General features: G+C 42.1%; 4 protein-coding genes and 1 long non-coding RNA gene across 10 annotated transcripts; 3 read left to right on the plus strand and 2 right to left on the minus strand.

Moving 5' to 3' along the window:
- Positions 1–6,845: 6,845 nt before the first annotated feature.
- On the minus strand, positions 6,846–48,196 carry LOC309366180. The gene is made up of 4 exons (XR_014166552.1): positions 48,101–48,196; positions 14,011–14,098; positions 7,966–8,201; positions 6,846–7,534 (listed from the first exon to the last, which is right to left on the minus strand). It is a non-coding gene; the product is annotated as an uncharacterized lncRNA (long non-coding RNA).
- Positions 48,197–48,367: 171 nt separating this feature from the next.
- OSTM1 (osteoclastogenesis associated transmembrane protein 1) lies at positions 48,368–60,982 on the plus strand. Its single transcript, XM_081904672.1, has 6 exons — positions 48,368–48,862; positions 53,492–53,606; positions 54,080–54,177; positions 56,345–56,506; positions 56,790–56,955; positions 58,672–60,982. Exons 1-6 carry the CDS (start codon positions 48,515–48,517, stop codon positions 58,725–58,727), a joined length of 945 nt encoding a protein of 314 aa, XP_081760798.1. The 5' UTR covers positions 48,368–48,514; the 3' UTR covers positions 58,728–60,982.
- A 15,111-nt stretch (positions 60,983–76,093) lies between these two features.
- On the minus strand, positions 76,094–137,854 carry LOC309366170 (uncharacterized protein). Of its 4 annotated transcripts, none has more exons than XM_081904682.1 (5): positions 88,899–88,955; positions 86,044–86,154; positions 84,248–84,329; positions 82,973–83,180; positions 76,094–76,176 (listed from the first exon to the last, which is right to left on the minus strand). In XM_081904682.1, the coding sequence occupies exons 1-5, from the start codon at positions 88,909–88,911 to the stop codon at positions 76,105–76,107; spliced, it is 486 nt and encodes a 161-aa protein (XP_081760808.1). In that variant the 5' UTR covers positions 88,912–88,955; the 3' UTR covers positions 76,094–76,104. The 4 variants fall into 4 exon arrangements, 3 of the variants coding, with proteins under 3 accessions (XP_081760808.1, XP_081760810.1, XP_081760809.1); XM_081904684.1 differs by having other exon boundaries at positions 82,969–83,180; XM_081904683.1 differs by having other exon boundaries at positions 76,097–76,214; positions 82,969–83,180.
- Positions 89,289–118,608, plus strand: SEC63 (SEC63 homolog, protein translocation regulator). Its single transcript, XM_081904630.1, has 21 exons — positions 89,289–89,550; positions 99,451–99,550; positions 100,749–100,863; positions 101,622–101,734; positions 102,714–102,775; positions 104,072–104,130; positions 104,623–104,673; positions 104,881–104,989; positions 105,604–105,698; positions 105,783–105,915; positions 107,547–107,639; positions 108,348–108,502; positions 108,867–109,014; positions 109,594–109,676; positions 110,541–110,600; positions 111,127–111,297; positions 112,272–112,427; positions 113,334–113,435; positions 115,495–115,593; positions 116,126–116,230; positions 118,194–118,608. Exons 1-21 carry the CDS (start codon positions 89,427–89,429, stop codon positions 118,335–118,337), a joined length of 2,277 nt encoding a protein of 758 aa, XP_081760756.1. The 5' UTR covers positions 89,289–89,426; the 3' UTR covers positions 118,338–118,608.
- A 1,022-nt stretch (positions 137,855–138,876) lies between the features above and the next one.
- Positions 138,877–218,601, plus strand: SCML4 (Scm polycomb group protein like 4). Of its 3 annotated transcripts, XM_081904663.1 has the most exons (9): positions 138,877–139,420; positions 152,148–152,220; positions 170,299–170,510; positions 183,596–183,725; positions 188,205–188,405; positions 198,421–198,612; positions 203,919–204,185; positions 209,975–210,120; positions 215,685–218,601. In XM_081904663.1, the coding sequence occupies exons 3-9, from the start codon at positions 170,310–170,312 to the stop codon at positions 215,808–215,810; spliced, it is 1,263 nt and encodes a 420-aa protein (XP_081760789.1). In that variant the 5' UTR covers positions 138,877–139,420; positions 152,148–152,220; positions 170,299–170,309; the 3' UTR covers positions 215,811–218,601. The 3 variants fall into 3 exon arrangements, with proteins under 3 accessions (XP_081760789.1, XP_081760788.1, XP_081760787.1); XM_081904662.1 differs by lacking the exon at positions 152,148–152,220; XM_081904661.1 differs by lacking the exon at positions 152,148–152,220 and having other exon boundaries at positions 138,877–139,204.
- Positions 218,602–259,124: the final 40,523 nt, after the last annotated feature.

The raw sequence follows: 259,124 nt of genomic DNA on the forward strand, positions 1-259,124 counted from the left end.
AATGGTGAACTGAGCCATCAGGACACAGCAGCAGGCAAAATCTCCCCAAGTGACTAGTCCAGGCATAGGCAAACTCCGGCCCTCCAGATGTTTGGGACTACAATTCCCATCATCCCTAGCTTAACAGGACTAGTGGTCGGGGATGATGGGAATTGTAGTCCCAAACATCTGAAGGGCCGAGGTTTGCCTACGCCTGGACTAGTCCGTATGATCTGATGAAAGTTCCCCATCTCATCCCAACCTGGAACAAGCAGCCACTCCGAAACGCGGAGTCTTCGCTCTAAACAGGTGGCCTTAATCGCGCGTCCCTCCCCGAGCCCCCATCTCCTGCTATGGCTGAGTTCTAATGGTAGCCATCTCTGATATCCCAGGGGGAAGAGTTTATTCATCAAGACTGGATATCCCCACAGAACTGAACACCAACGGGCAACAGATCTGATCCCATTTCCGCAAACCACTGTACTTGAGATTTATTTCATTTGGATGAGAAAGTTTTTTAATGTACTTTATGCAAACTTGGATATGTATCTCCTCTCTTTTATCTTTTGAACCCCGAAGGCTTATTATAATGCAACCAAAGCGAATGGTTAAAACAATAGATTTAACAATCCATCGTAAGATACGCAATGAATTCTTATTCCAGAACACAAACCTTTCCTAGCAGGTAACCCCAGCGCCACCACGATTTCAGAAAACTTCATTGAACTAACACCAGCCTTTTAAAGGAAGCTCCTTATTTGGGATCCCGGGATCAAGCAATTCTGCAGGATGCCCTCAGTCAGTAAGTGGAAGCTGTGGTCCCAATTCTGCCGCTTGATTCCACAGGGGACCAAAGTAGACCCTTCTGCTCAGAGGATGGGGGGCTGTTACCCAGATCTGCAGCAGTCCCTCTTTTACACACACACACACACACACACACACACACACACACACACACGCACACCCCGGCTCGTCCTAAGTTGCCCCCCCATCTTCTCAGCCCCCAAACGATAAAAAGGACCTAGTCAAAGAGAGCCATTATCCGAGCCCCTGATCTTTAAGAGATTACTAAACTCGAACTTTAAACCCAATCAGAGGCTCTGTCAGTAGAACAAGAGCTTATTAACCTCTCCCAGGGAAGGGGGCTGCTTTGGGGGGCTTTACATCGCTTCGATAGGGGGGTGTCCGCGCGGAAAGGAGGAGGGGAGTCTGGAGAGAGACCCTCCCGTTCAATCCCATCAGTCGATGGGGGGATGTAAAGGGTTGGCGGCATTGTTTCGCGTGCATGTCAAGGGGATGTTTTTACCCCAGGCGCCGCAGATCTTGCTGCGGATCAGCAGTCAGCACGTTTAATTAAATCGGCTACAGTTCTCTAACGACATAACGAGGAGGGGAGATCCTTTGGCTGTGAGCCTCTTTGCGGAATTGGTCATGGTGTATTTATTGCTTTCGGATTTGCAGTAAATAATCCCTTTGCTTAAAAGAGGAAATGATTTCTTTCTTTCTTTTAAAGAAGAGGGGGAAAGGAGAGATCAACTGCACAGGTGAGACGGCAGGTTATGTTTTGTTTCAGGCGCTTGCAGCAGCAAGCTTCTCCAGACTGCACGGCCTTGTTGTGGTCACCTCTGCTATGGGGCCACCAGAATCAACCCCCTAACAAAGCAAAAGGTTATCGGGAGGGATTCTGATTCAGGTGTATGAAGCCTTATGGAATCGCCCTGTGTCATCCGAGTCCACAAACCAACAGTCTGTTGCCTAGGTAGAGGAACACCACTTCTTGGGCTGGACCTTGCAATATGCAGGTAGAAATATGTCCTCTGCCAGCTATCTGGCCAATCCCTGTCTGCAGAGTTGAGGCCACCCTGACATGCAACAACATTCATCAATCAAACATCCACGGAGTGGACTCCATGCACACAGAGTCATCATTGGATTGTTTTGACACCCCCCACCCCTTTCCACAATTATGGTTCTTTCTTACAGATTTTTTGGTACTTATGTGGAGTTTGGGTTTACTCTTTTGTGTGTGTGTGGTGGTTCCATATTGGTTACATTTGTGCAAGCAAATAAAGACTTGAACCAAAAACAGAGGGAATGAGAAACAAGCAATTCAGGATTATAATTGGTGATTCAAGTTTTGGTTGATTAGAATCCATCAGAATGATTAGAATGGATCCACAGACCTAAGCTTATGTGCTCTTTGAGCTGCATGGAATTAAGACCAAACCAAATGTTACTCCCCAATCCATGGTACTATTGAAAATGGTAACTGCAGGTCCATGTTCCCTTTCAGCAGCATATGTAGAATTTCCCTCGAGTCCACAATTCCTTGCTTGGATCAGCAGTAGCTGTGAGATACAGTGGTACCTCAGGTTACATACGCTTCAGGTTACAGACTCTGCTAACCCAGAAATATTGCTTCAGGTTAAGAACTTTGCTTCAGGATGAGAACAGAAATTGTGCTCCGGCGGCATGGCAGCAGCAGGTGGCCCCATTAGCTAAAGTGGTGCTTCAGGTTAAGAACAGACCTCCGGAACGAATTAAGTACTTAACCCAAGGTACCACTGTATTTACAATGCAGTAAAAAACCAACCATGCATGTTTGCTGGATAGGCACATGAGAGGAGCAGAAGCTCAGAGTGCTGTAAATTTCCTAGAGAGGACCCAGAGAGACACTCCCACAGTGCCTTCTTAGGGGGAGGGACTATACATACATACATACATACAATCTCTTCACCTGGCTGGGCACTTCCTCTTTGCATTTCATCTCACCAATGTAAAAGCTCCATTACTCAGACACCACTTTAAACTAGACTAAAGCATGTCTTTGTAACCTGATGATCATTTTAAGCCTGCCTGAATGAGGCTGCAGTATCTGTTACTCTTCAACAAGTATTCTGAGTGAGTAAATGTTATATTTACCGTCTACAAGACTGTGTGATGATTGCGTTAAGGGGAGAAAAGGGGAAATACCAGAATCCAGTCTGCACTAAAGCATCCTGGATCACTTAAACTAAAAGACTAAAACTAGACTATCAAAACTTCCTTATTTTAAGCTGCAAATAGATGCACTTTGCTGAACTCACAAACATGAGGAAGGAAGGATAATATTGAATAAATATATCCTCTCCAAGTTTCTATACACATCCCTACAGCACCTGCAGGAAAAATGTCCTCATGTCAAGAGATAGGGAAAGTTCTGTGAGATATTATGGAGGGGAAAGGACGGGCCATTTTTGCGGCAGGATAACTTCTACTTTGGCCTCAAATTTCCATTGTAAGTACAGAATCCTTTTGGAACCCTACACCCATTCATTCATTCATTCTGTCGGACCAGACAGAAGCTTCTTGGGAAGTCGAGTCCAAAGAATCCAAAGTGTGCAGAAGTGAATCCCAGGTGAGCTGAGCGGCCTGATAGCAGAGCAAGCATGAGGACCGATTGCAAAGCACTCGCTCTCTGTGAATGCATCTTCAAGGAGAGGCAAGGGGAGGAGTAATACCAGAGTCCAGGCTGCCTGCGCTAACAAAAGCTATCAGTCACCAAGCATTCTCCTGCTCCCTCCATTCAGAGATGAAGCAGTGCAGGCAATTCAGCCACAGTTCACTTGCAGCAATGAAACGCCCCATTAATCACATATATGCCTTCAGAAAAGGAAATGCCAGCCCTGGACTGGCTTGTCTGCCTCCATTGGTATCTGACCTGCCAGTACATCGGGAGACAAATTCCCTTCTAACAGGGGTCTGGATTGACTGGTTAATTCACTTCTTTGAGGAGTATATTTATTGATTCAATGGGTGACTTCAGCCAAGGTTACTTCCAGAGAAAATGGACCTAGTGTGGGTAACAGCCTCACAGTGTTTGCTAAAAGAGGGGGAAGCCGTGCTTCACTTAGGCTGCTATCACCTTTTATTTCTTCTTTGTCCTGGCCCTGGCTCTCCGCCTTTGACAGCACAACAAGCTGACACACAGATATTATGCAGGTGAAGCTCTCTCTGCTCTCTGCACTGGCACAGGGACAAGGGCTGGGGGGGGACGACTAAAATCCTGCATGTCAGGCTGGTAAAGGCATGGCAAAAGACTGGGGGTAATTTTAGCTTCACTCAGTAGCACCTGCAGGCTAAGCAATATTTCTTTAACCTTTAAAATTTGGGCAAATTAACATTTGGGAGCATCCTCCAGCAACCCAGCTTTCAGCCAATTAATTGGTTGCAATATTACATCATCTCCCTAAGCATCAGGTTTCAAAGTTATTTAATAAATGCAATTTTAAATTGCTTCTGTTTGGCGCAATAACCCACATGGCTAATACTCACTTATCAGGTCCGTGCAACTTTATTTAAAATATTCTCCTCTGTTCTTTCCATTATCGGTGGTCAGTAATGCTCACAATACTTACAATTGCCATCTGAAACAGCAGCCAATAATCAATTAAAACTTAGCTAATAGACCTACAACAATCAAAGCAGAAAAACACCCACAGCTTGTATGTATGGTCATATACCAAAGAGCCAATGAATCAGCAGCCTTTATCCTCATGATATCACAGCTACTGTTAGATCAATGTTCCATCTTCATGGCACTGTTCTTTTACTGTGGTGTTGAAATTCATGACCAATGAATATTTAAAACATTTTCTAATTCCTAAAAGTCATGTTATATGCTGACATTATGGGATCTACTAGAAGGGAACGAGGTCCACTAACAAATATTTGTCTGTGATTGTTATCACCTGAATTCTTATTAACTCCCTCCAGGAAGGCTGTTACATAAACAACAGCTTCAGTATATTTGTGATCACAGAGAATCAAGTTCCGAAGACGATGCATGATGTGAAAACACTCTAAGCATACTAGGCGAGTATGACCCAAAATTCTATAAGGCAGTGATGTGCTTATAGAGTGCTCTGTATTTGTGATGCAGCAGAACTCTGCATGCACACCTGCTCAGCTTTCAGAAATGGAGAATACACTCTGTGGAAGATGGAAGATTCTGCATCCTATCAGCTGCACAGCATCTTTCCAGGGAAAAGAAGTCCTTGTTGCATATAGAAAATACCGTTTATTTGTTGAAGCCCTCACATATTCATCAGTGTCTGAAATTATGTAGAAGTTCCATTTAAATCCATATTCAGGATGTGGAATGAAGTGTACAATATTTCTCACTACTTAAAAAACTGGTGTAGGTATGTGAGAGAGAATGACGGAGGGAGACTACGAGAGTTCTGACCATGATCTATGGTGGCATGTATAATTTTACATTGTATGTTTAGCATACTCATTCAAAGAACCATAGAAATGTAGAGTTGGAAGGAACCCCAGGAGGCATCTAGTCCAACCCCTTGCAATACAGGAATCCTGCCCACAGCCTTCCCTGGGTGGGCTTGAACCACCAACCTTCTGATTAATGGCCAGAGGCACTGATTCATTGCAGCACAGGTATATGAGCAGAGGTTGTACTGGTATTATAACAGATCATAGCACAATTTGACATGGTAAACACATGGGTAAAGCACACATGAGATTCTAATTTATTTGCTTTAACAAGAATGCCAATGAACCAGAGTTATGGGAGGAGCATGGTGTGAAGTCATAATATCTATTAAGCAACTGCAAGGCGTCACGGCAAAGAGGTATGTGTTGTCATAAGCACTTTTCATTCTAGGTACAGTGGTACCTCGGGTTACATATGCTTCAGGTTACAGTCTCTGCTAACCCAGAAATAGTGCTTCAGGTTAAGAACTTTGCTTCAGGATGAAATTGTGCTCTGGCGGCACGGCAGCAGCAGGAGGCCCCATTAGCGAAAGTGAAAGTTCTCAGGTTAAGAACAGTTTCAGGTTAAGAACAGACCTCTGGAATGAATTAAGTACTTAACCCGAGGTACCACTGTATAATGGTTCATTTGTGAAGGATTATCATCATGCAGTGAAACAATATTTTGAAACCAAAATATGATTGCAAATGCACCAAGAAGATTAGTGGGGAATCCCACTAGTACTTAACCATTTCCCCCTGTTTGTTTAAATACAGTTGCATTTAAGGCTGTTAACAGCAAGTGGTTTGAACTAGTGAATACTTGTTAAAGGCCACCTGGGGTTTTGCTCTGTATGAGACTAAAGGAACAAATCACCTCATGGATAAACAACAGGTCCTTGCCTTTCTGTTTTGTCTTTTCTGCATACGTGAAAGAAATATGCTCAACAATATGTAACCAAGGTGCCTCCTTCTTCACTAGAGGGAGGAAATGAGCTGAGCCAACACAGTCAGCAGCAAGGACCTCAACAGAAAAGGCACCACGAGCTCAAACACCACAGTGGATTTCATTTAGGAATAAAAAAATCCAAAACGAAAATCCGCCATCTAAAACACTCTTCTGGCTAGCGTAACAAACAACTTAAGACAGATAAAGTGAGATGTCAAACAATTAAAGCCACAAAGCCAGCATCATAACTAAAAGCAGATCAAAATTAAAAGATCTCTAAGTCCAATTTAAAAACTAGTATAGGAAGAGACAGATGGATATCTCTCAGGAGAGAGTTTGCAAACACAAATTTACCCCCACTTGCTATTCACACATCGTACACAGTGTGCACATGTTGAAACTGAGTAACCCCTGACTTATTCACAGCCCACCTTTCCTGCACACTCAACTATTCTGACAGCCTGACTCTCTGAAACCAGGTTATAGGAGGCATCAGAATTTTGAAGCTTGACACCTTTCAATTTTTTATATGACAGATCAGAAGCTTTCCATTAAATTCCAGTAGCTACAAGTTTGTGAAAAGTTGTGATACTTGCTATGTAAGTGATTTCTTTACGTCTTGACCACATTTTGTGATCTTAAAAGTTTGCTTCTCAGAAAGATGACATAGACGCTAAGAGTCAGGAAACGCTCAACGTACAAACGGGACCAACCAGTAAAACATCTGCTTCATTTAGATGGGAAATCTGTGCACTGGGGTCTTGGAATAACTCTTTCTGTTGGGCAGTGGTGGTGGGGACTCATGTAAAGGCATAATTTTATATTTGGGGTGGGTGGTGAGAAGCAATTTTTGTAGTGGGGCACAAGATTCACTGTAATGCCCAAAGGCATTGCTAGACTAAATTGCAGTCAATCAATCATAATGAATTTTAAGAACATTTGTTGTGGTCACTACTTATACTTCACAATAACCACAGATACACGTGAGAAAGAATCACATGTATCCTTAAGGCAGGAAGTATCAAGCCGTACAGCACTCTTTGAGATCTGCAGTTGGGAAATATTTTTATTAGGACCAACCAAACAACCTTCAGAGAGCACCAGGAAGCCATTCAAGCCAATGCCACTTCTCCACTGATCATTTGAAACCTTTCACGCCTTTATCTGGTTTTGGAGACTGTCTTAATCTCTTCCCTTCAAATGTGAGATCTCCGAGACTCGCTTTAAAATATATGAATGTTAAGCATATTTTCTACCAGACTTTTCATTTGTATAAGTCTTTGAGGCACAAAGTACAATCGCTCCCAGTTCCTCCTTTGTGGGTGGGGGAAGAGATTTGTAAAATATCTTTTTGTTCTGAAAGGAAAGAACTAGAAGTCACCCTAAAACAACTGATCTCTCTCTGTGGCCTATTCTCACAATGATAAACCTGTGTATAATTTCAGATTGCAGTTGGAATTTCACTGAACTGAATGTTCCTCTGTATGATTATAAAAACATTCTTGCACATAGAGAGCAACTAGGTCAGGGAGAAGGCTGGGAGAAGCACCTTCTCTCTGAAATTTAGCTTTTCTGTATGAAAATGATTTGTTGTTTGTTTGTTTTTGTGTTGAAGAGCATATAAGCACCTGAGTCCCTACTTGTCATTTCAAGTACTAGGTCTCTACCATGCCCTTCTGTTGCATCTTACATTAAGTGACTTATAGCTCACAGATCTCGATATCTTTCTGCTAGCCTATGTGCATGTGTTCAGGTACGTGCTGTTCTGTATGAGCTACAAAGCTTACCAAATGGATGCTCCCACTTTCACTCCACTGTTGTTGTTGTTGTTTAGTCATGTCTGACTCTTTGTGACCTCATGGACCAGAGCACGCCAGGCACTCCTGTCTTCCTCTGCCTCCCGCAGTTTGGTCAAACTCATGTTAGTAGGTTCGAGAACACTGTTCAGCCATCATATCCTCTGTTGTCCCCTTCTCCACTGTGGCGAGTTATAGATTTTGCAAGTTTTGCTCCGTAATTCCTGCTGGGAACAAACAAGTTGCTGTATTCAGTGGCAATAGTAAAACAACAAGTCTCAAAAACATAGCAAAGGTCTATTTTCAGTTTTTCTTGTGCTGGGCAGACTCTCCTTAGCTGCATCAAGTTATGCATAAATGCCACCACCATGTCTGGTGTACAGTCTTGGAGGAACCTGTTTGGATCATTCTTATTGACCTCTTAGGGAAGCATTTGGAGGCTGCCAAATCTGCCTGGCCTAATGCAATGCTATGTAGTAATCATGACAATGACATGTAAAAGACTCTAAACCTACCCCCTTCCCGGCTTTAAGAAGTCAAAGCAGCTGTACAAAGAAGCTTGCTTGCTACATCTGTCTTGAGATGAACAGAGCCGCCTCATCTATCCCACCAATCCCATTTTTAACACTACCTCAGACCATGGGCTCTTCTTAGCCTACTGCACCTGCCCAGACTAGGCCTACAAAGAGATAGAGAGAGAGGTGCATCTTATAAAAATAATAATTATGTGGCATTTCTTTCCTTTTTCTTTCCCTTTAAAGGTTGCTTCTGACAAATCTATCTATTTGGGGCAAATTGTCAGTGAGAAACTTCCGCTCGAACTCTTTGGGACAAAACTGGCTCTTTGAAAGGATAAATCCCATTGCATGAAGGCCCGAACAATGGCCAAATGTGTTGCTGTTGCCTTTGCTGCCACTGCTACTGCTGGGGCTGGGCCTCTGACAAAGGGCGGATTAATTGGTGCCGTGGCTGACTGGTTCGAGATGGCTCCACTCAGAGTGCGCTGCGGGGAGCCCCATTGACTGGGCCCCGAGTCCCACTTTTCACAAACTCCAAACAAAAGTCAATTTCTTTCTTATAAGGCAGGGGAGAAAGAGAGAGAGGGAGAGGGAGAGAGAGAGAAAATCACTTGGTGTTTGAGCTGGGGAAGGTGACTTGTTGGATTAGAGGACGTCATGCTCTCCCTGGCTGTCTCTCTCATGCTTTAATGTTATGTCTCCAAGAACACAAAAGTTAAAAGAGTGAGAGAGAGAGAGAGCAAAAGCAACTCATCTATTTCGATGAATATGTGACTTTCTCTCTGTTGTGCAAGTTAAATCTGGCATCCCATCTGAAGACTACTATAGTGAAAACAACAGCATGAAGCTGGTAGTGTGTGTGTGCATTAACAGTGTGCAATCCTATACATGTATACTCAGAAGTAAGTCCTATTGAGGTTGGTGGATTGCTCCCAAGTAAGTGTCATAGGACTGCAGCGCAGAACTTACACTAGCTCTTTATTTCTACGGTGTTTTGATGGGCACTGAATGGTTCATTTATTTTAATAAGATCGTGAGAGAGGATCCTGCTGCTTATGGGATTACTGGAAATGCGTGCTATTTTAAAGACTATTCCATAAGAGTTGTATCTTATCGCTGAACATCACAGCTGCATAAAACAGAATAGAAGTGTTTTTCTCAGAATGTAGTAACTCTACATAACTCAGTGATACAGGCACCACCATCCTGCTTACAATGCCCTGTACTTTGAAAAATTGGATCTTGTATATTTTTTATTTTGCAAGGTAAACTGGGAAGCAGAAGTCAGCCAGCATGGATGCAAGTTTTACACAAACAGCCCTTTGCCTTGGCACATCAGTGCAACATCAGGCACAGGGAAGACTGTTGGAGATGAAATTTCATAACTGGCATATTTCATATGCAGAGGAGAAATTTATGACTTAAACAGGAGTCAAATGGGAAGAAAGACAAAATCAAATGTGCCCAGCTCCCTGCAGATTTTGGTTTCCTGCAGTTTTTCAAGAGGCAGAGTTTAGAATAGATTTTTTTGTGTACTACTTAATTACCTCAGTCATTATGATGATTGCATAATAGTTGATTCCTCATGTCATCATCATATTCAGATCTTTTCTTTTCTTTTAAAAAACACCCTGTGATTCCCTGCATAACACCACACAGGAGGAAAGGACAAAAACACAGCCCATGCCGGCAGGATTTCTCGTTTCATTAGTGTAGTATAATAATAGCTGTGGTCAACCTCCTTAGCATATGGCAGTATCAAACATTGCAGGAGTTACCTAAGATGTACTCTCTTGGTGGTATTTTAAAAAGGGAAATACGATTTTTCCATCATCCTTACAGGAATTTTCATGGTTTTTTCATCTGTTTTGGCTGAATTTGTGTGGTATCAAGGGTTGGGTGGAAGTATTAATTTAGTTCTTCTTCACTTATGCTAAAAGTCCTTAAAACATTGCTTTAGTTGTAATTTTTTTGGATCTGAATTATGTTGTTATTTAAAAGAAAGAAAGAAAAACAGCTTAATCAAACCGATTAAGCTAGAGGACTCCCTCTACCAGTGATCTCAGGTGGTGAGTACTGAGCCAATAACTTTGCAGCTCAAACATGTCCACTGAGAAACAAGAAGCTGGCATCAACATATTATAGATAACCTTGTGGTTTGCAGAAGTATACAAAAAAAATTTTAAGCTCTAAAGGGTCAACACTATGAGAGCAGAACACATGCAGTGACCACAAAGGTTAAGTGTCTGCTGGAAAAGAAAACTTGAAGCTGAGGGGATGGGATGTAATATCTTGAAGGAACACATGGCTGGTGAGCTGGTTACCTAAAACCCTCAACAGGAATTCTCCTCTAAGGAGGAGCAGATGCACTGCAACACTTTGCTGAAGGTCAAACTGTTTAAATTAATTCACAGTGTACGTAAGAACATAAAAGAGAACCTGCTGGATCAGGCCAATGGCCTATCTAGCATCTGGTTCTCACAGTGACCAAACAGATGCCCGTGAGAAGCCTGCAAGCAGGACCTGAGCACAAGAGCACTCTTCCCGCTTGTGAATCCCAGAAACTGGCACTCAGAGGCTTCTCTTCTCAGACAGTGGAGGTGTAACACTGACATCATGGCTAGCAACCATAGCCTTGTCCTCCATGAATTTGTCTAATCCTCTTTTAAAGCCATCCAAGTTGGTGGCCATCTGCACCTCCTGTGGGAGCAAACTTACTATGCACCGTGTTCTTTCTTTTGTCTATTCTGAACCCTCCAACATGCAGCTTCGTTTGATGTCAATGACTTATAGTGTTATGAGAAGAGAGAAAAACTTTCCCCTTTCCACTTTCTCTATGCCCTGCATAATTTTCATGCACTCTTATCATGATGCCTCTTCCTCACCTTTTCTGTGTACTAAAGAGGCCCAAATGCTACAACCTTTCCTTGTAGGGGAGTTGCTCCAGCCCCGTAATTATTTTGCCTACCCTTTTCTGAACCTTTCCCAGCTCTACAAAATCCTTTTTGAGGTGACCAGAACTGTATGCAGTATTCCAAATGCAGCTGCAACATAGATTTGTTATAATGGCATTCCGATAGCAATCCCTTTTTCTAATGATCCTTAGCATGGAATTTGCCTTTCTCACAGCTGCCACACACTGGGCTGAATACCATGACCCCAAGGTCTTATACCTGGTCAGTGACCAGCAGTTCAGACCCATTGAGCATATGTGTGAAATTAAGATTTTTGTTTGCCCTCCACACATCACTTTACACTTGCTTACATTGCATTGTATTTGGCATTTTATTATCCATTCTCTCAGGTGCTTTTGGAGCTCTTCACAATCACTTTTGAACCACCCTGAGCAATTCAGTATTGTAAAAAACTTGGTCACCTCACTCCTCGCTTCTAACTATAGATTATGTATGAACATTAAAGTACAGGTCTCATTACTAACCCTTGAGGGACCTCCACTTTCTACATCCTTCCACTGGGAGAACTGCCTCATTTACTCCTACTCTCTGCATGTTGTTATATAACGGTAACCCGTTCCTGATCCACAAGAGGACTTTTCTTCTTATTACTGCTAACGTTATGTTCGAGAACCAAGGTACCACTGTACCAAAAAGCAGACTAGGGCTGAGTGATATCTGGTTTTCAACATCATGATATATCAGCAGTTAAACATCCTGATATTCCGATATATCCTGATGTCTGAAATTGGAGACCAGGTGTGGGGATGAAGGAAGGAGCAGCCATGGAGATCGGATAGGTGGGGGGAAGGAGACAAAGTGGAGTCACCTCCACTGCATGGTTTGAGTTGGAAGGGATGGGGATAGGGGGTCAGCGGACAGCCAGTGGTGGTAGCCAGCGAAAATGTACTGGACACTGGACACTGTGGCTGCTGCTGCTGTCCTGCTAACTGAGAAAAGCTGCTGTGCCTCAGTGCCAGGGGAAGGTAGTGCCATGGTGCCTTGAAGTGAGGGCAACCAGCTGCCTTGTTCTCCATCAGCATGAGGGGAAGGCAGCACCTCCCAATTGGCTACCTTGTTTTCCCTCAGCGTGAGGGAAGGCAGCTCAGGTCAGCAGTGCTGTCGGCTGATTGTTGTTGTTGTTTAGTCGTGTCCGACTCTTCGTGACCCCATGGACCAGAGCACGCCAGGCACTTCTGTCTTCCACTGCCTCCTGCAGTTTGGTCAAACTCATGCTGGTAGCTTCGAGAACACTATCCAACCATCTCGTCCTCTGTCGTCCCCTTTTCCTTGTGCCTGATATTGGCTGATATCATCATGCAATATTGGAGGATCCTTGAAATTCGCTGCCCTGCTCTCCCTTGCATGAGGAGCGATATGCTGCTGTGCATTGCCAGGTCAAAATCGTTATCGCGGTGTGATTTTTACCAACATATTGAAGAGTCACACAGCGCTAAAACAGACAATAAAATTTGTGATATTACCATGCAAAAATGACAAAAAATTAGTTGGGGGGAGGCAAGGGATGGGGTCGTGGGTTCTCTGGGTGCATTGTGTGGACCCCCAGGGTCCCTAGACCCCTAATTGGGAACCACTGCTTTAGTAGGTTACTGAGACAGGACTTATCCTTGCAGCAGCCATGCATGTTCAGCTTCAGCAAAGCTTGTTCTTCTATATGGTTGGTTATTTTATATTTAATGATTCTTTCCTCCAGTTTTCCCAGGACAGAAATTAAGCTAACCAGCCTACAATTGACACTTTCCAGTCCTAAGCTGTTTGAATACTCGATCTATTTTTTTAATTTATAAAACTCTCTCTGTTTATAGAATATTAAATGTCAGGAAGGAGGGTCGTAGCCTTCCTGCTAGGCTAGTTTTCTATGTGTGGGTATCTTATTCATACCTGCACACCATTTGCTGTAAACAATTGGCTAGTTACGTTGTCATATTCTGGACTCATGGTATAACTTCAGGGATGAATTTCATCGGTGTAGTCTAAGCTGTTAACTAATTAAATAACCTTAGTTGCCTTTTGACTAATCCTGTAACAGTGCAATCCTATACAAGTCTATGCAAAGGTAGACCCCACTGAATTTAATGGAATTTACTCCCAGGTAAGTAAATATAGGATTGCAGCCTAAATATATTTTCAGCTTCCCTGAACTTCAACGTGAGGATCTTTAGGTATTGAAGGAAGGATATTCGCTGGAGCTGGGTGGTGGCATACAAATAGAATCCTTGCCTGACATGCTTCTGGTCTCTTAACACTCACTGTGTGCTCACGTCTAGATATCCTGTCCATCCATTGGTTTCTGAGCTCTCACTCCTTCCCCACCTGCCTAAGCAATCAAGACTGAACTCCTGGTTGGGATTCCATTCTTCTTTCTACACTAGCCTTCCCCAAAGCTGTTGTTCTTCATATATTTTGGACTGCAACTCCCATCAGCCTTGGGCAGCATGGCTGATAATCAGGAACAATGGGAATTGTAGTTCACAATATCTGGGAAGGCTGTGCCAGCCCAAATAATTAAGACAGTGTTTAGAAAGAGTGAAAGGCAGAAATACCTGCAACAAAGGGATGTGATAGACACCGCCTTCCTTCTTGGGTTGTGGATTTCAGCAGCTCTCTTTCACTTGTCTCCATGATTGGGCCCTTAGAGGACAGATGACAGTACAATGATTAACACCATTGACTCTGTCCCAACATTAATGCGATTACCATTATCATTCTTCAACTAGCATAATCTATGGCTGAAGAAGGGCATGATAGCTCTGAGAACAGGCCTTATCATTTGTATCAAAGGTGGAGGAAAGATCAAGGAGAAAGAGGATGGAGAAGGAGCTGTTTGACCTCCCTGAAAGAAGGTCATTAATGATTTCTGTGAGAGCAGCTCCACTGGAGTGAAGTGTCTGAAACCAAACTGGAGAGCATCAGAGAGGAATAGAAATGAGTTCAAGAGACTGGGAGGAAATTCATCATGGAAAGACAAGAATGGCAAATAGGATGAGGAGATGAATGCAATGGCATTGGGAGAGATGGGAAAGGTTGAGAGGGTAAAACACAACAGCAGTGGCAGAAGACGTATAATGTAGTGGAGGTGGGGAGATTTACAGAAAAGTGATAGACACTGTGAAATGCTTTAAATGCTTAAGTGCCAATATCATATTTATGTCGGCTCCTCATGAGCACGTCAGAAAGCACCATTATCCAGAGACTCCCGCATTACCTTTTAGGATATCCAAAGAAGCTAGCATAACCAAAGAAGCCACAATCTGAGGGCTACATGTGCCGAATTCCTCCTACTTTCTAAAATGCCCTTTACCAAGTATGAATTTGATTAGTTAACAGAATGATTGTTTAGAGAATGAAACCGCTGACAACGGTAAGATAATAAAAGAGGACCATTGAGGCCAAGATTTCTAAATAAAAATAAACTGCATTTAAAGCCCAGATTAGTGCTCTAATAGAATAATTCTCTCCTTAACTACCAAATGCAGAATACTGGGTCTATGTGTTGCTTAACGGTGCTGGTGGTGGGATATAATATCACGTACAAGGCACTGTTGATTTCAAGGTTCATAAGATCATGTTGGTATTGCTTTGCTTCTGTATACTACGTTTAAGCACAGCGATGACTGTGAAAGGTTAATTTGTGTGACCAATTGGTTCATTAACTGTCATTAAAAAGTCTTTTTGAAAACAAAACAAAACAAAATGGCTTCCGTGAAACAATGTATGGAGTGAATAAGGCATATCCTGTTGTCAGGATACATGTTTGAGGCGATTATCTAGATAACGGATTTTTTGAATTTTTTTTAGCTGAAAGCAGCAGCTATATCCATGAGATACAATGCGGAAACAGATGAGGAATTCAGAGGTCTGGAGAAGACAGAGATGAGAGGTTTTGTCTGCTCTGCTTTCCTGCTGACTTCTTCACCCACTAGATAATGGGGAGACCTACTACCAAAATGCTCTTGGGATGTGGCACTGGGCTTCCTCAGAGTTTCCTCACCTGGTTATTGTGCGAACCTTTGTGGGAAAGGGGATCCAGCGGAGGTAGAGATGTTCCCTGGGACTTTCAAGGCTGAGCCATGGACTGCTCTTCACTGAGAAGCTATAGCAACATGGATCGTCTGATAGGGGTAATGCTAAGCATTGCAGTTCCTGACAGAAACCCAGTGCTGGACCTCTTCAAAGTTTCTTCAACTCGCCCCTGTAAACTGAAGACTGGGGGTGAGTTTGCTTCTTCTTTTCCTCATCCTGAAGGGCCATCATGAGTAATTATATCAAGCTCAGGTGATTGAAACAGCAAGCAAGGTCCAAAGAGCACTAGTCCCACTATGGGATTGGGACTGAATGAGTGAGCACTTTATGTGGAGTGGGAATGAGCAAGCATATTATGGGTAATTTACTGGGCACCTTGAAGCAACCCATATTTCACAGCCCTGTTGACCACAAGCAGCAGAACAATCTTTTGGCCACTGGCAATAAGAGAGTTGTGTGGTAGCAGGGAGGCCATTGTAACTTGTCCAAAGTCTCTGCCTGGGATAGAAACTCACCAGCCCTGCTGAAGGTGTTTCCCCCCCTTCAATTGTTTACATATTGGAAATGGGCTTACAAATAGATGGATAAATAAAAATACAGCATGCAACTCTTCTATACTATAAAGATGGTCTTTTCAAAACAAAAAAAATTCCTTCCAGTAGCACCTTAAAGACCAACTAAGTTAGTTCTTGGTATGAGCTTTCGTGTGCATGCACACTTCTTCAGATACAGTGTGTTTTGTTTTGACTATGGCAGACCAACACGGCTACCTATCTGTAGATGGTCTTTTCAGTGCGAGTTAGATGTGAGTAACTATAGAGAGGGTGGCACTGTGGTCTAAACCACTGAGCCTCTTGGGCATGCCGATCAGAAGGTTGGCAGTTCGAATACCTGCTACGGTGTGAGCTCCCACTGCTCTGTCCCAGCTTCTGGCAACCTAGCAGTTTGAAAATATAACAGCGCAAGTAGATAAATACTTCCTGTGACAGGAAGGTAAAGGGCGTTTCCGTGTGCTCTGGCTTTCATGTTCCATTGTGCCAGAAGCGGTTTAGTCATGCTAGCCACATGACTTGGAAAGCTGTCTGCAGACAAACACCAACTCCCTCAGCCTGAAAAGCGAGATGAGCGCAGCAAACCCATAGCCGCCTTTGATTGGACTTAACTGTTCAGGGTTCCTTTACCTTTACCTTTTAACTATAAAGTCTATTATATAACAGAGCAAAATTCATCTACAAGCTTCATATTCTACTTATTATATCAGCCTTTCTCAACCTTGGGTTCCCAGAAGTTGCTGGAGTACAACTTCCAACATCCCTGACCACTGGTCCTAGCTTGGGATGATGGGAGTTGTAGTCCAACAACATCTGGGGACTCAAGGTTGGGAAAGGTTGTATTAGACACTTCCTCCTAGGAGCCTAGGATAGCATACAAATTTAATCCCAAGGTTCTATGATGTAGGTTAGCCTGAGAGGGACTGACTAGCCAAGATCATCCAGGAAGCTCCATGGCTGAGTAGGGATTTGAGACTGAAATTCTCTGGTTCTATTTCAATGCTCAAATCACCTATACCACATGGGCTCTATTAGTCCATTAATCAACCAGACCCAAGGTAAATGCAACACTACAAGCTCCTGGGCTATATTTCAGCCTAATTGGTTCATTTCAAGTACATTAAGTCCTGTAATGGTATGATGGACCTTATAGTATTTAATGATTTATAATATTATTGTGGATGATTCAAGGGGGGGCAACTGAAATGCAGATGCCGGCAAAGTACAGTCAATACATTTTACATACAAAAATTAGTCATGTAGGTCAATATCTTTATACTTTTGCATTTTGGTTGGAACATAATTTTTGAAGGAAAAAGATTTGCCCTTTCTACTTTCACTTCAAAAAACCAGAATCAGTTGAGATTCCATCAAAGGCTGTGGAACAAATTTAACTTCATGGTATAATTCCACCGTGATCTTTCATAAACATTAAATTATATCCATAACTTGTAACTGTGTTTGTGTGTGTGTGCTGTTAACTCAGACTCTGCTTAACATGCCACACCACAACTGTTATACAACTGATAGCTGTTGCAGTAGCAATTTGTTCACTAAGCTGAAACCCTTTCATTGACTAACTGGAGTTCACATTCCCTCAAAGTAATTGGAAAAATGCATCTGGAGTTAGATGGACTTTGCTAATTTGTTTTATTATGCATGGAAATATTGGTATAAAAAGGTGTTTCAATTATTTTCTATGGCAGGGACCTATGTATTCTCTGTACTCACAAAGACTTTAAATGGAGTTATTTTTCCCTGCCTGTAATCATCCCCCCCACTTTTAAGTACCCAGGCAGAAAAAAGTAAGTTTACTGCTCCTAGCACAATGGCCCTCTTCACTTTTAGGTTTGGGAGACCTGGGTGACCTACGAAAGTTAATTAGAAGGCTAACAAAGACTAAGACAGAGTAGAATACATCGCCTCTCCTCCAGCCAAAGATGTCATCCATTAATTAGGGAAATCGTTAAGGTGGCCTTTATTGAATCCATTGAAAATCGGCAGTTGGCGGTCGACAGTTTTGATCAGATTTTCTTCTCCCCAATAAAGCTGGCCTTAATGGTACGAAAAGTAGAAGGGATGAGTGTGGTGAACTAGCAAGGAGAAGGGAAGCAAGGAGGGGGGAGAGAACCGGGGAGGGGTGGGAAGTATGTGTTTCAGTGACATTACAGTTAAACAGCCACCAATTGTGATGGCTTTGATTCTCAGGCTACATGGCATAGTTTTTCCATGATGTAATCTTTATTGAACCTGGAATCTGAGGGGGAAGCTAGCTGTTGCCAGCCTCTCTTGGACTTAGGGGACTCTGGATGTTGACAGCACAGCGATAAGAGGTGAAACTCACTTGCATTTTGCCATCTGAACATCATTTCTCTTAATACCAAGCTTGTTGGCTGGTTAGTTAAAACATCTCTCTACAGTTACAAATATATACACATATGTTATAAATATATACACATGCTTAGCTTGATCCGGTGACACTTGTTTTCAAGAATGGGTTGAAGCACACATTAATTTTGTTCCTTTTTTCTGTTTGGGTTTCTCTCTCCTCCCTTTTCGCTCTTTGAACTGCGACACTTCCAAACTGCATCTGCATGATACGAGAGCATCCGTGTGACACAATATCGCCCCATGCAATCGTTTTGACATAATAATTTTAACTTGTTTTTATTTGATGGTTGGGATGAGGCTCTCAAGTATGAAAATTGCATGGGGCTCGGTTTCGAATTTTATGTTCTTTGGGAAGGAGCTGCCCCCCTACTTCTCTCACACACATACCCCCCCTTCCCTGTTAAACAAGCTGTATCTCTTACAGCAATTCACACACTTGAGAATTTGATGTCTCTTCTTGAAATGCAGTAGACAAGGACTTACTGCACCACTATCTGTCCATCTGTGCAAGCTTCTTGTATCTAAGCAACTATTCATTTGGGGTGTATGCGGGGGGGGGGGGAGGCAAAATGCAAGGGTGTCACTTTGCAGAGAGTGTAACACAGAAAACAGCTATTCCAGAGTGGCATGTTTACCTTCTCAGAATTGCAGCCCTAATCCTGTATTCATTGTACTGATCTAGTGAGAGCTTTAAGTACTTAAGGAATGACAGATCAGGCTCCCTTTGAGTGTTTGGATAAGTGCACATCTTTAGTCTGGAAAACTGTGCAAAAATGTTTTAGAAACTCCATTTTGTGTTGGGGTTTTTTAGGAAGAAAAGTATGAGGATCAATGGTACTACGTATTTAAAATTATTTCCCCATATTAACAGTGAAATCCTAGGCATGTCTTCTCAGAGGTTCTACTGAATTCAGTGAAACTTACTCCCAGGTACATGTGTGCAGGATTCCACACTTACCTGGGAGTAAGTCCTATTGACTTCAGTAGCACTGGAGTAGACATGCACGGGACTGCACTGGACATTGTTGTCTTAAATAAAACTCAGGTTCTGTAGACAAACCAAATTGTACAAATTAACAGATTGTATTGTTTTATGTAACAGACCCAGCAGATCATTTTTTCCCATAAGCATGTTTCATTGGTATGATTTATGTTGAATCTAATGCATGACATTTTGTAGAATCTGAAAACTTATGGGGCAGGACACACAAGCTAGATCATAAAGCCTTTTACAGATGCTTGTTATTGTTTCCAAAAAGTATTTTCACAATCATTAGGGCTTCCTTAAAGCAAAAATAAAAATACATTTCTAAAAATATTAATTGCTGGGGAAAGGATAAGTAACACTGCAGTCATATACATACTGAACTAGGAGTATGTCATGCTGAACACATGTTTGCATTGCACTGGAAGTCTACCTCGCCAGTCATTATACGGGGAAAGGCAATGGAGTCTGTCATTATATGTTGATACAATATATATATATATTTATTTCCTTTGGAAATAAAACCATAAATTATCCTGATTTAATACTAGATAAGGCTGCTCCTTTTTGTTAAAACTAACAGTTCAACACTTCAAATTTAAATCCTATACTCGCTTACCTGGGAGTAAACCTCACATAGCTCAATGGGTCTTCTTACTTCTGTGTGGACATGTATAGGATTACACTGTAAGTGGCTTACTTCAATCTTATATTGGTTCAGCCTTTCACAAACTTTGTCTCTTGCCATTCTAAGCATTTGTATGATCATCCTTACTCCCTGTCAACAAGTTGGGTAAGTCATTCATTTCTATTTAAAGAGAAGACTCCACTTTCCTGTGAGTTGTGCTTGAACTGCAGTTGCAAATGGAGATTCAGATGTCACCTGGAACTTTCTTTGGAGAAGAATATGCTGTCACAGAATAAAATTCCTGGTTTGTGGCTCTGTGCCCTGCCCCCCCCAGTTAATATATGCTGAGGATCATGGAGGTTGCAGGTCTTCCCTATAACTTGTAAAGTGAATGTTAATAACTTCACAACTTCAACTGGTATGTACCCTGCTTCTATGTGGGGAGAGAGCATTTTAGACTGCTTTATGTTTGGAATGACCAAGTGACCAGATTTCCCAATAAACATACTTTTATTAATAGTTTATTAACTTCAGCCTCTGTGCCTGGCCTTTTCAAATAACCACTATATTAAATTTATTTCTATCCTATCCAGGAAGGCTGATTTGTGGAAGGGACAAGCACTGACTACTGGTTTCGTGTGTGTGGCTATGACCCAAGAAAATGGCTGAGGGTGCAAGGTTAGGAGATTGGCAAAAATGTTTACTTGTCTTCAAGTTTTCTACAGAGAGCTGCATACCTTGGACTATTCTTCTCTTTTCTCGCTGTGCAAACAGAAGGCAAAAGGGGAAAGTGGATAAAGTTCTTCAGTGCTATGAAGAAGATAAGATACAGGAAGTAGAATGCGGAAGTACATGTAATATGTGTGTGTGGATGTGTTACCTATAGCACATTTTCCTGTGAGATTTTCCTAATAGTTTTATGCAATGTTCCATGAGGATAAAAAGGAGAAATAGGGACAGTGGTAAGCAACGTTTTTTTTTTTTATAATGAAAGCAGAAGACCATTAAGTCTAGAGAGAACATTTTAGCAAGAGTTAGCACTTCATAAATATACAGTTACATCAGTTGTAACTGTAATCCCATAATAGTTCAACAATGACTCAGATATGAAGGAGTCTGGAAAGGGCTGGCCCAGGTCTTGTGGCATTCCAAAGCCCAATGTTATCAGAGTTGGAGGGGAAACAATCCCTGTATACTTTCCTGGAGGGAACCAAACACTCTACCCTGCACCCAAATTCCATTATTCCAATGACAAAGGTGGAGACCATGACTCCTACCTACCTGGAAATTTATCACCTACCTAAATTCTCCAATGAAACCCAATCTGTGGTGGCAGGAATGGTTCTCCGGAATGGTTAAAACAACCTTCACCAAACTGGTGCCCTCCAGATATTTTGGACTACAACAGTTCAACATTAACTGGCTGGGGTTGATGGAAGATGAAGTCTTAAGTATCAGTCAGGTTTTGGACTGACTCAGGTTTATGGGAGTTGTAGTCCAAAACATCAGAAGTACAAGGGCGACAAAGGCTGGATTAGTGTTTGGGGCTTGGACTGGGGAGACCCAGATTGAAATTCCCACTCAGTTATGAAGCTCTCTAGCCTTGTAGTCAGTCACTATAGCTCTTACATAATCTACCTCACTTGATTGCTGGATGGAAACAAATCAAGAACAACAAAATCATAAATACAAATACAAATGGCAGCAGGAATAAAAAGAACAGTTGCCAATTGCTCAGAAGCAGTACAATTTGACCTCTGGAGCAATGTATGGACTTCAGAATATGCTTTTGGCTACTTGCTGTCTGCTCCATCATTGCTTACTCAGCTAAACACTTAAAAACCCAGTAGGGCATTGGTTCTCAACTGATGGGTTAGGAACCACTACCAGGTCATGGCCTAATCCAAGGTGGGTCACAACAGAGGAACTACTACTATGCAAATGTATGGTGAAAAATTGAGAAGTGGGTCCCCAAATGCATATTGTGTAAAAGACGGGTCCCAGGTCTGAAAAGGTTAAAGACTTCTGCGGTAGGTCATCTCCCAAGTACATAACTCCAGCTCTGAACATAACATGTATAAAATTGGCACAACTATCTCAATGAAGTTTGGGCTGCTGTAATGTATAGATTGAGACTGAGAACCATTTTCTACTCCAGTATAGAAAATGGATGTGCACTGGTTCACTGTGAAAATTAGAATAAGGAAATGTACTCTAATGGTAAGTTCTGTGTGGGAGGCTCTAACTTTACTGACTGTTTACAAGTCCTAGCTGAATCTGGACTTCACCCCCACCCAAGTACTCCATTCATCTGGACTGCACATATAACTAATGGATGACAACTATATATTTATTATACTAAAAAAAAAACACCATTACCCACACAGGTCACAAGTAACTAAATTGGAGGTATCCTTTTCTACGAAACTGGCATGTTTGGTATATAAAGTGTGATTCTGTAGATATGCTGAAACATAACTGGGATAAAAATATTAATAAACTGACAGTGTCATAGGATATGAAACATATTTAAATAAAATATAATACAAATTAAAACCAATGTATGTCTCTAATAAAGTCTGAAGCAGCAAAAGGGTTCCAAGTTAGAATCATATGGAATGACCAAGTGTCCACAAACTGCTTAGTATGGCTCATAACTGTCATAAATAAAAATGAACTGAACAAGTAAAGATATCCAGATGTGTTTCAACCAAGGTCTTCCTTAGTGGTCAGAACAAAGTGATTTACCAGGCATTTTTTTCAGCTTAAATGATAAGCCAGAACCTTTAATACTTCAAGATGCTAGGACTTTCCATTAAAGGGGCCTAAATGGCTTGGGGTTGAGATGTGGAAAGGAGCACATCTTCCATATCAACCTGCCAAGAGTGACTTGAGATCTTCAGTGGAAGCCTTTCTCCAAGTGCTTTCCTTATGGAGAAGTATGTTATGTAGCTACAAAAGCTACATACCCTGACTTTGGTATGTGCCCCACCAATTATTAGCTCCAACATTACTATCACCTTGGAAACATTTATATTTGCAGAGGCATTTTTAATGGTCATGTTTAGTCTGCTTTATAGGCTTACTCAAGTTGTCATTGTGGCCTCTTATTTTGCTAATCTGTTGTGGGGTTTCTAATGTTTTATTACTCTAATATATTGGTATTTAATATGAATAGTTCTTTTAACCGTGCCTTGTCAAATATGACAGGATGAAGTGGGATACAGCATTATTTAAAATAAACAAATAAATAATTCTCCCTCATTCCCTGCCATTTATTTTCCATCGGTGTTCCTTCTCCCCTTAGGAGAGAGAGAGAGAGAGAGAGAGAGAGAGAATGTGGGCATGGGGGTGGGGAGACAGGGAGAAGGAAGGGAGAGAGAGAGAGAGACATTTTCTTTCACACGAGCCCTCAGAATTACAGTTCATGAACTATTCAGTAAACTGACCGGCCTGAACCTCCCCTTCAACGGCCTAATCTAAGGGGTGGATCTATGTGTTTTGTTGCTTGTCAAAAACAATCACTCCTCGGCCCATTACATTTACAGCACGTCGTCCTTTAATTGGTGTAACACACTGAGGGCTGAAAGGAAGAAAGTCCTACAAAAGAGCCCGAGTGAATGAACCCTGACTCACACAAAAATACTCTTCAGAAGTTCAGAGCCGGGCACTAACAAGGAGGTAGAGAGTTAGCTGGAAAAGAGGTTAAGTTCAGAAATGTGCCACCTTGAAGATCCTCCCTTCAAAGCCATGATAACATTGACAAGATGAAGGGCAAAGTGGGGGGGGGAGACTGGGGAGAGTTTAACAAAATAGGGGATCGAGAGGATCCCTTTGCCCCCTCCTTTCCTCTCCACCTTTTCATTTTGAAGGATTTTTAAAATTTTTATTCTTTTTTTTTTTAAGGCAGCGATATGTGCGCTTTTCTTTTCCTCGGCAATCTTCTTTCCATTAACATCTTCCCTCGATCTCTCGGCCTTCCTCTATTTAATCGAACCGACGAGAAGCATCTTTTTAAAACTGTGTTTTTATATTTTGAGAGGTGGGAAGGAAAGTGTCTGGAGCGGGCATAAGAACAAGCCAAATCAAAGGAGGATTTAAAGATTGGGACTTTAAAATGATGGGTCAGGAGGAGGAGGGAGAAAACAGCTAAACTTGACGGGAGAGGGGAAAGGAAGACTAAATAGCAGGGGGTGGGTGGGGTTGGGAGGCGGGGGGGAGAGGGGGGGGAACCCGAGTCCTTTCTCTGACAACTTTGATTACTGTGATCTGCATGGAATAATTACAACATATCTTCTGTGTCACAAAGTTCCAGGGAGACTTTTCTTTCTCTGAACTCCCAGCCATTTCTTTGCTTAGTAGCTGTCAGGGAATTGGTGAAAAGGAGGAAGGGAGGGAGGGAGGGAGTGGGGGAGACGGGGCGGGGAAAGACTTGCTTTTGTTTTGTTTTTTTAAGGCTTCAGTTCAACGGAGCCGAAAAAGTCAGATTCCTCCGTTCTCTTCATTTGTCGCTAATGTTCAAGGGTAGACGTTCCTGGAGTTCCCTATCAAACAACACAGGAATTGTTTTGTTTTGTTAGGGTTTTTTATTTGTTTGTTTTTAGAGGATAGGGACGGATCCGAGGCTTGGGACGTGAGACTCCTGAAGGCCCTGTGATGAGCCGAAGAAAATGTTCAAACTATTCTTATTCTTGTCTCTTCTTCGCATTCTATCATCAAAAGCAACAACAAGATGAGTGAACTCCAAGTTGACCAAAGTTCAGTGATTGCAGGTCTCCTATCCACTCAAGTCAGGCCTGGAGAAGGACCTCAGTGTCACGCATATAAAAGACAGAAATATGATGGAAGAGGGAACTTTCTTTTAAGGGCTGTCTTCTGCCGAAACTGTGCTCTTGCTGGGGATAAAGTCAGCTTTCTCCACCTCCCCCCTCCTCCAAATTCCCAACTTTAATGAACTTTGTCCAGCACTTCATTCCCTGCCCAGATCTCTCTCTCTCTCTCTCTCTCTCTCTCTCTCTCTCTCTCTCTCTCTCTCTCTCTCTCTCTCCCTCTCTCCCTCTCTCCCTCTCTCCCTCTCTCCCTCTCTCTCTCCTATTTCTTCTTCTTACTATTTTAATGTAAATGCCATCTTTTGGGTGGGTGCCTGGAGTAGGGAGTTAATGACCCCCCCCTCCTTGCACCCTGTTAATAAATTAATGCACCTTTCATTGCTCCTACACGCATCTGAACCTCGAGCTTTGTGTTTTGCTGACTGACCCTTCGTCCTTTTACTTTTGTGGGCGAGTTGCCCCCATGCTAAAGCTGGGGGCTCTTCTCTTCTCCCCACCTCGCCCCCCTCCTTAAATCAGCTCCCTACAGTCCTACCCGAGTTTGTAATCCGTCAAAAAGCCGTTGATTGCTGCAAGCGTTACTTTTTCATGAGGGAAACTTCGAAGCAATTTGAGAGAGAGCCCGGCTCAATGAATACATTTGCCCCCAGATGCTCCCCCCTCGCTCCCCTCCATTCTTCGCCTGCACTTGATGAGTTTCTCTGGCACAAATCAGCCCTTACAGGCACAGAATGGGCAATCCCTTGATCCCCATCAATTGTCATCCCGAGTTTGGGCCACTTTGACCGCCAATAGTGGGGAAGTCAGAGCTAATCCTCAGAAGGAATCACGGGAAAAGAAAGGCAACAATAACCAAGTCAAGCGTAAAAAATGAAAGAGAAATCTCTATTATCACCCACTACATTTCCCAGCGATGTAGTGAAAAAATCAGCTCGTTTGTCATTCGAGTCAGACACCCGGAGAAGAATATGGGGTCGTGGTGGGTTGGTAGACTCACACGACGTAAAGGAGCAATATTTGAGAGCAAAAGGCCTCTCCCTTTGCCAAATCCTCCTCACATCCGCCATAACCATTAAATACAGACTGACTTTATTCTGTATGGGAAGGGCGAGGAGGTGGGGGGGGGGGAGGACAAAAAAGCCCAAAGAACTCGGAGGAAGAAATGGAAGCGCCCGCAGCCTCAGCCTCCTCCTTCTCCTCCTCGCTTATAATGGCATAAACGGCTCTGCATGGGTGTCAGAGGCGCTCTCTCTCTCGTGTGTGTGTGTGTGTGTGTGCAGTAAAGGAGAGAATGGAGAGTTGTATGTCGGTGTGTCAGGACGTGTAGGATTGATACTGTATTCTATTTCAAAGAGAAGCCGAGGGTCTCCTCAGAATGTCAGTGTTTGTGTGACAGGAAGAAAACTGTGATCCCGAACTCGGTGTGTATGTGTGTTGTTGGTACCGGCGACCAATTGTGCTGGTATTGGCGACCAATGTTCTACTACTCCACTGTTGGGTTGAGTGCCACCTCAGAAACCTCGTGCTTTTAGAATGGAAAGAAGGGAACCTGCAAGGAAAAGCGCGGGAAAGTCCTGCGCGCGCGCGAAAATTATATTCCTCTGCAAGAAGAGACGACTGTGAAAGAGAATGTTTCATTAAAATGAGTGTATGCTGAAAGAGTGTGATGCAAAAGCGAGAGAGTTCAGTGTGCGCGAGTGAGGGAAAGGGAACAGATATATTGTGTGGCTAGAATATATGAAACGAAACGAAATGAAATTAAATGAGTGTGTGTGTGTGTGCGCGCGCGCATATTATTCAGAGGAATTGCATTGGCATAACTGAACAGTTGAAAGGCGGAAGACCCTGTGCTGTTTGTGTGTGTGAGAGAGAAAGAGTGAAAAGAAAAGGCATCTTTACACAGAAAATGTTACGGGTGATGGACCGAAGGGTAGCAGAAGAGGAAAAGTGAGATATGCTTAGAATGAGGGGAAGGGGTATCATAAGAATCCATATGAACGCGTGCATGGCAAATGGTGTGAAGGTGTGTACCAATGAATTCAGAGAAAAGTGGGTAATCATAGTGTGAAAGTCACAAGGAGAAAGATCACGCCTGTGTGTGTGTGTGTGTGTGAGCCCCCCCCTTATATGCTTCTGTATGTCTTGTTCTTCACCCATATAGAGGAATGTGTTTCCCTCAGGCATTTCCATGCACCACCACACAACACGCGTTTTTGCCTCAAGTGCAGCACACCCCTCAGCTGTCTCCTAGGTTGCCACCATCCCTGTGAGGGGTGTGGCTCTGTTATTATTTTTATTCATTAAATTTGTATACCGCCCTATACCCGCAGGTCTCACAACACAAAATCACAATATAAAATATGCGCGTAAGGGAGCGCACGGGACTGCAAGAGGCGGTCGGTTACGCCTGCATCGCAAGTCAAGGGAAGCCCCGGGTGCAACTTGGTCAGTTCTATCTGCGTGGCTTCTTCAGACACGGACAGCCGTGAGAGAAAAGGAACTGCGAGGAAGTGCGTGGAGAAGGCGGCGAGGAGTATCAACTGCGCGTGCGCGAGGTGCGCGGGTGGCAAACGGAGGCCAGCCTGCGAGGCTGGAATACAGACGCAACCTGGGGGCGCAACCTGCCTGTCTCTGCGCTGGTGTGGAGTGCTCACTGGAGGCTGCGATCCTCGACGCCCCTAGGTGGGAATAAGCCCCCTGAATAGGCTGCGTGCAGGTTGTGTAAGCAGGTGCCTGCCCAGGGCTGCCTGGCACCTGCTTACACAGGTTGGCTCCCAGGACCCCAACCAAGCTGCCATTTCGGGCGACCTCCAGAGCCTGGTGATGATGGTGGTGGAGGGATTGGGGGGGGGGGAGGTTGTGAGGGAGGAGGAGATGGAGGCAGAGCAGACAGAAAGAGGGTCGCCGGGAGGGAGCTATGGAGGGGAAGAAGCAGCTCGGAGACTTGGGAGAGGGAGAGGGAGAGAGACGGCAAACATTGCCACTTTCCACGCTGACACCTACAATTAACCAATCTAAGGGTGTGATTCCTTTACTCCGCGGCCAAGCAAGGGGCGAAGTGAGCACTAAAGAGCCGGCTGCCAAGCGCTGGGCTGAATGATGGAGGGCTTGGTGGAGACAAGTAAACAACTTCATAGGTCCGAGAGAGAGAGCTGCGGGCAGATGATCAGGTCCCCCCTCCCATTCTTTTGGAATTATCTCGGAGAGAAGGGTTTTCCTTGTGGTCCCCATAAAATCCAGGGGTTTCGCTCCTTTTGAGGCTGTCCAAGTGGACTGCGCTTTCAGAAAGCGAGGAGATCAAGGGCTTTGCGGAGCAATCCTTTGCATCTCTGCTCAGAAGTAAGCCGCCTTACCCCCAGCGAAGGGCGTATAGGATTGCAGCCTGGACGTGTTATTTACACGGGGGAAGTGCCATTATGAAAAGACCATGGATCTTTTTCTTTTCTTAATAAGAAACTTTTGCTTGTGAAACGGTGCAGCACATTTGGTTTATCAGAAACGCCTATTTATATTAAATTCATTAAATTAAAAAAGGACAATGTTTTAATAGCGATTTTAAAAATAACTGAATTGAACCACCTACATAGAGGATAACTTTGTATTAAAGGGGAATAACTTATTACTTAACAATTAACATACTTGGGTGCCCTATGTTAGGCAAGCATCTCCAAGTGGCGTGCAATAATCACGTGCGATAAAAGAATAATGGAGACATCTCGAATGTTTTCTTTCTTAAACATGTTGATGGTTTTCTTGTGGGGTGGAGTGAGTGAGTGAGTCTTGTTTACCATCTACTATCAGAAAATAATTTAAACTTCCCATAGGAAATACATGTACTCAGAAGACAGCCCCACAAATTTCAGATAAAAGTCCTTACAGTCCTAGTAGAGGCCAAGACCTGTGAAGTTTGTCCCACGCCTACAATTCCCATACGTGTAGTTTGTGAGATAGCGATTTCTCCTACTGTCTGCACTTGTACACAGTACACAGAAAAATACTACTGCTTCCTTTCCTAGCAGAAAGGGTGGCTTTAACTTTTATCCCGTGGTTTGGACTTTGGCTGAGAGAGGGAGGCTAACTCGAATGACCCATATTTGGGTCTTTCTTACGCCGGAGAAGGTAGAGAGAATGTAATATGGATGAACAACTACTTTTATTGTTATCCCTAATGTTGCTATTCTTATTCTATCGAAGCGTGTTCGAGGTGTAGGGCTAAATGCTGCCTTGCATCGAAGTACCTTGCTGTTAGCGCAGGGCTGCATCTCACATTTTTATCTGACGTAGTTTGATAACATCACTTCCAATATGCACGGAAATGTTTGGGCAGCTTTCTAACGCCTGTTGGAGTTTGGGCTCCCGCGTCTGTGCGTTAGGTGTCCATCTTTACTGAAAGGATCCGTTGGCATGACACAGAGAGAGTTTATCGAATACATCTGTTTCAGAAATAACTGGCTTGGAATAAAGGCTTGGTGGGATTGTTTGACTGTTTGCAGTGGATCCAGTTCTCTTCTCTCCTTACCAGACAAAGATGAACAAAGTTCGCCTGGAGTCAGTCACCCAGACCTCTTCGCAGAAGCGGTCCAGCAGCAAATGTTTGAAGTAGGTGGATGCAAACGAGACTTCTGGAGGCTGCGGGATTCCACCGTGCTCCGAGCCTTGCTAAACTGAACGTCCTGGTGCTTCATCCGTAGAATAGACAGAAACTATTTTGTAATTGACACTTTTTTAAAGTGTGAAAGGATGGCTGAGGGCCAGATTTCAAAACAACGGAGACTTTATAACCCCCCCCCCCAAACAAAACAAAACAAAAAAAAAACAGCAAGGCGAGGAAGGTGGAGCTTTTAGCAAGGCAAAATCCCCCTCCACACGCGTGGTAGGTGTTCTCTCTTATCTTTGGGCCACTGCTCGTCCTTGTTAGACTGAACCGCTGCTTATAGGCAACCTTTCGACTGCGGTGTCTTGGCCCGGATTTACATAAAAGTGCGATCTTTGCATCATCGCAGCTCTCCGAAGGGTGCTTGACGAGCGCGGGAGGCACTCTGCAATCCCTAATTAGTGATTTTTGTCCTCTTGTTACTGGGCTCAGCATCTCATGCAAATGAACTCTTCAGCGCAGGCACCATCCACCCTCTCCTGGCTCCAGAATTAACTGACTCTTATCTTTAATGATATGCTACTGAACTTCGCCGAGCCCGGCTAGCTTTTTATCTTGATTACTCTAATCAATAAGAAATGATAGAGTAGAATTATAAACTCTATTGGCTTTTTAAATGTTGCCGACAAGCCCTCTAGATAGAAGCGCTTCCCTTTCATTGTTATTTATTAACACGATCTTCAGTTAACTGGGGATGCAAATAGGAAAATGAACCGGGAAGGGTGGGGAGAGAGAGAGTTATTACACGCAAGAGGGCCTCGTCGCCTCTTCCCCCATTCGTTTCTCGTGCACACGTTAGAATATCCTGCTAGTTTGTTAGCGTCAGGCTGGGTTAAAACCATCCAAGAAAACTTTTGTAGGGTGGTTGTGCGGAGTAGAAACAGTAGCAACTAAGCAAGCCTCCAACCTTTCCTCTTTTCCACCCTGCGCCCAACGCCCACCGATATATGGTCCCTCTCTCTCTGGCCTGTAGATCAGCACAAAATCGCCTTTTATTAACCAGCAGCCTGACTCCTTCAAAACTCTCAAGTCATATAACGGGACCTCCCTTTTAAAGGTTCATAAGATCAATTAAAAACAAAAACCAAGCGAGTGAATTTGGCAAGGCACGAACAAGAAAATGCGTTTCACAGAGGACAATGGGTATATAAATCGACCCATCAGTGTCAGACACTAATTAAATTTATTGGCTTCATCGAAGCCTCACATCCTTGACTACTTCTTCTTGAAACAAGTTATGGAATTTTGCCTCCTAAAGACGAGCACATACTCCTATTTTCTCGAATTCTGGCATTTGTGATTGTGTCAGAGAGTACCCATACCCCTGGTGTGTCCAAAATACCCCAAACGCACAATACGTGTATTAGTCATGAGGCAAAATCAGTTTGTGGTCAAAGTTGGTGGGGGAAAGAATTCTTTCAAACTGGCACCTGTGCGGCCAATTAAAACCACTAATGGTTAAATAAACGAAACCAAACACACACATACAAAAAAAGAGCCCCTGCATATTTACGTCATAGAAGTCAACTTTTCCCTTTTTTAAGGGAAATTGCCTTATTCCGAATAGGATTCCTCGCAAGAAAAGGGAAAAGTTGACAGCTATGATTTACGTAGATGCATATAGTCTTCTGACATTCCTCATGAAAAACATTGGACGACTGTGTACTGTACTTCCACCCTTCCATTTTAAGCACCTCTATTGTCTCTTACAGCTCTCTCTCTGAGATTGTGAAGGACCTAGCAGTTCGATCATGGACAGGTTTCAGCGGGACTTCCTTCCTAAGAAAGTAAGTAAGTTTAGGATTGCAGCCAAGAAATGAAAATGCTTCAAATGATCGGAACAGCAACAAGTTAAAGACACCCAGCCGAAATCAAGCAATTGCACAATACGCACCATATTAATGGGCTGTGAAGTTCCTTTTTGCTAATCGACCCTTGGCATTTTGTGCAGACGTGATCTCACACAGAACGATTCACATAATCATAGAACTGTAGCGTTGGAAGGGGTCACGAGGGGCATCTAGTCCAACCCCCTGCAACGCAAGAATATTTCACCCAATGTGGGGCTCAAACCCACAACCTTGAGATTAAGAGTCTCTTGCTCTAGAAGGTTAGGCAGAGAGTCCAATCATCTAAGGACGAGGGTGGCAATCCTGTGCATGCTTACTCAGGTAAGCAAACTGAACGCTGTTGGGTTTACTTCTGAGTAAGCATGCATAAGATGGGGCTTCGCCAATTTTATGACGACCCAGGCTTCCTTTGGCCAGAACCTGCTTCATCGTATGCATCTCATAGGCTGCCACCCGCTATAGGGACGCTGCTGTTGTCTCTGCCAATGCACGGCGACTCTTCCGTCATTTGACAGAAGCACAACTCAGCCTGCCTGGTTAACAATATGCAGAAAGTTGTGTACTTGAGCGTGGCTCTCTTAGATGTAGGGGGAGGAGGGGCAGGGAAGGCTTAATGCAGCCAAATCATGTAGAAATCTCTCGTCCTAGCAACATCCTCGTTATTAGGAATGATGACTAAACTGCCAGGATTATTCTGGACTGTAAGTTATCAAGAGCCCACTAATTTCACATTAAAACCCATTGACTGCAACAGCGTGATTGAAGGGTTTTTAACAATTAACATAATCAGAAAATGAGCGGAGATAATTTTTATTCAACTCATTACTTTTTAATCATGTATTTCTTTTAATTAATATAGTCTCGGTGAAAATAACGGGGAGGGGGGGAGAATCTCCACTGCTGGCTGTGGCGGCGAAAGTGAAATTGACGAATAAAAGTGTTAGCCAAATCCCAAGTCAGGAGGCTGGAGAGAGAGAGAGAGAGAGAGAGAGAGAGAGAGAGAGAGAGAGAGAGAGAGAGAGGGAGGGAGGGATTTGGGGCAAAGCAGGGGCCCGGAAGCGGGCAGACGATGCCTTTAAAGGAATATTGGTAAATCTTACAATCTTAGCGTGTTTCTCTCCCCCGCCGCCCTCTCCCCTAAAGTCCATGGATGAAATCGAACTTTTCTAGTATAATGAGCTGGCTCTCGGGCAGAGAATGAGATGACACTTAATGGAAGCTTCTTTGCCAAACAGGTGCTGAGATGATGATGATATATGATTTGGACACTGAGGATGCAATCCAATGCCCACTTACCTTGGAGTAAGCCTCATTGAGAAGAAATATGGTGCACTATTAGAGAGGGGGAAATGTGAGGAGCGATGTAGGTGTCACGCGGACGGCATGACCTGATGGCTAAACAACTTTCAGGGTAGATTTTTAAATTTTTATTTTGCGGCACTGCTGGCAAAATATCATTTTTAGCTAAAACTCTCTGAGGTTGCAAGAAACGAGCTCAGTTTTAGGCGGCCGTACGGCTCACGATCTTAGCAGCAGAGTGAACAACCGGGGCGTCTGTTTGCCTTCTTCTGAAACCGATGTCGGAAGATTTTCGAAAGCTCAGGGGCCTGGGAGAGGATCATTCTATCCTAAAGGACAGTTTTGAATAACGAGAGTCCTTCAGTTTTAAACCAAGCGGCTATCGGATCAGATTTCTACCACCCACCCACCCCCGCTGGCCTCTCCCACACAAGTCTTTTTCACGTATGAATTTTGCATATGCATTTTGTAAAGAAGAAAAGGAAACATGAATTTGATCAAGTTTTGAAATACATGTACAGCTAATCAGATTCTTCTTTCTCTTCATCCCTATCGATGAATATCGAGCCCTCGTTGGGCGCCAGCGGATCAGGAAGTTATATTGCAAGTCTGGTATACAAAAAAACAGGAGACCGAAAGCCAAGTTGCAACTTTACAACGTTTGGCTTCTAGTGACGAGGACTGAAGCAGTAATGGTTTCAGTAACTTAGTTGTTTATTTTATTTTTCTTAGAATGTGGGAAGAGGAGGGTGCGTGGGGTGAAGGCGTAAAAATGAATAAATCCGCGAAGCTCATTGGAGAAAACAAGAACCAAAGTCGACCCCTCGTGGAAGAAATTGGAAACGCGCTCTCGTTATCTCGATCGGTCGTAACTGATTATGCATTGCGCTCATGGGCTTTTCATATTCAGACGAGAAAACGCAAGGGGATAGAAAGTGGATCAAAGTTGAAAAGGAACGGTTTTTAAAAAGAAGCAGGGAAGGGGACGAAGTCCTTCTGGGAACTAAATTTTGTGTGTGTGATTAAATGTGAATTAGAATGGTCTCTTCTTTGGCCACTATCGTGTTTGTCAACAATACTTTCCGAGAGCGCACTTGATTTTATGTATTTTCCTCTCTCGCATATCACTAGGATGAATCAGATGTACAGTTTTGTAAGTTTCATATTTCCTCTTCCCACGGAATCCTGTGAACTTTGGTTCCATGAAGAGGGTGTGAAAAGGAGATCTAACAGTCCCAAGGCCAATTGTAATTCTCAAGATGGGTGGAGCCGAGCCACAAACTGCTCAAAGACTGATACACGTCTGAATTGTGGTTCATTAAGGATTTCTGTTTGTGGGGAAATAGCAGCTTCACTTAACCTTGACACGGAAAAAGGTGTGGCAGATGGAAAGCTCCCCTCACCCCTCAGTTCTGTGGGAGGTGCAACATGGTCATTCTTTGTTAGTGAAGCAATATATTCGGTAAATTCCAATACAAACTATCTCTATTTTCAGAGTGGGCAGTTAATGTGGAATGGTCACTTTGCTTATTCATTTCTTGGGAGGCATCTTTGTGACACTGTGAGCAAGGGACTGATGCAGATGGTCTGCCCCTGGACGCTAGTGGAACCAGATAGCTTCCTGAATGCTGGGGGGGGGGGGTTCTGGTGGCTTCTAGCGGTTCATCCTGTTGAGGTCCTGGTCTTGCTACAGGATGGTGAGGGTCATCTCTTTGGTACTGTAGAGTCCTCACTGCTCTTTCATTTACTGAAGAGCTGTGGGGAATGGAGGCTGGGAGATGACTGAAAAGCTGACCAAACATATTCATATTTGTCCTTTTTATGCTAATGTAGAAAGTTAGCCAACTCAAACAGGGAGTGAAAATCATAAACCCATTATTGTGGGCAAAGTGCTATATTCTCTTTCCAATCCTGGATTAAGAGAAGCTTAGCTGTTCCTGTAGTGCACGTGATCCATAGTTCATGGCCTGGAGGTAGGTTCGAAAGAGTAGGACTATAGTAAAATGAAACATCATGCACATCTATGCAATGAGGTTTCCATTTATCAAATTTGTAGTTACCAAAACATCACCCAGAAGGGAGGCTTATAACTGGGCAGCTCTACATTATATGAATCAGAAGGGGATAATAATTTGTGATGAAACCTCTGTGGCATTCAATACTTCTGGAATATTAACTTTTGTTGGATGAGGTTCAACCTCAGGTCAAGTAAGGACCTGTTGATAGAGCAGTGGATCATTGCTTAGGCTGAATGAGCTACATGCTCCAGTTCTCTGTTCCACTCTTCATGGAGCTAAGATGTGTCTAGTCTACAAACAGGCTGGAAGTCTGGTTTGAACCAGTAAGCCATCTAAGTCATTCAGGAGATATGGGGGCACAGATGCTGCACAAGCAGGTGACCCAAACCAAGTTCCCTTTGTAGATCATGAAATGACTTGAATTTACCTTCCCAATAGTCAGAGGTCATAATCTGGAAAGCTGGCCAGTCCTTCCACATAAAGGTTCTCTAGCCAGGGTTATGCCCCAAAGTTAAGTTGGCATGTGCATATGGATCACTTCAAATTCTGACTATGAGGACCTTCCAGGCCAATTCGTTGGCTGTAATAGCAGTCAATAAAAAAAAGGGAGACTGAGATAGGAGGATCCACGTACTTGCCATCCTTATAATGGGTTCAGTACAGGTGGGAGAAATAGATAAAAGTGACCGCTGAGTGCTTGCCAATGGACTGAGGTGCTCCAAATGTATGCACTGTGAGAAAGTAATAGACTGTGGAAATTAACTAGCCTTAACTAGTAGTTGTAATTTGCTTAGGGGAAAACATGGCTTGGCCCTCACCCAGAGAAATCCCTTCCTTCCTTCTTGCCCTTTTCAACTGTTCCTAGGGCAGGAGTACAAGAGTATAAAACAACAACAAACCAATAAGTCAATAAATACAATTAAAATATCACAAACCATCTTTAAAAACGAAAGATCAAGCAGCAGCAAAAATCCTCATACTGGGTTCTCAGATTTCGCCCTACCCTTCAAAGCCTGGGCAAAGATGTGAATCTTCATCAACTGACTGCAAGGTAGTTAGTACAGTAGACACATCTCTGAGGGAAGTTTATTCCTCAGGTGGCGCACTGCTGTAGATGATGTCCTTTCATGTGCTACTAGTCCCCAAACTTCACTTAGCAGTGGGACAATGAGAGTAGGGCCTTCCCTGCAGATCTTAATGCCTGGGCAGGATTGGAATGGGTCATCAATAGGTATAAAATAAATTTTGTGAATGTGGCAGCAGTGGTGGTGGAGGGCAACATGCAGATTAATAAGAGAACATTAATTTTATCACATTTATTTTACCACAGAGGCTGAATGGAAGTCCATCTGTTTAGATTTACCCTCATAATGAATAATTCCTGTTTATGCAAAAGTATGTTTTAATTGGTAGCGTGTAATGTATTCTGTCATTTGTATTGTAAGGTACATTGCAATGTATTTGATGGGGAAAGACTTCTTTCTGGTCAGGTGAAAGTTGGCTCAACTTTCTAATGGACTACTGCATTCTGATTTGAATGTGGAAGAAGTGGATTAACAGCTAAATAAGACTCAAATGTGGACAAAATTTGAGACACTGGCATGCATACTTGTCAAATGATCCTTGAGCAAGTGAGTTTCTTGTTCCCATTTTGCCTGTTCTCTCTGTTTTGTTGTCCTTTGCTGGTGATTTTTCCTCTAGTTCCGCTATAATTTTGTATTTCACAAATAAATTCTTCCTTTTTCTTTATTAACTCATACTCCCATTGCTAAGAGCTGTTCTTTCCATTTCCCCTTTACTCCCAGCCCCCACTAGTGGTTCTTTAGTTAATTCTTTCATTAATAGCTTGACTGGGTCATATCATTCTTGCTTGTTGGCTTGCCCTTATCTCATTTTACAGTTATTTTTGTCTTTTAATTCTTTGGCTTATCACATTTTTTCACCCTATAAATTTGAACACGCCAAACGAAGAGAAACGTCTTTCTCTTCCTTAGTTGCACAATATTGCCTCCATATTTAAGATGTTGCTATTTGTTTTAAAGTTTTAATACACTCTCTCCTTCTTTCTTCTTTGCTGTCATGATACAGTTGGTATACATATCATGGCACCGCTAAGGGTATGTCTGCTGAGCAACAAACCTACAGTGGAAGAATGCTGACAAATATTTCTTCCAAGGTTCGAGCTCAGAGGAAACCTGTTTTCCTAGTTTAGAGCAGAGGTCAGATTTGCACAACACTCATTTGTGAGTATTGTATCAGTCTTGTGGTAAGTTATCTCAAAACATAGAGGACTCAACATTTGATCCAGGTGCTGTAAATACTCTAGTTGAGGAACCAAGGTGAGTTGTGTTGAGGAGCAGACCTTATCCTGCTACTGAGGAATCTGAAACAATTCCTCTTTGAAGGGGCATATGAATGCAAATGAATTCTCATAGTTCCTTTATTCTTTGGGTTCTTTTATCCCTTCTAAATCATTTTTGGTTCTCTGTTTTGTTTGGCATGCTCTTCCTGTTGAGATGCAACCCCCCCCCATCCATTTCTCTTGTTCTTGTTGCATTATTCTTTTGATTGTAACTTTCAGGTAGGGCCATTTTCTATACAAAAAAACCATGTAGAGCACCTCATTAGAGGTTTAACCACAACAATGGCAATAATAAAGTGTACAGAAAGCAGAATGTATCACATTGAAGACAAATTTCACAAATTTCACAAAGATCATTCCTCTTCCAAGCAGTCTTGTTTTGTAAGCAGCAAGTACTGTAATTCTTGTAAGTTGCACATACTGAAGAAAAAAAATCCCTTTCTGTCATACTGTGCCTGTGCCTGTTCAAGTAATTACTGAAAGATAGTGGACAAGCCAGTACAAACTGCTTTTGAAAAAGAGTTCATAAGTGTATATGATTTTTGAGCATACATTATTGTCATTTAAAATTGTGCATCTTGAACTTATGCCAGTCAAAGAGTGGTATCCCCTACTATAATGTTTGCTTTGAATATGCTTTTATTCCTTTTTTCAATACTGTTTTGTTCTTTTCAGAAGGATCATCCTGTTCTCTTGTCATAAAAGATATCCAGTTTAACAGCTTTTCTTTCATTTTATAACGCATGGCACAATTATGGTTTAATTAAAAGCACATGAGTAAAAGCAACTGGGAGCTTGTCAGAATCCTTAGAAATGACATACCACTAAATTGCTCAGACATAAAATCTTTTTCCTTCAAAATTGTGTAAACTTGTTACAAGAGGGTTCTTTTCAAAATAGTATGATTGCTTATTAAAACTGAACTCATTCCTTCTTATGCTTTCACCAACATACCCCCCCACCCTTGTTATTTTTTTCAAGGGGGGAGCCAACAGGTGCATTAAAATGGCTTTTTTATTGTGTTCAGCTCACAAAGAACATTATAAGTAAATTTTTCAAGGCAAAAAGCAGCTTCTACAGATGCCTTTTGCATTAGAATGTGCTAAAAAAAAACCCCACCAAAAACCCACAACCCCACCAAAACACACACACCAGCTACTGCCTCCTTCCCAAAATTAAAACTTGAGTCAAATATTACTATTCAACAATATCTGAATTCTGTTCCAAAAACTCATATCAAAAGTTAGCCACGCCATGTTCATTCTGGAACATATGTTTTCATTATTGTCAAACCTGCATCACAAGGAATTAAATATTTTGCATTATTATCATCATCATATTTTTGATATTTTAAAGCATTCACTTTATAACATACAAGTGTCTCTGCACATTCTCATGAATTCCATAATAGCTGAGACCTAGAGAGAAGCGTATAGGTAGGAGAATGGTGGCACAATTATTTACAGAACTTTGCAGTGGCCAATGGCTAAAGAACAAAGCTTCACATTGGGCCAACTTTGTTATGTCTAAGACCATATATTTTGCATGCCACCTTTCCACAATTCAAACCATGCTCAAGGCAGCTTACAACATGAAAAAATACATAACTACAAGATAACAAAAGCAGCCATAAACAATAATTAAAAGCATAAAAATATACAACAAAACTGAACAATGTCCACCTAAACCACAACAAGGTCTAAAATAAAGATACAACCAACCAACAGTAACAACTCCCCACCGACAACAAAACCCTCGAAATAACACCCAAGCCCAAGATACATACTTGGGAACAAACATCACTGAACTAAGCAGGACTCGTTTATTTATTATAAACTTCATATTATGCTTAATGCTGCAATGCAAATAAAAGCTGGCTACTTCTGAGTGAACAACACAATAGACCTGGTTTGCATGTAATGCTAAGCCAAACCATGGTTTAGCACAGATGCATGAGAGTGTGTAGGCTCCTAGGACTATCATGGCCACTTTGCTTCTTCTCTGGTCCTGCTGCTGTAAGCTAAGCCATGGTTTGGCTTGGTATGTCATCCAAACCTGAGCTTGTGGTTCGTCTTACTCCAGACAAACCATGAAGTACAACCAAGGCTTGTCTTTGGTTTACAATTCATGGTTTGTCTGAAAGAGGTAAACCATGAAACTAGATTCAAAAATCATGCAAAGTCAAACCATGGCTTAGCTTACAGCAACTGGAGTAGAGGAAAAGTGGCTGTAATCTCTCTGGAAGCCCGCACACTCACATATTTGTGCTAAGCCATTATTTGACTTAGCGTTACATGCAAATTGAGCATTAAACTGGACTGGAAATTCCATTTTAAATAATGGATCAAGATAGTCATGCAACTCAAGTCCCACTTGTTCCATACAGCTTAGGTCACAATTCTGTGTAAACTTACATGGGAATATACTGGGACTTATTTCTGAGTCAATATGCATAGGTTTGTGGTGTAACTACTGTAACTTTAGCAGGATCAGGGACTAAAGTTCCACAAACTTATCACACTTTTAATACTTCAGAACTCAGGAAACATTGTGACCTTGCATACGATACTAACAGTTTATGCAGCTTTTAGACTACAACTTCTGTGAAGCTTCATGTCTGCAGAAAAACATCCACAAAAACACCTGGAGTGTTTAATTAAAGTGAGCAATTGACAATACTGAATGAATTAAGTGCAAACTGCAGATGGATATTGTGTGAAAATCTGCTTCTTGGCAATGGGGATAATGGATCTGGAATTCTTCCTGCAGATTTACAGGTTTTCGTTTTATTATCTGTTGACATTTTGAATCAAACTGGGAGGATGAATGAGGATCAAACACAGGTGACTCCGCATTATTTCGTCTCGCATCAAGGCAAGGCTGGCAGAAGGATGAAGCAACATTAAATACTGTGGTATCCCATAGTCCTTTTAAAATAAGCCTTTGTAGAGAGTTTTGCCATAAGTACAGAATGGGGCATGTCCTGATGTGGAACACAGTTTGGCAGTGAAGTTTGTGATTTTATTTATTTCTACTATCTTGGTAGGCTCACCAGAGGGAAGGGGCTCCATATTTTTGTGATGGTGGATACCTGCCCCCAAGAAACAGATTTCCATGTGATCAAACCCATCACCACCACACAGCCCAGGATCATTCTTTGCAAGGAAATGCAAAGATGCAAGGATAAACAAACAAACAACAATTAAAGTTTAAAAGCTTTATTTCCTAACTGAACTTTTTCACAGCTAGGGTGTCTTCTCCCTTAAGGAGAGGAATCCTGGAAAAAGAAGAATATAAATAGGATGGAACTATCCTGCTCAACCAGACTAGCCCTCAGTCACACACATACCAAGGGTGGGGTGATTCACAAAGAAAAGATCCTGGCCAGGGCTCCTTGTAGTAAGCAAAAATAAGAAAAGGAGAGGCATGGGAAAAAGAGGTGCTGCAGACACATGTTGCTTCTTTGGGTTTTAATTTGTAGACTTCTCCAAAGTGGCACTGAGGGAGAACTGTTTTTATTGAGACATGGGATGAAGAGAAAAGTCCTAGCCCAGAGGACCCAGAATGTCATAAGGTTGCAAAAATGGCAAAATCCACTGCCAAAATACAAGTTTGTCTCAATATTGTCTTCCTCACATACATGGGAACATCAATTACATAGGCCTAGAGTAAGTAGAAATGTCCAGATTGATTGTCACATCTTGCATTTACAGCCTCTACCCTGCTTTTTTGTTCTCAGCCTCTGGAAGCAAATACCATTCCACATACACACCAACAAATGTATCCTTTCCGGTATGCAGTCACTAAGCAGCTGCTAACTACAGTACATTTTGGCTTGTTATCAAGGTTACTGCTAGATGAACAACTGCAAAGCTTCATCTATTACGGCAACTTTTCAGCCTGTCTGGGTTGCAGACACTTAACTTTAAAATGAAAGGATATGACAGATTTAAGAGATTTAATATATGTTTAAAAATATTAGATGTACCATAGAATGAATATATCATAAACATAAATGTTCTAAGCAAGCATTGACTTACTATGTTGCCAAATGCACGTTGACCCTATTGCCTCTGCTTTCTTGGGGGTTGCCAACTTTCTAGAACCATGTTTTAAACAATACAAGGACAGATCCTGAAGCTGAGGCTCCAATACTTTGGCCACCTCATGAGAAGAGAAGACTCCCTGGAAAAGACACTGATGCTGGGAAAGATTGAGGGCACAAGGAGAAGGGGACGACAGAGGATGAGATGGTTGGACAGTGTTCTTGAAGCTACGAACATGAGTTTGACCAAATTGCGGCAGGCAGTGGAAGACAGGAGTGCTTGGCGTGCTCTGGTCCATGGGGTCACGAAGAGTCGGACACAACTAAATGAATGAACAACAACAAAGTTAAGTAGAACTTTGTTGGCTACAACTCCCAGTCTCCTGAGTTCCACAGGATTTACTGATGGATATGTTCTTTTTTTATTTTTAAATAATTTTCAAAAGAAGCACCAAACAAATCCACACACCACACAATATTAAAATACATAGCAATCCCCACCATTCATCGTCAGATCAATATATTACAAGAAAAAACCATAACCACCACAACAAAATTCCCAAACACCAAACAGTCTATGATTCTAGGAAAGATAAACCAAGTTGCCCCACAGGAAAAGCCCTAGCTCTTGCGACTGCCAGTTGTGTCTCACAGGGGCAGGGAAATGGAGAAAGGGTCTCAGGAGGATGACTGGAGCAGGTGTGGAGGAATATACAGAAAGAGATCCATTTCAAGGTAGGGAAGATCCCATATATTATAGACACAGATAGCATAGGGACACCCCTTATACCAAAGAGCGCCAAACCTGCCACAGCCAAGAGCACAGATTCCCCACTTCTACGGTTTTCCCCCTGGAGATCAGCAAGATGTTCCATTTGTGGGATGTAAAACACAGGAGCAGTCAATGACAACATTCCTAGAGTGTACATGTTAGAACATGGGGAGGGATGTCTGTCCAGCAAGCAGGTAAACTTCCTGGGGACGGACTTCCTCCGCATGTGACCAGAGGTGGGTGTGGCCTCACCTGTGCAGGTAATGATAAAAGCACAGGGCAGGCAGCCATCTCTCTCTCTTGCCTCTTGCCTCTTGCCTCTCTCTCTTGCCTCTCGCTGCCATCTTCCTTCCATGAGGAACATCTAAGGATGCTCTCTTGGCTCCCAGCCAAGAGAGGAGATAAGGACTATCTTGCTACAAGATAGATTCTAAATGTATTTTACCTTTTTAAGTCTGTGTGCCTTCTGGGATCATATTGTGAACAGAACGTGAGTAAACTCTTTTATACTTTTATAAAGACTGTGTAGTGTCTTGTATTTTAAGAGGGATCAAAGGGGAAATTACCAGAGTAATTATTATAGAGGTTCTAGCGAACCTGTGCACACGTTACCGTTGCAAACTAAAAAGGGAATGTTTATAAACTCTGCTGATATTTTGGGAACTTGTTAGCACAAGTTGGATGAGGATATAATTAGTCAATATATCCTCTCCTGCACCCCAGAACATTCCCACAAAGGGTTAGTGGCCCCAGTATTGCATATTTCTGCGTATTTTTGAAGGATTGCTTTGGATTGTGATTTTGAGTTGAGTAGTATTTTTCTGAGTTAACTTCCTGGTAAGCACATGGTCCTTTGTTCCATTGTGCAGTGGGGATTAAGCAACCCCCCCCTTCCCTCAGAGTTCACAGTGACCCAAGGCAGTGAAGAATTATTTTGAGATTTTTGAGATTTTGATTTTAAAATTTTGAGAAATTTTGAAATTTTGAAGAATTTTCAAATTTTTGGATTTTAAGATGGCTAGAGCAGCTTTTGATAGTGATGCAAAGCTAGGAATGCCTGTGCTGAATGAACACAATTTCATGCACTGGAAGCAGCGCTTGATAGCATGTTTAGATTATAAGCACATTTTGGAAGCTTTAAAGCCTCAGCCTACAGGATCGTCTGAGGAGGATTTAGCCAAGATAAGTGCTTGGAAACGCATGAACAGCGAAGCTAGACACATAATTTTGAGTGGACTTCGCGATGAGCAGCTATCATTAATAAATAGTACAGATGATGCATCTCAAATCTTAAGAGATATTGAGCGCGTGTATGGAGAATCTAGCATAAACTGCTTCAGAAACTTGGTGTGTAAATTAACCAGATTGAGGATGAATTCAAAAGAGGAATTCACAGAGCACATCAACAAGTTTACTGAGATTATTCAAAGAATTGATTTGACTCCCAAAGCTTTTGATGAAGATACAAAGATAGCATTTTTGTTATCATCACTTGGACCACGCTTTAGCGCATTTGTAAGTTTGATGGATCATAGACAAGGTCTGACTTTTAAAGACTTGATTGGTTATTTAAAAGAAGAATGCAGAGATAGAGCTGAATCTCCAGTGAGAAATGCTAGAAGCAAAGACAGTAGTTATGCATCTAGGCAATTTACAAAGTCGAAAGAGATGCCTAAGAAAGTGATTTGTTTCAATTGTAACAAAGAAGGACACATTGCAAAGAATTGCAGGGCTCCTAAAGCAAAGAAACCCCACCCCTTTCAGCCAAAAGGAGAAAAGAAGGGGAAATGTGAATGCACATGGCTACTGCAAGAAAGGAATTTAACAGTCCAGAATCGTGAGAATAGACGTAATAAATGGATTTTAGATTCAGGTGCCAGTTCACATTTTTCATATAAAAAGGACCATTTTAATGAGATAAATGATGAAGAAGGATCTGAAATTGAGATTGCAGATGGCAACATTGTTAAAGCAAAAGGTGCAGGTTCCATGAGTCTGAAATGCAATATAAACAATGAATGCATTGAGAACACAATCTCTAGAGTTTTGTATGTTCCAGAGCTGAGCTGCAATTTAATTAGCGTGTCCACTTTGGACAAGAAAGGTTTCCAGATCACATTTGGAAATGGAGAATGTAAAGTGACTAGAAATGGCAAAGTGTTTGCTCAAGCAAAGCTAATCAATGGTGTATATGAGCTTGATCTTTCAGAGAATCAGTCTGCAAAAGTGGCACATTCCAGCCAGAAGGATGAAGCAGATCTGGACCTATGGCACAGAAGGCTTGGACATAGAGACACCAACGTCATTCTGGATCTACAGAAAAGAGATCTTGTAAGAGGTTTGCAGGTAAAGCAGAGCAACAAAGCTCCAGCAAAGTGCATAAGCTGTATTACTGAGAAGGCTGTAAAACCTTCATTTCCACGTTGTGCAGAACAAAGAAGCAACAAAGTGCTTGACATAGTGCACACTGACATATGTGGACCCATGAATGTTCCCTCACTGGGAAAGAATAGATATATTTTAATATTTCTGGATGACTTTTCAAGATTTTGTGTTGTATATTTCCTCAAAGAGAAGAGTGAGACAGTGGACAAGCTCCAGGAATACATTGCCATGGTCAAGAATAAATTCCAAAGAGCTCCAGCTGTGCTAATGAGTGACAATGGAGGTGAGTACTGCTCAAATGAAACGCAGGCTCTCCTGGCCAAGGAAGGAATTGCACACGTAACCACAATTCCTTACACACCACAGCAGAATGCCATAGCTGAGAGAAAGTTTAGGTCCATTATGGACATGACAAGGTGCATGCTAAAGGATGCATGTTTGCCACAGAAGCTGTGGGCCGAAGGAGTGTACACATCGGTCTATTTGCAGAATAGACTGCCAACTAAAGGTGCAGAGCGCACACCATTTGAACTTTGGCATGGGAAAGCTCCCAATCTTTCGCACATACGTGTGTTTGGAAGTCCGTGTTACTTCCACGTGCCCAAAGAACACAGACACAAGCTTGACTCCAGGGCAAAAGCAGGTATCCTTGTGGGATATGCCTCTGGAGGCAAAGGATACAGAATTATGGACTTACAAACTGGTAAGACAAATGCATACCATGCGGTTTATTTTGATGAATATGGAAAAGTAGACACTAAGAACACTGTTGTGGATTCTTCAGATGAGTCAGAAAGGACTCAAGAGTTTGTATATTTCCCTTTTGAGACCCCACAAAGTAATAATCTGCCTTCGAGTGTTACAGCGCCCCCTACAGGCAACACACTAGAAGACGCAGAGGACCAGAACCCTGGCGGCACCAGAGACGAAGATGAGGACTCAGATGGGGACATGCCTGCGTTGGAGGAGGATGAGGAAGCTGATGCGGTTGCAGAACCAGAGGTCAGACGCTCGTCCAGAACCAACAAAGGTGTCCCACCGTTACGGTTGTCCTACTTTGCAGGGTCGGCGTTTCCACAGGAACCTTCCACTTGGGAAGAGATACAGGAGATGCCAGCTGCAGAAGCCAGTCTCTGGAGGAAGGCCGCGCAGGAGGAGATGGATGCACTGCATCAGAACAAGACCTGGACACTCACTGAGCTGCCTCCCGGTAAGAAGGCCATTGGCAGTAAATGGGTTTTCAAGGTTAAGAAGGGGTCAGAAGGAGAAGTGCAGCGCTACAAAGCTAGACTTGTAGCACAGGGATTTTCACAGCGTTTTGGTGAAGACTATGATGAAGTTTTTGCACCAACCGTGAGGTACAGCAGTGTAAGAATGCTTTTAAGCATTGCAGCCTCCAAGAAAATGAGAGTGAAACACATAGACATTGCTACCGCTTTTCTACATGGGCAGATTTCAGAAGAAATTTATATGAAACAGCCCAAAGGTTTTGTGAAACCACATGAGGCGCATTTAGTGTGCAAACTCCAGAAAGGACTTTATGGACTTAAACAGGCTGCTAGAGCCCGGAACCAGAAGTTGCATAAAATGCTGACGCAACTTGGGTACAAGCAAGGCGACGCTGACAAGTGCTTGTACAGTAAGTCAAATAATGGACAATTCTCATATATTCTAGCATTTGTTGATGACCTGATTATTGCCACAGCAAGTGAGAAAGACTATACACAGATAGTAAAACACCTTAGCAAAGAGGTGGAGGTCAAGGAGCTAGGAGATGTCCAGTACTACCTCGGGATCCAGGTGGAAAGAGAAGAGGACGGTTCATTTCTTCTCAGCCAAAGACAGAAGATCCACGAGCTAATTGAGCACATGCAGATGCAAGACGCACATCCAGTTGCTACACCGATGGCTACTGACTTCCTGAAGAATCAGCAGGATTCGAAGCAGTTGCCAGACAACAATGACTACAGGTCGGCGATTGGTAAACTTTTGTATTTAGTTACCACATGTAGACCTGACTTAGCTAATGCTGTGGGGATTCTTAGCAGAAAAGTGAATTCTCCCACTGAGCATGATTGGGCAGGTGTAAAGAGGGTGGTGCGATATTTGAAGGGTACCATGAATTGTAAATTAAGGTTACCAGCCGTCAGAGACCCTAAGTTGGTTGGGTATACTGATGCGGATTGGGCTGGGGATAATGCTGATTATAAATCAACAAGTGGTCATGTTTTCATGTTTGGTGATGGACCTGTTGCATGGGGCAGTTATAAACAGAGCTGTGTAGCATTATCTTCCACAGAATCAGAATACGTTGCAGCAACAGAAGCCTGCAGAGAGATCGCCTGGCTTGATCAACTCATAAAGGACTTTGGGTTGGTGAGAAAAGGGCCTGTCAGCTTGCTGGAGGACAATCAAAGTTGCCTGAAGCTGACACAGAGTGAGAAGTTCCTGGCCAGAACAAAACACATTGGGGTTAAATACCACTACATACGCCAGATGATCCAGGATGGACTTGTGGAGCTATCCTACTGCAGCACCCAAGAGATGACTGCTGACATCCTGACGAAACCCCTACCAAGAGAGAGTTTCCAGAATCTACGTGTCAAGCTGGGACTCTGGGTGGTTGAATAAAGTTGTTTATATTTTGTGTATGTTGTATTGCCTGAGAAGGGGTATGTGGGATGTAAAACACAGGAGCAGTCAATGACAACATTCCTAGAGTGTACATGTTAGAACATGGGGAGGGATGTCTGTCCAGCAAGCAGGTAAACTTCCTGGGGACGGACTTCCTCCGCATGTGACCAGAGGTGGGTGTGGCCTCACCTGTGCAGGTAATGATAAAAGCACAGGGCAGGCAGCCATCTCTCTCTCTTGCCTCTTGCCTCTTGCCTCTCTCTCTTGCCTCTCGCTGCCATCTTCCTTCCATGAGGAACATCTAAGGATGCTCTCTTGGCTCCCAGCCAAGAGAGGAGATAAGGACTATCTTGCTACAAGATAGATTCTAAATGTATTTTACCTTTTTAAGTCTGTGTGCCTTCTGGGATCATATTGTGAACAGAACGTGAGTAAACTCTTTTATACTTTTATAAAGACTGTGTAGTGTCTTGTATTTTAAGAGGGATCAAAGGGGAAATTACCAGAGTAATTATTATAGAGGTTCTAGCGAACCTGTGCACACGTTACCGTTGCAAACTAAAAAGGGAATGTTTATAAACTCTGCTGATATTTTGGGAACTTGTTAGCACAAGTTGGATGAGGATATAATTAGTCAATATATCCTCTCCTGCACCCCAGAACATTCCCACACCATTATCCCAAGAGGGCTTCAGAGGAGAACATGAAGGAACCTCGAGTTTCTGTTGTAACCATAGGATCCAACTCCTGGGGACTGAGGTCCCTGTGCCACCCCATAAAATATTTGAGGGGGCTGCCCCACAAATTAATGCGCATTGCCATTTAAATGGTGCGTGCGCGTGACATGCATTGTGATCGATTATGCAGGAGGAGGCTTACTTCGCCCCCCCCCAATATTTTATTCAAGTTGGCACTCTGATTGTAATTGAACGGAAAGAAAGTGCTCCAGAAAAACCCCATCACTTTTTATCCAACGCGTATGCACTGATGCTACGCAAGGGGGGGGGCACGGAGGGGCAGCTGCTCCCCATCAATAAAAATCAATATAATACAGGGCAAACTAAGGTTCGCCCCCCCCCCCCCGCCCACAAAAGGCCTGCCCCCCCCCAGCAAAAATCCTGGCTACGCCCACGATGCTATGCTATGATTTTAGTCCCAGGCAACTAAGGATGTTGTAGTTCATCTTTTCCATTCCACGCACACTTACTAGCATTGAGGTGCCGACATACCGGTAGCTTTTGCTCCTATCGCCTTTCAGCGCAGCAAACCCCTCCGCAATCGAACAAGCCGCCAGCCCTCAAACCCCGCCTCCGGATCTGCCAGCGCATTCTCGCTGCACCCGCTGCGCCCTTCGGCCCCGCCCCTTCTCGCGGCCGACGCTCCTACCTTATGACGCGTCGAATGCCCGGCACCCAATGAGACGCCGCGCCGGGCCTCGTTCCCGAATGTTGACAGCGCTTCCTCTCTCCCCCCCCCCCGCCAGCCCTGCGCGCGCTCACTTCCCTGTTGCACGTGACCTGGTTTCGCTTCTGCAAGCGGCGGCGGCGTTCGGCAGGCAGGACTCGAGGGCGGCTTCCCTTCTTCCTCCCGCTTCTCCCCGGGCGCGGCGCGGGTGGCGGCGATGGGCCCGGCCGCGCTTTTGCTGCTGCTTCCCGGCGCTCTGCTGGGCCTGTGCTCCGCAGGGAGCGGCTGGGAGGAAAGTGCCTGGGGAGGCCGGCGCCGCCCTCTGTCCTGGGAGCTGCTGGAGGCGGGGGACCTGGCGTCGCGGGGCTCGGGGCTCGCGGGGGACCTGCTGGACGCGCAGCTGGAGCCGGAGTGCCGGGAGCTCTTGGCTGCCTTCGCCAACAGCAGCGCCACGCTGACGGGCTGCCTTGCGCGGAGCGCCCGGCCTGTAAGGCTCTGCCAGAACTGCTACCGCCAGTTCCGGGACGCCACGGAGAACTACGAGAACATCGCCCGGGTGGTCGGGGTGCGTTTTCCTTCGCGTGCCTTTCGCGAGCGCCTGCTGCAGAAAGACGGGGCAGGGCTGGGGCAGGGGGGCGCGGGGACAGAGCTTCTAGGGTCTCCTAGTGTGTCTTGCGCTTCTGATAAACCAACTAAAAACCCTCTGTGGCGTCTCAAAAAGAGCCCATGGGAGCTTTTGCCATAAAAAACGGGTTAGCTTTTTTGCTTTTGCTGTTACGACAAACGTGGTTTCACCTCTGGGAAAGAGTGTTTCTGATGGGTTGCAAAAAGGAGTTCCTGTTGCTTTCTGTGAAGTTGTAGGCGTATTGGAAACTTATTTGTCTTTGGCCAAACCAAAAACAAAAAACCAGCAACCCATACTGTAGTGCCCAGAATGAAAGTTCTCCCAAACGGTAACAGCGGGGAAGTATTCTGGCAGTGGGATCCTACGCATGTCTTTCTGGAGTAAGTTTTAACTGAATTCGGTGGCCCATACAAGTTGTTTTAAGATTGAAGGCTTAGCTTGTGGGATGAAACCAGAGGCCTGCTTTTTACAGGGAACTATGAAGAGAGGAGAACAGTAGCAGCTTGTTCTTCTCCTACCTTGAAAGGTTAAAAGTGGAGGAGGGAAGGTCTCTGGGTTGCAAACTGATATGTTTACCTATATTCTTACACTCATTTTTGCTCCTGCTGATACATGGTGCCTGATGGAGTTAAAAGGTATACCAGTTGCAGCTAGTGGACTAGCTGGATTTGACAACTAGCTGGGCAAGGCAGACTGAATACAAACACAAAATTAAGCACACATGAGCAAGCTATGGGTTTGCAGCTTTCCTTTTTCAAAGACAATCTGAGGCAGGCCTGCACCACTTGTGTCCCACCCAAGCTAAGTACTGCTCCTCAGCCATATATTGTGGCCTGTTGAATGTGTCACACTCTCTGTTTTAGCAGCCCCAGGCAAGCACAAAAACAAGAGAGCGATTGAATCCTTGGTGGCGCATCATCGATGACCATTAAGCTACTGTATATTCAGTTTGGTGGGACACAAGTTATGCGGGATCTGAAATAAGAGTCAAGAACAATCTACTGAAAACTTGTCTGTATCTGGGAAATGTTTGTAGCTTTGTTAGCCTCTTCTATAGTCTGTGAAGAGACCAGTCACTACTTTGGCTCAGCAGGCACTTGGAAAGGAAACAAGAAGTGGCCTGTAACAGCTGGAAAAGAAGTTTAGGTCTGACTAATTCTATCATTGAATTTCAGTCAGTCACATGTGGGAAAAATCACTTCACTGGGGAGAATAACACATGGAAAATATTGATTTGGGATTGAGTACATGTGTGTGCATTCTGCAACTTCTGCTGTTGGATATGTGCCTTAGAGTGTATGACCTCTTTCAAAGTGGAAGGGCAGCTCTTCCTGGTCGAAGTAAATATAGGTTCTTCCTCTTGATTTGTGGATGAGGCAAGATTGGATCACAGCTGACTGTAAGGCCACATCTTACAGTAAGAAAAAGTGTAATTCTTGGAGGACTTTACCTCTGCAGGATGTTTGCTTTTGTTTTATTTACTAAATATATACGTACATCATTCATCCACTATAAGAATTCCTAGAGCAGCTAACAAGTTAACATCATAAAGTATTTATGTACAGTGGTACCTTTGTACTCAAATGGCTTGGCTTCCGAATGCCACAAACCCGGAAGTAAGTGTTCCGGTTTGCAAGTGTTTTTTGGAAGCCGAATGTCCCCCACTGCTTCAGATTGAGCACAGAAAGTTTCTGCAGCCAATCAGAAGCCACGCTTGGTTTTTGAATGGTTTCAGGAGTTGAACGGACTCCCAGAATGGATTAAGTTTGAGGACCAAGGTACCACTGTATGTTGATACAGTGGTACCTCAGGTTACAAACACCTCGGGTTACAGACTCCGCTAACCCGGAAGTAGTACCTCGGGTTAAGAACTTTACCTCAGGATGAGAACAGAAATTCCGCGGTGGTGGTGCGGCCGCGGCGGCAGGAGGCCCCATTAGCTAAAGTGGTACCTCAGGTTAAAAACAGTTTCAGGTTAAGAACGGACCTCCAGAACAAATTAAGTTCATAACTAGAGGTACCACTGTACTTTGGCTTTAAGTTTGTATGGTTTTAAAAGAGGATTAGATACAGTACACTGATGGGGGATAAGAATATCAGTTACTACTAGCCATGATAGTTGTGTTTTCCCTCTACTGCTAGAGGCAGCATACCTCCAAATGCCAGTTGCTGGGAATCACCAGTATGGAGAGTACAGTGGTACCTCGGGTTAAGTACTTAATTCGTTCCGGAGGTCCATTCTTAACCTGAAACTGTTCTTAACCTGAAGCACCACTTTAGCTAATGGGCCTCCTGCTGCTGCCGCGCCGCCAGAGCACGATTTCTGTTCTCATCCTGAAGCAAAGTTCTTAACCTGAAGCACTATTTCTGGGTTAGCCGAGTCTGTAACCTGAAGCGTATGTAACCTGAAGCGTATGTAACCTGAGGTACCACTGTAGCGTGCTCAGGTCCTATTTGGGGCTTCCCATGAGCATCTTGTTGGCCACTGTGAGAACAGGACACTAGACCAGATGGGTCATTGGCCTGATCCAACAGACCCTTCTAATGTTTTTGTAAAAAGAAATTAAAATTTGCAATGAAAAAGAACAATTAAAAAAAATTAATAGCAAAAGTTCCCTCAGAATAGCCGTAAAAGCTCATTTAGCTGCTTAAAGAGAAATAACTTCTCTTTATTAGCTACAATTATTTTATCATTATCAACAGTCATCTACAGTAGGATGTCCCACCAAGGATTCAATTGTTTTTGGTGCTGCCTTGTACTGCCAGACCAGAATGTGAAGTACCTGGCAGGCCACAGTTTATGGTTGATGAACTGTATTCAGCTTGGGTGGACCACAAGTTGTGCAGGCCTCAGCCTGAAAAAAAAATGTTTTCATTTGCCATCTAAATTACAGTAGGTGCCTCATGAGTTTTCTTGGGGAGGACACTGAAGCAGTCATTGAAAAGGGGCTCTCTCTGGTTCTTAGGTGCTTAGTATAACAGTGTCCAGGCAGACCATTGCGGGAGAATGTTGTCTAGCTAATGCAGATGGTAGTGGGGGTTCACCCTTTTGATTATTGCCCTGATCAAGAAAACTTGGAAATTTCGGGTTTAGCCATCTGAAAGAATCTTTGCATCTTTTCCACTCTGAGCAATTTGAACCTGGAAAGTTGTAAATAAAATTAACTTATGCGCTGCCTTTTGGCAAGTTCCCTCAGTGTCACTTACAAAGCAAATCCATATAAAACATAATAATTAACATATAAAATAAAAGTACCCATACAAACAACAGCAAAATGGCAAATGAACAGCATGATTAAGAATATTAAGCAGGAACAACCAAAGATGGGAAATGGAATTGCTTTGAGTGACAGATCACAAATATGAGCTGATATGGACAGACCCTTAATCTGAGGTCCTCAAACTTTTTAAACTGCTGCCAAGTAGATGTAATGGACCAAAACTAACAAGATTAAATCAGTCTAAGCCTAGCACTCCAACTTTGCTGGTTTCTGGATTGTAATGTAAGCTAAAGTCAGTGGTTTAAGTTTCCCTTTTTCCGCTTGTGCACTGTTTGTAGGGCCTTTGTGGAGGGCCTGTCTCTCAGTGGTGGAGCATAGGTACTGGGTTTAGAAGATCCCAGGTTCAGTTCGTAGTTGAAAGAATCTCAAGCAACAGGTTTGGGGGAAATCTTTGCCTGAGACATTGGGGAGGTGGTGCCAGCTAAGGCAATATAGGGCTAGACAGATCTGGATTGGTATAAGGCAGATTTGAGAGTTCTCCTTAAAGTAAAGGTAAAGGTAAAGGTACCCCTGCCCGTACGGGCCAGTCTTGACAGACTCTGGGGTTGTGCGCCCATCTCACTTAAGAGGCCAGGGGCCAGCGCTGTCCGGAGACACTTCCGGGTCACGTGGCCAGCGTGACATCGCTGCTCTGGCGAGCCAGAGCCGCACACGGAAACGCCGTTTACCTTCCCGCTGGTAAGCGGTCCCTATTTATCTACTTGCACCCGGAGGTGCTTTCGAACTGCTAGGTTGGCAGGTGCTAGGACCGAGCAGCGGGAGCGCACCCCACCGCAGGGATTCGAACCGCCGACCTTTCGATCGGCAAGTCCTAGGCGCTGAGGCTTTAACCCACAGCGCCACCTGCGTCCCGAGAGTTCTCCTTAGAATATACTTAAGACTGATTTGGGCAGCTTATAAATAGTCAAAACAGCATTCTAGCTCAGTCTCCCAATCCCAGTACTCTACAGATGTTTTGGACTATAAATCCCATCAGTCCCAGCCCAGCGGTCAAGAATGGTGGGAATTGTGATCCAGAACATCTGGAGAGCACCAAGTTGGGGTAAGCTGTTCTTGTTTCTTCCTTTCTTTTGCTTCCTGTTTTTCTTGTCCCATAATTAAATTATGGACTATTTCTCCTTGCCTGCAAGAGGCAGGTTGGCTTGCTTTTTTGAGTCATCTTCTATTATTTCCTCTGTGTACACTTTGGAGGAGTTGCTTGTTAAGATACCATGGTCTGAATGACATATATGTATATGTATGTATATGGATATATGGATATATAACAATCTCTCTCTGTCCCTTTCAGAATGCTACCAAGAGTAACCCTTGTGCCAAAAGTCTCTTGATGTCGGATAGACTGCAGATAGTTGTGGTCCTGGATAAGTTTTTTAATGACACCTGGCAAAAAGCAAACTGTGCAAGTATGTACTCTGTCTACTTTATTGCTGAATATCTGCGTTGTGCAAATTTACCTGATTCCTTATTTTCAAGCTACTTGTCCTGGGAGTAACCAAGTCCTTAATAATACGCAATGAAGGGAGAGTAACTCCCTATCCATATAATGGTCCCACTCCAAATTGTCCCCAGTCCAACATTTTGGGCTAGGGAAAGGGAGGACCACCTGCTAGGCAATGGTGTTAGAAATCTGCAAGCAGAGATGCTATTCCTCTTGTAACTTAAAGCAGAACAGTGATGATTGGGTGTTCCTAAATCATCCACATCTGAGAACATCCCTTGACAACCAGTAAATTTGAGCATCGGTATGAAAATAAGATGTTAGGATAAGAAAAGAAAAGCAGAAATGAGCAAGATCTCAAATATGAATATCCCTTAGCCAAAAACAACCTTCTGGAAGCAGTTGCTGGGATATATTGACATTTGTCTTCTTTCACAGGTTGTTTAAAGAACAACAGTGAAGGCTTATCGAATAGTACAGAGATGTTCCTGGCCTTATTCAATGAATCATTGGCATGCTTTGAACACAACCTCCAGGTATCAGTACCTGTTTATGTAAGGGTACAGTTGAGCCCTCTAATTGTGTAGTGAAAATGTTTTTGGTGGGTTTTTTTTCCCCGAGCAAAATGCGGCGAATGTAATTCTCAAACTCTTATGCAGTTTAGGCAGGTAGAACAATTATCTATAAAACGCAGGTGTTCACAACTGGGAGAACAAAATGCATTCTAATTAATGTTCACCTCCATTTCATATGCAATTATGGCGCTGTTTTGGTCTCACAATAGTTGGTAATTATATAGGAAGAGTCGTGTAATCTCTGCATATAGTAAATCACTTTCTTTCCTTATTCTGGGCCTTGTCACCCCTTGATTTAACTATATGGGTTTTCTGTTGTTTTGTTATAGTATGAGTTTAGCCATAGCTGAATACATTTAACTGAATGCATTTTTGAAAGTTGGGTTTTAACATGTCTGCAAATGAGTCGTGAAATCTTTCTAATCTGGTATCATTGGGATGTTGCAATGGCTGCCTTCTAGAAAATGATCCAGCTTAAGTTCAGTGCAATTGTGCACCCAGGTTTAGGGTTTTATATTGGTTTTCCACCCCAAGCTTTAATTTAGATCAGCACAAAATAAATAGCGTAATTGATAGCAATGGAGCTGTTTACCTGATAGTAAAATTAAGGCCACAAGACTAGAATGGTTTTAATGGCTTTCATTAGGTGTTGTTCAACACTAGTCATACTCAAGAACAGACCCATTGAAATTGGCTAACTTAAGTCCATTGATTTCAGTAGGTCTGTTTTGAGAATGGCTAACACTGGATAGCATTCTAGGCAATTAATGTGGAATTGCCATGGTTCCTCCACTCATGGGGCATCCACACAATGCCATTATCCAATCATCTCCCTGTATTTTCCATGTGGTCCTTTTTTTGTACCCTTTGAAGAGCTGACCTCCAAGTCATGCAACAGTGCTTTGCAAAGGCTGTTCCATTTCAAAAGTGTTTTGCCATGCACCTTGTGGAGGAGAGGTGTTGGAGAATGGCTTACCCAAAATCTCTTTAGGTGTGCAGAGCATAGTACTTTAGACATTTGGCCTGAAAGAATGTATACCTGGAGTATGGCTGTTTTAGGATTGCAGTGATTAGCAAAGCTCCAATTTAAAATTTCAAGTACATGTCATTATTTCAACTGACAGCTACATCTTACTGCTAAACTCTTGTTTGAAATAAGTTCCCTTTGCTTTCTTTAGAAAGCACTGCCAGATAAGTGTGCTTAGTGCCCCATGCCTTCATAATGTTGGTTGCCTGCTCAAGATTGTGTGTGTTTATAAGATCCTGGTAGCTACTCTTTGTCTACAATCACATTTTCACTGATGGAAAATGTAGAGTGTTTCCAGTGCATGCCTGTCTGTCTCTTCTCTCTTCTTTTTTTATCGATGATCCAAGTATCAAATGTTAAAATGTGCTGTTGTGATGGGTTCTGCGATAGCAAAACAATCCACCTATTGTTGATGTACAGTCATTAGCGTAACTGCTTTGCATTTATGTTGGAATAGTCAGTAGCTATTGAATAATGAGCGTTGTCAGCGGGTGGTAAATGAAAAGAATAGCACAAGTTGGACAAAAATGGATAAACTGACAGCTTGAAAACATACAAATGAAGTTCACCCAGAGCCCTGCAAATAAGCCTCTATTTAGTGCATTTTGAAGTACAACATGTCTCCTTCGTCTGCCTTTTCTGCCTAGCTTTGTCTTAACTTAGCTGCTTCCCTCATTTAAGCTGACTCATCATTTTCTCTTTGGACACCATCATATGACAAATGTTTTTGTTTTGTCAGCCGTCCAGACAGCTTATCTACAGTAGCCACCACAAAACATACATTCACTTAATGAATAAAACAATATTGGAAGGATTTGGCTTTCACAGATCCTTAATGGGATCTGGTTGGCCTTGCTGGATCACCAAATTAAAGAGTTAAACAAACCCACCCAGGCAGCTAAAGCTTTATTTTCATATCTCCCTTCTGGTTTTATGAATGGATATGGCACAGAAAGACTGGTTTTGGTGTAATCTGGGAAGCCTTTATCTGAAAACCTGAGCCAGCTTTCATTTATTTTTCTCGATTTGTGTGATGCTTAAGAATCTGCTGGATTCCATATCCATCTTTTGTAACACTTAATTTCCTGGTTGAATCTATAGCGGCAGGAGGACAATGCACCACCAGGTAACTACACAGAAGTATGCAAGAAGTGCAATGTCACGTATGAAAAGTTAAATGCCATGTACAACGCGATGCAGGAGAGTGAGAAGAAAGGTGAATCTGAAGAGCAGGCCCATTTGTGCATTGATGTGGAAGATGCAGTAAGTTTTCCTTCCCTTCATTTCATGTTGTGTGCCCCCTACACCTTCATATTACCCACTGTCCTTTCTGTAATGTTTTAAAACGTAAAAATTTAAGGTTTTATTGCCTTTCAAACTCAATGTGGTTTGTGAATAACTGCAATGGAGCATTCCTAGCCTCCGATCAGCCCCGCTGGAAGGGTTTGGGATGAGGCAGAGCACATGCTGCCGCTCGTGGCTGCGTCCACACAAATACGGATGATTCTCCCTGATGACTTAAGACCTGGAGTTTCCTTCTTTCTAGATGAATATTACGCGAAGGCTTTGGAGCATGACTTTCAACTGCTCCGTCCCCTGCAGCGATACAGTGCCAGTGATTGCAGTTTCGTCGTTCATTCTCTTTTTGCCAGTTGTTTTCTACCTCAGCAGCTTCCTTCACTCGAAGCAGAAAAAACGTATCCTGTTTCTGCGTAAGTAAAATCAGTTCATTAATTAATTTTTTAAAAAAGGAATCGGTGGTGGGTGGTGATGAAAAGATTGTCTGCAAGTTGTGCTTTTGTAACAAGGCTGCACCCACAGCGCATGCAGTGCAGCCATTCCAGCCAGATGTGAATAATTAGGACCTGAAGTTGTAGCCAACTATTGTTTTGAGTAGACTTGCTGAAATTAACATTAATGACTAACTCAAGTCCATTAATTTCAATGGATCTACTTTTGAGTAAGACTTGGTTGAAAACAAACCAGTGTCTCTGTCCACCCTGGTGTGCCCCTGGGTGACTTAGAAAACCAACCAAGACACCAGTGAAGGAGTGTGGGTGGAAGTGGAGGTGCATTGAACCAAGCAAGCTGCTTAGGATCTGGATGCCATTCTTTCTTGACAGAAGGCTGGTGTGAGCAGTGAGAGTTTGCATCGACCCCTCTGAGCCAAAGCACTGGGGTGGAACTCAGCGTAACACTAAGTGTGTGCACAGAATGAGGTCCATGGTGCACTGAGATTGTTCAGCTTTCTTCTTCCCACGTGCATACCCCCTTAATAATAATAATAATAATAATAATAATAATAATAATAATTTATTATTTATACCCCGCCCATCTGGCTGAGTACCCCCAATCACTCTGGGCGGCTTCCAACAAAACACTAAAATACAATAAACCTATTCTGCGTTTCTCCCATTCTTCAGAGCAGATTTAGGGGGGCATGCATGGGTTCGCGGGGTGGGGGTTGGAGTCCTGTTGCACAAGTAGATATCCTTCCATGCAGGCAACAACTTAGTTGAATCCCACCCTGGGACTCGTGGCTGGCCAGATGGTAGTAACCAATGGCAGATAATGAAGCAAGCCCCTCTTGTTTTTCATAAGGCAGCGGATGGTATGGTTCAGGAGCTTAATGCCTGCAGGTCATGGTTGCACCAGGAGGCCATATGTCTGAGGCCATAGTAGGTAGCTTTGGCTAGGTTGACTACACACTAACAAAATTAGTTGTAGCCTTTTCATTGAGTCATATTCATTGAGACATTTTTGGGCACAGTGACCTAATTTTCATAAATGTCACCAGACTGGAATCTTGTCTAGTTGGGTTAACTTGTTTCCCAAAATCAGATCCAGTCAACTGATCAGCATGTAGAAGGTGTATTTTGAAAACCTGTTGCATAAATGCACCCCAGTACTGTTGTACAGTGGTACCTCGGGTTAAGTACTTAATTCGTTCCGGAGGTCTGTTCTTAACCTGAAACTGTTCTTAACCTGAAGCACAACTTTAGCTAATGGGGCCTCCTGCTGCCGCCGCGCCACCGGAGCACGATTTCTGTTCTCATCCTGAAGCAAAGTTCTTAACCTGAAGCACTTTTTCTGGGTTAGCAGAGTCTGTAACCTGAAGCGTATGTAACCCAAAGCGTATGTAACTCAAGGTACCACTGTACTTAACTCCATGACCTCGGAGTCAAAGCAGATCCTAATGCAGATCTTTATTCCTCCCATGTTCTAGATCTTCACTCATCCCTTCTTCCCTGTGGGGGAGTGGGGCGCCATTTTGTGGTTTGCCTCAGGTGCCGAAATGTCTTAGGCCAGCCCTGCTTAGAAGGATCTTGCTTGTGGGAATTGTTTGGTAGTGTCTGCTGGCTTGGATCTCACATGTGAATATTTTATGTTGAGATGTGGGATTTTAAACACTCTCCTTTGTTTTCTAGCCAAGCGGATCCAGTCAAATGCCAATTTTGTGAACATACAAGACAAATGCAACTGAACCTTCAGAATGCAGACTAGAATGAATATTTATATACTGATCTGAAAGCAATTCATTCTGGTTTTGGCTTGTGCTGTGAGGTAACAAAGAAAACAACATGCAACTCTCGGATGGGTCCATTAATTGAAAACGTTGGCGTAACACTGTATGATCCTCCTGCTAGAAACAGATGCATTTCCAGCTCCATCTGCACTTGTGCTTTTGAGTCATTTGCTTTCTGATGGGTAGCTTTGGAACACATTCCTGTCCTTCACATTGGATTGATAGCAATCCAGTTTTAATTTCCACGTATGATGACTGTACAGGTTCACAACCTTTGCTATTATTTAGTAACATTATTGCTGGTCACCAGTGTGTTTATTTTTTTTAAAGAAAGATGTTGTCAGAAAATGAAATTAGATCTACTGCCTTAACTGATTATGATACTTTGCAACTTTCAGTTCTCATATGTCTTAGGTATGACCCCCTCATACCAAATCATTTTTTGAAATGCTGCTTAGCTCATTGACATAGTTTATACACTTTGAAATACTATGCTGTTGGCAACATATATGTCAAAACTACTGATCATCTGAATTATGTAATCCTTGTGGAATTTCGCTATGGCAGAAACCTTATGTCTCAATTACTGCTATGGATGGGGTTCCAAGCCCTTGAATGCTGTACTTCAGAGAATTGTATTTACATGAATCGGGGTTGTTTGAGAGTAGTAATGGTGGAAATTGCACTAGCTGAGGCATTAATGCTAAACAGGGTTCATTGCTTTGCTCACCACCAAACCCAGTGTTTCTAAAAAAAGTGGCTGTATATTTAAAAGTACATAGTATAAATATATTTCTTGGTACTACAGAGGTATTTTTGCTATTTTTGTATATATTGCCATGGGGTAGTCAGAGTAAAGAAAAATGAATGGAGATAATGAGTGCTAGGCAACAAATTAGTTGCCCTAGTGCAGGGATTAGCCCTAGCACTGTGGGTTTTACCCTTTACCCCCATGCAGTTCCTAAATCTGCTCCAGAGGGTTGGGGGAACTCCTGGAACCTATCTAAGGGATGTGCTAGAGTATGATGGGGACAACATTCTGCTGCACAGGGAGAAATCCTTGCAGGAGTAGAACAGTCACCTTAGAACTGTGTTGCATACAACCGTCTGAATTCTTGGCCTAGAACTTATATGGGCTTACAGCAGAGGTTTCCAAACTCTGTGTTGTGACAAGTTAGTGTGTCAGCTGCAGTGTGTAGTTGTGTCTCACAGACGCTCCCCGCATTCCTCCCAGGGCTGGAAAGGGAGCGGGCAGCCCACCGGTTTGCTAGTAAAAGTGAATTACCATGTTGCAAAACTGTGCATGTCTAAAAAGTATGTCAGCAACATGAAAAGTTTGGAAAGCTCTGGCTTATAGCCTAAACAAGTTCATGTATATTTATGGGAAGTATTGGGGTTTTTTACACAGATATTTTATGAAGATTTCTGAAGTTGATAGTGTTTTGTAGCAAATGAGGCACCGATTTTTCTGTCATTTTAACAAGGTATAAGCAAACTAGGACCTCTGATTTTCAGGGTCTTATATTAAGGTAGAGCTTAGTGCACCTCTTGTTTTTTTACCTTGAAACCACTATCGGACTAAACATAAAAGTGTGAAGCTCAGCAGCTTCTCTTCTCTCATCCTCCACTCCCCTACCCTATGGTTTCATGTGACTTCAAATATATTTAGAGCAGAAGTATGTTATGAGGTATTGCACTGTTTTTACCAGATATATATGTAATTCAGCCTTTCGGTGCAATTTGAAGGGGAATTTCCCCTTTCCCCTTTTCTCCCTGCTCCCCATTAAAAATGCTGCTTGTGTTATTTACCTTTTCCATCGTGGGAGTCAAGGCGGTTTTCCTCAAGGGGGGGCAGGGAGGGTTGATGCTGTTCTCCACTCCAGAATTCCACTTCAGAGGGCATCCTGAGTGGCTGAATTGTGTGAAAAGAAAGAGAGAATAATGAAGCTGCACATGACATGTAGTTCTATCCTTGGATTCAAATGCTAATGACACGAGGGAGTACCGTAAGTGGGACTGGCTTCCCACTGCTTGTGTTTGGAGTTTATATGAATATTACTGAAATCTGGGCCATCCTGGATGTGAGATGTGTGTGTGTGTGAACTGGAATAATTAGTGCTTATTGTTGGGACACAAGGTTGAAGACACTGATACTTGGCAGTCAAAAAGTGCCACCCTGCAACCAACATGGAATAAAGTGGTAGAAATCTGGACTCTGTCGCTGTTGTCTTTTTAAGAAAAACGTCACAAGTAAAGCAACCGTGAGGCTTCTTTCTACCCCCTCTAACATATTTTTGGATTTCACTGTAGCTCTTACTAGATTGGAGATTTAGGAGCAGGTGTGATTAAAACGTTGCGTTCTGACAGGGGGTCCAATGGTCCAGAAGGCAGTTTCTGCACATCCTGCATGGAGGGAAAGAGGGCCAGATGGGGCTCATCAACCTGGTAAGGTAGCCCATCTAGGAGAAGGAAAACTGATCTTAAACCTTCACTGCCTTGTGGCTATACTCGCTCGTGAAAAAGGCTTTAGAAGTAACCCCCGAGGAAAAATCCCTTGTGGGACACCTTCAGGAAATGAAAAGTCTAAGGGGTAAACGGCTCACAAATCCGGAGTAGAGCTCCCAAGACAGTTGGGTGGCACCTTGAATACCACCTCCTGACATCTCCTGCAGCCAAGCTGGTGCCACATGTATCGCTCGGCTTTCCTTTGGACCACATAAGCCAGGCTAGGGGTGGTGGTGGTATTGTTGTCTGGGCAGTCCAGGACCTCAATACACACTGCGCAGGCTTGCGCCCCAGTGCAGCACCTTCAGTGCTGCTAATGCTGCAAAAGCAATTTAGGGGGCAGAGCAGTTATGAGTTTGCAGTCTTTGCAACCACAGCAGGCACTGATTCTCCAGTGGTTTGACTTTACCCCCAGGCAGGCCCATGCAGAAGGCGACGGGTAGTTGGGTACACTTGCCCTGGGCCTCGGAGGGCTAAGCCAGCCAGCGGACCCCAGCATGGACCGACTGCTTTTTTGTTTGAGTTTTAACTTTGTTCTAACAAGACTCCCACCCTGGGTGTCAGAAAAGCTCTACATGGGCCTGGCCCCAGAGACACACTCCATTGTCTCCTGAGACAGACGGATGCCACCAACAACTTATTTGGGGGGCGTGGGGTGTGTGTGCATGAACTTGAGATTACTTCAGAAGCCCAGCCTCGCACCCGTGTGGACTGGCACACAATCAGGTGATAGGAAAACATTTTGCCTTGTTATAGTTTCAAGGTACACCTTACAATTGCAGTAATTGGAAATGTAATGACACTATTGTAGCTCTGAGCATTTGACAGCACTGCGCTATTTTTTCCTGTGGAGTTAATTAGTCTCTTCTTTGATTAAAAAGACCCTATGAGACATTACCGGGGGCTTGGAATTCTTAGGTTTATTTCTGCCCAGGGCTGTGTGCATGTAGCTGTTCGATGGATTCCCCCCCACCCCCAGTGGCAATTCTCATGTGTACCTTACAACAGGGCTTAATTGGAGCTTAGACACACATTTGCACTTTGTCAGTTCTGTCAGCACAAGCATTTCAGTTTGCCTGAAAGAACGACCCCATTCAACCTCCTGCATGCTGTTCTGGGGGTTGTCCAGTCCTGATTTGGGGTGGGGGTGCAGGGGAAGGGGGCAAAGTCCCACTGTGTTCTGGCACCTGCTAGCACACCTACCAGTAGTTTAACCCAGCCCAGGGTTTCCTATACATTGAAAACCCAACATGATGATACACTGGATTCATTTGCACCAAGCTTTTTCAAGCTGCAGGCTTTTGCTTCCAGTTGGACTTCAGTAGTAAAGTATTCTCTGCCACCCACACTGGCATGTTTGTTAATTATTACTGTTTCTCTCAGCTATAGGCCCGGATAGAGAGCTGGGGCTGTCCCATTGTACAGCATAAGGGAGTATAGGCAATGCAGTAGAAGGCCTGGATGGAAAGCATTTCAAGTGGGTTGTACTGTAAATCATATGGAAGTACAATGTGCCTGCTAAGTGTATAAAGCTAAACTATCCCACTATGCATATACCTCTAATTGTCTTTCGTAAGCTGCCTTGGGAGGTCTCTGAACTGAAAGGCAGCATATTAGTACTTTAAATAAACAAACAGGGTGTTCTAAATAATTATATCTTCCTAACAGGACGGAAGTTAGTAACACCCTGTTCCTAAATGACTTTCAAGCAGCCCAGGCAAATGAAAACTTCAATAAGCTACTCTGAGGAAACCCCACAATAATTTAACAACAAACTAATTTTGATGAAATAAAAAAAATCTACCCAAGTGGAAGTGCATCCAGTTGTGAAATGCCACCGTATATGCTTCCACCTTGAAACATTTTGATATGTTTGTCAATTCTAAGTCAAAACTGTGTCTTGGTACTTGGTGCAGAATTATAATAAAGGCATTGGTGCATACTTCCTCAATCAAGTAAATTGCCCTTTCTGATTTTGAGTTTCTCCAATCTCCTTAAGAGATCCACAAATCACTTAAGTTTACCTGCTGTTAAGATTAGTTTTGTGGGATCAGCAGCACTAAGCTACTTTAAAATAGAAGTATGCTGAATTTCAGCCAGAATAAAGTAGGATTTCATGTTGCAGAATATGCCCTTCATGTAGGTAGGATGGAATAATTGAGAATAATATTTTTTGGTTTCAAGTTATGTAATGTTACCTGTATGTTACTGAGAGAGCGAGGAGAAACCACTTCTTACTGTTTTTTAAGAGCTGGCTACTTTTGTACCTATTGCATTCATATTTCAAGATGCTTGGATTTAGCCAACTACTGCCCTTAATAGCATTACATTGATCTGAGGCATCATATGATGAGGAGCGGCTCAATGCAATCGTTCATTCATGCTGAGAGCCCGTGTGCGCGTATAAATCTTCGGAATGACAGCTTTGCTCTCATAAGCAGTGGCTTTTTGAGCGCATTCACATTAAGTAGGTCTCAAAGTCATTACTCTTGGGGATGGGGGTTAAGCACTTAAAAAGAAAAAGCTGCTTTATGATTTTCCTAGTTGCTAAGCCAAATGAAAGTCCTCATGTGATTTTTGTTGTTCTTGTTTCAATTTAAGAGAATGAAAGACAACTTGTTTCTAAACTTACAGGGTTATTCTTTTGTGGTATAATGCTGTTTCTCTCCACATGATTTAAAAATTTACATTGTGCATTCAATTTTTTACTTTACCCATTTTATTTTTGTACCTACTCTCCATGAAAAATCCAGCAAATAAGCAGCAAGAACTATGCAGAAAAATATTTTTTTTGTAATGCTATCAGGTATAATAATTCTTTCTTTGAAACAGCTTTGTGTAATTGGGTTACAGGAATTGGCAGCTTTTGGGGGCCCATGATCACATTTTGGAATCAATATTTTGCTGAAGGTGCTGTCACAAAATGGTTGCCGATGTGGGCATGGTCATGTGCACCCAAACTTTAGCCCTCTTCCTCTCTCCCAAGACACACAAACCAGCCTCAGAGAGAAGAGGAACAAATCCCCATTCCCAGAGGGGACATGCTCCACTTCTTTCCCTGCATTGGGTCTGGCTGCCTCTGCTTCCCACAAATTTATGTTTTCCTCTCTGTCCTTTTGAAAACATTTTCTACAGGGCACTCTCCCTCCTTCCAGCTTGGGTGCAGAAGTTAGCCTGGGGGAAAATGCATAGAGAGAGAAAGTGGGAATTATGCAAATCCTACTCCTTTGATCAGTTCTATGTGCTGTTTACGGAGTAGCTGCTCCCTTCTGCATCTGATGGAGGGGAGAAAAAAATGTTGGGGAAGCACAAGAAGCTTTGGAGTTGCTGGGGGAAGTCAGCATAGGTGCAATTAATTCCACTGGCATCAGGTTGGTGATTCCTGAGTTAACAGTTATCTACCTCATTGGTAAGAAAACCAACTGATGAAGAATGTCACAGATGAGTATTGGTCTTGCAAAAAACATAGTCAAAATATTGGTGTCTTACCACACAAAGTTCCCTTGTGTTTAATCTTGTGATTAACGGTGATGAAAGTATGGTTTTCCCACTGTGTGTAAACAAAGTGGGTACATGCATTGATTGGGTACACTCCAGTCACTGCGTGGAACAGGGATGGGAAAACTCTGGCGGATGGGTGTTGTAGTTCCATATCACTGGCCATGCTAGCTGGGGCTTTATTAGTCATTTATATCCTTCTTTTCAGGGTACAGATCTTCCCAGCTGATGGGAGCTGAAGTCCAACATCTCCTGGTGTAAGAGAGAAGTAAGGGGTGGTACAGTGCGGCTCTCAGCTGTACTAACTTCATTTACAGTTTCTTTCGGTAATGTGCTTATTTGGGAGCCTGAATGGGTTTATACTTAGGTCCTGGTATTGTTAAAAGTTTTCCACATACATAAGGGTTTGATTTGCAGAGTGGCAAAACATGCTTATTGACGTATTTATGCAAAATATCAATGGAGAAGAATGATATGTTCTGTCGACAGTGTCCCTCTGAATACCAGTCTAGGATTTGCAAGAGGGAAGAGCTATATTTCACTTGGCTCTTGCTTGAGGATTTCCCATGGGCATCTTGTTGGCTACTGTGAGGACAGGATGTGGGCCTAGATAGGCCTTTGGTCTAATCCAGCAGGGCTCTTCTTTCGCTTCTTGTCCAAGTTCTCTTGTGCACAGATGTCTGACATGTGCCCAGGCTACTGCCTTACTGGCGTAGATAAAAGGTTGAGTGTAGTTGTAAATTTGAAACTCACTGTGGGAAGTGACCGTAGCACAGAGCAGGGAATCCTGGTGATGGAGAGTCACCTGCACTTCATAATTTACAACTGCATTACTGTTTGGTGGGTATGGTAAGAGGACATGCATGTTCTGCCACAGCTGCCTCTGTTATATGCAGCAGATAATGCATACAGGAGTGCATACAGAAAACGGGTTCGCCGTGGCCTTGGGGCAGACGCACAAAATCATGTCCTGTGCTTATTGGATGGGTATTGAATCTCAGAAAAAAATGAAACCATACAAACAAATCGGAGAGGAATAGCCCAGAATTGTTAAGCCAAAACCACACCCCTCCCCTACAAAACATTACGCTGTAAACTAGATAGAAAATAGAAGAATTGATTTGTAAAACTCATATAATTGTTGGTTGCAACCAGACCAACCATTTCTCAGGGAGGCAGAAATACGTTGGACTTTTCCCTTATCATCTGGTTTAATAAGGCCCTGCATATTGCAATTTCATAAAAATTGACTCGTTTTACACATGTTTCACGAGACACTACTAAGCCAATGGAGTAAGCCAATGATGTCCAGTATAGTAAAAAACAAATTCATGGCTGGTGTGTTCCCACTAAATTTGATTTTAATTGGTGTTAGCCTTTTCTGCTTCCATGAAAATAATATTCCAATTTTCTTGCTTGGATGAAGACTTTCTATGTTATGGTGCATCACAGATCTGTAGTGGCCAGTCACCACTTGGTTCTTTGTTTTGTTATATTGTAGAATGTTTTGATTACGTAATAAAGTCTTTAAAGAAAAGAGACTTGTCTGTCATATGTTCTTTCTATGGTTACAGCAATCTCATTTTAATTTTTATTGCTTTCTGAAGAAAAGGACGAGGAAAAAAATGAACAGAGGCACAATTTGCTGCTAATTTTGCCTTTTAGTTGTGTTTCTTCCTTTCTTTTAAAGAATTGCTTCCTTTCATCAAGATATTTTGTCTGAGAGGATATGGACCAGTAATGGAGCAAGTGTTGTTTAACAAGGTTTATAATTGGCATTCCTTCTTAGCATTAAGGGCCCTGCAACCTTGTGAACAATGGAGGATTTAAAAGAAACTGCTTACAGTAAAGGACACTCCTTAAAAATATATTATGCTTAAAAAAAATGTTACTGAATTGACACTTCTTGTATAGGGGAACTTATTTTGTCCTTCACATTTGATGACTAATTTATAACAGAATGGCTTTGGAACAGCGTGTTAATGGTATTATGTCTGGCTCTTATAGTCTGCTTAATCAAGTGCTCTGGTCTGCCTCTCCTCCTCCCCATCCCACTTCCTAAAGGAAAAAAGTGCCATTTTCATTTTGTAGCAATTATGTTCTTCACACTGAGTATTGTGTTTTTATGGAAATTTTAAGGAGATTATTGCAGATAAATGTGGAGATTTTGGTGTGTGTCTGTTTTTTTAAAAAAAACTATCTGAAATAGCTGACTTACTTAACACTCGTGCTAGAAGTTTAGCTATAAATTGACTTCCATAACCTTTGCTTCTTTCTGTCTCTAGTTTAGATTTCATATGGACCATGTTTTCAATCCTGATAATTCAGTCATCCATCATCTCAAGGCAGAGATAGATGATACGTTTTATCAGTGATACGACGTTCATGGTATGTTCACTCGTTTTCTGATCTTGTAAACAGGTTTGTCATGTTTTTGTTATGTTCAGAAATCTCTGCTTGATTCTAGCCTCATTCTGATCTTTGTAATGTTAACAGGTAATTTGTGACAACCATTTGGATGTTCACATAGAGCTGGTGCTTCTGACTGGCATACTTGTAATGTGTCAGTCAGCACCTGTCATTCTGAGGCAGCTGCAAGGCCTTAGTGCAGGGCCAACAGCACTGACAACTGCTCTGAAGCCTCCAAGCTGGGTGCAGGAGCTGCCATTTTAATTTTCCACCATGCCCCTGATATAGCATCTAGGGCATTGTTGGAAATTTGCTACTCCTGCTCCTGCATTAAGCCTGAGAGGGCAAACAAGAGGCCACTCCTGAGGTAGTTTATGGAAGAACTACAGCTCAGTGGTACAATTCGTGGCATCGCCAGTAAAAACAATCAGCTAAGGTAGCAGGTGATTTATTTTATATTTATTTGCAAAACACACACATACATACACACACACACACAAACATTTTACCCAGCTTCTGAACCGTCACAAGAGCCTTCAAAGTGGCACACATAAAGAATCCCAAGTACAGTGGTACCTCGGGTTAAGTACTTAATTTGTTCCGGAGGTCTCTTCTTAACTTGAAACTGTTCTTAACCTGAAGCACCACTTTAGCTAATGGGGCCTCTTGTTGCTGCCGCGCCGCCAGAGCACGATTTCTGTTCTCATCCTGAAGCAAAGTTCTTAACTCGAGGTACTATTTCTGGGTTAGCGGAGTCTGTAACCTGAAGCGTCTGTAACCTGAAGCGTATGTAACCCGAGGTACCACTGTAATAAAAACAAAAACTAAAATGTTAAAATCAAAAGGAGCAAAGTTAAAGAACAGCAACTTTCCAGTCATATTTTAACAATGATTAAATGTCACGTGGAATAAGAATTGTTTTCACTGCTCACCTAAATATCACCAGGGATGAGCCTAGTCTCACCTTCAAAATGTCCCCACTCATGTTGCCACCCATGGAACGTCTTTTGGTGATAGGATGCATAGCAGGGCCTCCTATTGTCAAAGACCTCTTCATGGATCCTTGGAGCCACTGCCTGTCAGAATAGGTAATACTGGGTCAGATAGTATTCGAACAGCTCTCCTCTTGATGAATGAATCATTTGAGGTGGCATACAACTTTGGGACCAAGTTAGTATGTTGCAAAAACAAATCCATGGAATGTTTGGAGGTGATGAAGAGGTAGTTTGATCACTTTCCCATGTGTCTAGCTCACAGCTGAACCACTTTCCAGCATCATGTTGTGTTAGGGGACAGTAAACATAGATCTATGTTCCTCTCCCACCCCTTGGAGCTCACTGACAGAGGCATGCCTACAACTGGACAGAGCAAGTGCTGAAGTTCCTCACTTAATTTGTGTTCATTTTCTTCTTGTGTGACACAGGTGCTTACAAGCCAAATCTGTATATTAGTGATATTTTATGGATTTCTACACGCTGTTGGCATACTATTTCATTTCATCTTAAACCCTGACATTCCTTCATCAGTAACGAAGCTCTAATCAGCCAATTCAGGATTTTCTCCAAACCTTCTCCAGTTTTCTTCTGTTAGCTGGGCATTCTTTTAGAGAGTGTCAAATCTGTTTACACTTTTTACTAATCTGTATACTGTATTTGGCTTCCTGCCCAGAATACTGAGTTTCTTTGGAGAGGTGGGGGAAGCAGCACGATCAGTAAAATCATGCTGAGCTTCATCTGAATCTCTGATTTATGTCACCAGTATAGTGCTGCTTGCCATTTTTGGGATATATTGAAGATCAAGCTCATCTGCACAATAATATATATCTTATAATGTTATCTTCACAGATACCCCCTCCATTTTAAATACTTTATGAGAATTAGATATTAGAAGCAAATTTTCCTTTTCTGCAAAAAGTCCAGGACCATCACCCCACTTGAGGATCTCAGGCTTTTGTCCACTGCTCTGCACCTAGCAATTCTATGCTCTTCGGCTCCTGTGCCGTTCCTTTCTCCAAGTTCTCAGTTCTTCAAATTCCCCTTGTTTCCTATTATTAGTTTCCTCTACTTCTTCTTGATGTTTCCCAGCACTCCTTTCTGACCACCCATGAGGCAAGGTGAGACGACTGCATCGGGTGGCAGGATCCACAGAGGCAGCAGATCCAGAATGCATCACTCAGCAGTGGCAGTGATAACTGCAACATGCTCCTTGGAGGCTGAATTTGTTGCCTCCTCAGCACCCTTCCCCCATGGCACCTCTTGCATAGTAGGAAACACTGCTGGTCTTCTCCCACCCCAGAGAGGAAATGATGGGAGCTGCTCTCTGGGGTCTGCACCCACTCTGTCTGATTCAGGGAGGCCTCCCCCCCCCCCCGGGTAGAGATAGCTTTTGCTTCCCACTTCAACCTTGGGGTAACATTGAGTTTATTCCCACCCTTGTTCCCGGTGTAAATCATTCACTCCTTCCCTGGTGGCAGAGCGTGCCATACTGTGGTTCGTCTCAAGTGCCAAAATGTCTTGGGCAGGCCCTGCTCCCATCGTAGCAGATAGCCCTTCCAGACCTCCTGCTATCAAGGTGTTTTTTTTAAGAGACCCCTCTCTTTAGCTCTCTTTTGCCCCACTTCCATGCCTCCTTTGCCTTTTTACATGCTTCCACCTACTCTTCTTTATATTGAATATATTTATATTGAAGCCACTGTCGTCTCTGAACCCTTCAGTCTCCTTGCCTGTTCCTTAGATTTTCTATATCTTGGGACCTACCATTCCCAGTTTTAAGCTTGTTTCTGTGCATAGTTTCAATCTTGGCCAAACTGAACATTTTCCTTTCCCACACAGAAAATGGACTACAGTGTTCCCTGAAGCCTTGAAAACTCTATCCTGCCATTACCACCGCATTCAACCAGTGCTGATGGCTTTGCTACCACAAGAGAATACAAGATGGATAGCCAGCTTTCTAATATATTTTTCTCTTGGGGTCTGCAGTTTTTCTAGAAAAGCAACTTATTATTCCCTTTGTCTACCTACATAAGATGAACCAGGGCATCTTTCAGGAAATTATTTAAAATATTTAATTAAAGTGACTCTTGTTAATCACCCAATCATGCTTCAAGTTAAATACTTAAAATTCCACTAAGGGGCCAGCACCATGAGTATCACAGATTGCTGCAATTAAATCCAATATCTTACGTTATTCTTAATACTCTTTCTGGGCAACTTTTCCACCCGCTTAAGCTTCACAAACATTTATTAGACCTGGCTGTTGAAAAATGTCAGGACAGCCATTAAACAGAAATCAATACAATGCCCTAAACAGCTTTAATGTGTCTTTCTACTTCAATAATCCCATAGATCTCTGTTTTATTTACCATAATGAACATGTCTTTCAACTGGAATAACGTTACCTTTGTAAAATCAAGCATTAAACAGGGACAAACTTTAATAGTGCTGTTGTTTGTTAGTTTGTTCAGTAGTTGAATTATATAGCAGTGGCTATTTTATTTTTCTGTAGAGATTGAAGCTTTCCAGTAGCTCTTAAATTATTCTGAATGTTAGATCCTGCTGTTATAGCTTTAGGAGTATTTCATGTTCTCGTCCAAAGTCAACTGGTACTAGCTGCAGAGTATTCTTGAGACACCACTTGTATACACTGCAACAGTTTTCGAGTCTCCCTTACCCAATTTCTCCTACTCAGAAGGGGCTGAGATCCAGAGGAGGCTCTCGCTGAAGGAAAAGGAGGAGGTTAATTGTCTCCAATTCTCCCTCCCCTCCCCCACCACCTCCCATACCATTCTGGAGGGTTCTCTAGCCCTTAGGAGCAGCTTTCCAGGGGAGTCACAGGGGCCTGCAGGGAAGAGGGAGAATCGTAAAAAATGGTCCCTCTTTCCTGCAATGAGGGCATCCCATGAGTGGAGTTCCACTGCCTTGACCCAACCCATAAACAAGAATACACAGTTCAAAATAGAAGGTATGACGCTAGCATGTCCAAGTATCCACTGTCATTTCACATGTATTGGCAGTTGGGAGAGAGGGCGTTCACATAGAGGTTACAGTCTAGCTTTGTCAGTTTTAAAAAAGCTCTCTGTGTGCAGGCACACACACGTATGAATCTTCAGTTCTGACAGACCTACTGAAGGTCGAGCAAAGGTATTTAATTGTTGATCTGTGGTGCGAGTTGCACTGTACATTTTTGGTGCCTATTTTGTGATGTTACAAGAATACCCCTTTCTACCATCTTAAGTATGGCGGAATCCCCCCCCCCCCCGGCCGAGGAAAACTCTTATATTAGGGAAAGGAAATTTTGAATCTCCCCACACTGAAGATGCTATTCCAGTTCTAGGGTGGGACTTTGTAGGTGAATCTGAGCCCTGGCATCTCTCCTCTTAGAAATTAAGTGCTAGGTGAGACATTTGAACAGAGCTGGCAGTAAATGAACGTGGGGAGAATGATTCTGGAATGAGTGAGCTGAGCATGAAAGAATATGTAGAAAAAAAGTTGTGCCCTGCTTAAGCTATTTGCAGCCAACGCTTATACAATAGGTAACCCAAACTGACCCTGACCTCGCCAGCATTCACAGAGTTGTGTTTAAGCAAAGATTAAACATGTTTCTTTGCTGAACAGTTTAGCCATGCTTGTTAATGCTGGCAATATGCACATTCCCTCCCAGTGTTTCTGTTGCAGCATCACTTTCAAAGCAGTGCACAGGTTGACCTATGCAGATAAATTTTCTTTGCCTAGCATAATATCTGCGTAATTGCCTTCATCTCTAAGCATGCAGAAAACTTTGACATCTCCAGTCTTTCCATTGCCAGTTTATTAATGCACAGTTTTTCCCAGGAAGATTTGTTATCTTGTTTGAAGCAGAACAGGGTCCTGATAAACACACAGCCATATCGATGGTTAAGGTATTCCAGCTGAAACGGATCACCCTGTTACCCTTCTGTATTCAGTATTTGGCACCCCTGAAATCTCTCATTGCTTGGAAATTGGAGTGCACATAATCCTGGAATCACTTGCGGGAAGACTGTTGGAATAGATTTCTGGATTTCATGAGATTATTGAGGAGAAAAAAAGATACTATAGTTGGCCTGACTGGCATTATCTTACATGCGGCATTCCACCCTATAGGAGAGAAAGGGGCAGGTACTCCTCTTTCAAAATGATGCTTGCCGTTTGGAGTTTTTGTTGTTACTTTTAAAAACTATGCTGTCCATTTCATCAGTGGTATGTTTTAAATGGATTAAAACATATAAAATTGGTAAATCATGCCAATTAATTACGGTTAGGCTGAAATGATGTTGTAATATAGTGGTTCTTCTGGAGCAATTTTGGGAAAGCAAATGTCAGCTTCATACAAATTTAATTAAAAACTTCAGCTCTTTAATATTAATCCAGTCATTATTGGTTGCCCACCTCCTCAAATGAGTGAGAGTTTTGCCACCCTCTCTTGCCTCAAAGTTCATGTGAAAGTCAGGCCAAACTTTAGAATTTTGAACACTTGTCCCAGGACTGCACTGGGGCTCAACCAGGCCTTGGAAGCTTACCAGAACCCCATTGAGCCTTCTTTCTGGTAGTCTTCTTTCTGTTTGTAAATAGCATGCTCTGACTTTAATTGTGACATTTCACGATGGGAATATAAACGGATGAAGCAAAAGGCTCATGTTGGAGCGGGGAGAAGCAAAGTATACACACAACAATTAGTTATTTTTCAGACTGCTATTCTTGAACACCTGCAGGGTTATTTTTAAAAGTGTTTATTCCATACAATGGAAAACATGGAAGGGATTAACTGTAAAGGGAACCTTTGGAGCTCATCCACTAAATAACCATATCAATGGCTCTTTTCAGTGCCTTCTCTGAAAGACATAAAAGTCATGAACTGTGAAGAACATGCATCACAGGACCAAATTGTCCCATTTATAATGAGCAGGTGCTATTACATTTATGTCAAGGAAGTATAAGCTAGACCTGAATTTGCCTTTCAAATTCTAGGAGAGGCTTCTGCTAACATTGTAAATATGGGCACTAACATGAAAATAGATGGACATGCTGGGAAAAAAACTCGGACGGTAAACTACATTACAGCCTAGCTCAGTAACTCTCCCTTGCAAAGCATCTCTTGGAAGGATTTGCATCAGTGCTTAACCTTTCCTTTGTCTGTTGCTTCTTGCCCAGCTGCTTGTACTACCACAATGTTTCTATGTTTTTGAGGAAGACATAGATTTGGAATACTGGTGTGTAGGAAGTTTCAAGAGGGAAGGAAATGGCAGGGGAAGGGTTAAGGGGAACCTCATTCCCTCCCCACTTAACCCAGTGCAAGTCAGCACTCTCAAAGGACTTCCTGACATGCAGCAGCAGTGCAACATGTAGTTTGCTCCTACCTAACAAACAGAATTTGGAATGCATGTAATGCAATATATGGACTGAAAAGGAGATTGTTGTGGGGCTACTGAAATGAGCTGCTAAACAGTGTGGCATGGATAATACTTATCCATGTATTTACAGTGGTACCTCAGGTTAAGTACTTAATTCGTTCGAAAGGTCCGTACTGAACCTGAAACTGTTCTTAACCTGAAGCACCACTTTAGCTAATGGGGCCTCCCGCTGCTGCCGCGCCGCCGGAGCACGATTTCTGTTCTCATCCTGAAGCAAAGTTCTTAAACCAAGGTACTATTTCTGGGTTAGCGGAGTCTGTAACCTGAAGTGTATGTAACCTGAAGCGTATGTAACCCGAGGTACCACTGTAATTATAAGGGCTCAAAAAGAATACACCTCAAATACACATTATTATTATTATTATTACTATTATTATTATTATTAAGTCTAAAGAAAGAAATTGTGTAAGAGCTGCTGAAGCTGGGTGTGCAATTTTTAAAATGCATCTTGAAGATCTGTGCGCTATATGAGGAGACCCACACTTTTCGCCAGAGGATGTATTTGCCAGTCCATAAAATGTGGAATAATTTCCACAGAAGATATGTAAGCCTAGATTATATAGTTGTGCACATTGGTCCTCAGGTGCTAAAACACAGAAGGTGATCGTGGCAGCTGCTCTTTTGTCACTTTTTCTCTTGAGCAATTTCCTTTATGATAGAGGTCAGATGCAGCATAAGTTCGCTCTGCTTCTCTCCCCCCCACCCCTTCATTAACTGTCTATGGGTTTCACACTGGCTCCAGCTTTTTAAGAATATGGCTCTACAACAAGTAGCACTTGAGGACTGCTGGGGAAGATGGTTCTCAATATCAAAGGCATCAGCTGCACACGGAAAGGTTCTGACATGTGATCTGACTGGGATGATGATGCCACCAACAGCTGACCTATCACAAGACCTTAGAGGGAAAAGAGTCAAAGGGAGCCTTATTTGTTAGTTTCTAGTGCACAGCTTCCTGCTAGTTGATGCTTGGAAACAGATTGACTAACATAATAGAATGATTTTGTAATCTGCTGTAATACCATAAGCTACAGCCCCATAGACTTTGACCCCTCACAGGTATAATAATAAGCTCTTTTATTCAGCTGCACATGTTCCCTTGATGGGGAACTCTTTTTTTCTAATTATACATCCACAGCATATGTTTTGCCCAGAAACAAAGCATTATATTCATTAGGGAAATCCTATAAGCCGGTTTCTTTTTAGCAGCCAGTTAACTAATTGTCGGTTAAGAAGTTGTATTAATATCATGCTGTAACCACTCAGTCACCTAATCTGACAGCTTTGTTAAAATCATAGCAGTGTCCGCTTGACGCTGCTCACATTAAGGGTATTGTCAACATTTCCATCAGATACCAGTATTTTGAACAGGGTCTTTAGAAATTGGCTGCAAGAATTCACTATTTAATATATGCCTGTCTTACGTCTTGGATCCTGTGTCAGTTATTTAATCTTTTGAGGAAAGAAAAGAGGGAGACTGCTTTTCGCCTCCTTAGCAAATCCGTCATCTTCAGTGATTACTTTGGAATTTGACGTGTAGTTAGTTACACCTCGATAAATCAAATCTGACAAAAAATCCAAGTATTATAAATCTGCTGGAATGATTTAAACTATTCAGGGTAGCCACAAGCAATACATACGGTATATATTGTGGAGACCTCGGTACACACCTCTGCTTTGTGCATGGTTTAAAACAACACAGCAGTCATTGAAGAATGGCTTAAAACAATAATATTGACTGTTTCTGTAAATTTGGATCCTTTTCAAATGCATTAAATAAACTAGTTTAAATAAACTAGTTATCAAGATTTAGAGATGGTGTGGGTGTGTCAATTTATTTTCCCTCAGCTTCTCATCCCCCCACCACGTTTCCCCAGTTTTCTTCAGTTTGACCCATTTTTACAATGGAAAGCGTAATGCTGGTGGTCGACAAAAGAGGTTTAAAGACTGTCTCAAGGCAAATCTTTAAAAAATGTAGTATAAACACTGACAACTGGGAAACACTGGCCTGCGAGCGCTCCAGTTGGAGAACTACTTTACCAAAGGTGTCATGGGCTTTGAAGACACTCAAACTCAGGACGCAAGGGAGAGATGTGCTAAGAGGATGGCACGCTTGACAAATCCACACTGTGATCAACTACCACCCAGAAACCAATGTCCCTACTGTGGAAGGACATGTGGATCCAGAATTGGCCTCCACAGTCACTTACAGACTCATTGTTACAACCGTGTTTATGGAAGACAATCTTACTCGGTTATGATTGCCAAAGAAGAATTTTTCAAAAAACATAATCATGAAAATATGCATTTAGTGCATATTTCTTCAAATATACACATTTTTGCAACCAATTTCCTCCAATAAAATGCATATTTGCATATTATTTTCTCAAAAATGCATATTTTGTGTTTGTGAGCACTTTTTCCTAACAGACATTTTGGAATGTAGTTTTTCTGGTTGGAGAACTGCATCACAGCTCTGAGTATATTTCAGTAAACTATCTACAGGGCTTTTTTCACCTGGAACTCGCTGAAACTCATGTTCCAGCACCTTTCAGGTGGGCACCATTGCCACTATAAGAGAACCAGGGAGGCTTTCAAGGTGAGTTCCTCTTTTAAAAAAAAATAATTAAAGATTTTCTAGGTTTACAAAAGTACGTGCATTGTATTTTTTTCAGGTTTTAGAGTATTTTCTAAAATAGCACTGATTTTCTCTGTGCTAGAAAGTTTCTTTTTTAAAAAAACAACTCCCCATTTTTATGTGGTTCTGTTCATTCTGAGTTTCAGGTTTTTTCATACTCTATACAAGCGACACTGCTGTATCTTTTCTTCTTGCTGACTCCTTTCCTCATTCCTTTATTTCTAATATTACTAGGCACCATACATAACATTTAAAAAACAAGCTGCCTTGCAGGTCCCACTATTTTTCATCATTTTGGAAGTATCAGCAACTGGTGTGAGGTCTCTGTATCTTACAAACTTCTACTTCACATGCCTTCTACTTCCATTTACCTTTTAGATTAAGGGTGGACCTCCAGAAGTTACTGGACTCCACCATCAGCCCCAGCCAGCATGCCCAATGATCAGGGATGGTGGGAGGTGCAAGCAGTTTATTGGACAAGGGCCTGGAAGCCCAGGGTTCAAATCCCCTATCAGCCAAGAAACTCATTGGGTGTTCCTGGGCAAATCGCTCTCTCTCTCAGCCTAAATGAATGAAGAGGTCAGTCCTGCGCTTAGATGTTTCCTGCCCCACTCCCAAACACTGGGAATGGTGCTAAGCTGTGCTTTCAAGTTGCTTTGTTTTTATTTCTTCAGATTCAGCACATTTTGCAAAAGCTGCCCCCCCTTAAAAATACAGAACAAGATATAACAACATCATTATGCAAGAGAGAAATTAATTTGTGAAGTGGCCCTTAGTATGGTGTCCCCTGCTGCAAAGGTTGTTCTGAAGCTACCAATTTCCTTAAAAACAACTGTAATGTGTCCTGCTGCCATCTGCTGGCTGGCTTCACTTAATATTTAAGAGTTAACAGGCTTCAGGGCTGTTAAATGGAAGGCCCAGGAGACTTATCAGGCACCTTGGAGTCCCCAATGCCATACCCTCCAAACATTTATCCAATGAAAATAGGGACATCCTTTGCCATAATGATACTTTTACTATTTATACCCCACACATCTTACTGGGTTGCCCAAGCCACTCAGGGCAGCCATATATAAAACATTAAACATTAAAAAACTTCCCTTTACAGGATTGCCTTCAGATGGCTCAGGGGTCGGATAACTCCATACTCTCCAATGAATATAGGGACATCCTAAGGAAAAGCAGGGCATTCCGGGATCAAATCAGAAACTGGGACGGCTTCTCTAAATCAGGGATGTCCCTGGAAAACAGGGGCACTTGGAGGGTCTGCAATGCAGCATGTAGATTTCCTGCTTCAACCCACAGAAGTATTTACACCATTTTCAGGACTAGGAAGTGAGGGCAGTTAGCCAAGCAAAAAGGGTTACAGAACAATGGTTGGTGCCACATACCTCAGCCTCTCCCTATAAAGCAGCTGTGGAAATGCCATGGAGGAATACAGAAAGTTTAGGAGGGCAGATTGAAGTCTGTTGGGGCAAAGCAGAGCAGGATTTGGACCTTCCACTGTGGCCGTGTTTGCAGGAAGGGGGTGGAAGGGTGGGTGGTATGACCAGTAGAGAAGGAAACATGAATGGCAGGGTATGATTAGTGTAGTTGGAAGGAGATGAATAGCCAAGTTGATTTGGGAAATGAGAGGATTTTGGATGCACGCAGGGTCAGGGCTTGGATACTGGGCAGTTGAGTAGGGAAACGCTGATCCCCAAGAAAGGCTGGCGGGTGGGGCTATCAGGGCAGCAGCACTGCTTAATGTAGGGGTTTGGGGAAACCGAACTCCACTCTGATTGGTAGGGTAAAGGTAAAGGGACCCCTGACCATTAGGTCCAGTTGTGGCTGACTCTGGGGTTGCGGTGCTCATCTCACTTTATTGGGCAAGGGAGCCGGCGTACAGCTTCTGGGTCATGTGGCCAGCATGACTAAGCCGCTTCTGGCAAACCAGAGCAGTGCACGGAAATGCCGTTTACCTTCCTGCCGGAGCTGTACCTATTTACTTGCACTTTGACGTGCTTTTGAACTGCTAGGTTGGCAGGAGCAGGGACTGAGCAATGGGAGCTCACCCCGTCATGGGGATTCAAACCGACGACCTTCTGATCGGCAAGTCCTAGGCTCTGTGGTTTAACCCACAGCGCCACCCGCGTCCCTGATTGGTAGGGTACCTTAGACATAAACCAGTATTTCTACTGTAGACCTCGCAAAATAGTCACTTTTGGGGTATGAGACCGGATGGGGATGCCTTCACCTGACATGCCATGACCTTTTTGGTTTCTCCATCCCTGCCCAGCACCCCATCATTCCCCATTAAGCTGAGGGAAGGTGTGGTTCCACTTCGATCTCGCAGGATCTGTTTGGGGTGTTGTCATTACTACAAACCTGAGGTCCACCAACCAGAGCCAGGTGCAAATTATTGGTTCAGTGTTTGATAAAGCCAGCAAGTTGGTGGCTCAGGGAGTGGAACTGATGTATCCAGTGTTACTTTTCTAAAAAAATATTTAGGGGTACTCTCATTTTGACTCAAGAAAACCACCATTTTATAGTTCAAACTGGGAAAAATAAATACAGTAAATGGACAAAAGAACAAAGATTCACAAAATGTTTAGGGATATGCGCCCCCCTGTGTCACCCCAGAAAAAAAAGCACCGGATGTATCTATCAGTGCTTTTCTTCTAGGAAAAAAAGGTGCTGGTACTGGATACCCCTGAGTACCCCCAGAAAAAAAGCATGGACCATACTCCGCAAACCATACACAGGCTTTGCGATACAAGTTTAAAGGAATCCATATCTGAATTAGTGTTCCCATTTTTGTGTGGGGTGTGTGTGGGATGAAGGCTTTTTCCTGCTGCTATTGGGACTTAGAAACCCTGGCTGAGCTACTGTAAATTACGTGGCAGTATACCAAACAGACCCCATCTACTTTTTGCCCATCCCAGGTGCAGGACAAATAACTTGGGATGACTCAAGTGATGTGAGAACAGAAGACCAGGTCTGTGAGAATCAGTTTGCTTGCTCTTTTCCTCCAGTATGAATTTTAATGTTTTTTTCTGCTTTGCAAAAAAGCACTTGCTCTTTCCCACACAAAGTTCACTCTTTTGCAGCAGGAGTTTTATTTTTAGTCCGCCCCCCCCACCCTCCAATTACTGTTAATGGTTATATGCAGAGAAGAACGAAAAAAAGAGGTTGTGCGAGGCAGGAGTCACAATCCCTTCTACCACTTCATAGCTGCTGTTCCTGTAACCAGCCCTCAACCGCCACCCACCTACCAAAATTACTTCCCTAGCTAGCGAAAGCAATATTGGCATCTAGCCCAGAAGAATGAGCAGTAGTAAGATGTAGAAAAGGCTATTGATTCTTCGCACATGTGGAAAATCCTACCGATCAATATAAATAGCAGTAAGAATAATAACAACATACACAAAGATACTGGTAAGTCATGTGACTTTATATCCCAACTCTGGATCCCCTATTAAAAATGGAATTGGTTGTCTTTTGTCTACCTTGATTCAAGACTGAATTATTAGCCACATTAAATGACAAATCTCACAGGGGAAAGTAAACTTTGATATTTATTTATTTATTTATAAAACCTGAGAATCAAATATGCAAATAGTATGCCATTACAATATTTAAAATCACAATAGTGATTCCAAATGATCAGAATGAGAAAGAAGAACCTTTTTTGGGGGGGAAATGTTAAATCAAGAGGGCCAAGATAATTTGTGCTGCTAGCTTGGAATCAGCTTGGGAAACATCTGACCAATTGGGATATGCTAGTGAACCATTCTCTTCTGTCTTCTCCAATGAAAAAGGTCAAATTTCAAAATCCACACTGTAAAAGGCTTCTGAATGCCCATTGTTTGACTTGCAGCATCACTCCATTTTGAAATATACTTCTTTACCCTCCCCTGCCCCCAAATAATAATAAAAGGCTAGGCCACGTTTAAGAGGCTAACTTAAAATTTCTAATTTAAACAAACAAGGGGAACTGAGAAAAAAGGCTTTTCAGATAATCTACTTACTGCATCTTTGTTGTGCCTGTCCTCATAATTCCTAGGGCCCCAGTTGCTAGAATTAATCACAACCCTTGTTAATTTCCAAAGATGCAGCAGTGACCTCTCCAGCTTTCATTGTGCTTGTTTACAATATTGCTGCTCTGTTCTAATTCCTTTGAAACACAGCAGTAAATCCCACACTTCTCAAAGTGCACAACCTTCCCCCTCCCTCTTCTTGAATAAGTCTCACAAAGGTAGAGAGAGACATCTCTTGGATGGTGGAATAATATGAGGCAGAAATGCATTGTAAGTTCCTGGAAGTATCCACAAAGCTCCAGGCTTGCTGAACCAATACCAGGGGAAGATGAGCTTACTTACGAAAACCAATGTGTTGTTATCTGACAAAGCTCTTCCATTTGTGCAAGGACTCTTGCTCTTTCTCTCCCTGAATTCTACCTCCTCCGAATCTGCTCCAGATGGTTGGAGTAACTTCAAGGACAGATTTGGGATGTGTGTGTGCAGGCAAAGAAGGAGTGGACATTCTGCTGCATAAGTGGCAATCCTTGCATGAGTATGGGGCAACTTCTTTGGATACAAACTGATATACCTTATTTTTGAGGAGTTGGAGATAGCATTTATAAGTGGTCCATGTTTCACAAGCATATAGTAAGGTTGGTAGTACAATAGCTTTGTAAACAAGCATTTTGGTTTCCCTGTGAATGTCCCGGTCCTCAAACACTCTGCACTTCAATCAGGAGAAAGCCGCACATTGTTAAAACTGTGTTTATGGAAGACAATCTTACTTGGCTACGAGTGATCACCAAAGAAGAAGAATGAAGAAGAAGACCTTATCTTCCCATTTCACTGTGGAAGTTGTTGAAGCCAATGAAAGCGGTCAGGCCAACAAACTGACCAACTCAAAACAACTGAATCTTAGAAATCTTAGCTGACCATTAGGTCCAGTCGTGACCGGCTCTGGGGTTGCGGTGCTCATCTCGCTTTACTGGCCATGTCATGTGGCCTGCATGACTAAGCCACTTCAGGCAAACCAGAGCAGCGCACGGAAACACCATTTACCTTCCCGCCGGAGCGGTACCTATTTACTTACTTGCACTTTGACGTGCTTTCGAACTGCTAGGTTGGCAGGAGCAGGGGATTCGAACTGCTGACCTTCTGATCAACAAGTCCTAGGCTCTGTGGTAGTTAAGTGGCCTCTAAAAACTCTACCTTATTTGTGGGTAGACAAATTGGGGGGGCAGGCAGAATTTCACTAACTTTCTCACAGGGGAAGATAAATTCTTCCATAGTTTCTTGAGGGTGGTGTGACTCACCATTAGCAGTTGAGAGTAGCATGTGGTATGTGCAGCCAAACAGCAGAATTTAACCCATACTCACCAGCTGAGCGCTGGTCAAATCCAGTTCACTTTGGCTATATGCCCCAGTTCCCCTGCTTGGGAACAGGCATGGAGGTTCAGGTGTGTGGAGCTGTTTGCAAAAGGGTTATCAAAGAGCCCCGTGCTGCGCTTTCCCACCCACTTGTCAAATTTGGTCTACTGGGGTATGGGGGATAAGGATTTGAGCCATCGGCCAGTAAATGTTCTCCACTTCTGGTCTCCATAGGCATCTAGCATGTCAAGGGTTCATTCTTGTTTTCTCCAAGATAGGCTAGTTTTATATTTGCTAAAGCCCCCAATCTAGTAACATTAAAATGCACCCACCAACACTCAGCAGCCTGAAGGGGTAAAGTCCTAGGAAAGCTTTCTCACATGAGTTTTCTTACTGCACAGATTGGCCCTCATATGAGATCATGTACATATGGCAAAGTTAAACAGATCTGCTTGTTACTGGATTTTGGAAATGGGATAAGGTAAGGTAAAGGTACGGATACCCCTAAACATTTTGTGAATCTTTGTACTTTTGTCCATTTACTGTATCTTCCCCGATTTGAACTATAAAATTGTGATTTTCTTGAGTCAAAATAAGAGTACACCTAAACAATTTTTTTAAAGAAATAAAGCACTGTTTAAGGGTATATGCATGAAAGCTGATTTTACAAATTGTTTTATCAGGGAGGGATGAAAAAAACCACTGCTCACCTATGCCAAAAAGAGTGGTGTTTCCATTGACTCTGTTTCACCTAGTTACAGGTGTATCTAGAGGGCTCACAAAGAGCTACTCTGTCTTTTCTTTCTATACTATTGTATTTTAATATTTTGTTGGACGCCGCCCAGAGTGGCTGGGTAAACCCAGCCAGATGGGTTGGGAGGGATATAAATAAATTATGATGATGATGATGATGATGATGATGATGATGAAGCGTGTGTCATCCAAACCTGTCTAGGTAGAACCATTTGCTCTTCTCCTAAATCTATTGGAAAGGATAATATTCTTCCCTGTACAACCTAGATGCACCATACTTAGGCAACATGCAATTTCACCTAGCTGACAACAGCTACGACAAAGGAAGCTTTAGGTTTAGTGTAGTTAGAGTGCCATCTGCTGATCACATGCAATTCTGGAGAACTCTGCACAACTTCTAGCAGCTTTGGAGCTGTTGTTTAGTGAGGGCCCTGAAACCAAAGCAGCCGACTTAGGTAGAAGTTACACACAGATTTTCATTCACTTCAATGAGCGCTCAAATGTTCTTCCTCCACTTCAGGTAATTGCAGCTCATGAGTTCTTCTCGCTTTCACTGCTACAACCACCCCTCTAGCTATGTGGGAGAAAGCATTCATGACTTACCCACCTCAGATACTGCCTCAGCGGCCATGGATGCAATTCCATCATGCTGTGGTTGGAGACAGCTTGAACAATGCCTCCCTCGCTTTTCTTCTGCACTGCATGCCCCACTGCCATTTCCGTCATCCCCTCCTGCTGGGAAGGTGACAAGGTCAAGGGAAAGTCTTGTCAATTTCATTGATGCCAATTTCCTCCTCTCTCTCACTCTCTCTGTACTTTGGAGAAATTGGGGGAAAAAGGTCAGGCAAATCAATTGTCAATTTCAGTGGAGCAAATTAAATGATACGGAATGTCTTTTCATAGATAACCCACATTTTCTCCCTGGACTATTATTCATGCCACCTGTCTATCCTTTTCACACTCACTCTCTGGTTTTTATTAGAAGAAGACTAAGAGAAGAATCCCAAGTCGGTGAACATCCAGAATCTACTGCTACATCTCAAGCCCTGTTTGTTTGTGCTGAGAAAGGCACAACATTGTGGTTGGTGTGATTTCTCTTGGATTTTTAGCAGAACATCCCATTTGGGGCCCTAAATGTTCTTGTGGGTGCAGCAGGGACCTCTGTAGGGGTATAGGTTTCCCTACCAACAGAGGTGATGGAGGAGCACCTCTTCCAAACCTTATCCCTTTCCAGCAAGCAATATCAGGGAGTCCCTTCCCCTATTTTGTTAGCAAGCCTCCTCAGCAGGCACAGGTGCAGATTCAAAGAGTTTTGTGAATTAGGCTCTTAAGGCTCCCTACCCACTTTGGTGTCTGAATTTTCACATGGCTGCTGTCAAGATAAAAGTGGGAAGAGGAGGACAATGCACACAGCCTTGAGCTCATGGGAGAAATATCAAGATACAAATATACAACAAAAAATAACATTTATGTACAATGTCACAACTCTCAGCAAAGAATGCACACAAAATGTTTTGCTAACCTTAATAAACAAAAAAAGCTATCTGTGTTCTAGTCTATAGGAATTCTAACTTGCTGCAGCTATAAGGCATTTGGATTTTGGATTTTATACTTTTGTTTATGGCAACTACACAGTATTAAAATAACAGCCCAGTGATGATGAACAGCCTAGTAGTGGTTGGGTGGAAGACATGGAAAACCTGAGTGTGCAGGTGTGCAATAGGATCGTTTTTTCTAAGCAGGGATGAAGTCTCATTTATTTCAAGGAATTGCTTTTCAATAAAACATACTAAAGCCAGCCAACTGTGTTTCATTTTTTAAAGGCTCCTTGTTGAGTGAATGAAATAATGCATATAGGGGCAAAATGCTTAAACAAACTCACCCCAGTATCCTCTTCCATCTAGCTTGTCCTCTTTCTGCTGTTCTGGGAGGGCCTCTTCCTGAGTGGTCAACATTTCTGATTGCTTAGAAACAGTGAATAAACATCCTTAGCAATGTTGCAGGCTGCCAAGTATTGAAGTCTTGGAGCTGCTTCCACATTTTGTGCTCTTTACTTTCTTCACAATTTTCTGATTGGACTTTTTATTCTATTTTAAAGAAAGCTAAGAGTTGACGGCCCTGGAAGGCAGCATGCTTTCTTCCTTTTTAGGTAAAGGTACCCCTGCCCATACGGGCCAGTCTTGCCAGACTCTGGGGTTGTGCGCCCATCTCACTCAAGAGGCCAGGGGCCAGCGCTGTCCGAAGACACTTCCGGGTCACGTGGCCAGCGTGACATCACTGCTCTGGCGAGCCAGAGCTGCACACGGAAACGCCGTTTACCTTCCCGCTAGAAAGCGGTCCCTATTTATCTACTTGCACCCGAGGGTGCTTTCGAACTGCTAGGTTGGCAGGCGCTGGGACCGAGCAACGGGAGCGCACCCCGCCGCAGGGATTAGAACCGCCGACCTTTCGATCGGCAAGCCCTAGGCGCTGAGTCTTTTACCCACAGCGCCACCCGCGTCCCTTCTTCCTTTTTACCTCACCATATATTTCTTTAGCAAGGTGACAGTGATGCATTCTGAAATCAGGACTACAATTACGTAACATTTGTCCATGGAAGACCCCCTGCTCCAGCTTTCGTTCTGAAACCTATTCTGATTGTTCACAGAAGTTCCCTTTCAAGGACATTGTTTGGACAGAAGACTAAACCAGACAGAAGACTCACCTTTATCATTGCAAAAATGAGCCTACCCCCTTGTTGAGTTTGTGCACTCTCCTCTTCCTCCCCCAGTATGGCTGTAACGGAGAGAATATTAAATTGACAGCAGTTTAGCAAGTCATCTGATCCCTAAATTGGAGTTAATATTCACTATGGTTAGTGAAAACCAACCAACTTCATAATCTATTGTTAGAAACTGGCTTGTTTCCACTAACAATGGTTAAATTAGCCGGTTTGACCAGCTCTGGATGACATGGCATTTTGCGGTTAATTGGAAATGGAAGTATTTATGGACTCCTCCTTGTGGCCACAGGAGATAAAGAGTGGGAGGTGGAGAAACACAGGAACCTGGAGGGTGTCTAGGCTCATTGTTGTGATGTTATGCTATGGTACAGCACTATTCTTGAATGAATATTCCTGTTTACGCAACACCCTTAAAAGGAGGAATAAAATTATCTGTGTAAAACAATTGCTATGCAGCCTGGCTTGAGCTTCGCTTGTTTCAGTCTATGCTTCCTGTTCCTACCTGTTCTTCTAGCTCCAGGTGTTGCTGTAAGCTATACAGGTTTGACCTGGATTTGGTAGTCCTGACAATCTGGCCTCCCGTTTTCCATCTTTTCCTTTTGACTTCTGCACAACGGGAGGTTGGCAAATACAGATACTCATTTTATATGATCCTTTGTAAATGTCTTTGTGGTTAGATAATCCTTTTGTGCTACATTTGGTGGTGAATCTCATCTGTTTATCAAAACACTTTGCTTGCTCACCTTTCATTGTTCTGTTGGCAGCTTTGCTTTCCAATGCCTGTAAGCAAATGTCACCAGCTAGGCCTCTCAAATGTCCAACAAGATGCAATTTACTTTTCTGCAGATCCCTGGCCAAATTCACTGCGTTGTTAAATTCCAGTTCAGAAATATTAAACAATGCTAGCTATAGAAACACCCCCAGTTGGTTTGATATTTGATTTTTTGAATACAGACCATGGCTGGGGAACCAGGGGTCCTCCATAAGTTGCTGCACTACAACTCCTGCCATTCCTGACCATGCCGGCTGGGGCTGCAGGATTTCATAGGAGTGATTGTACATAGTAGCTAAGAGACAAGAATAAGAAAAGTACCAGGTTCAAATTTCACCTTTCCCATGAACGCAATAAGTAGCCACAAGACTGGAGTGAGCTTTATTTGATAGTCAAATGCACTCACTATTTTAACACTCAAATTGCCCCATGTGGTTCAGTAACATTCTTTATGCTTGCAGCACATTATAATGTTGAGGACTGTAGCTGACTTACTACAGGTGTTTCAAACGTCTTAATCTGTAGTCTGTTCCGCTGAGATACCAGAAAAAGCTGCAATGCCTAACATACTTGGTCACTCCACACAGTAAAAATGCACGGGATTGCACTGCACAATATGGATTTTGTCCTTAATGAAGGTTGTTATTGAAGTGTGTTGGGCAGTATACAGACAATAGATGAGTACTATTTGGAGTTCTGGTTTTGATATCAGCCTTCTGTTTTTTGTTGATTCTTTGAGCTACCCCTCTTTTGCTGTTAGGGCTTGTCCACACTTGCGCTTGTCCCATGCTTTCTAGGCACAAGTCCAGGTTTTTGTTTGTCCCACCATTTCCCCTGGGAAAGCCTACTGTTTACCGCTGAATCAGAACAAATGTCAATCTGCAGAAAAACTGTTTAATTCCAATTAAGTGGTAAACAGCAGGTTTCCGGGGGAGGGGGAGCAGTGGATGATACATTATATTCTTTTGTTAATTACCTGCACGTGGGTTACAGATCTCATTATTTTCCTCCCACACTTTTAACACTGTAATGCTGTTGTAGCTATATTATACAAGGACAAATAAATGCTTTTTAAAAATCCAGCTCTATATTCTGTTTCCATCTGTTGTCAAAGAAGTCAAACAGCCAAGGAAGCTTGCTGCATTGCAACTTGGAAGCAGTGTGAACTCCCCAACAAACAGATGAAGAAACACTAGTATCACCTCAGTTCCTTTTAAGGATCAGTACTAAATCATCTCCCCCCCACTCTCAATGGAGCCATACTTAAAAATATATACAATGGTACCTCATGTTACATACGCTTCAGGTTACAGACTCCACTAACCCAGAAATAGTGCTTCAGGTTAAGAACTTTGCTTCAGGATAAGAACAGAAATCAGGCTCCGGCGGCGTGGCAGCAGCAGGAGGCCCCATTAGCTAAAGTGGTGCTTCAGGTTAAGAACGGTTTCAGGTTAAGAATGGACCTCCAGAACGAATTAAGTACTTAACCCGAGGTACCACTGTACAATCACAAAGCTAATATTACATATATGCTATTAGGGTCTAAATTGGTGGTTACTGATTAGAAATGAAACCTTGGGTTTGAAAGAACATAAGAAGAGTCTGCTGAACAGGCCAGTGTCCCATCTAGTCCAGCATCCTGTTCTCACAGTGGCCAGGATGGAACTTGCTCCCACAGCAGGCAGTGATGGCCCCCAGCTTGGATGGCTTCAAAAGAGGATTGGACAAATTCATGGAGTAGATAAGGCTACCAATGGCTACTAGCCTCCATTGCTATGCTCTCCTTCCATGGAGAGCAGCAGTATGCCTCTGAATACTGGAAATCACAAATAGGGAAAACGCTTTTGTACCCAGGTCCTGCTTGCAGGTTTCCCACGGGCATCTGGTTGGCCATTGAGAGAAATTTGATGCATGTTATCTACTCCAGAAAGGCTAATATGCCTGCAAATTTCATCTAGACCTGTGAAAGTTACGGATGTTTTCAATTTCCCCCCATTATATTGAATTGTACTTTCCCTACTGAAATAAGATTTGGCTGCTGAGCAGAATTGGAAGCACACTGGACTGAGGTTTTCTTGTTTCAGAAGTGCTGCAGCGGATGTCCCAAGCAAATCTTGATGTACTGTAGGTGCACACTTTTTTTTGCTTTTGTAAAGGTAAAGGGACCCCTGACCATTAGGTTCAGTCATGACCGACTCTGGGGTTGCGGCGCTCATCTCGCTTTATTGGCCGAGGGAGCCAGCGTGAAGCTTCCAGATTATGTGGCCAGCATGACTAAGCCGCTTCTAGCAAACCAGAGCAGCACACGGAAACACCATTTACCTTCCCACCGGAGCGGTACCTATTTATCTACTTGCACTTTGACATGCTTTCGAACTGCTAGGTTGGCAGGAGCACGGACTGAGCAACGGGAGCTCACCCCATCACGGGGATTCAAACCGCCGACCTTCTGATTGGCAAGTCCTAGGCTCTGTGGTTTAACCCACAGCATCACCCATGTCCCTTTTTCCTTTTGTACAGGTTCAAGAATACATGTGTGCTTGCTCAAAAATGTAATGGAAGGTGGGGAGTACTAATTAGGGGCAGATACCTTCTATCAAAGTTTGCCCACTGATGAAGGCTGCAAGCAGTAGAACAGAATAGCCATTACTGGGGGGAAAGGGGTGTTTAGAAGCTATTGTGACAAACCCACACACATAGTAAAAGGGGCTAGATTGGAGAAAAACCAGGAGATACAGCTGTTATCATCTGGTCCACTAAAATAATTCAAAATACACTGTTGCATTTTTTATATGCTTTCTGAACGGATAAGTATGATCAGAAACCTCTCCTCCATTTTTTAAAAAGTTCCTAATAAGAGTTCTCTGGAGTCAAAGAGCGATAGAAGGAGGCAAAGTTCGCCAGCTGCCAGCGCAGACTTGAAAGAGACCCTCATTGCATTCCCACCCGCCCCATTTCATTTTTTATTTGTATGCCGCCTTCCTATAGTATTGCCCCCAAGGCGGTTTACAAGCCGCAGGAACAACAAAACACACAAACCAAGATCACACATCCGTTGCAAATAAGTCGTAGCAAAGAGGGGGGGAAAGACTGAAAAACAAACACCCTCTCCCTCCTTCGAGTGCCACCCCCTCCACCCGAATGCTTCTGGTAGTTCAGGCTTCCTCTCTCCTCCTCCCCGCAACCCGCTGGGGGGGGGGGAAGGACTCCCCGCTCAGCCAATCCGGGGCGACCGGGGCCCAGGAACCGGAAGCGCGTGCCCGACGTCACAATGGTGGCGACGGCGCCTGCGCAGCGACACGTCTCCCTCCTCTGCTAGCGCTGGCGCTGCTGGGGGCCGAAGTGGGGGAGCGAGAGGAAGAGGTGGTGGGGGGCGGGGGGGCGAAGCGGGCGGACGCGCTCCAGAGGCCAGTGGGTGGGGCAAGCAGGCAGGCAGGCGGGCGGGCGGGCGCTGCTCCTGTTCTCGCGGGATCCCCGGAGCGGCCGCTGCTTCGCCTGGCGCTGGCTGGAGGCGAGCGGCGAGCGCCGGGAGAGGAGAGCCGAGGGGGGCGGGGCGTGTGAGCGGCCATGGCGGGGCAGCAGTTCCAGTACGATGACAGCGGCAACACCTTCTTCTACTTCCTCACCAGCTTCGTGGCCCTCATCGTCATCCCCGCCACCTACTACCTGTGGCCTCGGGACCAGCACTCGGGTGAGTAGCAGGCGAGGGCGAAGCCGCACGAGCTCCTCCGGCCGCGGTGGGCCTGGCGCCGCCGCGTGTGGGTGGCGAGCCCCGTCCCTCTCCTCTGGCGGGTCCCGGGAAGCCCGCCTCCCGCCCCGCAGCGTCCCCTCGAGGGGCTTCGCGCTCTCCCTCCCCGAGCTCCTTCAGCTGAGCTGCTGGGAAGACGCTGCCGGTCTCACGCCGCTGCCACACTCCTGAAAGGGCTGCCAGTCGAGGCTCTCTTTTCCTCCAGCTGTTTGGGTCGAGCCTCTGGAAGTGGGCAGAGGAATCCTAGATTATAAGAGTGGGGTATTTATTTATTTTAAAAAGGAACATATCAGTGTAGGTGTTTTTGGCTTGCAGGTTTTCATGTTGCAGGACCTGCAAATGCACATCAGGTGCGTTTGGGGTGTCACGTGTGAAAGGAAGCCAATATTAACGCGTGGAATGAAAGCCTAAGGCTTACGTAAACGTGGAGCAGGCAGCCCTCGTTGACTTCGCTGGATGCGCTCACTGACTATATACTCCAGATCAGAGTCCTATATTCAGTGCTTGATCTATCTGGGGAAGATATCACGGACTGCTCTGTTTAAGTGGGTTAGGAGCTTTCATGTTGAAAGGGAAGTCTTTTTTCTTCCTGATTGTGAGCATGAGAGAGATAAGGGCCAAGCAATCTTCATTACATGGCTTCTTTGCCTGTGCGCTGTGAAGCTGCCTTGGGAGGAAATTGTAGTAGCTTGTAGCGTGATAAAGATGTGAAGTAACGATCCCTATCATTTCAGTGAGTGCTTCAGAATAAATAGGTTTGTATCAAGCTCTGTTTCGGTGTAGCTTTTAGCCTAAAATGAATCTTCACTTGAGAACTTGGTAGTTAGTACACTGTACTCCACACCCCATTCGACTTTGTAGTTTTAATTTCCAGGCTCCTAGACGACTGCTTCTCAGTATTTAGAACATATGTCATTATGGACAAGGATGCAAACATTGTTGGAAAGTTTGAGAGGCTGTGGGTTTTTCTGAAGCTAGATAGGAGGGGAAACCTGCTCCTGACCTTTGCAGCAAATCAGCCAGCAAATAATAGTATCTCATAGATACTGATCATCCCTTGTTGCACCCCTTGTTACAGAGGTTGTGAAGTCATGGAGGTTTAAAAGACTAACCAGCCAAAAAACCAACTTTGTTACTTGGTTCTATTAATAAATAGGCAGAAATAAGTAGGGAATTATTTTGTAACATCTTACACTTCAGAAGCCTCTTTGCTCAGCTGAATTTTTTTGTTAAGGTGCTGCAACAAGTATTAGTTTATGTCAGTATCTAAAGTAGCTGTTTACAGATGTCAGCAATGGCTGATCCTAAAGCCAATAACACGTATTTTGATCTTCATGTCATTTGTGCACACATTTTGAAAGTTAATTAACCTGATATTCTAATAGAATATCTGTTAGGGCACAGAACACCTAAAATAATAAGTGTTTCCTTCAGGATACAAGTTGATAAAAGAACTGATAGCAGAACTGGACAGACAGTTTTCATTCAACCCAATGCATTATTGCAAAAGTCCCAAAATGAGGGAAGCTGTATTTGCAGCTGTCTTATGTGACATTCTTCCATACAATACACCATTGTACTATGTTAAGTAATACAATACACTCTAAGAAGGACACGTCCTAAGTTTTGAATCTGTCTTCCTGGATTTTATGGCTATTTTTTTCTTCATCCCTTAGCATCATCTGAAATCATTAGTCTAATGGGATCCTGAAGCTAGATTGAAGCTGTCTAGTTTCCTGATATGTGGCTGGTGATGCATATATCTAAAGCCGGATTCCTAGCCAACCTTTTCCTGAAAGGAAAGAGATACTGCCAAGGAATTCTGAATAATTTTCTGTTTCTGACTGGCTCTGAATTAGAACCTGCTTTAACATCCTCTTTTCATTTAGTTTCATAGTCCTTTACTGGGGAAAAGTAACCATTGTTGTCCCACATGCAACAGTGAATTGTGGTTTGTTGTGGCTGTACTGGGCAATAGTTCTCTCTCTTTTAAAGTAGGTCTGGAGGTTGAGGCAGAGTTCATTTTTGAAAAACAGAATGTTGCCCTGAGTGTTCACGCCAACTTTTTAATTCTGATACCTGAGTCTTCAGGGTAAACGGTATGTTTGAAAACTAGTGCAGGGCTTGAGTTGATGTTTGAGTTACCAGATTGTGCCATGAACTTTATTCTGAATTCCTAGTGGAGTACCATTTTTTCGCCCCATAGGATGCACCGGCCGATAGGACGCACCTAGTTTTTTTGGGTGGGAAATAAAGACAAAAAATTATTTCCTGACCCCAGCCCCCAGAACAGGTTGCTATTGGCGAGCCGCGCGACTTCACGGGGCTCTCCCATGGCTAGCGGAGCGCTGCGCAAAGCCCCAAGCTTGGGGCATGCTGAGCTTAGCGCGCCCCAAGCTTCTGGGTGCAGGCAAGCTCTCCGCTAGTCGTGGGAGAGCTGTGTCTCCCACGGCTAGCGGATAGCTTCCTGAAGCCTGGAGAGCGGGAGGGGTCGGTGCGCACCGACCCCCCTCGCTCTCCAGGCTTCAGCGAAAGGCTGCATTCGCCCCATAGGACGCACACACATTTCCCCTTCATTTTTGGAGGGGAAAAAGTGCGTCCTATAGGGCGAAAAATACGGTAATTATTGTGTTACAAACAAACTGACAGACTTTCAACTCATTGGCAAACAGGTAAGTTAAACCAAAAGCCTGCCTTCGGTAATCCATAATTCACAATAAAACATTTGCTTTATAAGATAGGACTTAATGTATGGCAGGCATAGGCAAACTCGGCCCTCCAGATGTTTTGAGACTACAGGTCCCATCATCCCTGACCACTGGTCCTGTTAGCTAGGGATGATGGGAGCTGTAGTCCCAAAACATCTGGAGGTCCTAGTTTGCCTATGCCTAGTCTATGGCCTTGGTCAGACATAACACCAAATTACATTACAGTCATGCCTCTTCTAGCAAACGCTTCATGTTGCATTTTTTGTGGGTTAAGAACGCAGCAGACACGGGTGTTTACTTCTGGGTTTCACCACATGCGCAGAAGCTTTCTGTGCAGTTTGCACATGCGCAGAAGTGCTCTCTTGCAGTTCACGCATGTGCAGAAGCACCACTCTGGTTGCAGACTTTTCAGGGTGTGAACGGCACCCCAGAATGGATGGTGTCTGCAACCAGAGGTACCACAGTACTTGGACTTGTGAGTTTCTCACTCTCCCCTTTTCTTGCATATCTGCAAGGAGAAGATTGGAAGTTTTGGTTCCACTTTCAATGAACCACTATTTAATTTTGTGTGTGAACCCTAAACTTTGGCTTATCTTAATGCTAGTTTATTTGAAACAAGCCAGCTTCATAAACCATGGTTTGAATTTGACATAAACCATGGTTAAGAATAATTACAGTGTGTCTGGTTCAGATGTAGCGCTATACTGTGGTTAAAAAGTAAAGTGAATGATTTTGGTCTTTTCCTTTGGGCCAAGCTCATGGACATGCAAGTAGTAGTGCATGAACCAGGGGCTTTTTCACATGACATATAAGCACAGCCTAGCGTTGCATCAAAAGCAGACCTCTGTCTAAAATCTTATTTAGCTACTTAAAATTCTGTATGTGGAAGCAGCTGTTGGAACAACGTTGCTGCTTGTAAATTAAAAGTGGCAATTGGAAGAAGAAATACACGTCGTTCTGCCAAACATGGTGTTCCAGAGTTAGGCACTTTCTGGGGACTTGGCATGCCATCTGGTATTGCTGCTTGTTTCCACCTCTGCCATGCCATGCTGGTGTCGGGGTTTTCTTTGCTTTGTCACACAATGCTTGTAAAGCCTGTGTGTGTGTGTGTGTGTGTGTGTGTGTGTGTGTTTGTGTGTGTTTGTGTGTTGTGGAAACACTTCACATTGCTCAGTGGTGTATACTGTGTAGCATAGCTGCAGCCAGCCTAATTTTCCAAATATTAGGAACAGACTACATTGCACATTTGGAGGTTGAAAGGGTCATTAAATAAGCCAGCATGTATAATTTATGCCGTTTTGAATAGTATATGCAAATAGGCTTTAGGGACAAAATTTTCAAAAATGTGATGGGGAAAGAGGTTATACAACCAATGGGGTAAAACTTCCTGGCGCCCTCTGGTTTTAGGAAAATGTTGCAATTTGTGCCGTTGCCGGAACTTGCTTTGCAGGTGGTGCACCTTGCGCTTCAGCCGTTGGCCACAAGCTGCGCAATCATGTGGCTGTCTAAAATGTTTCCTTTAGATTGTTTTCACCATTGCACAGAGGATGCACTTCTATCCATCATGTAATAAAGATAAAGAGCAGTGTTGCTGATGCTCTCTTTATTCTTGTTTTGTATATATGTGTGTCTATAGATCTGTTATCATTTCGTTTTTCTCAGATTGCAGTTCAGAATGATGAAATGTGACCATAGGTTGGTGGTGTGAATTGCATGACTGGCCCTTGGAAGACTATGAACAGCAAGAATCCTGGGCTGTATCACACTCTTGCAGCAGCAGGGTTGAACAGACTTGGAGAGTGCAAGTTACAGGAGGGAGGAAAGAGTGAGAAGTTCCAGTTTTAGGAGAGGAAATCTTACTGCACACCATTGTCTTAAGTTGTTTATGTTGGTGCTTTTCAGTGCAGTCTTCGCCGTCTTAACTCTGAAGTAAGTTCTATTGAATTCAATAGAGCTTACTCCCAGTTGGTGGGGTTAGGATCACAGCCTTTCTGCTTCTAATGTTGCAGATGCACAACATTGATGCATTTGATTAATGGTTGCAGACAGCTTCTAAATAGCTTCTCATCTATGAATTACCCCACCCCTGTGACAATCAAAGTTTAATTTTGGGGGACAGAGAGAAACACAAATTAAGGCAGATACATTGCTGGTAGGTAGGCAGGCAAACATTATGTATCAGTGTCTTTTGGTATACCTTTACTGCAATCCAATTTTGTAGAGTTATTTTAACTTCTAATGTGTATTAGACCTAGTCATATATCACAGGGTTTCAGTTTAATAGGGAACAATGTCTTAAGGTGTCCAAAAATGAGGTGCTGCATTTTTAACAATCTTTAAATGTTATAACTTTTGCACTATGATATGTGCGCACAGAAGAATGTGAAACAGTACTCCTTGTTTCTTTTTTTTTAATAGGTGTTGTCAAAATGGCTGTGGCGTTAAGCCTGTTGAATTCAGCACCCTTCAGGTGGTGGTTCACTTCAAATTCTTACATCGCTTCTAATGATGGAAAATTAACATGCAGTTCAACTTGCCATCCATCTATATCAGGAGCAGAATGTATAATTACTTATTTTGCTGTTTTGGTTTAAGTTCCATAGAATATTGCACTGCTTAGGGAATGATAATGGGGCCTTGTTGGGCTGAGTTTACAGTATTTCTAGAGAACCAAGCTATCTTGGCACTGAGCAGTAAATGTTCATTTGATAGCTCGGTGCCTGTTTGATTATTTAGATCTCAGAGTTTTAACATATTGTGTAGGACTATTCTAAAAATATTCATGTTATCATTTGAGTATAAATCATTACATCCACCGCAGTAAAAATCCTTACTGTGTAGAGTTGCTGGAAACCATTTGATCATGAAAAATAGTAAATTCTGATTAACCTTGACTTAAGGTAATTATGAACGTCAGTGTGTGTGTGTGTGTGTGTGTGTGTAAGTGTAAGAGGTGTATTGAGAAGCAGGTGTTCAGATGACAAAAGTACAAACAAGCTGACTTCTGGCTGCTCCTTAGTATGCAAACTTGCACATCTATATTCATGCTGGTGGGGGATGGCTGCAGACAATAAATCCTAATGTTTTATTTTATGTGTTTATATTGGGTGGTATCCAGTATTGTCCATTTGGTGGAATGAATGAATAGCAGAATGTCCCCTAACTCATCAAAGCATATTTAGAGGAACTAGTGGTGAGGGGGGTAAATACATTAAAAACATCATTATTACGCAAAGCAAAATCTTATCACATTCAAGTTTTATCCAAGGCCTTATCTCTCTGCCAGTCACCTTACTTAAGACTCATTGAACAGAGTGTGTCTCATTTCTGCATAAGCATGCATAGGATTATGTTGTAGGACAAGGTTGGTTGGTTTATGAGCAGTTATTTAGCTGATATGGTTTAGCGTTTTCTATGAAGCAAGACTGAATAGTTGCACCACAATATTTATGTAAATTACCATGGGTTAGTTTGTCTTCCTGCTTTTGCTAGGTGTATGTAGGTGCTTGTGGTATGACAGAACATTAGTTTAGTACTCTTAAACCAGTGATGGCCAAACTTGGCCCTTCAGCTGTTTTGGGACTACATTTCCCATTATCCCTGACCACTGGTCCTGTTAGCTAGGGATGATGGGAGTTGTAGTCCCAAAGCAGCTGGAAGGCCAAGTTTGGCCATCACTGTCTTAAACAATGGGGCTTTAGTATGGATCTGAGCTACTTTTTTAAAACGGCATTTGTTTACTTGGAAGTAACTCTAACTAATTTCAATGGGACTTGCTTCTCTGTATGCATATTTAAAATTGCATCCTTAAAAGTCCTGTAAACATGCAGCTTCATTTTTACACACTTCATGAGAAATCGCAAGCCCTGAGCTTTCTGCCAGTTAATTTGACCTTGTATTTGAAATAAAAGTGTAAATTGTGCCAGGTTTTTGTGTGTGTTTACTAAAATAAGAGCGCTCTTAAACATACTTGAACAGATCTACTGAGCATGTCACAAAAATACCTGTTCTTGGTCGGTATGGTGTGATTATGTTGGTACTTTCTTCAAGAACATGTACTTGATAATTGCAGGAAGCAGCTGCTACAGTTAGCAACGAATTCTAAGAGTGTACACATTTGACTTGTGAAAAATCTAGGATGATCTCACTGGATCTGCTTTCTGTTTCCTTAAACTGTAGCGTCTTCTATACTTGAACCAAATCATAGGTTCAAGCTACAATTTTGGTTCAGCTCGATGAGTGTTCCATGGAAGCTTACATACTTCCTATGAATTTGACTGATTTACTAGTTGTATATATGGATGGGGGAGAAACTGGGTTCAGTTTGCATTTAAATCCACCTAATCCATACATTCCAAAAGAAGACGCAAACCATAACCTAGCCATCCTTTGAAATTTGCACTTCTTTGAATTTTGCAATGCAGTTCTCCAGTCAAGGTAAAATATGCACAAAACTGTACTTATTGCTGAAAATAACATATATAAATTCATCATACTGGGGAACATTGCTTTCCAAAAATGTCTGTATTGGGCAGAATTGAGTACAAATGTATATATCAGTAGAAGTGCACACGAAAAATGCTGATGAATTTCCATGAGGCTTAAAAAAAATTAAAATGTGGAGAACTGAACTTGAGATTAGAAAAATGATGACCTGGGAGCAACCAAAATCGACAGATTCATCTATCCCTAGTTGCTCATCACATTTTTTTGTCTCGAATCTGAAAGCTGCTCACAGTGTTTGGAGAACATCAACTGTTCAATTAACATTTGAACCCATGCAGCATAAAAATGTAGAGCTTTTTGTTGGATTCCAGTGTTTCCCAAAGTTTTGGTCCATGCTTGTATGAAGGCATTTATGTCTTTGCAGATTACTTGAATAAATTATTTAGCACATTCCTTACAGAAAATAGATTTAAAATTCAAAGTTCTAATTTCAAGTATCATTAAGTGCTTTTTAAAAAAACTGTGCATATGCTTCTTGGTTTGTTTGTATTACTTACTACAATTTAGCCCACTGTGTAATGGAAGAGCGAAAACAAGCCACCATGTTCTTAACCAGTGACGCACAACAGTAATAAATGAGTTGGAAAGATAAACATTTTTTTTTTAGTTTCAAGAACCTATTTGCATCTTGAAACAGTGGCAAAGAATAGGATGTTATCGCTTTCAAAATAATTAAAGAGGAATGTGCAATTTAAGTAGAGAGACTGCACTTGTTCTACTCCCGAGAGTTACCAAGAACACACATGTATGATTGTGACCAAATGATTGGGAATGGTACCTCTTAACCTCCCTTAAAAGCAAAGCTAATATTTTGATTAATTCTATTTCCATGGCCAGGAGAGTGTGGGAAGTGTAGAAACTGGGATACCTTAGATCAGGAGTGGCCAACTCCCAAGAGAGAGTGATCTACTCACAGAATTAAAAACTGGCAGTGATTTACTCCCTTTTTGGGGGTTCGGGTCAAAGTTGTTAAGTTTTTTCAGGGAGGAGGTAAAAGGTTGAGCTTTTTTTAGGGGAGCCACATTTGTTCAGCTTCTTTGTGGGGAGCCAGTGATCTACTGCAGATGTCCAGTGATCTATTGGTAGATCACGATCTACCTGTTGGACCTGCCTGCCTTAGATAAAGAGAGAACTTGCTCCCTTACTCCTAAAGGAAAGCAGTGTGGCTGCAGGCAGAATGCCTATCAAATACATGTCTTAAATGTCAGGCTGCATAAAAGTCAAGACTATAGCAGACTTAACTTTACCTAAGTACCATTTATAACTACTTGCTGGATCAAAGAGATAGGGGGAATTATCAACATAATGATAGCAGCGCCATTAGTTAGAGCTAAAAGGGACCAGGCTAGAAGACTGCCCTTTACATGTAATGCCAAACCAGAATAAAAGGGGACGACTTAGGATGGAAAGAAACACTCCTTAGCTCAGTTATTTTACCTGTATTATTATCAAGATGGCATAAAAGTTCTTTGGTTCTAAGGCTCTTTGAAATCAGTCTATTTAAATGCTTGGATGTTGCACATGCATGTAGAATTGCAGTGCCAGAATTAATGTTGAAAGTTGGATCTACAACACTTCTATTGCAGAGGGTTGAAAAATATTTAAGCACAGTCCTTAACATCCATAGTTAAGATCTCACTTTAATAAGGATATTTATCTTGCATTATTCTGCATTTTACGAATATTTCTGCATTTTAGGATAAGAAACAAGTTACCTTGACTTTACAATGCTTTCTGTAAATTAATTCAGTTTGAGGTTTAAAAGCCAGTTTAAATTTTGCTAGTTCATGCATTTCTATTGTGATATCCAAGCAAAACCTCTTTAAAACATAACTGCAAAACAACTGAGTTGATTTACATAATGGAGGACATAGGTTTGCATAATATATAAGCATGAGCAACCTTTTCACCTCTGAGGTTCATACTGTATCTATAAAATATCTGGTTCATTATATCAAATTGCATATTTTGCTTTAATTTATATGTTTAATATCACTCAAGGAGATGACTTCAGGTTGTGCTTCTCCTTTTGATAAATAAATGGACAATTTATTTAGACTGTTGCAGTATGTAACCATATTGACACATTGTAGTTGTCAATTGTTTATTCTTTTGTGTGAACCTGTAATTGAAGATGATACTATGGCCCAGTTTATATGTAGCAGCAAGCAATGGCTATTGGTTTACTGTGAATGTAGAGATCACTCCTTCACTCCTCCATCAGCAAAAATGGGTGTTTATCTTAGTCTTATGTCCAAATGGGCAATTGCAGTCTGTTTTGCCCAACAGCAAACCCTTGTCTTCATGTAATGGCTTGTTTGAGGAAACCTTAACCCGCAGTTTGTAAGTAATGCTAAACCGAGGATCTTGGTTTGGTAATCCCCACTCATTCTAGAAGAAAGGTGAAGCAGGAGCTATTTGCACATTCATGGTAAACTGTTAATTAATATTTATATGGTGTGCAAATAAGTTCCTATGAAAGAGTTTTTCTAGTTGAATTAAAGAAAGAGTCTTTATAGTTGAATTATAATTTATTTATTTTTATTTTAAGGTTTGAGCAGATTCAAGAAATCCAAGTCACTACTTGTTTTGCTGCTACCAAATTTTAAACCACCTTTTCCCTTCACAGAGCAAATTCGCTTAAAGAATTTAAGAAAAGTGTATGGAAGATGCCTGTGGTATCGATTACGGTTGTTAAAACCCCAGCAGAATATAATTCCCACCATAAAGTAAGTATCGTTTATTATCTAGAATTTCTGTTCTGTTACTGTAGTTAATTCAGTGTTACTTTTCAGTTGAAAATGTAATGCTGCTTTCTGTAGTATGATGCCGGACGATCATTCGTATTACATCTGTAGGTCTTAGTAGACTTGTGGGTGGACTGGCGGGATCATAACTATAGAGAAGCTATAAAGAAGATCAAAGGTTGAACAACACATCATGGAAGGATTCCACTGGGAATCCAAAGTGAATGGTTTGGATCTGCAACTTTACTAAGGAATTATGCTCCTGATTTTAAACTGTGTTCTGGGGTTCTTAAGAAGTTTATTGGGGGTTCTTCAATGTAAACATAAGTAGCAGGCAAACTTCACTGAAGGATGAGTTACCCATCACTATTGATATTATCTTTAGAAGTCTAGACACAGGGAGGTGTTGGGTGTATTTTAGGTGAAATTAATTATGTGAAATTATGGAGGCCTGATACTGACATGGATTTGGAATGTGATGCAGAACAATCCTACACTCTTTTGTGTTTCATGGGGTTCCGTGGACACCATAGATTTCTTGGCAGATGAGTGTGTGTGGAGAGGGTTCCCTTAAGAAGTATGAATTAACTGGTTTGAATGAATTTACTTCACTGTTCTATTAAGGCAGGTGTGCGGAGCCTTTGACCTCCAGATGTTGCTGAACTACAACTCTTATCCTTGACTATTGGCTCTGCTTGCTGGGGCTGGTGGGAGTTGTAGTTCAGCAACATCTGGAGTGCTAAAGGTTCCCCACACCTATATGAAGGCGTGTATTGAGAAATCCACATTGGTTTCGCCTTCTTGGCAAGGCAGCTTATATAGATGCTTCCACTTGGTCATCTGCTTCAGTGCACCACACACAAAACCCTTCCATGCTTGTGTTCCCTTTTTATAGAGTGCTACAGAGAGGAATCACATGCCCCATGATGGGCATTCCTCCACAATGAAAGGAATAGGAGTTAATAATTTAGAACTGAAGAGAGATGCGTAAAATTCTGGGGAATGCTTATTCAGTTTGCATTGGTGATATTATTCTGTTCCCATTAATTATGAGAGGGAATAGCTCTGCGTTTGTGGCCATTGGGATTTTTGTCTGTGATACTGTCTTTTCCCAACATATTCATACAAACTGGTGGCATACATGTCTGAAATTCTTACTTTAATCTTTCAACTTCAACAGGAAAATAGTTCTGCTTGCTGGATGGGCACTGTTTTTGTTTCTTGCTTACAAAGTTTCCAAAACAGACAGAGAATATCAAGAATACAATCCATATGAAGTATTAAATTTAGACCCAGTAAGTAATATCCTTTACTATTTAATTTAGTTTTAATTCAGTTCGAGATAAATGTACATGTACAGAATAGAATAATGGGAAGGTTAAAGTAGATTTGAACATGCTCAACTGTCTAAATATAATACCATATACACCTTAGTTATTTTTTCTGATTAAGCAGTTTATAAAATTTTATAAATAAAAAATATGGGGCACATATTTACGCATATATTCTTTCAAACAAGATTCACTATTCAAAGTGCTCAGTAAGTTATACTTATCAATAAGCAATAAAATGAAGATGGTAATGGTAGCAATGGCAGAAATTTGATAGGGGCATATCCTTCAGTCCTTTCCAGTCTGGGTTGGCAGTTTTGGCCTGACATGACTTTGGTGGGCAATCCATGCTTGGGCCTGGACAGGGAGGTTGTATCCCCACTGATTCTTATGGGCTTCTCAGAATTCTTTGGTTCCACTGAACCTATTGGGACGAATTGAACATGATACTAAGGTGATCATATCCTCAGGTCAAGTATTTGGGTTGGGGGAAACCCCTTTTCCTCCCACACTGCATACCGATCTGGGGTGGTCAGTTTGGTTCTAACTGAATAAGAGTTCTTTCAGCATATAGCTGTGGACATGAACCCTTTATGATACATCTTTGCCTTCACTTTGATTGTCTATTGAGTGGTGCTGAGAAATTAGAGCAGGTGTCTTAAGCGGTAGAAGTTCTCATTAATAGGTTTGATATAACTAACTTGAAACTTTTACCTTAATAGGGAGCAACTGTGTCAGAAATTAAAAAGCAGTACCGTTTGCTATCATTGAAATACCATCCAGATAAAGGAGGCGATGAAGTTATGTTTATGAGGATTGCAAAGGCATATGCAGCGTAAGTTTCTTAATAAGTTCTGCATATAGGATGGGGGGGACGCGGGTGGTGCTGTGGGTAAAACCTCAGCGCCTAGGACTTGCCGATCGTATGGTCGGCGGTTCGAATCCCCGCGGCGGGGTGAGCTCCTGTCGTTCGGTCCCAGCTCCTGCCCGCCTAGCAGTTCGAAAGCACCCTTAAGTGCAAGTAGATAAATAGGTACCGCTTTATAGCGGGAAGGTAAACGGCGTTTCCGTGTGCTGCGCTGGTGCTGGCTTGCCAGAGCAGCTTCGTCACGCTGGCCACGTGACCCGGAGGTGTCTGTGGACAGCGCTGGCTCCCGGCCTCTAGAGTGAGATGAGTGCACAACCCTAGAGTCTGTCAAGACTGGCCCGTACGGGCAGGGGTACCTTTACCTTTACCTTTATATAGGATGGGAGGTTGATAATGCAGGCTAATACTTGTTGATACTTAACATCATGGTCTAAATCTGAGTCACTTCATCATGCGACGTCAGCAATTGCTGCAGTAACAGCCTAATATTGCTTGTACTGATTCTTGTCTTGCCCTAGCTAATTAGTATATCTCCTCCTAAATGAGTAAGTTGAAGTTGCAAAAAACCCAGCTTGTAAAGTAGATTAATATCATCTTCTAGCACTCAGGTCTATTGGTTTAGGAAATCTCATCTGATAGCTTTATTGTACTGATGCTTTGCTCATTTTGCCCCACCTTTACGCTCTAGCACTGCAGTGTCTGCTAAAATACTTTGTAAAACTCCAGAGACATGGTGCAAATTTGCATGATTTCCATAAAGTTGGTGGTAAATTTGGAACTCTGTGTAGCCCTTTGCTGATAAACCTCCCTTTTGTTTGTTTGGAATGAACATCTGGGTGCTCAAATAAGTTGTAGTCACTGAACAGCAGAGGTCACTGTTCCCTTAAGGAACAGTCAAGGAAGTATTGAGGGGTTTTCTAACATGCTTTCTGCCTTCATTTGCTAGTTTAACTGATGAAGAATCTCGAAAGAATTGGGAAGAATTTGGCAATCCTGATGGGCCACAAGGTAGACCTATAACTCCTCCTCCTCCTGTCTCCGTTCTGATTGGGTTGCCCAAGCCACATATCTATATCTATATATCTACATCTACATCTATCTATATATCTGAGTTTATTTAGTACTCCAACTTTTGTCCTTTCTGGTGGGGGTTGTAGTTTTTTTCATTTTGTTCACTGTTACACATCTTTGCACCAACTGCACTTTCCCATACACCCAAATCTAGCATTTTTTACTGAGCCCCCCCACCCCAACTTAATTATCCAAATAACCAGCCTGGAAAATTTCTACATGTTTTGCTTTGTGAATTGATTTTGATGGGTAAGAACCTCAAATGCAGTGTTGTCCAGCACTTAATTATATTAAAATACATGTAAATGAGTAACACTGACTTAAATGATTGCTTTTGTGCAGGCAGAGATTGCAGCCATAATATGCAGTGCTTTGTATGTGCAGTTTCCTTATTACTCGCGTACAGTCACACATGGGGTTCTCTGCCTGCAAAGAACCAACTCGCTGTGAAGCTGTAGCCAGGGAGCTGGCAGTTGTATGGTGAGTTCCAATTGCCATGGCATCAGCAGCACTGGGAGCTTGCTCTGTAGGCATAGCTCTTCAGTAAGCTCTTCAGCTGGTCTGAAACCAGATTGAAATGGTTCTGACTATCATTTAGATGAGCTTGCATGGCAGCCACCTGATCACACTTTGGCCAAGAAGGCGATATTTGCAACTAGCCAATAGTTGTTACAATTTTCCACGTCTAAGGAAAAGTTCTTTTAGGAGCAATCTCACAACCTCCTGTTTCAAGGCAGCTGGGACTTGATTAGTTTCATAAAGGATCATTCACCACTTCCTGGACCCAGCTGGGATTCTTTCCCTATACATAATTCTTTTTCAAGTGGTTATCTGTGCTTTTTTTTTTTTTTAACACAAATCTGCTCACCCTTCCTCCTCCAAGTACCTTTTGTTTCTTGGTGGATGTGAGGGAGTTGAATGGAAAGGGCTAACCTAATCTCTCAAGCCATGCATCAGTAGCAAAGGATTCCCATGAGGGTTAAGAACCTGAGCATCAGCTCCCTGACTAGAACTCTAGAATATCCCAATAGTTTGTTCTGCACAAATGTGAAACTCTATATGTGACTGCACAGACGGTCGTTTCAAGAACTTTAGTTCCTGTTTTCCCAACATACAGGAAGTACTGGGATATTTTTTTTAAAAATCCACAATATATACAGCTTACACAAATGCATGAATTCATTTGAGTTTACTGTCTTACTATTTCATAACCTGTATTCTTCTTCTTTGCAGCTACAAGCTTTGGGATTGCGTTGCCAGCTTGGATTGTGGATCAGAAGAATTCTATTTTGGTATGGTAACATTCTGTTCTCTGCAGTTTAACTGTTCAAGCTGAAAACCACAGTGCAAATTACTTATGCATATTCACGGGTTCTGTAGTAGTTTTCAGAAAGGTGACAATCCATGCATGCAGGATATTTATAAGCCTTGGCTTTTCTGTAACCAGCTGTGAGGAAGTGCTTATGCACTTGCCCATTCAGAGTTGTGGACTAGTTTTGTAAAAAGTTAAAATGCATCTAAAATGCTTCAGCCCTGGAATGCTGCACCCCTTGGAGTATTTAAAATGGTCTAGCAAGAAAAACTTAAGGTGGGCTTTCAGTACAAATCTTAAAATATCCTACTTGATTGCTTGTAAGTTTCTGAAATTTTTACTTTAAGTGCTCAGTTGTTTAGTCCTTCAAACACCTTAACATATGGCTGTAATGGTGAAGACTGATTGCTCTATCTGTAATTACTTATGGCTTGGTCAGACTGTCTGATTTTCTCCCATTATATTCTTCTAGGTCCTGCTTGTTTATGGATTGGCATTTATGGTTATTCTTCCAGTGGTTGTGGTAAGTATTTAGGAAAGGGAAAAGGTGCATTTTGGTAAAAGCTGGGGCTGCAGGCTCACTGGGCTTACAACCATATTCCACCTGCTCATTTATTGGCCCTGCAAGCACACTTTTACAATGCAGAGTGTCAGAACTGGAGGCTATATTATTTTGACATATTTCAATGAAATTAATAGCTGTCACTTTTTCCTGTCTTGAATGTTTTAGGGTTCCTGGTGGTATCGATCAATACGCTACAGTGGAGACCAGATTCTCATCCGCACCACCCAGATTTATACCTATTTTGTTTATAAAACAAGAAACATGGATATGAAAAGTAAGTTTCAGAGCACCAGTTAAAAGGATGAATTGTTGAATTTTGCACTCATTTGACTGTTCTTCAGCATTTAAAAATGTAACTCTCTGTGTGGAATGCCTAAGCATTCAATGGATCAATGTTTCAGTATGCTTAGGGGTTTTCTTTAGAATGTTGCCCAATTCCTTCAGGGAGACGTGGGAACTTAGGATGGTAAGTGTCTGTTGGTGCTGCCACTTTAGACTTCAGGTGGAGATTTGCATGACTTGAATGCTCTTCCTCCTATAACCCTCTCTTGCCACATACAAAGAATTAACACATCTGAGTGAAAGCCAGGCTAAAACTGTTTTCAGTGAAATACAGTTTTTAATGCAGGTTTTTTTTTAGCAGTCATGTGAGCTTCTCCTTGCAGTGGTATAGTTCAGATATATGCTTGCCTACCTCAGTGAGAACTAGGCCCATTGTGGTGGCTGAGAAAACAGCTCCCTCCAGCTTTTATTGTATCCTGATTTCCTTGTCTGGAAGCAGACATGCGGGCAGTGGGAAGGCATGCTAACACTTTTTTTTTTGGAGCTGGGCAACTGTAGTAAAAGGGTATTTCCAAATTTATATTTATATTCTGGTTTTCTTTGCAGGGCTTATAATGGTTTTAGCAGGTGCTTCCGAATTTGACCCACAGTATAATAAAGATGCAACAAGCAGACCTGTAGACAACATTCAAATACCACAGGTTTGCTATTGCTGAGAAACGTTAAACTATGTGTATTGGTGCCAAAATATTATTTAGTTAACCCCCTTCCGTTTGTCATTTCAGCTAATCAGGGAAATTGGCAGCATTAATCTGAAGAAAAACGAACCTCCTCTTACCTGTCCTTACAGCCTGAAGGCCAGAGTGCTCTTACTGGCTCACCTTGCCAGAATGAAAATTCCTGAGACACTTGAACAAGGTACCTTGCTTGAGAAACCACAACAGCATAAGGCTAGAATTAGGCCTTGAAGTGGAGCATGTCAAGTCATATGTTCTGGTCTTATCACTTTCTTGGTTTTTATGGCCAGGCATGTGTGCACTGTATTTTTATTTATTTTTTTAAAAAAAGAAAAACCACAAAGGGATCCATATTCCATGCTAAGAAAGTGGAATTATGCAGCCTGATAAAATACACTGAATAACTTACTTTCATTAGGCATCATTTATAGCTTTTAGTCCTGGAAACCATATTGCACATTTGAAATCTTGCCTCTATCCCTGGGCATATCAAAACCTCTCTGGCTTCTGAGGTCTGAAGCTGCACCAAGCAAAATTGGCTTCCCCACTCAGATGTCAAAGAGAGAAATAATTATACAACCTTCCGTAATATCTGAAGGCAGCCCTGTATCGGGAAGCTTTTCATGTGCTGTTTTCATTCTGTTGTGTTTTTGTATATTCTGTTGGTAGCTGCCCAGAGTGGCTGGGGCAACCCAGTCAAAGGGGCAGAATTGGACACAAACCAATTTGGAAGTTTCAGGCTCTCCTGTGGATGAAAGTGTCACAAACTGTGAATCTTTCTTTTGACCTCTAATTGAACTTCTTTGGGTTTTAGGGTATTTTTTGGGGGGGTTATTACAGGGTTGAGAAGAGGTAAGTGTTGCAAATATATCACCTCTCACAACCCTGCTCCCCCCTTTTTTTGCAGAAGGGAAAGGAAAAACACTTTCTCACCCACCTATGGAGTTCCTGTTGATTAGGCCTCCTCAGTGTCATTGCAGTATTATTTTGAAGTGCAGCATTTTACCTTTCTGCTTCTATCCATTTACTTAGGGTCACATAAAGGGGCCCACTCAGACACTACTGGGCTGGGGAGCTAAAATGTCCCTCTGCTCTTGATAACTCCAACCATTAAAAAAAAAAATCAAAACCTGCTCCTATCTTGTCTAATTCATTTGGACACAATGGTCACAGAGTAGGATGGAGCTCCAAGGAAGGGACTTAGTTCAGTGTTAGCTCACCTGTTGGTTGCATGTTGAAGGTTTCAGCTTCAATTTCTGGTGCCTCCTTAGAGAGCTGCTGCCAGTTGGTGTAAGCAATACTAAACTAGATGGACCAATGGTCTGAACTGGTATGAGGTAAGCTCCCTGTGTTGCTGTTGCTTGAAAGAGGCCATTTCAGCACTTGTTTGACAAGTTGCGCCTTCTATAATTCCCTCCCTTTTTATTAGCCTACACAGCAAAGGTGACTAACCTGTGGCCCTCAAGATGTTTTTGGACTACAGTCCCAGCCACAAACACCGGTGATCAGGGATATTGTAGACCATCATCATCTGGAGGGAGGAGAGAGATGTACATACAGTAAAGCAATTGAAAGTGATCATGCTTTAGTTTTAGGTAAATCTTAAGTATAAGATTGTTCTAAAGGGTGACACGATTTCGAAAATGTGGGATGGGCCACACATTATGACACTTCTGTCTGTATAAACATAAGGAACATATGGCAAGGAGATATTAATAGCAGTATAACATAATCAAAAAATGAGACAAAAGCTACACTGTGTGGCAAGATTTACCTTATATACAGAACTGTTGAATGTCTTATGTCTTGCAGATCAGCAGTTTATCTTGAAAAAGTGTCCTGCTTTGCTTCAAGAAATGGTTAATGTAATCTGCCAACTAATCATAATGGCACGTAGCCGTGAAGGTAAGAATAAGCTTTATTATATTCCAGCTTGTAAAATATACCTTCACACCCTCATGAATTCTACAAGATATCGATAATTTCCCCCTCAGAATAATTTGTTTCTAGGAGATACAGGCAATTTATTAGGGAAATAGTTATAGAAAGAAGTAGCCAATTTTCTGTAAAGAAAGAGAAATTTTCTTATGTGAAGTTGGCATTTCATGTATTGTTTTTTTAAAAAAGGCTTTTACTGACTTATGTCAAATCAATATCTAAGGGAGGTCTCCAACAAAGTAGTTACATTAGCCCAAAGATTTCCATTTGCACAACTGACCTTAACCCCCCTCTCCTCCCCTTGCCCTTCAGAACAGATTTATGGGGTACAGAGTGTGAGGAGGGGGGAATTCTGTTGCACTACTAGAAGTCCTTGTGCTAATGGAACTACTTCATACCACCCTAAATATTTTTTTTGAAAATAAGATACTAAAGTGGGTATTAAACTGTGTTGCATTACTACACAAAACTTTGAAACAAAACAGTATTTTTTTTTTAAAAAAACCAGTCTTCCCCCTTTTAATGTTCTCTCTCGTTTTACTGAAGTATATAGTACAACCTTAGAGAATTGACGTATTTAGTAAAAACGCTTGTTGTATTAATTCCTGAGTTACTGAAATGTCTCACTAACAGTTAAGTATACATTATTTTTCTCCTTCTCTCCCATTCCTCCAGAAAGAGAGTTTCGTGCTCCATCACTGGGTTCTCTGGAAAACTGCATGAAGCTTTCACAGATGACTGTTCAAGGGCTTCAGCAGTTTAAATCTCCACTCCTCCAACTCCCACACATTGAAGAGGACAATCTCAGACGGGTTTCTAATCATAAAAAGGTAAGGTTCTGTAGGTCATCAGGAGCCATGTTCAAACTAACTTGCTCTATCTATTTACAGATAGGTGGCCGTGTTGGTCTGCCATAGTCAAAACAAAAAAATTCCTTCCAGTAGCACCTTAAAGACCAACTAAGTTAGTTCTTGGTATGAGCTTTCGTGTGCATGCACACTTCTTCAGATACTCTATCTATGACTTGGAAAAAGTTAATTCCACAATGCCTTGACTCCGTTACTTAATTTTCCAGAGAGTGCCACTGTTCATACTTTCTGTTTCCACTGTGATAGATGTTAGCAATATCAATAAATTATGTGGTAGTGGGTTTTATTTTTGGAAAATAGAATTTTTGCTCTTTTTTTTACCCAGTACAAAATCAAAACCATCCAAGACCTGGTGAGTTTAAAAGCATCGGATCGCCACAATTTACTGCACTTCCTTGAAGATGAAAAATATGAAGATGTTATGGCTGTCCTTGGCAGTTTTCCACATATTACCATGGATATAAAACCCCAGGGTAGGTGGTGTTCTAAATGTCCGCTCTTCATTATTTGGTATGCATTCATGGTGCACTTAATGGTGTTTGTAGAATTTAAATTGTTTAGCCTTAAGGAATTGCAGATTTCCTGCATTCTGTAGTCTTAGATTTAGAGTTTGAGAAAGCTCTAGCTTGCAAGCCTATTTGGACTGCCAATGGGTCCAATTTGGCCTACAAAGTCGTTTCTCCTTTGCCATGCCCACTTACCAATCAGAAGACATCATCAGGTAACATCAGTTGATGGGCAGAGAGTCCAATCCTGTGCCTCAGCAGCATATTTCCTGTGAGGAACACTCTGGTGAACCAAACACCTCTCCACACTCCTTGTGCCACATTCATAAAGTCCCTTGAGTCTTAACTTTCAGTTGGATGGGTGGTTAAAGGTGCCAGTGAGGGCTTTAAGTTGCATTTTCAAACTTCTTTTAAGATATTCTCAAGTAGGATTGCAGTCATAAATTTGACAGCTGAGTGAAGCTTGTTTACAAGGAAGCTATTAAATTGGGGGAAAACCCAGTGCAAATTGATGTATCCTTTCACCCCTTCCTCTTCCCTCCCAAGTTTTGGATGACGAGGACAGCAACAACATCACAGTAGGATCGCTCGTTACAGTTTTGGTCACCCTAACAAGACAGACAATGGCAGTGAGTATTCTTATTTGCACACATTATTTTTGGGTTCAAACTTTCAAAAATGTATGTTGAGCAAAAAAAAAACTTACTTCCATCTAACTGCACATCTGGTTCATAAATTGAACAGCAGTAGTCAATGATATGCCCTGAGTCATCATTGATAGCCAAGGATCATATTTCAGTGGTAGAGCCCCTGCTTTGCCTACAGAAGGTCCCACGTTCAATCCCTGGCATCTCCAGGTAGGGCTGGGAAAGGCACCCTATCTGAAGACCTCAGGACTGTCTGAAACTCAACAGTACTGAGCTAGATGGGATCAGTAGTCTATCTATATAAGGCAGGTTCCAATGTTCTCATGTATTAAGGGTCACTGAAGATAAAACACCAGAGATAAGAAAATTTCAGATCTCATGTCCACATACTGTGCAGTCAGCCTCACATACTCAGCTGCCAATCATTTGAAAAGCAAGTAATTTCATGTTGGTTAACCAGTTTTGTAGACTGGATGTAGGATAATACTAATACTAATACTACTACTAATAATAATATTTATTTATACCCTGCCGCTCTGGGCGGCTCCCAACAGAATATTAAAAACACAACAAAACATCAAACTTTAAAAACTTCCCTAAACAGGGCTGCCTTCAGATGTCTTCTAAAAGTCAGATAGTTGTTTATTTCCTTGACATCTGATGGGAGGGCGTTCTACAGGGCGGGTGCCACTACCGAGAAGCCTCTCTGTTAATAACTAGAATCTTCATATGTTTGAGGAGTGAGCTAGTGCCTTGCCCTAATATTCATTCGGAACATTGAGTCGATCATGAATTCATGTCGCTGGCATTGTGAGACTAATAGACTTTGCTTGCCTCCCTATTCAGGAAGTATTCGAAAAAGAGCAGTCGACCTGTTCAGCTGAAGAGCAGCCTGCGGAGGATGGCGTAAGTTCAGAACTAGTGGTTTTGGGTGACTGTGTTGCAACTCAATGAGCTCCTTATGTTAGAAATAAATGGAAATACAGCTACATTAAAAGCATGCTCCTCTGCTGTTTGCATAAGTATCCCACTTAACCCTGTTTCACTTAACCACGGCTGTCAAGAGCAGTGTGATCGATGTTGGAAACTAGAGCAGATCTGCGCCTGCTAAATCTTGCGTGCAGCCACCATTTCTGATGATAGTTATGCAGTGTCTTGTTTCATCTTGGCTTGCCTTTCTCATTGCCTTGGCTGTTCCCTCCACCAGCTGACATGTAGCATGTGTTATCCATTGGCACTGGGGAGGCTGGCTATCAAACGGAATGCTCTGAGATCCAGAGGTGTCCTGGCAGATACTGTTGCCCCGCAGGCTTGCTACTTTGCTAGAAACTTAAAAGGCTCTGAGGTTATCGGTTGTAACCTTTAAAACACTTGAAAGCAGCTTGATGTGGAACCGTCCACTCTTGACGTTAAACCCTTGTTTACTTTGCAGCAAGGCGATGCTAACAAAACGAAGAGCAAAGGGTGGCAGCAGAAGAACAAAGGGACAAAGAAGGCTTCAAAATCAAAGAAGAAGAAAGTTGTGAAAAAGAAGCCTGCACCAGCCCCTCTTCAGCAGACGAAGCAGCAGAAGCAAAAGCAAGCAAATGGAGTAGCAGGGAGTGTATGTATCAGCACAGATGGGAGTGGGGAGGAGTGGCTAAGCTATGGGACCTAACAGAGAGCACTGACTAAAATCCTAGGGAAAAGTAGAGCAGTGTTTAAGGCAGCCATTTTAGAAGTCAAAATCAAGCCAACAAGCTGCATATTGTACGGAGTGTAAAATCACCTTGCTCAGGTTAGAAAAAACTCAGATTAGAAAAAACAATGCTGCCATTCAGGATTCGAAGGCAGGCCCCTATATCAGTTGACAGAAATTAATGTTGCTGTCCATCCTTATCTAGGACTCATAGAGCGGAGACAGGGGTGTGTATATATATATTACATCACACACACACATATGTTTATCTATGAATAAAAACTGCAGTATATCAGACTTTGATTTTAGATAGAATTTGATAACACGGCTTCATTTGTTTCATTGGGCAATATTAGTTGTCAGCCTTTTATTAAGATTTTTCTAACCGTTCTTTGAAGAGATGGACATGGCTACAGCAGAGGCCAGGAACCTTTCACCTGTGGGCCACTCTTGGCCTGTGAAGCCGTTTTCCCCAAACCATGACTGCCTGTCCCACATAAGACATCATCTGTGACATCATGTGTAGGGCAGGTAGAGACATGGCAGCCAGTGCAGTTGGGGATATTGAAGTGTGCTCCTGATTTTGCATTGGCAAGAGAAAGCAGGTTATGTCTTTACTGCCCATCAGCCCTTGGGTGATAGAGCTAAAGCCTATTGCATCGACTGCATGTGGTACTTTGAAGTCCCAAATCACTTGGCATAATTGTGACATCATGTGATTGACAGGTGGCAGTCCTGCCCGCCTATCAAATTTGTCCTGCAGTGCTGAAAAGCCATCCACGAAATGGAAGGATTCAGTGCAGTATTTGAACAAATCTTCTGTTCCATCTTATGCCATCAGTGTCAGAGCTCTTGAGTACTGTTATTAAAGTAATCACAGGATTGTCCTTTTTCTGCAGGAAGTTGTAAAGGAAGACGAAGATGAAGTTTCTGATAAAGGGAGTGAATCTGATGAAGATGACACTAATAGAGACTCTTTAAGTGACAAAGATGATGGAAGCGACAGAGACTCCGACAGAGAACAAGACGAGAAACAAAGCAAGGATGATGAAGCTGTAAGGCTCACTTCTCATTGTGTGATGTCACTGCCATGTAACATCAATAATAGGAAGGTGGTTGGCTGATTATAACCATGTGTACTGGGAAAACTTTTTTGTCATTAAGAGGGCCCTCCGTCAGAGTTCTTGCATCCGTGAAAAGGGGGAAATGCTGTTTCTCAGCTGAAGGGAATAAATCAAAGGCTGCTGGTCATGATGAGCACTCCAGTATCAGAAGCAGTCTGCTTCTGAATACCAGTTGCTAGGAATCACAAGTGGAAAGAATGCTGCTGTGCTTGGGTCCTGCTTGTGGGCTCCCAATAGATACCTGGCTAGCCACTGCTGAGTATAAGATGCTGGATTAGATGGGCCATTGGTCTTTACCAGGACTGTTCTTATGCTGGAAAAAACACACAGACGCTCATTTGTATGCACGTCTCGATAATGGATGAGCTTCCTGTATAATTCCCCAAATAAAATCTCCACTCTGCATCAGAAGCTATGATAGTACTGTATAGGAATTATTGCTTTGCATAAGTTTGTGCACACTTGGTTCTAGAACTAGAATTCTGGAAGACTGTGTCTCAGCAATGTATAAGCTACTGCTTATAATATTTTAAGTGTAGAGAGGACTGATGGGTGAGGAAAAGAATTGGGATATTGTTGACACGGAGAAAATCCATGCCTTGGTTGCAGAATATAAAGCTCTGAAGCTGGTTATTTCTGTAATAAGCAAATATGTTGGGGGATTTATTGAAAGATGGCAATGATAACTGGTAAGAACTGATTTCAAAAAACTTTGTCCCAGCATCATTGTCAGTAACATTAAGATGTTTGTCTTCCCGTTTTCATTCACCTACACTTCCTACCATGTTGTGAAATTACTTTCTAAACTATGCTGAATACATCTTCTCTCTCCATTAGGAGTGGCAGGAATTGCAGCAGAGTATACAGCGCAAGGAACGGGCTCTCTTGGAAACCAAATCAAAAATAACCCATCCTGTGTACAGTCTCTACTTTCCTGAGGTCAGCAGATGGAGAGCTAAATAATGTTGCATTGAAATCATTCTCCCTTTGACAAGTTATAAAGCCAATTTAAGTATAAAACTTGATTCCCAATGTGTTGTTCTTGTAAAGTGGTATAGGAAACTGCAGTCTCTTGAGTTTTGCTGCGGATCTTGGCAATAACCTCTTCAGATATTCCATGTTGTACTCTCTGCAGAATGTTATTTGCTGAGGTTGTTTCTTCCTTCTCATTATACTACTATATAAGCTATTTCTTGATAAGTGGAGCTAAGAACTGCACAGGTTGCCATGGAACCTTGCCCTCATATTCAGTTCCACAAACATACTGATTTCCTGGCATGCTTATGTTTACCACCCATCTGCTTGAAAAGAGCATTGCCCACTCTACAGGTAGTGTGCCAGCTTAATCCAGACATGCACTCTTTTCTAACAGTGATTGGCTTAAAAAGGAAACCTTTACAACAGAAATCTAAATCTTTATTGTCAAGCAGTGCCAAATATTGGGCAACATGCTTAGTTTTGTCTGACACTTAAGACTGCTCTGTTTCTTCAAAATTGTGCCAATCTCATTAATATTGGCTTGTCATATGAACAGTTTATTCTTTGTTCATCTGCCATGCTAGAGTGCAGAACTAGCCATTGTGATTAATATTTTAATAACACAACAGCCTTTATTTTTTTGAAAACAATTGCTCTCTTTTTAATCCCTATTTAGAAGTGTTTTGTACCATTGGGAGTGCAAATTAAGACACGTCAGTTAGATCTGTTTTGTGGAAATTGGAAACACTGGAATTCTGTTTACACAAAATTAAGTACCACAGAACTGAAACAAGCAGACCCTTCTACGAAAGGTAGAAATATTGACCCCTAACAGAGTGCTCATGGTCAGGATGCCAGCTGCATCCTCTTTGAGGTCACTATAACGTGTGGTGGGCTCAAGCAAGCCAGCTTAACTGCCTCCCCTCTCATTTTCAGTTTTTCAACCTACTAAAACTCCTGGGAGTCACATATTCCTATTTGGATATTTTGGGGAAGAGGGGGCTTTGTACGTGTAAAAATAGACACTTCATGATTCACCTGAGCATGTGATGCCTGTCTGTTCCTGTTGTAACCCTATTTGGCTCAGTCATGTTGGCACTCCAACACCTGAGTCCACTATTAAAAGGAGCAAATAGATACCAAAGACGGACAGGACAGACAGTACTGGCGTTGTCATGGAGACAACCCTGTTATGGATTCTCTAGATCTCTCTTCTTAGGTAGCCTTTAATATAGGCAAGTTAGGCCTAGTTATCTCAAGCAGTTGGTAAGGCGATAAATTGGTGTGCCAAGTATATTATTTATTAATAGTTTACTATTTTATTTTGTCTACTTACGCAACACTTACTAGATCTAAAATATCGAAATGGTTTACAATAAGGAGTCTAGTCTCTGAAGAGTCAAGGGATCTATATCCCTTTGTAATGCAGGTGGCAGCTCTCATATGATTGGGCAGAAGATTCTGACGCAGAAGACAAGCATGTAAAGGAGAAAGCTAGGCTTAGAACCCTCCTTCCCAACATCTAACTTTCTATATTCATAAAGGGGCAATCCATATTGACAGCTTCTACCCTCAGTCTAAATCAGGCTTCCTCAACCTCGGCCCTCCAGATGTTTTGAGACTACAATTCCCATCATCCCCGACCACTGGTCCTGCTAGCTGGGCATCATGGGAGTTGTAGGCCAAAAACATCTGGAGGGCCGAGGTTGAGGAAGCCTGATCTAAATGAAGTAGTATAGTTGAGACCCAAACTTGGCACTTCATCTGTGCTTTCCAAAAACCTCACTGCCTAAAATGGCAATTTTTTGACTCCCTGGTCTATATTAAGGGCAGTGAGGTGCAACGAGGAAGAAGCTAAGAAAGCTTTCTTGGGATGAGCCAAGTCAACCAAAGCGCTTGCAGCTCCTGCTGAATGTACAAAAATGCACAAGTTTTCAAACTGAAAATTCAGTTTCACTGATCTAGGGCAAGACTTGCTTTCTTTTTTTCCTAACGTCCTCCCTATTTTTCTCGTGAACAGGAAAAGCAAGAATGGTGGTGGCTATATATAGCAGATAGGAAGGAACAAACACTAATATCTATGCCATATCATGTGTGTACACTAAAAGATCGGGAAGAGGTAAAGTATCATGTTACTTTCCAACATTTATTTGAACCACTGGTGTAGCAGTAAAATACTGATTTCCATTGACACTCTTATTCTTAATAAAACACCCCCCAAACCCAGCAAGTATAAGTCTCTCCTCTCTTTCAAGGGAAAGGAGCTACACGTCTTAAAAGTAGATACAAATCATTAAGAAAAGAGAACTAATAATGGCTGCTGTTTAACTTGTTGAGGGATCATGGGGCACCCATTATGGTTGTTACTGTTGCTATTGGTTTTTATTGATTTATTAGTTTGTTTCTTCATTGTACAGTATAGGATATTTTGTTTTTTAATGTTTGATTCTTTGTTGTGTTTTATATATGTTGTAAGCCACCCAGAGTGGCTGGGGAAACCCAGCAAGATGGGCAGGATATGAATTTTAAAAATACTGTTGTAATATTATTATTCTGGGTTTTTCTGTTCATTTTATCAAAACTGTTTCACAGCTCTGCTTGTAAATGTCTGCTTATAACTTGATGTTGTTGTGGATTGATTTTGTCTCTAGGTAGAACTAAAGTTTCCTGCACCTGGCAAACCTGGAAACTACCAATATACGGTTTATTTAAGATCAGATTCCTACATGGGCTTGGACCAGATTAAACCTTTGAAGGTATGCTATCTTAACACTTGCAGGCTGGGGAGGGGAGTTTTTGCAAATTCGCTGCAGAGATTGAAGGTGACTGTTGCTATATAGAATTTAATGTACACAGTCTTGTGCTATTCCACAATTGTGATTTCTTCATCAATGCTGGGTTTTTCATTTAACCAAAGGCTCATTTATCTTTGGAACAAAGTTCTGCTTAAGCACAAGCAGCGAGATCCAAAGATTGCGACTTCATTTACAACTGCAAGTTTAAAAAATCTCTAACTTGGCTTACCACCCAAATACATGCATATCAATGCAATCACACACAGATCAGTGATAGAGCCATTTACAATGCAAAACTAAGATAAAACTGCCTTTGAGGTACCAAAAACAGATCTAGAAGTTTTGGTGTGTGCATTTCCCTGTGTAAATGCATTCCATACCCTTGGGACCAGCGATTCTGCATCTGCTCGCCAGTGATAGCACTTCCGTTAGAAGAAGGAGGTGGAAGTAGTGCCTTCCCCGGAAGTGTGTAGTGTAGTTTCTTGCCTGGAAGAAGAGCTTTTCCCAGAGATTTTGTTCTACAAATGAGCTCTGCTTGATCAAAAGGCTTCCCCTCTTATCTCATTCTTGTGGCAGTGCACATCTGTGTGCATATCTACAAGAGCAGTTATTTCTGTTCCTCCTTGGCTGGGACCTAAAGGATCACAATCTGCATGCATTAAGATACTGGTAGGAAACATTTATCTCTCGAGAGAGAGAGATTCAGATATGTCAGATGGAGTGGGGTCAGGGGTCCCTCACAAGGGGCTATTTAAGAGTGCTGGGGAACATAGTGGGGAAGACAGTGCCAGTAATTCCCTTTTGCAAGTGGCCCTTCCATTTATCCAGCGTTAGATACAATCCAGGATAGCGGGTCTACTTGCAGAGCCACTTCAGTGCGACATCCCGGGATGTAAAAATGAACTAGTTAGCAGTCTACTTTCCTTTTTTAAAAAAAATTGTAGTATGTAAATGAGCCATTTATATGAGCTAAAGCTGATTGACTCCTGCTGACGGAGCCCCTTAATAATAATTTTATTATTTATACCCTGCCGATCTGGTTGGGTTTCCCCAGCCACTCTGGGTGGCTTACAGTATATCTAAAAACATAAAACACCAAGCCTTAAAAACCTCCTGATACAGGGCTGCCTTCCAGACATCTTCTTAAAGTTGTGTGATTCTTTATCTCCTTGACATCTTTGTTGGGAGGGCGCTTTACAGGGAGGGCACCCCTGCCGAGAAAGCCCTCTGCCTGGTTCCCTGTTACTTCGCTTCTTGCATTGAGGGAATCAGTAGAAGACCCTCGGAGGAGGACCTCAGTGTCCGGGCAGAACGATGGGGGTGGAGACGCTCCTTCAGGTATACTGGGCTGAGATGGTTTAGGGCTTTAAAGGTCAGCACCAACACTTTGAAATGTGCTCGGAAATGTACTGGGAGCCAATATGGTCTTTCAGGACCGGTGTTATATGGTCTCAGCGGCCGCTCCCAGTCACTAGTCTAGCTGCCGCATTCTGGATTAGTTGTAGTTTCTGGGTCACCTTCAAAGGTAGCCCCACATAGAGCACATTGCAGTTGTCCAAGCGGGAGATAACCAGAGCATGCAGCATTCTGGCAAGACAGTCCGCGGGCAGACAGGGTCTCAGCCAGTGTACAAGATGGAGCTGGTAGACAGCTGCCCTGGAGACAGAATTATTGTGGTCATTGGGCTGTCACTGAGCTTCGTCTTTTGGCTTCTCTGCTTCTGCACTTTCCCTTGAAATTTATTGTTTATCATTAGGCTTGCTGTGTGTGTACAAAGTACTTTATTGAAGTATTATTATTATTATTAGCCTTGTAACATAGTTCATAATTCTGTAAGCCCCAACAACTTACATAAAATAATTCATCTCTGAGTTCTAACTCGCTTCCATCCTTTTCTGGACAATCTCTCAAACTCTATTTGCAGCTGGAAGTTCATGAAGCTAAACCAGTGCCAGAAAACCATCCACAATGGGATACAGCAATAGAGGGAGATGAGGACCAGGAAGACAGTGAAGGTTTTGAAGACAGCTTTGAGGAAGAGGAGGAAGAGGAGGAGGAGGATGACTAAAACAGTACCATGAACTAACTTGTGTTACACGGGATATCTCTACAAACTTTTGACCTGGGAAGGGATAAAACAAAAACAGTGCAGAAGTACTGAAGATGGATTTTTTTTTTAAAGTTTCTCTTTACCAATTATGAGTGCTTTATGTAACTTCCCAGTGGAGGTCTTTTGATCAGTTGGTATAACCTGGAAGATGCATAGGGCTCTTTTACAGCCTTTAAGTACAGGACGGTGCATTTATTTCAACTGAAAATAAAAGCTTTTTTATTATAAATGTCCAGATGTGTGGGCTATGTTGTCTGATCAACTTTTGGTCCAATATATTAAGAGGTACTATTATTAAATAGAAGCAATCTTTAAATCAACTTTTCACACTAGAAAGTTTATTTTATACGTTGAAGTCTCCTGTTGAAATTAACACCCCCTTGAGTTTCTGTTTTGGTAAAATCCAAAAGCAGTTTTGCAGTGATACATGAACATTACTGAAGCTGAGATTTATAGCTTTAAACTTTCTGTTTTGTTTTGGACTTCAGAATTGGCATCCTACCATTAGTTGGGGACATTCCATATTGTCATGAGGGCTGATTTTTTTTTAAAAGACGTAATCTACCTTAAGCAGAGGGGAACTTTTGCCCCATACTCTCATGCAGGTTATAAGTGTTTCTGAATCTTTCAATGGCTTAAAGCATATTTAAGCAACTAATATCAGCAAATCATACAGAATTTATTTATTTTGATAAAACTGTATGTATCAAATGACTGTGGGACCATATGTTACTCAATGTGGTGGCTTAATACATAACACCTTTTACAAAAGGTAACAATTATCAAAGCTGATATTCTTGGCTTTTAATCTACCTTAACCCTGTCAGAAGCCTTTTAGGACAGACACATAAGGCACGCTAAGATGGTATGTTTTTGTATTTATTGAGAACAATTCAAAATAAACTGGACTAAATTTGAGAAAACGGCATTACAACAGTGCATTTTCCCTCTCTACTGAGGGCCGAACAGGGATGCTAGCATGGAGAACCAGGCTTCATTCTCAACATAAATAATTGCTTTCGGTTTTTAAGTGTATTTCTGGAGCGTTCTGTGAAGGATAAGCAAAAACTTACTACGAATTTCACTTTCTGCCCACATGTAAAGGTAATAACTATTGATGTGGTTAGAAGCTATAGAAATACATCTGAATGTCAATCATGTAGTAAGATTTTTATAACTATATGTTGAGGAACTGCAAGACTGAAATACTGTAAAACATTTGTGACAAATGAGTTTGTCATAACAGGAACATTTCCATATAATGGAAGCTGCCCAAAAGCCAAATGAGCTGCTCACTAATTTGTGACCTTGTTTATGAAATAGAGGATTGTCACTTTAAATGCAAACTTACATTGATAATATTTCTTTGTAATTGCAATAGTTGCAAATAAAATTTGAAAAATGTCCTAAATGCGAAAATGGTTTCATTAAAAAAAAAAAGCAAAAACCCTGTGCTAAGATGTTTTCCAATTTAAATTGTAGTGAATGGATGCAGTCCATAAGTATGTGTGTGCGCCAGATAGAAACGTGTGTTCAAGATTTGGGCTCAGTTTTCTGTTCCAGCTGCACACCACACCTAAAGTGTCAGACCATTAAGTGTCAGAGCACAACAAAAAATGTATGATGCAAAATGGCTTGGGGCAGAAAATTAACCATCCTTGGCTTCAGAATTAAACAAGCCTTGACAGGGTAGAACAGTATTCCCCAATGTGGTGCCTTTCATATGTTTTGGAATATCTCTTTCATTTCCCTGCTTTTCTTTCTGTTTATGCTTCCAGAACATTGGGAAATTAGTTTTCCCAGGGGCCCCTCGTGTCAGGCAGTGTCCAGGCCATATTCTTACTGACAATGCGTTATGGGATAGGATGCAGTAACCTAGCAGGCTTGTTCAACTCTTGTGTCTTAAGTATTTTTGCTTGACCTGCTTCTTCAAGGACAGAGTGCAGCCTTTACAGTGAGCTATGGCCAACCCTAGCTCTGCCATAAGTACACCTGCATGCTACCAGTGTGCTTAAAACACCTGTTTGTCATATTTACACTTAACCTTCCATAGGTGTGGACTCTTCAAGAGTGTCCTTAAAGGGTAGCCAACATGGTTCTTTCTAATATTGTGGGACTACAAGCCATGAGAATTGGCAATGCTGGCTGGCATCTGGACGGCATCATGTTGGTGTTTCCTGCTGTCGGTGAAGCTTTACAACTTAAAGAAAACACATTTTAACCCATCCCAGAGCACATAGCTGCTATCCTACCCTGGTTTCTCATCTGCATTTCTCCTCTGCTGTTTCCTCTGCATCTGCAACTCTTATACATTTCACAACAGCATGCATTTGGGTACAGCTCAATGCCTACTCACTTTATTCATGCCCATCTTGGATTCAAAGTATTTTTTGAGTAACATGTTACTGTTCCAATTTCTGTCTGATAGCAGGTAAGGAAACTTCAAAACAAAAAATGATATTCTCTAAAAACCTCATTAGCCACAACATCAATCAAATACTTGGGGGGGGGGGGGGGAAACAGCGCAGCTCAAACATCTCTGCTGAAAGCTTTTATTGCAGTGCCTCATTCCAGTAGGGGGAGACAAGCACATAATTTTATAATAAGGAAAACAAAAAGGTTGCTTGCTCAGAATAATGGTGAGATTTTTAAAAAGGCTCTCTGCTCTTAAAAGAACGAAATAGCCAGTCTTTGACTAATGTCAACACTGAGTATAATAAATTGAAAGTAATTTTATCTGGATTTTGATCATACTGTGTAGTCATAATCCTACTTAATAGCTGTTTCTGTCCCATCAGTCTCCACGGTGCTTTACACAAGGGCAGCTCCAAGGAGGTTAAAATCTAAAATTCAGCATAGGAAATGGGAAGGGGAGGGAAATGGATGAAGGAATAAATGGTAAGAGTGTTTCAATTACACCACATAGACTTAGGAACAGAAGGTGTTTGAACAAGAGAGTTGTGCCAAAGACTTCATGGGGAAAGATTTAAAACTTGGATTCTTCATAATCACTTGTGTTGGCTAAACTCGTGCAGTGAAGTTTCATGCAAGATCCTGGAAACATGCAATAGTTGTCACTATAAATCTAGAAAAAAAGCATTAGGGAAGGTTTAAGGAAGAAATCATGGGTCGGCTCTTGCCCGGCTTGTTTGAACTTTTTTGAAATTTTGTATTTCATTGTCTGACAACAACATGTAGGTGGTTCTAATGTAACTAGAATGTCCCTTATTAAAAGACTTGGACCATTGAATATGACCCAACAATAAGCTCAACCAATATGTTTTTAACAAGCCTCTGGATTTTTTATCCTGTGTATGTCTGATTTCCTTCTACTTTCAGGTTTCTGTTGCTTGAAGTTGGCAAAAACCAAACAGCCCTGCCCCCACCACATGATTTCTCTGCAAGTCTCCATGTGCTGTGTTTGACATCTTCTTGTATTTCCCTCTGCAGTTTGTTGTAAAACAACTGATGTTATATGACTGAGGTGCAGAAGGTTCAAAGGCTTCCAATGATAGCCTGCCATCGAAGCAGATGCAAGATGACATCATGGCAACCGAAGAGGCAGAATGCAGTAAAATTGCAATCTTGTGCTGCTCTTTTCTCATGTAGCATTTCAGACGTGAAATGCTGTGGCTTTAGTTGTAAGACTGGTTTTGAATAGCATGCTGGAGTTGCACCAGGAAGGAGATGTTGGAATTGTTTATTTAAAATACCTATATTCTGCCTTTTCCATCATAATCTGGCAGCTAATCTAGCAATTATAAGCATGCAATATAAAATAAAACCCACTATGACAAAAATACATTGCAATTTAAAGAGGGGTGGGGGGAGAGAAAGGCAAAAATCTTTTTGCTTCCCAAAAGTTTGCCTAAACAAACAAGTGTCTTGTTTTTTATGGTGCCACAGGACTGTTTTTGCTGCAAAAGACTAGGGTGGTTGCTCCTCTAAGAATTGTTACTAAAATTATTGCCTAAAAGAGAGGAGTATGAGAATCTGTATGCAGCATCACGGAGCCTTGCTGGATAATTTAGTCCAGCAATCGTGTTTCCTACGTTAGCCAACCAGATGCTGCTTGGGAAGCCCACTAACAGGATGGTTCTTTCTCACTGTTGTTGCCCAGTAATGAGTATTCAGAGGCTTGCTGCTTCTAATCTAGAGGTTAGAACATAGTCTAAGGGTCATAACATACTGTCCAGGGGATAAAACTTTCTGGAGCAAAACAAGACTTGAACTCAAATGCCTAGGGAAACAGTTTTCCTATGCAACTTCAGCTCTGTTCTGGGTTGTCCCATAAAACTCTCCCAGAACCTAGCACCTTTTCAAAATAAGAAGTAGCACACCAAGCTTCACATTGTTTCATCAAGGTAGCACAGTGGCCTTGTAGAATATCCTCGAAAGAGCAGCAGAGATAAGAGCAGAGCTTCTTCCAAAAGGGTGCTTTTCTAGAGAAAGCAATGAAATAGTAGTTCTAGAGAAAGCAATGAAATAGTAGTTAGGCTGTACCAGAAAGATGACAGGAGGATAAGAAGTGATGTCACACAGTGCTGAGGGACAGAGTCAAACCTTTTGTCTTTCTCTTAAACACAGAGATGGTCTCACTTTTATGTCTGTAGCGCCTTTCCAGTTTTGTGGTAATTTTTTTCTGGGAATCTTCTCATCAGATAAGAATGGAACTGCTACAGTTCAGTATTTCCAATTCCCAGACTGAACAGGCAATCTAGAAAGATACAACTGTGTGTTGTACTGAAAGTTTCTGAAAGGTCTAGGTGGATAACTGAGCCTGAGTGACATTGGTAGGCACTGACAACTGCAAAAACCTAACCCTCACCCATGTTGTGCTGCTTAAAAAAAATAAAAATTCATCACCTCCAGCATAACCTGCTTTTAATGTGAACTAATCTGCTGCCATACTAACCTGGTTTCTGCAATTCAGTTAAATGCTTAAGCAACTGGATTTAATTTAATTACTCCTCCTTGGTGGTTGAGCTATTTGCAACAATGAGGTTTAATATGAAGTATAATTTTATGTAATTAGCATCAGTGGGCTCAAAGCTGGTATTAGGAATCTTCTCTTGTCAAATTGCATGCACTGGCTTTGGCTATAATTTATTCTTTCAAAAGTGTGTGGTAAATGCTTTCTTCTTCTTCCTCTTTTGCAGAAGGTAAAGGGTGCCAGTAACCAAATCTCAAAGTCTGAGTCATCCTCTTGCATTATTCCCCTATTTTGAATAGAATCCCTATTTGCCTTTTTAAAGTGTACATGAAACCAAGCGGGTTCCATACAACATTTTGTAATTCAGGGAAAAAAAATATTTGCTATGACTTTGAAAATAACAGTGCTGTCTGTTCTTTGTAAAATCTGAAGATACTCCTTTGCATTTATGTTGATTTATTCCCAGTAAAGTTGAGGAATAGTTTTTCAATAGATCACTGTATCTTTTTGATAAACCATTCCAACTTCTTGGCTAGTTGCTGTAGTGGGAGAAGGAGAGGAAGCTCCTTTCCATTTTAGCTGACTATCTGCTGCCTTAACACTTCCAGAAGGAGTCATTGGCCTGAACCTTTATGATTATCCTTGAATTTTACAAGTGATGGGGGAGACTGGCATAAAAAGAGCAATCAATGAATTTAGTAGGAGATAAAGCAGCTGCCCACATTTACAGTATTTGCCTGCCTGAATTCCACCACGGAGGCTCTACCTTTGCTTCCCCACATGCAAACCACCTCACTTAGGTACGGGGCACTCTCACGGTGAGTTCTGATAGACCAATGGTTTTCAGACCATATTCCATGTTGAGTTTTATAACACATGAACGCAATACAGTACAGAAGGAAAGAAACCATGTTCTCTGTCTTTATTACAACGGGGTTTATGGAAGGAGATGTCCTGGCCCCTACAATTGGAACCAAATGATTACAAATATTGTGGGAAGAAAGTGACCGTGTTCTGCCATATTTCAGTGAGGCAGCACACTTGTATCACCATTGCTTTCCCGGTTTCGCTTTCTGAGAGGAAGAGTGGAGGGATGAGGCGCAGGGAGCTTGGCCTGGTGCTCCGTGGCAGGAGCACTGGATTGGTTCCATCACCGCATGTTGGGAAGCTTGGGAAGCCATGGTGCCTCATCCTCACCATCTCACCAACTGCTGAGGCCTTATCTGTAGATGAAATGAAGTCAAACCATACGGCAGCGAAATTGTCACGTATGCTTTTTCCTCTGGCAACCCTTAACTTCTGAGAAATCATTTCTAGTAGAGCAGTTTGCCACACTTAGCCGTACTAATAATCTAGATTATTTAAAAGTTTCCCCAAATTTAGCAGTTGTGGCACAGATGGCTAATGAATTATTTATTTTAACACCTCTATCCTTGTCAATAGAAAGATTTAAAAGTGCAAGATAAGGAGAAGGTGAAACTGGTTGCTTAGTTCTTAGGACAGTTTCAGGAAATACTTCCCTCTCCTCCAAATGCTGAATGTTTGGGCAGTCCCACCACATATGTTTATTTGTACTTAGTAATTGACATCCTCTCTGACAATGGGGGATAACTCAAGTGCATAAATGAAATTTGTTTTAGAGTTAGGTACCAACCAAGGACTATTTTGAAATATATTTCTCTAGTATGTGCTGACAGGGATTTGTATGCAGTCTTAGCCCGGAGCCAATTCCAGCTGTCATAACACCTGGAGGTACCCTTGGATAAGAAGATTTAATAACGGACAAGCTTCTCTGAAAAACAACTTGGCCAGTGTGCCTTATGTTCCTCTGCAATATACAACTGCAAGGGACTGTGGTTTTCCAGAGAACTTGCTGATTTCAGATAGTAAGGTTCAGCTGACTTGGTCAGTACCCTACTTCAATTGAGTGTAAACCCTAGTAAATTCATTAGAATTCTCTGCAACCCAAAGGGCTATTTGCAGGATCATCACAGAAATAAGGCCCTGAAGGCAAAATGAGAGCTGGTGTTGTGTAGTGGTTACAGTGTTGGACTAGGACCTCGGAGACCAGGGTTCAAATCTCCATTTAGCCATGTAACTCACTAGGTGACCTTGGGCCAATCACTGCCTCTCAGCCTAAGCTGCTTCACAGGGTCATTGTGGGGATTAAATGAAGAGGGGGAGCACCAGCATCTCTCATGATCACCACTGGGTGTTGGTGCATTTAATTTAGCACTTTTATTTTTATTTGCTTCACCTGTGCTCCTGAAAGATATGCTTTCATAATTTAATTAATCGCCATGATTTGTATTCATGTGGAATGACTGATTTATTAGCTTTCAAGGCTTCTGTAATTACTCTGTGTAAATCAAGTTTGGAGAGATTATGTTGTAATGGCTGCAAATGTACATTACTTGCAACACAGCAGGGATTGGTCATACAAGAGATGAACGCATTAATGGCTTGAATTCTGTAAAAACACGTGGATGGCACAATATTGTTGGGGGGGGGGAATCTCAAGATGGACATCTGTGTTAGAATTCCTGCTCTACTTTCTGTCCACAGAACGCTTTTGCTCTACTGGTGGAAGTGGAAAAAAGGCAATTATTGCTGCTTCCCCTATCCCCCACTGGATGTCCCAAACCTCTGGAGTAGATTTTCAGAAGTCCCAAAGGGCTGGCACGACCCAGTAGGGTTTTTCTTATGTTCTTAAAAGGAATTAGAAAAGGCCTTTCCACAGGATCCAAGTCTATTGATACAACTCTAAACACATTTACTCAGAAACAGCGAGTCTTCCTTCTGTGCTAAGCTGCAAGTTTCTGTATTGCTGTTGTATGTTGGTTTGCTGATATCTTCCACTTTTAAAAAAATGCATTGGTGCTTGAAATTTAAGCTATGTGTTGGGCTGCAGACAGACAATAGTTTTGTCTTAGAGATGACAGAGAATTGAAAATGATATGCGAGATATATCATTTTCCATGGTGTGTGTGTACTCCTTCCTTTTATTCTACTATTGTCTGGAGTCAACAGTTTTTGCAGGCTTTTAAAACACTACAAAACCCTGTTTTACCAGAAATGATTGTGGAACAAAAGAAATGAATGAGCACACCCTGGGCAATGATGGTGCTGTCATGCCACTTTCAACTCTTTCTCAAAAATAATAATTGTTTCCGCCCTTAAGTATTACCCTTGAAAGGCACCTTTCTTATTTGACAGAAGTTTATTCCTGAATCTTCTGCCTTTAAACCATCACAACCTAAAAATGAAATGAAACCTTACCTCTTTGGTAATCAGCTACAGCCTACTGTGTAATAAAACAGTTGCGATAATAGAAAATAATTGGAAAGAGACAAATGTCTTAAACTAGGCCTAATTCATTTTTCCCAGGAGTGTATAAGCAACCCCTCTAGATACTATGCCAACCCTAGCAGCGAGACAGAATTGCCTTTAAATACAAGAATAAAACATTCTGTGGAACAGGTATTTAATGGCTAATAAAATGCCAGGATGTGTGCCAGACCATGTGTGGTGAATTGCTCCAAGAAGTAGCAGAGGAAATGTACTCCCCTCTCCTCTGTTTATAAGTGTTTTGTGCACAGAGTGTTTTGTGCCTTGCAATATGTTGGTATTATTTCTGGACCTTCCTTTATGAAGTATGATTCTATGCATGAATAGTGCTATTAGATGTACAAATACAAAGCACATGCCAACATGTGTAAGTTCAGTCTTGTATTTAGTGTACTTCATCTGATAAAGGTATGTTGCTGTCTACTGTCAGTAAGTTCCAATAATTTGGTCAATGTTGATATCTACTGGTAAGTCTTAAGAAACCCAGAAGGAAATTTTAGGGGAAAACTGATGTTTACCAGTGAATGTGAGCAATTTTGGATGATGTGGGCATCCTGATGGAGGTATTATACTCATGGCTGCCCCATATTCCTTCTTTACAGAAGCTTGTAAAAGCAACAGTCACTTTGGGAAGTAGCATAAGACTTTTAAAATTTGATAGACCATTGTTGGCAAGGGTGAAGCTTTTAACTGGAATGCACCTTATTTTTCTTGGACATTGATACTGCCTGTTTATGTCTAGCAAGACCTTCAGAAGACTTAGGTTCTAAGAGAGGAAGTGAGCTAGAAATCCAATCAATCAAAGCAAAATTCAGGACATTCCTTTCAATGTAGTTCTTCACTGAAATGATGCTCTATCTTGAGTGGATGGAAGCATGGCCTGAGATATGAAGTCCCGTAGACTTATCCATACAACATGTGTGGACGGTTTATGCTGTTGCTTTGCTCTGCCACAAGCATATACATAACCTGGTGATGGATCATGAGGGAGAACTGCCTTTAAAGACTGAGAGCATAGCGTACAATTTTATAATGTACATTGGCCTATGATTGCAAATCTGTAGCTAAAACAGGTTCTGGACTTTTAGCTTCACACCTGCTTATGTCAAAATATAGTTCTGGTTCCCCGCATTCCATAGCTCAGAACTACCACTCCATTTTAAAGAGCTGAACTTCATTGCATGTCTGGCTCACTTCCAGGCCACCAAATCGCAATTGCAGCCTTAAGGCAAATTGTGAGCTATTCAGATCAATGGGAGTTTTGACACAGACCTGATGATATGTACTTCTTTAAAGATGTTTGACTTATGTAGGGCTTCATACTACACACTTTTGCTTTGGCCCCAGATCTCAGTCCTTCCTTAGACTGATTTCAGTTATACGTTGAATTTTGACTGAACATGACAGCTTCATTTTTCTACTAAAAGCTTATGATAATTTGACTTAATTAGTTTAAATTTTTAAATTATTTAAATTATAGGGTACCGTTTGATGTAAAACGACATTCTGTGGGAGCATATTAATTTTACTTGTGTATCTGCTCTGAGGATTAGTTGATGGTGGTGAGGGAATGTCATCTGGGTGGAACTTGACATGTTTGTCTGCATATTGCATACCAGGCCCACTTCAGCAAGAGGCTTTATTGAGCAGATGACAACTGTTTAACACATTCAGCTTGGTCCATAAACCCAATGGAGCAGTTTACATGCATATGTAATTTTCAATTTGCCCTAGTTTTTCTGAAAATACTATATTGCAAGTTTTAAAAAGTAAATCAAGTACATTGGATCCTGCTTGTTTAAGGCTCACGAAGACCCCATAACGCTTTAATTTAAAGTATTTGTGGGATTCTTTGTTAGATCAGGTCAATGGGCTCCCCAGATGGAATTGAACTAAGGGATTCTAGAGAAAACAACTGAAAAGCAGAAGCTCTCACAGGTAGTTCCAGGCTACTGATATTTTTGGGGTAGGATTCAGTCAGATACCAGCAAATTCAGGTTTCACAATTAAAGTTGACCTGGCACTTCTGCACATCAAGCTTGCTTGCCCCTACAAAAAACACTGATTGTAATTTTATTTACATCTTAATTCTTTTGCAATAAAGAAAAATGATGGGAAAATCTGAATCAAACTGAGTTAAATTTCTCCCCACTCCTTGCTCAACAGCCTTGCTTCACATCCTCCTCGAATGTTTTTGCCTGACTGGAATCTGCCCTTGAACCCGGAGAAGGAGTCTTGCTTGCCTGGAAGGAGGTTGGAGAAGGGTGTGTGAGTGGTATAGAAATCTGCCTAACATACAAAGTTTTAAATACCTTGTTCTACCCACTTTTGCCCTTTTGGCCCCTGCAAGGTTGCCCAGAAGGGAATGTGGCTCTGAGTCTTGAAAATGTCCCCCACTCCTCCAGTGTAGCCATACTGACTATTAGCCACTGACATGCCTGTTCTTCGTTTGTTCCGCACTCAGAAGTCGCAAGAAATATTTTTATGGTGAACAATATTACTGAGCAGACCTGAAAAGAATGTAATTCAACTAAGCAGAACAGAATGAACATGCTGTTTGTTCATTATGTGTCTTTGTACAGCCACTTGTAAATATTTCGCAGAGCGTTATATGGCCACACTCGTTAATGTTTACGGCTTGCTGTTGAGCAGAGAAACAGAAGTAAGGAAAGGCAAAGGCTTTTTTAAAAGCTGTGAAAATTTATTGACAGCTCTGAAGCCGACTGAAAACTCCCAGGTAAGTTCCGCCCACTATTGTGTGGGCACGTCGATCCCTCCCCTTACCTGGCCAACTCTCTCCTGGCAACGCCTCCCAGCTGGGATTGGGTAACTGGCAGAGGTAGGCGGCCCCCTCCAGGTGTCCAGCCTGGGGGCGAGGGGCACGAACCCAGGCTGTACTGCTGGGAGCCGCCTGGGATTGTGGAGGCTGCATGCGACCACGCAAAAGGCGCCCCCATTTGATGTGGGGAGCGGTCATTGATGGTTGGCCATTGACTTTCTTGCAAAAGTGTGTGTGGTTAGGTGTTCTTGCCAGACGTTAAGCTTCTGAGACAATGGATTTGAGAGAGCGGGCGATTATTATTTAGATGGATTAATGTGTTTTACCATTAATACTTTAACTGTGTGCACTACAACTTGGCATTCTTCCCATGAAAGAGATGTGCAACTGAGACAGATACTGCATCCCCCAGCAACTCTGTGCCTTGTACGTGCACACCAGAACCTGACATTCTGGTACATGTATTCTGTAATCACTTCCTATGGTCTGTGTTGGTCTGACAGTGCAAGGCTAGAAATCACACTCGTTCCTGATGCCTGTTCATTCACTGATGGGCAACTGATATTCCAAGTTCTAGAACAAACATCACACTACCCTGCCCAGGTAGAGATGAAATTTGACCTAGAGAAGAATCAGCATGCAGGTTCATGCTACAATAAGTGCATTCGTCTTTAAGGTATCGTGGGACTCTGACATTTATCCAGATTTGCTAAGGTGCTTTGCATTTCACATGCAAATCATATTTGAAAGGACAAGTGTACTTTTGAAGATTGTGAAACTTCACAAAAGGCGTATAACCATAAATATGTCAGTGGAACATTAAAAATGAGAGGCTGGGTTTGAGATTCTTACGAAAGCTTGACCTATAAATGTCAATGCAAAGGATAATGTTATGCCCTATAACCAACCACAATGTGTTGTGATAAAATGAGTAGACAGGACTCTGTTGTTTAACTGACACAGCAGGCTTTCTCCCCAGCTAATAAATAAACGGATGGATGAATTAAAGGATGTAAATGAAGGCTGCTCTGCCTTTTGGAGGAAATTATATATGATTTCATAGAATTTTCTTTTCTTCCGTTTGGCTGTTACTTCCTAATATTCACTTAAAACAAAACAAAACAAAAAAGTAGAGGAAGTTGTGTTGGCCCATTAGTGAAATTCCAAAATCCACAGCAAGGCAATATCTTTCTAGGACAAACCAAAATGGCACAGTATATAGTGAAGCAGCTTTTTATTGCTCCAGAGCTCTTCACTTAGGTTGGATGCTAAGCAAAATGAATGTGGGGAAAAGTGGAAAAAGGCTGGCTTGATGTGCAAGCCGCAGAGCCTGCATTTCACTCCCAGTCTTAGGATGGAGCATATGATTGCAGACTTACACTGATTAGACTCCACTAGGTGCTATTGACGTTTCAGGTATTTTGTTGCTAAAAGCAATGGATAGGCTAGATTTGTGGCAAAAGGAACTCTCTACACAGATTTGGGTTTGTGGCTTTGTTCCATAAATGATGGGCTACATTTTAAGCCTTGTCAGTGATGCACACGTAGGTTCTTGCAAAAAGCCTACGGGATTTTGGCCTTCAGTGAAAATATACCAGAATGTGATTTGCAAGCCCCAAAGCAAGCCCCAATGAAAGCACAGCTTCTAAAAGGTATTGTGACAGCAGCTTATACCACTATAATGGCTACAACTTGCCCAAAAGATTCTAAGCCCTACCGTTAGCTATGCCACAGCTGATGTCATATATGACATTAGGTGTGTGGCAGGTAGGAGGAGCTTGGCCAAAATGACACTGAGGGTCAAATGGGGAGGCCTGTGGGCTGGAGGTCATCTCCCCCATGCCTCCCCACATGATTTTTCTATGCTGTATATTTTTTCTGTACTATAAACAGCCATGGCTTCCGCCACAAAATCCTAGGAAATGAGTTTGTAAAGGGTGCTGAAAGTTGCTAGGAGACTCTTATTCCCCTCGCAGAACTTCAGTTCCCAGAATTCCCTGGGAAGAGTGGTTTCCAATCCACTTTGAGAATTGTACTCTGTGACATGAATAGCGCACTCAAACCACAGCTCCCAGGATTCTTTGGGGGAAGCCATGATGACTGTTTAAAGGGATGTGATACTGCTTTAAATGCATAGTGCAGATGGGGGCCAAGGCATACTTTGCACACCACATCCACAAATGGTTGAGTGAAATTAAGACTAAAATCAAAGAGACTTAAAACTGTCCTTCTTAAAGCAGCCTGGACAGCCAAAGAAATTATGGCAGTTCATTTATATTTAAGAATTGGATATTCAATTAAAACCAGGATAGCGAGCATTGCGGTGGCGGGGAGTGGGGAAGGGTAATTTCTTTCCCGCACCTTAATGAACACTAGGCAGAAGCCTGCTGTGTCAGCCAGCTCATGTTACATGACACTGGTAACGTAGTGTGAACGGGCTGAAGTAACTAGACATGACAAGCCACAACAATGACACATCTGCTGAGGAAATGCAAAAAGACAGGGGTGACTGGGAATCATGGTCAAAAACTTTTACAGAATCTGAAGGAAGAAAAAAAGAATAGCCTTTTCGTAAGAATCTGTTGAGGAATGCATTTTTGTCTCACAGAAGAGGAGGGCAAGGGATGTTGGAGTAAAGCTTGTGAGCAGATCCTGGTTTGCATGGCATAATGCACATAGTGGTGTTAAATATGCACCAATTAATTAAGCAAAGTGAAGCCTTTGGAAATAATAATACCCCACCCATCTGACTGGGTTGCCCCAGCCACTCTGGCTTCCAACAATTCATAAAACCACAGCAAAGCATCAAACTTTAAAAACATCCTTATATACTATTTAGGGAAGCACTTGCACATTTAGCACTTTTTCATTTGTTACGAAGTCATGAGCTTTGGAATGAGCAATCTTATTGATGTTATTCCACACAACAAAATATCTTTTACATTCACACCGTAATACCGTGAGCCATGGCTGTTGCAGAATGTTCATGAACATTCTGGCTGCTCCGGGGGAAAAAAGCTCACAATTTCAGCTTGCAGCTTCTTGTGAGAATTGGCAGGCCAAACTTTCACACAGACTCAGGGAGGGAAGTTGAAACATGGAGGTCTGTGAAGCAATGGAACTCACAAGACAAGGGAAAGATCAGGAGCCATTATGTGCTGTGGCTGAAGGAAGTGGAGGAAGCAGGCAGTGTTCTCAAGGTCATCTGAGAACACTTTTTTAAAACCCTCCTCCTAAAACACATACACATCCAGCAGCAAGAGAGAGTGCTTATTTGGATGAGATGGAGGAACTACATAAGGCATCTTCAAGAAGCCATCAAGAAAACTGACCCACATGAATGGGTTACTCCCCAAACAAAAGGCTAATGGGTCAGGCAACCTGGTAATGTAATTTCCTGCATACAAGAAGGGTTTTATCAGTTACCAGTATTCAAACGTTGCATGTGTTGCTGGTTTTGTAGGTCATGCAGCTGCACAATAATCAATGAGAGCATTGGGGCAGGTGGCTGTGGGTCCCTGGCCAGCTGAACACTGACTCAGTTCCAAATATTTGACAGTCTGAGCTGGATACAGTTGTCTTGGAATATAGTTCAGCATTACCAATAGATAAATCTGTATTTCAGGAATGGAATGGAAAACTTTTGTTAACCTTACTTTTTTGAATCAGCTGTAGCTGCCTTCAACTGCATCCCTGTGGCAACATTCATGTGTGCTCCAGACAAGTTATCTCAGGGAACAGTAGATGGAAGAGCTAGAGATTGGAGCAGGAGCAGAGAAGATTAGGATTCGAAGAAGGGAGCAACAAATGAGAAAGGGGTCTGGCAAACTTGCATACAAAACTGTGTGCAATTGGAGCAATTGGCACTAATCTGCAGGCAAATTTTCACAGTGACTTAAAAAATAGAACTTGCAAACTGATGTGGAACTGAGTTAAACTAAAGATTGCACAAATGAGAAACAGAGATATAAAAAATAATAGTAGTAGTAGTTACAGGTAGGTAGCCGGGTTGGTCTGCCGTAGTAAAAAATTTTTTTAAAAAAATCCTTCCAGTAGCACCTTAGAGCCCAACTAAGTTTGTTATTGGTATGAGCTTTCGTATGCATGCAGTGTATCTGAAGAAGTGTGCATGCACACAAATGCTCATACCAATAACAAACTTAGTTGGTCTCTAAGGCGCTACTGGAATGATTTTTTTTATTTTGTTTCGAAATAATAATAAACGGATTTGCCCATCCTTATTGGAGATTATTTAAAACTACTGCAATAGATTTTTTTTTTTTAATAAACCACGAACTAGGGCACAAATCACCTCAGAAATAAATATGGCAGCATGGTTAACAATAAGCAGAATCAAGGGGTGCTTCCAGATGGGCAGCTGTTAGCAATATTAAATCACTGCTCCCCCACTGTTACTAGCAAAATTCCACTTGACTGTCCACTATAACTTACTGCACTTTTTCATCAATCACAGTGGGTGGGATGTAGTGCTTTGAGCATGGAGGGGAAAAGTCCAATGGTCAGAATGGTCTTATGAAATTTGGAAAAAAGATTCTAAACTGGTGGTGACCATCAAGTTTCTTTTCTTGTTTACATTTGAAGTATAGTGTTATAGCACTAACATTCATTCATTCAAACAATAGATTTCCAATATGTTAATATTTTAAAAAAATATGTTAATGTTTTAAAAACCCCGATTGAAGCCAATGGAAGAATTAAGGAGCTAAGTTACGGATTGGTTACAGTATCACCAGCTACACAGTATGTTTAAACTAGATTTTAAAAAATTGGTTTTGGACCAAAGATCACAATCTGAAAGAGAGTTATTACAGAATAAGGAAAAACTACTGTCTAAAATGTATAAATTATTACTGGAATGGGAAACAAAGGACAAGCTGGTTAAAGCTTTAATGACCCACTGGGCAATGGACATAGGGCATAATATAGAATTAAAACTCTGGGAGAAACTTTGGAAGAACGATTTGGAATTTACTGTTTGCTACACACTGAAAGAGAACTACATGAAAATGACTCATAGATGGTATTTAACCCTGAGCAGATAGGCTAAGATGTATAAAGCAGAATCAGATTTGTGTAGGAAATGGAAAGAAATGGAAAGAACTTTTTTCATATGTTGTGGGCATGTAAAAAAGTTAAAGAATATTGGGAAATGATATATAATGAGATGAAAAAAATGTTTAAAACAAACTTCCCAAAAAACCTGGAGGCATTTCTGTTAGGAATTGTTCAGGTATCAGAAAACTTATTTATGTATGTAACAATGGTGGCTCAGAGTTTGATAGCCCAAAAATGGAAAGTGAGAGAGGTCCCAGGTAAGGAGGATTGGCAGCTTAAGATGACAGAATATGCAGAGTTAGCTGGTCTAACAAATAGAATAAGAGAGAAAAAAGAACAGGTATTTAAAGAGGAGTGGATTTTTTTTGTCGAGTATACAGAAAACAATTGTGCACAGTTGAAAAACGCTGGCAGTTTTAGGGTAAATTCAACAGTATAATAAATATTGGAGTGATGTAAGATAGGAAAACTGGGTTAGATGGTTACAGCAAAATATGCAGGAATGGTGGATAACCATGGAAGGGGAAGGAGGGAAGTCACTGAATGTATGGTATAATGAAAGATGTTTAATTTGAGATGAAAAATTGAAAACATATATAACATATAACATATATAATACTTAAAGCTACAGCTATCAAATCTGCACTTCCTAAAGCAGTATGAGAACAAAAATGTAGGAATCCCTCGAAATTTGCACTTACCTGAATTTTGCAAGAGAGTTCTTCAACCAAACAATGCTTACAAAAATGCATATATTAGAGCAAAGTGTGCATATAAATGAAGATAATATAAAAATGAATTATATTAGGAGAACTTGCTTGCAAAATGTGTACCTGAGTCCAAACCATACACAAAAATGTGTTTATTACGAGGGATGCACACTAACATGCTGAAGAATTTGCATGAGGATATTTTAAAATAAAAAATCGCTGCAGAAATGTGGACAACTGAATTTAAGACTGGAAAAGTGAGAAGCCAAAAGAGCTTAAATTGACATGTCCTTCTATCCCTTACCCCCTGCGTTTTCTTACCATTAGCTATAACACAATGACACTCATTCGTTTAAGCTGTATTTCCCTAATATTTTAAATAATTATACAGTGGTACCTCGGGTTACATATTCTTCAGGTTACATACGCTTCAGGCTCCGCTAACCCAGAAATAGTATCTTGGGTTAAGAGCTTTGCTTCAGGATGAGAACAGAAATCATGCTCTGGTAGTGTGGCGGCAGTAGGAGGCCCCATTAGCTAAAGTGGTGCTTCAGGTTAAGAACAGTTTCAGGTTAAGAAAGGACCTCCGGAACAAATTAAGTACTTAACCTGAGGTACCACTGTATCTGGAAATGCATTTTAGCACTGATTAAAAGTTTTTTTAAAAAAAATAAGAAGAAAATGGGAGTTATGCACACTGCAAAGGTGATAGTGAGTTTGTACTATGTAGTGAGAGGCTAACCTGCCCACTAGGTCACTGTTCACATCAAAACTGTGCCTCTTAAAAATGATGGAAGCATCACACTAAGTGCATCTACATCTGTGGAAATTGTGCTGCTCTTCCCCTCTTTAGAAAAACTTGATATTTTTGCGATAAGAAAAAGGTTGGGTAAAAGAAAAGCATTACAATGGACAACTGAGTTGCATGGACTTCCTGTAAATATGAGTGAATGAGGCATCACAATTCCAAACTAAACCCCTAATGTGGAAGAACTTAAGAGGAAGATTTTATACAACAGGCAAGAAAGGTTTCTTTGCAAAAGTGAAAGTGAAAATGAAGGCATATGAAGAGCAAATTGCTAACGATACACATCTTTAAATACTTCAGGAGCAGGCCCAACCAGAGTGCTGGTTCACATAACACCCCAAGCTGAACCTTGGCTTAGAAAGGCTGCCCAACTGCACAATTTGTCAGGCTCCTGGAGATGAGCTTGCAGCCAATTTGCTCCTCCTTGGTTCTGTTCTCTCCTATTTGTGGAATGATGAGTCTCATATAACCATTAAGGCATGAAGGGAATTAATACCATAGCGCAAGGTGTCCTGCCAGGTTTAGCTAGGTCACCCCTCCTTACTTTGGGTGGAAGGTAATCAAGTCTATTGCTCTCTTGCAGTCTACTTGAGAAGCTCAGCATGTAGAGGTCTGAGTAAGTTGCTCCAAGCTCAAACTGTATGGCTTACATGAGCAGTTCTTGCATTCATATACCAGTAATTTTGGAACTGTAACCACTCTAAGTAAGCTACATTTTACTGCCTGTGCAACATTTTCTGAATGCTGTATGGAAAAGCACATGAACCTGACCTTTGGAGAGTAAACCTTTGTAAGAAAACCATTTTTAACATACTAAATGCTAGCTCTTTTTCTATGCAAGGGGAAAAGGAAAACTTCAGAAGGAACTCACAATAACATATTTTAAACATCTAACATCCTATATTTCCACACTTTACTGCACATTTCGTGATTTTACATGGGTTCTCTCACCAAAGAGTACTTGCCCCAAACTTTGATCTTGGCATTCAGGGAACACACTCCCCCCCCCCCATTGCGAACCCACAGCAATGTCAAGCAAAGCTAAACTAAGGCTTGGCTTTGCATGCCATATGAACTGAGACTTAAGGTTAAGCTCCAACCACACTTACCAAGAGCTGTAACCAGTAGAGCTGCTACATGTCTTCCTAAAAAAAGCTTTTGAACTATGGCAACCCTACTAACCAGTATACAATGTGGAGAAAATGTATATAATTCTTTTTCTCCCATGTTCTTAGGTCTAGAACTCAGAGTTAACCAGCAAGGTTGTTCACAAGTGGGACTTGCAACTTGTACAGTCCAGCCAGCCATAATGTCTTCTAAGTTACTCCATTCCGGTCCTCCTTCTCTCCAGTTTTCTGTCAGTCCATCTGACAAATACTCAGCATATCATGGCTACTGAGCCTGCTCAAACCTCTATAGGCTACTTTTGTGTGCTTTCTCAGAGATGAAGTTCATTAATAGCATATATAAGTGTATATAACTGCAGCAGTAAATATACTGGTGGTGATAGGCAAAAGAAAGTACTCAATGCAAAATTAATTTCACAGAGGATAGGTCTTCCAAGGCCTGTTAACCTTGGTGGAGGAATATAACTTCCATGTTCAGGTGCAGTATACAGTGGCACCTCGGGTTACATACGCTTCAGGTTACATACGCTTCAGGTTACAGACTCCGCTAACCCAGAAATAGTGCTTCAGGTTAAGAACTTTGCTTCAGGATGAGAACAGAAATCGTGCTCCAGCAGCGCAGTGGCAGCAGGAGGCCCCATTAGCTAAAGTGGTGCTTCAGGTTAAGAACAGTTTCAGGTTAAGTACGGACCTCCGGAACAAATTACGTACTTAACCTGAGGTACCACTTTACCTCTAATTATCAGATGCTGGGGACAGGGCTTCCTAAACTTGGGTCTCCAGCTGTTTTTGGACAATAATTCCCATCATCCTTGACCACTGGTCCTACTAGCTAGAGATGATGGGAGTTGTAGTCCAAAAACAGCTGGAGACCCAAGTTTGGGAAACCCTGAAAATCATGTCCTGCTTGTAAGCTTTCCAGAAGCATCTGGTTGTAAACAAAATGCGAGATTATATGGACCTTGGTCTGAACCAACAACACTGTGTTCATTTTTGTCTAACATTTTTCTCCAAAGAGGCCTATATTACTGGGGACTGCCTTTTGAATTTATAACAAATCTAATGCAGCAAATTATATATAAGCCTGTAGTGAATGAGGGATGTCGCACTCTTTTCTTTTTTAGAGCCACAATAAAACCTAATCTAATCGCAGACATCACAGTGGTACATGGAAGGATGATTGTTGTTTAATTTTATTTGCAGGAAGTTTTCCTCAAATGCTACCGGCCTGTTCTATGCCTTGGAAGGTGAATGAAGATAAGATCTCCTCCTCACTGAGGGAGACTGTGATGAAGATGGAAAGGGGAGCAACTTCCCTGGGTTCCATCCTGCCCATCCTCGCCTGCTATATTAACCAACTTTTGTAGATAGCGTTTTGTGCCCATCACTGTTGCATTGTAGGCACCTGATACACCCTAGATCGGGAGCACAAGCGTTAGTACATAAAATGGCTAGCCTGCATAAACAGTGCCATTAACTGAGAAAAACATTTGTTGCGTCAAAAGCCACAGCCGCCTGCTGTCGTTATCGCCAGTCAAACGAACGACAGATCCTTCATGTCGCTGATGTCGTCTAAAGCGCAATACTGGGCCACGTTGCTGCATGACTGGGACAAAGAGATGATGATACAGTCTGGTTACTATGGCAACAAAGGAGGGATAGTTTTAAAAAAAGAGAGAGAGAGAGAAAGAGAGAGAGAGAAAAAGATTGAGAGAGAGAGGTTCCTAACACCCACTGTAATCATTGTCAAAGAATTCCTGTTACTGTAAGGGACATTATTTTAAAAGTACAAATGCTTTTTACCTATTTATGCAGACTTTCTATAACGTGACACATCCCTCCCTCTTTAGTTTAGCTGCAGCGAGCGGAAGAAAACACAGCACAGCACAGCACAGCACCACACACACACACACACACACAGGCCTCATTTTCTGCTTGTAAAATGTGTGTGTGTGTGTTCTTTAAAAGGCAGTGGTTGGCTGGTTTTCCGGACATGATGTGGTTGAAGCTGTCATCGTAATGGAAATTCATTGCTGTAGCTATGGTAAATCGAGTTTTCTGCCTGTGCTGAATGCATTAGTCTAATGAGATGTTTGCAGCTGGAGAGCGGAGCTGCTGGAGATGTACGGTGTGCTAACGGACAGGGGGAAAATGGCTTGTGGAACGGTCTGCATGCACGTGCTCCAAGTCCTCTACTCTCTGGGCCAAAATATCTGGTGTCTGTAAAGAAGCTGATCCATCATTAAAACATAAGCAATAGGTAAGGGGAGGGGGATTGTTGTTGTGGTGGTTGTTTTCCCTGTGCTTTGTTGCTGCTGCTGCTGCTGGGTCATCCCGTTATTAAAAAATCAGCTGTCATTATATCGGCATGCCATGCTATCGACTTCAATATTTCTACAGCCTTTTAATGTGATTCATGCATGTATGCATATGCACATATCCTGGTGTACAATTTCAGGGAACACTCAAGCCTTAAGTTTAACCACCTTAATGCTAATTATCAGTACTGTCTTTGGAACAGTTCCGTATGGAAAGGCATCCTATTAAAGCCTTCTGCATGTTTTGTTTTTTCTGTATCAAAGTGTGTGTGTGTAGTTAATTCTGTGGTTTTGATGATAAATGAATGTCTTGAAGGTTTTTCATCTGTTTGTCAAAGTGGACTTTCCCCATTTCTGACAAGTAAAGGGGTGTGTGTGTGTGTGTGTGTTTTGAAAACTGCTTATACCAGAATATAAACAGTGTGGTTATAGCCTAGATTTTGCTGTTACGGCTATGAATCCCTTTAAACATTCTGTCCAAAACTGATCTATTTATACCTGAAGATTTATGCTGATGTACCCTTAATGAAATTCACAGGAAGCCCTGTATATATTTTAAGCATGATGATTTTAACTTGGAGAGTGTAAAGCATAGAACTTACTGAGAATACCATTTTTTAAAGCTTTGGCTGTGTTTACCTGCACTATATTATTTTACATGTTTTAAAATGTATATGGAAATGTGTATTTGATGACTATTTAGTGGAACACCCAGAAACAAAAAGAGTCTTCGTCTGAGTCAGGGGAAATGCATCTGTTGCATGAAAAAGCCTCTCCGATGCCCCTAACGCAATTACCTTCCACCTTAGACCAAGGGGATTATCAATGAGTAATTGAACAATGGGCATCTCTCAAAGTTGCTTCTCTCCCCCCACCCCACCCCCGTTTGTAAATACGAGTCCATGAATGGGCTTTCAGTGAATAGGTTCATCTCATTAAGGAGGAATAATATGGAGTTTCCTGCTCATGTGTGACATGTTCCTGAAATTCAAATTTTATTTTTAAACAAAATGCCTGCGGATTTGTGGTCAAGCAGCCTCTTTGGGATGGGTGGATGCTTTTAAAAATAAAATAAAAATATTATATGCTCTGGGCTTCTAAGGCTGGCTCCGCAGAAAAATAGAGGTTGGGGGGTGGGGGGAAGCAGACACAACAGGAGTGAATGAGTAGAAAATGCCGAGTGTTTGTTCTGTGCATATATAGAGCTGCAACCTGAAAATCAGAGGATTTAGCTGGACTGAATTGCTTGCAGCTTTCTCAGAGATTCAGTCATTACTATCTTGAGTTTAGGACAAGTCTTTAGGGACAAATCTGATGCTGATGTGAATTGGTGGCTCTGATCCTGGAGCCAGCAGAGCTTGAGAAGTTGGATACAGGTTGAGTTTATGTCCAATAAATTCTGTGCTTCTGCACTGATATTACCTATCTGTGGATCAGGCAGAAAATGTTTCAGTAGCATATTCCTCCAGCAGAGGATTTACTGACCTTTAAAATACCTGCTTTTAGAGATCTTTTGGCAATATTAGGTTCAATATATTTCTTGCTTATTCACTCCCATGTGTATGTTTCAAAGAATTGTCTTACGGTGGTTGTTTTCTCTATACAATTTTGTCAAGAGTGGTTAAATTTCCACTCCTGGAGAAAAATCATGAATCTATGTCCTGGGCTTGATCAAAAATTCCTGGGCTAGATCAAAAATTTGAGTCTAATCTCTTGTCGGAATCAATCCTGACACACAGGCTTGTACAAATGTGGCAGCTGGATAGATTTGATATCTTTGCGTCTTCAGAGACCTGTTTGAAGCATTTGTAACCAGAATGCTTTGTAATACACAGGTGAATGCCATGGGGAACGGAATTAATACTACAAGCTGATCTGTGAGTTTGAACAGCCTCCAGCAACAGTTTATACTGTGAATGAACAAAAGGTGACCACACAACCAATAAGGGATATCCCACCCCCTCAGGCGCTTACCAAGACAGCTTAAGTGATACCTCTACCTGGGTATTGTCCCCAGTTAATTTTGACCCTTACTCCTTCTTTACTGTCCCCAAATTGAGAACAGTTATTTGAAAGTGAGGTGGCATAGCATCCTTTCTGCTTTCATACAAATTCCCCTCCCTTTGCAACCCTAGCAATGATACTATTTTGAGCTGGCATAAGGAAACTACAGACAGTGACACCCCACCCTTTTGCTTGCCTGCAGCCTGCATTGTTCAGTTACATTTTTCACTATCCACTCAAAGTTTTGGATCCAGTACAGTACTAGAAAGACACTATGAGGATATAAAACCTGCATCTCTCTCTCCCCCCTGCATATTTTCAACTATGCAGCATTCATTTTGCTTATCCATAAATTAATATCAGGTTGCATTGGTAAAACCAAAAATAGTACTAAAGTCCCCCCCCATCCAGTGTAGATTTAAAGGGGGTCAGACCAACACATGGAGTATGGGTCTATTAACAACAGTTAGCTATGATAGCTCAATGAAACCTCCATGTTTGGATGCAGTAGCTCTGATTATTAGTATTAGATTCTAGAGACAAGATAGGACTGTTGCCTTCACATCTTTGTACCTGCTTGGCCACTGCAGGGTGGAAGATGGTGAAACAGATAGATTTTTGGACTGATCTAGAAGCAGTTTTCTTATGTTTGCATGTCCCTTCTTTTGTCTTATGAAATTGGGATTTTTGTTTTATTTTGTTGACTCGGAGTGCTTAAAGCAATTGGAAGAGCAAGGTTACAACAGGAATAGACCCATGACAACATGCCATGGTGTTTAAATATTTCAGGATTTTTATGTGTTATATATATATATATATATATATATATATGCTTTCGTAGATTTTCACGGGTACAGGAATGCAGGTTTTGGTGTCCTCGGGTGTCTTCCCGTGTAAAAGTTGGGGTGTCTAGGCGACGTTTCGACGAGGTCTCACTCGTCATCTTCAGGCTGGTGCTTTCGGCTTCTTGTTACTGGAACAGAGCAGGATCTCAGTGTTTGAGTTCCTATAAATACTGTTGAGGGGGTGTGGTGTATAGCCTCCAATGTTCTGGGCAGAGAGGAAGTTCCCAGGCTAGTGTGCCTTTTCTTCTTTTGTTCCTTAATTACTTGAGGGATATCTTGAGTGATTTCTTGAGTGATATCCTGAGTACCACTTAGGTGGGTCATTAGGTGTGGATTAGTTGCTAAAGTCTTTGTGTCTTGACCTCTTGAACTTTGTGAAGAGTTTTTCTGAGAAGATGGCTGTACTGCACTTAGTTGTGCTCTGGCTTGGCTTCGTGTATAGGGGCGAGCTGTGGTTTTGTGGCCTGTGTCAGCCAGATCTGTGTAGGGATTGCAGGGGGGTGCAGCATCCGGAGGTGCCACCATGGTTTGGCTACTGGATGGTGTCTGTAATTTATCTGTGGAGAGGGTCTGGGTTTGGGTCTGGTGTGGTTGATTGGTGATGGCGTTCTGTGTGCCTCTGGATCTGGTGTCAGTTTTTGTGGGGAGGGCTAATTTCCAGATGTCTGGCAAGCGGGATGAAGAAAAGGCACACTAGCCTGGGAACTTCCTCTCTGCCCAGAACATTGGAGGCTATACACCACACCCCCTCAACAGTATTTATAGGAACTCAAACACTGAGATCCTGCTCTGTTCCAGTAACAAGAAGCCGAAAGCACCAGCCTGAAGATGACGAGTGAGACCTCGTCGAAACGTCGCCTAGACACCCCAACTTTTACACGGGAAGACACCCGAGGACACCAAAACCTGCATATATATATATATATATATATATATATATATATATATATATAACAGAGAACAGACCCTGCAAGCTTGAGCCCACATTTAAAATGCTTGTATCTTTTAGGCTAATGGTAAGAACAATTGTCACATAGTGGCTGAGAGACATGGACTGTATACACAGTATATTCTTAAAGCACATTTAAACACATTCTTTGCCTTAAAAAACCTCTGGGCACTGTAAGTTTGTTAAAGGTTGCTAAGGCTAAACTACAGTGCCCAGAATTCTTTGAGGGAAGGAACATGGTTTGAATGTGCTTTAAGGGTAAAGTATGTACACAGTGTAGTCAAATAACATGTTTGCTATCAATTTAGGAATCTTTGGCAAGCCACTCCTCAGTCTGCTCTGCCCTCCTCCCAAATATGTAGTTTGTGGGGATAATAATACTGCTGTGACTCACAAAGAGGGTATAAGGATTGCTGAGAGAATGTGCCTGTTTTAATTTTTTTTAAAGTTATTTTTCATTTTGTTATTTATAGCAGTTTTCCTCAAAGACAAGAAACATATACCTAACAGGAATTTGAATAAAATCCTCAGTATCTAACAGTCACACTAAGCATTCTCTCCATTATACTATCCGCGATGGCTGATATCCAACTTAGTCATATTCAGAGTACATTTGTTCAAATCAATGAACTTAAGTCATTTAACTCCATTGATTTCAGTGGATCTACCCTATGACTACTGTTGGATATCACCCAATATCTGATTTATATAGTCACACAGATGTGTACCGGAAAACTATAGTGTTGTGCAATTCAGTCCAATATCTCAAAGCTTTACTCTTCCTTCCTTGACATGTATTTGGCATATAGAATGTCTTCTACATCACTTAGTTACAGCTTAAGAGATAGAAAGGACTGCTCTGTAGGCTGAGTGGTGAAATGCTAAATTTGGGTTGAGTTGCAATATACAGCAGTCTCAGCAGCTTACACCAGGCGTCAAGGAGCTTCTCAGTCTTCAATCTCAAGCAGCTAATTTTGCCAAGATGAAGTAGCCTTGAAACAGGGCTACGTGAAAGGTAGCAGAGTAAATTTGCATAGCAGTAGGTTTCAGAGATCAGAAGCCCCTGGGCCAGGAGGAATACCTCACAAACCAGAGAGGCACCAGGGACATTAGGCCTTGGAAGCCAGCCCTCTGGAGAGGGGTGGTGGTGGTTCATGTCTGCTACTCACCCCCCTCTCAGAGTGGCCGTCCAGAAAAAATCTAGTTGCTGACCTGATATCTGCTGAACTGATGTTTAGTATAATTTAGTGACCAGAAGGGATATGTAGCCAAACATTCATATGTGTCTCAGCTGAACAGAATAACTAGTGTGTATATATGTATATTATTTATACATAAATGTATATTTTGCTCTTCAGACTGAAGACTTCCAGAATGTCTAACGACCATAATTAAAAACAATAATCAGGTAGAAATATAGGTGTATTCCTGTTAAATGGGTCTTTTAAAAATCCTGTTATTCATTTAGCAATATCTCCTCTTTATGCTCCAAAAGATGGGAATAAAGAGAAAATATCTATTTACTTCCTTGCCCAAATGGCACGAATGTTTGAAATAAGTTGCTGTTAATATATAGGTGTATTAATATGCTGATAAGTGAAACAGTGATTTGTTCACCTCCCCATTTAAAACACATTTTAAAACAGACTTTTCTGCATATGTAGAAAATACTCTGAAGATACAAATATCTCAGTCATCCAGAATGAGATGGTTTGGTGTGTAATTTTGTGAGAATACAGAACCGTACAGGGGAAAGAAATAGAATAAATGTGCATGCGGATCAATTAAACCCTTACAGATTTCAGTAAATTAAGACTTAAAACTTGAGGTAATTAGGGGTGTGTGAGTATGAACTTTTAGTTTTTCACCCCAGTTTTGCTGTTTGTGAAGCAACTGCCGGTATAGGTAACTTGCCCCCCGCTTTTCTGTAGGCAGGTGGATAAGATTGTATGTGGACAATGAGAATGAGTCAAAAGGTTGCTAAACAAAGGTGAGAGAATCACCCTTTGAAATACCAAATATGAAGGGGAACTTAAGTTTTAAAATGATAGCAAGGCACCTCCTACAGAACTTGAGAGATAATTCTTAGTATATAGAATATGGTATACATATGCATGGTATACCAGGATTGGATTTCTCTATTAATCCCATAGGTTCTTATAAAATATATAAGACGCTGCCATTTCCCAGCACCATCTGTGGGAATTTCCCTGAGGAGAAATGCTATTTGAGAGAGAAATAGTCAAGTCTATAGCAGTGTGCTACAAGTGGACTTTGAGTACTGTATTGGAAAATGCTAATGTTGTGAGGAATCTTCTAATCACAGGTATCGCCTAGGTAACCAGAGATTGTGAAGGAACTTTAAAAAGATTAGCTATTGCTACATTCATTGTTTCGTGAAAGATGATTGACAGATCTTTATTACAGGAAAAGCATACAGGATATGCAGCAAGCCTCTGTGACTATACTGTACTAGTAACAGAATGCAAGTCATCACATTATCTCCAGGTCTGTAATTAATTTTCTGATTTTTTGAAAATAGTTTCTATGCACAATTTGCATCTGAAGCATCAGAAGATGGCTGCATATTAGTGGCTTCTAGTTCACTTCTGGGGTGTGGAACTAGAATCTTCTGCTATCTATTTGATGGAAATGCTCAGATCTATCTATGGCATATCCTGGAAGAAGGCTGGGGTGCCCAGCCAAATGGGCAGGGTATAAATATAAATATAAATAATATAAATATAAATAATATAAATATATAAATATAAATATGATGATGATGATGATGGCATGGTGTTTGAGCTGGACCCTGAGCAGAGGCATTCCACACTACCATGTTTTGCTGCAGAGGCAACTTGAACTAAGGGCTTATCCACCATTCCTCTTGTCCCACTGTTTCCCCTCAGGAAAAACTGCTCTTTAGCACTCAATCGAAGCCAATGGAAATTTGGGGTTGCTCTAGATTGAGGTCTGCTCTGATTTAGCACAAGAGAGTGGGTTTTTCCTGGGAAATGAATGGGACAAGGGGAAAACCACTGAGCTCCACGTTTTCTAGGCATGGGATAAGCAGAAGTTTGGATGAGCCCTGAGATTCTAGAGCAGTGTTCTGAAACCTCAGGAGCTGGGCGGGGATGTTGTCCAGCCCAGTGAAGAGAGATTTGCAGTACAAGTGACTCTATGATCTGAAAATGGCACAGCTTATAACTGCTTACACACAGAGAGAAAAATATGTTCATAAGAGACTATCATGAAAAAAAATCTATTTATCCTTAATGTTGCTGCAGCTGTGCACTTTGCCTTTGCAACAGAGAAATATTTTGCATATATCTTATCTCCCGATTCCATTTGGTAGCCTCCATCTATTTTCCCTATCAATGACGATGAGAGATGTGCCTAGTAGCTCTCTCATGGCTCAGTAAATACTTGAATTTATTTGCATATTAAGTTAGCGGCATAGCTAAGTGTAGCATTACAAAATACTTCACAATGGGCCTAGTTCATCAGTAACGTGTCTAGGATTGATATTTTCAAGGCCCCTTAACACTAACAGAAAATAACTGCATGAATTCCGGAAGCTGGGCCATCATGGAGGCAAATATTTGTTTTATTGAGTCTCTGATTCAAGGGCTTCTGAAGTCAAATGCGATTCTTTCAGCCAGTCAATTAACTCTTGAAATTAAATAATACATTTTCTCCTTTCTTGCTTTCAACTGAAACCTTCTCCTAAAAAATGGTGAAATCATTTCATTGTTTGGCACATTCATCCTTTAATGTAAGGAAAGAGCACTTGCCACAATCCTGACACTCCCATCTGAATATGTAAGTCTGTGCACCAAAAATATAGCTGTGTGCAGAGAGGCAGAAGTGTGGGAAGCAGACTAGAACCATGTACAAGAACAACGAGGCCAAAACTTCATTGGGTACAGGATCATTGGGTTTGATCTTGCATAAAGGCAAGGATCCTCTCTCTTGCTTCTAGGCTAAGGTTACCAGATTTCCCTGTTTCCTGGGGACAATCCCGGATTTACAAATCAGTCCCCTGACAAAATCCATCTATTTAGTAGGAAGCTGAAAAGTGTCCCTGGATTCATTGGAAAAAATCTGGTAACCTTATTCTAGGCAGCCCACATCCTGCACTGGGATTCCACTCAGCGTGCCTGCTGGGCAACCAGTAGGAATTGCCATGGGGAGGTTCACACCAAGATGTAGGCTAACAAACAAATTAAAACACGCACCAACATTCTACACGTTTCAGCAGGCTTTTAAAAAGGGGGTTTTAGCAGGCTCTGAGAAGAGTACAGCAAAGGCACCTGCCTGATGTCAATAGGGAGTTCCAAAGTTTGGTGCTGTCACACTGAAAGATCGATTTCTTACAAATGCAGAATGGGTAATATATGATACCTGTAGTGTAGCAGTGCCAGTTCTGCAGATCAAAGTGGCATAGTGGGCATATCTAGAGTAAGGTGATCTATCTAACAGGTAGTGGTCCCAAGTTGTTGAAGGCTTTATATACTAGTAGCAGCACCTTGAACTTGGTCCAGTAGCAAATTGGCAGCCAGGGAAGCTTCCAGATCAAGCACAAGGGAAGTCTCACACAAAACACATTGCAGTAATCCAGTCTTGGTACTTTATGTCATTATTTTACCCTATTAGGGTGATGTAAACACAATATAAAAAACAGATCACTGTATATCCTTTAGCTGTGGGATAAGTATGGTTCCTCATGGCTTTGCAGTGACAAACATTCATTATCATGCTTCAGATGAACTGTCCACCTTCTTAAAATGTTAAACCGCTGCTGAAATATGCATATTTTATCTGTTCATTCATTGCCTTATTAATTTTTTAAAAGGAAACTTTTTTAAAAAAAAAATATAATAGAACAGTTTTTTGTTATGACACAGGAATGCAGCCAATTGGAATCCTACACAGTTTCTGATTCTCACTTGCAAAGCTGATACCCCCTGCAAAAGATCAACCCTAGAGAAGAAAAGTACGTTTGGACTGAATATAGTGCTTTAAACTCAGTACCATTGCCCTAAAATTCTCCTTGCTGTACAAAATGCCAGTTTTACAACTTGTGGGATGTAATTTTATGATGTCTGCACAATATTGACCTCCCCCCCCTAGTTTGTGTTTACTTCATGAGTCCTGGCTTCATTTTAGGATAAAAATGAATGTGGTGCCTCTTAAATTCTGCTTAAATTCACTGTCTGCTGTCTGCTTTTCAAATAAGTGGAAAGGAAGTCACGGGAGTCCTGTGAGAGGACTACTTTGTAATGCAATTTTTAAAACGGTGCATTGTAATGCAAATTAAATTTGATTTCTCGCAACTTTCAGCGTGATCGCAAGAACCATTGTGTGGTCCCTTCTAGTCAGAAATGCTTCATGAATCAGCCAGTTGATGGATGTGCAAAAAGTTGGTTTGTCAATCCAAGCTTCCATGCTGCGTTCAGAGACCCTTCCCTTCCCCTCTCATAAAGGCAATTGCAAATGGTTGTTTCAGGAGAATTCTCATGCTCGATAGGGTGTGTCATGTATTTGTAGCAAGTGGCTTTGGTGTTTACCTTATTTGTTTTCCCCTTTGGCAGTAAGTTTGATTGCATCTGAGTTAACCCAATGTCTTTTCAAAGTGACAAAAATGTATTAATTGCCACGCTACTCTTTTGAGGCAAAACCAAACCTCAGCACTATCGCCTGAAAGGCAGGGCTGTGTTGTGTAATAGGCAAGACCTTGGACAGGTAACGAAGCAATGGGTAAGGATGCTAACCTTAAGGCTGCTTCTGCGTTGCTCTGTGACCTTGAAAACGTCCTTGAGAAAGCTGTGCGCCACTTTCTTGCACTGCTATGCCAAACAAGCTTAAATAGCCTTTGAACAGCTCGCTGTGTATAGTGAACATTTTACCCTTCATTTTAACTCATTTACAAGTCCACTGAATTGAACATGGGCTCAATTGGTGCTCCTTCCCAAGGCTACAGTCCTATGCACAATTGGAAGAAAGAACCACTGACATCTGTAGGACTTACAGCTCAGTCCTATGCCTGTTCACTAACTGGGTGTCAGCTATACTGGAGAGAAAATGTTTTGCAGAGAGATTTTGCTCTGGTTATTGAATTCAGAGTTTGAGTGTGACCCTATAGGATGATATAAAGGAAAACTGGGTGTCCCTTAGTATTTTTTTTGGGGGGTGTGTGTGTCTGTTTTGGAGTGCATGGCTGGCACAATGAAAGAACCATATTTCAAAAATTCCTGTGGTCTCTGTATAATCAAAGCCGTGGAGCTTGTCACAGGTTTACATCTAGTCCAACATTTCCCCCATTGGGCTTGGTCTTTTTTTAAAAAATTCAATTTCCATAGGAAATGCTTCCTAGACATCAATGACAGGAGGATCAGAGATCTTCGAACGTATCCCCAAGAGGACACTGCTATTAAAGCAAATTGTCTACATTTCAAACTCCTGCTGATTCCTGAGAGTTTGCTCTCCTTTTTATTGTCCACCTACATTAGCAAAAATAGTATTTCAAAAGGCATCATTTTCTTTAGCAGCGCAGTCAGTATTGGTGGATAATTGGTTTCCTCACATTGGTGTGTTTCAACATGGATCTCTTGTAGGCATAGAAGGTTTAAAAATAGATTACAGACAGGTAAGTTAATGCCTTATTGTGTTAAGGATAATGAAAGACATACTGCTTCTCTTCTGCTATGTTTTTATGAAATTTGGGGCTTGGCTTTCCCCTTACGGTGGTGAAGGGAACTATGCATTTCAGGCTGAAGGCGGTATGAGTCTCTCTCTGTGTGCATGTGAAACTTTTGAAGGTTCCCACCTGTGACACCCCCCAAAAAAAATCTCCTTACAGGTAAATTTTAGGTCATCAGGAAGAATTATTCCAGTATAACTACAGTACTCCCTTCTCTGCTCTCTTTCCATTTTCTTTATTTTTGCTAAGGAAACATTTTTTTAAAAAAGTGATTGTTTGCTTACAACCTGAGGTAAGACTGCTCAACCTATAACTTCATACCCACCTAATTCTGCTGCATATGCAGACCAGGCCAGTCAAATAAGTCACTGCTACTTACCAGGAGGCAGAGAGGGATGGGCAAGGCAGAGGCAAAGTTGGCTCTTGAATTGGAATTAAATGAGGAGAGTATTACCTCAAGTAAGCATACACTGGACTGCAGCCTTAAACATTGTTCCTCAAAGTCAGTCTTCCTATTCCCTGCGGCTTCTTCTCAGGTAATTTATCTTCTAGGCACCTTGTCCATTGAGTAGCTATACCAAACATGTGCAGTAAACTGGTCCTCAGCTGGGATCCAATTCATGCATGGCACAAGTGGCTTAATTTAAATGAAGCTAGCCCAGTTTCCACCATCTGAGAAAGACCTGCTAGAGAGCAGTACCTTTTCTGTCCCCCCCCCCCTGAAGGCTTAGGATGAAGTTGTGCTTGCATTGAGCAAGCAGCTGGACATGGAATTAGTGTCAACAGGGTTTTTAACAGGTGTTTTAGAATTAGCTTTTTATTATTATTGACACGAATTGTACAGACAGTAACATTTGTGCAAAGGCAGGTATTCAGAGTGCCTATATTAAATTTGCCTTCTGTGGGTGCCATACATGAATCCTCGTTAGCCAAAGCTGCTCAATTTGAAGACTATTGCAAAATGGGAGGGGGGGATATATAGAACTCTGTAGCTTTAGCCAGTAATTTATACATAGTTAGAAGAGTCATACGGAGCCAACAAGCTGTATGGAGCCAGCAAGAAGACTAAATTATTTGTCACTGCTAAAAAGCACGTCCGTTCAGCAGTGCTTCAATTAACATCAGTATGTCAGGCCTTTAATCCTTGTTTCATTTTTAAAAGACTCTACTTATTTGCCAGAGCATTCGGAAAAGATAATTCACATTGGTTATCCTCTCATATTTATTATTGCAAAGGGAAGAGATTTTCTCATTCTTAACTGGGCAAACATGTCTATTTTGATTTTTCTCTGTTTCTTATTTTTCCAGTCTTATGCTTGGTTCTTCATATTTCCACATCATTTCAGGATTTTTTAAAAAAGTCCTCATGAAACTTCAGCCTTTTAGTGCAAATCTCTCCTAATGGATGCATTTTTGCAAAAGCAATTTCCCCTAATATAATGTGTTTTTGTATGTCGTTTTCACCAATATATTCCTTTATATGCACAGTTTATCCTATTAAATGCATTTCTGTACACATTAGGCTGGAGAACTGCACTCCAAGATTTGGGAAAGTGCAAATTTCAAATTATGGCTATGCTTCATGGATAGTCTGGAAAGTTTGAATTAGATAAGATCACTTTTAAGTGTAAACTGACTTGGATTTCTCTCACATCCCTAATCTTAACTAGTAAAACAATTGCCAAAAAATCCATACGGTTCACTCTCCCCAGCTTCTCACATCTCTGCCCATCTTTTCCATGCAACATGGATTCTTATTTGACTATTAGCTTTGGTAACTTAATTCTGAAATCCAGTGCTATTCTCTTTATGCCTCTTTCATCATTCATCAGCCAGCTTCCAAAGGGCATAGAAATATCTCTCTCTTATATTAAGGAACAGACAAGCTGAAATAGAAATGCTGTTTATTATTCTACTTTATTTGGTATGAATAGTGCTAGGAGGTATATGAGACTAAAAGTTTTTTTATTAAAAAAATACACTGGTAATTAAAACAAAAACAAATCAAACCATTTTGCATAATTCATCATTTGTATAATATGTTAGAGAGAGAGAGAGAGAGAGAGAGTGTTTGCAAGATTTTGATGTTCTGAAGTACAAGATTCCCAGGGAATCTATACTTCTTGCATCAAATGTGCATTGTGCTGTCCTCTTATTTGTTTCAACAGCAGCAGATTTGCTGGCCTGCTGAACAAAGCACTCCTGTCTGTTGGATACTGAAGGTACTGTGCCCTTATGAAGGTAAGAACCCAGTTTGCCCTTACAGTGAACCAGTAAGCAGTGTAATAAATGTCGCGTCACACAGATGTTTCATCAAGTGCTCAGTAGGTAACATCTACTGGAGATGTCCTCATCACATCTGGTTGTGAACAACTCAGCAAATAATTGCCATTTCAGCAGCCATTGTTTTCATCAGCATTTTCCTGTGTAGCAAGAATGCCAGCACAGAACTTTTAGAATTTCAAAGTGAAAGTTAGCTTTGGTTCTTGAAAAGCATGAATGAATTCTAATAAGGCTTATCAACAACTACTCTGTGCCATCAGTAAATTATGAAACAGGCTGCACTACAACGTTGTTCACAGTAGAAGTGGTCAAATACTAACAGCCGACCCACTGAAATACCATGGGCCTGACAGACATTTCTGCAAATGTAGAAATGACTATTGGTACACTGTCATCCAGACAAAATAAAACAGTGTGTGTTCCTGACAGAGCTAATTGAGGCAGTCAAATAAATATCCTTTTAAAATATTTAATTTTGTAACCAGCTTGAATGGAAAACCAAAACCGCACGCAGTGAAATGTCATGCTTCCCTGATTAAGCTATCTGTTTATTTCTGAATGAACATTGAAACTAATCTAGCCCATCTTCCATCTTTTCCTTTTGAACTACACCCAAGTTTTCCTACTGAAACACCAGAGTCAATATGTTTAGGAAAGGACTGTGGCTCAGCGGTAGGTAAGATGTTTTCCATGCAGAAGGAGCCATCTCCAAGTTGACAAGCCACACCTGATGAACTTCACTCTCTATATCATCATTGTCATCATCATGTGGCATTTTTATCCTGCTTTCAGCCAAAAAAAAGGGGGGTTCCCAGAGTAGCTTACAAATGCAGACAGAAGATAAGGGGTGCCAACTTGAATAAAATATTGGGAGGGGGGCAGGTAAGCTCCACCCTGCATAACTGATCACAAGACGTAGTGCACGCACACCATTTGAATAGCAATACCCATCAACCTGGGGCGGGGGCAGCCCCCTCAAATATTTTAAGGGGCCCCTAGGAGATGGCTCCTATGCAGAAGATAGTCCCTGACATGTGGCTAAAAGACAAGACACAAAAAAGGAGGATGAGAGGGAGGAAGAGAAAAGCAAACTCAAGTACTACAGAGATCTTGTAGTGAACAGCAGGAGAAGACAAATTTGGAGATGAGCCAAACGTTACTGGTCTGGTGGAGGAGCCCTGTGTTCTTTTGGACCTGGCCTCCCCAGGTCGGGCTAAGAAAGACCCCTGTCTGAAACCCTGAGAAATTACTGCCTGTCAGTTTAGATAGCATTGAGCTAGAGGGATCAAAGATACCAGGAGAACACAGTTTCTATGTTCTTCCTAAAATCATAATTGTTTTCGTAAGATTCTTAGCCAGTAATTTGCCAAAGTGTAAGCATTTAATTCTATTTGAGTTCATTTTTAGCTTGAGAACATCTCAGGCTTTTAAATATGGGCCTCTATTCTACATGGGATTGTAATAAATCTACCTTGAAAAAGGTAGGGTTCACCCGCTGGTTTATGCCAGCTGAGACAGACACAACTGTGCTTTTCAAGAATAATGCAGTTAAATGAGGACTCTGAGTGGTTCCTCCTGACGCCTCACTTCCTGTTGCACCCTTTCTCTTTTCGTAACAGTGGAGCATTGTAAGATCATGTTAGCTGAATTGTAGGGTGAAGGAAAGAAGGAGGGCAGGAGCCATTTCCCAAAGTTTGCATTCAGATTTTTCAGGTTTTAGATTAAGGCAAATCTTTGTTTCAGGTATGCTCTAAGGAGCCCTCCCTTTATCCTTGCCATCATTCAGTATTGCAGTTTGTAATCCCCGCCTCCCCAGTATGTTCCTGAATGATGCTAAGATGTAGGGGTCAGATGGCAAGTTACCATGGGCAAGGGTTGTGCTTCAGCTGCAGAGGTCAGTTATGGACTAAGCAGTCACACAATGGGACACATCTTAATTCATCATGATGGCTGCCTTCTGACTAAAATGACCTATCCCAGTGATGTTAATGGAGCCATTCACCTGAATAAAAGCATACTGAATATGACTGAAGGTTTCGAAGTGGGGTTTTTGTTTTTTTTAAATGCAGGACTCATTGAATTACATAATTCGCTGTGGAATGCCCACATATCCAATGAACATAAAGGTCTTCAAGTTATGCTTCTTGAGTCAGGGAAGGTGTACAAGGGAGAGCAAAAACCCACAAGCTGAGGGAGAGTAATATACCTGCAAATAACCAAGGGTTAGAGTTTCCTCAGGTGTGCATCACACATTCATAACCTCTGCTGTCTGAAACCAAGGAGCAGGGTCACACACTCCTTGCTATTGTGGACTCTGTTGGCTTATGTAAACAGGAGGGTACATATAGAATCTGGGAGAGAAGTGGAGCAGGGGGAATATAGGCTTTTGATGGGCTGGAAAGAAGTGGCTCTGATGTATAAGGCAAGGCCAGGTATAACTCATGAGGTTTCTAGGCTACATGTGAATGGGTGGATGAAGAAGAATCTAACATGTTTGTGAAAGCAGTTGTAAAACCAAACAATTTCCCCCTTCAAAACTTGTGTTGCTTTAAAGGCAGAAAGCCCATCTTCATCTGCCCATTATAAACAGTACATATAGGAAGCATATTTCTTACCCAGCAAAGCAGGAGAAATAAAATCTAGGCTGGAATAGGAGCTGAAACAGATGGCCGAAGGCACAGCATGTCTGAAAAAGGACCAAATTTGAGTGGAATTGTGCATCTTCCTTTCCATGGTAAACATTAATTCCCAGTGCAGTTATGCACCATTCCACAAGTCCATAAACATTTTCTCATTACATTATTCTGCAACTGCTAATGCACTTGTGGCTTCTCATCTGCCTCACTTTCATGATCTGTGCTTGTGCTAGGTCAGCCCCTAAACACATTGCCCTTGGCTTTACTGACACTAATTAAATGGTCTTTCTTCTTCCTTCTGTGATAGCTGCCTATATAGAGATATATATGTACAGTCTTAACCAGTGCTTTTTTCTAAAAAAATGTTTAGGGATACTCTCATTTTCCTACTAATATTGAAATACTGCCCCTCAATGAGGCCAAACATAGATTCACAAAATGTTTAGGGGTATGCTTACCCCTGCGTCGTTCCCCCCCCCCAAAGCACTGGTCTTAACCAAAATGCCAGTTCACATGTAGGGGCAGTGTCCAAAAAATTGAGGGAATGTTCTTTTGGCATATATAGAAAGGCATAAGGATAGGGAGGGAGTTTTGGCACATAGAGAAAAGCATAAGGAAAGAAGCGGATTTTTTTGCACTGATAGTTTGGGTGACTATTTTGCATTTTTCTTACTTAAAACTTCCAGCACCTCCCTCAGATGCTTTGATATATTTTACAAAAGTGCAGGTTATAAATTAAATACTAGACTCTAGATGCCTGGAGTTCACAATTGGATGGGTGGGGTGGCAGCAGTGCAGCCTTTTGCCTCCTATGGCAAAATTTGTAGATAGAATTGCATAGTTGGAAGGGATGTCAAGGGCCATCTAGTCTAACCCCCTGCGATGCAAGAATCTCAACAAAAGCATCTGTGACAGATGGCCATCCAAATGTGGAAGTGTTACTTTAAAAGCAGATGCAGCCCTGGACGTGCATCCAATAAGAAGTCACATGGGAAGAAGTCACATGAGCAACATCATGGGAGGAGTGTTCCTAGGACCAAGGTGGAACTGTGATGCTCCCTTGTTGTTTTTGTTATCAAATGCTGCATGCTGTTTAAGTGATCTTGTTATATTTGTAATATTGGAATGCAGTTTCTTGGTATGTTTTTATATTTGTTTGAAATGCATCTAGTTTCTGTCGTAAGCCACTTTGAGCATGGTTTTTTTTAAAATAAAAAAAATGTGGCATATAGATAAAATGAATGAATGGGAAAGGCTTTTAAGGTCTGCCTGTCCATTTCCAGCAGATGGATGGTAAACTACCCTTCCTGCCAGATCCTGGCAGTGTGGGTCCAGCTTGTTGTTTCAGGACTAAGTAGGTATGGTTGCCATGTTGAGCTTTTTTTTTGCAAATTCGCAATAACTGGCAACATGGGTTGTCATACGTCCGGATTTTCCCAGACCTTTTTTGCGATTTCCAGCTGGATACATCTTCCAGCTGCAGTATTCCAGATGTGTCCGGGAGATTCCCTAAAGTAGGAATCTTTTGCTCTGTGATCTGAATTAGCAGTTGGCAAGGGTGTTTCTAAACTTAATCTGGAAGAGCCTTCTAAAGAGAAAATTAAAAAATTACAACAGGGCAAAACTATGGTGAGGGAGTGGGGAATCAATGTTGTGAACTGCCCTGAGATTTACAGATGAAGGGCAGTGTGTGTGTGTGCGTATATATACACAGAAGTAACAGTGATAGTGATAGGTTTGGCTGGCTACAAGCAGTGTACAGCTCTCATCAAGGCTTGGAACCAGGGTTAAGTTACCCAAGCATTCTTCAGTAGGTACCACTTTTACAGTTGAAGAGTTGGGTGGATAACCAAGGACTTTTGTAGATCAGCAACTCAATTAAATTCTTATTTAAATACAGGTGTCTTGATTCCTGGGTCTGGGAGCAACAAAACATGTTGCATGGATTGAAAAGCAAAATGGAATGGTGGTTTCCCCCCGACCTCCATTTTATTTTTCTGTCAAGCAGATCAGTATGTGGTCAGGCTTCTAACTAATCAAGAGAGCTTATATTGGTCAGACAAAGAATGAAGAGGAAGCTGCCCTCTGGGTTACTATTTTATCAAAGGTTGATTTAAGCGTCTCCAGTTCCAGCAATGTTTCTTCAGAGCATTGGGTTTCCAGATTAGATTAAACACTTAATCTTGTTTTCAAGGTCAAGCAGGGTTTGATTAAGTTTTCTGGTTCAACTTTATGAGATTAAAAAAAAAAAAAAAACTACTGCTGCTCCTTCCCTTCTAGTTCAGAAAAGCATTGCCTATGCCTCTCCCCCCCACCCCCAAGTCCAGTAACGGAACAGTTATTCTGATAAAGTGTTTTGATCCAAGTGAAAAGAAGAGCTATGGGCACTATCTGCTTTTTACAACAGGAGCTGTGGTGACTTTAATTTTGTCATAGAAAATGTACAAAATCCAAACTTTGTATGCATTTTAAATTAATTTATCAAAGTAATCTCTGAAGAAAACCATTTATGTAGACTAACACTGCAATCCTAGGTGTTACTCTGAATTAATTCCCATTGTTTTCAATGGGGCTCACTCCCAGAAAAGTGTGCATAGGATTGCAGGCTAACTATGTCTGGGATCCAAAGGACTGTGCAACTAGTTCCATGAACCTAATGAGCTTTGGTGGTTGAGTTAGCAAACAGCCACATTCAGATGTTGGATGGGGACCTGCTTTTCAATGAAGGAAACATTACAGTTGGTCGTACCCAAATCCTTGGCATCTTTAACATTGGTTTTGAGATCCTGGCCTTTAATTACCGTACTCTGATGCTGAATGCACAGTAGGACAAGACCTTTACTAGGGGACCAAGCAAAATAGCATGAAATAGTAAGTTTTATGATTGTTCCTAATAAAAACATTGCTATACTGTAGATTTTTATAGACCAATATGGCTATCTATACTTTGTTCTGATGTGGATGCAAATTTGCCTAAAAATCCAGGGATGCAACTCTCATTGGCTCAAGACAGTTTGTTGCCCAATCAGCTATGCCATGCGATCCAATAATTCTGTGCCAATATTTCTTGCAATCTAGCAGCAAATTCCAGGGTACAGTCCTCTGACTGCACCTGGCTAGGTAGAATTTGAAAGTTGCACCCATGATCTTCTGCCTCAGTGATGGTCACCTCCCACCCACCCTGGGTCACATGCTGGCTGAGGGTAAGGCACTCCTGGAAATGCAGGGTGGGCCCTTCTGTTCAGCCCACCTTGCCTCTTCCAAGAACTTGATGCTACAAGATAAAGGGGAAGATGAGCCTTATCAGGCTGTCCTTTATCAATCAACAACCACTTTCCTGGGGTCTGCCTGAAGTTTGCAAAGTAGAGAAGGTTATGGCGTCTAGGCATAAGGGTGTTTACAATAGTAGAAAAAGTTTACTAAAATGAGAAAGAGATAATTTTAAGGAAAACATAATTGAGAAATCCAGCAAATTCCCCAACCGAGCAAAAACCAAAAGTAGATTAAAATGCAGACCTTGAACTTAAACAGTCCCTTTCCCTACTAGACTTTCAGAAGAATCTTGCTCTTGAGTAGCAGCTTTCTTGTTTGCCCTTCTTTCAGGCTTAAAATATTTCTTCCTTACCATGCTGAGAGCCACCTTGATCTACCTACCCTCTGGCTAGCAACCTTTGTTTCAAGCCTTTGTCTACCTGCCCGCTTTATATCACAGGCTCTTCACAGCAGGTTACGGCAACAGGAAGTCTTAGAGCCCAGATCACAGGCTCCAGGAAGTGATGGAGCCCTTAATTTTCCCACCTTCAAGCAAGGGATGTGCTATCTTTCACACACAGATACACACACATACTGGAGCTGTACTGCCTCCACATCTGGGTTTAATGTTTAATTGCTTGTTCAGCACTAGACTAGAATCTCCACAAGCCAACCAAATACCTCTAGGAAGTTTACAAGGAAATACTATATCATCATGGGAAGGGCAATCATCCCTTGTAGTTCATCTGCAGCATTTGATAATCCAAATTACTGCTTATTTGTTTCAGATGCATTAGTAGCATTCAGCCTATTCTGCTGGCACTGGACAGAAAGGCAGAGCGTGAAGTGAATGTGTGGCATTATAGAGTCAGGTAGCACATCGAGAAGCATGAAGTCAATAAAAATACTCTATAAGGGATTTAAAAAATAAATAGGAATTCTATCATGCAAATAAAATGGATGGTATAAAATTCATCCAGATGACACACAAAGCCACTGGTTCTGCAGGCTTCTGCCTTGCTTTCTTTTTGGAGAGGGTGTCCGAATGACGTATGAGAATTTGATTAAAATCTTTCCTCCAACCTTCTTGAGGGTGATAAAAGAGCTAAGAAATCTTTGCTGCATGGGGGAATGATAAACTGCATGAGGGAGGAGAAAGGGAGAAGAGAGGTTTAACGAACAATTTCGGGTTATAAATATGACTGCATATAAATATGATTCAGACAGTGAATCCTATAACCCGTTTGGGGGGGATCAGCTGTGTTCTTGGAATTTGATCCACTCTTCGCTTTTGTGGCAACCTGTCCTTTAACTTGAATGGTGCAGGACAGGTGCATTGTAGGGACTGAAGGGAGCAGGGAGACAGCTTCTGTGGCAGGTGATGAAGACAAAATAAAATGAAGATACAGCTCAAGAAGTGGTGGTGAGAGCTATTTCCTTGTAGTTAACCTCCTGCTAAATGAATAATAGTTCTAAGAATGTATTTCACATCCCTTCAGATAGCCCTCTGTCAATCACTATCAAACCACCATGGAAGCAATTGCCAACTTGGTGCCCACCAGATGTTTTGGACAAGAAATCTTATCAGCCCAGCCAGCTCGCTACTCTCCTTCCTATCCTGGCTCAGAACATCTTCTTTACGCTTTACCATTCTATGCCCCGTATAAGCCCAGGACATAAATCAATTTTTATGTTGGAATCTGTAATGTTTCTGCTAAATATGTCAGACAGAACTAGGATTTCTATCCAAATTTCAACATGTAGATTTCGACCGTCAGATGTCATCATTGGCCATTGTTTCCTTGAATAGCCATCCTGCAGCATTGTGGCGTTCATTCAAGAAGCACCGGTCTATGATTTGCTGATCTTAGATTGGAGTGCAGAGAAGCTCTTAGGGCATCTCTTGCTTAAAATGGTAACTTGCAAATCTGATTCCGTTTCAGCAGGAGAGTCTCTTCTTGAGCAAAATGAATGGCAGAATGGTGCTCATAACAGGGCAATTTGTAAAATTACACAGACATCTTCCTTTTTGATTAGTAATAAAGTCATTTGTCCTCGCGGCCACTTGATTGAGTACATGATAAGGAGCTTAACAGCACAAACCCCTCGATTTCAATAAGATTTCTCATGGCACAGGATCAATTAAGCTTAAAGTTTAAAAGAAGAGTTTCCGCTTTGGAATGTTCAGGGCAGCACATTTATTTCAATGTCATCTCATTAAAAGTAAGTACTCAGATATCATAAGTAAATGGTTTCTGTTTTACTCCTCTCAGAAAAGTACAGGCTCTGTAGCCTGCGCTTGAAGTCAGCTCATCTGTTCATTGGATGGGATATTTATCCCAGCTGTCAGCCCTGAAGTAAGCAAGCTGTAATCAGTCGTTTCCTTGGTCAGGACCTCTCCTGTTTGTGCATCTTTATATAGAAGAGCTGCTTACCTACTGAATACATTTTTAATGTATTTTTTTTTATTCCAGCAAGCATCTTGCTTAAATTTGATTTCATGATTTTTACTGACTTTCATTTTTATTGCACTGAGAGTTTTTGTTGTACATCAAGCAGTTATATAAATTGCAGAAATAAACTTAAATAATTATAAATATATAGCCATTTCTCCAGGGCAAGGTTTAACCCTGCTAATGCATTCTTAGTGGAACTTAGAGTTCCTCTTTTCTTCTTTTCTTTTTTACATAAGGGGGCAGAAACATATTAACCATATGCTTCAGGCAGACTGTAAATTAAGAGAAGATTGAAACACTGGCCACTGGTTTGAGCAGTGGTGTACACAATCCACATCTGTTGTCTCATATGAAATACTGCATTTTTGTGTTTTTCTGCAAAACAGCTTCAATCTGAATTTCATTTTTTAAAATAAATTAAATTTACGTACTGCCCTTCATCCAAAGATCAAGGACAGTTTATAGTATAAAAACACAAAATACATGACATATGAGAAAAAAGAAAAGAAAAAAGAATTGAGAGACAGAATGTCCTGGCTGCATTTTAAGCTGGTAGTATGTGCACAGCCAGTGAGAACAATAACTCAGAAATCTTTTGACACTGCCTTCAACAGTCTTACAGGTGTCTGTCTGTCTGTCTGTCTGTCTGTCTGTCTGTCTGTCTATCTATCTATCTATCTATCTATCTATCTATCTATCTATCTATCTATCGCGATAGGGTATGTGTTCCCTAAACGGGATTTAGAGTGTCTGTTAAACAAGCTGTCTGATCCAAGTCTGGTTTAAAGATTATGAGCTATAAAAATGGAGCCCAGGAGAGACCTTGAAGTTGCCAGTCTACGGTGAGGCTTTGGGTAGCAGACTGAGCAGGCATGCAGGTGACCTGCTCACATTGTATTTCTATTTAAATTATAGTAATTATTTCTAAACTTGCATCTATACATATGAATTTTATGCAAATCTGGATCCTCCTTTGTCTTTTTTTTTTTTTTTTTGACGAAGCATTTTCTCATTTTGGGTGATGCGAAAATGTCCATTTAACAGTCCACTGAAAAAAAAAGGGGGGGGGGAATCTCGCCAAACTCCTCTGGAAAATCCTCTGGAAGATGTATTCAGAGTACTGAAGCATATTATCTCCATTAAATATTATTTAAATACTGAAATCTGCATTTGTTACTTTCCCTCAAAGTACTTATTGAATACTTATTAAATATTTACCATTGAACTCTTAAAATAAGTCTAGTGATCATAAGCTAATAATTCTGTATCCAGCAATTGGTTCAGGGAACTTGCAATCATCTTGCAATCAATGCATGTTCCTCCACCACAGACCTAAAATACTGTCAACATAGGCTAGAAATGGAAAGAAACACATTTTTTAATATATGCATTCTTAATATATTTAATATGTGTATTAATTTAAATACATTAATATATTAATTTAATATATGCACTATTAAATATGTACTCTTGCAAGTTCAGCTCTTAGATAATGTGACAAATATCACAAGAGAGCCAAAATTGCATAGTAGTCAGTGGGTGGTATTCTGCTATCAGCATAAGGAATTCTGTTTGTGTAACATGACTTTCCTCCTTACCTCTGAACGTGGGTGCCCTGCACCCTCCCCAAAACCATTCTAGAGGGTTGGGGGAGCCCCTGGAACAGATTTAGGGACACTCAGGAGGAGGAGAGGGGAAGAATATTTTGTGGCACAAGTGGAAATTCTTTCCCTGACAGAATGTTTATCTGATTGCTATCTGATTGCTATGCTGCAGTGGCGTAGCGTGGGGGGGTGCAGTGGGGGGTGGCCGCACCCGGCGCAACATCTGGGGGTTAGGGGGCGCAAATCCGCGGGTTAGGGGGCGCAAATCCATGGGTTAGGGGGCGCAAATTACTTGCCTTGCCCCGGGTGCTGACAACCCACACTACGCCACTGCTATGCTGGATTCCACCAAGAATATTTGCCTTTTACCTCAGTCAGTCTTGGGTTCAAAATCCCCATTAGCCTTGAAACTCACTGGGTGACAAGCTATATTTACTTGCTGGTTAATTGTTTTTTTAAAAAAACTCCCAGTTGTGAGGTGGTGGAAGAAAAAGACATGGAAGAGCAAATGCCAATATAATAAATACATCTGAGTGATGGCCTGGGATATTCCAAGAACTGGTTCAGCTTGCATAGCCCCAGACACTTCACTGATTACTTAAGAAGTAAACAATAGTATGTGTGAACAGCAGTGGAAGATTTCCCCCTCAATTTTGTTAGTCCTCTAGTAGGCAGCAACAATGATAACATAAATTTTATTAGTGAACAAAAACTGGCCTTGAACTCAGTGCATGAGCTAAACTAATCAATCACAACTAATCAATCATATTCACAAAGAAAATTCCCAGCATTTTATGGCTATATTTTCAGTGTTTTCTTTTTCTTCAACTTGGATAAAGGGACTTTAACTGAAGATATAGCTCAGATGGTTAGAGTGTGGTGCTGATAACGCCAAGATTGCAGGTTTGCTCCCCATGTGGGACAGCTGCATATTCCTGCACTGCAGAGGGTTGGACTAGATGATCCTCAGGGTCCCTTCCAAGTTCTATGACTTTGGAAAGAACATTTACCAGCATATGCTTACATCCATCAAATGGAAATCAACATGATTTTGTGGCTGGATTAACTGTGGCTGGATCATACCAGCACTCCTTGTCCATACCAGCTAACTGTACGGCCTTGTTCCTCACTGTTGAGAATGGGAAAGGGTTTCATAGCGATTTTTCTTTAATTTCACTGAACATTATGACAGAGACCACTCACAGTTATGTGAGTCATTGTGTTGCAAAGGCACAAGAATGAGATTTGCCTTTAAAATCACTAAAAAAAGAGGGGGGGATCATATATTTCAATAAATACAATAAAGAAAATACTTCAGTCTATGTCTTGAAAGACTGGCTGTAGCAATCTGGCTTTTTAAAAAACTTCACAGTAATTCTAGTCTCTCTCTCTTTCTTTCTTTCTTTCTTTCTTTCTTTCTTTCTTTCTTTCTTTCTTTCTTTCTTTCTTTCTTTCATAGGGCATATGCCTGTGTGTCAACCGCCCACCTTAAAGTCTGAAACCTGAATTTGATAATTTCTTTTTGTGTTCTCTCTTTATGCACTCAAACTACCTAGCAAATCCTGATAATCACGTGACCTTGTCAGCTACATTTTTCATATATTTACTTCTTTTTCTAAAAACCCCCTGTCTACATCATTCTTCTCTGTAGAGTTTTACATCGTCAATTCATTGCCATAGGCTGCTAGTCTTCAACAAAAATGTCAGACCAAATGAAGAAAGGTAAGACTGTAGGAATGGAAGTTGGTCACTTCTACTCCTCTGGGTCCCATTCCTTCAAAGACTCTTTCAGGTTCTTCTGGCTCATTAACCAAACCTGAGTTAGAGGCGTATTCAGCTACTGCTCTTCCTTCTGTCACTGGAGTGTCATACTTCAAAGAAACATCTCCTAAAGGACAGCAAAGTGCCACTGCTGGTGAATTCAGCTTTTTTATTTAAAAAATGTACTATGAGATGACACCAAGGACCCATTCACTCTCATTCTCCTTCCTCCCCGAAGTGAGGAAAAGAACAAAGGCAGTCAGAGCACTAATTCTGAAGTCCCGGTGGATTTGGGGAAGAAATCCTCCTCAGTTAAGTACGACTCCATGGAGGTGCAATTGAGGACTGTAAGAAAACTTTAATTGTGGGTTCTGCTTCAATGCAAACGCAGGTGGGATAATTTATATCCTGTGACATGGTGACCATGAAAAGCTAGTAAGCTCAGCCCAAACCAAGTGCATGCAGTGTGGATTCAATTTGTGAAGTAATCTTGTTGTTCTTTGTCACAGCCACCAAGTCAACTGTTCACAACATGAAGCCGCTCCTCTGTGCTCTGCAACAATATATAGAACTGAAATATTGTTCCTCTCTGCCTGTTGCCTGCTCTTGCTATCCTGCTGCTGCTTTTATTTAACCCCCCGGTTCCCTAAACAAACAAACAAACAAACAAACAAACACACAAATGAAAATATGAAGATATTTCTCTCTCTGCCTGAATTATTCATCCCTGCCCTGTCTATATGTGCTGCACTTTCCCAAGTCCACCCTCGCAGGGAGCTGTGCACATGCAGAAACGTAAAAGACGTGAAGTTCTCTGTGTGGCTTCAACATGCATGTGACTTGTCATGCATGCAAGCATAATGTGTGCTAGGTTATTTAACACTGTCATAGTTTTTCAGCTCTGCCCATTTCTCATTGTGCAAGTACCACGTTGCCTAGAAGAAGTAAAAACAATGATATGGAGAAGGCCGCTGGGGATGCGTTCCCCCATCTGTAATTAATAATATCTTATTTTCCTTCCCCCCACTCCCATGTCTGGACTGTGAATTTTCTGTGGGTGAACAGCTGAAGTGGTGTGCGACGTGATAAAAATACCTGTGATAAAATTGTGGGCATGGAGACAAGTGATTTGAATGTCCTGACATATCAGAGATGTGTGGCAAGATCAAAATCACCACCTCCTGAGAAATTTATGAAATTTGTCTTGCGCCAGGAGGTGGAAAGTTGCAATCGCACTGTGCATTTGTCACATATCAAAACATGCAGTCAATTAGGTCATGTTGAAACAACGAGAAAATCACTGGTTTCAACATTTCTGCCGTCCCCTCCATCGACTGTTTGAATTCCTCAGTGGAAACTTCAGAATGCAGGGAGATGAATGCACATAGGATGCTATTAATGAAAGAACAGAAACAAATATAGTTTGTTCCATTCTGTGGTCATTCCCTGTGATATTTTTGCGAGAAGAGGTGGTGATTGCAATTACTTTTTACAAGTAGTTTTGAGAGAAACTTGCAAAACAGAAGAAAACCTTAGGTACCACAGACACAAAATTCCCCTGCTTATACATCAACTATGCATACCTTTCTTGTCCCCAAGTATAGCCTTTCAACAAAATGGCAGCTTCTTTACTCATTGTTGCAGTGTAGGAAGCAAAAGAGCTGCTGTGTGCCATTTTGTGGCTCCTTCTAGTCTTGTCTCCATTCAGTAAGTAAGCAGTTAAAATGAAGAAGGGTCTTATGCAGAGAGAGAAAATGTTTCCAATCCCAGTGCAAATACAGATGTGGATAAAGAATTGCCCTGTCGGACATAGTGAGCCCTGTATGTAAGTGGTGACATCTGTCATGGTGGGAGATGTTTGAAATGGCTTCTGTTTGGCAGCCATTTTGTGTGTACTGGCCAAGGACTGCAAGTCTGCATGTAGTTTACCTGTAGAGTAGCCCCATAGAGAGGTTTTTCTTTTTTGCTAACAAGGATACCAACAACATGTAGCTGGGGAGGGGGGGACGACATGCAAGCAAGTTCTAGTAGCCCATTCCTTGGCTCTGACTCCCAGATTTAGGAATCAGCGCCTTGGAATGCAGCTGGAAGTTTAAAAATTAATACGAGTTGTAGCGGAAGGTTAATATAACTCATTTATAACTCCACAATCCTGACCTTTTGCAAATGATATCAAAAGTCCATAAAGGCATTAATGCTGCCTATTACCACAGGTTAATTTATATACTACTTCTCACATTCATGAGGCTCAGAAACATGAAAGGAACTCCTCTTCTTTCAAGTATTATCTCCTGAATATCAAATTTCCTGTCCTCCAAAGGAACCTTTAACTCTGTTAAGCTAACTATATAGGAAACTATTATTCTGTGAAACTGAACCTGAAAATTAACTGCTGTCTCCTTACTAGCTTGGGCTTGTGATTTTTTGTTGATCAGGTAGATGCTATTTGGACATAGCACATATTATTTTTTAGCAAGAGGTGGAAGGCAGACAGGAACTTAGATGCTATTCTTTGGACATTGCTGATTTCCAATCTGGTTGTGTGTTCTGTTTACGTTAGTGATTAATACTTCCAAAGAATTGGATACATTGCCAATGCAGGAATGCCGCTTCACAGGTCCAAGCCTTGAGTTAATAAGTATTTTTAAAAATGACACAATTTAACCAAATGTATGCATATGAGCAGAAGAATTATGGCCCCTGCTCTTCTCTTCTGTTTCCCTTTTATCCACATGACTTGGGAACATTCAGAGCATCCAGATTATGAGATGAACAGAAAAATGCTTGTGCTTTACAAATATATGTAAGGTGGCTTCAAACGGGGGGGGGGGGACAAGGCAGAGGGAATCTAAATAGTAATAATGAGATATCAGAAATTCTCTATGGCACAGGAGTCAAAATGAATGACATGGAAAAGCAAATCCGTACTCAGCAGATGCCTAAAAAAGGGGTGGGAGGGAAATTTGGTTCAGTCTGTAATTAAGGGCAGCCTTACCTAATTCGCAATTTCTGAAACAATATGCAAACTGGCATACAACCACCCTTCAAAATCCACACTTTCCTGTATTTTGCAATGCAGTTCTCCTACCAATTAATGTGTACAAACGTGTAGATTAGGTGAAAGTGTAGCAATGGTTGGGGCCAGGGTGGTTTTCCTTTGCTTTCCTTTATCTATGTATATCGTTTTAGTTCTATTAATTAATCCCATTAATGTTTAATTGTTTTTTAATTACTGTTTTTCCTGTGTTGTTAGCAATTCTTATTTTTATGCAGCCTTGAATCCTTTCAGGGGAAAAGGTGGGATATGAATAAATATATAATAAAGATGTTTTCCTGGAAATAAGAGCTCAACCTAGTAACTTACTCAGGGCATTGGTTTTCCAGCTCTAAATATGATTAGATATTTTGTGTGAAGTGTGATAAAGCTGCTTACCAGCCATCTTGGTGACACCTAAAGATAGGCTGTGATCAGACGACCACCTCTTTCACTAGGCTTCCCATCAAGTTGAATACCAGCTTTGAATATATCCACCTACCTTATTATTTTCTGGAATAAGGTAATTAATTTTTTTAATTTGCTGAGACTTTTTGGTTATTGCTATATATTTTGGTGCTTTAAAAATCCTACTGGCTGTTGCTTGGTTTTCAGAACTGCCACTGTTTTTAATGTCTCGCTGCTTTATATTTTAATATTGATGGCTATTCTTTCAATTTATTGTTTTAAATATTACCTGCCCAGAGAACCATTGGGAATTGAACTGTGGACTATTTATCTATAGAAGGATTGTTACCCTGTCTTTCTAAAGCCCCTGTGGGTCTGTTTATCATAATGAGGGTGACAATAAATTATATTAGAACTTATTTTCCAAAGAAACCCAAAATGACTAACAATATAAACCAATCAGCATAAGCAAATAAACAATCAGTAAAAGTAACAATCTGAATATAACATTAGATAACAGTATGAAGAGAAGCAAGCAGAAACTATAATCTCTTTAGAAGTGACTCTAACAGGAAGACATAAAATACAATTTTAAATGTCAATACAGCTACAACACTTTCTAGCACCACTCTCTGACATTTCAAAAAGCAGAGTAAGAAACTGTTACATTAAAGCATGGCCATCCAGGGTCTAGGGTCAAGGGGAAATTGCACATATCCACAGATATCCACAGATCCCAACCCAATATCCACAGATCCCAACCTTCCTACCTTCCTTCCTTGTATGTTTCTGGCATAGTCTTCTCATTTTTTCTGAGAAGCTAGCCTGCTCCTCACTTTCCACATTTTACCTTGCCCTCCTCTGGAACAACTCCTGCAGACATCCCTGCGTGTAAGACCAATCCACAAAGGCCCAGCTTCTCTTTACTTCTGCTTTCTGTCTAACCAGGAACCAATGTGTTTCTATTACGGTATGCCAAAGATCTGGGTAACCTTTGTGCTTTCAAAAACGGAGAGCAGCCGTTGTTTCTGTGTCTCAGAATCTTTGTTGTATGATATACACCACCCAGCAGAGACTTATTCAGTATATAATTTCCATCTTGGAAATGAGTCTGAAAGCTGACTGCTGGCTATAGCACCTGACCCTAATTGCCGGAATTTTTTTCTTAGGATTTTTCCTTGTCCCACTACTTGCTGCTTTGTGTAACATCTTGCCAAAGAGAGCTGGAGAAAAACTGCCCTTATTTTATGACATTTTTGTTAGTTCTGATAAAGGTATTGCCCAAATGTGGATTTTGGTGTGCTGACCTTCTCTTATGAACCAACCTTTTGCTTTCTGTGTGCTTTTCCTATTGTGACTATGTCTGGATGTGAGGAGGGGAAAAGTCCTGCACAATTATCGGAAATCTCTACTTTGAAAGAGAAAAAATTATATCAATAGAATGTGTGTGTAAAAAGCTGGTGGGGTCTGTCTCTGCAGTCTTATCACATCATTTCTAGGCAATCTATTAATTTAGCCTCTTTGTATTTACCATCCTTCTTTACTCAGCATGTGGTTTTATATGATGTTAGACCTTTTACCATGTGTTTGAGAGTTTTGGACAGCTGGTGTTAATGGTGTTATAACCAATCTTCAAATCTTACAGCGTATAATGGATCTATCTGAGCAGAGTAAGTGCCTGTAACTCTGTTTAAAAGATCTATTATTGAGTAGCTTCAAAAACAAATGCATTTGCTTCAGCACAAAATTGGAGTCATCTCTGCTCCTTTTTCTAAGGATCATTTTGCGTAAATACATTCATAATTATGGAAGCCTTATTGGTGTCATCTACAATAATTTCATGTCAGATTTTCTGGCTTCTCCAATATATTAACCTCAATGTAATGGGGATTAATATTACATGCTACAAACCACCCTTTGGTCACTGTGTCTGAGTCTCACCTTGTCTGAGGCCAAAAGCAGTTTTTAATGCCACCAATCAGTCTGGGAACTTTCATGTAACATGGAGATTTTTCTAGCCATTTGCAAAGTGCATTTCTTTGACCATTTGGATAACTTTAGCAACAGATACGAGTTTTACATCTATACAGAAGTCTCTGTTCCAGCCACGCAGAAACCGTCCTTTCCATGGTTAGTGGCTTGGCTCTAGGTTTTGCTCCTACTAGCAGGAGCATCCTCTGGGCAGTGGAAGGTGAACAGGTGTCCTTCTATAGGAACACACTAGAAGCTGAGGTAATGGCTATTGAGTTTTATTCTTGATGAGGCCTGGGAGCCTGCACGCAGCAGAAACTAACACTCTAGCCAGGGCATACCTGTGAGTCTGCTGTCCAGCAGTTGGCCCCCCTGGGTCATAGCTGTTTCTCTTAAAGGGGCCATATGTCAAGTATTTAGTTGATAATGCATACATTACAGAGACTTTTGCTTATTTCTCTGCCCCACAGTCCTTCCAAAAATCTGACTAGAGGGATTGAGGCATGCTCCCACAACAGGGTGGGGACTGTAGAGAAGGGGGGGGGATAAGAGGAAATTGATTCATCCCTTTTTCCCGTGGGTTTCCTCCATTACATCGAAAGACTTCTGTGAGCAGAAGGGGCCTTTCAGCTCAGAAATAGCAGTCTGGATTGAACCCACTGTGATTAGAAGTGTTTTCTGTCATTGTGGATGGGCACATTACTTTCCCCATGACATTGGTGATAACGATAAAATGTAATGGGGGAAGATGGTCCTTCAGACACCCCTGCGGTGCTAGCTGGGAGAGGGAGGGACCACTACGGGAGATAGATGGTGACCATTTCTCCACCTTGCTTACAAAATTTGTTTGTGGTTCTCTCTTCCCCACCCACCCCCATTTTCAACAATATAACTTTTTTTTTATTAAATTACAGCTCCTATACTTATGAATCATTTGCCATCACTGCCTCCAAGACTGGATACTGTGGACATGCAGTCTCCCAGAATACCAGGTCGAAAAAGAGGAAGACCCCCGCTCCATTCAACGCCTATGAAAATGGCTGTTCATAACCTCTATTCTGCACCAGCTGGTTCTCTGCCTGTTGTGAAGATTCCAAAGAAGCGAGGGAGGAAACCTGGATACAAGGTATGCCATCCTACCGGCTCATTAAGTAGCTATGATGTTTGTCTTTTTGTCTTGTAGCTAGTCTGTGGCCTTCTGGATATTTCTGGTCTCCATCTTCCACCAGCCTACAGCCAGCTTGACCCACTGGCAGGGATGCTAGGAGCTGCAGTTCATCAAAATCCTGAAGGCCACATGTTAGCCTCTCCTTGATATTTGGAATATATCCATGTGGCATGAACACATGTTCCAATGTGAGAAGGCGGAAGGAGATTCATGCTCCTTCTTCTTGCTGCTGCTGTATGGTTAAGAAGCAGGAAGGGCAGTAGTGCAGAATCCTTAGCAGCCTGTTCAGGCTAACACCCTTGTTGGCTCATGCCAGTACAGACATTCAGAAGATTCTATGGACATGCAGGGTAGCAAACTAGTCTTCCACCATCACTGGTTCTTCCTTGGTTGGTTGCTGTTCAGTCACGGTACCAAGAATTTCAGGTGGTGTTTCCTTTTCCTTTTCGCTACAGCAATTCTGACTGCTGAAGAGCCAAACCACTGCTTTAGACCAAACAGGAGAGCACATGTCCAGTAATGGGAAATGGCTATTGTGAAAATTTTTCAAAGAAAGCTCTGTTTGCTGAGATATGATTCTGGTTTAAGACAATAATTTTGTGGTCAAAGTGTTCAGGAGAGGAAATTATCAAAACACACAAAAGTTAAAACTATCCTCCATATTTAGGTAATTTATATACCACCATACTTCTGTAAGGTAAAATAATTAATGATAAGCAGAATATTATCTTCTGTAAGTGGCTTCACTATTCACATTGGTTTTTTTTTAAAAAAACAAAACAAAACTAAAAACAACTACTGGGCTCTATAATTAGTTAATGAATTCTCCTGTATTTGACCATTTACATAATATCCCACAGTTTCCCAAGCCATTCTTATTTCACAGGCATCTCCTTACATATCCAACAAGCATAAGCCACTCTAGCAACTGATAGACCATGAAATATTACTTCAGGGTTCTTTCTGGTGTACAAAATCTGCTGTGAACTTAAGAAGGCAAACAAGATATTGCTTGGAATAAATGAGTTCAGTGGTTGGTTTCAGATTCCTATTTTAATGCACTTTTATTGAAGCTGATTGGTTGTTTCAAAAATGTTGTGAGCCACTGGAAACACCTAACAGGATGGAAAGATGGAAGAGAAGCTGTAAATAAGCATTTGGGTTTTTTTTTTTTTTTAAATCTGCATTTGCTAAATTGATAAGTTTATGCAGGTCACAGAATCCAGCCTGATGCAGATATTTGATTTTTAGTGTAGACTATAGACTGCTTTGAAAGCAGCTGACAAGCTAGGTTACATCCAAAGGTCACCTTTCTCAGCCAGAAGCAGCTTCCTCTGACAGAAGGGAGACCTTCATTCAGTGAAAGGAATCCATTTATCAAAGGAGGGCTCCTTCTGAGAAAGAAAGGGAACTTTTGCATCCAACTCATGTGTCCTGTATAAGCTGCTGTCCATCGTATTATGGGGCACAAGAAATTCAAACTACTATTAAATGCTTTCTAAGTAAGGATAGAGAAGAAATTCAATTCAGTGCCAATTAAAGGCAAACCTTCCTTATTTGCACTTTCTGAAACAATACAATACAGTGGTACCTCGGGTTACATACACTTCAGGTTACATACGCTTCAGGTTACAGACTCCGCTAACCCAGAAATATTACCTTGGGTTAAGAACTTTGCTTCAGGATGAGAACAGAAATCGTGCTCCGGCGGCGTGGCGGCAGCGGGAGGCCCATTAGCTAAAGTGGTGCTTCAGGTTAATAACAGTTTCAGGTTAAGAACAGACCTCCGGAACGAATTAAGTACTTAACCTGAGGTACCACTGTAATGAAAACACAATTATCTTTCATAATTCACACTTTTCCATATTTTGAAATGCAGTTTTCCAACCAAGTACTGTACAGTCATACCTTATGTTGCGTTCAGTTCATGTTGCGTCTATTCGGCCTGCGAACGCGGCGAACCTGGAAGTATATAATTCCGGGTTTCAACGCACGCACGCATAAGTGTTCTGCACGCTTTGCAAATGTGCAGAAGTGCTCTATCGCGCTCCGCACTTGCGCAGAAGTGCTGCTCTAGTTGTGGACTTTTCGGGATGCGAACTGCACCCTGGAGCGGATCGTGTCCACAACTAGAGGTACCACTGTAATGCATATAAATGTTCATCTACTAGGGTAAAATGTGCATCAAAATACACATATTATTGGCAAAAGCATACAAAATGCACCATAAAAGGGAAATGACTCTGGAAAAGTGTGATTATTGCATAATACAAAAATGTGTGCATTAGGAAAAATTCACACCAAAATTCTGATGAGGTTTTTAAAAAAATTGCAAGCTGATGTGGAAATGTGATGAATTGAATGGAAAAATGGAAAAATGAGAAACCAAAATTTACAGCTTTGCCTATCGCCACTTCCAAATAGTACTTGGTTTTCTGTGCTTGGTTTTGGGACAAATCTTTGCAAGGTCAAATTTCACCTCCTCCAGCAAAAGGAAAGTTTGAGGTGTTTTACATAATTGTTTTAGTGAAACCTGACAAAGATGCATGCCCTTTTCTTCATGTGCGAAGCCTTTTATTTGCTACCAAATATAGAAGTGAGGCAAAAAAAACCAAAAAAAGGGAGGCAGTAAATTGAAGATCATTCATTATTTATGGGGACTGGTTTAATGCAATCATTTCTGTCATCTAACCTGTAAGAATAGCAAGTTCGGGGGTGATGCTGTTTCTTGATGAATGGAGACCAAAAGTAAGACATTCTCTAGTAAACAATGGCTCCAGGTTCTGAGGCTGACAACAGCAATCTGTAATGCTCAACACATCTGACTTTGTGCTTTTCATTAGCATTGGAAGATTTGTACACCGAAGCAACATTTCAGCAAGAAGCCTTTCTGTTGGATATGGTCCCCACTGCTAAAGCATACAGCCCTCAATCACAATGCACTTGCTGCTAGAGTCAGGGAATACATTTGTGACGGGTAGATCTCTTGATTTAATTAGCTCCCAAATAGCATGGGTTCCTGCTTCCATGAGACTTTTATGTGCATTTTTAAAAGCTCTTGCATGCTCAAATGGCAGGCGACCAACTTCTTTATGGCAACTGGATGTTGGATTATTACAGAACAGATGGATCAATTTGTGTCTGTACGTTACAAAAAAATGAATTTACAATCTGGGTTAAATTTTATTTTGATGGAAGTTTGCAATAAATCCATAGATGCCAACAAAGGCATCTTTATTGTCCCCTGTATAGATCTGACTTTTCCAGTTACCGTTAAACCTTCATGACTGGAATAATTAGCACGTTATAGATAGATAAAGACAGACATGACGTTTTAGTTCCCCCTCCCCATTTTTTCTTATAGTGGTCTCTCACTGATGCCTGTGGGTTACTCTAGTTAGTTGTGTGCATCTAGACAACCTAGAGTGCAGCCTAAAAGCCTATTGCTTGGTGGAAGATGAATAGGCAAGATGTTGCATTGAAACAATTGATCTATACAGACTTCAGAGCCTATAGTGGCTATTGATGTCCATTACTAACCCACTCATGGAATGGAGCCATGGCCCCAACTCAGCATTTCAGTTCCATTGTGGCACCCCTCTGTTACATGTGGTGCTAAATGCATCCATATAATTATATTTTTCTAGTTGGCCAGGTAACTGATCTCCATGGAGACTGATCGATCAGGAAATTGATCTCCAAGAAAGCTCATTTAGATAAATCAGATACTGCTGGATCAATTTCCTTCGAAGGAGAAAATATTGTACATGGTGGTGTCTTTGTAACCATTTTTCAAATATATAGGCTGAGTATATATTACAGGGAAGAATAGCAAGCACGGCCAGCATTTATCCCCAAATCAACATCACCCCAACCCCTTCTACTAACCAAAATTTTATAGAGAGAAGAACGTACCTATTATTATTATTATTATTATTATTATTATTATTATTATTATTATTAGGCCCAGGCCCACAGAAAGTTGCCCACAAAGAAATGTAGCCTTCAGGCTGAAAAAAATAAGTTCTCTAGCCCTGCATTAAAACCATCAGAATAATTAAAACAGATATAGGTAAGAATATGAAAGCATTAGCAGCCCTGCGGTCCTTTGGGATGGAGGTTGGGGTATAAATTTAATAAACAAGTGAATAAATTTAAAACCTAGAACATATAACAGTGTTCATTAGTTGCTTGAAAACAGCTGAAGAAGAAGAAGAAGAAGAAGAAGAAGAAGAAGAAGAAGAAGAAGAAGAAGAAGAAGAATAGTAGTAGTTTGGATTTGATATCCCGCTTTATCACTACCCGAACTTTATCACTACCCGAACTTTATCACTATCTCAAAGCGGCTAACATTGTCCTTTCCCTTCCTCCCCCACAACAAGCACTCTGTGAGGTGAATGGGGCTGAGAGACTTCAGAGAAGTGTGACTTGCCCCCAAGGTCACCCAGCAGCTGCATGTGGAGGAGTGGAGACGCGAACCCAGTTCACCAGATTACGAGACTACCGCTCTTAACCACTACACCACACTGAAGAAGAGGAGAGGATGGAAGAAGCTGTCTTGGATCTCTGCTAGCAAAGCATCCCATAGTGCTGGCACTGCTGCTGGAAAGGACCTGTCTTTCCTCCCCACCATTTTGATCTCACAGGTGTCTGGGACAAAGAGCAGGGCCTTTGCTGCTGCTTTTAAAGTCCAGGTGGGAGAAGGCCAGTTTCTCAGGTAATCTGGCCCCAAGCCTTTTATACCATTAATGTTTAACACCTGTACAATAAATTGAGCTCATAATCAAATAGGCAGCCCATGCAGATGGAATAGAAATGGAGCAATAGGAGTCCCAGCATACAAAAAAGAAAAAAAAGTTTCTTTCCCTCTGCAGTACAGAAAGCAGCGGCTTTTGCAATATCTTCCCTCTGATGTTATACCTGCTGCTTACTACTAGCTAAAATTTATTTAGCAGCCGCAGTATATTAGGCACCCACACTTACTCATTTTGGCACCAGCCTTCTTACAAGATTTTTATCAAGATTCCTTCAGCCGACAACTATAAACGTTTGCCTCTGTTTAGCTTAATAGATAACCGCTGTAAATATCTGCCTTTGTTTAGCTTCATGGCTTTTCTCTCTCCCCTCCCCTCGTGCCTAAACCTTTCTCTTAACTGAGGCTGAAGGAATGCATTGGCTTTGACGGCTTCTGCTATGTGTCATTTTCTTGCCCTCACCACATTGCCTCTTTCACTTGACTGGAGCAAGCAAGTGCCTTGGGTATTGTGCGTAGTCTTTTGTGCTGTCATTCTCTTCACCATATAAACATATCAAAAGTTAAATCCTATCAGCATTAAAGAAAACAAAAACAGGATAAGCCGTTTCAAATGGCAGGATAAGTGCTCCAGACAAATTGGAGGTCATTAACATGTGCTATGACCACCAGAAAGAAAGACCAGAAAGAAAGCTGATCGCCGAAGAATCAATGCTTTTTGAATTACTGGAAGGACAGATCCTGAAGCTGAGGCTCCAATACTTTGGCCACCTCATGAGAAGAGAAGACTCCCTGGAAAAGACCCTGATGTTGGGAAAGATTGAGGGCACAAGGAGAAGGGGACGACAGAGGATGAGATGGTTGGACAGTGTTCTTGATGCTACCAACATGAGTTTGACCAAATTGCGGCAGGCAGTGGAAGACAGGAGTGCCTGGCGTGCTCTGGTCCATGGGGTCACGAAGAGTCGGACACGACTAAACGACAACAACAACAACAATGACCACCAGATCTGTGTGATTCAATTATATATATATATTATACCTGTGATCTTTATCATAAGGCCACGATGCCTGTCTCAAGTCCCCCACCCACTTTAATGTTGTTGCACTTCAACTCCCATCAGCCACAGCCAGTGTGGCTTTTGGTCAAGGTAATGGTGGGAATTGGAGTCCAACAACATCTGGAGAACTACAGTTGCCCATCCCTGGCATAAAATATCCATCGTATTTATGAAGCCTTGTTTCTAGGAACACAGCAAATCATACTGAGTCTGACCATTGGTCCATCAAACTTGGTATTGACTGCACTGATTGCAGCAGATCTATAGGGTTTCAGGCTAGAGTCTCTCCCAGTCCTACCTGAAGATGTTAGGGATTGAACTTGGGACATTTTGATACTCACACATAAACTCCCATCGTTTTGGTTAGTAGCTTTGTTTCATGGAATGACTCTTTGGGTTCTAGCATAATAACTTCCCATCTAGAGTTGCAGTAAAGCGCCTCTATGCTCTGGGGCTGTATGGGGCCACCCCGAAATAAGAGTGGTTTCTATGTGACTAAGGGATTCCCTAAGGATATCATGGGATATCCCTAATTCTTTCAAATTTAAAAGGAAATAAGGATAATACTGTCCAAACATTGGCTGATAGGGACCAGGACCTTTGAGCATAGAGGTAAGAACATTTCGGAGCACCTCATCTCTCTGTCTGGAGAGGGAGCTTCCAGGCTGAACACCAAGAGAAAGTCCTCTCTTTGTTTGACAGGAGCAGACACTGCTATCCAATCGCAGCTGTGCTAAATTCTTGGCTTTCTCTATTGCTTTTTATGGGTAGCTGTCAATTCCACTGTGGCAGTGACAAAGTAGCTTGGCAGACTCTGTGAGTGACTGAGAACAGCTGAGACATGAAGTGTTAGGATATTGGTTGGAACAAACCAAACTAATAAAGGACATGTAAGAGAGCAGCTGAGACAATGGAGTTTGGGTCCTGTGATAACTTAACAAACTTCATGGCAGTAAAGGTTCCCATTACCTCCTCCCACCTGCAGCCACCTGCCTGCCGGTTGAATTTTGCCTAAAGGCCTATCCACCTTGCTGCAACAGAAAGTTGGGATAGTGTTAAGAACTGTGTGGCTGCAGGTAAAGGTAAAGGACCCCTGGAGGATTAAGTAGCTATTTATCTACTTGCTCTGATAAGCTTTCGAACCGCTAGGTTGGCAGAAGCTGGGACAGAGCAATGGGAGCTCACCCAGTTGTTCGGATTCAAACTGCCAACCTTGTGATCGGCAAGCCCAAGAGGCTTGGTGGTTTAGACCACATCACCACCCGTGTTCCATGTAGGTGCAGAGACTATTGGTGCTAATGACTTGTGGGCTCCCAGATCTCAAGAACCATCTATTTTGTACTGGCATGGTGTGAGGTGGCAGGGTTCTGTCACTGGGCCAACCCCCAAAGGGGTGACTAAAGTCTTGCTTAAAATGACAATGAGCCTGAAATCCCATGTAACAAGTTGCAGCAGCATAAGTTCTCAAGTGGCCTACAGGTACATTTTCATGTCCAAAGGGATCCTTATAGGTTCTTCTTTATGTCCGTTGATGGAGGGAGAAAACATAACAGAGCAAAAATAGTTGTTTAGTTATTCCTGCTTGATTTTTTAAAAAAAGGATTTGAGAGGTAGGAGGGAGCATGCAAAAGCACATTACTTATATCCGGTGATCTCCATTTTCTCAGACAAAGGGATCATTTCACTTACTGATTTATTGTGTTCCGTGAAGTCTTCGTCAGATCCAAATTAGGACTTGTAACATGCAATTTTCTCCTCCATTGCTTTTGATTGTCTTCTTGAAAAGTCTCTTTACACCGGATAGGTTTTCCACAGCTTTGTATACTCATGTCTTTATTACAGAAATATATTTTTATTACGCAGAAAGCAGAGATGCACAGGTTTCTCAAATCATTCCTGAGCTCAAGAGATACAGAAGCCTTAGGCAGAAGGCAGAGCCCTTACACTGGATCTGTGTTGTGGAAGGGTGGGGTAGCAATTCCATTCAGGTTGCATTTAAAAGCAAACCTCCCCTATTTGCACTTTCTGAAACAATAAATGAACCAAAACACAGCTATCCATCAGAATTTCACAAGGCGCTGCTCCAACCAAAAAATGTGTATTAACATGCATATCTTGTTTTTATTTTATTCACTTAAATATTTATACATCACACTTTCATATAAGGTATAAAAAATCTGGGTTCAACTCAAAAACACAACCTTACAGTAACACCAGTAAAAACAATCAATAACATATAAATAAAAATTGGCTGGTAGAAGATTTCCACAGGCCAGTCTGAACAATGCAGTTTTGAAAAGACATTGAGAAGAAAGCAAGAATGACTCCCACTGAACTTCTGTTGGCAAGGAGTTCCACAGGGCAGGACCTGCCCCTCTGATGACTTAGTTTCTCATAAAAGCCAAACAAATCTCAGAGGTATGGAGGACCACCTAAAGTGCCCCATGAGAAGATCTCAGTGGCCTAGGTGGAGCACAAGGAATGAGAGAAAGTGTACATGAAAATACATAGTGAAAATAACACAAACTGCATTATATTTAGTCAAATTTACATACAAAAATGTGCATATTAAGAGAAATGTACACCAAAATGCTAATGAATTTTTAAAACAATTTTTGTTGTCTGAACAATCACCTCATTCTTTACAAAGTATTTGTCTGGGGATGAGATTACAGATAATAGTAATTTCAACATGGAGACTTTATAGTTCTCCCTAGCCTAGAGAGTTGAAGTTCTGTAGTTTGAAGGAAGTACTACCATTTGTGGTAAGAACAAGTGTTCTATGTGGGGCTAACTTGGGGGTTCATTTGGCAGTGCAGAATGTGGCGGATCAGTTGCTCAAGGTGGCAGACTCCCGTCAATATGCAACACCCTACTGTCAGGATTTGCCCTGGCTGCCATTCTGCTACCAGACCAAGTTCAAGGTGGTAGTATAACATGTAAGGCCCTGTACCACTCAGGATCAGGTTACTTGAGAGACCACTTCATCCCTTATGCACCTAGTAGGTTGCTGCAGTTTGCAGGAGAGTTTCTCCTGCAAGTTGTTATTGTTACAGTATTAGCCTTTATTGGCATAAGTTTAAACAATAAAATCATACAAAGTCATCCAAATACATTAATACTCCAAACTCATGCAATATATAACAGTCTAGAGTTCCAAAGTTCCAAAGATTTCAGATGCCTACTCTGCAGACTTTTAGTGTTCCTGTTGATACATGACAGGTGCCCACTACCTGCACTTTCTTGAAGGAACTGGAGACATTTTGGTTCCAATGGGCTTTTCCAGCTAGATAAATGGCTCCTTCCCCCATGTGTGTCTATTTTGAATAGTTGTAGTTTTAAATGTATCTGGGTTTTGCTTGTGTATTTAAACTATTTCCTCCTTTTAAAAATTGAACATCACCCTAGAGAATTGTATAGAAAGCAATCAATAAATCAATAATAAATACAAAAACAAAACTCATTCCACTTTCCGCTGTATTGATTTAGTGAATCAAAAGGAATGCTATGTGCAATCACCATAGGAGGTTAGCGTAGGGTTGCCATATTTCAAAAAGTAAAAATCAGGACACACACAAAATGAAGTTTTTCAGCTATTTTGGGAGGAATTTGCCCCCAAAATCAACACTTCTGATATTGGCTGCCATACACCCGGGTTTTCCCCGACATTTTAACCGATTGCTAAAAATTCCGCCTGGATGCCAGTTTTGATGGATGAATCCTGGCTATGTCCTGGAAACTCCAGACATATGCCAGCCCTAGGTTATCGCCCTCCATTTCTACTTGTAACTGTTGCCATTCCCTCTGCTTTCTAGTTAGCAGATGGTCCATTTTTTAGCCTAAACATCTGTCAAACACTAGACCAGTCTCTCCCAACTTCAGATGTTTTGGACTACAACCCCCAAGTGAGTCAAAGTGCCCTTTGCTAAACACATTTCATGTTCTCCTTATCTATTGATTACAAAACTATCTTGTAGCTCTTATGGTAAAGATGAGAGATATTTAAATACATATGCATCTCTCCCCCCCCCCTCACCCCAGTATTGCTGTTGGCCCCTGTGAAGGTGTGGTGAAATATATTTACAGGAACTTTCATTTCAGTATGATATGTCTATACCTGTACCTACTTTAAGCACACAAGTTTCAGCTAAGTGGAATATTTCTATTCCAATAAATTCATTCCAGTCTTTACATGCTGTGCCAGGAATGGCGTTTGAAAGGGCAGGAGAAACGCTTTTGAAAATGTAGATTTCAGTCAATTGACTTTTAAAATGTACCTTTTCATATTATCTGTTGTCATATTACTTTTTAATGGGTAATAAATAGGGGCATAAATTTTGTTGTCAGGCAGTGACAGGAAAGTGATGGGGGAAATAAGATGAAATACAGTATTTAGCTTTCTGCATAAGTGTTTGACAGTAGCCCTGGCTTTGTGCTTAGAAGTGCGCTCAAGGTGTCTAGTTTATAAGACCACTCTTAAAGGATGGATTGGTCCTTCTTAGATTAGAAATGACACAGTAGGAGACATACTATTAGGGCAAAGAAGCAGTGGACCTATCTACACTGCCAGTCCCTGTCCAAACCAGATCACTGTTCTGTTTCTCTTCTCCTCTCCCTGGAGCTCCTCTCCACTGTTCTGTTTCTTAAAGAGAAAGAAAGGGAAGGGAATATCCCTTTGTGCCTGCTACAGATTCACTGTTTGAGCTAAGGCTGGAATTGTAGGGGAAATGTCATAGTCTGGGATAATTTTTATGTATGTAGATCAACCCATGGCTCATTGGTTCCCTAAAACCCTAAAAGTTTGCCATATGAACCAATCCAGACTTGCAACCATCATCTGAGGCCCTTCTTTGTGAGAGGTCTAGAGGGCAAAAACACAAGAACGGGCCTTTTCTGTGGGGACTCCCCATTTGTGGAATACTCTTGCCTGGTGCCATCATTACATATATTTAGGCACCAGGCAAAACCTTCCTCTATAACCAAGCCTGTGGCCTTTTAGAATGGGCAGGATGTTTTCAATGTCCTGCACCCTTGGTTTTAATGTATTTATGGACGGTTTTGTTTTGTTTGCTGGAAGTCGCTTTGATTTGCCTTGGGCAAAATAAACTGACTAACAAATTTAATAAATGATAAAAAAATATAATTGGTTGCGGTAAGTAGGTAGTTGCTTCTACGCTATTTTGCAGCTCTCTTTCTTTTTTGGGGTTTGATTCTGATCTGTAGCAGACCCAATGCTTTGTATTTGCATTCTTGAACACACACACACACACACACACACACACACACACACACACACACACCAAGCCCTTTCAGATATTCTGAGTTGATTTTATTATTTGTTGTTCTCTGCTTTCAGTACAATGTAGGGACTCCCCTTCTTTTCACACCCAGAGCGATCATGAGATAGCTGCTGAATAGCAAACATTTCGTTTAAAAGCTAATGGATCTGAAATTTCCCAGCAAACCTACATTTGTGCGTGCATTTGTTCTACAGCATCTTTTATTTTGTCATTTGCAATAAATGGAGGGAAACCAATTACTAGCCGGAATGTAAGGTTCGTTCTCAGAAATGGTGCAGAATGCTACATCAACATTGTGATGTAGGTATGAACCCACAGCATAGTTGGGAGATCAAACATCTCATGGGAACTAGGCAATAATGACATTAGATAACACAAGCATTCGCTTTTACTATCAATGCTGGCATGATCCTATTATAGTTACAGATACTCTGGCTCGTCTATGTCTCTAAACATAACAGGTAGGATTATACGTTGATTCCTAAGAACAAGGAGGGCTCATAAAACAGAATTTCCCATGTCTTCCTTTCTGTTGTACTTTCCTGTGGGGATCCCTGGGAATGCTGTTGGCTGTAGCATGCGGGTAAAGCTGGAGTGGGGAATTAGCAAAAATCAGGAGCTGTCTCCTGGTGCAAGAGAAAGTGTCCTCTGCTTAAGCAAGCAGCCATTGTAAATTAGACCTACTGTGGCCCCAAATTCTGGGACATCACCATTGCGAAGAAGCTTACACATCAAATCCATGTCATTAAGGGACAAGCCGAACAGGATGCCTTTCTTTTTCAGAATGGAATATTTATCTCTTTCATGTAAGACTGGCAGTACAAGGGCTAGTCCAAAATGCAACAATTTAGAAAAACAATTCATGATTTAAGTGTCTAGGGAAGGATAATCAGTTCACACTAACGAAGACTTATGCCCTTCTGTCTGACAAATCTGATTTGTCAAATTTTTAAAACACACACATGCCAAAAACTGGATGGGGGTCTAAATCTCTGCTTGTTGTGCAATGACTGCATTACCTAAGGGTTCCCTTCGGCATGGGGCTAATATGGTGCAAATATGGATACATTTTTATTAAAGCAAAATAAAAAATGGCTTTCACACTTGAGGTGTATATTTTTGTGATTAAATGAGTAAACGGTTTTAAATATTGTGTTTTAATGTTGTAACCCACTCAAGGACCTAATGGTAAAGGGTAGGTAACAAACAAACCAACAACTGCAAGAGAGTTACACGTGTGCAGCTAAGGGTCAAATGGTAAATGACAACTTTATGTCAAGGGTTCCCAAGCTCTGGTCCATAAACCACTTGTGGTCTGCAAGTTTCATTCAGATGGTCCATGGTATGTCTGTATTAAATATTCTCATTGATTTTTAATATTTCTTATATTGGATTTTATTGTAGCCAACTTCAAAATCTATAGAATGCAAATTGTAATACAATAAATACAATATATGAAGTAAAAGAAGCAAAAAATACAATTAAAAATAATGCAGCATCTAGCACAGCGCAATACAATTGCTAATGCAGGCAGAAAAATAATTAAGTGGTCTGCTAAAACCACCAGCAATTTTCAAGTAGTCAGTGTGGTCTAACATTCCAGCATTGCACTTTATGTAAGAATTTTTTACATCTGCAATGGAAAAGTTATCTTTTCACAAATAAGCAATACTTTGATAGACCTTTCCTAAGATGTAAATAACTATGCCTTGAATTGCATAATGTTTTGTTTCTTGCAACTTCAATTGCGTTATACATTAACATTTTAGTTCCATTCCCTATATTCCTTGAAAGCATTAATGTGTCTAAGAATGAATGTGATACTGTGGTAATTTGCTGTAGTGTGGGAGTTTAAAGAGCTCCAATATGTAGTATAATAAAAAAGATTCTGCATGTGTTTTCATTACCCAAATTGGTTCTGTCTTCCAGCTGAAATCTCGTGTTCTAATGACTCCTTTAGCGATTTCCCCACCAAGAAGCACCCCGGAACCTGATATTAGCTCAATCCCACAGGATGCAGCTACAATCCCCAACTCAGCGGCTCCACAAGCCCTCACAGGTATGTGAAACGAAACAGTCCATCAGAAAAGGAGTATTCATTTATGGATTTATTTAAAGGATTTCTAACCTGCTCTTCAACCAGATCCCAGGGATAGAGGGGAATTCAATTCACTTCACTTTCCAATATAATATGTGAACTAAAAGGTGGCTGCGTTCTCAATTTGCACCTCTGCAAATTCTGTGCTGCAGTGCTCCAACCAAAATAATGTACCATAATGTGTGCATTAGGGGAAAACGTGCACAAAAATATGCATTTTGGTGAAAATAGCATACAAAGATGCATTCAACTGGGGAAAATTGATTCTAAAAATGTACATATTAGGATAAAGTGCATGCAAAATGCCCAGCTTTAGGTAAGATAAGGACACAACCCCCCCTCCATCAAAACTATTTTACTGAACTTTAAAAACCCACTATCCTATACATGCTTTGAGCTGTACTGTTCATCAGTGATTCTTGTTTAAGTAAAGCAAATATTTGAACTCCAAAGACAAGTTATCAATTGTTTGCTGGAGATCTATCTAGATTTCTTCTTCATTCTCTTTATATTCTCAATTTTGTTTCCGGCTACCGTGTCTGTACATGATAGAAAATCAACTGCGCACACATAAACAAAGCACACCCCAGCTCTGCCTTAAGAAACACTGTGTCACTCATCGGTAGGAAGCAAAAATCTGTGCTGTTTTGTATTAATAAATCTGTCATCAGATCTCCGTAATGCAGTTCATGTCCTTCGTTCGTGCTTGTAATGGTTTCTCCTGTTTGTTTGTATGGCCTTTTGATGGCTTGAAGTGCTATGTAATGCTAACTATTATTGCCATTATAGTCCTATTTACCCAGAATAGATTGCTTTGAGTCTTTTTATTGTTCAGCCTGAGTGGCTGTTAACACTTCAAGCACTAGATTTTCATTATGGTGTGATACTAACTGTATATTATCCCCAACACTGCTCAGCCATCATCCACGTCCTTCGCTCTGTTATAATTTCTTTTGTCACCTATCTGATTTCTGTCACAGGGTAATGCTATATGTTCTGAAAGATGACAACTCTAGCACGCTTGCAGCCAGCAATAACAATGTGTCTTACTTTAGGCTGACTCACACAATCCTATAAAATAAGCACGCATGCCAGAAAGACTGGAACCTCTGCTATCCCTTAAAACAGGAAGGTTCCGGTATGTAAAATGTTAACAGGGATTCTCATGCTACAGAGACCTAATCGTCTTATAAACCATGTTATTAATCCGTGCAACAATATGTAAAAGCTGGGTTGTCCTTTTAGCCTCAACATTGTCCTCTATTGAACATTTAAGTACAAGGAGATAAAATATATGTTGATAGATTTCAGCATAAGTATCAAAGATTGGTTTTCTTTTTCCTGAGCAGTTCATTTTAGTGGCCTCTTAATTAACTAATTAACTAACTAAAAGGTTTTTGGGCTGCTTTATTCAACAATGTCCTCTCAAGGTGGCTTACATACCTAATTCAATAAATCACAAGCAACAATAAAATAATATAATTGAAACACACCACAAATTAAACCTCTTAAAAGTACAGACCCGTAGGATGAGATGCAATATAGTTTGAGGTTTGCACTCATACCGTTGGGCTTTCCATTCTGCTCCCTGCATGCCCCAAAACATTGGTCCAGGGCATCCTCCAGAGAAGATATTGAGGTCACATGGGGAGGGGAGCTCGGGTGAGGGAAACTGAAGGTTAACTGTGTGCAAGCTGGAGAACATCCTTGAATATTGCCTATATCCTTAAAGCACTTTATGGGAGAAAGCTTTTGTGCTTTCTTACAAGAAGATTTCTCACATACTAGGAATGAGGTGTACCACTACCAGAACATGAAATATGACTTTTCAAGTAAGTTAAAAAAAAACCAAATAAACTTCTTTTATTAGTAAACTGCCTTTCATCAATAAATTCAGTTTTGTATTGTGCAAATGACAGTATTCTCTAACCATATTCTTATCTGTAGACCACTGCATTAATTTCTCCCCATTTCAAATGCTTGCCTTACAACACAGTCCTATGCCTATTTAGTAGCGGGTTCAGAGGGGCTTATTCCCAGGAAAGAGGGTTTAGCACTGCAGCCTGAATTATATGTCCAGTGAACAGCGGATATCATGATGAAATATAGTGCACACTGAACCTTCAGCCTGTTAATTAATTCCTTACGGTTTGCTATCTCTTCTCAGAACACAGCTTAGGTCAATTTCTGTTTCCTTCACTCTCAGATAAGAGGTTTTTTAAAAAGTGGATTTATGGATTTCAGAGAAATCTGCCATGCAGAACTGTGCAAACTCTTCTTTCTTGAGAATGTAAACTTTAAAATTAGCCTTGAAACAACTTCTGCACAGACACTGGGAGCAAATATTAAATACACCAAAATTATCCAGGATAGGGTTACACAAATACTGGTAGGCTTAATTCTCAATAGTTGGGGGGGTCCCTGAAGTTCAGCAGGAAATATGCTTAGCCCTCCCCTTCAATGGTTTTTTGCCACTTTATTTTCTCCTCTAAATGAACAGTTGGCATTCACTCCTGTGGATTAAAGTTCAGTGTTGCAGGAAGATTAAAACTCTTAAAAACATTTGTTTGTTTTTTTGTTTTCAAAAAAAAGGTTGAACAAATGTCACAATTACTTGTAATGCATTCTGTACTGATTGTTCTAAATGTGTACCTTTTAATACATAAAACTTCTGTCTAAAATGCAAACCTGGGAGTGAAGCACCACAGGTGTACATAGGGTGCCTCATGGTCTTTATAGTCAGCACCTAGCATCTTAAGCAGCTGGAGGAGGGTCCCATGCCCAAGAAGGACCAACCTCTAAACCAGCCTCTCCCCTCTCCCATAAAGCTGGTTCTGTGACCCACCTGCTATTTTAATTCCCTACAGTGTCTCAGAACAACACTATGTCAATAGTACTGTGGGTAAAGTGCTGGGCAGCTAGCAATCACCTACCAGAGATATAAAATATTACTACCTGAAGGTAAGTGCAATGGGAGCCCCCACAAGAAGAGGGCGTCTCAAACCCGAGCTAGCCCTGGATCCAAAACACTATCTTGTCCTATTATTAGAAGCAGATAAAATGGCAATTCAAAAGCTGTTTGCCTTTGCTCAAATCAGTGCTGCCAGACCAAAAATATGTTTCATTTTCTTATGGGTTTTTTTCCTGGGACAACTAGTGGAAGCCACCCAGAGTGGCTAGGGCAACCCAGTCAGATGGACAGGGCACAAATAATAAAATTATTATTAGCTGGGTCCTCCATCATGGAGGGCACATGTTGCGGTGAGATCACCAGAAACTGCCTCACTGTTGTGGGGTGGGACTGTTTGAATGTCCACAATGCTCCATTGGTTGCCTCTCTGTTGCTGGGGCAGAAAATTGGTCAGTTGGGTTGGCTATTGGCTGCTGAGGGGCTACTTAAGCTGCTGCACATCACTGGAGAGTTTCACTTTCTTGCGACGTGCAGCGGATCACCCACCCTCCTCTCCCTATATTTAGGGTTGTTCTTATGGTCTTGCTATCCCTGTCTAGGGGTCATCTGTTTTGGAGCAGGGGCCCGGTAGGAATTTTGCCATTTGGCTGATTGGCTGATGCCACTTGGTTTTTGCCTAGTAAAGGTAAAGGTACCCCTGCCCGTACGGGCCAGTCTTGACAGACTCTGGGGTTGTGCGCCCATCTCACTTAAGAGGCCAGGGGCCAGCGCTGTCCGGAGACACTTCCGGGTCACGTGGCCAGCGTGACATTGCTGCTCTGGCAAGCCAGAGCCGCACACGGAAACGCCGTTTACCTTCCCGCTGGTAAGCGGTCCCTATTTATCTACTTGCACCCGGAGGTGCTTTCGAACTGCTAGGTTGGCAGGCGCTGGGACCGAGCAGCGGGAGCGCACCCCGCCGCAGGGATTCGAACCGCCGACCTTTCAATGGGCAAGTCCTAGGCGCTGAGGCTTTAACCCACAGCGCCACCTGCGTCCCTGGTTTTTGCCTACCGTGTAGCAAATCATCACAACTTCATAAGGTTGGCAATTAGGTTAGGCATTTGGTTCAATGTTTGGGGGGAGGGGACGTGGTTGGCTGTGCCTGCCCCTCCATTGCTGCTGCTAGGGAATTCCGTTAAAGGAATCCAGGGGCTCGCCTTTTTTGTCTGAATCCTGTCAAGGGGCTAGGGCCATGCCAGAGCCCTGGGAGCATCTGGGGTGAGCTGTGAGATCGAAGGAGTTATCACTCCCCCAGGATGCTTTCCCTTACTGACACAGTACTTTTACTGCCACCATGCAGGTTCAGGTTGTCTGAAACCAATACCTAAGCAACCGCTCACATGCTGTAATCAATAAAGTTGTGGCCAAAGTTTAATGCCAAAAACCTTAAACTAAAATCTGTGTCTATTGTGTCTTCATTTGGGGGTGGTTTTGGGGGTCTTCACACGTTGTTGTTGTTACAGTGACATCTTTCTCCTTTTGTTCAGTCTGCATTTATGTCAACAAGCAAGCAAATGTGGGGCCATACCTTGAACGAAAGAAAGTGCAGCAACTTCCAGACCACTTTGGACCTGAGCGGCCTTCGATGGTGCTACAGCAGGCAGTTCAGGCATGCATTGACTGTGCACACCAGCAAAAGACCGTCTTCTCACTTGTCAAGCAGGGCTACGGAGGTGAAATGGTGTCAGGTGAGAATGTATGTTGTGTTTAGGGTAGCCATATGTCTTCTTTTTCCAGGGCACATCCTCTTTTTTCACTGGTATGTAAAATGAGAGTCGTTATAACGATCCATAGTTAAAAGTAGAATTCGGCAAAGGTGTCCTCTTTTTCGTTCTTCAAAACATGGCAACTCTAGTTATGTTACACTTGTCTCTGTACTTAGAAGCAGTCTTTTGTCTAATTCCAGCTGATAAAAATGAGTGATTAAAGGGATTCACTTTAGATGATGGATTACAATCTGTTTTGCACTCTTCCACGCAAGCTTTTTTGAGCATGAGCTTGTCTTCAAACATGAAATATATAATAGTTTTCTAAGCATGCACCAAGCGTTCTATGTTGCATTCTTCAAAGTGGACTGCATGGCTCCCTTGGAATTCTGTTCCTTCCCTGTGTCTGTGAGGGGGGAAGCATTTGCCACACCCTCCACCCCTGCAAGAAGAGGAGAGATGGACTCTGCTGCAGGGGTAACGTGGGCAACCAAATGGGGTGATTTTCCCTGTAGGGGAAAAGTGGAGATCCAGCAATTTAAGCCAGTTCCACCCTGCACTCTTCCCTCTTCTCATTGAGGGGACTGAGAAGGATTTTTGGGGGAGAAACTAATTGGCCTGTGTCACATCTTTTTCTTCTGCTTCACACTTTTGGTTGTTGTCTGAATATGGCTAATTGGCATTTGTTCCAGGTTTATGAGTGGATTTTGGGGGGAAATCCAGCTAATATCAGAGACAGAGTGGTGTTTGGGCCTGTCAGGTGCATTGGGGTGAACACTGGCCAATGGGGCCTAGGTGCACAAGGAGCGTGCAGCGAGGCAGGAGGAGTTTCCTTGGGCTTTGCTGCTGGATCACAGCATGTAGCTGGCAGCTGGTTCAGGAGATGGGGGAGCTGAAATCCTCCCCTTAATCTGCATCAACATCCAGACTTCATTGGTTTTGGTTAATTTGATCGAATTATTCTGCTTGGCATTGCACTTTGCATTTGGTGATGGTTGAAGGGGTGGCACTAGATTTAAACTTGAAATGCATAATTGTTTCCCAGATGTATCAAATTTCATTCCAATATTTTAATGTTCAATGGAGCTGTTGCATTAAAAGCAAGAAGAGAAGCAAATGGAATGCTGAGTGATAAATTACAAACTAATGGTGTTACTTTGATCCACCGGTAAGGTTACTTGCACGTGACAATTTATTGTTGTCTCGGCGCTGTTCATGCATGCAACATTTTCATAGTTATCATAAGAAGTCCTCTTCAAAATGCCACCTCATATTCCACCCACCCAATATAATATACTTTTACTGTTACTATGGGTTATTTAGTTATGTATTGGATTTTCTGCATAAATGGTAATTCGAAATTAAATGAGAAAATAATACAGGGTGGAATTGTTATGAGGATGAGGTTGTGTGGATGCTGCACAAAGCTTGAGTGCATGAGCAGTACCAAGTCGGCAGTCAACTGCCATATGGAAGTATCCTTAGGGCACAGTCACTTCCTCATATTGTGAGGCAGGACCTCCACAAGAAGTTACGGATGTGCTCAGGCTCCTTCCTGGCTCCTTTCCAAGCCATGTGTGTCTTGCTTTGACAAGTAGGTGAAGTGATTGCTTGAATGACTAAGTAGAGTAACTAAATGAGCATCAATTACTGCTGTTCTGAATCATTGTTCTTGCAAGGTAATTGTCGCACACTGTATGTTTTTGTATTTAACGTCCATCTGATGAGGATGTCACCGGGGATGGGGAAACTGCAGTCCTCCAGATCTTGCTGGACTCCTGCTTCCATCTACCCCAGCCAGTTTGGCCATTGGTCAGGGAGGATGGGCGTTAGAGTTTGATAATAACTGGAGGGCCACAGGTGCCCCAGCCCTGCTCTATACTCATATGTATCTGCCAACTGAGGATAGACTCTAGTCAATCAAAGTTTGTGCTGTAATAAACTTGCCAGTCCTCAATGTGCCACAAGACTCTTGTCTTGGACCTCCTGGAGAATGCTGATAGTTTCTGTGAGGCATAGGCGCCGACTCCATGGGGCTTGAGGGGGCCCGAGCCCCCTCAAAAATTCGTTTGGGGGGGCTCCGCCCCCCCAATAATCTCCGGCGCCCCTCCAGCAGAGCGCCATCGCCGCCCCTCCCCCAGCCCAAAATGCACAGGGAGGGGCGGGCTGCATGCCTCCTGCCCTCCCTCCCGAGCAAAAGCTCCACCCAATTTCCTTAGGAGCTGATTAATAGGCGCAGCACGCTCTCCCCTATTCGCTCACGAGGAGGCGGCGCCACTTTATTTGCATATTCATGAGCTTATTTATTATTCATGAGCTTTCCCGGGCCCCCCCAATATTTTTTATAAGTCCGCGTCCCTGCTGTGAGGAGGATAGAGAGAGAAATAATGGAAATGTTTAAGCCTCTATGTTAGTTGACTCAAACATTTACAAGATTTTTGCTTTGTTTTTGTTTTTAAACTATGTAATAGTTACTTGGAAATTAGGCATTAATATTTTTAGCTGAATTTACTAAGGAAAAGGTGAAGAACAAATACACGTTAAGAACTATTTAGTTCCCTGAAAGTGGATGTAGATAAAACATGTTTGGCAGTTGTGATGGGACGATGAGCTGCTTGTGCGTAAAATGCAAGTCCCTCAGAGTTTGATCAGGTTTTCAAACCTCTGCCTGTGACGGAGCCCCTCCAGCATGGCTGCGTCAATCACTAGTAGAATCCGAAAGTGGCTGCTTTCGGAAACGTTTCCAACATAAAAGCTCCTTAACGGAAACACGTCGTCTGGCCTCTCGGCGTGACAGTTTCCGTCGAGGTGTGGGTGTCCCTATAGGAGGTCCTGAGACCTCCCCACTGGTTTCGCTTGAAGCGTCTCTGAGCCATCCCTCCGACTCACTTTCCCTTGGAGTTCTTGCTCGCCCTCTACTGGTTCCCTCTTCCGCTGCTACTGCTCTCTCAACCTCAGGGAGCCTTTGCACCTGCGGCGCTTTAGATGTCAGTTCCCTGACATCCACCTCCCCTCCAGGGCCCCCTTCACCCCCTCCCGTCTCCTCTCCTACTGGCGGTGAGGAGGTAAAACCCCTGAAAGAACCTCCCTCATCTTCCGACGTCGCGAACACTTCCTTCCACTTGTTGCTGTTCCTACTCTCTAGGTACTCTTCGTCATCAGAGTCCACTCCATCTTCCAACTCCGACTCCGCGAACCCTTCCATTTCCTCTTCCTCATCGGTGGTGCCGAAATACTCCCTCCTAAACCTTGCTATAGGCTGAGGTTTCCTCGGGAACCTTTGGTGGAACGTTTCTGTTAAAACCTCGTCATTGACTTCCTCTGCACTTACCCAGGTGTTTTCTGACTCCGGTTCCCCTTCCCACGCCACCAAATACTCCACCTGATTACCCTTCCACCTGGAATCGAGGATTTCCGCTACATGGTTGCGGCGTTCCCTCTCTTCCAAGGCTGGTCCCCTGACGTGCTCCCCTTCACGTCCCCCCCTGTATGGTGACAGTAACGACCTGTGGAACACTGGGTGCAATTTCATGTGGTTGGGTAATTGGAGTTTGAAAGCTACCGGGTTGACCTGCTGAATCACCTCAAAGGGTCCCAATCTTCTGGGCCTCAGTTTCTTACAACCCCCTTTGAACGGCAACCCTTGGGTTGACAACCACACTTGATCCCCCACCCTTATGGTTTCACCTTCCCTTCTGTTCTTGTCTGCCTGCTTCTTATATTGTGCCTTGGCCCTTTCTAAGTTGAGCTGGAGCTGCTGATGGATGGCTTCCATCTCTTCTACAAAATGTTCAGCCGCTGGAACGCTCCATCTCTCCCCTCCTTCCCCTGGAAATGCCCTGGGGTGACACCCGTAATTAGCCAAAAAGGGACTCATCCCTGTGGACACATTCTCCGCATTATTGTAGGCAAATTCTGCCAACGCCAACTTTTCGACCCAATCGTTCTCTCTGTCATTGACATAACACCTAAGATATTGTTGAAGAATGCCATTTGCCCTTTCCGCCTGCCCGTTGGTTTCAGGGTGCCGGGCAGTTGAAAAATTAACTTCCACGTGTAGCAAGCTCATGAGCTTCCTCCAGAACCTGGAAGTAAATTGTTTGCCTCGATCTGAGATCACCCTCGAGGGAGCCCCGTGCAACCTAAAGATATGTTCCACAAACAACTTCGCCGTTTCTTCCGCTGTGACTGCATGTGAGCATGCTACAAAATGGCACATCTTAGTTAACAGGTCTACTACTACCATAATGGCTGTTTTCCCCTTGGACCTTGGCAGATCCGTCATAAAATCTATTGATATCGCTTCCCAAGGCCGTTCTGGTGTGGGTAAAGGTTCTAATAACCCTGCCGGCGCCCTTCTTTCCCCTTTGGCTCGCTGACATTGGTCACACCCTCTTACATACTCCCTTACATCTTCCCTCACCTTAGGCCACCAAAATTCCCTGGTAACCAACCACATGGTTTTGTGTTGCCCAAAATGTCCCGCCGTGGGGCTATCATGCAACTGCTTGAGTACTCTCCCCCTCAATTCACCTTCGGGTATATACAGTGCCCCTTTGTAATACAATGCCCCATTTCTTTCCTCAAAACCTCCGGGGCTCTCGCCCTCCCTCCTGAGACCTCTGAGCTTATCCTGGGCATATTCATCATTTTCCGTTTCCTCCACCAGTTCCCGTTGCCCCACCAGCGCCGCCCCACACACCCAGCGGTCCTCCGGGATGACATGTCTCTCTTCGATCACCTCCTCCCCTTCCCAATATTCTGGTTTGCGTGAGAGCGCATCCGCCCTGACGTTTTCTGGGCCTGGCACATAACAAATCTCAAAGTTAAATTTGGAGAATTCCTGTGCCCATCTCACTTGTCGTTGGTTGAGCACTCGAGCTGTTCTCCAATACTCTAAATTTTTGTGGTCGGTGCACACTTGCACCTTGTGTTGTGCCCCAATTAATAAATGTCTCCACCTCCGGAATGCTTCGTGAATGGCAAGTAGTTCCCTGTCATACACCGTGTAATTCCTCTCGGACTTATTCAGTTTCCGCGAGAAGAATGCACACGGTCTCCACTCCGACGCACTCCTCCCCGGTTGAAGAAGGACCGCCCCTATAGCCCGGTCGGATGCATCTGTTTCCACTCTCATGGGTTTTTGTAAATCCACATGCAGAAGTTGTTCTTCCGAGGCGAAAGCCCTTTTCAGTTCTTCAAAGGCTCGATCCGCCTCCACCGTCCAAACAAATTTCTTCTTGCTGCTGAGGCAGTCGGTGATGGGCGCCGTCAAGTGGGCAAAGTTCTTGATGAACTTCCGATAAAAGTTCCCAAACCCCAAGAATCTTTGCACGTCCTTCTTGGTCTTCGGTGTCTTCCATTCCAGTACCGCTTGAACCTTGCCTGGATCCATGGCCAATCCCTTGTCTGACAAGCGGTACCCCAGGAATTCCACCTCCTTGGTATGAAACTGGCACTTCTCCAGTTTCACCCACAGCTGGTTGGCTTGCAGCCTGCCCAACACTTCTCGAACGTCCCTCACATGCTGTTCCTCATCTTCCGAATACACCAACACGTCGTCTAAAAAGGCCACACAGTTCTTGTAGAGCAAAGGTCCCAGAACGTGGTTTATAAAAGCTTGAAAACAGGCGGAGCCCCCTTGTAGACCGAAGGGCATAACGAGGTATTCAAAGGCTCCCAAAGGGGTAAACATGGTGGTCTTCCATTCATCTCCCTTCCTTATGCGTATCAGATTGTACGCCCCCCGCAGGTCCAGTTTTGTAAAAATCTTTCCCTTCCTTACTCTGGTCAAAATGTCGTCAATTCGGGGCATAGGGAAAGCCAGGGGCTCCGACACTGCATTGAGGCCCCTGAAGTCACACACCAGTCTCGGTTTGTCTGTGTTCTTTTTGTCCACAAAAAACACTGGGCTGCCCCCCACCGCTCGGGACTCTCTGATGAAACCTCGCTTCAAGTTTTTGTCAATGAACTCCCTCAGCTCCTGCATCTCCCTGTCTGACATGGCGTACAGCTTGCCTACTGGGAGTTGGGCCCCTGGGAGTAGGTTGATTTGACAGTCAAAGGGTCTATGCGGTGGCAGTTTGTCTGCTTCCCTTTCGCTGAATACGTTGCTCAGATCGGCGTATTGCGGGGGCACCTTCCCTTTGCCCATCACTTCCATCCCCGCTAGGGTGACTCTGTCTCCTCCCGAGACCTTCCCCTCCTTGCAGTGTTCTAGGCAATGCGCTGACCCAAAGGAGACCACCCTCTGATGCCAGCCCACTAGCGGATCGTGTAGCGCCAGCCAGCTCATCCCCAAAATGATGGGCGCTCCTCCCAGGATGGCCACATTAAACGCTATCTGTTCGGTGTGCCTTGCCACTCTCATTATCATCGGGACAGTCTGTTGGCTAACTTCTCCCCCCAACAGCTCTCTGCCGTCAATCGTAGTCACCTGCAAGGGGTTACTTAAAGGGATGGTCTGTATCTGGTGCTCAGCTGCAAACTCCTTACTCATGAAATTACAGGAGCTGCCTGAATCCAAAAGCGCCTTGACCTTTAGTGGGTGTCCGTTTGGCAGTTCTAGTAACACCTCTATCACTAAAGCAGGTCTGGGAGGTTCTGGCATGGGCACTTTCATTGCTCTTTGGCCTGGCTGCTGTGCCCCGACGGTGGCAGCCAGGCGTTGGCTTTTACTTGCTCCTTGCTTTCCTCTTCCTTTCCCCCAACAGCTCCTGCCATCCCTTGCCATTCCTTTCTTTGTGGGCAGACTCTGGCAAAGTGCCCTGGCTGTTGGCAGAGATAACATCTCTTGGCGCTCTTTCCCTCCTTCTTCCGCCCTTCACTGGGATTTGAAACTGCGCGCGCCCGCGCTGTTCCAACTTCCATCGGCTCTGCCGGCGGGAAAGATGGCTCTGGAATGTCTGGAATGCGGAACTCCCTCCAACGGTCTCCTTTCCCTTCCCGCCTTTCCAAAGCCCTCGCCTCCTGGCGCGCTCCTATGGCCAGCGCAGATTTGGTTAATTGGTCCATAGACTCCGCCCTGGGCCCCCGGGAAAGCTCATCTTTGACGGTTGAAGAAAGCCCCTCTTCGAAAAGCATTTGGATGGGCTCCGCCGATAGGTCCCACCCCAATTTATGAATCAGCATAGTAAATTCAGTCCAGTACTCACGGACAGATCTGCTTCCTTGCTGGCAAGCCATTAACTGCCTTCGCACCACCCCCTGCTCAATATCGCTGGAAAACATCAGGTCCATGGCACGAAAAAACTTCCTCGTGTCCTTTAAGATCTCATTATTCGCTGCCATCAGGGGTCTAACCCAATCTTTCGCCCCGGATTCGAGATGGCCAATCACATACGCCACTCGCGATTCCTCGTCGGGGAAGTCATCAAACTGCAAGTTTAGAGCGTATTGCATCTCTGTTCTAAAGGCATGATAGTTCCTGGGATCCCCCCCGAATTTCTGCACCAATCCTGGTACCTTTCTGGCGAGCGGGGTGGTTTTCTCCTTTCCCTTTTCTGCATCCTGAGCCCTCCTCTCCTCAAGCCTCGCCGTTTGCAGCGCCAACTGGATCTCCAACGCTCTGTACCTTTCTTCCAGGCTTGGACCCCCTCCAGCTGCTCCTGCACCCCCGGTTCCGGCTGGGTTGCTCATGATGCTTCTCTCTGCACAAGCTGGCTTTCGGTGACTTTCGGATTGCTGTGATGGGACGATGAGCTGCTTGTGCGTAAAATGCAAGTCCCTCAGAGTTTGATCAGGTTTTCAAACCTCTGCCTGTGACGGAGCCCCTCCAGCATGGCTGCGTCAATCACTAGTAGAATCCGAAAGTGGCTGCTTTCGGAAACGTTTCCAACATAAAAGCTCCTTAACGGAAACACGTCGTCTGGCCTCTCGGCGTGACAGTTTCCGTCGAGGTGTGGGTGTCCCTATAGGAGGTCCTGAGACCTCCCCACTGGTTTCGCTTGAAGCGTCTCTGAGCCATCCCTCCGACTCACTTTCCCTTGGAGTTCTTGCTCGCCCTCTACTGGTTCCCTCTTCCGCTGCTACTGCTCTCTCAACCTCAGGGAGCCTTTGCACCTGCGGCGCTTTAGATGTCAGTTCCCTGACAGCAGTGATCACCACACCATTGCTGTCGCATCCTTGGGACCCTCCTCCATGCTGTGCAACCCTGAGCTTTATCCTGCTGTGCAACATTTAATTATATTCCATCTCCACTTTCATTTCCCCCCGAGGCACTCTGATCCCAGTTTGCATCCTTGTTAAAAGAAACAAAAAGCTACACATGTTTGAGAAATTATTTCAGCTTGTTCCTGAAAGCATGCCAATCAGTTGTGTCCAATAAAGTCCATTATTTCTTCTTGTATGGATATGATTAAATTCCTATTAACATTAATGAGATGATAGCCTTATGGGCTCAGGCTGTAATTCATTTGACTTCGGTCCTCTGAATAAACTCAAACTGAAGCATTAAAGCTGAAAGATAAGTATATTTGTTGAGATCATTGGCTGGTTCTCTGTTAGAAGTAAAAGACAAAGCTCAAAAGCTACCAGTGTAAATCCTAGCCGAAGAGATGTTAGTAAACTTCCAGCACAACTTCCCAGCAGGTCTAAATGGACGTGATGGACTTCTACAGATCTACATCACTACGTGGCACATGCCAAAACAGCTTGCACAGTGGGGGGAAGCTGTGGCCGACTCTCTGTGGCACCCTGTGTGATGCTAAAACTGGGTGCCCCCGCCTCTCACACTCCATTTTACAGCATAGAATGTGCTCCCCTAAAACCACCTCTGTGGGAAGCTGCAATGCATGCCAGGAGAGTCAATGTGGTGGGGAGGTTGAGATGATGGGGATGCATGGGCAGGAGTGCCAGATTGGCTCTGCTAGTGCACCCAAACTGCACCAACCTCTCCTCCCCCTCCCCCTGCTGCCGGCAAGCTAGTATTGTGCACGTTCCCCACTGGACACGTTTCTTCTGGCAGTGGGAATGCTGGGGCAGAAGGCAAGGAGGCCAACAGCAGGTGGCACCAGAGCCACTGACAGGTAGAGTCAACTAACGATAGCTTGGTCCCCATAATCTTCCCTGCTGAGTGCTACAAGGGCAACAATAAAACCTAGGAGGATGAAGCTGGCAGGCAATGTCACACCCCTGGACTGCTTGTAAGTAAAAAGGCATGTGGGGTGAGGGGCTGGCTGAGGAGAGAGCTCCAGTTGGCACAACCATTTTTCATGCTATTTTCTCCAGTCCGTTGCAACATTTTCCACTTTACAGATCCATATAGTTATCTATTTATTTCTTAAAATAACACAACATGGTATTGCTAAGTCTGTTTTAATAATATTTATGTGATTTTAATTGTTTTGTTTTCTTGTTTTTTACTTTGGTGGCAAATCACTTAGGAACTTCTTTAGTGGGAAGCGATGCATAAACTGAATAAACCTGAAACAAAATTGAAATCTCAGCCTAAATATGTATGCTACCTCTTTGCAAAGGTTCCAGTTAATGGTGCCACTACAAATTATTTAAAAAGACAATTAGCAGTGACATGCTCTTTTGTCATCTGTAAAGTACATGTCACCATAGATTGGGGTTAGGGTGGGTAGAAATTTCACCAAAGTAGTGAATTGGTCCTGCAATCTAGGATTCAGAGTACAGCTTTCATCAGAGTCTGGTGATTTCATTTTTAGCACAGCACAGAGAGATGAAGTAACAGAGAAGTTTGTATATGGATTTGAAGGTAATCCACATTGTGACTCTGGAAGAGAGATTCAGACTCTTCCCTTTCTGTGAAATATTTAAAGCAACAAAAATCAATGATACTCTGTAGTACTTTCAGCCTTCTTGTATTTATTTAGTGAATGGCCTAAAGAGGTCACAGTATCAGCATTTGCTCAAAAGATGTGTGGCTTGTAAAAAAGAGAATGTGTGCTCTGTTAAGAGAACCATCTGCTTTATGAAAGAAACTACTGCTTATATTGGAGAACCCTCTAATTCCTCCTCATATCTCCCCCAGTTTCTGCTTCTTTTGATGGAAAACAGCACCTCCTGAGCCTGCCAGTAGTGAACAGCATTGGTTATGTTTTGCGGTTCCTCAAAAAGCTTTGCCGTAGCTTATTGTGTGACAATCTTTTCAGCAATCAACCTTTCCCACAATACAACACTGCCGAAAACCCTGAAGAATATGAAAATGGACGGATGGAATCAGGTCAGTTGGTTTTTTATGACTTTTGAATATGTATTTGAAGAAATCCATGTCTGTGTGTTGGACTACCATTTTCAAGGGAGAATCAGGGACAGCAGGTTCTTAACCCTTCTCACACGTTAACTCTTCCTCACAAATTCCTGCTTATTCTTTCTTCACAGCAAATACTGCTTTCCCTCCCAACCACACCTCTTCTGATCTTAGAGCCCAGCTGAGGGGAAACAGTTTTAAACAGAAAGATAGATCTGCAGGAGAGACACAGCAAGTGTGTGGAGGGTGCAAATCTCCTTTCCACCTACTATCTCCAGCAAATTCTTGCCTCCTGATCCACATTAGTGTTATGAGGAAAACACAACACGCGCAGGCCAATTTTTCTCTTGTAGTGTTTAGTTTCCCTCTACCTTTGTGAGATCTTGGAGAGACACACAGATTTATTAGTCTGACAGGTATTATATTTGCATTAAAAGTGGATATTATACCACTTAACTGTACACACATGACACTTTGATGTATCCTGAATCTTGGACAGTAAGTCCAGCCTCCTTTTGCAAAGACGAAAACATGTTTTTTGTCTCTTGCTGTATGAATTTGGAGGACTGTTCTTTCAAGTCACACTGTCACAGTTATGCCCAACTGATACAAGCTGGGAGGGTGGAGTGTTTTGAGAGCTAAGCTTTGTAATGTCATTTGTTATTTTGCTTATGCCATTTAAAGTTTTTATTTTTAGACTATCAAGGACTTTATTCAAAACCTTATAATGTTTAGAAAAAATAGACATGTGAGTCTCCTGCCTGATTTCAAAGTGATCTTCTGAAGGGGAGGAGGGAGGCAACATGAGTTCAATATCTCAAAAGCAATAAATGTGTTGTGTTATTCTTACTCTTATTTAGTCCTGTGGCAGACTTGATTTTGCCTTCCCCTGTATAATAACTGCAGTACATGGCTTTGAAACATAGTCAAAATAAATGGCTTTTATGGTTATCAGTAGTCTCGGCTTTGGTTCAGCATTTAATTACCTGCACAAGCCATTTATTGCCTCATATATTCTTCTGCCACGAACATTATCCCTTAAACAATAAATAAAATATTAAGGTCAGATTTAAAGGGGGAATGGGAGATCTGTGCAATGCACTCAACCACAACAAAATTTAATAGAAAACTATTTGCCTGATCTAAAAAGGTTTGTGGAGAAGAGGTCATTATGTTATCTTCGGTGTTTGAAATGAGATGGAATGTGATGATTGTATACATGGATTTTTCATCCCTTTTGACAGCTGAGATGCAGTCAAAAGTGGGGTTATGGCACTGCCACCTTTACACCCCCAATTCAGACACTGCTTGACAGTGATTCAGTGAAGAGGACATTAGATTAGCATAATATGCCATTTGTAAACATCTACTTTGCACAAAGTAGAAACTGACATTTATTTACTGTACTACGTTCTATTCATGACAGCTGTCTAGTGTCCCTGTGGAACAACACTGGGATGCTGCCTGGCAAATTTTCAACCAGGCTGGGTATTTTTCTTGTTAATATCCGACCATGTGTTGGTTTGCTTGCAGCACAAACCATAATCCTTATGGCATAATGCTTATTTTTAGTATTTCAAGTAACTGATCCCCATAGCTCAGACACACTGGTGAGCTTTAACTTGTGTACATCTATGGCAGTTCACACTGCTGATAGGGATGGTTTGCAGAAGAAACGTCAGCATCACCTGGCTGGTACAGACTGTTGTGTAGGCTGTCATACATTGGGGCAGGGCATGAGGATGGTGGCTAGATCTGAGCATGAAAGGGGAAGTGGGGATCCTCCTTTTAATGCTGAGCAGGAGTGGCAGCATTACAAAACAGCAACAGGCAAGTGCGGATCAGTGCTCAAATTATGTGGGATGGGGAGGTAGGAGGGCCCTTAAAGAAATTCAAAGCCCCAGTCCATGATCCCCTTTCCCAAATTTTATCACAATTCCCTGGAACATCCTGAAACAGTAGCCAAGGGAACTGTCACTCAGGTGAGGCCCCCATAATTCAACAACTGCTATGGTCTCCAGTTCACTTGATGCTTCCAAGTTTCTGTTCTGCAGTGTGCCTGTTTAGACAAGCATTCCCCTGATCTTTTGATTTGAATCTCCTGCTTTGAGTTTTGTTTAACTGTTATACTGTTTTAATCGACTTGTTTTTTATGTTTTAATTGTGGACGTTTTAATGTAGTTGTTTTACTGTGCATTTTAATTAAAAGTAGCTATTTTTTATAATTGGTTTTGTTTGCATTATTTTGCTGTTGGCTTTTATTTGTATGTAAACCGCCTTGGTATTTCTTCTTGAAATGGAAGGCAGCATATAAATTATGTGATTATGATTAATAATAATAACATAGGAAACACACACACATACACAATGAATCATTCATGATGAACAACAGAAAACAAATGTTTCAAGCGAACAAATGAATAATGTTCACAGGGGTCACACCTTGAAGTAATCCTCATTGCACTTGCCTGTGTCAGAGATGTTCATCATACCTGGGTCCCTGTGAGAGAGGCGTTCATCTTGTCCTCTTCCAGGAAACCCGTAAGTTTGGGGTAGGCACTTGGGAGGAAGAAGTCAATCAAGCTTCCTCTCTTGCTGCTTCTGTGGAATGTACAAAATGGCTCAGGATCTATATCCATGCATCTGGTGAAAGGTCAAAATAAAGATCTTCCTGTAAAACTATTGCTCCATTCCATTTTTTTTAATGCACCAGTCTGATAATAACAAGGAGTTTGGGGTTGAAGTCTGTTGGTTTCAGGGAGTTGGAAGGCCATCTGTTTCAACACATTGCATCCCCTAATAAGAATTTGAAGGTGACTTCAGAACTGACACAGATGTTAAATCAGTCTCAACATTATGTAAAAAATAAAATAAATAAAAGTAGATATTATTTATTGAGGCCGTCTTTGGAATACAGCTTTAAGGCTGTTCTAATCTCTTCCAACAATGCCAAGGAAGGTGATTAGATGAAGCTGACGATTACCAGTAGATGAGCCAATGGCATAGCTCAAACGAAGGGCAGGGCTGTGTGACCATAGGGCTGATAATAGATGGGCCACATCTGGCCATCCCATTATAAGAAAAATATTATAGCACTTTAAAAGGTAGAGGGATGGGGTCATGGGGTGATTTCAGGATGAAATATTATGAGCAATGGGAAGAGAAAGAGAGGCAAATGTGGACCTGAGGAATATTCATGAGAAATATAGCTGAGACAGCATAAATCAGGAAATCCTGCAAAAATTAGTGCAAAATACTGTATTTAAAAATGAAAATATAAGTTGTGGAACATTTGCCCTGGTGTATGGTGGTGGAGAAATCCTACATTAAAGATCTGGACATCCAGTTTGTGAGGTGAGAGTCTAACATCTGTATTGCCTCTGCACATAGCTGATCAAATGTGTGTGGTGAAAACTGAGTCTTGGCAGGTTTTCCTCACCTGGTATCTCCTGCCTTGCATACTTGCCCCACTCCTGATGCCCACATGGGTGCTGCAGGCACAAAACAAATTGTGTGTATACTCGATGTGCATAATCTATGCACCAAAAATTGGAGTACGTGTAGATATTATAGAGTGTAAAGATATTTATACTTATGTCCTTCTCAACTCCCAGGTTCAGAAATGGCTAGTGGTTGTTATTTAAAAATGCCAGCTAGGGAACTGGTAAAAGAATGATGATAGAAAGTGAGGAGAAGGCAGGACAAGAACAAGGGCCCTTATTCTAGATGGCAGAGAACTCTGTTAAATGGAATTAATGTCTCCCAATTTTCTCATCACTCCCGCTTATATTCTTTTGACATCCACAATGATGATCTATACATGAGACTGTAGTATCCCTTTCCACTTATTGGACTCATCATTTTAGGCGAAATATTGGCTTCCTCACAATTTTCACAAAATATTTTTCATATTAAATCTCCTTCAGCCTCTAAGGCTTACTTTTCCATCTCTAATATTTGTGTACTGCTATGTGTTGTTAACAAAACTAATTAAATCTTGTAATACTGTCACAAATACTGTGTTAGCATTTGATTGAGCTGCTAACAGCTACTTGTTATGAGTCCTGTGGATTGCAACATTGACCTATGCCAATGTGGGTTTAAGGACCAGTTCAGACACTAACTATCTGAATTTAATAAACAATTATAAGTTAGGCTGAGAACAAACCTTGTGTTGTGTTCCATTCTTGTTCTCCTCCTCTTCTTATGTGTCCACTTTCAGCCCAGCTTCTATCAGGATTTATTAAACCGCAATTCCCCATTATGTACAAGCATAGAAACTCTTTTTTACAAACCAGAATATGAAACTAGAGTAAGCACTGATTAAACCACAGTTTTCCAGTTCAGATGTAATAGGAAACAAGGGCTTAACAAAACCCAGAATCACTCTCTCATGTTATGCAACAGAAGGGAAATGATGTGAGGGAAGGAGCACATGGACACAAACTTGAATGGAAACTGGCCAATAGAGAACACACAGAGAAACACCAGACTTGTTCTTAAAATCATGGTCTCAATTTAAAAAACAAACAAACCACATGCATTATATGTAACATTTTGAGAGGAAAGCAATCAGGGTTTTTTTTAATCAATTAGCCACATGTACTATTATTATTCTTTTTATTTACACCTTCATGTTGCAAGTAGAAGTAAATAGTGGACTTGATGGCCGGTTAACTCCCTGTCTTCTCAAATTGTACTATTTGGCCTGGAGTGTATTATTAAATATCTGGCACTCCAGGTTTTGATGAACTACAACTCCCATCAGCCTTTTCGCTATGGATGATGGGAATAGTAGTTTGGAAACATCTGGAGGACTCCAGGTTAGCTTCCCCTGCATTAAGCAAATAAGCCTTGTGCTCAAGCCTCACCCCAACACCCTGAATCCATTTGGCCTATATATAAACATCTTTAAAATCATGTAACTGATTTCTGTAACTGCATAAAATCATTCTGAAGCAAACCAAGCGCTGTAGTCAACCAAAGCCTCGAGTGAAGTTGACTTACATATATTATTAATTTCAGAACTAGAAAGTCACAATCCCATAAATTAATTCAAATCCATTTCCTATTATAAATCCCCATTGATAAATTAAATCCCACATACTGAAGTTTCTTCTAATTCTGTTCACATTTTAGTTTGCTAATGGGTTTTAGCTGCCTGTCTGCTATTTAAGACTGAGTGAAAATAGAAAAAAAAATTTTTTTTAAGTAATTTCACTTCGGTAGAAAATCAATGATGTTATTTCATTAACCCCTGATCCTTTCTTTTCGAACAGAAACAGTCATACCTGAAGACTACCTGGTTGATCCAGTGAACACAAAGCATTACAGCGTAGACCCCTCTGATTCTGCCTTTAATTGTATGGGATCCGTGTACTCTATGAGGCAGAGTTCTGGCGATGGGCGTCACGGTGGAGGGTCATCTTCCTCTTGCAGTCATCGCTCTGGCCAGATGGCCTCTGGAGGACCATCAGCTGCAGCTCTGAGGCATCAGACATCAAGCCCAACCAGAAATGGAACCTACATGGAAGGAAACAGAAGTGGTAACATCTTACATTCAATTTTTATCCGATGATGTGTTGAGTTCCTTTGCTACCTGTGAAGTTGAATACTGTGAAGTTTCTATTCTTCCTTAAAGACCAACTCTTGTCATGATGATATCATTTTATGAGCCAGGCCACTCACAACCAAGTGCAGCTCAGCAGCCTTGTATAGTCTGACCCTGAAATGGAGGCTTTGTCCACAATACTGATGGGCTGTATTGTCACTGATGCATCACAAGTTGTGTGGGCCTGATGTAAGCATATAGGTAAAGGTAAAGGTAAAGGTACCCCTGCCCGTACGGGCCAGTCTTGCCAGACTCTGGGGTTGTGCGCCCATCTCACTCAAGAGGCCAGGGGCCAGCGCTGTCCGAAGACACTTCCGGGTCACGTGGCCAGCGTGACATCGCTGCTCTGGCGAGCCAGAGCTGCACACGGAAACGCCGTTTACCTTCCCGCTAGAAAGCGGTCCCTATTTATCTACTTGCACCCGGGGGTGCTTTCGAACTGCTAGGTTGGCAGGCGCTGGGACCGAACAACGGGAGCGCACCCCGCCGCGGGGATTCGAACCGCCGACCTTTCGATCGGCAAGCCCTAGGCGCTGAGGCTTTAACCCACAGCGCCACCCGCGTCCCCCTGTAAGCATATAAGTTACAATAAAAAGCAGTTTCTTTTTATTTCATTTTGTTTATGTTAAGAAGAAGAGAAACATTTGGAATATGTATTCCAAAAGGCTCAAACCTTGGGATTAAAATAGTTTACTAACCTGTTTATGAATAATTTTTTTTGCAAGCCAGGAAAAGAAACTGAATCTTAATTAATGAATATTGCGTTTTTTAAAACCATGGCAAAACGTAAGAGCTAGATCTGTGCCAGACTCTAACAGAACCCAAGATTACTCCAGGTACAATATGTGTTTCTTTTTAAAAAATGAAATTACATACCGTTTTTTCTAGGTTTTGAAAATCTTTCTATTTATTTAGAATTTTTCAAAAACAGTTCCTTGGTTTTATTAAATGAGCCCGCAGTAATTCCCTTTCTGCTCTTGGATACAATAATTCTGTTCATGGTCTGACCAGTAGCAATCTTTTTTTAAAAAAACAACAAAAACTTTATTCATTTCTAATTTGTCAAATGTGACATATATATTTTTACATTTTAAAGAAAGATTTGTCCAAGTAACCTGGTATCTTGACCATTTTAAAGTAATGAATATCTTTCCCTATCTAATTTATTAATGTGCCTAATAGAACTCTTAATATTTCTAATCTGTTTGAGGTACTGTTTGAGGCACTTTCTCCCTCAGCCTGTTGCTCGGCTGTGGCTTGTTGTGGCCTTTTGTTGTCTCACACCACATTTGGTTATTTTCTTTGCTTCAGTAATAATTCTCATTAAACTTCTATTTTATTGAGTCTTCATTTATTTCCTTTTTCCTGTTTGAGTTCAGTGTGGTTAGTGTGACCCAGAGAAATCTAAATTCAAGCCTGAGCTCATCTTTGGAGCCACTGGGTGGCCTGAGTGACTGAGATTCAGGACGGAGCCATACTTCCCACTTGTCTTGCCACTTTCCTCAAGAAAATCAGCTGTTTACCAATGAATCAGAACAAATATCAATGTTCGTTTTTATGCAGATTGACATTTGTTCTGATTCAGCAATAAACAATGGGTTTTTGGGGGAAAGTGGTGAGACAAATGTAAAACCACTTGAGATAAACATGAGGGTGGTCAAGCCTTTTGTCTGTTTAGGTGACCAGTCCTGTCACACTGTGTTTTACCTAAATCTAAAGGCTGTTCCAGACACCACCAGACAGTTCCAGTGAACTGTTTTCTTTTATTGGGAAGATATATGTATATATAATCAAATGATTCTGTTTTATCTGCTGCATCTGTCACTGTTTTTATTATATTGTATTTTTGGAATGCTGTTGCATTTATTGTTTGTTTTAATTGTTGGCTGCTGCCCTGAGTGCTGCATAAGCACTGGAAGGTGGGATATAAATCTTTCTAAAAATAAGTACAAATAAAATAAAATAGGTTGATTATCCCTCTGAGCTGCGTCACGAGTTTTTAAGCGCAGTTCATTTACATATTTTCTTGCCACCTGCCAAAGCCAGGAAATTGGATTTTACCTAAATTATGATCTTTAAGGATAATTATTGGTACCGAAGACTCCTCTCTCTTTGTAATCTGAGCATTCTTTATCATCTTGATTAATTCTGATGACACAATGCCCTAGGATACCTTTGACATGAGAGAGATGAGATCGTTATTAATGTATTTAATCCCTGGTGTGAATAAATTTCAGATGCATTAATGCAGGATTTATATACAGGTAGGGCTCCTCCAACAAAGCATGCAAGACCTGAGGAGTCAAGCAGTTTTGCAACAGCTTTGTTGACTACCAATTAGCTTCTGAGCCCAATTCAAAGTGCTGGCTTTAATTTATTAAGTCCCTTATGTTATGTGTGGGTCAAATGTATCTGACAGAGTGCGTCTCCTCAGGATTGGCTGGGAAGGCCCTGCTTAAAGTCCCGTTTTTGCATGAAGCACCATCCAGTATGGAACATCACAGGGACTTCTTTGTATTGGCTCTGATACCTGAGGATCACTATCAAAGTACTGTTATAACAGCCCCCTACACAAATCACAGTGATTGCTCAATAAAGACAATAGAGTCTAACTTATGTGCAAGAAACCCAAGAATGCTCAATAAATAGGCTGAAGACCAAGCCTGTTCAGATGCTTCCATGGTCCTCCTGAATTCAGACTCGCCAGTCTCTTTGAACCTCTTGGCTCCTCTTTTCCAAAACCAGCGATAGGCAGAAGTTTGATCTGTATCTATTGGTTGATCTCTGGGTAGTTTGTAGTAGATGAGCAAGAATCTCTGATTCCCCATAGTTTACCAACAGTGGCAATCAAATTACTCACACCTCAGTTAGACTGCCAAAGTAACAAAAGCTGGGGGTAATGGATTTGTGTGTGGGAGGACTATGAACTTGGCTCAGTTCTGATACTCAGAACAGATCCCTGTGTTTAGCAGCAGTTCAGAGGCACCGTGTTCTTTTAATTCTAGGTGGATGCCTTTTGCACTGATTCAACTCAGTGGATCCTGTGGTTCTAGTAAAACACAAAGGGAATCTCCCAAGCCTGAAGTCTGCCCACCTCTGTCTTAAACCACTCTGCAATTTAAGTGTTCCGTGCCACTGACATCCTCAATCTTGCTGTCCCAATCTTATCCTAAAGATGTCTGTCAGACATCTACATATGAGGGAGCACTGATATTGGGTGCTTCACTGCATCTGATAAGCCACATACCACATATTCTGATCTCTTGTGCTCTTTATAGTCCACCTAGCAGACCAAAGAAAGTGCAGAGCTACTATAAGATGTTGGCGCAGCAGAAGGCCATGCAGTGGTGGCATCTTTCCCCTGCTCCATTCCTGTTACTACTTCCTGCATTTTCAATGGCATGCTAAGACACCAAACTGGGAAGCTCCTCCTGTGCAAACGGCTTGTGCTGTTTTCAGCAGCTTCTTAATGGCACTATAGCAAGGAGTGATAGAGCAACCAGTGTCAAATCAAGGCTAACTTCATTTCACATTGCGCCGCCTCTTCTAAGCTCATTTGCCTTTGCTTCTCCATGTGTGCATACTCACTTTAATACACACACCAGCGATATAGCTAAAAGCCAAACAGGCTCTGTTTGTTCAGCCATAATGCAGCACTGCCAAGGAGAGAGAGGAGCAAATAAAGGGGGTTACGTTTGGGAAGGAAACAGCACAGAGATAGCGACTGAGATTTATAATTCTGCAGAGACTAAAGAATAAAAAACATAAATGCACTTTCATCCCAGTGTGCTTTATTGCCTTGATTTAATGTTGAAAGGAGCTGATGTGACCTTAAATCATCTCGGCCTTGATGCCATTAAGAAGTCACATGCACAACGTTCATCTTTGTGCAATTTTAGTAGCTCTCCAAATAGGTGTTCTTTGGGGACACTGCTTCATAAAAGCTGGTGATTAGGAGGATACTGAGCAGGAAGATATCCTGATCCTGTGGAAAGTGTTAGGGCTGCCCCACATGCAATATGCGTTTTTGCTACACAGAGCAAATGCAAATTTACAGGTGGGCTGTTTGGTCAGTGGTAGAGCATCTGCTTTGCCTATAGAAGTTCCCAGGTTCAATCCTGGACACACACACCTGAAACCCAAGAAAGAGCCACTGCCAGACAATGAAAGCAATCTTCTGCTAGATGGACCAATGCTCAGACTCGCTATAAGGCAGCTTCCTGTGTTCTTAAAAGTAGGGCAAGTGTGCATGCAGGTATGGGAATATAGGGGAAAGTGTCCACACATTGTGCGTGAAGAACAGGGAAAGTGCCTCCTTTCCCCTGATGACATGAACCTAGACATTGCCAGGTGCTCCAGCTTCCAGGCCTACCTAATCAGTCCATCCCATGTCCTTTCATGTTTAGGCCTTGGTGGTGGTTCTGTACCCTCCTGTAAAGTAGATCTTCTGTGAAGCGGCCCTCAGTCTAAGGCTTTCAGAGGAGACATTTGCCAAAGCCCTGCTTTGTCCCTGCCTACCTTTTCTTTTGTTCCATTAGCAGCTTCACGTTTTTAATTCCAGATGGGAAGATGGTGCTTACTTGAGCCACTATCTCTGCTGCCTGTGGTTATGACAGCAGCGGTTGTTCCCTTCAGACTGTGGCAGCTGGCATATTTTCTCTCTCCCAGCAGGAAAGTGAGTCCTTTGCATTTTTATAACCCGGGGTTAACCATCATGCCTTCTGCTGAGCAATCAAATCCAAAATGTCCAAACCTCTCTCTGCTTTCTCACTTCTTAGGCCAGCCTTTCCCAACCAGATGCCCTTCTCTCTCTGTGTGGCTGATGTTGTTTTTTACTATAACTCTCGTCAGGCTGACTGACCTGATGGAAGTTGTAGTCCAAAATATCTAGATAGTATAGTGGTACCTCAGGTTACAAACACCTCGGGTTACAGATACTTCGGGTTACAGACTCCGCCAACCCAGAAGTAGTACCTGGGGTTAAGAACCTTACCTCAGGATAAGAACAGAAATCGTGCACTGGCGGTGTGGCGGAAGCAGGAGGCCCCATTAGCTAAAGTGGTACCTCAGGTTAAGAACGGTTTCAGGTTAAGAACGGACCTCCAGAACGAATTAAGTTCTTAACCAGAGGTACCACTGTATCAGGCTGGGAAGGCTGCCTTAGCTTGCTTCCATACAAGGCTCAGATACTAGGTGGCTGTCTTATGCACGTTGGGAGTAAGTCCCATTGGACTTAATAGGAAGACTTAATTCCAAGTTAACCTAAATAGGAATGGTCAATAGCATGGAAAAACCAGTAGTTTGACCTAATTTAAGGTTACTGCTCTTTGCTTGGAGGCCAAAGAGATGCACTTTGTAATGATGACTCTTTCCCCACACCCTACCAGGAGAAGCCCATGTCATGTATGGATATCCCTGAGCTCTTCCTGGGTCTGCTTCTCGCAGCATAATAAATCCTCTCTGTGGATGCACTTTGAAAAGTCATATACTCCCTTCCTGGCATTCACTGCTCCCTTCATGTGAACGGTTCAAGGATTAGCAGACATGAACGGCACAAAGTACATTTGTGAAACTTACTAGCCATGCAAATGCAGCCCAGGTCATTTGTATTACAAATACACTGGTTTTGCAAGTAATGGCTGCCATGCTACTGCTGAAGAAACAAGTTAATCAGTGTTTATTTGTAACTGGGTTCTTTCGCTTGCTTCTTTTCTCCTCAAATAGCCTCAAGTCCTTCACCAGAAAGGCAAGATGCAGCTCGGCCCATAAGCAAGAATCCTTTGACCTGGACCGTTGATGATGTGGTTTGGTTTGTCAAGGATGCCGACCCTCACGCTTTGGGACCCCACGTGGAGCTCTTCAGAAAACACGTATGTAGGAACTTGTCTGTGATGGAATTACATTATCCAGGGCTAATGTTCAAGTGAATAAACACGATTTGCACAAAGCCAATGAAGACCACCAGAACATTGTGTGCTATTTACCTGGGACTGTGAAAACGGGAATGTGAAGTGCTTGACATGCTACCATACGTGGACAATGGCCTGCATTTGGCTTCCTGAGACACATCTTGCACAGGCTAGTAATAAACAAAAGAAACAGTTTGCACCTCATAATTAATGGTTCGCTCCTCTTTTGCTTCCCACCTTCTCCAGCATGACTGAGAGCAGTGCTGGATTTATGTATAAGCTAAACAAGCTATAGCTTAGGGCCCCACTCTCTTGGGGCCCCCCCAAAAAATTAAAGAAAAAAAATCTGGATGTACATTTCCAAAATATAAGATAAAAAACAAATAAAATAAAACCTACATACAGTGTATGCTTCTTCTTAATTGTATTTCAGTTCAACAATTATTTTGATAAAAGACAAATTTTGTTATGTGCAAATGGCTTTGGATACCTATTAGGTCCATAAATTACCATATAGCACAGGCTTCTTCAACCTCAGCCCTCCAGATGTTTTGAGACTACAATTCCCATCATCCCTGACCACTGGTCCTGCTAGCTAGAGATCATGGGAGTTGTAGGCCAAAACATCTGGAGGACCGAGGTTGAGGAAGCCTGATATAGCATATATTCAACACAAAAAACAGTGACAATTTGTTGTTGACAAAGGACAACTGGACATATAAAGGGCCCCATTACCTTCAGCAGCTTAGGGCCTCATCAAACCTAAATCCGGCCCTGAGAGCAACAAACCACAATCCCTAGCTTAATGATCTATCCAAACCAATGATCGTGGTTAGTTTCCCTCCCCCTAAAAATCCTATAATTGGTCAGCCAAGAACAAATCTTGGCTTGAGGTTTGTTTGGAATGAAAAGCATCCCAACCAGGAATCATGGTTTAGCCCTAAGCCAGAGATCATGGTTTGTTGCACTCACTAATGAGACGTGTTGCCTGGTACTTAAATGGCTTGGAGCACAGGTCCATGGCACACATCCTTAAAATTTCCATATGCCAATTAATGAGCAGAGATGCCTCAGGGTAGGCAGGGTCTCACTTGCACTGTGCATTGCAGTGTGTCCAGCTGCTTTGTAAGCAATGTTTTAAAAAGGTTTTTAAGGACACAAAATGTCACCTAGGTCTCTTCCTGACAGTGACCAACAGTGACCTTCCCAGGAAGATAGGTGTACAGACACTTCTTACTATTTATGTACTGATTAAAATATTTGTATACCACTATGCCATTAAAAACATAGCAAAGGGGTTTACAACAATAAAACCATGCCATAAAAACCACAAAAAGTTAAATACAGGCATCAACAAACCATTGTGAAAGGATGTATTCTTAATTACCTGCCCTAGTCCTAGTGGAATAGAAAAGCTTTCAGCAGACATGGAGATGGCTGCTGGCTTAGAAGCCTTTGAAAGGGGGTTGGATGCATCCTTGATGATCGATTTAACAATGGCGATTAAGCCATGGTAGCTAAAAAGAACCTCAAGGTTCCATGGCTACTAGATTCCAGTTGCAACAAGAGTATCTATGCTCCTTTTGTGGACTTCGTTAGGAATATCTCATTGGCTACTTTAGGAAATACAGTGTTGGAGATTTGGATCTGTGATCTGACCCAGGAAGCTTCTAATGTTCTCAGCTCAGTAGCCGACAACTTAGCATTCTGTGCAATGCTGCAGTCCTTGATAATGGTGATGTGGTTTAAACATAATATGGGCTCTAAATTTTCCATATCAAAGCACCCACTAACCTGCTGCTTATATTCAGTCAGCTTCACAGAGATATATACAAGAGGTCTGATGCTTGATTAAGGCCATCACCCAATCCTGCTCAATTATGCCTTTGAATAACCCATTTCCCTGAAATTGTTTAACCTTCATTTCTAAACTGGATTAGCATGAAGACCCCAGAGGTGAGAGACAAGTGATTACTCCTTTAACCTTAGCCATGTCTTCCTGTGAGTTAAATGATTCTAAGGAGCAGGTGCATAATTTAGTCGGAAGCCTTGAATGCTGCTGACATTCCCAACCAGCACCTGAAATCCTTGCTTTTGCAGCTGATGACAAGCGCAGGATTGCAGAATGAGGTGTGATGACCTTTGTGAGTTTAACTTCCCGGTGCTTTTCATACTAAGACAGAAACAGCTTGCCTTGAGAGAGACCAACAACATGTTTACTGGCTGCAAGGAATCCTAGTTCATGTCAGTAGAAAAGCTTATGAGTAAATAGTGGCTCATTCCTCCAGGATGGCCAGATGTAAAAGAAGGCGACTGGCACTTGCCCAAATTGTGGTTGTGATTTCTTGGCTAGCCAGCTCCCCTCTTGGCATTTCTGAGGAAGGTACAGAAGAATTTCAGGAGAGATTGGACCTAGAAAGGAGTGTGAATGAATGTGAAGGGAAGCAATGTGGGATACAGATTAAGAATAAGGAGAATTAGCCAGCAGGAATGCCAATCCAAGATGAGTGAGCAAAGTAATGCAACGGGCTGCTCTGATCTGTAACTGGAAAAATGAATATTGAAGGGAGAGTAAAGCTTTTGAGTTGAGGCCAATTAAACTTGCTCTTTCAGAGTTATATCCTGACTCTTCCAATGATGGATATTATCACTGAAAGCGCATATTGTTTCATAGACCTGATATGTCTTGGTATTGATTATTTCAGCTTTCTTCCAATTAGCTTACCTCTCTTTACAGTATTTCTTGAATAGTGATTTTACTGCCAGGCAAAGTCCATCTTTTTTGCTTCTTTGAAAACAGTAGCAACAAAAAGAAAGGATTTTTCATTACCAAGCGCAGTGTTGTATGCCAAGGCATCACGCTGAAGCCTAGCCTCCAGATTTAGCATCTGTTTGCATTGGTCAGTGGGCTTATCATAGTGTTCAGCACTAAGCCTGAAATATTAAGCTTGACAGTCAGTGTTCACAGGATTAGATCTTAATAAAGCAGCATGAAATACTTCCAGATGCTGTATACTTTTGCAGCCTTCCAGCAGACTGTGAGAAGCTAGTCTAGGTCATAAGCCTTAGGAGCTATAAACCACAGCAGAAATTATTACCACTGATCAGATCTATAATTGAACCAGGCCTATGACAGAGGATTCACAGCAGGTCGTTAAATGTCATGCTGTTTCTGTTTCACAAGGTGCTTCCTAACCCCAAAATTCTGGATTGGGAGCATTCTACACAGCCAAATTTAGGACTACAACTTCCTCTAGCTTTTATAGGTTTGGATATATATATACCTAAATGCAAAACACATGTGTTCTCTCTTCAAGAGTAGGGTTACCAGACCTCCAGGACTGACCTGAAGTCTCCAGGCTTGTCTGACCCCTCAAGGGGGCAGGTGGAGGGTTTGAATCTCCAGATGGATGAGCGTTAATAATAATAATAATAATAATAATAATAATAATAATAATTAATAATAATAATAATTTTTAAAGAATGTTGTGGCTGTAGATTGTAAACTTCAGCCCAGCAGGAGCAAAGGCACTATTGGTGGGGTGGGGTGAGGTCTGTCTTCTTCTGCTCCCCTCTTCCAATTAACCTCCATTTCCAGGGCCCAACCAGGGGGTGGTCTTTAGCCTCAGATTCAGGCTGTGAAATTGCAGGGTCCAGGATGCTCCTGACGTGGCAAGCCTATTCATGAGAGAATTGTACATAAATGTATTTTGGGTCACACATTCCTTTAAAATATGTGGTTCTCTGTAAAATACAAGAACCCTCCCCTCCGCCCTGCCTGAGTCCCAGGATCTCTAGAAGTACATTTAAGCTGGGAAATGGGAGTGGGTCTTTTCCATATCTGTGCCCAAGCTCTGGAGCTCCTTCCCGCGAGTGGCTTGCTTTCCCCCTTCTTTATTGGCCTTCCATCGGGTGATTAGAAACGCTATGAGTAGTTGCCTCATCACAAAATTGTGTCATCATTCTACTTCACAAGTATGCCTGGGAGCAAAAATCAGCCAGGAATTCCATGCAGGTGACTGAGCAGGATCCCAAAGAAGGGATGGATCTCTTGGTCCTGTCACACACAGACACACAAGCCAGTCCACTTGGGCAAAAGAGCCTTTCTTTCATTGTGTTTAACTAGGCTGCTATTATCCTGGATTTTTATGCTGGCTGTGGAGGAGGGGGCTTCCTTTCTTCTGCCGTCAGCATGGAAATGCAGGCTACTAACCTTGTATTTAGTAAAACAAAACAAAACAAGGCTAGTAACTTATCTGGGGTTCATTAGAAAGCTTTACTAGAACCTGTCTGTTAGGTTAAAATTGTTAATGGTTCCTGGCCTTTTTTAATAGGTTGTTCTTATCACTTTACAGCGATTCTCGTGTTTTACTGCTGCTATTAATGTTTTGCCTTTGTTTTATAATTGTTAAAATAGTTCTAATTCATTGTTGCTAGCCTCCTTGAGCTCCGCTGAGGAAAGCTGTGTAGAAGCATTTTGAATAAATGTGAGCAGCAATCAGGAAATTATTATAATATGTACTCAATGGTACACCTCTCATACTTCTTTCTATAGTTGGGTGTTAATTCCTGAGTTCAAAATAGCCTGTCATCAAGAAATACATGGATTTCTTACTTAATGCGGGCACATGGATGTTTTGAATCCTGATATGTGCACCCGTGTATTATTTGTTGTTGTCTTTATTATTTGTATAATATTTATATAATATTTATTCATCAGTATAATTGACACTATGCAGCATATAGAATAACAGAAGTACAAAAAGCTGCATTAACATCATTCCCAATAATTACATAAGCATTTGATGGCTCATTGGTAAAGAGCCAACTGGTGGTTTTTTGCAGAACAAACGCATTTGGGGGCATATTTCCAGGTTCTCTCTCTCTGTGTGTGTGTGTGTGTGTGCTGACTGGGATGGTGGGAGTTGTAGTCCAAGTCATCTGAAGGGTACCAGGTTGAGGAAGATGGCTGTAGTCAATCTGCATCAAGAGTGATGTGCATGCAGTCATTGAAGTGGCCCTAAGTGATATTAATTCACACAAACCAAAGGCAGCCAGGTTGGTCTACAAGGTGGGGGGGGCTCCAAAATCCATAGTTGGGCTGTGCTTTTACTAGAACCACTCAAAATGTCACCAAATACTGACCAAGTCATGAATAAGAGTTCTGATATACTACTAGGCAAGGACAGTTGTGTCACTTTCTCGTCTCATTGCTGTGGAAATTAACTTTAGACTTATAGTATTTAAAGAACAGATAAAGTTAGGAGAATACAGATTCCCCGTACTTCAGTTAGATAGATGCCAGGTGGAACGTTCAGGATTTTGAGGGCCGCAGTTCAGTTCACCTGATTTCTCCAAATTTTCAAAGAAAGCTTAAATTACCTAATTTTCAAGCAACTCAACACCATCCAAGCTGCTGCTGGCAATTCCTTTTGAGCTCATTGGGATAGTAGCTTTCCCCCCATTCAGCACAGGTCAAAATCACATCACGTTTTTGATTCCTTCCTCATTTCTTTTTAAACTAGGAGATTGACGGCAATGCTTTGTTGCTACTGAAAAGCGACATGATCATGAAATATTTGGGCCTGAAGCTGGGACCGGCACTGAAACTCTGTTACCACATCGATAAACTGAAGCAAGCCAAGTTCTGACATTTCCTAAAAACACCAAACAATCCCAATGTAACTTGAGAAAGTAGGAGAAAGGTAACGTGTTGCCTTACAGAAAGCTATCCGTTTTGCCAGCTGTCTCCACCTCTTTTTGTACTGAGAACTTTCTACAAGTGTACATCTTCACATTTTTTAAATCCAATGCAGAGGGTGGTGGAGAGCGGAATCTGTTTTGCTGGTTTGTGTTAATAATTTTCCAAAAAAAGAATATAATGATAATTATTTTGTATTATTCATATGGTTATTATTGTTAATATTATTGTTGTTGTCCTGTTTTTGTATCACATATGGAAAATCAGACACAAAAAGACCATTCAAGCTGGATGCAGAAGAAAGGTCACTGCCAAAACAACTCAAGTCAACTGGTTGGTTGTAAGCTCCATGTTGCTTGACTCAGTGCCTCAATGTGGCATCAATGGAACAAAGGGGCTCACAGGATTTGGCTTGGCTTAGTAGCTAGCCATTCTTTGCAGTTGTCACCAATCTTTCCATTCCTACAAAGCCCTCTGGTATATGCAAAAGACTTGGGAGAGGGAGCAGGAAGTCACAAGTTGTGCAAAGCTTTGGGATACACATCAATGTATGCCTCTTCTAAAGCTCAGTGTGACAGAAGAGTCCTTCCCTATGTTATCTGCAATATGTGGAGAACTCTGAGGAGTGGGGAGCTGCATCAGAGCCACCACCGGCGGCAGCTGCCCTTGGCAACTGCATTTGGGGAGATCTGAGTGTAGACCATTGTTAATAGCATCCTTCCTTTAGCCACATGTCATCTGGGTGGCCCTTGTTGCTATTTTAAACTTCCCCCGGAGGGACGCAGGTGGCGCTGTGGGTTAAACCACAGAGCCTAGGACTTGCCGATCAGAAGGTTGGCGGTTTGAATCCCCGCAACGGGGTGAGCTCCCGTTGCTCAGTCCCTGCTCCTGCCAACCTAGCAGTTCGAAAGCACGTCAAAGTGCAAGTAGATAAATAGGTACTGCTCCGGCGGGAAGGTAAACGGCGTTCCCGTGCGCTGCTCTGGTTCGCCAGAAGCGGCTTAGTCATGCTGGCCACGTGACCCAGAAGCTGTACGCCGGCTCCCTCGGCCGATAAAGCGAGATGAGCGCTGCAACCCCAGAGTCGGCCATGACTGGACCTAATGGTCAGGGGTCCCTTTACCTTTATACCTCCCCTACATATTTGGGCCACAGAAACAGTTGTATGGTGAGATCGGAGCCAAGAAGCCATTGCTATCTTCAGGGGAAACAGGTCCCATGCCTTACATGCACTATCTGGAAAACTTGAATTATTTCAACAGAAATAAGAAACTGGGATTTTTGCAAACTCAAGTACCTTTTCTCCCCACTAGAGGGACTGGTGCTAATGAACTCCAGTCTTGAGCTGTGATGGTGGCATCATTGCTTTCTCCAATAGCAACTTCCCCTTGAGCTATATCTCGCTTTCAGTCAATTACAGAATTGCAGCTCTGACTCTAATCAAACATTTCAGGTTTGATGCCACAACAAATAAGGAGCCCCATTGCCAGGATTTGAGAGTAAAGAACAGAGACGTAAACAAGAATCATGACCACACCTATTACTTTCTTTATTCCCCCTTTCTTCTTAATTCAGTCCAGTTTGGAAGATCTTTTGTAATGCATTTGGGGGTGGGGAACATGGGAAGCAGAATGCTCTAGGAAGGATTTTTTTAAAAAACAACAACAACATTAAATGCTGCATTGTAGATTCACAACGACATTAAATCTAGGTGATGCATAAGGTTTTGCTAGGTTTTTCTTGCAACTGAAGCTGCACTGGCAGAAAATCTGGACAAATTTATCAATTGGCATCTTATCCAATTAAAATGAAATGCACAACCTCTGCCAATCCACACAACAATAACAAAAATTTGATATCCTACATCTAACAAAGCCATGGTTGGAGGAAGACAGGCGGCAGATCTTTAAAAGATTTATTGGGGGTAGATGTATATTATCTTTGTTTTCTTTTCTTGTTTCAAATTTTGTATCTAAGTAACTTTCACAAGAAAGTGCTTTTTTGTCATAATCTGGAGAATGTAGTCCTGAACCTTTACATTGTACCGTTCCACTCTTTCTGTGTAGATTAATGTGATACCAGATGTCTTGGAGATTATACAAAGTATTGGTGTACAGTAGTAGAATGAGCTTCGCATTCAAATTCATGCACGGTCTTACCCTGACTATAACTATGAAAAGCTTTACACCTTTATGCTGCAATCTAAAGGTCCCCTTGGATCTACCTAACTTCCTCCTTGGTGCTAAACATACTCTACAGGAGAAGGAAACAAGAGTGTTTGGAGTGTGCTACAGGCAGAACATTTGGGGGGAGAGGGACAGCATCCACAGATCTATCCTCTGTCAGCACGACTGCTGGATGCATTCCACTCATCCTATAAGTGGAAGGGAGAAATTGCCATGCAGAAACTATTGATCATGTTCTGATCACCTCCTCATTGGGTTAGGGCCATATGCCATTATACCCAGAGCTGAAGTTATTATTGTGAACCCATGTTTGCCAGGTTAAGGTCTCCTATGTCTGGTCAATTGAACCAGAATATATGTGTATATGAAATTATCACAATACAAATGACTGGAAAATTACTAAGGTCAAATTGCAGCACACGGTGTCAAAGGAGGCACATTGGGGCAATTCATTTCAACTGAAAACGCGCTAAGTTTCTCCACACGAGCAGGATGTTTGTACAGTTATCTGAAATTGTTGCTTTTAAAGAGCTGGATCGTTTGTTGTAAAACAAAGGTGTTCTGTATCTTGTCTTCTTAAAGCCTGGGTGTATATAGAGTTTAATACAGCTGTAATATTGTACTTTGAAAATCCTATGACAATCTTGTCTTCAACATGTTCTTCAATGTAGACCATCTTGTCTTGTGGGGGTTTTCTGTTTCTCCTGAAGAACAGCAGGCTGCCTGTGACCTCAAATGCCCGTGCACTTCTTGCCTTCAATGAAGCCCCATGGGTCTGCCCTGCCCTCTGCTGCTCTCCGTCGCCACATTTGCAGACACCTTACCCCACCCCAGCACCCGCACATTCAGCCAGTGTGTGGAGAAGCACAACTTCATCGCTGCTGGGTGATGGTGGTGCTCCATGCAGTCTTTCAAAGTGTTTGTGAGGGGCACAACTCAACCCCACTTCACTAATAACCCTAAGCCAATATTGTTACTGCCCACCAACCCTTGGATTTCGAAACGTCGCCCTATTTTAATTAACTGTAGCTGAAAGGCAAGAGTATCAGGGAGGAATCTTTTACATGGGTCAACTACATGCCAACCTGAGACCGTGTCTAGGAAATTCAGAATCCAGGAATTCGCACCCACGCCAACAAAACTCAGGTTTGAATACTAGAGCATCTGCTTTGTTAACAGCAGTATAAAAGAAACATAAATTCCCTTGTGCATCCCACCTAATACTCAACCACATTCACAACCTTAAGGAGAGAATCAATTCTCAGAAGAGCATGAAAGCTATACAGTACTACAAAAGTGAAGCAGGAAAGGGGTAGGAGCATGTCAATTTGGCACGAAACCCCAGAAGACAGGAAAAAGGTTAAAGGTTTACCTACACTTCACCACAAGGAGCTCTCACAGCTGTAGATTAGCAGTGATGTAATGTGTGTGTAGAAGTCAGAACCAGAAGCTTGGGCCAGGAATTCCATGCCTAAAGTTCCCATGTGATTTCCAGCTCATGGGGCTCACAAGCTCTGCTGCACAGCTGCTCTGAGCATCAATGAGGGGGAAACCAGGCAATCAAATCCTTTACTTCAGTGCTTCTTGGCCGCATGTCCTGCAGCTGTAAGAAAGATGGAATATAATACATGTATGTAGGGAAAGGTCTGGCAGAGTGTGTTTTGTAAGAATTTGTCCTCATAGCAGTATCTGGAAGGGAGGAGTAAGGTGAGGTCCTTCTAGAAAAGGGGTGGGCGTTTTCTCCTGTAAGAGTAACAATTACTTTCTGAGAATTTAAGATTGCAATCATGCCTCAGAAGGATGTTTTTCTTTTGCTCCATTGGCTGCTGTGGACTAAGACTCATGGTGGGGGCAGAATAATGTGTTTTGAATGTATGAAATGGATCTGGCCATAGTATGCAGCTAAGTCTCCCTCTCCCTCTCTCTCTTCCTCTCTCTCTTTAATTAATTACAACCACAAAAGAGATAAGAGTGATACCAGGATTTCAGCAATAGGTGAGCTGGGAGAAGGTTGATCCCTTTCCATCCCAGCCATGACACAAATAGAAGGTGAAAACCACCCCCTGTGAAGCTGGAAGTTAAGTGGATGTCTACGGACATCAGATGCTACCTTATACTGAGACAAGATGCATACCCACCATGCATTGAAGGCACATGGCTTGCCCCATAGAGTCCACAGGACTGTCATTTCTTAAGGGTGCTGGGAATTGTGGCTCTGTGGAAGGTCAATCACCACTCCCAGGATTCTTTAGGGCAGTGGTTTTCAACCAGTGTGCTGTGGCACCCTGGGGTGCCTTGAATGGTGGTTAGGGGTGGCCCAGGCAATGCTGGTCTCTGTTCTTTTCCTTCCCTCCTTCTTCTGATGTCCTCTCTGCCTCCAAAAGGCTGTTGCAGCAGCCCTGCCTACAAGCTCCCCAGGCAAATGCTGCCTCTGGGGCTGGCCAGGGGGTGCTGATTGCCAGGAGTGGAGGTGGTCTCGGAGCAAGCAAGCAAGTGGGTGAGGGAGCCCAGTCAGTCAGTCCACCAGCCCTTGCTGTTGGGAATGGACAGACAAGTCCTATGCCAATGTGGGACAGTATGAGGAGGCACCTCTCTTTGGGGCAAGGGGGACAGCTCAGAGACCAAGGGAGGACTCCCAAGGACAGGGAAGAGGAAAGGAGGCTGAGGGAACACTCCCCAAGGGAGGGCGTTTGAAAAAGGGTGAGAGGCTACCAGCTCTGCAGGCAAGGGGGTGACATAACTGGGCTGCTGAGCCCCACAGGGGTGCCACAGAAAGAGTGTAGTGGTCAAGGGAGCCGTGGACTCAAAAACCTCTGCTTTAGAGGAAGTCATGTGATTTAAATGCAGCCTCAGTCTCTCAGAACATTGGTCTATCTGTCATCATACTGTCCACAAGGACCAGCAGCTGCCCCCCAGGATTTCAGAGAGGACATTCCCAGTCATACCTGGAGATTGTGGGAATTGAAGCTGGGGCCTTGGCATGCAAAGCACACACCCTACCACAATCTTTCTGCTCAGTCTCACAGTCTGAGCCGACTTTCAGGAGGGGTTGCAACTGCAGAGGGGAGGGATAAACCGCCTCTCCCTATATGCTGCAATCCCTGGAACAATTCTCCTCTGACTGCAATTAATTTAAGAAAAACAAGATGTAACTACATGTTAAATGTAATATGTAGCTTGACCCTGAGACTTCCATTCATCTGCTCTCTTGGGTGTTAACTAAAGAAACAATCATGAGGCCACGACCTTTTATTATGGATGAATAAATCCTGGATACCCAGCACTGCTGATTTGGTATGATCAGCAGTGCAGATTGAAACAATGCTTCACTCAAATGCACTGAAAGAGTAGGGGAAACAAATCCTCCTAATTTGTATGCACAAAAGGGTAGTTGAAATGAGCTAAGAAGTGACTAGTCCATATTTAATTAACTTTGGTATACAGTCTTTCATACTCCTATAAACTATTTCTTTTCTGCTTTTCTTCACCCTAACTAACCTGCATGCAGGGTAATGGAAAATAATAGCACAAGATTTCTGAGTTACAAGGAACGAGCAAAGTTTCTAACTGTGTACACAATTTTTTTACACATCTTAATTGCTCTTGTAAAGACATTTAATGGTGCTATTTGTTAATCTCTGGTGAAGGTCTGTGGAACTATAATAGCCAAGATGATATTTGTCCTGCAGAGGGGGTGGTAAGAAAACGACAGGCCCTTTAATGGATTTTCCTGCAATCCACCTTGTTGTATGCTTCGAACTGATAGACATTTAGGAACCAAAAATTCTAGTAGCAATGCAACAATTATCACAATTTATCCTCTCACAAGCATTTGCTAAATTGCTGTTGTGTAAAAACTGTGTCAGACCGTTTCTTCTGAACGGATGCTGAAGAGTCGGGAAAGGCCTGCCATTCATTTCTAAATTAGGTGCTATTTCAGACATGGTTTGTACAAATTACATTGCTTGTTAGGGCATCCCTTCACTTTCACTTCAGACTGCAGCCAATCAAGTTCTCTCTTTTTCTTACTAGTTCCAAACAGCTATATGCCCTCCAATGCAATTATACGTGCCTGTTTTCTTTTATGAAAGAGCTCTGCTAGATCAAAAGCTGTTGCTTGCAGCAAAATTTAAAATATTATGAACATTCCATTTCCTATACAATTTAGGACTTTAGTACAGAGGGAAGCGGGGCCAGCTATGTGCGCTATCTGTGGCATTGCAGGTAAAAGAGAGATTAGTTTGGCTCCCCCCCCCCCCCCTGTCTTAGAAGCTTAGGCAGTTTATCTTTGTTCTGTCCAATGACGGGATGAGCAACTGATGAATGGAAGTCCAAACAGAAGCCTCCAGTCTATGCTTCAAAGATCAGCAGTGCAGCAGTGGTGTAAAATGGGGTGCTTGCATAGTGTGGATCCCACTCCCCCTTCTCTTGTGGCTTTTGATTTATGGGAAATCTCCTTGCCTATCATTAGCCTAGAAGGAATTATGTAAGTGTAAGGGTTTTTTCCCTCCCCCTGCCCCCTTCTTGTGCTTTTAAATGCCTGGATGAATTTGCATTGAAGTAAAACATCCATCGAAGCCCTTTATAGGCAACTGAAGCTTTTAGCAAGGACTTTTCCTCAATTGCTGTCTACAGAATTTCTTAGTTCTATCAGTGGGGGAGGGGATACAGAGTCTCAAAAAGAGATCCTTTAAAGGAAGAAGCATATCACAAGAAACCAGTTTAATCAGACGTGTGTGTAAAACTGATTCTTTCATAGACAGAAATATTTGTCATGTTTTGCTTGGTTATAAGCCATTTAGTTCAAAAAAGCAATTTATTCGTCACAAAAAAGAACCAGACAAAAGCAGCATAGAAATAGCAAAGTATGAATTGCTTAGACAAATGTTGGATTATCAAGTTACACCCTTTAAACTTACAGATTTCAAAAAGTATTTTGAATTTTTTTCCCAGTTCACCCAGTCTGATATGGCTCTAACCACATGGCCTCTAGAGACCACTCCTAGCTTACAGCAGTTCTAGCTCAGCCAGGTAAGCCTTATGCAAACATAAAAATGGAAGGAATACAAGTCTTCTAGGAAACAGAGAAACCCAACCATGTGGCAGACTTGGGTACTATGACGCCCTGTGCAAGGCAAAAATTAGTTGCCCCCCCCCAGCCCCTGTGCTGCCTTCCCAAAAGTGGGTAAGGAAGCCCCTGGCTTTGGAAAGGAAGCACAAGGGCTCTGGCAGGGTCCTGCAGCCCTTCCACCTCCTCCCCAAAGCTAGGGAAGCTCTAACTAGGCTTTGGGGAAGACTGTGGAGGACTCTAGGACTGGACTTGTTTACAGGACTTTGAGATGGTGCCCCCTTGGCTCAGCACCCAGTGCATACACACTACTTGCTTAGTCTGGAATCCATCACCAACTTCAGTAGGCAGAACCACTCAGAATTGCCGAAACAGAAACTACTCACCTCCTGCAATGTCAACAGATCAATATTTTACGCATTGCGGAGACATCAAGGAGCTGGACTCTTGAAAAGTCAACCAGATAAGCTTATGAGGTGAGAATTCAATATGTTAATGAAGGTGAATTTTAATTTAAGCTGTAGTGCCAGCCCAATGCAATTTGCTGCCAGAAGCATAGCCTGTGTGTGTGTGTGTGTGCGTGTGTGTGTGCGCACGCACGCACGCGCACACACACTATAGGGCCAACACTTGTTTTTCTGCGCCATTAAAACACTTCTTAATGCTTTCCCGATGTCACCTGAAGTGGTGGCCACTAACCCATCACCCAAAATGCGGAAATGCACCACCAGAAAAGGGAGACAAAGTTCTGCATAAAATCCAAATGTACTAATTTCTATATGTAGTTGCACATTTAGAAATAATTACTATAATTAAAATAGAAATATAATACACCTTCATGTAGTGGAGAACACTGTAAGCTGGGGTTGGTCTGTGTGCCTGTTTAGTCTGATAGCCAAGTGCTATTTGTTGCTGGTCATCTTACATACATACATAATTTTATTTGTATGCTACTTTTCCACAGTTCAAACCATGCTGAAGGCTGCTTACAACATGAAGAAATACATAAATACAGCATAACAAAAGTAGTTATAAGCAGTAAATAAGACATTAAAAATACACAATGAAACTGAACAATCTCCACATAAATAACAAATTCCAAAATAAATATGCAAAAAACCAACAGCAACAACCCCCACCCAACAAAAAATCTCAAGCAACACCCCAACCCAAGAGTCTCAGCGTTTGCGGCTGGAGTCAGTCAAGCTCCGTCCTCCCAGGCCGGGTGGAAAAAGGTTGTAAGGAAGAGCAGGTTTTCCAGGACTCGCACCCAAGATGGTTCCAAATTTTAAGTCCTGGCATTTAAATTTAGGTTCTGGAATTGTGAAAATGGCAGTAGCTGCATCAAGCTGCTTGGTGTTATGGAAAGACAAAGTCCTTTGAATTCTTTTGCAAATGACAACCCCTCAGGGACAGCTCAGTCCGTAATGCACGAGACTGTTAATCTCAGGGTCATGAGTTTGAGCCTTGCACTGGGTGAAAGATTCCTATAATGCAGGTGGTTGGACTAGATGATCCTCACGGTCCTTTCAAACTCTGCAATTCTATGTTCTATGACAAGAAATACGGTGTTTTTTGAGGACGTTTGCAAAAGGCAGCCCAGGCAGCCTTCAAAATTCCCTGCGATGGCAACATGTTGCTGAGTAATACTGATTTGTTCATGGGCAATTGGAAACTGATTCTTTTGGAAACCAGAAATTTTTGCCTAACAGTAAAAACACACATCTCTTATTCATTGGCATAAGTTAAATATTATGGAAACATGTCTGCTTACAATTTGCTTTGTAAGATTTGTGCTAATGCTAATAAGCAGCAGCTGTGAGACTTCCTCTGACAAGTTCTTTTGTGGCTGCAGTGGTATTATCACACATGTTCTGAGCAAATATGAGAGATTCTCTCTCCTCCACAGCCCCAATGGCTCTGTGTGGATTCCACAGATTCATTCAGCTCCAAATCAGATTTAGGAAATGTTCAATTTAGAAGATGGATGTCCTTTTCTGGTCCATGTACTTGACAATATAGTTGATTAGGAAGGAACTCCTTCTGACTTGAGATGCTATCTATGTGGGCTCCAGTCTGCAGCCAACAGCTTTGTGTGTGTGTGCACTCTCTCAACACAAAAATTAGGGACGAATCACTAATATTCATAAGCATCAAATTTGGCACAAGTAGATGCAACTACTTTGTAAAGTACCTGATTAGCCAATGGTTATGATGCTGATTTGTTTGCCACAGATTGCAGAAATGGCCATTTGCATAAATGCCTTTAAAAATTAGTTTGCATACAAGGAGAATGGATCCTCAGTGATTACAACTGCTTATGACAACCAAAAGCACAAACTGCATTTCTCAGAAGCAACGTATACGCTTGACTCTTAGCAAGTATTTGGTATATTGTGTATATTATGCATTTTAAAGTGTTTTTTAAAGCATCACTCAGTCGGATGAATACCAAACAAAAAGCAACATTGCCCTCAGTGAACCCCAACAATACTTAAGCATACAACTGCCAACAATGATAAGGAGGAGAAATGTCCAAAAATTAATCCAATGTACCTAGCATAATGGCCAAGTGTCCCTGTTTCACAGCAATAGTGGGGGTGGAGAAATTCAGCTCTATTTGCATTTTAATGTGAGCCTGCACACATCCCAAAGCAATATATGAACCAAAATAGAGCTATCCCTTTGAAATTTGCACTTCTACTAATGTTGTGATGCAGTCATCCAACAGCAACAAAATTGACAAAAATGTGTATATTAAAGGAAGGTGTGCAGGGAAAAGCACATAACACTAAAAAATAGGTTTGCTTTTCAGTTGGTGGCATCAAAAGATCCCACAACAGTGGGTATATTTGGATGTAATAGGCTAAATTCTGTGCTTGGTATGTCCATGCACCTTACTCCATCTTGACAATTTCCATTAGTTCAAATTCAAATTCCATTAATTCAAACTGTGGTGCTTCAGTAGAAGCCTTTGGGAATCAAGAGCTCCTTTAGACTGCAATTGGTATTAATATGTAAGGCCCATTGAAATCAAAAGTGTTCTCATGTATTTAGGCTTACAAAAAAACAGTAGACTCTGGTGTTTGCTTGTTCTGGTTTCTCTGAAGTGTCAGAGAGGAGGAAAACCATGGAGGAGGGGGAAAGCAGATAGTGTGGGAGGACAACACAGAGTAGGGGTGAGGCCCACTAGATGTTGCTGGACTACAACTCCCAGCATGCCTAGCCATTGGCCATGCTATTTGGGACAGATATTTGTTGGAGTCCACCAACATTTGGAGGGCCACAGGTCCCCAACACCTGGTGTAGAGTAAGAGGAATAAGAAATAAACTGTGTGTGTACATGAATGTATTTTTGTGTGAGAGAGAGAGGGTGGGGTGGGGTTGGGGAGAAGGCAGTATTAGGTAGGCAAAGTTGGTCATAGGAGAAATGTTTCTTTGCCCTGTCTCATACACAACACAAACCTTCACACACATGTGTGCAGCTTTCTGCACATCTGCAGTTTAGAGTGTGCAGGGCTGGGGCCTCTCCTCACACCGCAAGTTCTCATAGAGTCTTTTCTGTTTGGCTTGGCTTCTGCCATTCCAGATACAGCACATTAGCTATGTGCCTTCAAGTATCACATTCAGTGCTTAAGCGGAAGAGATAGCACACATCTCCAAACCAGGCACCTGCAGCAACCAGAATTCATTTTAGCTCCTGAGCACATAACCCTTTCAAGTGCTTTTCTACTGGAAAAAAAGGTATTGGTACTCGCCATGAAGTTGCTACAGTGAGTGCCACACTTTTAAGCAGTGTTTTTATTCTAGAAAAAGGTGCCAGTACTGCGTACCCTTGAGTACTCCCGGGGGGAAGCACTGCCCCTATCCCTGTTCCCGCAGCTCATTTACTTGCAGGCAAACTTTGTTGATTAAGTGTTTTTAGTTTATGCATCAGTTACTTATCTGCAAGAACCCCCGATGTAATTTTGGCTCCAGAATCCTTCCAGTAGTAGATGAAAGAGAAACCAGAGTGCATATGCCTGGCTGGAATTCTTGGCAGCCTCCCTCTTCCCAGCATTCCTCTTAGAACGCCTGAGTGCACGCACCCAGATTTCCCCTGAGTAGCGCAGTCTGTTACAAACCGCCATACATTTCCTGCCAAGAAAAGATGCACTTCCAAAGTCTTCTCCCACATGCAGATTCTCTCAGTCACAGATGTTAATGACCCTTGCAGCCATTTTCTTCTAACGGAAAGAAGGGAAGTGGTCTTCGAGAGAAGAAGAAGCTAAGCAAGAAGTTGCTGGTTGCAAAATAAACATGAATGCATTCTCTTTCTTTTTAATCAGATCTGGATCAAATGCTGAGAGAATCTACCTGATGCAAGGGAACTCACCCACCTGACATTGGTGCTGCTAATTGGGCCCCTTTGTATATGATCAAGTAGTAGGTTAGTGTGCAATAGAATCTCCCCCACTTACACACGTTTTGTTTTGCACAGTCCTCGTAGTCTTCCCCCAAGGTTTTGCCATTATTGTGGGGCTTATCTGCCTTTTCCAAATCCTTATTTTAAAGAGCAGTACTTTGTACCTGGCCAAGTGCAATGCAATGCTAGATGGTGTTTTCATTACTCATGTGGCTGCACCAATAACAAGTGTGATGGACATCTGGTGAATGTCTGTGTACAACTGGTCTCTTCCATCAGCATGCTGGCACTATATAATGAAGAATGCATCATTGTTGTTGTTGCTGACAATAAAATGTATATATAGCTGCACATTATTAAATATTCCCTAGGTAGTTTACCATAAAAATAAAAAATGCAATCTATAATATAGTAATTAAAGTCAATAATAAAAGATAGTAAAAACAACAACAACCCCCCTTCCCCCCAAAAAACACCAACAACAGAGGAGGCATAAAATTTATATGTTTAATCTAGAAAGTCTGACTGAATTAGGTGCCAAAAATACCACAGAGAAGGCACCAGGATAATCTCTTTTGGGAGGGCAATCCATACTCATGGTGCCAGTACTGAAAATGTAGTCACGGGCCTCGCTTCACTTGGTGGGGAACCCTGGAGCAGGATTCAGGACTCAGTTACTCATGTTGCACATAATGTGTGGTTAATCCCTAGACCATCTTTTAATTGGTTCTTTATATAGTATATTTAAATACAATCAAAGCTCATTTCAAAGGGTAGTTGAAATGAGCTAAGAAGTGACTAGTCCATATTTAATTAACTTTGGTATACAGTCTTTCATACTCCTATAAACTATTTCTTTTCTGCTTTTCTTCACCCTAACTAACCTGCATGCAGGGTAATGGAAAATAATAGCACAAGATTTCTGAGTTACAAGGAACGAGCAAAGTTTCTAACTGTGTACACAATTTTTTTACACATCTTAATTGCTCTTGTAAAGACATTTAATGGTGCTATTTGTTAATCTCTGGTGAAGGTCTGTGGAACTATAATAGCCAAGATGATATTTGTCCTGCAGAGGGGGTGGTAAGAAAACGACAGGCCCTTTAATGGATTTTCCTGCAATCCACCTTGTTGTATGCTTCGAACTGATAGACATTTAGGAACCAAAAATTCTAGTAGCAATGCAACAATTATCACAATTTATCCTCTCACAAGCATTTGCTAAATTGCTGTTGTGTAAAAACTGTGTCAGACCGTTTCTTCTGAACGGATGCTGAAGAGTCGGGAAAGGCCTGCCATTCATTTCTAAATTAGGTGCTATTTCAGACATGGTTTGTACAAATTACATTGCTTGTTAGGGCATCCCTTCACTTTCACTTCAGACTGCAGCCAATCAAGTTCTCTCTTTTTCTTACTAGTTCCAAACAGCTATATGCCCTCCAATGCAATTATACGTGCCTGTTTTCTTTTATGAAAGAGCTCTGCTAGATCAAAAGCTGTTGCTTGCAGCAAAATTTAAAATATTATGAACATTCCATTTCCTATACAATTTAGGACTTTAGTACAGAGGGAAGCGGGGCCAGCTATGTGCGCTATCTGTGGCATTGCAGGTAAAAGAGAGATTAGTTTGGCTCCCCCCCCCCCACCCTGTCTTAGAAGCTTAGGCAGTTTATCTTTGTTCTGTCCAATGACGGGATGAGCAACTGATGAATGGAAGTCCAAACAGAAGCCTCCAGTCTATGCTTCAAAGATCAGCAGTGCAGCAGTGGTGTAAAATGGGGTGCTTGCATAGTGTGGATCCCACTCCCCCTTCTCTTGTGGCTTTTGATTTATGGGAAATCTCCTTGCCTATCATTAGCCTAGAAGGAATTATGTAAGTGTAAGGGTTTTTTCCCTCCCCCTGCCCCCTTCTTGTGCTTTTAAATGCCTGGATGAATTTGCATTGAAGTAAAACATCCATCGAAGCCCTTTATAGGCAACTGAAGCTTTTAGCAAGGACTTTTCCTCAATTGCTGTCTACAGAATTTCTTAGTTCTATCAGTGGGGGAGGGGATACAGAGTCTCAAAAAGAGATCCTTTAAAGGAAGAAGCATATCACAAGAAACCAGTTTAATCAGACGTGTGTGTAAAACTGATTCTTTCATAGACAGAAATATTTGTCATGTTTTGCTTGGTTATAAGCCATTTAGTTCAAAAAAGCAATTTATTCGTCACAAAAAAGAACCAGACAAAAGCAGCATAGAAATAGCAAAGTATGAATTGCTTAGACAAATGTTGGATTATCAAGTTACACCCTTTAAACTTACAGATTTCAAAAAGTATTTTGAATTTTTTTCCCAGTTCACCCAGTCTGATATGGCTCTAACCACATGGCCTCTAGAGACCACTCCTAGCTTACAGCAGTTCTAGCTCAGCCAGGTAAGCCTTATGCAAACATAAAAATGGAAGGAATACAAGTCTTCTAGGAAACAGAGAAACCCAACCATGTGGCAGACTTGGGTACTATGACGCCCTGTGCAAGGCAAAAATTAGTTGCCCCCCCCAGCCCCTGTGCTGCCTTCCCAAAAGTGGGTAAGGAAGCCCCTGGCTTTGGAAAGGAAGCACAAGGGCTCTGGCAGGGTCCTGCAGCCCTTCCACCTCCTCCCCAAAGCTAGGGAAGCTCTAACTAGGCTTTGGGGAAGACTGTGGAGGACTCTAGGACTGGACTTGTTTACAGGACTTTGAGATGGTGCCCCCTTGGCTCAGCACCCAGTGCATACACACTACTTGCTTAGTCTGGAATCCATCACCAACTTCAGTAGGCAGAACCACTCAGAATTGCCGAAACAGAAACTACTCACCTCCTGCAATGTCAACAGATCAATATTTTACGCATTGCGGAGACATCAAGGAGCTGGACTCTTGAAAAGTCAACCAGATAAGCTTATGAGGTGAGAATTCAATATGTTAATGAAGGTGAATTTTAATTTAAGCTGTAGTGCCAGCCCAATGCAATTTGCTGCCAGAAGCATAGCCTGTGTGTGTGTGTGTGCGTGTGTGTGTGCGCACGCACGCACGCGCACACACACTATAGGGCCAACACTTGTTTTTCTGCGCCATTAAAACACTTCTTAATGCTTTCCCGATGTCACCTGAAGTGGTGGCCACTAACCCATCACCCAAAATGCGGAAATGCACCACCAGAAAAGGGAGACAAAGTTCTGCATAAAATCCAAATGTACTAATTTCTATATGTAGTTGCACATTTAGAAATAATTACTATAATTAAAATAGAAATATAATACACCTTCATGTAGTGGAGAACACTGTAAGCTGGGGTTGGTCTGTGTGCCTGTTTAGTCTGATAGCCAAGTGCTATTTGTTGCTGGTCATCTTACATACATACATAATTTTATTTGTATGCTACTTTTCCACAGTTCAAACCATGCTGAAGGCTGCTTACAACATGAAGAAATACATAAATACAGCATAACAAAAGTAGTTATAAGCAGTAAATAAGACATTAAAAATACACAATGAAACTGAACAATCTCCACATAAATAACAAATTCCAAAATAAATATGCAAAAAACCAACAGCAACAACCCCCACCCAACAAAAAATCTCAAGCAACACCCCAACCCAAGAGTCTCAGCGTTTGCGGCTGGAGTCAGTCAAGCTCCGTCCTCCCAGGCCGGGTGGAAAAAGGTTGTAAGGAAGAGCAGGTTTTCCAGGACTCGCACCCAAGATGGTTCCAAATTTTAAGTCCTGGCATTTAAATTTAGGTTCTGGAATTGTGAAAATGGCAGTAGCTGCATCAAGCTGCTTGGTGTTATGGAAAGACAAAGTCCTTTGAATTCTTTTGCAAATGACAACCCCTCAGGGACAGCTCAGTCCGTAATGCACGAGACTGTTAATCTCAGGGTCATGAGTTTGAGCCTTGCACTGGGTGAAAGATTCCTATAATGCAGGTGGTTGGACTAGATGATCCTCACGGTCCTTTCAAACTCTGCAATTCTATGTTCTATGACAAGAAATACGGTGTTTTTTGAGGACGTTTGCAAAAGGCAGCCCAGGCAGCCTTCAAAATTCCCTGCGATGGCAACATGTTGCTGAGTAATACTGATTTGTTCATGGGCAATTGGAAACTGATTCTTTTGGAAACCAGAAATTTTTGCCTAACAGTAAAAACACACATCTCTTATTCATTGGCATAAGTTAAATATTATGGAAACATGTCTGCTTACAATTTGCTTTGTAAGATTTGTGCTAATGCTAATAAGCAGCAGCTGTGAGACTTCCTCTGACAAGTTCTTTTGTGGCTGCAGTGGTATTATCACACATGTTCTGAGCAAATATGAGAGATTCTCTCTCCTCCACAGCCCCAATGGCTCTGTGTGGATTCCACAGATTCATTCAGCTCCAAATCAGATTTAGGAAATGTTCAATTTAGAAGATGGATGTCCTTTTCTGGTCCATGTACTTGACAATATAGTTGATTAGGAAGGAACTCCTTCTGACTTGAGATGCTATCTATGTGGGCTCCAGTCTGCAGCCAACAGCTTTGTGTGTGTGTGCACTCTCTCAACACAAAAATTAGGGACGAATCACTAATATTCATAAGCATCAAATTTGGCACAAGTAGATGCAACTACTTTGTAAAGTACCTGATTAGCCAATGGTTATGATGCTGATTTGTTTGCCACAGATTGCAGAAATGGCCATTTGCATAAATGCCTTTAAAAATTAGTTTGCATACAAGGAGAATGGATCCTCAGTGATTACAACTGCTTATGACAACCAAAAGCACAAACTGCATTTCTCAGAAGCAACGTATACGCTTGACTCTTAGCAAGTATTTGGTATATTGTGTATATTATGCATTTTAAAGTGTTTTTTAAAGCATCACTCAGTCGGATGAATACCAAACAAAAAGCAACATTGCCCTCAGTGAACCCCAACAATACTTAAGCATACAACTGCCAACAATGATAAGGAGGAGAAATGTCCAAAAATTAATCCAATGTACCTAGCATAATGGCCAAGTGTCCCTGTTTCACAGCAATAGTGGGGGTGGAGAAATTCAGCTCTATTTGCATTTTAATGTGAGCCTGCACACATCCCAAAGCAATATATGAACCAAAATAGAGCTATCCCTTTGAAATTTGCACTTCTACTAATGTTGTGATGCAGTCATCCAACAGCAACAAAATTGACAAAAATGTGTATATTAAAGGAAGGTGTGCAGGGAAAAGCACATAACACTAAAAAATAGGTTTGCTTTTCAGTTGGTGGCATCAAAAGATCCCACAACAGTGGGTATATTTGGATGTAATAGGCTAAATTCTGTGCTTGGTATGTCCATGCACCTTACTCCATCTTGACAATTTCCATTAGTTCAAATTCAAATTCCATTAATTCAAACTGTGGTGCTTCAGTAGAAGCCTTTGGGAATCAAGAGCTCCTTTAGACTGCAATTGGTATTAATATGTAAGGCCCATTGAAATCAAAAGTGTTCTCATGTATTTAGGCTTACAAAAAAACAGTAGACTCTGGTGTTTGCTTGTTCTGGTTTCTCTGAAGTGTCAGAGAGGAGGAAAACCATGGAGGAGGGGGAAAGCAGATAGTGTGGGAGGACAACACAGAGTAGGGGTGAGGCCCACTAGATGTTGCTGGACTACAACTCCCAGCATGCCTAGCCATTGGCCATGCTATTTGGGACAGATATTTGTTGGAGTCCACCAACATTTGGAGGGCCACAGGTCCCCAACACCTGGTGTAGAGTAAGAGGAATAAGAAATAAACTGTGTGTGTACATGAATGTATTTTTGTGTGAGAGAGAGAGGGTGGGGTGGGGTTGGGGAGAAGGCAGTATTAGGTAGGCAAAGTTGGTCATAGGAGAAATGTTTCTTTGCCCTGTCTCATACACAACACAAACCTTCACACACATGTGTGCAGCTTTCTGCACATCTGCAGTTTAGAGTGTGCAGGGCTGGGGCCTCTCCTCACACCGCAAGTTCTCATAGAGTCTTTTCTGTTTGGCTTGGCTTCTGCCATTCCAGATACAGCACATTAGCTATGTGCCTTCAAGTATCACATTCAGTGCTTAAGCGGAAGAGATAGCACACATCTCCAAACCAGGCACCTGCAGCAACCAGAATTCATTTTAGCTCCTGAGCACATAACCCTTTCAAGTGCTTTTCTACTGGAAAAAAAGGTATTGGTACTCGCCATGAAGTTGCTACAGTGAGTGCCACACTTTTAAGCAGTGTTTTTATTCTAGAAAAAGGTGCCAGTACTGCGTACCCTTGAGTACTCCCGGGGGGAAGCACTGCCCCTATCCCTGTTCCCGCAGCTCATTTACTTGCAGGCAAACTTTGTTGATTAAGTGTTTTTAGTTTATGCATCAGTTACTTATCTGCAAGAACCCCCGATGTAATTTTGGCTCCAGAATCCTTCCAGTAGTAGATGAAAGAGAAACCAGAGTGCATATGCCTGGCTGGAATTCTTGGCAGCCTCCCTCTTCCCAGCATTCCTCTTAGAACGCCTGAGTGCACGCACCCAGATTTCCCCTGAGTAGCGCAGTCTGTTACAAACCGCCATACATTTCCTGCCAAGAAAAGATGCACTTCCAAAGTCTTCTCCCACATGCAGATTCTCTCAGTCACAGATGTTAATGACCCTTGCAGCCATTTTCTTCTAACGGAAAGAAGGGAAGTGGTCTTCGAGAGAAGAAGAAGCTAAGCAAGAAGTTGCTGGTTGCAAAATAAACATGAATGCATTCTCTTTCTTTTTAATCAGATCTGGATCAAATGCTGAGAGAATCTACCTGATGCAAGGGAACTCACCCACCTGACATTGGTGCTGCTAATTGGGCCCCTTTGTATATGATCAAGTAGTAGGTTAGTGTGCAATAGAATCTCCCCCACTTACACACGTTTTGTTTTGCACAGTCCTCGTAGTCTTCCCCCAAGGTTTTGCCATTATTGTGGGGCTTATCTGCCTTTTCCAAATCCTTATTTTAAAGAGCAGTACTTTGTACCTGGCCAAGTGCAATGCAATGCTAGATGGTGTTTTCATTACTCATGTGGCTGCACCAATAACAAGTGTGATGGACATCTGGTGAATGTCTGTGTACAACTGGTCTCTTCCATCAGCATGCTGGCACTATATAATGAAGAATGCATCATTGTTGTTGTTGCTGACAATAAAATGTATATATAGCTGCACATTATTAAATATTCCCTAGGTAGTTTACCATAAAAATAAAAAATGCAATCTATAATATAGTAATTAAAGTCAATAATAAAAGATAGTAAAAACAACAACAACCCCCCTTCCCCCCAAAAAACACCAACAACAGAGGAGGCATAAAATTTATATGTTTAATCTAGAAAGTCTGACTGAATTAGGTGCCAAAAATACCACAGAGAAGGCACCAGGATAATCTCTTTTGGGAGGGCAATCCATACTCATGGTGCCAGTACTGAAAATGTAGTCACGGGCCTCGCTTCACTTGGTGGGGAACCCTGGAGCAGGATTCAGGACTCAGTTACTCATGTTGCACATAATGTGTGGTTAATCCCTAGACCATCTTTTAATTGGTTCTTTATATAGTATATTTAAATACAATCAAAGCTCTGTGGGTTGTATGTTCAAGTATTTTCACAACAAAATGCAATATTTACAAATTAATCTGTGTTATCTCAGCCTAGCATTATAACTCGACCAAGTAAAAACTATTTTGTAAAAAATGAGTTTACTCCAGTTTTAAATATTCTGTGATGGCGGTCCTGAAATGATGGAATTTCAACAGAGCTACTCTGCCTTAGGGCTCATCCACACTTGTGCCTAGAAAGCACAAGTCTCAGTGGTTTTCCGCTCCGCCCACAGTTTCTAGACATGGGTCCAAGTGGTTTTGCTGTTGCTCCACTGCTTTCCCCTGCAAAACATGTTCTTTAGTGCTAAATGAGAACAAACAGCCATCCTTGGGAAGCCCAATTGCCCGTTGTTCCAATCCATCACTAGGGGAGAGTAGTGGGGCAAACAGGGGTGTGGATAAACCCATAGTCATCAATTCAATCTGTGGACAAACAAAATAAGTTTTCTCAAGTTATTAAGGGGAACTGATATTTATGAATAAAAGTCCAGTGAAGCCGACAATTCCAGCAACCTTGCTTTTGGAAAGTGTGTGCATTTATATTGGATAATAATTAATTACATGTTGGGTTGTTTTGTAGTGTTTACTGCCAAGTGTATATTAAAATATAAATAAATGACATTTTCTTTTTAATACAGATGTGCTGTAATAGTGGGACTATGTCCCAAATGGCTAAAATAGTTGTGACTTAAGGTAAAGTGTGCATAATTTTGGTTTTATTTTTAAACAAATGATTGATTATTCTATCTTTTGACTGTGTTCAGACTTTGGCCGGAAAATTCCATCCCAACTTTTATATGTTGACCCAGACAGCGCCTTTGTGTATTTGAAGAACTTTGGGATTGTGTATACACTATACCTATAAAGAACATTCAAAGCACATTTTCCTCCTCAAAGAATTATGGCCACTGAAGTTTTACCACTCACAGAGTTACAGTTCTTTGGATGGGAGAATGTGCTTTGAATGTGATATAAAGGTATAGTGTGTACACAGCCTAGGATTATTTCTCCAATAGGCTAATTTCATTATAAAACCAGGCTTACTCTAGCAACATTGTGCAAGGAAAACGCCTCAGCTGAAGTGTTTCCATACCATAATATGAAAGATGTCAGCCTTTCCCCCAGCAGTTCACCCAGCAGTCTTTCTGGATGATATCACCCACTCAGCTCCTCCTGACCTCCTTGCGTCACAGGGCACTTTCCCAGTCTCTCTGGCTCAGGATGCGTTGACTTTTCAACACTTGGAGGCTGATTTCATCTTTCTCGTTTGTATATTGCAGGGTTAATTCCATCAATCTTGGATTAAGAGTTGCTTCAGATATAACAACATTCAGGAGAATGGAGCAGGGGAACAGGCAGTATAAATGACCCTTTCTTCCATTTCTCCATGTATCTTTGTAGTGTCCAAAGTTCAACATTCACATCTTGCAGTCAGATATTCAGGCTCCATTAACAATAATGGAATGGAAGTTTATCACATATGATTTGGCATTGGCTCAGCCCCTGTCCGCACTGTACATTTAAAGCTATATCACGCCACTTTAAGCAGTCATAGCTTCCCCAAAGACTCATGGGAAGTGTAGCTTGTTATGAATGCTGAGAGATGTTAGGCGACCCATGTTTTTAGGGCACCTCAATTCTACCCCACCCCACCCACCAAGCCACAATTCTCAGAGTGGTTTAACAATCAATACCTCTGAGAGGGGAATAGGGTTCCTAACTGCTCTCAACAACCTTAACAATCGATGAGTCCCACAATTCCTTGGAGAAGCCATGACTGTTTAAAATGGTATGATACTGCTTCAAATGTCTAGTGCAGATGGGGTCTCAGATGTCTGAAACCAAAGTTTCATTTCTCCAATATGACAGTGTACATCCTCTTATTTTAGCTATCATTTCTTTGATGGCCTTGTATCCTGAGTATTTGCTCCATTCGTGAAAGGAGATTTCTGCTCCGTTCATGCTTGATGGTTCTGATGGGTTTTATTCAATGCAAAGCTTTCTTTGGGGCATCACTCACTGAACTTTTGAGGAAGTAGCAGAAGGTTAGAGGGCCGTGCCTTTTGGATGCATGCGCTCTCCTGTTTTGCAATAGGAGAACTCATTAAAGATAATTTATAGTGTCTATGGCACACCATTAAAGTATGGTTCCAGCTGATTGTGAAGCAGAGCCATCTTACTCTTCCTTGGAAGCACTGCTCAGACACTTTAATTCTTCATTGTAATCTCAGATAATAAAAACATCCGAGATATTCATGTTTAACAATCATCACTTATCATACCGCGGAGAATTCGATCCTACTGAATATTTCTCTTTGTATTCCTGCTATAAATATGCAGAGGGATGGTAGCTGGGGGTGGGGAGGGAAGTGTTTAACTGCTCCAAAGGGTGAAAAGAACACGGAGATAAAACGTCTGGAAAACTAGAAACAGCATGACAGTGATGTATGGGCAACAGCACCACTAGTTCAATATCCTTCAAGACTGCACCAAAGGGCCCATTCCTCTGCAACATTGAGTGTCCATTTAAAAGCTCCTGGGTAGACTCCTGTGCACACAGACTCTTGAAAAGGTTTTTAGGAAAATAGGCCATTCACATGCATCTTGCCAGTAGAGAGTTCTAGGTGCTGAGTTCATGGTGCTCACCTGTGAGGAAGCCATATGCAAGAGAACGCCATATGTAGACAAGTCACGTTAGGGACTATCTGAGAAACTGCACAGAGATGCTGACATATAGGTGAGCAGGCAATCTACCCTGATTCTGCTCACCCACCTGCACCTGGCAGCCCATCTTGCTCTCCAAGAGGGAAAAGCTTACCTTGGTGGTTAAGATGGAGTAGCAGGCAGTGCTATTTTCATCTTTGCTCCTTTGGGATGCAAGGAATCTATAATGTCATCTTCCCGATAAATCTCCTCTGAGTCACAATTCATCAAACATGAAGTGGTGAAGAGAAGCCAAGCAGTCTTTCTTTGGCAGGCTTGCTAATTTGAAAATGGCATCGTTGCTTCTGTATCCCTATAATTTTCAGCCATGCAGTGCCACATAGGAATTTAGGGAAGCTGTTTGATGCCAAGTAATACCATGGGACCATCAAGCTTAGAGAATTACCAACATCAGGGAAGGAAGGAGCTACCCATAGCAGCTTTCTCTGGTTGTCTTTTGTCCAAACTCCATTTCAGCTCCCCACATTTCTGCAGCAATTAGTACATTTTCTCTTTTTAAATCCCCATGAAAATTCTTGAGCATAATAGTGTGAATCTATCTATCTATCAGCTATCTATCATCTATCTATCATCTATCTATCTATCATCTATCTATCTATCTATCATCTATCTATCTATCTATCATCTATCTATCTTCTATCTTCTATCATCTATCATCTATCTATCTATCATCTATCATCTATCATCATCTATCTATCATCTATCATCTATTTATCTATCTGAAGTTTTGGCAAATGTACACATTTTTGCAAGCAATTTCTCATAATATAATGCATTTTTGCACCTTATTTTCACTATTATCTTCATTTATATGCACCTTTCCCCTTAATATATGCATTTTTGTAAGCATTATTTGGTTGAAGTAGTGCATCACAAATCTCAGATAAGTGAGAGTTTTGAAGGATGGCTGTGTTTCGACTTCCATAATATTTCAGAAAGCCCAAATTTCATCAATTTGGTTTTAAATGCAAACAGATGTCTCCCACATCCTTAATCAACACTGACTGTTGTATGTCACCAGGGTCTTTTTCTTCTTCTTTTACGCAGGAAGATTCCCAGTCCTGCTTGGAGATGCTGAGGACTGAACCCTGTACCTTTTGTATGCAGAGCATGTGCTCTGCCATTAAGATGCAGCAAGCTCACCCGCCTCAAACTACTATGCCTCTACAGTGACCCTGTTAAAACTCCTAGAAGCAGTTCTGACTTGGCTGGAACAAAAATAGAGATACCCTGTACTCATTCTGTTGGTAGGCAGGCAGGCAGGCAATGGCGTCTAAACTGTGTAATGGATGCTTTACTTGAGATTCCTGCATTGCAGAGGGTGGGACTAGGTGACACTCAGTGTCCCTTCCAAGCAGTGCCAGATTTATGTATAGGCTAAGTAGACTGACGCCTAGGGCCTCTAAATCTAGGGGGGTTTGCCAACCTGCCAGCTCCCCAGCAGACAACTTCCCCTCTCCCAAAATTGCAAACCCAAGACTTCATGCAAGGGCAGGGCAGGGGGTGTTCAGTCAACTGTTGTCTGAACACCCCCCTGCTGTGCAGATAATGGAGAAAGCTCATAAATTGTATCCCTTCTGGCATCCTGGCCAACTATTACACTGGTGCACTAGAAGTACAGAATAGCAGCAAATAAAATCCGCTCATACGTCAGCAACTGATAAGACTTGTCAACCAGTTCTTCCAAAGTCTTCCTAAATTATAAAGCTCCAAAATACAGGCCAAAAGAGAGCAGGTCTGGGAAGAGTGAGGCACCCAATGGGCACCACCAATGAAAAGGCCCTGCTCTGTGTTGCTCCTGCCCAGTCATTTGATAGGGTGCCCACTTGCCCTCCTTCTTGACATGGAATACTCTCTATTGGAGTCTCCAGGTCCAGTGCAAAGACTATAGAAGGGAGAACAGGGACCTTGAAGTTCCCAACAGCTGTTAATCAAGCAAGCAAAAATAAAAATAAAAATAAAAAAGCACACAGGTCACTTTTGTCACAGTCAGGATGCCTATGTCCTGGCCAGGCCTGCGCCCAATCTTGTTTTTGTAGAATCTTGTTTGTTCTCAGTAACCAAAATTATATTATCAACATATACAAGCAGAAAAGTTGTTTTCCTTCATTTGCAAGAAATCGTGCAAAACAAAGAGGCACTAATAAAGAAAAGTTCCAGGGTGGCAACAGAAAGCAAACTAAAAATGCTTTTGCAGTTCATCAAAACTATCCAGCAATATCAAGTTATAGGAAAACTGGTGCTATTAACTGTAATCCTTCTAGTTGGTTAATTGGTTCGGCAATTTCCATGCACATGACGTGTGATGCTAATTATTTCCCCAAAGAGTTAAATGATAACTAATCAGAGGCAGCTACAGCTGCAAATGGCAACAAAATATCTGTGAAAAGAAGAGGAGCAGGTTTAATCAAGTGTGTTGCAGGTAGAAATACTGTTTGTAATGAAGTGAGAGCAGTAGTTTACTTGTTCAAATTAACAAATAAGAAAGTTTTGAGAATTTAAATTCTAAATTAAAATGCATTACTTCATTGAGAAGGGGATTGTAACAAAAACACTGGAGCCTAATTTGAATAGTAGAGTGCCTGGTAACTGGTGGGCAATCTCATCCTTTATTTCCACACTGTGGCTGCAGAGCAAATCACCTGTCAGGAGAGTTATGAGATTCAGGTGAGGATCAGATGCCTTGTCAATCCCAGCAGGTATATAAGAGGACGACGGCCTTTACCCTGGCCAGGCCTTTGCCCGTTATTTTTAAGAATAATATTGCAACTTCATTTTCCTAAAAAAATAAAAGGTTTACAAAGTTCAGTTATTGCAAAAGTTTTTGTGTTAATTTTATGCATGGTATTTAACAATAGTATCTTATGTCCTTTAGAGAGAATTTGTGAATTGCAGAATTGTAAATACCCGTCACCCTCCTTGGCTTCACTCAATTTTGTTTACAACACACTTCCATTTTCTTCTAGTTGTGAGGGTAGGGGTGGGGAGGGGCCTCACAAGTGGAGTAGCCTAGGGCCTCTCTTCATCTAAATCCGGCCCTGCTTCCAAGTCTTCATGAAAAGAGTATGACCAGCTGTAGGCAGCACTTCCTGAATAATGCAGGATTCACTGGCTGGCAACCCTTTTGACAAGAACACTTTTGATGCACACACATTTTAAAAAAACGCAAACCCAAGAACTGTTTACCTCACAGAGATATATTTCCAGCACTCTTTACAAACTACAATTCCTATGATTATGTATGGTGTGTGTGTGTGTGTGTGCAGCTGCTGTCCTTTCTACCATGGCCTGGTCAGTGTGATGCTGACAAAAAAAAGTGCCCCTCAATTTTCTTATTTTTATGGCTCCATATTAGCCTCCCTTTCCATCAGCTCATGTGACATTTTCTTGTGGGATACATGTAAAGTGGAAAGCAAGTGGGTCTTTCCACTTCCTCCACTGATTTACAGTTTGTGTTCATTTATATCTCCATGGCCTTTAAAACTAATCGAAGCTCTTTGTTGGAAAGAAAATGAGCCACATCTTTTTAAAGACCTCATACTTTCCCCCTTGAACTTTCTCCTTCTTCCTTCCTTCCTGTGAACGACTTGACATTTGTCTGGTAGTTTCTCTTAACTAATTGTTAACCTATTAGTTGAGGCCGTAAAAATTATTGAAAGGCCAAGGCTAAAGCTGTTGAAATGAGAAATATTTCTCTACTATTCTCCCGAGAGGAATAAAGAGAGCTGCAGCCAGCAAGCTATCTGCCAGTTTCAAACTAAATGCGCTCAGAGAGGATGTTTTGTTAACAGTAGTTAATCAGTAAATTCCCTTCGCTAATAAGACCATCACTCCTGGCTAGAGCCACACATTACCTGCTAGATTTCTCGGGGCTGAAGAGAATGGGCTCTTCAAATTTCGTGTTAGTAGCTGAGGTGTTTGGCACTAAAGTCTGGTAAAAGTAACCTGAGAACAACTGAAAAATGTCATTGATGGTCAACATCCATTTGTAAAATTATACATCAACTATTTGATAATAATAATAATAATAAATTTTATTTATATCCCGCCCTCTCCAGCTGAAGCCGGGCTCAGGGCGACTAACAACACTAAACTTACATGTTTCTTGTCTTGAAATGTGATGGCTTATTATCATTTCCAAGCTACTTTCCATGTTATAATTCATGCACGCTAGCCTCTTCCCAACACAACATCCCCACATTTGCCAGCTCTGCCCTTCATCTGTCCCACACTGGTTGTTGGAAACTCTTTGCATGTTTAGCCAAACACACAAAACTTAACTTCCTCACTTGAAAGAAGCTCAGCGGTACATCAAGATGGGAAATGCCACGCAGAGCATCTCATTCAACACATCCTATGGAAGCTGCAAATCCTGCCCCTTGTCTCCCCAAGTACTTTGCGTACTATATCTCAGGGCAACAGCAGCAGGAAGTAGGGAAGTATTGTTATTCCAAAATTACAGGCAGGGAGCTGAGGCTGAGAGTCCAGTGGCTTCTCTTAGGTTGGAATTGGGGAGAAATTCAAGTCAGTTATTCTCATTATTTTTTATGAAACTAAAGGCGAGTTGACCTAATTCACACTTTGTGGAACAATAACCAAACCAAAGCACAGCTAGACTTTGACATTCACACTGCTCTGAATTCTTCAATGCATTTCTCCAGCCAATTAAAATGAAAAAAGTTCACATACTACTGTAAGGGGTACATATCAATACATGCACGAGTGAAAGTAGCATGAAAATACATTCTATTTGGATAAATTGCTTTGCATAAATGTGCATATAAGGCAAAAATGCATTCAAAAATGTGTATATGGTAAAAATGGTTTGCCATACAATCCTGATGAAATTTTATAAGGGCTTTAAATTGATAATTGAACTTAAAACTAGTAATGTTATAAAATCAGAAAAACCAAAACTGGCAGATTCATCTATCCCCAAATCAAATAAAAGTAATAATGAGGTGCTCATAATACTCTTGATAAAAGTATTGTGGGTGCCAACACAAATAGCTTTTATGGTCAGCAAAAAAACACACCTCATAGTGGTGAGTATCATTTTTTAAATAATAAAAAACACCCAGTATACTCTGTGTGTGTGTGTGTGTTCCACTTATACACAGAGTCACAGGGATTTTAAAAAATTGGCTTCTGAATTTTTTGAGCTATAGTCTGTATTATATGAGTCAATAAATACATCTCTGGCTACATGAATTGCATATTTGGTTGTGTTCTGCCATACCAAAGACTGGAAGGAATGCTCTGTAGTGCCAGGATTTCAGCTCCGAACAGTCCTCCTTTGGCGTTTACATACAGTACCACCTTTCCCTGTGGAAAGAGATGAAAGCAGCAGACAGGAATTGTTGTACAAGGGCCAAGGGAAGCTTATACTCCCAGTGGGAAAGAGCTGCAAGACAACAACCATTGTTTAGAAGGAGAAGCATAAGTCACCCAAGAGGGCTGACAACATGTTCTGTGTGCTAAAACTTCTCTCTTCCCCCAAAAGTGATGCTTGTAGCCTGGAAGGAAAAGGTCACAGTCAGGAACTCTTTCCAGACAGTCTTTGTAAAGTCCCAGCAGGACTGGGTTTTCTCAGAATTTAGCAATCCAGAATAATTGATCATATGTTTTCAGTTAAGATATTGGCATTGTTGCCAGCTGATGTTATCTTGTGCTTGCTTTTCCTCTTCTTGTTGCTGGTTAGCAAGTGTTTTGATTTCCTTGCTGTAAGAGCTGTTTACAAATTCCACCTTGGTGGGAGCTTGGGGTTCTTTTGGCTGAGATCTCATTGAAAATGTATGCAGAATTATTTCCTCTCCTTTCATTCACACTTCTAGCCACATCTCTCTAGCCTTCCTCCCTTGAATATAGACAATGCATGAATTGTTTTTACATCAACCTGGGAACACATAACATACTTCTATCCCACACAAGGAAACATGCTACACACCTAGTGCTGTACTTATATTTCCACACGTGGATAGGGATGAAAGATACAGTTCATCATGTGTTATTCCACCCCTCCCTGCTCTACCACTGCCCTGTGTACAGCATCCATTCAGCCCACATGCAAACTACTGGTGCTGGATTGGTTGATAAGAGCATGCTCCCTTTTGACTTTCAGGCATCTCTTGAATACTTATTTATACGAGTGAAAGCTCCCCTCTTGGGCAAAATGGGGCTCAACCCTTCCAAGATTCTGAGCCTCCCCATAATCTTCAAAACCATAGTCCAGTCTTCCTTCTGGTTTCCTTTTGTGGCATTCGTGATTCTTCTCTTCCACATTTTATCTTCATAGGCTCACAGTAAATAACCCAAGATCATGCTGGAAGCTGAATAGATGTGTAGTCATTTTAAGCCTAGTCTCTTACGCCCTACTCCATTTAATATCCCCCCCCCCACATTCAGGAAAGAAGGTATAGAAGTGTATAAATTGACGTGGTGAAAAATATTTTTTCATAGGAAAGAAAGTTTAGGGAGGAACTTGCTAACAGTTCTGTGTAGCACAATTTGGGCTCCAGTCCTATTTGGGAGCCTGTCCCATTGAGTGGGACTTACTACTGAGTAATGCATGGCTATTGTTACATTAAGCCACACCAGAAATTGTGACAGCAGGGATCCCCTTCTAAAACAAGGTTAGACACTTTTCAGTTGAGTTAGGAGTAAGTAGTTATATCACTACAATGCTTTGATATCTGCCCCATTGCAAGAGAGGAGGATGGGAAGAAAACCAGAGTGACTTGGCCCTGCCCACGTGACCTCATTGGCCCTGCCACAAGTCCAGGGGCTACCAGGTGCCACTGGTTGATCCTGACAAGCCTATGCAGTTGTCCCCAAATTTATTGAGTAGCCGGAGGATTTAATGAGTGTTCTGTACTGCTTTCAACCAATTGTTATATTTTTACATTGTGGTGCACCGCCCTAATATTTTGTGAGAGGATTCAAAATTAACCTGTTCTGACAGTGGAAGCCAGCAGAAGGACTCCTCCTACTAACACAATGGGGTTTCCTCCCCTCTTCTCCCCCAGTGTGCTCCTACAGACCTCTCCCAAATCTACTCTAGAGGGTTTGGAAAAGCAGAACAATATATGGGGAGAAGAGGGGAGCGTTTGTTCCACTGGGCCAGCAACTATGTTGAATTGCACCTAGGGAACTCACAAAATGTGTCAGCTTCCATCTCTCATATCGCAAGTTAGGGAAGTACTTAAATGCTGTTGCCAAAGACCTCTGGCTGGCGTTGCTATTCTAATTACAGTTGCCACAGCAATAAGGCACACTCTCTTCATGAAGTGATTGTTTGGTGTCTAGGAATAGTCACTGAACAGCTCTGAGTAAATAAAAAAGCAGATATATTTCCTTTCCCCATGTAAAAGTAAGACAGATGCTACGATAAACAAAAGTCTTGCATACAGATAATACAACGAACCGGTAACATACTAATGGGTTTTAGCATAAAGGTATTCTCTCTCTCTCTCTCTCTCTCTCTCTCTCTCTCTCTCTCTCTCTCTTTCTCTCTGCTTTTCTTGCCAAGATGTGTGAACCCTCCAGAAATTGCCCAGTGAAGATGGCTTCAGAATTTTTCACAGCTTTACCTATGAAAAAAATGTCATTGCCAAAGGATCACTGTCACATCTACAGCTTCATTTTGCAGACAATTGTAATATTATTATTACACCAATATTATCCTCTATGACATGCTGTGCCATATTAACACAGAACTTACTGGAGCCTTGCTTTTCATGCTATGCGACCCCCACCCTACCCCCACTTTGTAACATGTTTTCCTTTCTCACACTTCTCTATTACTGTTGGCGATACTGTCATCTTGCCTGTCTCCTGAGGCAGATGGCTTCAGAGCCTCTTCGATTCTTTGCACTTCTCTTTCTGCATTCCTTCCCTCCTTTCCTCTGTGGAACTCCAAATTCATGCTTGTGAAAATAAAGACACATTTGGAAACCCATGGGGGAGTCGAGGGGCTGGCGAGAGCAGCACAGAAGCAAGAAAAGGGTTAAGCACTCACCCTCTCCTTTAGTGCTGCTTCTCTGCTCAGAATCATTCCCTTTCACAGTGGCTTCCCTTCTGAGGGAAAGATTCCTTGGGACTTTCACTTACACCAGTAACGAAATTTTGCTACCAGGAATCCCTTGTGACTTTGGTTTGAAAAGCAATTACATGGATGAAGAAGAAAAAAATGCCAAGGCCCTAAAACAAATGCATGTTGTGTCCAAAATGTAGGTAGGAAACTGGTAGGCAACCTAATAGAATAAGGGAGGGACACGAGAACTAGGATTTATATAATGGGAAAGGGAAATGAAGGAAGGAATAAAGAGTAACAACTCATGGAGATAAACAATTTGAGGAAAGGCTCTACACCGGGGTCACCAAGATGATACTCACAGAGGCACATTTGCTCTCAGGGGTCTTCCACGGCACCCAGAAGGTCCCCTCACCAAGCTCAAATTAGGCTGGAAAAAGGCATTGTAGGCAGTGGCTTCGATGTGGCTGTGGCACAACTGTGGTCCCTAAGATGGTTTCTCTGCTTTGCAGATGTGCCTAGTGGCCTCAGAGCATTGGTGACCGACCACTGGCAAAATGGCAGGAGGAGGCACTGAGTGAAGTGTCTCTGAGGACACAGTCCTTGTCTTCAGGTGTACCACCTCAGATTTTTCACTTCCTGAATGTGCTGATGCTCGATTAAGACTGCTTTCTCTGGGTATCAGTATCTATCTAGAATATTTCTAATAGCTATTACTTGTTTTTATCAACAAATACTGCAGGTGATGTACAAAATAAGATTAAGAACAATTAATGATCTAATTCATACAATACAATTAAAATATACCATGCTGGCAAAAATCCACTCCAGGATTATTTCAAAATCCATTCATTCAGCTCCCACAGCTTCCAAGGCAGCTTACAATTAAAATCTAAATGTCTGTATAAACAAAACAAAACAAAAGTCCTCATAACACATCTAAGTAATGTGGTAATAGTAGGCCTACCGTAGCTGTGGTACTACCACTAAGAAGACCTTGCTGTTGTTAAAAGATTTAGTTTCCTGAAAAATGGAAGTCCAGCTTCTCCTAAAGAGTTTAGTGCCAACGAGGCTCATATGGGAGAAGGTGTCATCACAGGTACACTGGACCATTATTAGATTATGTTTCCAAGAAGTCTCATTAAATAAAATCTTTTTTGGCAAAAGCCTGTTTGGATTTGTTCCAAATGTTAGGGTGTGTGCATAACTGTTTTGAATATGTAATAGATCAACTGAGCACTGGTAAAAGTTTTCACATTATAGAGAAGCACATTTATTTAGTCATAATTATATTTCCAAATGAGCACCCCCAGTTAACAGATTAATTCCCCAGTGTAAGAAATAAAACAAGTTCAACAGAAATATATTAATTCCTGCAGCTTGCTGATCTGCTGATTCCGCTGCTCTGCATATCAATAAGGACATTGAAGGCACTCTGCAACTGGTGCTAATGAAAGCTGTATGATGCAAATTAATTTTTGCATTGTGAATTTACTGCCAAGAGCTTAACACTGCAAATCCATATTACAAAACAATATTTCTAATAGTTCTAGCCTTTTGAAAGACTGAGTGTGCATAGCAAAAGTACTTCATAACTTCAGTGATCTTTAAGTTAGTCACCATGGGTTCCATTCCATTGCTTTCAACAAGAGTTGAAGAGTTTGTTTTGCTTTCTTTAAAGTGGTGGTGTTTTGGACAAAAATGGTCCCCGGAGCACCTTATATCAGATATGAAAGAGCCAGTATGGTGCAGTGGTTAGTGTCAGACCAGGAGTGGGAATCTGGGGAGGGGGGAATGTTCAGGGAGTAAAACCAGGCCAGTGAGGGAGGGGGGCAGAGGAGAGGTCCATCGGCCAGCTGGAGAGGCCCAGAGGGATGCCTTCAGCCTGAGGTTCTCCACCCTGTCTTCAGATGAGGACTCATGGTAATGCTTGATCAAATTTCAAAGAGAAAAAGGGATCCCTTTGAAACAGCTGCACAATTTCTGGTTCTGACTTAAACAGGATTTCTAGTCTGAGTTTCAAACAAGACTGGAAAATGTAAACGATCAGTAACTGGGAAATACAATATCATAGAAACATTAACGTCAGGCTTCAACTGCATCTGTAGCTCTAACAAAAGCTTTCATAAAGCCATGCAAGGCAAACAACATATTTCCATTCACTAACTCTGTTTAAGAAAACAGTCCAACAGCCATCAGAGAATTCATTCCAATGAATTCTTGGGCTTGAGGGCAATTTTCTGTTTTTAAGATCTAGGTGCTTCTTCATGTCTTTTCTTCCTGCATGGCCCATGCTTCAGAGCACAGGATGGGTTGTTTCCATTTTCTGTCCTTCCTCCTGCCCTCCGGCCACCAAAAAATGAACCACTGGAAGATGGCAGGTTAAATTTTCTTTTGGGGGGAACTTCTTGTAAGATCTGTTTGTTCACAAATATACAAGTCAAGCCAGGGGTTACCAGCCTTTTGGGATCAGTAGGCACCTTTGTAATGTTGACAAAGTACTGTGGCACCAATCGCAAAATGGCAGCCTCAGGGACATGGCGTAACACAAAATGGCTGCTTTCTCTAAAAGAGCAGAAAGAGAGACTGATCCGCAACATGGTTAAGCTATGCCCCTCATCACATACACACCCCATCAAAGGTGGGAAAAGGCAGCTGCCTCAGCCACTGCCATGCTCACTCACAGAGAGAAGCTCTTTGCATCTCTTCTCTGTTCAGTATGGAAGACATCCCATGAAATGTGGAAATGTTTAAACAATAATGCGCAGACCTATGCCTGGAAAGTGTAGGGCAAAAGGTAAGTGTGGGTAAACTCTGAGAGAGTGGAAACCGGCATATTCTTCCATCCCTCCTAGCAGGCAATCAAGGGATTAAGCCCCCTCCCTCCTGACCAGCAATTCTTCCCTGCAGTTACCTCCTTCCTCCCCACCTCATCACATCAGCATTATGAGAATCCAGGGGGTTGGGAATCTCATATTTGACTTGTAACTTGTAGTCCAGCCTTAAATTAAGTAGGAATGGCTGGGACTGTTGAAAAAATTATAATCCTTGCATGAAATTGAGTTTCTCAGATGAAATGTTAAGATGAATTATACTTTCCAGAAACAGATTCCCCCCCCCCCCCGGAAGTTTTTTCTTTAAAACAAAACAAAAACCTTGCAGAATGCGGCATGCCATTTGGCGTAAAAGTTATTAATGCTCTTCTTAGCTCACAGTCCAAATGGATTTCTATTTTATTATTAGACCAGTGATCTATCTCAAGCAGTCTTTCTCTGCGGAGTAGTTCCTGATACATTTATGGGCCGCAAGTGAGTTATGATGGTTTTACTGTCACCCAAGGGAATAATTGCTCCTCTACCATTCACTGTCAGGAACACCGTTCATTCACTGATGAGTTGAAAAATATAAGTGCACAGGGACGCAAGAAGGCCCAGAGGAGGCTGCTGGGGAGAATGTAAACATTTTCATAGCCATCACAGTATTTCAAAGCTGCTCAGATGAATAGCATCTCCTACCCCTACCCCCAATAGCTTCACTGGGATTACTTTGGTACATGAAAACTGCATTGCTCATTGAATCTTGTCTCCTGTTTCTGATGGGGAAACAATACCCAAAAATTTCCCTAGGAGACCATTCCAGATTAATTATAGATTAACTTTATTAGCTTTGAAAAGCAGTGGTTATTTTATGCCCAGCAAGATGAAGTATAAATATTACATCAAGAGAAAGACTTTATATAAAGTCATGTACATGCATATGCACACACACACAGAGAAATGCACAATATTTTTATCTCATATGTTCCTGTAAAATTAGATGCTCCTTCTTTCTGCAGCATCCTTAAATCAGTTGACTTCCCTTAGTTTCTACAAAGTGCCTTTCAGTGGAAATGAACTGAACAGCTTAATTAGAGTTGAGATATTAAGATAATCATTGGATTTTTAAAATATCCCCCCAAATTGTGCCTTACTCACTTATGATGGCAGAAGAAAATGATGTGCTTTAGCTTCTTTCTCTCTGAAATTCACATTTTTTAACAGAATTAGCAGTTAATATCTTTATTTCAGTTTTGTTTTCTACATGGGTACTATTTCTTGTTTTCTCCCTCTTTTTGTTTCTTATCTTACTCTGTGCACTGGTAATTTTAGTACTTTTTATTTTTCAGTAAAGAATTTAAAATAAAAACAGCACCATTAGCAGAGCAAGCCTATGTGGATTTATTCAGAAGTGCCATGGAGTTCAATGAGACTTTCTCTCAGGGAAGTATAAAGTTTCGCTGTAAAGTACATCTTCTTTAGACGCTTATCTATATCTTCCACATTGCAGGTATACTTAACTACCTCCCACAGGTGAGGAAGCATGCCCGTTTTTGAAAAATCAAACATGTCCCATGGATACCTTTCATGCGTCTTATGGTGGGTGTGGGTGTGTTTTAACAATGTGAAAAGATGCATCTCTAAGCCTATTATATCTTCTTATGGAGGCAATAATGAAAATTGGAGATACAGGTCTTTCAGATGCTTCTAAGCAAGTAAGATACCTTATGAACAACAGCTGGTACCACCACAAGCTGCATCTATATCTATATGGTTTGGCCAGACCAGTCCTTTCTGTTTGTCTGAATGTCATGGTGGTGTTGGAGAGAGAGAACGACAAGGAATGGAAAGGAGAGGCAGCAGCTGCTGCACATGCGAGCGAGGTGAAGTATATAGGAGCCAGGCAATGAAGGAAAAGGTCACTGGTCATGTATCTCAGCCTTCCACAACTTGGTGGTTTGGACTACAATTCCCATCAGCCCTTGCCAGAATCTGGAAAGCACCAGGTTGGGGGCAGCTGATTTAGACCATAGTCCTCCTATGGAAGTGATGGCGCAAATTCTTGGAAACAGAAGCTGACTTTCACTCTCAGCTTACCTATCTAATCTCTTCAATGTACACTGCTATGGAAGTCTGTATAAGCTTCTAAAAACTGTACCACTCTCCTGTAGAATACTCTTATCTCTGCTGAATTTCTTCCTCAGAGCCGCAGAATCATGCAGCTGATTTAGTCTTTAAAAAAACCCAACTTTTAAAAGAAAGAAAGAAAGCACATGGGTCCTTTGAATAACAGGGAGAGCTAATGCAAGTCATGGCCTCATCCAGAGTCACATCACAGTAGCTTGTATAACATCCCTACTTGTAACTCCACAAATCACACCAGAGACTAAGCAATACTTGGTGGGTTCATTTGCATTTCCCTGAGGAATGCTAGGTCAAGGCCTCAGAAGGGCAATGGCTATATTCACTTGAGAATGGCAATAAAAAGCCCTGGGGTGTACATCTCTTGAGTGTGCTGTGAGAATCCTGACGTGTAATGGGTTCCATTAAAAATGAACTTCTCACTTTTGCCTTTATTGACTGTCATGTGCACGGTATAATATTCAAACTGAATTTGTTAGCTTCACTTTGCTTCATAAAGCGTGTTCTCCTTCATGGAGAGCACGTGTTGCAGTGGGGGCCGCCAGGACACTCCAAAGTTGGGGGGCGGGCTAATTGATCGTTGGCCACTGATGCGATTGGGGCTTCCCTTGTTGGGAAGAAGTTAATGTTGCCATTTATTGATTGACAGCCAGAAATACTAAAACTCCTTGCACGAGGCTAGGACTTCCTCTTTTCGCCCGTGCATCAGATTGCCCGTCCCTCCCTCCCTAGAATAGGGTTGTTCGCTTTGACCTTACTATGCCTGTCATGGGGTCGTCTGCTTTGAAGCGGGGGCCTGGTAGGAATTTTGTCCATCTGGCTGATTGGCTGGGGCCATTTGGTTTTTGCCTACTGCGTAGCAAATCGTCACAACTTGTAAGGTTGCGGTTAGGCATTGGTTTATGGTTTGGTTGGTTGAGGGGCATGGATTGGCTGTGCCTGCCCCTCTAATGCTGCTGCTGCAAGGGATTCCGTTAAAGGAATTGGGGGCTAACTATTGCTTGTCCACTCTGTCAAGGGGGCTCGGGCCATAGCAATGAGCTCCTGGTTGCATTTGGGGTGAGGGCAGGTTCCCTGCTCCGCGTAACCCCCAAGTGTATTCCCCCATTCTGACTTTCACATTGTGCGGAATGTCAGTCTGTCCCCCATGGCGGGTGCAGATAGTCGCAACCAATGCCTAAGCAACCACTCACAAATTTGTATTTTAATAAAGTTGTGGCCAAAATTATGCCAAAAACCTTAAACAAAAAATTCTGTGTGATGTGTGAGTTATTGGGGTGGACCTGGGGACCTTGACACGCAACTCTGAGGCCGAACATTTATTGCCGAAAAAGAGTGTTTAGTGATCGGGACAACCTAACTGAGCCAGCTACACAGGCAGGGTGGATCACCAGTCCATATTCTAACATGGTTTGCATATCACAATAGCAATATTGTATTCTATATACACACAAAGAACCTAAAAAGATTTTAGGGCAATGGGAAGCAGTAATCGTGGCTGCAGGAGCAGAGGTTAGGCACAGCAGGTAGAGAGCCACCACAAATCTGAACTTCTGATCTTTAGCATTCCCTCAACATGACTTGAAATGCTTGTATTTGTGCCCAGACCTAAGACACTCTCATTGAAAAATCCGCAATCTGTATAGTCATTCTGGTTTTAATGAGACTTGGTTATCCGTCAATATATTCCCCTCCCCCAGAATGTTGCATGTGACCCTTTGTCTGCTGTTGTCCTCACCAGCAGGTTTCCTCCAGTGGGGCTGGCTGGCTGGGACACTTCTCTCTTGGGTATAAATTCTGGACCTGCTCCAAAAGCGCAGCAGCTGGGGCTGCTGGGGCTGCTTCTTACAGATAAGTTCTCATGGCTGAGCAAACCCTAAATTGTTTGTGTTACCCTCAATCTGTGGGATTATCCATAAAGAACCTACACCCCTGTATTCCATGTGGGTACATTGAAATATGAGTTAAATTACTTAGCACTGTAGAGTTGGAAGGGAACATGAAGGTCATCAACCCCCTGCAATGCAGGAATCTTTTGCCCAACATGCATCCAACCATGCTCAACTTGTCAATTCAAAGATAAATTCAGGCATTGCAAAACACCACAAGTCACCAGTAATGTGGAGAAACAAAATCAAGGGAACTTGGAGGTGAGCATAACAATATTCAACAAGTACTTTAAGCAGAGACCTTTCCCAGCCTGCATGTATTGGAATTGGTTTTTAAGATTGTTTTATTGCTTGTTGCTTGCTGTCCCAGCCACCTCTGGGAGGAAGGGCAGCATATAGATTTAGGGATAATAAAAATGTTCAAAGCAAAGCAGACCCAGATCTTACTATCTGCGGTAAAGCAGCTTTATAATTCAAACCCTGCTCTTTTCCAAACTGCATGTGAACTCAGTTAGAAAAGTTGCAGCGTTGCCAAGTTGCAACACAGAAACCTTTTCAGATATACAGTGGTACCTCGGGTTAAGAACTTAATTTGTTCCGGAGGTCTGTTCTTAACCTGAAACTGTCCTTAACCTGAGGTACCACTTTAGCTAATGGAGCTTCTTGCTGCTGCCGCCGCACCACTAGCACGTGATTTCTGTTCTCATCCTGAAGCAAAGTTCTTAACCTGAGGTACTATTTCTGGGTTGGTGGAGTCCGTAACCTAAAGCGTCTGTAACCTGAGGTACCACTATATTGATGCAGAGGGAAACGAGGCTGTCATTGCCTGCCTTCTGTCTAATCCTGCCTGCTCTGGGGCACAGCTGGAGTCCTGATCACCACACAGCATATGCGGAAGAGTACTGGGCAGCAGGAACAGGAAGAGCACATGCCAGAGAATGTGCCTTGCCTTATCTCTCTTGGCATCAAGGAATAAATTAACGTTCTACAAGCTGCAGCTTAGCTAACCAGTATTCTTGCTTCCACAGATATTAATGAACTACAATTCCCATAATCCCTGGCTGTTGGCTAAACTTGCTGGTGTTGATGGGTGTTGGAGGCCAACAACTCCTGGGCACCCGAAGTTACTTTAGGCAGATTATTCCATTCCATTTCCCTTACTCAGCTAATAAAAGGGCTGTCAATATTCTTCTTCTTCTTCTTCTTCTTCTTCTTCTTCTTCTTCTTCTTCTTCTTCTTCTTCTTATTATTATTATTATTATTATTATTATTATTATTATTATTATTATTCCCTCCAAACACAGAACGGGGAACCTGTGCCAGTAACAGCTGTATAATAAACTCCATAACATGGAGAGGGTTTTGGGATGGGAGATAAATTTGAAATAGTTCACATTTAAAGCCTACCTACCCAATTCATGTTTTCAAAAACAATATGTGAATGAAAACATAGCAATCTTTTGAAATCTGAGCTTCTCTGAATTCCCCAATGCAGTTCTCTAGGCAAGTTGTCATTGACTCCATCCCAAATTCTTAGGAATGTAAATGAAACAAAGTAAAATACAGTAATCAATATATAAGCAGCATCTATTAATCACCAAGAATAAGAAATTCTGTTGTGTTGTGGAATTATCTTGCTAAATACAGAGGTTTCTCATTGATAAGGGAGGTATGTACTCTTTTCATGTGCGTGCCCTTTACTTCTGAGGCTCATCATTCCTGATTATTATTTTTGTACTATTCCTTATAAACATCTTTCCCACATCTAGTTCCTTTTGGACCCCTTGGTCTTTATTCACCCCCAAGGAGTCAGTATTGACCACTTTAGGAAATCTTGTCCAGGAGTATGCAAAATAGCAAAAGCAAGTAGATCGAATCACATTCACCAAGCAGGAATCTGTTCACCAGGAATTCCGGGAGGGAAACGTAGATTATCACACAGATTTTTCTCTCTCTCAAACTCCCATCTCACAAGCACACTGCTGCCACCTTGTGGTTGTGAATTGAACTCTCCTTGTCCTTTCCCACAATTCAAGCAAGCCGTGAATGAAGCACTTCAAAACACTGCGGGACTGAGAAGGCAAAAACCAGACCTAGCTTAATTCAGAACTAAATATAGATTCCTTGGCTGATTGCTACTGCATTCAGTTTGTCTGTGTGCATTTTCCATCGGCAGTGGAAATGTTCTCTCATAGTCGCACAGCGGCAGGTTCTCAGAAATTCCACTAGGTGGTGGCATAGAGCCAAAGGCATTTGCAGTTACTCACTGTACTGACGACGGAAAGAAAAGCCTTTTTTCCCCAAGACTGAAAAAAGAGGACAGTGTCCATTTGAGACAAATTACAGTTCTGTTTCTTTCCACCTTTGCTCACTGATCTGTGTTTTCCCACTGATTTTAAGGATAAGGTGGGGGAAACCCAATTCTAATAGGCATCTGTCTATAATCTCCATAATCATTGTGCAGTATTTTATTGTTATAGTGTTGCAGTCATCCACGAAATATTAGACAGCTGAATTATTTCCTGATTAAATTTTCAGTGAGAGAGGTCATAATAAGGTGCCCATGAATTGTTATTCCAGAGCATCACTTGCAGAATACAGACGAGAAAATCTGTATCCTTCCATATGCCTCTCAGCATATGAGTAGGCAAACATAAGTCAAAGCACTGGCCCATCTAGCTCCATATTACCTACACTGATAGGCAGTGGCTCTCCAGTGTTTCAGGTAGGCTTCCCTCCCAGCTCAACCTGGAGATGTTGGGGGTTGAAGCTGGGACTTGCATGCAGAGCAAGTGCTCTACCATTGAGTGCTGGCTCGTCCCTGACCATTGGTCATGCTGGCCACACCTGGTGGATAAAAGAAAAAAAAAATTGAAGGGACATCACTGCTGCAGGGACATATGCAGTGCTGGATGTCATGTTTCATATGCAAAAGCCACAGAAACTCTAAAATGTTTCATATTTTTGCAGTTTTCGTTAAGAAATTGTAGACAGGCAGACGGAAATGTCTAGATTCGGGTAAAAGTGAGGAAATCAAAATGTACCTTTTGCAGTGCCACTGCAAAATGATACATTAAAAACAGACTAACCACACTGCTCTCAGTATTTACCCATGAAGCAGTAAAGACTGCAAATGATGTCCTTGTACTTTTATATTTACTTGTTGTGTTTATAAACCACAAGGACCTATATAAATCACGACAACCCACCGCAACCTAGTTCTCCGGGAGTTTCACAGACCTATTGCAAATACAAAACAGACCAAATGATAAACAATAGAGTCACTGGTTGCTGCAAGGCTGCTGCCTTTAGAGGGAGTCCCACTCCGTCCAAAGCAGACTGAACGGCACCTAAAGAACAGACAATGCACCTGCCACCAACAACCAGTGTGGCCTTCTTGTCTGGAATGAGACTCTGTGTGTTTTGCTGCCACCCCATCAAATCCACTTACAAAGCGCAATCAATGGAAGCCGCCTGGTGCAACATATGTGCATTAGAAATACATTTGTATAGAAATATGAATAAATAAATATGTATAGAATGGGATTTGATCCAATTCTCTGCAGATACCCACCGAAATCACAGGTTCTTGCTTCTGAATATACAGGCTTGGAGTGACACATTTAGAGCACATGTGAACTGGCTCTGTTTGTTTCAGAGGAATGGCTGGCTGCTGTCAATGATGTAACCATCACTCTCTGCAGTTCCTGCGTTTCATTTCACTCTGACCCTCAGCGTTTACAATTACCCCACCCCCCATTGCCATGTATGTAAATACTGTGACTCAGGATAATACTTAATGCATCTACTGATGTTGTGGACTACAGTCCATGAAAGCTTATGTCATAATAAATGTATTTAAGGTGCCTCGAAACACTTTGCTGCTGCAGCCAAAAAAATGTGTGCGTTACAACCAAAGTCTCACACATGTATCATTTGTTTAACACCTGAGTCATTGACATTTCTGATCAGAATGAATGACTAGCTGAACTCTCTTCCCTATTGAATTATTCACTAGCAGAACATACTGTACCTTTTTTTAATCTTCAAATCACCTTAGATTGGCTGTTTCTTTACCACACAGCCTTAAATGCCTCTGGCACCTTCTGAAGACCCTCCATGGAAGCTCTGCACATTCTTGAGAGCAGCTGGCATGAGCTGAAGAAGCTCCTCCCACGCAGTCCTGTGCAGACAATGTCCCCTACCTGAAACACTCCCACCTGCATGGAAGCATTTCTCAGCAGCCCAGGCTGAAATACAGTTGGTGTGAACAAGCCTTGCTGAAGGGCAAGCATGCTATATGAAACTAGTTTTGCCACACAGCAGGTTGAAGTGACCCTCTCTGGCACTTACTTGTGGTGACAATCAATGAAGATCGCCGTTGTGTGGCAAAATTCAGCGACGATCCCGATGGAAAGGAGGGCCACCGTTTGATCTCCTTTCCGGGTGGCAAAATGTTTTGGGTCAGCTCGGATGCTCTATTTAATGCTTTATCCTTGGCTGTGCTTAAAATGGAAAGAAGGCTGAATGTAAATGTCACTATCCATGTCTTTTCTAGAACTGTAAGTGCAACACCTGTCAAAATGGATGCGCATTATTTCCTTCTCCACCTTCCATAGCCCGGCTCCTTCAGTCCCTTTCCCCAGCCCCTTTCTCATCTTTGGATGGCTCTTGAGGTGGGTACCACCTAGAAAGCTGTGCTATCAATGAAATACACTGTCCTGGGAATGTGCACTTTCTTGGGGAAGGAATCCCCAGAGGTAGCCAATGAACTCCTACCCTCGAGATGATGTCCACTGTGCAGTGCACCACTATCATAGTAGCCATTCTTCAGAAGCCCTGCTTTGCTCCAGCACACAACATACTCATTCTGTTCGTGCTAAGAGGATGCATCGGATGGCAGCATTTTATTTAATTTCAAACAGGACATAACAAATATTTCATCCTGCCTCTTGGTTCATTTCCTTCATCTGGCTTCTCTGCAGGCTGATCACCATCTACAATGTGCTTGTGTCCCGTTGTGTTCTGGGTTCTGCGGCTTCCCACCTGTTGAAGGATTAACATGTGGATGGCTCTGACTGAGGACTTGGAGCTGCTCTTGTTGAGCTCCTGGTCCTGGAATGGGCCCTAGCTCAGTTGTAGAACACCTGCCTCACACGCAGAAGGTCCCAGGTGCTGTGTCCAGCATCTCTGGGCAGGTGTGTGTGAGGCCTCTGTCTGAAATCCTGGAGGGCCACTGCCAGACAATATTGAACAAGATGGGGCTGACTCCCCCTAAGGCAGCTGCCCAAACTGGTTCCTATCTCCGTTGCATCCCATCACCCTTCTGCCTCCCTGCCTTTTAACTTCACAATATGCCTTGTTCCTTAAGGCACTTACTTGGGCAATAGGAATAATTTCCCTGTTCTCTCGCACACCTCCGGATTAGAGCTGATTGACTAGTAAGTGCCACAGCAGGTCACCAGCCCTGCTGAAATCTGCCAAGGAGCCAGCATCACCCCAGCAGATGCTTGCATTTATAGGCCAAATGAGAGCCCAGCAGACCAACCAAATGCCGGCACCACAGATGTGGAACCAGGCCATTTGACACCAGGAACACAACAGACAGCTCTGTCCAGCAATGCTGGGATTTCCAGGACAGCAGAAGGTCCGAGACACTAATTAGCCTGCTGAGCCAACCCCCCTGGCCCGCGCTCCACCATTCGGATGTTTGCGAAGCTCTTTAATGGAAGACTGGACGAGCAGAATCAGATGCAGGGGCCCTCTCTCGGCATCCACCTCTGCGTCTGGCAGACACCTGAGTTCATCATGTCCTCTTCCAAAGTGCCAGCAGGGGCCATGTGGAGGCTCTGCTGTTGCTTATCACCAGCTGGATCAAGGGGACTGTCGAGACTGCTGACGTTACTGCAGTCTGGGCAGCTCTTGCCATTTAAACAATCTGCCGGGAAGACAGGGTGGGAAAGTCCAGCGTTGAGAATCCTGGTGTACTTTTGAAGGTGATGCTTAGATTTGTTTAACAAACCTGATCTCTAGCAAGCAGTAAGCATCAGGCCGAAGAAGGATTGACTGGAGAAACAGCAAGGAGATTGGCAGCAGAGCAGGAAGAATCCTTGTCCACAGTGCAAATTAACACCTCTGTTTACAAATGGGACTGTACTGTGTTTTCTCAGAGACAAATAGAGCTTCCACCTGCACTTTGCGTTCTGCCTCTGTCCCAAATCTGGGCCCAGATGTCACGCTGAAAGCGCAAACCATGCTCATGTTCCTCATGCCTACACCAATAACACATATAATTGACTACAACCAGTCTAGGTTTTGTTTGTTAAAGCAACAGACAATTAATTAATTCAGCCTTGATCACCA

This window comes from Podarcis melisellensis (assembly GCF_964234715.1).
Source record: "Podarcis melisellensis genome assembly, chromosome: 3".
In the NCBI taxonomy this organism is placed as follows: domain Eukaryota; kingdom Metazoa; phylum Chordata; class Lepidosauria; order Squamata; family Lacertidae; genus Podarcis; species Podarcis melisellensis.

Excerpts from the sequence above, each read along its gene's own strand:
- OSTM1 (XM_081904672.1), top strand. The coding sequence starts at position 48,515 with ATGGGCCCGGCCGCGCTTTTGCTGCTGCTTCCCGGCGCTCTGCTGGGC. Across the intron at positions 53,607-54,079 it reads GCAAAAAGCAAACTGTGCAA|GTTGTTTAAAGAACAACAGT; the intron begins GTATGTACTCTG and ends CTTCTTTCACAG. Across the intron at positions 54,178-56,344 it reads GCTTTGAACACAACCTCCAG|CGGCAGGAGGACAATGCACC; the intron begins GTATCAGTACCT and ends TTGAATCTATAG.
- LOC309366170 (XM_081904682.1), bottom strand. Across the intron at positions 84,330-86,043 it reads CCCCTGGTTCCCCAGCCATG|CAATCAGAAATGTTGACCAC; the intron begins GTCTGTATTCAA and ends ACTGTTTCTAAG. Across the intron at positions 83,181-84,247 it reads AGATGGAAGAGGATACTGGG|TACAGAGAGAGTGAGAGAGA; the intron begins GTGAGTTTGTTT and ends ATTTCTCCAAAG.
- SEC63 (XM_081904630.1), top strand. The coding sequence starts at position 89,427 with ATGGCGGGGCAGCAGTTCCAGTACGATGACAGCGGCAACACCTTCTTC. Across the intron at positions 99,551-100,748 it reads AATATAATTCCCACCATAAA|GAAAATAGTTCTGCTTGCTG; the intron begins GTAAGTATCGTT and ends CAACTTCAACAG. Across the intron at positions 111,298-112,271 it reads CAAATGGAGTAGCAGGGAGT|GAAGTTGTAAAGGAAGACGA; the intron begins GTATGTATCAGC and ends CTTTTTCTGCAG.
- SCML4 (XM_081904661.1), top strand. The coding sequence starts at position 139,180 with ATGGAAATTCATTGCTGTAGCTATG. Across the intron at positions 170,511-183,595 it reads GGAGGAAACCTGGATACAAG|CTGAAATCTCGTGTTCTAAT; the intron begins GTATGCCATCCT and ends TCTGTCTTCCAG. Across the intron at positions 188,406-198,420 it reads CGGAGGTGAAATGGTGTCAG|TTTCTGCTTCTTTTGATGGA; the intron begins GTGAGAATGTAT and ends TATCTCCCCCAG.